Source organism: Aotus nancymaae, unplaced genomic scaffold (assembly GCF_030222135.1).
Source record: "Aotus nancymaae isolate 86718 unplaced genomic scaffold, 86718_ANA_hifiasm-v0.15.2.pri h1tg000057l, whole genome shotgun sequence".
NCBI lineage: Eukaryota > Metazoa > Chordata > Mammalia > Primates > Aotidae > Aotus > Aotus nancymaae.
In genome coordinates, this window is record NW_026988471.1 from 46,195,133 (window position 1) to 46,483,490 (window position 288,358).

The 288,358-nt window shown below is 44.4% G+C and overlaps 3 protein-coding genes, 1 long non-coding RNA gene, 1 other non-coding gene and 2 pseudogenes across 6 annotated transcripts; 4 read left to right on the forward strand and 3 right to left on the reverse strand.

Moving 5' to 3' along the window:
* Positions 1-8,671: 8,671 nt before the first annotated feature.
* Positions 8,672-24,726, forward strand: EPCAM (epithelial cell adhesion molecule). Its single transcript, XM_012473761.2, has 9 exons — positions 8,672-8,918; positions 13,548-13,655; positions 13,894-14,134; positions 15,306-15,371; positions 16,454-16,517; positions 18,356-18,457; positions 19,804-20,007; positions 22,889-22,933; positions 24,270-24,726. Exons 1-9 carry the CDS (start codon positions 8,843-8,845, stop codon positions 24,309-24,311), a joined length of 948 nt encoding a protein of 315 aa, XP_012329184.1. The 5' UTR covers positions 8,672-8,842; the 3' UTR covers positions 24,312-24,726.
* An 11,732-nt stretch (positions 24,727-36,458) lies between these two features.
* Positions 36,459-152,973, forward strand: MSH2 (mutS homolog 2). 2 transcript variants are annotated; one of them, XM_064364056.1, is made up of 16 exons: positions 36,459-36,729; positions 49,111-49,265; positions 52,568-52,846; positions 55,119-55,265; positions 59,238-59,387; positions 62,171-62,304; positions 71,648-71,847; positions 86,966-87,075; positions 102,866-102,989; positions 106,813-106,963; positions 110,523-110,620; positions 114,736-114,981; positions 116,076-116,280; positions 118,399-118,646; positions 120,477-120,652; positions 152,842-152,973. In XM_064364056.1, the coding sequence occupies exons 1-16, from the start codon at positions 36,519-36,521 to the stop codon at positions 152,971-152,973; spliced, it is 2,766 nt and encodes a 921-aa protein (XP_064220126.1). In that variant the 5' UTR covers positions 36,459-36,518. The 2 variants fall into 2 exon arrangements, with proteins under 2 accessions (XP_064220126.1, XP_064220125.1); XM_064364055.1 differs by lacking the exon at positions 152,842-152,973 and adding an exon at positions 122,523-122,971.
* On the reverse strand, positions 99,183-99,286 carry LOC135269756 (U6 spliceosomal RNA). The gene has a single exon (XR_010338019.1). It is a non-coding gene; the product is annotated as a U6 spliceosomal RNA (small nuclear RNA).
* An 8,566-nt stretch (positions 152,974-161,539) lies between the features above and the next one.
* On the reverse strand, positions 161,540-209,982 carry KCNK12 (potassium two pore domain channel subfamily K member 12). The gene is made up of 2 exons (XM_021673863.2): positions 209,592-209,982; positions 161,540-162,441 (listed from the first exon to the last, which is right to left on the reverse strand). Exons 1-2 carry the CDS (start codon positions 209,980-209,982, stop codon positions 161,540-161,542), a joined length of 1,293 nt encoding a protein of 430 aa, XP_021529538.2.
* A 6,657-nt stretch (positions 209,983-216,639) lies between these two features.
* LOC105731840 (uncharacterized) lies at positions 216,640-237,171 on the forward strand. Its single transcript, XR_001110835.2, has 3 exons — positions 216,640-216,730; positions 218,405-218,551; positions 236,874-237,171. It is a non-coding gene; the product is annotated as an uncharacterized LOC105731840 (long non-coding RNA).
* Positions 237,172-271,149: 33,978 nt separating this feature from the next.
* Positions 271,150-272,615, reverse strand: LOC105731817 (autophagy-related protein 16-1-like; annotated as a pseudogene).
* Positions 272,616-274,836: 2,221 nt separating this feature from the next.
* Positions 274,837-275,031, forward strand: LOC135269865 (small nucleolar RNA U3; annotated as a pseudogene).
* The last annotated feature ends 13,327 nt before the right edge of the window (positions 275,032-288,358 follow it).

The window sequence follows — 288,358 nt, forward strand, 5'->3', positions numbered from 1 at the left end:
TGATCTCAACTCCTGACCTCAAGCAGTCCTCTGACCTCAGCTCAAAGTGCTGGGATTTTAGTTGTAAGCCATCACACCTGGTCCTGTAAATTTGCTTTCTTTTTCTTTTCTGTTTTTTTTTTTTTTTTGAGATAGAGTTTCGTCTCTACTAAAATTACAAAAATTAGCCAGATGTGGTGGCAGGGGCTTGTAATCCCAGCTACTGGGGAGGCTGAGGCAGAAGAATTGCTTGAACCCGGGAGGTGGAGGTTGCAGTGAGCTGAGATCATGCCACTGCACTCCAGTCCGGGTGACAGAGCAAGACTCTGTTCGGAAAAAAAAAAAAAAGAAGAAGTTTGAGTCCAGCCTGGCCAACATGGTAAAACCCTGTTCCTACTGAAAATACAAAAATTAGCCAGGTGTGGTGGTGGACACCTGCAATCCCAGCTACTCAGGAGGCTGAGGCTGGACAATCTCTTGAACCCGGGAGGCAGAGGCTGCAGGGAGCCACAATCACACCACTCCACTCCAGCCTGGTGACACAGAGCAGACTCCATCTCAAAAAAAAAATAAATGTGGTTATTACTTTATCTGTTCACAACACTTCCCTACAGACTCCTGGAGTTCACCTTCTTTCTATAAACAGGAAACCAGCCAACAGACATGCCATATCCTCCCTCCCCCACTACTCTATCCACACTGGTTTTCTTCTTTCACTTCCTTCTGGAACTTGAGAGCTTGTTTGGAGTTTCTAGCAGGGGAGCATCGATACTTGTATACCCTTGACCAAAGTCCAGTCCTCCTCTTTCGGGGCTGGTCATCCTTTTTGACCTAGCACACAACTTTGGGAGGGATGCACGTGGAGCGGTGAGGGAGGAAGGGGACACCCACCTAGGCAGCCAGATCAGCCGGATCAACGCTGGCCATCAGTAGGGTGACAGATATTGTAACTAGATCGCCCTCATATCCACTTCCTTCTAATTCACTGCAATCATTCTCTCTTACTCAGTCCTCAATGACTGCTGATCCTTAGTGTTACAGGATGGGGACAACCAGGACTCCCAGTAACCTTATCAAACTGGGTATTCTGAGTCAGTTTTGTGTACAGTGATGATGGGTGTTATGTGTGGCTTAGCCAGATTACGACACTTGATAACTCCTTTGTCCTGAGTAGGAGTGCAAATAAAATTGTTTGTGACATTTAGTTTATTCTTACTACACACCTTGATTTTCCAGGAACATTTTAGGAGTTGGAACATACAGATAATTCCAGAAAAGAGAGGAATCTGTGTATTTTGCCTTTTTTGTTTCCTTATTATGCCTTGCGAGAAGCCAATGCATGAGTTCTCAACAAGCTCCATGAGAGCCCACAGAGATAGCCTCGTTTGACCCAGTCTGGTTATCAGAAGAGAGAAGTTCCTTATAATTGTGTATATGTACCTGGTTGGTTCACAGGTATCCTTAAACATGAGAACCACCATGTCTGAAAAAAGCTCTCATGGGGTGCAGTGGCTCATGCCTGTAACCCTAGCACTTTGAGAGGCTAAGGCGGGCGGATCATGAGGTCAAGAGATCGAGACCATCCTGGCCAACAAGGTGAAATCCCATCTCCACTAAAAATACAAAAATTAGCTGGGCGTAGTGGTACATGCCTGTAATCCTAGCTACTCAGGCGGCTGAAACAGGAAAATCACTTGAACCCAGGAGGCGGAGGTTACAGTGAGCAGAGATCCCACCACTGCACTCCAGCCTGGCAACAGAGTGAGACTCCATCTCAAAAAAAAAAAAAAAGAAGAAAAAAACTCCCAGTTTCACTGGGGCTGTTGCACACCCTTTAAATGACCCATCATAAAGACCTCACCCCTCTCTGATAGGTAAGGCAAAGGTTAAGGTCCATTCTGTTTGCCACACTCTTATTTCCTTCTAGCTAGGCCAGAACATAATATCTGGAACCAACTATTTCCTCTCTCAGCTGGCTGTAAGAATGCTTTTATGCTTTTTTTTTTTGAGACAGGGTCTTGCTGTGTCACCCAGGCTGGAGTACAGTGGCATGATCTTGGCTCACTGCAGCCTCGAAGGTTCAAGCTATTCTCCTGCCTCAGCCTCCGGAATAGCTGGGATTACAGGCACACACCACCATGCCAGGCTAATTTTTGTATTTTTAATAGAGACAGGGTTTTGCCATGTTGACCAGACTGGTCTCGAACTCCTGACCTCAGGTGATCCGCCCACCTTGGCCTCCCAAAGTGCTGGGATTACAGGCTGTATGCTTTTTATAGTGTTGGGTGGTTAAGTCTTACACAAAGTAAATGCCCAGTAAATATTTATGACTTATGATCATGACTCAACCATTCAGGTTGATATTAAGCTAAGACCGGTCACCCCATAGCCCCTGCCATACCATATGCTCCCAGAGAGAGCACTTCTGGCCCTCCCTAAGATGGCTGCCACCACCACTTTGCGGAGGAGAACAGTCATCCTGAAGGTTAGTCATCCCCAAGCTTTGGACTAACTATTCACTATTCAGTGTAGGCTAATTTCTCATCGCGCTTTATATTCCCATGTGCCTCAGTCACTGCCAGAAGAACAAGCCTTCTAGATCATCCAACATGGACAGATCATCAACACTAGATACTATCCCAGTACTCGTGAATCCACTGCTAATCTGATCAAGCCCCTTTCCCTCCCTCTCCCCCTTCCCAAATTCTTCCACTGTGTCTTTGCAACTCCTGATCTGTTGCCATCAAACGTCTTTGTAGCCTCATCCTCTTCTTTGAATGTTCCCTTCACCTCTTGGCAGTAAATGAACCTGGCTGTCCCTGAGCACCCCGTCTCCTGAGCAGCCCTCTGAGGGAGAAGCTGCTTTGCTTTTCCTGACATCTCAGGCTCCTAAGAACCAGCGGGTGTAGTAGGTTTCCTACTTGCCATTTCCAAACTGTTGCTTGCCTCTCCTCCTTCAGACACCAGCTCCTTTGAAGCTTCTCTGATGACTCCTATCCTTCCAGCTCACTTACTCAAGAACTCCCACTGTCTCAGTTCTTCAACCGTGTCTGATACCATTTCTCTCTCTTCTCTTGTCTTCACATCCCAACCTCACTTAAGTTCCATGGCCCAGCATTTTTATTCCACATTTGCAAATACTGTCCACAACAATCTTACCCTTCTCTCTTCTATCATATTTTATTTGTTTTTTTCTAGATGGAGTCTCACTCTACAATAGTCACTTCTAAAATTATTTATTAGTGGCCCGGTGCAGTGCCTCACGACTGTAATCCCAGCACTTTGGGAGGCCAAGGCAGGTGGATCATGAGGTTAGGAGTTCAAGAACAGCTTGGCCAACATGGTGAAACCCCGTTTCTAATAAAAATACAAAAATTAGCCGGGCATAGTGGTGGGCGCTTGTAATCCCAGCTACTTAGGAGGCTGAGGCAGGAGAATCACTTGAACCTGGGAGGAGGTACTGAGAGCCAAGATCATGCCATTGCACTCCAGCCTGGGCAACAAGAGCAAAACTCCATCTCAAAAAATATATATATATATATTAGTGTGGCAAGGTGGCTCATGCCTGTAATCTCAGCACTTTGGGAGGCCAAGAAGGGTAGATCACCTGAGGTCAGGAGTTCAAGACCAGACTGGCGAACATAGCGAAACCCCATCTCTACTAAAAATACAAAAATTAGCAAAGTATGGTGGCCCATGCCTGTAATCCCAGTCACTTGGGAGGCTGAGGCAGGAGAATCCCTTGAACCCGAGAGGTGGAGGTTGCAGTTAGCTGAGATGGTGCCATTACACTCCAGCCTGGGCAACAGAGTCAGACTCTGTCTAAAAAAAAAAAAAAAAAAAAAAAAGCCGGGCGCAGTGGCTCATGCCTGTAATCACAGCACTTTGGGAGGCAGAGGCAGGAGGATTGCTTGAGCCCAGGAGTTCAAGACTATCCAGGGCAAGATGGCAAGACACTCATCTATCTATCATCTGTCTATCTATCTATCTATCTATCTATCTATCTATCTATCTGGAATAACATTCAAACTCCTAACCATTCCTTAAGATATTGTATGAGCTCACATTTGCCCTCTCTCAATCACCAAATCTCCTCTCTCAATCACCAAACTCCAGCCTCATTGACCTCCATTCTGTTCTTCCAGCATACCTTGTCTATCTAATCAATAGCAATATGAGACATTAGGTCAAATGTGTTCCTGAAATCAAGGTAGGCTATTAATTTATTTATTTATTTTTGAGACAGAGTCTTGCTCTGTCACCTAGGCTGGAATGCAATGGTGTGAGCTCAGCTCACTGCAACCTCTGCCTCCCGGGTTCAAGTGATTCTCCTGCCTCAGTCTCCCAAGTAGCTGGTATTACAGGTGCCTGCCACCACACCTAGCTAAGTTTTTGTATTTTTAGTAGAGATAGGGTTTCACCATGTTGGCCAGGCTGGTTTCGAACTCCTGACCTCAGGTGATCCACCCGCTTTGGCCTCCCAAAGTGCTGGATTACAGGCGGAAGCCACCATGCCCAGCCTCTAGTCGAATTACAATAAATGTTTACACATTATACACTTGTTTAACCATCTGCAATAATAAAATTCATCCTATTTAAAACTTCTTTAAATTCTACATATTACACACACACATTCTCAAATCTATGTGAAAAAAAGTAAACTATAGGATAGTAACTACAGTAATTTACTTAAATAGCATTATTTTTCTTTTTAAAGAACATATCTTTTTCTAATACCATTTACATTTAATGTGTAATTTTTTTGATTTAGAAATATCGCAACATTCATGAGAAAAAACAGTCATAACCACTATTTCCTTTTCCATCCACACTTTGGTTTTGTCATTAGCTTTTTTTTTTTTTTTTTTTGGAGAGGGAGTCTCGTTCTTGTGCCCAGGCTGGAGTGCAATGGCAAGATCTTGGCTCATCACTATCATGCACCCACTATCATGCCCAGCTAATTTTTTGTATTTTTAGTAGAGACGAGGTTTCACTATGTTGGTCAGGCTGGTCTCAAACTCCTGACCTCAGGTGATCCACTTGCCTCTGCCTCCCAAGGTGCTGGGATTACAAGCGTGAGCCACCATGCCTGGCCTGTTGTTGGCTTTTTAGTTGGGTTCTTAGTTGATGTCTAGACAGGTTTAGCTATGGTTTTTTTGCTGTTGTTGTTGGAGAAGAAGTCTCACTCTGTTGCTCAGGCTGCAGTGCAATGGCGTGATCTTGGCTCACTGCAACCTCCACCTCCTGGCTTCAAGTGATTTTCCTGCCTCAGCCTCCCAAGTAGCTGGGATTACAGGTGCACACCACCACCCAGTTAATTTTGTATTTTTAATAGAGACGGGGTTTCACCATGTTAGCCAGGCTGGTCTTAAACTCCGGACCTCAGGTAATCCACCTGCCTTGGCCTCCCAAAATGCTGGGATTACAGGCATGAATCACCACGCCCGGCCTAGCTATGGTTTTTAGTCTTGTCATATTTCTTTCTTAGTCAGATATTGTGAGACAATATATTTGCACACAGTCAGGGTGGGTGCAAGAATTGAGTAAATCAACAGATGTGGAAGCCCTTTGAAAAGGTGAAAGGACATGCTCACTTCGGCAGCATATATACTAAAATTGGAATGAAAAGGTGAAAGGACTATGCTTGTGTAAGGGGTTACTATTATTATTATTTTCTTTTTATGAGACAGAGTCTCACTCTGTCACTCAGACTGGAGTACAGTGGCATGATCTCAGTTTGTTGCAACCTCTGCCTCCAGGGTTCAAGCAATTCTCCTGCCTCAGCCTCCCAAGTAGCTGGAATTAAATGCATGCACCACCACCATGCCCAGCTAACTTTTGTATTTTTAGTAGAGATGGGTTTTCACCATGTTGCCCAGGCTGGCCTCAAACTCCTGACCTCAAGTGATCCACCATCCTTGGCCTCCCAAAGTGCTGGGATTACAGGCATGAGCCACCGTGCCCAGCCTGAAAATATTAATAAATGTTCTTTTTTTTTTAAAGACGGGGTTTCAGCATGTTGGTCAGGCTGGTCTTGAACTCTCGACCTCAGGTGATCCACCCACCTTGGCCTCCAAAGGTGCTTGGATTACAGGTGTGAGCCACCGCGCCCGGCCATAAATGTTCTTAAATATGGCACTAGAACTACAGAAGATTCACAATTAAAACATAAAATCAGTAATTTTGAGCAGTGAATGACAAATTGAAAAGGCATTAACGAGCTATTAAAATAAACAATACTGGCCAGCGTGGTGGCTCATGTCTATGGGAGTGGCTCAGCACTTTGGGAGGCTGAGGCGGGAGGATCACCTGTGGTGCGGAGTTCAAGACCAGCCTGGCTAACATGGTGAAACCCCATCTTGACTAAAAATACAAAAATTAGCTGGGTGTGGTGGCAGGCACCTGTAATCCCAGCTACTTGGGAGGCTGAGGCAGGAGAATTGCTTGGACCTGGAAGGTGGAGGTTGCAGTGAGCAGAGATAGAGCCATTGCACTCCAGCCTGGGTGACACAGAGAGACTCCATCTCAAAAAAATAAAAGACCAGGAGTGATGGCTCATGCCTGTAATCCCAGAACTTTGGGAGGCTGAGGTGGGCAGATCACGAGGTCAGGAGTTGGAGAACAACCTGGCCAACATGGTAAAACTATTAAAAATACAAAAATTAGCCAGGTGTGGTGGCAGGCACCTGTAATCCCAGCTACTCAGGAGGCTGAGGCAGAAGTATTGTTTGATCCCAGAAGGCAGAGGTTGCAGTGAGCCGAGATCTTGCCATGGCACTCCAGCCTGTGTGATGGAGCAAGACTCCATCTTGGGTGCGGGGGAACTACCCTGGATGTATACTTAGATACAATGAGTCAGAGATTAGTGTGGTATTTTGTTATTTATTTAATAATTATGTTTACTCAATTCACTTTATTGCAATGAACAATAAATAGGTGTCCAGTTATAAGAAGATGAAGTTCTCCAGATTAGATAAACAGATTTAGACCTCAGAATGGAACATTTTGCCAGTAAAACCACAATAACCAGTTAGATTATTCTTGGGAAAAGTACACGTAATTTGGAGAAAGACAAACTTCCTGAAAACATCCAAAATGCAGCAGACAACAAAAATCTGGTTAACTTGTTCCTGATTTGTTAGTACTGTATCATATATATATATATATATATATATATATATATCTCTCTTTTTTTTTTTTTTTTTTTTTTGAGATGGAGTTTCGCTCTAGTTGCGAGGGCTGGAGTCCAATGGCAGAATCTTGGCTCACTGCAACCTCTACCTCCCAGGTTCAAGCGATTCTCCTGCCTCAGCCTCACAAGTAGCTGGGACTACAGACATCCGGCTAATTTTTTCTGTATTTTTAGTAGAGACAGGGTTTCACTATGTTAGCCAGGCTGGTCTCAAACCCCTGACCTTAGGTGATTTGTGTCCCTCGGCCTCCCAAAGTGCTGGAATTACAGGCATGAGCCATCATGCCTGGCCTATATAGCTTATTTCATATACTAAGTAAAATTCAAATTATACAAAACAAATTATAGAAGTACTATAACAACATGACTATTTACATTGATCAACTTGCCTACACTTCAACAGAATATAACATAGAAATGATTGTTTAAGCATAAGCTTTGATTTGATATATATTCTTGTAGAAATTAATCAACAGCTGAATCTTAAAATTGCTTTTTTACCTTTCCTTTCTTTTTTTAATTTTCTTTTTGCTTTTTTTTTTTTTTTAGCGACCCTTGGTGCTAAATTTTTTTTTGAGACAGAGTCTCGCTGTCCCCAGGCTGGAGTGCAGTGGCAGGATCTTGGCTCATCGCAACCTCCAACTCCCTGGTTCAAGCGATTCTCCTGCCTCAGCCTCCGGAGTAGCTGTGATTACAGGCACACACCAGCACGCTCAGCTTTTTTTTTTTTTTTTTTTTTTTGAGACGTCGTCTCGCTCCGTCACCACGCTGGAGTGCAGGGGCACCATCTCGGCTCACTGCAACCTCCGACTCCCAGGTTCAAGCGATTCTCCTGCCTCAGCCTCCTGAGTAGTTCGCATTACAGGCACGCGCCACCAGGCCCGGCTAATATTTGTATTTTCAGTAGAGAAGTGGTTTCACTGGGTTGGCCAGGCTGGTCAACGAACTCCCGACCTCGTGATCCACCCACTTCGGCCTCCAAAGTTCTGGGATTACAGGCGTGAGCCACCGCGCCCGGCCTCTTCTTCTTTTTTTTTTTTCTAATTTCAAAGGAGTACAATTAAACTGCCAGGTAAAGCTCAAAGGTCGTCTTTTTTATAGTGTTTTGTCTTTATATTCCCTTTAGCCTCCACTTTCCTCTATCCAGTCGCCGCACCCTTTCCCCCAAGCCCGGTTTTTCAAGGCTTCAGAGTAGCGCTGCTCCAGGTAAAAGGAAGTCTCAGCACAGAATCTTCAAACCTTCTCGGAGGCCACTAAGGTCCCTGCCGTCGCCAGGGAGAGAAAGCACCTGGGGCGGGGCAGGGCGCGCGGGCGCACACCTGCGGAGGGGGCGGGGCGCCAACAATTGCCCCGGGGCTGGGGGAGGGGAGCTACTCACTCCCCGCCCCCGGGCGGTGACTCATCACCGGGCACCGGCGGCCGGAGGTGAGCCGACCCGGGCTGGGGCCGAGAGGCGGGGCCGCCAGGTCGGGTAGGTCTGCGCTTCTCTCCGGCGCGCGCACTGAGCGCAAGTCCTTCAGCGAGCAAGCACCTTCGGCGCGGTCCGAGGACCCCCTCGTCGCAGTCCTCCCGACGCAGACCCGCGCGCCCCAGGCTTCTCGCCGCCGGGCCGGCTTCTCGTGCTTCGCTCCCTGCGCACGCCCTCCCGCGAGTCCCCGGCGCGTGGACAGCATGGCGCCCCCGCAGGTCCTTGCGTTCGGGCTCCTGCTTGCGGCGACGACGGCGACTTTGGCCGCAGCTGAGGAAGGTGAGGCGCGGACTTGGAGCAGGAGTTGTGGAGTTGGGCTGGCCTGGAGGGCAGCGGCCTGCGGCCCCCGAGGCGGGGATAATGGGGAGGGCACCGAGAGGCCGCGCTTTGCAGCCTGGAGACCAGACGGCGCGGCGGTGCCCCTGCCGCGGCCCTTGTCGCGGTAGGAAGCGGCAAGGAGGCGCTCACTCGCGCCGGCCGGGGGAAGCCTCACTTTGCAGCTTTGCTCCCCTCGGTAGGGAAATGGCCCGGGGCGGAGGCGGGGGACAGCTGAGGAACTGAGTGGCCACGTCCAGGAATCCTGCGGCCACCGAACCAATGCTTCGCGCCCTGGCGCACCCACCTCCTCAGGTCGGGGTGGACTCGGGGTTCCATAACAGCCCGAGCCGGTGGCGGAGTCTCTGCGATAGGGACCAGCTGGCCCGCCCTTGTCCTTGTCACCTACGGCGGGCCCCGGATGTGGCCTCAGGCGGGGACAGGTGCCCGCACGCAGAGGCCTCCAGGGCCGCTATGCACCTGCGCGCAGCCTGTGGGCCTGGATTACACAGGCGTGTGGGTGTTTTCCCTTTTCTTTTTTTTTTTTTTTTTTTTTTTTTTTGAGACGGAGTTTCGCTCTTGTTACCCAGGCTGGAGCGCAATGGCGCGATCTCGGCTCACCGCAATCTCCGCCTCCTGGGTTCAGGCAATTCTCCTGCCTCAGCCTCCTGAGTAGCTGGGATTACAGGCACGCGCCACCGTGCCCAGCTAACTTTTTGTATTAGTAGAGACGGGGTTTCACCATGTTGACCAGGATGGTCTCGATCTCTTGACCTCGTGATCCACCCGCCTCGGCCTCCCAAAGTGCTGGGATTACATGTTTTCCCTTTTCTAAGGATCGGATGAGTAATGCCGAGCTTATTGTAGTGAACGCAGAAACAACGATAACCATAAAGTGTAAAAACCTATAATCCCACCATTTTGAGAATCCCGTAATTAATAACTAGATATATCTTTCTTTATTTCTTTTCTTTTCTTTTTTCTTTTTTTTTTTTTCTTTTTTTTGAGACGGAGTTTCGCTCTTGTTACCCAGGCTGGAGTGCAATGGCGCGATCTTGAACTGTAACTGCTACCTTCCTGGCTCAGACCATTCTCCTGCCTTAGCCTTTACACCCGGCTAATTTTTGTATTTATTTATTTTATTATTATTATTAGAGACCAAGTTTCGCTCTTGTCTCCCAGGCTGGAATGCAACCTCTGACTCCTGGGTTCAGGCGATTCTTCTGCCTCAGCCTCCTGAGTAGCTGGGCCTACAGGCGCGTGCACCACCACGCTCGAGTAATTTGTATTTTTAGCAGAGACGGTGTCGCCATGTTGACCAGGCTGGTCTCGAACTCCTGACCTCAGGTGATCCACCTGCCTTGGCCTCCCAAAGTGCGGGGATTACAAGTGCCAGCCTCCTAAGTAGCTGGGATCACTGGCACCCACCACCATACCCCGATAATTTTTATATTTGCATTTTCATTTGTTTATTTATTTTTGAGATGGAGTGACGCTCTGTTGCCCAGGCTGGAGTGCAATGGAACAATCTCGGCTCACTGCAACCTCTGCCTCCCAGGTTCAAGCAGTTCTCTGTCTCATCCTCCGGAGTAGCTTGGATTACAGGAGTAGCTTGGATTACAGACATCTGCTCTCTCTCTCTCGCTCTCCCCACCCCCGAACTCTCTCTCTCCCTTTCCTCCCTCCCCCCCTCGCTCGCTGCCCCCTCTCTCCTCTTCTCTCCTCTTCTCTCTCTCTCTCTCGCTACTCTCTCTCTCTCTCTCTCTCTCTCTCTCGCTTCCCTCTCTCTCCTCTCTTCTCTCTCTTCTGTCTCTCCTCTCTCTCTGCCCTCTCTCTCTCGCCCCTCTCTCTCTCGCTCCTCTCTCTCGCTTCTCTCTCTCTCCTCGCTCTCTCGCTCCTTTCTCTCTCCTCTCTCTCGCTCCCCTCTCTTCTCTCTCTTCTCTCTCCTCTCTCTCTCCTCTCTCTCTCTCTCTCGCTCCTCTGTCTCGCTCCTCTCTCTCTTCTCTCCTTGCTCTCGCTCCTTTCTTTCTCTCCCCTCTCTCTCGCTCCCCTCTCCTCTCTCTCTCTCGCTCTCGCTCTTTTCTCTCCTCTCTCTCTCCCCCCTCTCTCTCTCCTCCCCCCTTGCTCCTCTCTCTCTCTCCCCCTCTCTCTCTCCCTCTCTCTCGCTCTCTCTCCCCTCTCTCTCTCCCCTCTCTCCCCTCTGTCTCCCCTCTCTCTCCCCTCTCTCTCCCCTCTCTTTCCCCTCTCTTTCCCTCTCTCTCTCTCGCTCTCTCTCTCCTCTCTCTCTCTCTCGCTCCTCTCTCTCCCTCTCTCTCTCGCTCCTCTCTCTCCTCTCTCTCTCTCTCTCTCCTCTCTCGCTCTCTCTTGCTCCTCTCTCTCTCACTTATTAAAACTCACTGCATTCTCCATCTCCCCAAAGTGTTGGGATTACAGGCATGACCTACCTTATTTGTAAGATGGTGTCTAAAAGTGGAGTGGCGTTTGCCAAAGCTCTGTGGAAGGGCTTTTATATTTCACCAGTGGAATGGCCAAAATTCAGTGATTACACTCTCTCAAAGTAATGCAGTTTAGTCAACTCATATTTTTCTAGCTTCAATCTGGGACTACATACTTAATGTTAAATTTCTTTAAAGTGATGGTAGCCGCTACAGGCTTCTGCTCAGAAAGTCTGCACCTGACTGGTCTGTTTTAAATTTCATGCCCCTTAGGGATGAACAATTACTTTTAAACAAGTACAGGACGGGGCTGCAGAAGATTTTCTAACTTGTGAGGACAAGTGCTGTATTTTCCCCTTTTGTGACCCCAATATTGAGTTTAGTGTTGGACAGATTATCGGTGGTTCATATCGATTATAACTTGAACAGGGAAAAATTGAAGTCAATTTAGGGTACTTGGGATATGAAGGATCAATATAAAAACTCTGCTTTGTCTTACTAGCTTTTTTTCCCTCTCTTCAGTTGAACTGAGGAGATAGTTTTTGTTTTTAATGATTGTGCTCTTTTAAGTAGACAGAAGGAATTACATAATCTTGCCAATTCGAAGTTAAATGAACTTTTGAGGTAGTCAAGGACTAAATTATTAAACTGACATCAATAACCCAGAATGAGCTGCTTAGTATCACTTTCCAAATCAGGTACTGGGACTTAATTTAGTTAGGAAACTCACTTACAGGGATGACCCCAACTGCAGTTGAAAGCGTAATTTTTCCAAGATGTAAAATGGTTTAAAGATTTAATATATTCCTGTTAAGCCCCAAAGGTAACATCCCTCATTTAAGAAAATGGGGTGGGAGAGCCAGAGAAGGTGAGGATTCGCAGATTCTAGAATTGGAATTGTTGATTTTTTTGTAAAAGAGGCAGTGGTGGCTCACACTTGCAATCTCAGCACTTTGGGAGGCCAAGGTGAATGGATTACCTGAGGTCAGGAGTTCGAGACCAGCCTGACCAACATGGTGAATCTCTGTCTCTACTAAAAATACAAAAAAAGAACCGGTGCAGTGGCTCATGCCTATAATCCTAGCACTTTGGGAGGCTGAGGTGGACAGGTCAGGAGGTCAGGAGTTCGAGACCAGCCTGGCCATTATGCCGAAACCCCATCTTTACTAAAAATACAAAAATTAGCCAGGCATGGTGGTAGATGCCTGTAGTCCCAGCTACTTGGGAAGCTGTGACTGACAGGGATGTTACTTAGCAGGACAGGAGCGGGGAAGGAGCTAAGACGGGGAGTTTCACAAAGATAAAGCTAGAAATGATGTTTGAAGAGCTGTGTTCTTGTTTTAAAAAATTGTAATGGGCCAGGTGCGGTGGCTTACACCTGTAATCCCAGCACTTTGGGAGGCCAAGGTGTGCGGATCATGAAGTCAGGAGTTCAAGACCAGCCTGACCAACATGGTGAAACCCCATCTCTCCTAAAAATACAAAAGTTAGCTGAGCGTGAGGGTGCGTGCCTGTAATCTCAGCTACTCAGGAGACTGAGGCAAGGGAATCTCTTGAACCCAGGAGGCGGAGGTTGCAGTGAGCCGAGATCACGCCATTGCACTCCATCCTGGGTGACAGGGTGAGACTCTGTCTCAAAAAAAAAATTGTAACAGGAGGCCAGGCATGGTGGCTCATGCCTATAATCCCAGTACTTTGGGAGGCTGAGGCAGGAGGATTGCTTGAGGCCAGGAGTTTGAAACCAGCCTGGGCAACATGGCGAAACCCCGGTCTCTACAAACAGTAAAAAATTAGCTAGGCATGGTGGTGCGTGCCTGTAGTCACAGCTACTTGGGAAGCTGAGATGGGAGGATCACTTGAGCCCAGTAGGTCCAGGCTGCAGTAAGCTAAGATTATGCCACTGCATTCCAGCCTGGGCCACAGAGTGAGATCCTATTTGAAAAAAGATGTGAAACAGGAATGCATGCAGATTAAACTATGTGTCTATATAAAGTTTTAGCAAGTGCCAGGCACTTAGGAAGCACTCTATAGCTGAAAAATATAATATTCAGGACCACTTTTTAAGGTTTTGTGTCCCTGTAACTTGAGGCATTATTATTAGAATATGAGAGTTAATAGATCCACATTTTAAAGTAGATTTTTTGTTAAAATTTTCTAGAATGTCACTGCGAAAACTACAAGCTGGCCGTAAACTGCGTTATGAATAGCAACCGTCAATGCCAGTGTACTTCAGTTGGTTCACAAAATACCATCATTTGCTCAAAGTGTGAGTAAAATATCCTTATTGCCTGTAAGCTTTATTTTGACTTAATACTTTTTAAATTTATGTGCCTTGCGTTGGAACGAGTTTTACTGGCTCAAATCTGAATTATGTTATAAAGTAAGTGTGGGAACACATAAGTTTCAAAGAATCTTTGGCCCTGGTGCTTTAGAGTTAAATATTTTTTTCCCTGTAATCATGAAACCAGTTATTTTTCAGTTTGGCATTAAGGTTTCTTTTTCAGTGGCTTCCAAATGTTTGGTGATGAAGGCGGAAATTACTAACTCAAAACTTGGGAGAAGAGCAAAACCTGAAGGGGCACTCCAGAACAATGATGGGCTTTACGACCCCGACTGTGATGAGAGCGGGCTCTTTAAGGCCAAGCAGTGCAATGGCACCTCCACGTGCTGGTGTGTGAACACTGCTGGGGTCAGAAGAACAGACAAGGACACTGAAATAACCTGCTCTGAGCGAGTGAGAACCTTGTGAGTGGGGCTCCCTATACTACTTGTTTTCATGGCGTTCAGATTCATTTAATTAAATTTTTTTTGATTATGTAATATGATTTCATGGTTTAGAATTCAGAAGAGAAGAGTGTCCATTGAAAAGCTTCTCTCTCATTCCAGTCCCCCTGGCTACCCAGTAGACCTCCATGGAATTGATGTCATCGATTAATCTATAACCTTCTAGAGATAGTTGATGAATTTGTTATATATCTGTTTTAGTATTTTTACATAAATGGTAGCATATGAGGCATAATTTTTCTTTCATATCTTTACTTGACATTATTCAGTATTTCATAGTTGCATTAGTATTAAATGTTTGTAATTTAACCTATGTATTTGCTTATTGATTGTGTTTTAAAAGTGAGAGATGCTTGTTTTAGGGATTGTTTAATGAAAAGGATCAGAAACCCACTCAGGCTAGCTTAAACAAAAGAAGACTTCATTGGAAGGGACTAGAAACTGGGAAGGATGTCAGGACCAAAGTGGGCACTTTTTATTTGGTCTTCTGGAGCCTCATTGTCAATTTTCTCTTCGTGCCCTTTTTTTTTTTTTTGAGACGGAGTTTCACTCTTGTCACCCAGGCTGGAGTGCAATGGCACAATCTCAGCTCACTGCAACCTCTGCCTCCTGGGTTCAAGCGACTCTCCTGTCTTAGCCTCCAAAGTAGCTGGGACTATAGTCATGTGCCACACCACACCCGACTAATTTTTGTATTTTGGTAGAGATGGGGTTTCACCATGTTGGCCAGGCTGGTCTCGAACTCCTGACATCAGGCAATCTACCTGCCTCGATGCTCCCTTGGGTGCTGGGGTTACAGGTGTGAGCCACCGAACCCATCCACTTCATGGCTTTTCATCTTTAAAGTTGAACAGGGCACAACACTGCCAGCTAAACCTTGACTTCATGTGACCTTATGTATGTGTCCAGAGAACAGAGGGTCAGTATTAGAAAGGGTGTTCCCTCCTGGGTGTGTCCTTTATGAAGGATGTGTAAGGGAAGAAATTACGGGAATATCTACTGCATAAATTATTTTTCTGTTAGTCCTTATAATTCTACAATTCTCTACTTGAGAATTTTAGTATTAGCTTATTAGCAAAATAGTATGAAATACTGAGTCATAGTCAACTGACATTATCTTTTTACTTTATAGCTGGATCATCATTGAACTAAAACACAAAGCAAGAGAAAAACCTTACGATGTTCAAAGTTTGCAGGCGTAAGTACAATTAAATGCATCGTATTATTCTTGCACAATTGGTAGCTCAAATCTTCCATTCTATACCATTAGAAAAACCAAGCCTAAATGCTTTTTCATATTTCTGAAAAATAGTTACTTGAAACAGAGTCGCAAGAATAGCAGAGATTCCAGTAATATACTTCACTTAGATCCACCATTCACATTTTGCCACGTTTGCTTTTTTATGTGTATGTGTGGATGAAGATGCATGTGTACTTTAATATCAGTGTATCTATGCGTGTGTAAATATTTTTCCCAGAAGCACATGAGAGCAAGCTGTAAACACCAGGCCCTTTTACCCCTAAGTACTTTAGTGTATCTTTTCCTAAGAACAAAAGACATTCTCTTAAATAAACCACTATACAATGATCAAATTTAGGAAATTTAACATGATATCACATTGTGCCTGTTTTCCCAATATTGTCCTTTGTAGTAATTTTTCCCCTCTGATTTAGGACCCAATCCAAGATCATGTGTCATATTTAGTTGTGGTGACTCTTTAGTCTCTTTTAATGTGAAACAGTTTCTTGACCTTTCTTTGTCTTCCATGAACTTGATATTTTTGAAGAGTGTGGGCAAGTTGTTATATATAATGTCCCTCAAATTTTGATTTGTCTGATGTTTCTTCTTAACTAAGGACAGGTTATGCATCCCTGATAGGAAAACTACTTAAGCAATCTTGTGTCCTATGTAGTACTTGACACCAGGAGTTCCATGATGTCAGCTTGTCCCTTAACTAGTAATGTAAACTTTGGGTAAAGTGGTATCCATCAGGTTTTTCCACTGTGAAGTTACCAGTCTCCCTTTGTAATTCATAAATAATCTATGGGCAGATACTTGAATACTTAGTAAATGTTATTTTTCTAATTAAACTGGCACCCATCAGTTTTAATATCAATGGGTGGTTCTAGCCTGAATCAATTATTATGATAGTTGCAAAATGGCATAACAATTTTAACTTTAATGACAATTCTAGACTGTGAGCTATCTGCTTAAAGAGTAGTGCTTCTTACTGTTGTGTGGTACAAACTTTTTTTAAACAGATTTTAAATTATTTACAGTGCGCTTCGGGAGGCAATCACAACGCGTTATCACCTGGATGAAAAATTTATCACAAATGTTGAGGTATGATTTTTTAAATAAGTGAGCTTTAGCAGAAACTTGGTGAGAGAGTATGATTTGAATATAAAGGACAGCCAGTGCTTTTAGTGGTGGTTAAATGCACTTACTGGAGCAACAGTTTCAAATCCTGGGTACTTAATGTGAATTTCCTGTTATTGTTTTTTTGTTGTTGTTTGTTTATTTAAGACAGTCTCGGCCGGGCGCAGTGGCTCATGCCTGTAATCCCAGCACTTTGGGAGGCCGAGGCGGGCAGATCATGAGGTCAAGAGATTGAGACCATCCTGGCCAACATGGTGAAACCCCGTGTCTACTAAAATTACAAAAAAAATTAGCTGGGTATGGTGGTGTGTGCCTGTAGTCCCAACTACTCAGGAGGCTGGCAAGATCACAGCTGACTGTAACCTCTGCCTCCCAGGTTCAAGCAATTCTCATGCCTCAGCCTCCCTAGGAGCTGGGACTATAGGCACATATCACCATGCCCAGCTAATTTTTGTATTTTTAGTATAGTCAGGGTTTTGCTTATGTTGGCCAGGCTGGTCTCAAACTCCTGGCCTCAAGTGATCTGCCTGCTTCAGCCTCCCAAAGTGTTGGGATTACAGGTGTGAGCCACCACGCCTAGCCCATTGTTTTCGGTTATTGTTGTTTTCCTTCTATGGCCTTTGAAAAGCCTAGTTTTGGCCAGGTGCGGTGGCTCACAGCTGTAAACCCAGTACTTTGGGAGGCTGATGCAGACAGATCACGAGGTCAGGAGATCAAGACCAGCCTGACTAACACAGTGAAACCTTGTCTCTACTAAATTAGCCAGGCGTGGTGGCATGCACCTATAGTCCCAGCTACTCAGGAGTCTGAAGCAGGATAACCACTTGAACCTGGGAGGCGGAGGTTACAGTGAGCCAAGATGATCATGCCACTGCACTCTAGCCTGGGTGACAGAGTGAGACTGTCTAAAAAAAAAAAAAAAAAAGAAAAAGAAAAGAAAAGCCTAGTTTTAACCCTAAAGAAAATGTATCTCTTACTATCCCTAAAACATTTGCATTTTCTTTTCTTTTCTTTTTTTTTAGAGATGGGGTTTCACCATCTTGGCCAGGCTAGCCTTGAACTCCTGACCTCTTGATCCACCCATCTCAGGCTCCCAAAGTGCTGGGATTACAGGCGTGAGCCGCACCCAGCCAACATTTGCATTTTCTTACCCTGGAGAAGCTGTCCCTGTGGATGAGCTCTAGTAACATCCTAAAGTAAATATGCACCAAAATTACTTTTGGTAAGTAATGCTTTTGGTGCATATTTACTTTAGGATGTTACTGGAGCTCCCATCGTCTCTGCTTTAAGGAACTAATCCTTAACCAGTTAGCCCCTACTTAACTCTTTCAACTCTGGTTTAAAAAATAAAAAGCTTGAATAGTGTGATGGAACTCTTTGAAGGCAGTATGAATTTATTCAAGACTCTTTAGAAAGAATATACTTTTTTTGCTCTTTAAAAACAACATGGTAAATGCATACTGCATTTTAGATTGCATTTCTTTAGTATTTTAGTTTTAAAGTAGTTCTGATTCAAATAAAATACTTTGATAGCTTATTTTAAAATCTTTTCAAGATATCTTAGGAAAAATCGTGCATTGTAATTATGTTTGGTTTCGTGGCTGTCTTATTTCCCTTTGATAGAGTTAGAGATCTCCCAAAGATTTCTTGATTAGTGCTAAACTTAATTATCCAATAATGGAAAGGAACAGCGATGCATGTAGATTACAGAAAATCAAACACTGAATATTCTGATTCTCAAATAATGTTATTTTCATATGTTTTTGATATTATAATTAATTTGTATTCAATTTTTCCTCCAGTATGAGAATAATGTTATTACTATTGATCTGGTTCAAAATTCTTCTCAAAAAACTCAGAATGATGTGGACATAGCTGATGTGGCTTACTATTTTGAAAAAGATGTGAGTATAATCTTCTTTATTCTGTTCCTGTGTTCAGAAATGTAGTCTACCATGCTTCAATGAATTAAATTTTTTTTTTTTTTGAGACAAAGTCTTGCTCTGTCACCCAGGCCAGAATACAGTGGCATGATCTCAGCTCACTGCAACCTCCACCTCCCAGGTTCAAGCAGTTCTCCTGCCTCAGCCTCCCAAGTAGCTGAAATTGCAGGCATGCGCCACCACGTCCATGCGAAACAACTAAAAATAGTTGTTTCGTATTTTTAGTGGAGATGGGGTTTCACTGTGTTGGCCAGGCTGGTTTCAAACTCCTGACCTCAAGTGATCCACCCACCTTGGCCTCCCAAAGTGCTGGGATTACAGGCATGAGCCACTGCGCCCGGCCAAGTTAAAAATATTTCATCATCTTTTTCTCCACTTATAGATCAACCAAATGGTTTTTCTGCTGCCATTAATTTTGCCTCCCTGTCACTTACATGCATCTTGCTTATTTGTATATTTACGCCTCTTATCAAATTGTTCTGCCTAAAATATCTCCCCTCTTTCTTATAATTCTATTTATTATTATTTATTATCTACTTGGTAGTTAGTTAGTTTGTGCATATATGCTCCCTGATGATATTTATAATTTACACAAATAAGGATCTGTTTAAAAAGACTGTGTAACTGGTATGATTACAGTATTTTGTTTAAACTTTATTATAGTGAGGTATTTTTTGCTGAAATATGAGATTTCTTCAAAGTTATCTGGGTGGGGTGAAGGGATAAAAGGAAGAAAAGATGAAGAGGCCATGGTTTGATGTCATTGCATCGGGGTGATGGATGCAAGGTATCATTGCACTACTCTTTCTACCTTCATGTATGTTGAAAGGTTCCTGGAATAAACAGGTTTTTTTTTTTTTTTTTTGAGACAGAGTTTTGCTCTTGTTGCCCAGGCTGGAGTGCAATGGTGTGATCTCTGCTCACCACAACCTCTGCCTCCCGGGTTCAAGGCAATTCTCCTGCCTCAGCCTCCTGAGTAGCTAGGATTACAGGCATGCGCCACCACACCTGGCTAATTTTGTATTTTTAGTAGAGATGGGGTTCTCCATGTTGGTCAGGCTGGACTTGAGCTCCCAACCTGACCAGGTGATTTGCCCGCCTCAGCCTCCCAAAGTGCTGGGATTACAGGCATGAGCCACCTCGCCCAGCCAGTTGTTTTTTAAAGTTTCAATAGATTAGATTGTTATCTCTAAAATCATAAAGATTCTTGGGAGCAGTTCTTTTGGCATACAATTTGTATGTAATTATTTGTGGCTATGCATGGTTTTCTTAAATATTTTTAATTCCTTTTCTCTTTTTCAATTCAGGTTAAAGGTGAATCCTTGTTTCACCCTTCTAAGAAAATGGACCTGAGAGTAAATGGGGAACAACTGGATCTGGATCCTGGTCAAACTTTAATTTATTATGTTGATGAAAAAGCACCTGAATTCTCAATGCAGGGTCTAAAAGCTGGTGTTATTGCTGTTATTGTGGTTGTAGTGATAGCAGTTGTTGCTGGAATTGTTGTGCTGGTGAGTACAGAACAAGTAAAATTTCATTTAAGGATGTATTTTTTTCAGGAAAAAATAATTATGGCTGGGTGTGGTGGCTCACACTTGGGAGGCTGAGACAGGTGGATCACTTGAGACCAGGAGTTTGAGACCAGACTAAGCAACATGGTGTAACCCCATCTGTACTAAAAATACAAATATTAGCCAGACATGATGGCTTGCACCTGTGGTCCCATCTACTAGGGAGGCTATGTGGGAGGGGTCAGTTGAGCCCAGGAGGTCAAGGCTGCAGTGAGCCATGATCACACCACACACTCCCTCCTGGATAACAGAGCAGGACCCTGTCTCAAAAAAAAAAAAAAGGAAAAAGGTAATAATATGAAAAAGTAACATATGTATTCCAAAACATATTAAAGGAAAAAAAATCTTCATTTTTTAATAATTTTCTATAGTGAACGAATCTATTGTATTTCTGGTCTATTTTTACAAAAGTCATTTTACAAAGCAAGAAAGAATACTAATCTGTAAAAAGCTTGCGGCTGTGCACCTCACAGGCCAGTTACATTTGCCATCAAGCAGCAAGAGTCTTTCAGTTCTCACTGCAAACAATTCAACACCTAGTGCAAAATACCTCAACCCCCAAACCACTCAATGAGATAGAACAACAGACACAAAATTAATGTTAGCCATAGGAAAGAGTTAAAAGTGACATGTGAATCAATACTTCCAAGTAAAGATGAGCAAATTAAGTTTAGCGGTGCTTCAGCAAAAGAATGTATCACTTGAAGAAATTAAAGGTTTATTTTAGGAATGTAAGGATCAAGAAATCTTACTAACATTGGCCAGGCGTGATGGCTCATGCCTGTAATCCCAACATTTTGGGAGGCTGGGGCGGGGCAGATCACTTGAGGTCAGGAGTTCGAGACCAGCCTGGCCAACGTGGTGAAACCCTGTCTCCATAAACACAAAAATCAGCTGGGCATGATGGCATATACATGTAATCCCAGCCCAGCTGCTCAGGAGGCTGAGGCAGGAAAATTGCTTAAACCTAGGAGGTGGAGGTTACAGTGAGCCAAGACCTTGCCACTGCACTACAGCCTGGGTGACAGCAAGACTCTGTCTCAGAAAAAAGAATTAAAGAAAAGAAAAAAAAAGGGCTGGGCGTGGTGGCTCATGCCTGTAATCTCAGCACTTTGGGAGGCTGAGGTGGGCAGATCACGAGGTCAGGAGTTCGAGACCAGCCTAACCAACATGGTGAAACCCGCCTCTACTAAAAATACAAAAAAAATTAGCTGGGCGCAGTGGCAAGCGCCTGTAGTCCCAGCTACTCAGAAGACTGAGGCGGGAGAATCACTTGAACCCAGGAGGCAGAGGATGGAGTGAGCCAAGATCGTGCCACTGCACTGCACTCCAGCTTGGGCAACAGAGTGAGACTTTGTCTCAAAAAAAAAAAAAAAAAAAAAGAAAATCTTACACAACAGAATTCAGAAATAGGTTTGAGGGTATTTGGGAACTTATATTTCCAGTTCAATCAACCATGTTTAGCTATCTATCTGGAAGAAAACAAAAGTTGAATTCTTATTTCACTCCACCAGCACTGGCCATATTGCCTAGCTGTGTGAGAGGGTGGCATGTCCAAAGCATAGCAGTAGGAAAGGAGTTGGGCAGTGCATCTATGTTTTTTTTTTTGAGACAAAGTCTCATTCTGTCACCCAGGCTGGAGTGCAGTGACGCAATCTTGGCTCACTGCAACCTCTGCTGCCCAGGTTCAAGCGATTCTCCTGCCTCAGTTTCTCAAGTAGCTGGGATTACTGGCTCCTGCCACCACACCCTGCTAATTTTTGTATTTTTAGTAGAAACAGGATTTCACCATGTTGGCCAGGCTGGTCTCGAACTCCTGACCTCGTGATCTGCCCGCCTCGGCCTCCCAAAGTGCTGAGATTACAGGTGTGAGCCACTGCAACTGGCTGATGTTTTTGTAGTTTTTTGTAGAGATGGGGTTTCACCATCTTGACCAGGCTGGTCTTGAACTCCTGACTTCATGATTCACCCACCTCAGCCTCCCAAAGTGCTGGGATTACAGGTGTGAGCCACCACACCCGGCCTTTTTGTTTGTTTGTTTAGTAGTGAAAATTTTATTTTATTTTGTTTTATTTATTTATTAATTCTTGAGACAGAGTCTCCTTCTCTTGCCCAGCCTGGAGTGCAGTGGCACATGATCTTGGCTCATTGCAATCTCTGCCTTCCGGGTTCAAGCTGTTCTCCTGCCTCAGTCTCCCAAGTAGCTGGGATTATAGGCACATGCCACCATGCCTGGCTAATTTTTGTATTTTTAGTAGAGATGGAGTTTCACCATGTTGGCCAGGCTGGTCTTGAACTCCTGACCTCAAGTGATCCACCTACATCGGCCCCACAAAGTGGTAGAATTATAGGCATGAGCCACCACGTTTAGCCTATTTTATTTTGTTGAACCAGAGTCTCGCTCTGTCACCCAGGCTGGAGTGCAGTGGTGCAGTCTCCACTCACTGCAACCTCTGCCTCCTGAGTTCGGGAGATTCTGGTGTCTCAGCCTCCTGAGTAGCTGGGACTACAGGTGCGTGCCACTACGCCTTGCTAATTTTTATATTTTTAATAGAGATGGGGTTTTCCATCTTGGCCAGGCTAGTCTAAAGCTCCTGACTTCAGATGATCCTCCCACCTTGGCCTCCCAAAGTGCTGGGATTATAGACGTGAGCCACTGCACTGGTGTGAAATTTTTAATTTAAGAAACAATAAATGTTTATGGATAGATGTTAAAATTATTTTTTTCATATCAAAATTATGTCCATTAAAAGGATATATGTCAATTTGGTTAACCTTTGAGTAGCAGTCCTAAAACAATAATCATCTTTCTTCCACTCAGGTTGTTTCCAGAAAGAAGAGAATGGCAAAGTATCAGAAGGCTGAGGTAAATGGGTTACTTAGCTAAATAGAAAAGCCCTGTTGAATCTCTTACTCCTAATCACTCTACCTTCCTACACACTGATGCATCTCAGTTATACTGGAGTCCCTTTATACTGTTGTCTTTAGGGTCTTAGGGACAGTCTTAGAATCTGCTCTTACCTAAATCTTCTTGCATGAATTCTACAGCAGATCACCACCTATTGATTTCTGCCTCATAGAGTGAAATGGGAAGCCTATGGTTTTTATTTTACAAAGCATCAACATCTAACAGAATCTTCTAAAGGCATACTCCAGTGGATTCACATTGGAGAAACTCATTTTGACTAATGATCTGATTTATTATCTCTAAGCCAATGAAATAATCATTTAATATGAACTTAATTTATCACAATAAATCTATTGTGTACTAACTAGTCATCTATACTAGTATGAAATCAAAATGTCAGATTGTTAGTGTGTTTTAGTCCCTTGGAATTGAACATGAACACACTTGTCCTTGAACCCTATCGGTAACATTTTTCATATACTATCAATTTTTGTGTATCTTTGTAATGTTAAATTTGTAATTGTATATGTGCCACTTACTAATATTTTAGCAAGTAATAAAAGAAACATAAAAGAACATTGGAAAAAATCTAATAGAACCAGAAAGTTCTAGCATTTTTTTCCCATTCTGTAGTAGATCATCTGGCTTACTTGATTTGGTAACCACAAGTCTAGAAGACTAACCCTGAACTGAACTGTTACAGACAGGAAGAATGACAATGTAGTGTAGTGCAGAGCAGTACAGACCTGGGTTTGGCCTGGGCAAATTGAAAATAGATAGTATGGACCTATTGCAAGGATTAAACATAATCCGTGTAAAGTGTTGGTCCCATGCTTGCCACATAAGAACATATTTGTCAACAGAGTAGTAGCAGTCATTATTGTCATTTCAGTTTGCCTGTAACTAATTGTGTGATCTGAGACAAACACTAATTTTGAACTTCAGTTTCCCCACATATAAAATGAAAGATTGATAATAGAAAGTGAATCGATTTCTTCTAGCCTTAAAAATAGTATGCACTCAATAAAAATCTTATTCTTAAAGATCTAGCTTAACTGCGACTTACCCTAGTCACTTTGGCGATCTTGTCTCTAAATAGCAGCTTGAACACACTCAAATATGTGTTTCCTTGCAATATAGCTTTTTCTTTTTTTATTTAAATGTTATAAATGTGAAAAAAAAATCAAAAATCATCTCGTGTTCCTAATAGTTTTTATTTAATGCTATTTTCAGAATGAACAAAAGATTAAAAAATTATTTAAAAAATTTTTTTCTATACTTTTTCCTGTTTCAGATAAAGGAGATGGGTGAGATGAATAGAGAACTCAATGCATAACTACTATAATTTGAAGATGACAGAAGAAGGGAAATAGCAAATGGACTCAGATTTTAAATGTATATGCATGGGACGAAGACATCTTCGAAGGTCACAAATTTGTTAGTTAAACATCATATATTTGTAATAGTGAAACCTGTACTCAAAATACAAGCAGCTTGAAATTGGCTTTACCAATCTTGAAATTTGACCACAAGTGTCTTATATATGCAAATCTAATGAAACACCCAGAACTTGGACTCCATAGTTAAAATTATTTATGCTTAACATTCAAATGTGTGCATTAAATATGCTTCCACAGTAGAGTTTGAAAGACTACTATCTGATTTATGATTGAAAGCTGCCTTTCTATTTACTTGAGTCTTGTACATACAAACTTTTTTATGAGCTGTGAAATAAAACATTTTAAACTGAATATCTTAACTTCGTTTGAATGACATTTCAAATTTCTTTTTTTCTTTTTTTTGAGACGGAGTCTTGCTCTGTCGCCTAGGCTGGAGGGCAGTGTCATGATCTCAGCTCACTGCAACCTCTGCCTCCCGGGTTCAAGCGATTCTTTGCCTCAGCCTCCCAAGTAACTGGGATTACAGGCACCCACCACCGCACCCGACTAATTTTTGTATTTTTGGTAGAGATGGGGGTTTCACCAGATTGTCCAGGCTGGTCTCAAACTCCTGACCTTGTGCCTTGTGATCCATCTGCCTCAGCCTCCCAAAGTGCTGGGATTACAGGCATGATGAAGCACTGCGCCTGGTCTTTTTTTTTTTTTTTTTCCGAGACAGGGTCTCGCTCTGTAGCCTAGGCTGGAGTGCAGTGGTGCCATCTCAGCTCACTGCAACCTCTGTCTCTTGGGTTCAAGCGATTCTCCTGCCTCAGCCTCCTGAGTAGCTGGGATTGCAGGTGTCCAGCACCACGCTCAGCTAATTGTTGTATTTTTAGTAGACAGGGTTTTTCTTTTCTCTTTTTTTTTTGAGACAGAGTCTTGCTCTGTCCCCCAGCTGGAGTTCAATGGTGTGATCTCAGTTTATTGCAACTTCTGCCTCCCGGGTTAAAGCAGTTCTCCCTGACTCAGTCTCCTGAGTAGCTGGGACTACAGATGTGCACCACCATGCCCAGCTTGTTTTTGTATTTGTAGTAGAGACGAGATTTTGCCATGTTGGCCAGGCTGATCTTGAACTCCTGACCTCAGGTGATCCACCCGCCTCAGCCTCCCAGAGTGCTGGGATTACAGGCGTGAGCCACTGTGCCCGGCTTTATTTATTCTTTATTAAGTGGAAGTGGATCATCACAAAGGTCTTGATCCTCATAGTTTTCACCTTGAATAGGCTGAGGAAGAGGAAGAAGAAGGGTTGGTCTTGTTGTCTTTAGGTGGCAGAGGCAGAAGAGGTGGAGGAGGTGGTAGGGAGGCCAGTACACACAGAACTTTTATTGAAGAAAAACTGTGTAGGGCCGGGCATGGTGGCTCACGTCTGTAATCCCAGCACTTTGGGAGGCTGAGGCGGGTGGATCACCAGGTCAAGAGATCGAGACCATCCTGGTCAACATGGTGAAACCCCGTCTCTACTAAAAATACAAAAAATTAGCTGGGCATGGTGGCGCGTGCCTGTAATCCCAGCTACTCAGGAGGCTGAGGCAGGAGAATTGCCTGAACCCAGGAGGCGGAGGTTGCCGAGATCGCGCCATTGCACTCCAGCCTGGGTAACAAGAGCAAAACTCAGTCTCAAAAAAAAAAAAAAAAAAAAAAAGCCGGGCGCGGTGGCTCAAGCCTGTAATCCCAGCACTTTGGGAGGCCGAGGCGGGTGGATCACGAGGTCAAGAGATCAAGACCATCCTGGTCAACATGGTGAAACCCCGTCTCTACTAATACAAAAAATTAGCTGGGCATGGTGGTGCGTGCCTGTAATCCCAGCTACTCAGGAGGCTGAGGCAGGAGAATTGCCTGAACCCAGGAGGTGGAGGTTGCGGTGAGCCGAGATCGCGCCATTGCACTCCAGCCTGGGTAACAAGAGCGAAATTCCGTCTCAAAAAAAAAAAAAAAAAAAATGTGTAAATGGACCTGCACAATTCAAACCTATGTTCAAGGGTCAGTTGTAGTTGTGACAGACCCAATGACCACAGAGTGTAAAATGTTTATTGGAAATGTTTGCTGGCCCCTGCTCTAGGATGCAGGGGGAAAGCTGTTCATAGACAGGTGTCTCAGCAGACACCAAAAGCAGCCTATAAAATTGTCCCAGCAGGTGGGCATGGGACAGATGCTCAGGTAGGCTGCTGGCTACTGTCCACTGCAGGCCCAGAAGCATGCTGGAGAAGCCACCCATGCTGCAAGAGCTGGATGATGGAGCAGCCCTGGCTGCTGCAGGAGCCTGTCAAGTTAGGACACCAGAGCTAGGAAACAAAACCTTCCTTTTCAAGTGCCTCTCCAGCACCCTCTGCTGACAGAGCTTCAGGTCCATTTTCACAGAGAAGTGCAAAGGGTGAATTTGTTTTTTGGTGTGTGTTGTTTTTTTATTTTTTATTTTTTTAAACACGGGGTTTCACCATGTTGGTCAGGCTGGTCTTGAACTCCCAACCTCAGGTGATCCACCCGCCTTGGCCTCCAAAGTGCTTGGATTACAGGCGTGAGCCACCACGCCTGGCCTGTGTGTGTTGTTAAAATTTTGAGATGGAGTTTCACTTTTTTCTTCCAGCCTGGGCAACAGAGTGAGACTCTGTCTCAAAGAAAAAAAAAACAGCCAGGCATAGTGGTGGGTTCCTGTAGTCCCAGCTACTTGGGAGGCTGAGGTGGGAGGATAGCTTAAGCCTGTGAGGCAGAACAGAATGGCTGGGCTCCTGCCTAAACCCTATTCCTAAGCCTGGAACTGGGGCCCTAAGTGAGAACAGCTGACCCCGTTTTTCCATCCGAATGTTACCCTTTTGGCTTGCCACGCCCCTATCCTGTGCCATAAAAAAGACCAGCTGGCAAAGCAACACAAACAGCTGAGCAGTGAGCAGAGAAGCTACTGAGTGTCAGAGACTACAGACACACAGCTCACTTCGGAGGGCCAGGCTTCAGGGAAAGATCACCTTCCTGCACCATCCCCTTTCCAGCTCCCCTCCCACTTCCATCACCCAATAAAATCCTCTGCATACACTACCCTTCAATCCATTCATGTGACATGATTCTTCCTGGACGCCAAGCAAGAACCCGGGTGGGCAGGGGCTGTACAGAGCCTGCTCCCGCCAGAGAGGATCTACCGATCGGTTCCAGCATTTGTTTGCTCTGGTTCCTGCACTTGCTTGCTCACACATTCCCTCTTGCAAGGAGTGGCCATCAGTGAGCTGAAAGCCACTCCAGTTCCTGCCCACAAAGCGGGTTAAGGGAATTATCCCATCTCAGGTAGTTGTGGTGAGCCAAGATTGCACCACTGCACTCCAGTCTGGGTGACAGAGACCGACCCCATTTCAAAAATAACTAAAGTTTAAGAGGGGAAAAGAGAGATGGGAATGGTAACATGTTAGAAGGCTAAGATCAGTGGGAATTTTTATTTTTATTTTTTTAGAGATGGGGCATCCTGTTATGTTGCTCAGGCTCGTCTTGAACTCCTGGCCTCAAGCAATCCTCCCGCCTCAGCCTCTGTGCTGAGATTACAGACTTGAGCTGCCACACCCGGCCTTTAGTGGGAATTTTGAATGAGAGAAGGGGAATGTCTTAGGATAATAGGAAACAATTGTGAAATTATATCTACCAAAAGTACTGTGAGTGTTGAAAGTAGAAAAAGATGAGGTTAAAGTGGTGAAAGGATTTGTAAAAGATCTGCTAGGCCCTGACTAAGTTGAACGTTTCCCAAGCCTAAGAAAGAACGTAAGCAAAGGTGGGATAGAACCCAAGTAAAAATATAAAAGGACAGAGGGGCCAGGCACAGTGGCTCACGCCTGTAATCCCAGCACTTTGGTATTACCTCCTCCCAATGTAGGAGGATTGCTTGCATCCAGGAGTTTGAGACTGACCTGGGCAACACAGTGAGACACTATCTCTACAAAAAAAATTATAAAAATTTCAGCCTGGCCAACATGGTGAAACCCCATTTCTAATAAAAATACAAAAAATTAGCTGAGTGTGGTGGCGGGCGTTTGTAATCCCAGTTACTCAGGAGGTTGAGGCTCAAGAATCGCTTGAACCCAGAAGGTGGAGGAGGCGGCTGCTTTGTCCATTTTTAAATTGGGTTCTTTCTCTTTCTAGTATTAAGATGTAAGATGTATATATTCTAGATACACAAGTCTATTATCAGGTATAAGTTTTGAAAATAATTTCTTGCCTCTAATCCCAGCACTTTGGGAGGCCGAGGCGGGCAGATCACTTGAGGTCAGGAGTTCGAGACCAACCTGGCTAACATGGTGAAACTCAGTCTCTACTAAAATACAAACATTAGCTGGGCGTGGTGGTGCCACCTGTAATCCTAACTACTCAGGAGGCTGAGGTAGAATAGCTTGAACCCAGGAGGCAGAGGTTGCAGTGAGCCAAGATCTTGCCGCTGCATGCCAGCCTGTGTGACAGAGCGAGACTTCGTCTCAAAAAAAAAAAAAATATCTGATAAGTAAATAAATCAGTAAATCAGTTTAAACACCGAGTGGTGTTGGGGGAGGGCAGGAATGAATGAAAATAATTTCTCCAAGAAGATACCGAGAACATTAAAAGATACTCAACATTATTAGTCATTAGGGAAATGCAAATCATAACACATAAGATACAATTTTCCACACACTAGGATAGCAATAATCAAGAACACAGACAATAACAAGCATTGGTGAGACAGTAGAAAAGTTGGAACACTCATACATTGCTGATGAGAAAGTAAAATGTTGCAATCATTTTGGAAAATATTTTGGCAGTTACTCAAAATGTTAAACATAGTTATATGGGTTATAGTTTAACATAAGTATTACAGTTAAAAATATATTAAAAAGGCCGGGCACGGTGGCTCATGCCTGTAATCCCAGCACTTTGGGAGGCTGAGGTGGGCAGATCACCTGAGGTCAGAAGTTCGAGACCAGCCTCACCAACATGGTGAAACCCCGTCTCTATAAAAAAAAAAAATATATATATATATAGAGAGAGATAGATAGATAGATATAGATAGATAGATAGATATTAAAAATATGAGCCAGGCCGGGCACGGTGGCTCAAGCCTGTAATCCCAGCACTTTGGGAGGCCGAGGCGGGTGGATCACGAGGTCGAGAGATCGAGACCATCCTGGTCAACATTGTGAAACCCCGTCTCTACTAATACAAAAAAATTAGCTGGGCACGGTGGCGCGTGCCTGTAATCCCAGCTACTCAGGAGGCTGAGGCAGGAGAATTGCCTGAACCCAGGAGGCGGAGGTTGCGGTGAGCCGAGATCGCACCATTGCACTCCAGCCTGGGTAACAAGAGCGAGACTCCGTCTCAAAAAAAAAAAAAATATGAGCCAACCATTCCACTTCTAGGTATATATCTAAGGTCAATAAAAACATATGTCCACATACAAATTTGTACACAAATGTTCACAGCAGCATTATTCATAATGGCCAGAGAGTGGAAATAACAAATGCCTACTAACTGATGAAGAGATAAAATGTGATACAACAGTACAGTGAAATATTTTTGAGATGGAGCCTTACTTTTTTGCTCAGACTGGAGTGCAGTGGTGTGATCTCGGCTCACTGCAACCTCTGCCACCCGGGTTCAAGCGATTCTCCTGCCTCAGCCTCCCCAGTAGCTGGGAATACAGGCACCTGCCACCGAGGCTGGCTGATTTTTGTAGTTATAGTAGAGACTTCGGGGTTCAAGCAATTCTTCCTGCCTCAGCCTCCTGAGTAACTGGGATTACAGGTGCCCACCACCGCATTCAGCTAATTTTTTTTTTTTTTTTTTTGAGACAGTTTTGCTCTTGTTACCCAGGCTGGAGTGCAATGGCGCGATCTCGGCTCACCGCAACCTCCGCCTCCTGGGTTCAGGCAATTCTCCTGCCTCAGCCTCCTGAGTAGCTGGGATTACAGGCATGCACCACCATGCCCAGCTAATTTTTTGTATTTTTAGTAGAGACGGGGTTTCACCATGTTGACCAGGATGGTCTCGATCTCTTGACCTCATGATCCACCCGCCTCGGCCTCCCAAAGTGCTGGGATTACAGGTGTGAGCCACTGTGCCTGGCCCTAATTTTTGTATTTTTAGTAGAGACAGTATTTCGCCAAGTTGACCTGAACTGGCTGGTACTGAACTCCTGACCTCAGGTGATCTGCCCACCTCTGCCTCCCAAAGCACTGGGATTACTGAAGTGAGCTGGACTTTTTATTCTTTAAACTCATCAGCTATTGCAGCCCAGGAAAGACAAAATATTGGACACCCTGGCTTAAAATATTAATTATCATTAATTATGAAGAGCCTCTTTGTCAGGTACATTTGCTGTTTTGCCCAATACTTATTTTGAGTATAAAAAATAATCACTGGGCTGAGCGAGGTGGCTCACGCCTGTAATCCCAACACTTTGGGAGGCCTAGATAGGTGGATCACCTGAGGTAGAGAGTTTGAGACTCCGCCTTAACAACATGGAGAAACCCCGTCTCTATTAAAAATACAAAATTAGCCGGGCGCGGTGGCTCAAGCCTATAATCCCAGCACTTTGGGAGGCCGAGGCGGGTGGATCACCAGGTCAAGAGATCGAGACCATCCTGGTCAACATGGTGAAACCCCGTCTCTACTAATACAAAAAATTAGCTGGGCATGGTGGCACGTGCCTGTAATCCCAGCTACTCAGGAGGCTGAGGCAGGAGAATTGCCTGAACCCAGGAGGCGGAGGTTGCGGTGAGCCGAGATCGCGCCATTGCACTCCAGCCTGGGTAACAAGAGCGAAACTCCGTCTCAAAAAAAAAAAAAAAAAAAAAAAAAAAAAACAAAATTAGCCAGGTGTGGTGGCACATGCCTGTAATCCCAGCTACTCAGAAGGCTGAGGCAGGAGAATCGCTTGAACCCGGGAGGTGGAGGTTGTGGTGAGCCAAGATTGTGCCACTGCACTCCAACCAGGGCAACAAGAGCAAAACTAAGTCTCAAAAGTAAAAATAATAATTATTATAGCTGGGTGTGGTGGCTTACGTGCATAATCCCAGCACTTTGGGAGGCTGAGGTGGGTGCATGGCTTGAGCTCAGTAGTTCGAGGCCATTCTGGACAACATAGGGACCTTGTCTCTACAAAAAATAAAAAATTAGCTGGGCACAGTGATGTGGGCCTGTAGTCCTAGCTACTCAGAAGGCTGAGGTGGGAGAATTGCTTGAACCCAGGAAGTAGAGGCTGGAATGAGCTGAGATGACACCACTATACTCCAGCTGGGTGACAGAGCGAGACTCTCTCGAAAAGAAAAAAAAATCATTATAGTCAATTTGGAAAACACAGAAGAATATTTAAAAGAGCCATGTTTGGGTGATAATTTTATTGGATTCTATCAAGGATGCTATGTCTTCCAGTTATATTTTTGCAAAATTCCTCTTATTTTCAGAAATTCAGTTTCCCATGTGGAACCAGAAAGTATATAAAATTTCTCTAAGACAACTGAGGCATGAATAATGCAGGGTGGTTATGGGAGAATAGAAAATTTCAGGCAGGAAGCAGGGCATGGTGGCTCACACCTGTAATCCCAGCTCTGTGGGAGGCCCAGGCAGGAGGATCACCTGAGGTCAGGAGTTTGAGATCAGCCAGATGGGGTTTGAGATGAAACCCCTGTACTCCAGCCTGGGAAACAGAGCGAGACTTTTTCTCAAAAACAAAAAAGAAAATTCTAGGCAGGTGTTTCACATGACTAGCAAAAAGGAAACTTGAAAATACAAAAATTAGCCAGGCCTCGTGGCACACACCTATAATCCCAGCTACTCAGGAGGCTGAGGCAGGATAATTGCTTGAACCCAGCGGGTGGAAGTTGCAGTGAGCCGAAATTGAGCCCCTGTACTCCAGCCTGGGAAACAGAGCGAGACTTTTTCTCAAAAACAAAAAAGAAAATTCTAGGCAGGTGTTTCACATGACTAGCAAAAAGGAAACTTGAAATAGCTGCGTAAGCCAGAGACTGATTAGACCTTGAGAACCAGGATGTGGGCCAAGTTGGCTAGGACTTAATGGACCCAACATGGCACTGGATTCAACCTAGGTTTCACCTGGGACCTCATTATTCTCTCATTAACATAGTCACACCCCTTTGGCCCCATGACAGTTCCAAGTATATTTGGTGTAAAAATGGGTGGCACCACAGTTCCACCAAATCTTCACCTTTTTCCAGAAATTTTCATGAATATTCCACCGCTTGGTTAAAGAAACCCATAAATAGCTGGGAGTGATGGCTCACGCCTGTAATCCCAGCACTTTGGAAGGCGAGGCAGGTGGATCACCAGGGCAAGAGATTGAGATCTTCCTGGCCAACATGGTGAAACCCTGTCTCTACTAAACATACAAAAATTAGGCTGGGGATGGTGGCTCATGCCTATAATCCCAGCACTTTGGGAGGCTGAGGTGGATCACCTGCGGTTGGGAGTTCGAGACCAGCCTGACCAACATGGAGATACCCCATCTCTATTAAAAATACAAATTTAGCTGGACGTGGTAGTGCATGCCTGTAATCCCAGCCACTAGGGAGGCTGAGGCAGGGGAATTGCTTGAACCCAGAAGGCAGAGGTTGTGGTGGGCCGAGATCGCGCCATTGCACACAAGCCTGGGCAACAAGATCAAAACTCCGTCTCAAAAACAAAAACCAAAAATTAGCTGGGCATGGTGGCATGTGCTGGTAGTCCCAGTTACTCGGGAGGCTGAGGCAGGGGAATCGCTTGAACCGGGGAGGCAGGGGTTGCAGTCAACCGAGATCTGAACACTGCACTCCAGCCTGGGCAACAACAGTGAAACTTCGTCTCAAAAAAAAAATTATTTATTTATTTATTTTTGAGACAGAGTCTTGCTCCCTCACCCTGTCTAGAGTGCAGTGGCATGATCTCAGCTCACTGCAACCTCTGCTTCCTCGGTTAAAGTGATTCTCTTGCCTCAGTCTCCCAAGTAGCTGGGATTACAAGCATGCACAAGCATGCCAGTTAATATATATATATATTTTTTTGAGACAGAGTCTCACTCTGTTACCCAGACTGGAATGCAGTGGCACAATCTTGGCTCACTGCAACCTCTGCTGCTCAGGTTTAAGCGATTCTCTTGCCTCAGCCTCCTGAGTAGCTGGGATTACAGGCGCCTGCCACTGCGTCCAGCTAATTTTTGTATTTTCAGTAGAGACAGGTTTCACCATTTTGGCTAGGCTGGTCTTGAACTCCTGACCTCACGATCCAGCCACGTTGGGCTCCCAAAGTGCTAGGATTATAGGTGTGAGCCACTGCACCTGGCCTAATTTTTGTATTTTCAGTAGAAATGAGGTTTCACCATGTTGGCCAGGCTCGTCTTGAACTCCTGACCTCAAAGGATCCACCCGCCTTGGCCTCCTAAAATGCTTGGATTACAGAGGTGAGCCACTGCACCCAGTCTCAGCCTGATATACTTTAAATAAGAATTTATCAGCTGGGCCTGGTGGCTCACGCCTGTAATCCCAGTACTTTGGGAGGCTGAGGCAGGCAGATCACGAGGTCAGGAGATCATGACCATCCTGGCCGACATGGTGAAACCCCATCTCTACTAAAATTACAAGAATTAGCTGGGTGTGGTGGTGTGCACCTGTAGTCCCAGCTATTTGAGAGGCTGAGGTAGGAGAACTGCTTGAACCCGGGGTGGGGGGCAGCAGAGGGGGCGGGGGCAGAAGTTGCAGTCAGCCAAGATTGTGCCACTGCACTCCAGCCTGGGAGACAAAGTGAGACTGTGTCTCAAAAAAAAATAATAAAATAAAATAAAATAAAATAACTCAGGTTGGAAACATATCTTCTTTCTTAGCATACAGCTTTGCTCCAGATTCTGTAAGCACACAGACAGTTAAGCATACAGAATCTGGAGGAAAACTGGATTCTAGATCTATCAATCACTGTCTCTGTGATCTGGTGCCCAGCCAGGTATTTGAATTTTAACCGGTAGGCCAGAGATTTCTAAATTGAGCTGATTGTCAGGAACATACAGGGAACTTTCAAAAATGATTCCAGGCTGGCCTCGGTGGCTCATGCCTGTAATCCCGGCACTTTGGGAAGCCGAGGTGGGTGGATCACAAGGGTTAAGAGATCAAGACCATACTGGCCAACATGGTGAAACCCCGTCTCTACTGAAAATACAAAAGTTTGCTAGGTGTGGTAGCGCGTGCCTGTAATCCTAGCTACTTGGGAGGCTGAGGCAGGAGAGTTGCCTGAATCTGAGAGGTGGAGGTTGCAATGAGCCGAGATCGTGCCACTGCACTCCAGCCTGGTGACAGAGCCAGGAAAAAATAAAAAAATATTCCAAGGCCTTGAATCCAGAAATTAAGACCCATTACGTGTGGGTGGGTCACAGGAATACCACTCCCCCCTCCCCACCCTGCGCGGCTGCTTCAGGGTGATTCTGCTGCTGAATTAGGTTTTAGAGCCACTTCCATGGGGAAAGGGTAAACTAAACTGGAGAATGCAAAAACCTTTTCTAAGAGTTGATTTTGCAGGATGGATCCTGAGCTCCTTCAGGTGTTTGCTAACATTTTATTTATTTATTTTTTGAGAATAGAGTCTCCCTCTGTCACCTATGATGGAGTGCAATGGCACGATCTTGGCTCACTGCCTGCTACCTCCACCTCCTGGGTTCAAGCGATTCTCCTGCCTCAGCCTCTCGAGTAGCTGTGATTACAGGCATGCACCACCATGTCTGGCAAATTTCTGTATTTTTAGTAGAGCCGGGGTTTCGTCATGTTGGCCAGGCTGGTTTCCAACTTCTGACCTCAGGTGATCCACCCTCCTCGGCCTCCCAATGTGTTGGAATTACAGGCGTAAGCAACCCCGACTGGCGTTTGCTAACATTTTAAAATTTCAACTTTCCTCTTCCTTAACTGATCTCCTCCCCCTCCCCTCAAGACTGGGTCTCTCACTCTGTCGCCCCAGCTGCAGTGTGCTGGCGTGAACAAAGCTGCCTGCAGACTCGACCTCCTGGGCTCAATCCACCGGCTTCGGGCTCCCAAAGTACTGGGATTATGTGCCACGACGCCCGGCGTCAAACGCTTGTCTTCTTTTTATTTATTTTATTTTGTATTTTTCCGGACAGGGTCTTTACTCTGTCGCCCAAGCTGGAGTGCAGTGGCACAATTTACCTCTCACCGTAGCCTCGACCTCCCGGGCTCAGGTGATCCTCTCGCCTCAGCCCCGCCAGTATCTGGGATCACACACGTGGATTTCACCATGTTGCCCAGGGTGGTGTCGATCTTCCGGGCTCAAGTGATCCGCCCACCTCGGCCTCGCAAAGTTCTAGGATTACAGGCGTGAGCTACCGCGCCCGGCTATAAACGCTTATCTTCTAACGCACCATTTCATTTACTTGCTATATTCATTATCTGAATCTTCTCATACTAGAATGTAAGCAGAACAAAGATAGTGATTTTTCTTTTTACTGGCGATCTTCAGAGCCAAGAACAGTCTGAGACATAGCGGGCCATATAAATGTTTTTTAATGAGTGAATCATCAACGAGTGGATGAAACGTTAATATGGCTAATAGCCAGCAGTAAGGAGGCTGTGTAGAATAAACCCGGAATCCCGATGTTGGCAGTTTGCTTAAAAATAAAAAGGGAGGCAGTTGGAGGGGGGGCACACGTTTGAACAAAATACTGGGAGGAGGAAGGCTAGTCTTTTGTTTTCAAGTTTCCTTCCGCTGTTACTCCCAAGCTTCCGGGCACATCACTAGCTCAATACCTGCCGGAAATCTCTCACCTGGTGGCTGCATCCACCCTTGCAACCACCCACTCGGGGCCTCCGAACCTTGCCGTTGAGAAAACTCGGAAAACCAACCTCTGCTAAGAATCTGCGTCTGCGGGTCTGCGCGCGAGGCGCAAGCATGCGCAGTAGCTAGAGTCCTCAGCGTGCGCGGGAAGCTGGGCCGCGTCCGCTTATGATTGGCTGTCGCGGCGGACTCCCACCCACCGAAACACAGCGCTGTATGCTGGTTGGGTGTGGTCGCCGAGGCCGGACGCCGCTCGGGGGACGAGGGAGGGGAGGCGGGAAACAGCTTAGTGGGTGCGGGGTCGCGCGGTTCCTTGAGCCGGGCGGTGAGGAGGTTCCGACATGGCGGTGCAGCCGAAGGAGACGCTGCAGCTGGAGAGCGCGGCCGAGGTCGGCTTCGTGCGCTTCTTTCAAGGCATGCCGGAGAAGCCGACCACTACGGTGCGCCTTTTCGACCGGGGCGACTTCTATACGGTGCACGGCGAGGACGCGCTGCTGGCGGCCCGGGAAGTGTTCAAGACCCAGGGGGTGATCAAGTACATGGGGCCGGCAGGTGAGGGCGGGGACGGCGAGTGCTGGGGAGGGACCCGGGGCATGTGGTGCGACTCCATTCCCGCCTCGGAAAGTGGGCGGTGAACAGCCTCTCCGGCATGGGGGCGGGACATTGGTGCCCGGGCGCTCGTGGGGATTCCGCCTTCCCTAGCTTCTGCCTGGCCCCAGAGGGACGCCCCCTCAGCCCTGAACCCCGTGCCTCTCCAGCTGCCCCGAATTTGAACTTCAGATCACGGAGTGTTTACGTCGTGCCAGGCGTTTTAATGCACTGTTAGAGTTCATTTTCCAGCCGTCGCATACCTTACCTTCGTCCTGTAGCGCTCATTATATACATGGCCAGAGTCTCTTACTACAAACGGCAGCCAGGAGTGATATTTAAAATGGAGGGGAGTTTGGGAGACCCTTTTATGTCACCCACGTAATTCTGCCCCCACGACACTCCCATTCATGCCGCTGGTCCAGCTAAGAGGCTGGTAATGGAGCGCTGTTGAGGGGCAGTATGATGAAGTGGTCAAGACCAGCGGACTCGAGCTGGGCTTCTTGGGATTAAGTCGCTGCCCCTCGCTCATTAACGTGTGACCTTGGGCTAGTCATGGACGCTATCTGCTTCGGTTTAGCATTCAGTGCCCTCCGTCACCCGGCCCCATCTATCCAGCATCATCTCTCCCTGGAAAGTTACAAATGTCTCACCCTATGTGGGCCAAATGTTCTGGATAGGCCTAGTTGACCTCTTTTCTCCCTGTTTTCTTTGAGCTTTCTTGCAGCTAAGTAGTTATGCTAATGAAAAGAGCGTCCTAGAAGTAGAGTTGTGGGTTCTCGTCCCGACTAGAGGGCTAGTGCAAATGCGATGCTCCTGATGAAAAATGTTTCATTCGTTAGATAGAAACGTGTCAGACAGGGTTATGGACACTAGATGAAAAAGAAATACCTCTACTTTCATAGAGATCACTATTGCAGAGCAAGGCAGAAATAATTACAATTCAAGTTGGAGGCTTATGGAGGTGAGCTTGTAAGAAGTTGCAAGAGGCGCCAAGGAAGGATCGCCAAAGACTGGAGACGTCGGAAAGGGCATTATGAGACGCCAAAGTCCATGTTGAGTCTTGGGGGACTAGGAGTTTGCTAGGGAGAGGGCTTGAAAAGAGGTAGTAGACTGGCGTCACTGATGTAAAAAAGGAAGGTGAAGAGACTGGCCCAGGTGGGTGGGGTTAGATAACAAAAGACTTTTCAGGTTGTGTTGAGCTGTTGGAATTTTATGCTGTAGGCAATGAAAAGTCTGAAGATAATTTTAAGTAAGCATCCAGCGGTGTGTTGGATCATTTTAGCTGTAGTGTAGAGGCTGGCTTAGAAGAGGGAAAGAGTAGAGGTGTAGGACCAGTTAAGACAAGCCAGCAGGCTGGGCGCTCTGGCTTACGCCTGCAATCCCAGCACTTGGTGGGAGGCCGAGGTGGGTGGATCATGAGGTCAGGAGTTCAAGAAGAGCCTGGCCTAGAGAGTGAAACCCCGTCTCTACTAAAAATGCAAAAATTATCTGGGTGTGGTAGCAGGAACCTGTAATCCTAGCTACTCAGGAGGCTGAGGCAGAGAATTGCTTGAACGCAGGAGGCAGAGGTTGCAGTGAGTCGAGATCCCACCACTGCACTCCAGGCTGGCGACAGAGCGAGACTCCGTCTCAAAAAAAAAAGAAAAGAAAAGCCAGCAATAGTTACAAGTCGCTTAATTATGATGGTGTAAGTTGCTTTCTAATTTAAAGTTGTATGAATTACGCTACTCAAGGCTAGTACACATGGCTTTCTTATTTTTGTATTCAGTTTAGAATAGTCTTAATATTTAAAGTGATGGGGTTTTTTTTGTTTTTTTGAGACGGCGTCTCGCCCTGTCGTCTCTCAGGCTGGAGTGCAATGGTGCTATCTAGATTTTTCTAGGTACCTATTAATAGCTTTTTGTTTTGTTTTGTTTTTGTTTTTTATTAAGAGATGGGGTCTCACTGTTTTAGCCAGGGCACTCTTGAATCCTGGCCTCAAGTAATCCTCCTGTCTTTGTCTCCCAAAGCACTAGGATTACAGGTGTAAGCCACCAGGACCAGCCTAATAGTTCTAATACTTTTATTTTTTAATTTAATTTAGATAGTGAAAGGAATAATGGATACTAAGTATTACATCTGTTTATTGGGAAGGAAATTTATATGAACATCCAGGAATCTTTTATATTGGTGCATAGATTTTTTTTTTTTTTTTTTTTTTTGGAGACACAGGCTCTCACTCTCTCTCCCAGGTTGGAGTGTAGTGGTGTGATCTTGTCTCACTGCTGCCTCTGCCTCCCGGGCTCAACTGGTCCTCCTGTCTCAGCCTTTGAGTAGCTGGGACTACAGGTGTGCACCACTATGCCTGGCTGATTATTGTATTTTTTGTAGGACTGGATTTTGCCATATTGCCCATGCTGGTCTTGAACTCCTGGGTTGAAGTGATCCACCTGCCTGGGCTTCCCAGAATGCTGGGATTACAGGCATGAGCCAGCAAGCCCAGCTGGAGCATAGATTTTTTTTTTTTTTTTTTTAAATAAATTTAAATAGAGATGGGGTTTCAGCATGTTGGCCAGGATTGTCTTGATCTCCTGACCTTGTGATCCACCCATCTCAGCCTCCCAAAGTGTTGAGATTACAGGCATGAGCCACCGCACCTGGCCTTTTTTTTTTTTTTTTTAAATAGTGGAGCATAGATTTTTAAAAACATAATGCTTCCTTTGTTATCCTTGAAGATTGAAATGTGGGTGTTTACCAGGGACATTTCTAAGAAAATGACAACTTAGACAGTCACCTCATCTTATTCATGTTGAAAGTTTTTATTTATTTATTTTTATTTTATTTATTTATTTATTTTTTGAGATAGAGTCCTACTCTGTCCCTCAGGCTGGAGTGTAGTGGCGTGATCTCGGCTCACAGCAACCTCTGCCTCCCAGGTTTAAGCACTTCTCCTGCCTCAGCCTCCTGAGTAGCTGGGATTACAGGCATGCACCACCACACTCGGCTAATTTTTGTATTTTTAGTAGAGATGGCATTTCACCATGTTGGTCAGGATGGTCTCGGAACTCCTGACCCTGTGATCCGGCCTCCCAAATTGCTGGGATTACAGGCGTGAGCCATCATGCCCAGCCTCATGTTGAAAGTTTTTAAAGATGAGTTAAACTTGTCAAAGAAGTTAGTAAGGAAATGTTAGTTCTATTTCCAAGGATCTATTTTTTTTTTAAAGACATTTATTCAGCTTCACGATCAGACTTAATATTTAGCAATCAACAGCATGGGTGCAAAAAACAAAAAAATCTACATTAAAACCCTTTGTTGGAATGCTTTATACTTTCCACAGAACAGAAACTAAAATGACCTGTTACATAGTTAGTCACAAATATAGTCCTAGAGTTTTTTTATCCATACACATAAGTATTTGTCTAAAACATGTCTTTGTAGCAGCTAGGTCCTGCCACCACTGTGCTTGGCTGAGTTCACAAATCTGTTGTAACCTGTAGCTTCCCTGTCACTTCTCTGGCTCTCCTCTCTTGCTAAGCTTTGTTTCCTAATTAAAATCTTCTGCCACTGCCATAGCCACCTTGGTTTCATGGCTTGACAGAGTATTGGCCTACACCACCATAGGGGCCAGAGCTTCTGCCTCCAAAGTTTCCTCCCTTTATGGGTCCAAAATTTGAAGACTGATTGTTGTAATTGCCAAAATCATTGTAGCTTCCACGACCTCCAAAATTGCTTCCATCATTACCAAATCCATTATAGCCATCCCATTGCTACCATATCCACCACCTCCATGGCTGCCACCAAAGCTACCATGACCACTGAAGTTTCCTCCGTGACAAAAGTTGTCATTTTCACTGAAACCATCTCCACGACTACCACCAAAGTTTCCTGAACAACTTTGGCCGCTTTGACTGAATGAAGCTCTAGCCATCTCTCTCTCTCTTATTTTTATTTTTATTTATTTTATTTTTTTTTAATTATTTTATTTTTATTTTTTTTGAGACAGAGTCTCGCTCTTGTTACCCAGGCTGGAGTGCAATGGCGCGATCTCGGCTCACCGCAACCTCCACCTCCTGGGTTCAAGCAGCTCTTCTGCCTCAGCCTCCCAAGTAGCTGGGACTACAGGCGCGTGCCACCATGCCCAGCTAATTTTTTTTTTGTATTTTTAGTAGAGACGGGGTTTCACCTTGTTGACCAGGATGGTCTCGATCTCTTGACCTCGTGATCCACCCGCCTTGGCCTCCCAAAGTGCTGGGATTATAGGTGTGAGCCACTGCGCCCGGCCTATTTTTATTTTTATTTTTATTTTTTTGGAGACGGAGTCTTGCTCTGTCGCCCAGGCTGGAGTACAGTGTCGTGATTTTAGCTTGTTGTGAACTCCGCTCCTGGGTTCAAACGATTCTTCTGCCTCCCAAATAGCTGTGACTATAGGCGTGTGTCACCATGCCCAGCTAATTTTTGTATTTTTAGTAGAGATGGGGTTTCACCATGTTAGCCAGGTTGGTCTCGAACTCCTGACCTCAGACAGTTCGCCCACCTCAGCCTCCCAAAGTCTGGGATTACAGGCATGAGCCACCGTGCCTGGCCATCACTAGCCATCTTTGCTTTTAAAGGACTTTCCTAACTTCACAATTGCAGCCATTCATGGTATGATATTTTTTCTTCTTCTTTTTTTTTTTTTTTTTTGAGACGGAGTTTTGCTCTGTCATCAGGCTGGAGTGCAGTGGCTTGATCTCGCCTCACTGTAACCTCCGCCTCCTGGGTTCAAGTGATTCTCCTGCCTCAGCCTCCTGAGTAGCTGGGACTACCGGCTTGCGCCACCATGCACAGCTAATATATATATATTTTGTGTTTTCAGTAGAGATGGGGTTTCACCATGATAGCCAGGCTGATCTCTTAACTCCAGACCTCTGGTGATTCACCTGCCTCGGCCTCCCAAAGTGCTGGGATTGTAGGCGTTAGCCACTGCGCCTGGCCTTCAGTGTATCTTCTTTAATGCCACAAACAAATATCTTTTTCACAGTTAAATGGGCATCTGATCTTTGAGAATCTTCTCTTGAGACAACTCTCTCTGGTTCTACAACTCTTCCATCCAGCTTGTGTGGCATTGCATTTATGGCTGCATCCACTTCCTCCACAGTGGCATAGGTGACAAACCCAAAACCCCGAGAGCATTTGGTATTTGGATCTCTCTTTACCACACAGTCTGTGAGTGTTCCCCATTGCTCAGAATGGCTCTTCAGGCCCTTATTGGTTCTTTCAAAGCTCAACCCTGCAATGAAGAGCTTCCTCAGCTGTTCAGGCTCTTGAGGAGACTCTGACTTAGATATTGGCAGGGAGAAGAGAGACTTTATGATGCTCCCTTGGCAGCATCCACAGGCAAAAAGCGGATCTATTTTTTACATTACAGTCTTATGTCAAGGGCACATTTTAAGTAAGGATTGTCCTAATATTTATCTGCTTATTATGATAGTTATAAAACGTTTGGTAATTTGTTACTAGAAATTGACTAAAGTTAAAAAGAGAAGGTCTCAAAACCAAAAAATGTACCATGGTTCCCAAAAGCTGATGAAATGTTTTTTATTTTTTTTTTTAATGCTTTTTAAAGACGGGATTTCACCGTGTTGGTCAAGCTGGTCTTGAACTCCCAACCACAGGTGATCCACCCGCCTTGGCCTCCAAAGTACTTGGATTACAGGCGTGAGCCACCACGCCTGGCCTTTTTTTTTTTTTTTTTTAAATGAACTGTTTAAAGTGAATGTAACCAAGGGTTTTTAATAATAAATATTGATGTAAGATTGCCAATCCTTCTTTCTTTCTTTTTTTTTTCTTTTTTTTTTTTTGAGACGGAGTTTCGCTCTTGTTACCCAGGCTGGAGTGCAATGGCGCGATCTCGGCTCACCGCAACCTCCGCCTCCTGGGTTCAGGCAATTCTCCTGCCTCAGCCTCCTGAGTAGCTGGGATTACAGGCACGAGCCACCATGCCCAGCTAATTTTTTGTATTTTTAGTAGAGATAGGGTTTCACCGTGTTGACCAGGATGGTCTCAATCTCTTGACCTCGTGGTCCACCTGCCTCGGCCTCCCAAAGTGCTGGGATTACAGGCGTGAGCCACCGTGCCCGGCTACTTTCTTGTAAGGAATTTTTCTTTTCTTTTTATTTATTTTTTGGAGATGGAGTCTTGCTCTGTTGCCCAGGCTGGAATACAGTGGTGCCATCTTGGCTTACCGCAACCTCTGCCTCCTAGGTTCAAGCTATTCTTCTGCCTCAACCTCCCGAGTAGCTGGGATTACAGATGCACGTCGCCACCCCAGCTAATTTTTTACATTTTAGTAGAGATGGGATTTCACCATGTTGCCCAGGCTGGTCTTGAACTCCTGAGTTCAGGCAATCCACCTGCCTCGGCCTCCCAAAGTGCTGGGATTACAGGCTTGAGCCACCATGCCTGGCTGGAATTTTTCTTTTAAATATTATGCCATGTGGGTAAAGGGTTAACAAACTTTCCTTTGCTGCCCTATTCCCCTGGAAACCTGATAAGGCAGCATTGCTTATAAAAATGACTCCAGATTGAACTATATACACCTGACGAGGATCCCCTAGTTTGAACTTTCTAAATGTAGTGTCTTTAATAATGGATATGGGCTGGGCGCAGTGGCTCACGTCTGTAATCCCTGCACTTTGGGAGGCCAAGGCAGGCAGATCACGAGGTCAGGAGATCAAGACCATTCTGGCCAACATGGTGAAACTCCATCTCTACTAAAAATATAAGCATTAACTGGGTGTGGTGGTGGGTGCCTAATCCCAACTACTTGGGAGGCTGAAGCAGGAGAATCGCTTGAACCAGGGAGTCAGAGGTTGCAGTGAGCCGAGATTGCACCACTGCACTCCAATCTGGCGACAGAGCGAGTTTCTGTCTCAAATAATAATAATAATAAATAAATAATGAGTATGTTCCCTGTGGGTCCTTGGAAACTGTGCCTGTGGCATGGTGCAGAAGGTACTGGCTCCTAGGAGCATGAGCCTTCTAAGCTAAGGTAGCCACTAGGCACCACTAATGTAAATTCTGCTCCTTGTTCCTGAGCTGTCCTGGGCAGAAGGGCTTTGTGGATGCTAACTGGACAGTGGCTGTATGCTAAGAGGAATGTGTGATGCTGCCCATCTGGCAAGTTATTTCTGAGTAGACTGATGGCCACATGTATGGTGATCTGAGTCTGAATGCTTAATGGAACCTAGTGGGCATTGCGTGTACTTACTAGTGTTTTTGTTTTGTTTTGTTTTGTTTTGTTTTGTTTTTTGAGATGGAGTCTCTCTCTGTCAGGTTGGAGTGCAACCGGCTCACTGCAGCCTCTGCCTCCTGGGTTCAATTCTCGCACCTCCCAATTAGCTGGGACTACAGGCGCATGCCACCACATTCAGCTAATTTTTGCATTTTTAGTAGAGACGGGGTTTCACCATGTTGGTGAGGATGGTCTCGATCTCTTGACCTCGTGATCCTCAGCGTCCCAAAGTGCTAGGATTACAGGCATGAGCCACCGCACCCAGCTTGCACTTACTAGTTTTTTGGTGTTAAAATAATCATTTGGGATGGGTGAGGTGGCTCATGCCCAGGACTTTGGGAGACCGAGGTGGGAGAGTTGCTTGAGCCCAGGAGATCAAGGCTGTAGTGAGTGCTGATGCATTCCAGCCTGGGTGGCAGAGTAAAACCCTGTCTCAAAAAAAAAAAAAAATTGTGAAATTATGGTTATATTATATATAGATGGTTTTATTGAATTTCCTTACCTGGTAAATGAAAATGTTGGCAATCCTGAGTTGGTACCCAACTTTTGGTTTTTGTTTGTGAAGTATTGCTGGCTGACTGATTTGTGAAATGAAGTACCTGAAAACCATTCTTTTTTTTTGAGACGGAGTTTGGCTCTTGTTGCCCAGGCTGGAGTACAATGGCGTGATCTTGGCCCACTGCAACCTCCGCCTCCTGGGTTTAAGCAGTTCTCCTGCCTCAGCCTTCTGAGTAGCCACCATGCCCAGCTAATTTTGTATTTTTAGTAGAGACAAGGTTTCTCCATGTTGATTAGGCTGGTGTCAAACTCCTGACCTCAGGGCATTTGCCTGCCTCAGCCTCCCAAAGTGCTGGGAATATAGGCGTGAGCCACTACACCCAGCCTGGAAACCATTCTTATTCTGGATTTGAATCTTAACATAGGCTCAGATTATAAAATTGTAGTGTTAGCAAGAGTATAGTGAAGTAATATTGTATACTACTAGAAGAGGTACTGATTTTCTAGAAAGCAATTTGATAGTATATTCATGAAAATCTTCATAAATATAAAAAGAATTCCTACAATTTAATGTAAAGAAAGTACCAGCAAAAGAAGATATTTAAATGTTCAATAAATGTACTAAAATTAAAAGGGCCTTAACTTTGTTAGTCATCAGGGAAATGCAAATTAAAACTACAGTGTGATACCACTGCTTTACCACTAGCATCACTAAAATACAAAAATGATGGAAAATGTCAAGAGTTGGCAGGATGTGGAACACCTGCAGCACCCATACTTAGCTGGTGGGAGTATAAATTAGTACAACCACCCTGGCAAACTTTTGGGCAGTATCTATTAAAGTTGAACACACAGCTTTCTGTACCACCATAATGGTGCACATGAATGTACTGGCTGCATCAGCAATGCTGAAAAGACTGCTTCAGAGTCATTGTCCAGTCACTAATTGATGATGAAGCATGGTTACATTGGTGAATTTGAAATCACTGATGATCACAAGGCTGTAAATCTCTTTGGCAGTATAACAAGTATGGAGTGATCAGCCCCAGATTTGATGTGCAACTCAAAGATCTAGAAAAATGGCAGAACAGTCTGATCTCATCCAGCTAGCTTTTTTTTTTGGCAGAAATGAAGTCTTGCCATGTTCCCAGGCTGGTCTTGAACTCCTGGGCTCAAAGATCCTCCTGCCTCAGCCTCCCAAAGTGATGAGATTATAGGTGTAAGCCACTGCACCCAGTTTGGTTTCACAGTACTGACAACCTCAGCTGGCATCATAGACCAGGAAGAAGCAAAGATGAAAACACAGAATGGGAAAATCCTGGGATTCTTTTTTTTCTTGAGATGGAGTTTTGCTCTTGTTGCCCAGGCTGGAGTGCAATAGCACGATCTCTGCTAACTGCACCTCTGCTTCCCAGGTTCAAGTGATTCTCCTGCCTCAGCCTCCTGAGTAGCTGGTATTACAGGCACCCACCACCATGCCTGGCTAGTTTTTGTACTTTTAGTAGAGACTGGGTTTCACCATGTTAGCCAGGTTGGTCTTGAACTCCTGATCTCTGGTGTTCTGCCCACCTCCCAAAGTGCTGGGGTTACAGGCATGAGCCACCACACCTGGGCCAATCCTGGGATTCTTTTTCTAGGGATGTGATACCTACTAAATGGGAGACCTTGTCTCAGAAAAAAAAAAAAGAAAAGAAAAATTGAACATACACATATCCCATGACCCAGTGGTTTTTTCAAGTTTCATTTCTCTGTTTAACTTTTTAAAAGTGCATTTCCCCCCTCTTTTTAAAACATTGGTTCTCACTTTATCAGCAAAGCTGTACTACAGTGGCATGATATCATAGCTCACTGCAGCCTTGAACTCCTGGGCTTGAGCCATCCTCCTGCCCTGAGTCTCTTGAGTAGCTGGGACTGTAGGCATGCATCACTACACCCAGCTGAACCAGCAGTTCTCTTTAGCAGTGGAATACTCTGGAGTATACGCCCAGCAGAAATGTGTAGAGATATGTTCCCCAAAAGATATACAAGATTATACATAGGCCTAAGTTGGAAACTATCCAAATGCCAACCAGCAGTTGAATGCGTAAGTAAATTGTGATTTATTCAAAGAATATACTGTAGCAATGATCATGTACAACATTGTGTACAAAAAATGAGTCCCAGTGGCTCCAGTCATGGCTGAAAGGGGCCAACATAGAGCTTGGGCCATGGCTTCAGAGCGTGCAAGCCCCAAGCCTTGGCAGCTTCCAGGTGGTGTTGAGCCTGCTGGGATGCAGGGCACCAAGTCCCTAGGCTGCACACAGCATGGGGACCCTGGGCTGGCCCATGAAACTACTTTTTCCTCCTAGGCCTCTGGGCCTGTGATGAGAGGGGAAGCCATGAAGACTTCTGACATGCCCTGGAGACCTTTTTCCCATTGTCTTGGGGATTAACATTGGACTCCTCATTATTTATACAAATTTCTGCAGCTAACTTGAATTTCTCCTTAGAAAATGGAAATTTTTTTTTTTTTTGCATGTTTTAAAATGTTTGTTGTTGTTTGAAATGGAGTTTCGCTCTTGTTGCCCAGGCTGGAGTGCAGTGGCGCGGTCTCAACTAACTGCAACCTCCACCTCCCGGATTCAAGTAATTCTTCTGCCTCAGCCTCAGTAGCTGGGATTGTAGTCATCCGCCACTATGCCCAGCTAATTTTTGTATTTTCAGTAAAGACAGAGTTTCACCATGTTGGTCAGGCTAGTCTCGAACTCCTGACCTCAAGTAATCTACCCACCTCGGCTTCCCAAAGTGCTAGGATTACAGGAGTGAGCTACCGCGCCCGGTGGAATTTTCTTTTCTATCACATTGTCTGGCTGCAAATTTTCCAAACTTTTATTTCTGTGTTTCCTTTTTAAAACTGAATGCCTTTAACAAAACCCAAGTCATAGCACCCTTTAGCAGCACAGAAGTCAGTAATTGAGGTTTGGGAACCTCTGCCTAAGTTTCAACGGATGTGTGGAAATGCCTGCATGTCCAGGCAGAAGTTTGCTGCAGGGGTGGGGAACTCATTGAGTATCTCTGCTAGGGCAATGTAGAAGGGAAATGTGGGGTCAGAGCCCCCACAGAGAGTTCCTACTGGGGCACTGCCTAGTGGAGCTATGAGAAGAGGGCTATTGTTCTCCAGACCTCAGAATGGTAGATCCACCAACAGCTTGCACCATGTGCCTGGAAAAGCTGCAGACACTTAATGCCGTCCCATGAAAGCAGCCAGGAGGCTTGCTGTACTCTGCAAAGCCAAGGGGCAGAGCCGTCCAAGGCAGTGGTAGCCTGCCTCTTGCATCAGCATGACCTGGATGTGAGACAGAGTGATAGCAGGTAATTTTGTAGCTTTAATATTTGACTGCCATGCTGGATTTTGGACTTGCATGGGGCCTGTAGCCCCTTTGTTTTGGCCAGTTTCTCCCATTTGGAATGGCTATATTTACCCAATGCCTGTACCCCATTGTATCTGGGAAGTAACTAACTTGCTTTTGATTTGACAGGCTCATAGGTGGAAGGGACTTGTTTTGTCTTGGATGAGACTTTGGACTGTGGAATTTTGAGTTAATGCTGAAATGAGTTAAGTCTTTGGGGGACTGTTCGGGAGACATGATTGGTTTTGAAATGTGAGGACATTAGATTTGGGAGGGGCTGGGGCGAAATGAGATAGTTTGGCTATGACCCCACCCAAATCTCATTTTTTTTTTTTTTTTGAGACAGAGTTTCGCTCTTGTTACCCAGGCTGGAGTGCAATGGCGCGATCTCGGCTCACCGCAACCTCCGCCTCCTGGGTTCAGGCAATTCTCCTACCTCAACCTCCTGAGTAGCTGGGATTACAGGCACGCGCCACCATGCCCAGCTAATTTTTTGTATTTTTAGTAGAGACGGGGTTTCACCATGTTGACCGAGATGGTCTCGATTTCTTGACCTCGTGATCCACCCGCCTCAGCCTCCCAAAGTGCTGGGATTACAGGTGTGAGCCACCGCGCCCGGCCCTCAAATCTCATCTTGAATTCCCATGTGTTGTGGGTGGGACCCAGTGGAGATAATTGAATCATGGGGATGGGTCTTTCCCGTGCTGTTGTACTGATAGTGAGCAAGTCTCACAAGATCTGATGTTTTAAACATGAAAGTCTCCCTGCACAAGCTGTTTCTCTTTTAAAAAAAATTTTTTTATTTCTATTTTTTAGAGACAGGGTTTCTCCATGTTGGTCAGGCTGGTCTCGAACTCCTGACCTCAGGTGATCTGCCTGCCTTGGCCTCCCAAAGTGTTGGGATTACAGGCGTGAGCCACTGCGCCTGGCCTACAAGCTCTTTCTCTTTGCCTGCTGCCATTCACGTAAGATGTGACTTGTTCCTCTTTGCCTGCTGCCATTCACGTAAGATGTGACTTGTTCTTCTTTGCCTTCTGCCATGATTGTGAGTCCTCCCCAGCCATGTGGAACTGTAAGTCCAGTAAAACTGTTTTTCTTCCCAGTCTCGGGTATGTCATCAGCAGTGTGAAGTCCAACTAATACAGGACTTGAATACTTAATACCTCAAATCTATAACGTATATTTTATTTTGTTTTTAAGGAGCAAAGAATCTACAGAGTGTTGTGCTTAGTAAAATGAATTTTGAATCTTTTGTAAAAGATCTTCTTCTGGTTCGTCAGTATAGAGTTGAAGTTTATAAAAATAGAGCTGGAAATAAGGCATCCAAGGAGAATGATTGGTATTTGGCATTTAAGGTAATTATCTTCCTTTTAAATTTGCTTTTATTTTTACAAATAGAAAAATTTTAAAAATGTGAATCATTTAATTGTTTTAATATTTTAAGTAGATTGTGATAGTAGAATGGTTTGAGACACTTAAATAGCAATTAGCATGTGGTTTTTAAAAAGTTACAGTTGGCTCTGTATAGTGGCTCATGCTTGTAATCCCAGCATTTTGGGAGGCTGAGGCAAGTGGATTGCCTGAGCCCAGGAGTTCAAGACCAGCCTGGCCAATGTGGTGAAACCCCATATCTACTAAAGATAAAAAAAATTAGCTGGGGATATTGGCACATACTTGTGGTCCCAGCTAATCAAGAGGCTGAGATGAGAGGATTGCTAGAGTCCAGGAGGTTGAGGTTGCAGCGAGCAACCTCCCAAAGTTACAGTTTAACTTTGGGAGGCCAAAGCAGGAGGATTGCTTGAGACCACCCTGGGCGACGGAGGGAGATCACAGCTCCATACAGAGGTAGATTAAACAGATAATTTTTTTATGTGTTTTTTTTCCTTTTTGCTTCTTTCCTCTTCTTTTCTTTTTCTTTTTTCTTTTTTTTTTTTTCCTCAGACAGAGTCTCACCCTTTTACCTTGGCTGGAATGCAGTGGTGTGATCTCAGCTCACTGCAACCTTTCAAGTTTTTCTCATGCCTCAGCCATTCTAGTAGGTGGGATTATAAGTGGTGTGCCAACATGCCCAGATAATTTTTGTATTTTTAATAGAGATGAGGTTTTGCCGTGTTGACCAGGCTGGTCTTGAACTCCTGGGCTCAAGAGATCTGCCCACCTGGGCCTCCCAAAGTGCTGGGATTATAGGTGTGAGCCACTGTACCTGGCTGGTTTTTGGTTTCTTTTTTTTGGTTGGTGGGGATTATATAGCTAGATTAAATAGATGAATAGATTAGATACATAGAGGCTGGGTATGGTGGCTCATGCCTGTAATCCCAGCACTTTGGGATGCCAAGGCAGGTAGATCACCTGAGGTCAGGAATTCGAGATCAGTCTGGCTAACATAGTGAAACCCCATTCCTACCAAAAATATAAAAATTAGCTGGGCAGGGTGGCGGGCACCTGTTAATCCCAGCTACTTGGGAGGCTGAGGAAGAAGAATTGCTTGAACCCAGGAGGCAGAGGTTGCAGTGAGCCAAGATTGCACCACTGCACTCCAGCCTGGGCAACAGAGCAAGATGTCTTAAAAAAAAAAGAAAAAAAGAAAAAAGATTAGTGAGATAAGGTAGTTACATTTTAATACTGTTTAGAAATTCAATAGATCCTTAATATAACATAAATTTGGGTACACTCATCTTTGTCATTGTTCCTAAAATATAACTGTAGATAATAATGTGGACATAAAGTTGAATACTCTCATTAAACAAGGATTTGATTTTACTATTTTTGAAATATTTCAAACACATTTACATTATTCCAAATACTTCATGTATAGACATTTGTCATACATTTGTATCTTTGTATATACCTTTCTCTTCCATTAGATTGTAAATTTATGTAAGTCTGGAGCACATTGACAATGATTGTACTCCTTGGTGTGCCTAGGAAGGCACGCTGATATGCATGCTTTTAATGTTTTTAAGGACATGATCGTGCTATTGATTTTTGTTTATTTAATGACTCTCTTCTATAACTTCCTTACTAGTATGTAAGGTCATGTTTTTGTTTTTTTCACACACACAATACCTGCACTAAGTACATTCTCAAGATACAGTGGAATAAATCGGTCTTTTTTTTTGAGATAGGATTTCACTCTTGTTGCTCAGGTTGGAGTGCAATGGTGCGATCTCAGCTCACTGCAACCTTGCTTCCCAGGTTCAAGTGATTCTTCTGCTTCAGCTTCCTAAGTAGCTGGGATTACGGGCACACACCACCACGCCTGGCTAATTTTGTATTTTTAGTAGAGATGAGGTTTCTCCATGTTGGTCAGACTGGTCTCAAACTCCTGACCTCAGGTGATCTGCCTGCCTTGGCCTCCCCAAGTGCTGGGATTATAGCAGTGAGCCACTGCACCCAGCCATAAGTCAGTCTTTAAAATATTGGGGAGGTGAGTTTATTATTATTATTATTTTGAGACAGGGTCTTATTCTGTTACCCAGGCTGGAGGGCAGTGGCGTGATCTCGGCTCACTGCAACCTCCTGCTGGCGTCAAGCGAAGTCTCCTGCCTCAGCCTCATGAGTAGCAGGTGTGAGCCACTGAGCCCTACCTGAGTTTATTCTTGAAAGGGAATAAATGTGGTAATGAGGACAATGCTCCATTCTTGTAGTTAGATTTCATTTCTTTTCTCCTTTGTGCATAATAGTTAATCTTGCAAATTCTCCAACCTTCTCCTATATCTATTTCTTTCTCTTTTTTTCTATTTCTCATGAACACTGCAATTAGAAGGTTTTTAATAATGTCTTTCTCTTTTTATTTTATTTCATTTTATTTTGTTTTATTTTTTGAGATGAAGTTTCGCTGTTGTCATCCAGGCTGGAGTGCAATAGCACGATGATAGGCGTGAGCCACTGCATCTGGCCACAGGCATTTATTTATTTATTTATTTATAAGAAATCATGGCTGGGCGCAGTGGCTCATGCCTGTAATCCCAGCACTTTGGGAGGCCGAGGTGGGCGGATCACGAGGTCAAGAGATGGAGACCATCCTGGCCAACATGGTGAAACCCCGTCTCTACTAAAAACACAAAAAAATTAGCTGGGCATGGTGGCGTATGCCTGTAGTCCCAGCTACTCAGGAGGCTGAGGCAGGAGAATTGCTTGAACCCGGGAGGCGGAGGTTGCAGTGAGCTGAGATAGTGCCACTGCACTCCAGCCTGGCACCTGGCGACAGAATGAGACTCTGTCTCAAAAAAAAAAAAAAAAAAAAGTCATTTTATTGGCTCGGTGTGGTGGCTCACACTTGTATTCCAGTACTTTGGGGAGGCTGAGGCAGGTGGATCACAAGGTCAGGAGTTCAAGTCCAACCTGACCAACAGGATGAAACCCCGTCTTTATTAAAAATACAAAAATTATCTGGGCGTTGTGGTGGATGCCTGTAAGCCTAGCTACTCAGAATGCTGAAGCGGGAGCATTGCTTGAACCCTTGAGCAGAGGTTGCAGTAAACTGAGATCACGCCACTGCATTCTAGCCTGGGTGACAGAGTGAGACTTGTCTCAAAAAAAAAAGAAAACATTTTATTAATAAGATTCATTGAAGTTGGATAATTCTTGTTTGCTAGTAAAACTTTAAAGTATGTTCAAGAGTTTATTAAATTTTTAAAATTTCATTTTTGCTTAGGCTTCTCCTGGCAATCTGTCTCAGTTTGAAGACATTCTCTTTGGTAACAATGATACGTCAGCTTCTATTGGTGTTGTGGGTGTTAAAATGTCCACAGTTGATGGCCAGAGACAGGTTGGAGTTGGCTATGTGGATTCCATACAGAGGAAGCTAGGACTGTGTGAATTCCCTGATAATGATCAGTTCTCCAATCTTGAGGCTCTCCTGATCCAGATTGGACCAAAGGAATGTGTTTTACCTGGAGGAGAGACGGCTGGAGACATGGGGAAACTGAGGCAGGTAAGTGAATCAAGTCTAGTGATACAGGAGATTCCAGGCCTAGGAAAGGCTCAGTAATTAACATGATACCATTTTATATAAGGTAAAATAATTAAAAACTCAAGTTTTTTGTGTCTAATTAAAATAATGTTTTATTTTGAGGAATATCTTGGTGTTTATCTGTGACAGAAACTTTGTATATTTAATTGGACATTGAAACAAGCTGTTTCTTGTGTAAGACTTATTCTACCTCAGATCTTTTTTTTCCCCTTTCCTTTCTGTCTTTTGTTCCAAAAGTAATTATTATAGTAACTGTAATTATGGATTTATCAAATAAGATGCAGTTCTTTGGCTTTTTTTTATAGTTCGAGTGGAACTTTAGTCTTTTATTTTATTTATTTATTTATTTATTTTGAGATGGAGTTTCGTTCTTGTTACCCAGGCCGGAGTGCAATGGCGTGATCTCGGCTCACCGCAACCTCCACCTCCTGGGTTCAAGCAATTCTCCTGCCTCAGCCTCCTGAATAACTGGGACTACAGGTGTGCGCCACCATGCCCAGCTAATTTTTGGATTTTTTAGTAGAGACGGGGTTTCACCATGTTGACCAGGATGGTCTCGATCTCTTAACCTCGTGATCCACCCGCCTCGGCCTCCCAAAGTGCTGGGATTGTAGGCGTGAGCCGCCGTGCCTGGCCCACTTTAGTCTTTTAGTATTTGTTTTATTTTAGCTAAATTCTGATTGTATCATTTGTATAGGTATGTGGTTTATTAGTTAGATTTTTTAATTTTGAGACAGAGTTTTGCTCTTATTGCCACGCTGGAGTGCAGTGGAGTGATCTCGGCTCACTGCAACCTCTACCCACCTGGTTCAAGTGATTCTCCTGCCTCAGCCTCCTGAGTAGCTGGGATTACAGGTATGTGCCACTGTGCCTGACTAATTTTGTATTTTTAGTAGAGATAGAGTTTCACCATGTCGGTCAGGCTGGTCTTGAAATCTTGACCTCCCAAAGTACTGGGGTTGCAGGTGTGAGCCACCACACCCAACCTATTTAGGTATTTCTTAAGGTATATATCTCCCAAGGATTCTTACTTTTTGTGGTCCTCAAGTACCATAAGCACTGCTGGAGATAGCACATGTATTATGGACATTTTTAGCTAGATAGTATCTAAGCAACTTTCCACAAGTAATACTCTGTTAAGGGTTGTTACTTTTGGGGCTGGATGTGGGAACTCACCCCTGTAACCCCAGCACTTTGGGAAGCCAAGGCAGGCGGATCACCTGAGGTCAGGGGGCGGATCATCTGAGGTCAGGGATTCGAGACCAGCATGTCCAATGTGGTGAAACCCTGTCTCTACTAAAAATACAAAAAAAAAAAAAATTATTCAGGCACGATGGCTTGCACCTGTAATCCAAGCTACTTGAGAAGTTGAGGCAGGAGAATTACTTGAACCCAGGAGGCAGAGGTAGCAGTGAGTCGAAATTGTGCCTTTTTTTCTATTTCTCACGAACAGTACAATTAGAAAGTTTTTAATAATGTTGTTCTGTTTTTATTTATTTTATTTCATTTTATTTCATTTTTTGAGATGGAGTTTCACCGTTGTCATCTGGGCTGGAGTGCAATGGCACGATTATAGGCATGAACCACTGCACCTGGCCACAAGCAGAGGCAGAGGTAGCAGTGAGCCAAAATTGTGCCACTGCACTACATCCTGGGCGACAGTGAGACTCCATCTCAAAAAAAAAGAAAAAAAATTGTTTCTCTTGGGACTATTTTTTGAAAGCTTTATGTGAATGTAATTTTATATTTTGATGAAAATTTAGTTTATGGATGTAAAAGGTGTGTCAGGGCTGGGCGAGGTGGCTCACACCTATTAATACCAGCACTTTGGGAGGCTGAGGCAGGTGGATCATGAGGTAAGGAGTTTGAGACCAGCCTGGCCAAGAAGGTGAAACCCCATCTCTATTAAAAATACAAAAATTAGCCGGGCGTGGTGTCAGGCGCCTATAATTCCAGCTACTTGGGAGGCTGAGGCAGGAGAATTGCTTGAACCCAGTAGGTGGAAGTTGCAGTGAGTTAAGATTGCACCACTGCACTCTAGCTTGGGTGACAGAGCAATCAAAAAAAAAAAAAAGGAGTGTGTCAGTGCATAATATTACCAATGTCATGCGTATTGTATAAACGTTTAATGTCAGTTAATAATATGTTAAGCTGGTATTACTTTATAGTTGTCAATGTTATAATTTTTCTTACTGCTTTTCTCATAATAATGCAATGATTCCTTTTAAAACAGATTATTCAAAGAGGAGGAATTCTGATCACAGAAAAAAAAAAAGCTGACTTTTCCACAAAAGACATTTATCAGGACCTCAACCGGTTGTTGAAAGGCAAAAAGGGAGAACAGATGAATAGTGCTGTATTGCCAGAAATGGAGAATCAGGTATATGGATTATAAATGTGAATTATATATAATGTAAATATATAATATATAATAAATAATATATAAATTATAGTGACTTTTTAGAAGAGTACTTCTGTCATATTTATCTCAAAACCTAAAGTGTGTATCAATTAGCTTATTAAAATTGTTTTTTTGGGAGACACAGTCTCATTCTGTCACCCAGGCTGGAGTACAGTGATGCAGTCTCGGCTCACTGAAACTTCCACCTCCTGGAGTCAAGCAATTCTCCTGCCTCACCCTCCCAAGTAGCTGGGATTACAGGCACCTGCCATTGTGCCTGGCTAATTTTTGTATTTTTGTAGAGGTGGGGTTTCTTTCTTTCTTTCTTTCTTTCTTTTTTTTAAAGTAACGAGTATAAGCAAAGAGATGGGGTTTCATCATGTTGGTCAGGCTGGTCTTGAACTCCTGACCTCAGGTGATCTGCCTGCTTTGGCCTCTCAAAGTGCAGGGATACAGATGTGAGCCACCGTGCTGGACCAATATTAAGCTTACTTTATCCGTGATGAAGCTTGTGAAAAACTCAAGAAAATGGCTAGACAAATTTAGACGTAACCTTAAATGTAATATTTACACTGTATGTATTTCTGGAGTGTGGAAGAGTTTTAATTGTTGCACAAGAAAGAGCCTGATTACTGGTACTTAAGTAGGTGAGAGGTGAGATAGCACCTACTTAAAAAAGACCTGTTTCTTCTATCAGCTTTATTTTTGTTGGGGGCGCTTTAATAAATTACTTCAACTTTCTGAAAGATGGTTTCCTTATCTGTTAAATGAGCCTAAGACGTCTGCCTTAAAGGATTGTTATGAAGATTAGTAGATAATAAGGGTGAAAATATATACAGCATGTAGTAATTGTATCAAATGTTATATAAACAATTTGGCTCAAAAATTGGCATGTGTGTTTAGTGTTACAAATGTGACTATGAATACATTGTAACTTTTATGGAATTTTCAGTAGTTGAAGTTTATCTTAACAATCAAATCTGAGAGCTCAGTGTCATTTGAGAGACGGGTTTTTGTGGTAAAATAATGGGAAATGACTACATATTTGTGGATCAGTAATAAATCAAATGAAAAATTCTGTTTTCAAAAATTTATGCCGGGCACGGTGGCTCACACCTGTAATCCTAGCACTTTGGGAGGCTGAGACAGGTGGATCATGAGGTCAGGAGTTCAAGACCAGCCTGGTCAAGATGCTGAAACCCCATCTCTACTAAAAATACAAAAAAATAAAAAAAATAAAAAATTATTTGGCTGTAGTGGTATGCACTTGTAATCCCAGCTACTCTGGAGGCTAAGGCAGGAGAATTGCTTGAACCTGGGTGGCACAGGTTGCAGTGAGCTGACATTACACCACTGCGTGCAGCCTGGGCAACAGAGCAAGACTCCATCTCAAAACAAAAACAAAACAAAACAAAAAAATTTATACAAGACAGGTTTTATAACTGCTTATAATTTTCAAAGTAGATTTCCAACTAGAGTGAACTGAGACTGTTATAACTATCATTTTGAAGTCGCTTTTTCAAGTAAATTGTTTGATCCTTATAAGCTAATTTATCTTTATATTTTACTTTGTGAGACAATCAAAAACCAATATGTGTGAGCATCCCACATAAGAGAAACTTATCCCTCTATTGCTGAAAATATGAGGAAACTTATAGAAAAGCTACTAGAAAGTTTTTATCTTTGCTGTTGGGTGATATAGCAGGAAGTTCTTGTGATAGCCTTATACTACCACGGCAAGCGCAGGCAGATTATTATGTTACCAAACAGGAAATGAATCAATAGCAAGTAGATTTTAATAACTAGAATTTGTCACTGAGCTGTCAGTTTGATGTCTTGAAAATTTTTTTTTTTTTTTTTGAGACGAATTTTCTCTCTATGTCCCAGGCTGGAGTGCAGTGGTATCATCTCGGCTCACTGCAACCTGTGCCTCCTGGGTTCAGGCAATTCTCTTGCCTCAGCCTCCTGAGTAGCTGGGATTACAGGTACCTACCACCACACCCAGCTAATTTTTATATTTTTAGTAAAGACTGGGATTCACCATGTTGGCCAGGCTAGTCTCAAACTCCTGACCTTAAGTGATCTGCCCGCCTTGGCCTCCCAAAGTGGTGGGATTACAGGCATGAGCCACCGAGCCCGATTAATTTTTGTTATAGTAATCACATAGTAAGAATGTAAATTATAATTTGAATTTACTTTAAATATATGCATAGGAAAGTGCATGTGCCATAAGCATATAGGATTTCTTTTTTTTTTTTTTTTTTGAGACAGTCTCACTCTGATTCCCAGGCTGGAGTGCAGTGGTCTGATCTTAGCTCACTGCATCTTCCATCTCCTGAGTTCAAGCAATTCTCCAGCCTCAGCCTTCCAAATATCTGGGATCACAGGTGGTTGTCACCATGCCCAGCTAATTTTTGTGTTTTGTAGAGATGGAGTTTTGCCATCTTACACAGGCTGGTCTTGATCTCCTGAGCTCAAAGCAATCTGCCTGCCTCTGCCTCCCAAAGTGCTGGGATTATGTGTGAACTACCATACCCAGGCGAGAATTTTCATAAACTGAACATACGTAACCAGCATGCATGAATCAGAATATTAATAGGACCCTAGGAGTCCTTCTCATGCTTCCTCACAGTCATTACCCTCATCAGGGGTAACACTGGTTCTGACCTGTGATGATGTAGGTTAGTTTTGCCTGTTTTTATAGTTTATATAGATGAATTTATATAATTTCTTGTGTCTAGTTTCCTTCATTCAGTATTTATAAGATTTATCTATATATTTGAGTGTAGTTGTGGATTTTCATGTTTATGTTTTATAGCACAAACATGTCAGAATTTATCCATTTTACTTCCCTTCTCCCCACCCCTACACTTTTCCCCATTTTACTTTTTTTTGTTTTTTGAGATGGAGTCTTAGAGTCTGACTCTATCACACAGGCAGGAGTGCTGTGGTGAGGTCTCAGCTCACTGCAGCCTCTGCCTCTGGGTTCAGGTGCATGCCACCATGCCTGACTAATTTTTGTATTTTTAGTAGAGAAGGGGTTTTGCTATGTTGGCCAGGCTGGTCTCAAACTCCTGACCTCAGGTGATCCATCTGCCTTGGCCTCCCAAAGTGCTGGAATTATAGATGTGAGCCCCTGTGCTCGGCCTGCATTTTAATTTTGATGGACATTTGGGTAATTTTCATTTTTGGCTGTTATAAATACTGCTGTGATTATAGTTAATTTACCTGGTTCTTTTTTTTTTTCTTTTTTCTCTTTTTTGAGATGGAGTTTTACAGTTGTTTCCCAGGCTGGAGTGCAATGGCATGATCTCGGCTCACTGCCCCCTCCACCTCCTCAGTTCAAGCCATTTTTCTGTCTCAACCTCCCCAGTAGCTGGGGTTATAGGCATGTGCCACCATCCCAACTAATTTTTGTATTTTTATTTCACAGTTCTGGAGGCTGGGAAATTCAAAATTAAGGCACTGGCTGATCTGTTTTCTGGTGAGGGCCCACTTCCTCATAGATAATCATTTTCTCACTCTAACTTCACAAGGTGGAAAGGGCCTAATTTTTGTATTTTTAATAGAGATAGGATTTCACTATGTTGGCTAGGCTGGTCTCAAACTCCTAGCCTCAAGTCATCTTCCCGCCTTGGCCTCCCAAAGTGCTGGGATTACAGGGATGAGCCACCACGCCCAGCCCCCATTTTACTTTTGATGGACATTTGGCTAATTTTCTTTTTTGGCTATTATAAATAATGCTGAAATTACAGTTAAGTTTCACTTTGTAAAAACCATTTTCAAATCTCAAGAGATTAACCTTTGGTTTTCTTGGTTTGGATTGGGAAGGAACCCCAAGGAAAAAGATAAAGAGTTCAGAATGTATTTTCATTTTACATTTGTTTTTTAAAATCTGTAGAACTGGTCCTAGTAGTATAGAAATCTTTCATTTTGAATTCTTAATTTTAGGTTGCAGTTTCATCATTATCTGCAGTAATCAAGTTTTTAGAACTATTATCAGATGATTCCAATTTTGGACAGTTTGAACTGACTACTTTCGACTTCAGCCAGTACATGAAATTGGATATTGCAGCAGTCAGAGCCCTTAACCTTTTCCAGGTAAAAATAAAAAAAAATACATGGGTTAAAAATATTGAATGGTTAAAAAATGTTTTCATTGATGTATACTGAAAAATCTTATTAAGGAGCTAAAATATTTTTTAATATTACTATACTTGGATTAGGTAAGTATCTTCAAATGGCTATATTTTCTCTTCTCTCCCCTTCCCCCGCTCCACTTTACCTTTTTTTTTTTTTATGAGACAGAATCTTGCTCTGTTGCCAGGTTGGAATACAGTGGCGCAATCTCAGCTCACTACAACCTCCGCCTCCCAGGTTTAAGCGATTATCCTGCCTCAGCCTCCCCAGTAGCTGGGACTATAGGTGTGCGCCACCACGCCCAGCTAATTTTTGTAATTTTAGTAGAGACAGGGTTTAACCATGTTGGCCAGGATGGTCTCCATCTCTTGACCTTGTGATCCACCCACCTCAGCCTTCCAAAGTGTTGGGATTATAGGCGTGAGCCGCCTTGCCCGGCCTTTTTTTTTAAGACCAAGTCTCACTGGTCCCCTAGGCTTGAGTGCAGAGGCACAATCTTGGCCCACTGCAACCTCCACTTCCCTAGTAGTTTGGATTACAGTTACCTGCCACCATGCCTGGCCAATTTTTTTACAATTTATTTATTTATTTATTTATTGTTATTATTTTTTTGAGATGGAGTCTCACTCTGTTGCCCAGGCTGGATGCTGTGGTGCAATCTCAACTCACTGCAACCTCCGACTCCCTGGTTCAAGTGATTCTCTTGCCTCAGCCTCTGGAGTAGCTGGGATTACAGGCACAAGCTACCATGCCCAGCTAATTTCTGTATTTTTAGTAGAGATGGGGTTTTACCATGTTGGCCAGGATGGTCTCAATCTCTGACCTCGTGATCCACCCGCTTCAGCCTCACAAAGTGCTAAGATTATAGGTGTGAGCCACTACATCCAGCCGCTTGGCTAATTTTTATATTTTTAGTAGGGATGCTTCACCATGTTGGCCAGGCTGGTCTTAAACTTCTGACCTCAGGTGATCCTCCCACATCAGCCTCCCAAAGTGCTGGGATTACAGGCTTGAGCCATCACCCCCGTCCTACTTAATACTTTTTTAGAGACTGGGCTTTGCTCTATCACCCAGGGTGGAGTGAAGTGGCAAGATCATTGCTCACTGCAATATTGAACTCCTGGGCCCAAGCGATCCTCCTGTTTAAACCTCATGAGTATCTGGGTCTACAGGCACAAGCTACCATGCTTGCCTAATTTAAAAATTTTTTCAGAGTTAGAGTTTCACAGTGTCGCCCAGGCTGTTCGTTCACTCCTGGCCTCAAGTGATTCTTCTGCCTCAGCCTCTAGAGTAGTAGCTGGGATTACAGGCGTGAACAACTATGTTCTGCTATTTTTTATTTTCAAGGCTTTTCTTTTTGAGACGACGTCTCACTCTGTCTCCCAGGCTGGAGTGCAGTGGCACAATCTCGGCTCACTGCAACCTCCGCCTCCCAGGTTCAAGCGATTCTCCTGCCTCAGCCTCCTGAGTAGCTGGGACTACAGACATGTGCCTCTACACCCAGCTGATTATTGTATTTTTAGTAGAGACGGGGTTTCACTGTATTGTCCAGGCTGCTCTCGAACTCCTGACCTCGTAATCCAATCGTAATCCACCTGCCTCAGCATCCCTAAGTGCTGAGATTACAGATGTGAGCCATGGCGCCTGGCCTGCCTTTTTTTTTTTTTTTTTTTTTTTGAAGAAACTTGTCACTCTGCTCCCTAGGCTGGAGTGTAGTGGCTATTCACAGGGAGTGCCATCAGAGTGTACTACAGCTTCAAACTCCTGGGCTCAAGTGATTCTCCTACTATAGCCTCCAAAGTAGCTGGGACTACAGGTGTGCCTCACTGTGCCTTCCTCTCAAATTACTTTATTTTTTCTAGTTTCAAGGTATATACATAGTATTTGTCCTCACTTTATGAATAATTTGTAGACTAATAACAGCAATTTTTTTTTTTTTTTTGAGATAGAATCTTACTCTTATCGCCCAGGCTGGAGTGCAATGGTGCAATCTCAGCTCACTGCAACCTCTGCCTCTTGGGTTCAGGTGATTAGCTGAGAGCCTCCTGAATAGCTGGGATTACAGGCATGTCTACCACGCCCAGCTAATTTTTGTATTTTTAGTAGAGGTGGGGTTTCCCCTTGTTGGCCAGGCTGGTCTTGAACTCCTGATCTCAGGTGATCTGCTTGCCTTGGCTTGCCAGAGTGCTGGGATTACAGGTGTGAGCCACTGTGCCTGGCCTGGCAATTCTTTAAAATTATATTCTAAGAAGTTTTATGTCTAAAACTGCAGTAAGTGGCTGGGTGCCGTGGTAATCCCAACACTTTGGGAGGCCGAGGTGGGAGGATCATTTGAGGCCAGGAGTTGAGACCAGCCTGGGCAACATAGTGAGACCAACTCTACAGAAAGAAGAAAAAATTAACTGGACTCGATGGCATGCACCTGTAGACCCAGCTACTCAAAAGGCTGGAGTGGGAGGATTCCTTGAACCCCAAGAGTTCTGGCTTGCTGTGAGCTGGGATGGCACCACTGCACTCCAACCTGGGCAATAGAGTGAGACCCTGTCTCAACAGATAAAACTAGTAATTATAAAGCGATTTTGGCTTGAGGAGAAATGTATAGCTTAGGAAGAGGGACTTTTTGTGGAAATTTCTTGTTTAATATTTGAAGAATATTATGTATATTGTTCCTCTGTTTTTCATGGCATAGTAAGATTTTCACCAGCAAGTGTGCCATTCTTTGTATTTTATTTTTTGTTTACTAGGGTTCTGTTGAAGATACCACTGGCTCTCAGTCTCTGGCTGCTTTGCTGAATAAGTGTAAAACCCCTCAAGGACAAAGACTTGTTAACCAATGGATTAAGCAGCCTCTTATGGATAAGAACAGAATAGAGGAGAGGTATGTTATTAGTTCACACTTTTGTTAGTTTTATGTAACCTGCAGTTATTCCATATGATTATACCACTTATTCTAATATGCAGTTTGCAAGTATATCTTACCATTTAACTGTACAGAGAGCTACATAGTAATAGAGTAGTAATGATTTAGATTGATTAAGCTTTTTTTAAAGTAAGTTTTTTTCATTATAAAAAAAAGTAGGCCAGGCGTGGTGGCTCACGCCTGTAATCCAAGCACTTTGGAGGCCAAGGCAGGCAGATCACCTGAGGTCGGGAGCTCAAGACCAGCCTGACCAACATGGTGAAATCCCATCTTTATTTAAAAAAATAAAATTAAATAAAATTTTATTTGAGATAGTATGGTTTAGAACATACGTGTACTTGGGAGCCAGTATACCTTTGTTCATATTGTGTGTAATCTTGGGCAGATTATTCAGCTTTTTGTCACCGTTTCTTCACTTTTTATTTTTATTTATTTATTTATTTATTTATTTATTTATTTATTTATTTATTTTTTGAGACTGAGTTTCGCTCTTGTTACCCAGGCTGGAGTGCAGTGGTGCGATCTCTGCTCACTGCAACCTCCACCTCCTGGGTTCAGGCAATTCTCCTGCCTCAGCCTCCTGAGTAGCTGGGATTATAGGCATGCACCACCATGCCCAGCTAATTTTTTTGTATTTTTAGCAGAGACGGGGTTTCACCATGTTGACCAGGTTGGTCTCGATCTCTTGACCTCATGATCCACCCGCCTCGGCCTCCCAAAGCGTTGGGATTACAGGCGTGAGCCACCGCGCCCGGATATTTTTATTTTTTGTAATTTTTTTTGTTGTTGTTGTTACTGAGGTGAAGTTTTGCTCTTGTTGCCCAGGCTGGAGTGTAATGGTACGATCTCGGGTTACTGTAACCTCCACCTCTCGAGTTCAAGTGATTCTCGTGCCTCATCCCCCCGAGTAGCAGGGATTACAGGCATGTGCCACCACACTGGATTTATTTTGTATTTTTAGTAGAGATGGGGTTTCTCCATGTTGGTTAGGCTGGTCTTTGAACTCCCAATCTCTGGTGATCCGCCTGTCTTGGCCTCTCAAAGTGCTGGGATTACAGGCATGACCCACCTCGCCTGGCCTCTTCTTTTTTCTTTATTTTTTGTGGAGACAAGGTCTCACTATATTGCCGAGACTGGTCTCAAGCAATCCCCTGCTACCTCAGCCTCCTAAAGTGCTGGGATTACAGGCATGAACCCCGATGCCCAGTCTGTTTCCTGTTGTTACTCCTTTTTCTCAACGCTGTCTGCTGTGGTACCTCATGCTTTCTAGGTTAAGCCTTCTTAGGAGTTCTCAGGAGAAATCTGTTACCTCCCTTACTAAGCATTTCAGATTGATCTTTCTTCCAGGTTACACATTAAATCAAGTTTTTCTGGTCCTTTTTTTTTTTTTTTTTAAAAGAGATGTGGTTTCACCATGTTGTCCAGGCTAGTCTCAAACTCCCAAGCTCAAGTAATCCACCTTTCTCGGCCTCCCAAAGTGCTAGGATTACATACAGGCATGAGCCACTGTATCTGCTCTGTACTATTCATCTTTCCATTCACCAAAACCTACTTGCAACTATGAGAATATGTTATTGCCATCTAGAAATGAGTTTCTAGGGATTCGTTCCTTTTTGTACTTTATTTAACAAAAGAATTAGAAATTATCATCATTATTTTTTGAGATGGAGTCTTGCTTTGTTGCCCAGGCTGGAGTGCAGTGGCGTGAGCTCAGCTCACTATAACCTCCACCTCTTGGGTTCAAGCGATTCTCTTGTCTCAGCCTCCCAAGTAGCTGGAACTACAGGTGTGTGCCACCACGCCTGGCTAATTTTTTATATTTTTAGTAGAGACACGGTTTCACTGTGTTAACCAGGCTAGTCTCAAACTCCTGACCTCAGATGATCCACTCACTTTGGCCTCCCAAAGTGCTTGGATTACAGGCATGAGCCACCGTGCCTGGCCGAAATTAATTCTAATAAGCAAGATGTGGTGGCTTGTGCCTGTAGTCCCAGCTACTTGGGAAACTGAGGCAGTAGGATCATGGGTCCAAGTCCAGCCTTGGCAAAATAGTGGGAACCTTCCCTACCTCCAGTCTTCAAACAAGAAAAAAATTTCCTGGAGAAGGTCATGCAGTGCTGATAGGTCCCATAGCTTTCAGTGATAGATAACTGGATGTTACTTTTACTGTATGACTCATTATAGTGACCAACCCCCAATGTTTTCCTTTCTCTTAAGCCTTCAGCTATCTCCTTCTTCTAAGCAGATGATTTCTTTCTTAAGAGTTACAACCTTAAAATTTATCTGTATTTTCAGTCTTTTACTCTCTGGCTCTTTCTCAGAAGAAATAACAGTTTATTTCTTTTCAAAGCCAACCTTTCCATACTTTACTTGGAGACATTTTTAATTAAGATTGCTACATTAATCTTATAAGAAAGAAATATGAAACTAGAAGGCAATAAAAATGCCAAATTTAATATACAAATTATTTTGTCAGCAGTTTCACAAGAATAAACTATTTCATATACTAACATGTTCAATGTTCCTTACAGAATTCTAACATTAAAAAGGAAAAATTACCAAAGCTTCAGATGAATCTATAAAAGGGCAAAAGAAAAAGCTTAAAAAGATAAAGAGCAGCACTCCAAGTGCATGTACAAACATAAGGACTCTTGGGATTTACTTCTTTTTCTTTTTAAATCTTTAGGCCAAGCACAGTGTTTGCTACTTAATGTATCAAATGGATGGTTCTGACTGCATTAATCCGTAAGCAGGACAGATGAAGAAAAGAAATATACTTGTGGGCCGGGCGCGATGGCTCAAGCCTGTAATCCCAGCACTTTGGGAGGCCGAGGCGGGTGGATCACGAGGTCAAGAGATCGAGACCATCCTGGTCAACATGCTGAAACCCTGTCTCTACTAATACAAAAAATTAGCTGGGCGTGGTGGCACGTGCCTGTAATCCCAGCTACTCAGGAGGCTGAGGCGGGAGAATCGCCTGAACCCAGGAGGCGGAGGTTGCGGTGAGCCGAGATCACGCCATTGCACTCCAGCCTGGGTAACGAGAGCAAAACTCCATCTCAAAAAAAAAAAAAAAAAAAAAATACACTTGTAATTACAGTTCTTTAGGAACCACTTTTGCTGTCAGCCTTTTAAATACACTGTTAGGCAATTCCAGTCAACTCTTTTGAAAAAGACCTATTTATTTATTTTGAGACTGGATTATAAGACCGGCTAAGTTTTGTGTTTCTGGTAGAGATGGTGTTTTGTCATGTTTGCCAGACTTGTCTTGAACTCCTGGGTTCAAGTGATACACCTGCCTCAGCCTCCCAAAGCACTGGAATTACAGGCGTGAGCCACCATGCCCAACCAGTTTCAGTCAGCTCTTATAAAGAAAGCTTAGAAATGGTAGGGTTAAAGAGAGAACAGAATGTTGATTTGGTGGCTCATACCTGTATCCTAGCACTTTGGGAGGCTGAGACAGGTGAATTGCCTGAGCTCAGGAGTTTGATACCAGCCTGGGCAATACGGTAAAACCTTGACTGTACTAAAATACAAAAAATCAGCTTGGTGTGGCAGTGTGCACCTGTAGTCCCAGTTACTCCAGAGGCTGAGGCAGGAGAACCCGTTGGGTGGAGGTTGCAGTGAGCTGAGGCTGCGCCACTTCAGCAGAGCGAGAGTATCTTTGAAAAAAAAGAAAAAAATAATAATTTGATTTAAGTCTATGGGAATTTTAAGGGTCAACAGATCGCCAAAATGACTCAGCTGTATGCAGTTTAATACAATATTAATTTGCATGTTGACTGGAAAAATTGCATACAGTTGAGTCATTTTATTGAGTAAAATTGATAGGTATACTATGTTATGCCAACAATAACTGTGATATTTCTATAATTGTGATTTTAAATTGGCATTGTCATGGAAACAGCAGAGTAGTTGTTTTTTTCTTTAAGCTTCTTTTAGCCAGAAATGCAACTGAAACTGTAATTATTACTGAAATAGTATGCTGAATAGACTTGTGAAACTTAGCAATTGATTAGGCTTTTAATGATATCTGGACCAAAGGCTGAGGGGGCTGTGCTGTGTGCTATGTTTTTTTAGAAGCTTTTCATTTCTTTGCCATTTTACTTCTTTCGTAATGCTACTTTATTTCTGGGTTTTTGTTTTTTTGAGGTGGAGTTTTGCTCTTGTCACCCATGCTGGAATGCAATGGTGCCACCTTGTCTCACTGCAACCTCTGCCTCCCAGGTTCAAGCGATTCTCCTACCTCAGCCTCCCAAGTAGCTGGGATTACAGGCATGTGCCACCATGCTGGGCTAATATTTTGTATTTTTTGTAGAGACAGGGTTTCTCCATGTTGGTCAGCCTGGTCTCAAACTCCTGACATCTGGTGATCTGCCCACCTCGGCCTCCCAAAGTGCTGAGATTACAGGCATGAGTCACTGCCTCCAGCCTTGAGTGTCTTTTAAAACCAGTTAGGCTGAACTACAGGTGTCAGCAATCTTTATGGGCTTTGAAGAAATAAGACAAAAAGGCAAGAGATGTTTTAAGTCTAGAGTGTTCTGTTCTTACTCTACAGCACTTAGCAGAAGTGCATCTGTCCACCTCGTTTGTTCTTTAAAACAAAGCCCTATTGGTTGTCTCTTACCAAGTTTGCTTAATTCTTGGTTTTCCTTTGTAAGATGTGAAAGGAATGTGAAGAGCAAATAGGAAGTGTTACTATTGCTGTTTGAGAGAAAGCTGTTTTACAGTTTGTTGGCAAACAGAATTTGTAAAAGCACAACAGGAGTGTGCATTTGTGGCTTCTCATGTTTTATCATTGCTATATCTCATAATTTTTTTTTAAATAATTTAACTTTTTATTTGAAAAGTACTACTGGACCATGTTTTTGAAAAATCGAATAAGAAGATAAACATCCCTACTTCTACTTTACCTCCAGTCCCACTCCATGATGGTAATCACTATTAACAGTTTAGTTGTGTTCTTATTCTTCTAGGGTTTTTTTTTTCCTTTATGTGTACAGATATATAATTTTTTTTTCTTTTTTTTGAGATGGAGTTTCACTCTTTCGCCTAGGCTGGAATGTAGTGGCATGATCTCCACTCACTGCAACCTCCGTCTTCCAGTTTCAAGCGATCCTCCTGCCTCAGCCTCCTGAGTAGCTGGGATTTACAGGCACCTACCACCATGCCTGGCTAATTTTTGTATTTTTACTAGAAGCAGGGTTTCACCATGTTGACCAGTCTGGTCTCGAACTCCTGACCTCGGATCTGTTGAGATTCACTTAGGGTGGCAGCAAAATATTAAGGAAAATATTAGAGAAAGTTATAGATTTTAGTCTCAAACCTTTTGGAAGGCCTAAAGATTTTATTGAGGCATGCTGAAGGCAGCTGCCTCATTAACATTAGCACAGGGAAGAGATAGAGACTATCAAAAGTCTTCCCAGTTAAGTCTGTTAACCCCACATCCCTTTGTCTCTACTCTGTTTACTCATGTAAACTTTGTACTGGATGACCCTCTCGGGGCAATCAAAGGGGAATTACATGTTAATAGTGTTTACTCTAGGCCCAAAACCTAAAGCTTTTATCATTCATTAAACTATTCTTTCAATCATGTTAATTATCCACAAGTGTGTTAACTTAGAACCTCTGTTGTAAAATCTTGACTGAATAAATATGTGAATGGACAGAGGGTCTTGGTTGATTGGTTGCATTTTGCCCTCTGAAAGCAGCCAAGAGTTATCCCCAACCCACTTGTATCACTGTAATGGTGTGAGTGTGCATTCATTCATCCATCATTCAGTCAGGGTCTGCAGGCCAGACTTCCGCAGGTGGTGGTCGACATCTCAAGTCATCCACTCACCTCAGACTCTCAAAGTGCTGGGATTATAGGCGTGAGCCACCACACCTTGCTGATATATAAAATTTTTAAATATAGATAACACTTTAAAACAATATGGGATCATATTATAAATACAATTTGTATTCCTTCCCAACAGTATCTACAGTTTGTTTCCATTTCACTATATATTTATTTATAAATTTTTTATTTCTAAACATTTCTCTTGAGTAGGTGAGACATCATATAGTATAAAATTCAGTAGTAAAACTGTTTTTCAGAGGTACAAAATTGGCTGACTTTGCACAGACCCCTTTCAGTTCATAGGTAGGGATGCAGTCACCTCTTCAACCAAGGGGAGGAAAGGATGTGTGTGTTTGTGGGCTCTTCAACACTGTTGATTATTTATGATTTATTTTCTGGTCAATTTGAGAAGAAACAGTGATAAAATACTTGGAACAGGGAAGAAGCATGAGATTATTTTATCAGAAATATATTATCTGTGATTTTTTTTACCATTGACCTCAGAATTGCCCACAAGGATATGGGAGTTTTATGGAAAGAAGAGAAAAGGAAAGGTGAGGGTATAGGTCAGTCAGCATTAGACTTTGTCATTCTTTTCTTGCCCCTTTACACCTCCTTCCCTGCTTTATTAAGATAACTAAGAGATTTCTGTGATTGTTAGGAATCACACTTCTGTGTGCATAATAATCGCATGAGATTTCGTAGCTGGGCCCCACTCCCAGGGATTTATATTACTACCTCCAAGTGATTTTGATGCCAGTGATCCTTGGACCAGACTCTGTGAAGCCCAAGTAGATCCAGAGGCTTAGCTAGGAAAGCCCCCAAAATTTGCTTTATTGGATTGTTTAATTTGACTGCACCCACTCTTTCTTTTTTCAAATTTAGAATATATGCCACAAACATCTTTTCTGGAGCATTAGGCTTCCTAATTAATCTCGGTGTTTGTTTATAGCCCCATTGATGGGTTCATAATACAAATTTGGCAGCAAATTGTTTTCCCACTAATTTGGCATTTCCAGTAAAAAAACATGTATCTGTTGCTAGCTGCCTAGATGTTAGCTGGACATGGTTTAAGTTACTTTTCCCTTAAAAAGTGAGTTTTAATTCAAGTTTTTTAAGCCAGCAGTCTCAACCTGGGGCAGTTTTTCCCTCCAGGGGACATTCAGCAGTGTCTAGAGCTATTTCTGGTTGTCATATTGAGGAAGAGAGTGTATAGTGGGTAGAATCCAGGGATGCTGTTAAGCAAGCAAGGAACAGCCCCTTACAGCAAAGAATTACTTAGCTTAAAATGGCAGTGTTGCCAAGATGGAGAAATTGTACTTTAAATGTGTTTTTATATATGGCCATTATGTGTTTACTCTGGAGATAATATGTTTTTCCTTATATAACACGCTTGATAAATATTTTGGTAATACAGGAATTGTAAATGCTGGTGATGTCAGTAAATAGTTAAGAAATTTAGAAAGCGGATTTGTTTGCTTTCTATCCCTGTGTAATTTGAGGTTTAGTTTATTGTCACATCCTTTACAAACATTAGGAAGATGGTTGCTCATCTGTTAGCATTCTGAACCTTGAATCATCTGTAATGCCTGTGGCCTCCAGAAAAGCTTCTCTAAAACTTTGCCCTCTGAAAGCAGGGCGAAGTTTTAGAGGAGGTTTTCTGTGTAAAATATGTAGGAATATTTTCCCACCTTCAGGTAAACTGTTAGTTTACCTTTTGGCTTCAGCAATTTACCTTTCAGCTATTGATTCAGTAACACATCTCCAACATTGTTTTTCTTTTTTTTTTTTTTTGAGACGGAGTTTCGCTCTTGTTACCCAGTCTGGAGTGCAATGGCGCAGTCTCCGCTCACTGCAACCTCCGCCTCCTGGGTTCAAGCAATTCTTCTGCCTCAGCCTCCTGAGTAGCTGGGACTACAGGCATGCGCCAACATGCCTGGCTAATTTTTTTTTTGTATTTTTAGTAGAGACAGGGTTTCACCATGTTGACCAGGATGGTCTCGATCTTTTGACCTCGTGATCCACCCGCCTCGGCCTCCCAAAGTGCTGGGATTACAGGTGTGAGCTACCGGCCTCCAACATTGTTTTTCAAACTGCAAGGTGTGACCTAGTAGTGGGTTGTTAAATCAGTAGGTGACAAAGAGCATTTTTAAGTTAAATACAATAGAAAATAGTGTATCACGTAATGAGAGTAGGAATTGATTTGTGAAACCTATTTTAATTATAGATCTAGGTATGCATGTGCTGGATTGTGATGTAAAGACATTTCTTGCTGTGGTTACACTGAAAAAAAACGGAAAGTAACTGATTTCCAGTAACTTATAGAATCATTATGAACTATATGTTCTGTCATTCTTGAAACAAGCTGAGATTTTATTGACTTTGGGAAGCAATAAAATTAAAACAGTTTTTGACTTTGTACTGTCAAGAGGTAATTTTAGAAAGCATTCTAAAAATGAATAAGAAATAGACTAAGTATTGGATTTGGTGGCATTCTTGAACTGTAATTCTGTTTCATTAAACATCACTATTTACATGTGCAACAGTGTGTCAGTAACAACAGTGCCCCAGTAATGAAATTCTTTCTCCTATTTAAGGCATGTTCATTTGATGAAAGTCAAACAAAATTGGTTATATTATCAGCGTCTTATGATACTGCTTAACTAAACCTTAATTTGACTCTTAGCTAATCAGGAAATGCTTGCCTCACAGTCTTAAGAGAGCTTTCTACCTTCTAAAAAAGCTAATGTTTCAGAATAAATTTAAGCTTCTTCTTATTTTTTATTTATTTATTTTTAATGGAGTCTTGCTCTGTTGCCCAGGCTGGAGTACAGTGGGGCAGTCTTGACTCACTGTAACCTCCGCTTCCTGGGTTCAAGCAGTTCTTCTGCCTCAGCCTCCCGAAAACTTCTTCTTATTTTGTTTTTTTTTAATGGAGTCTTGCTCTGTTGCCCAGGCTGGAGTACAGTGGGGCGGTCTTGACTCACTGTAACCTCCACTTCCCGGGTTCAAGCAGTTCTTCTGCCTCAGCCTCCCGAGTAGCTGGGACTACAGGTGCACACTACCACACCTGGCTGATGTTTGTGTTTTTAGTTGAGACGGGGTTTCACCATATTAGCCAGACTGGTCTGGAACTCCTGATTTCGTGATCTGCTCGCCTTAGCCTCCCAAAGTGCTGGGATTACAGGCATGAGCCACTATACCCAGCCTTTTTGTATTTTTAGTAGAGACAGGGTTTCACCATGCTGACCAGGCTGGTCTCAAACTCCTGACACCGTGATCCGCCTGCCTCGGCCTCTCAAAGTGCTGGAATTATAGGCGTGAGTCACTGAGCCCGGCCTAGATTCAAGCTTCTTAAATGGAATTTTGAGCTCATTTACTTGAGATGTAGGTGCTTAGTTGACACATTTTAATTTTATACAAAAATATTTAAGGTTAATTCTAGTTAATTTATTTCAGATTGAATTTAGTGGAAGCTTTTGTAGAAGATGCAGAATTGAGGCAGACTTTACAAGAAGATTTACTTCGTCGATTCCCAGATCTTAACCGACTTGCCAAGAAGTTTCAAAGACAAGCAGCAAACTTACAGGATTGTTACCGACTCTATCAGGGTATAAATCAACTCCCTAATGTTATACAGGCTCTGGAAAAATATGAAGGTAACAGATAATTTCATTTTTTGTTTTCCTTCAACTCATACTTGGCTGCGTGCTGTTCTTACAAAGTTGATAGTGGTGATTTACTCTTAGAATACATTCAGATTTCTTTCTTTTTTTGTTTTTGAGATGGAGTCTCCCTCTGTTGCCCAGGCTGGAGCGCAGTGGTGCAATCTCAGCTTACTGCAACCTCTGCCTCCCGGGTTCAAGCAATTCTCCTGCCTCAGCCTCCTGAGTAGCTGGGATTACAGGTGTGCGCCACCATGCCCGGCTAATTTTTGTACTTTTAGTTTCACCATGTTGGCCAGGCTGGTCTCAAACTCCCAATCTCAGGTGATCTGCCCACCTCAACCTCCCAAAGTGCTGGGATTACAGGCATGAGCCACCGCACCCAGCCTCCCACCCATACTCCTTACTCTTTACTTCCTACTTCCTTACTTCCTTTTATTCTCTACTGGCTCTTTACCACTGCATATTTTTAGATACACACATCTGTTTAAAAAAAAAAGCACCCTTGTTCCTGGGTTCTCTTCCAATATCATCTATTAATATATCTCTCTCCCTCTTTCCATTCCCAGCTGGGTTTCTGAAAGCCTGTACTTTCCATCTTCCATTCATTTATCTGGCTTCCATCCCTGACCACAGTACTGAAGTGGAATTTGCTAGGTGACCTTTATTTTTTGCTAAATCCAGTGAATACGGTATAGTTCTTTTTTGAGACAGAGTCTCACTTTTGTCACCCAGGTTGGAGTGCAATGGCTTGATTTCAGCTCACTGCAGCCTCCACCTCCTGGGTTCAAGCAATTCTACCTCAGCCTCTCAAGCAGCTGGGATTACAGGCATGTGCCACCATTCCCGGCTAAGTTTGTATTTTTAGTAGAGACAGGGTTTTTCCACGTTGACCAGGCTGGTCTCAAACTCCCAACCTCAGGTGATCCGCCCACCTCAGCTTTGCAAAGTGCTGGGATCACAAGCATGAGCCACGATGCCCAGCCAAGCCTACAGCACCTGGTATTACTAAGAGGTCTTCGATCCAAGTACTAACCATGCCCGACCCTGCTCGGCTTTCAAGATCAGTAGCGCATTCAGGGTGGTATGGCCATAGACTTTTTTTTTCAGACGAAGTCTCTGTTGCCCAGGCTGGAGTGCAGTGGTGCAATCTTGGCTCACTGCAACCTCTGCCTTCTGGGTTCAAGTGATTCTTGTGCCTCAGCCTCTCATGCAGCTGGGACTACAGGCATGTGCCACCACACTCGGCTAATTTTTGTGTTTTTAGTAGAGAGAAAGTTTCACCATGTTGGCCAGGCTGATCTGGAACTCCTGACCTCAAGTGATCTGCCTGCCTGGGCCTTCCAAAGTGCTGGGATTACCAGCTTGAGCCACTGTGCCCGGATAAGCTCTTAAAGGCTTCCTGAAAGGAAAGTATTTGTAACTTTCATTTTTTTTGAGATGGAGTTTTACTCTGTGGCCCAGGGTAGGGTGTACTGGTATGATCTTGGCTCACTGCAACCTTTGCCTGCTGTTCAAGACATTCTTCTCCCTTAGCCTCCCGAGTACCTGGGATTACAGACTTTCGCCACCACATCTGGCTCATTTTTGTATTTTTAGTAGAGACAGGTTTCATTATGTTGGCTAGGCTGGGGATTTGTAACTTTCATCAGATATTTTAAAGCATATAAGTCTTCCCTGGTAGAGAGGGAAGAAACTAAAAACATGTGTTAAGTACTCTCCTTTCCCCCACAAAAGGTAAGAAGTACTGCTCTACACATTCCTTGGGTGATCTTTCTCACTCCCTGGGATAATTATGGCAATTAGGAATTAGTTGAAGAAGGTAGCTTGACTTCCTTCCTCAGCCTCGTTATATAGGCATAGTCTAATATACTTGGTGAAGTTTACAGCAAGTCAATAATTTCCTACTTTCTGGTGTTAGATTTAAGTTATATAGACTTGTTAGTGATCATAACATTATCTAAAATAAATGCTTCACGTTATAGATCTGGCAGCTGATGTGTAGTTCAGGTAATTGAAGTGGCTTCTGCCTGGAAAATGTTACAAGGGAAAATCTGTTTTCCATGTGTTGTGTTCAGAGCTATGCTCTCTTCTTTTACACAAAATGTTTGAGATTTTAGGTGTCCTCTGGTCATTGGGAACCAAAAGGACCTCTGTGACTTTTTTTTTTGTTTTTTTTTGTTCTGTCGCCCAGGCTGGAGTGCAGTGGCACAATCTCAGCTCACTGCAACCTCCGCCTCCCGGGTTCAAGCAATTCTGCTGTCTCAGCCTCCCAAGTAGCTGGGATTGCAGGTGTATACCACCTCACGCCGCTAATTTTTGTATTTAGAGATGAGGTTTCACCATGTTGGCCAGGATGATCTCAAACTCCTGACCTCAAGTGATCTGCCCGCCTCAGACTCCAAAAGTGTTGAGCTACTGAGCCCAGCTCATGCTACAGGCGTGAGCTAGTGAGCCCAGCCCAGTTTTTATTTATTTATTTATTTATTTTATTTTAAGGAAAACAGTGGCATTTTGCAGAGCTCAGTATAGCTCTTTAGCATACTGACTACAAGGAAAAAGTAGTAAGTGAGACTATGAAGAAAATAAACCAAATGTACTGTGTTTAAAAGCAAAATCATGTCTTAAAAGTTTTTCTTTTTCTTAATATATTCATATATTGCTAGAAATTGAGTATCCTCAACTACTATCTTGTGATTTTTTTGGTTTTTGATTAACTCTTTTTTTTGAGACAGAGTCTCGCTCTGTCACCAGACGCCAGGCTGGAATGCAGTGGCGCAATCTCGGCTCACTGCAACCTCCGCTTCCCATGTTCAAGCAATTCTGCCTCAGCCTCCCGAGTAGCTGGGATTACAGGCGCTTGCCACCATGCCCAGCTAATTTTTGTATTTTTAGTAGAGATGGGGTTTCACCATATTGGCCAGGATGGTCTCGATCTCTTGACTTCATGATCCACCCGCCTCAGTCTCCCAAAGTGCTGGGATTACAGGCGTGAGCCACTGCGCCCAGCGGTTTTTGATTAGCTCTTAAAGTTAATGTTAGTTTAATGTTATCCCTGAAGAACAAAAATAAAGTGAATTCAGAGACAGTAGAGGGCAGCAGCAGTTTAGAAAGTAGATTTGCATTGAGTGATTACAGCTCTTTTTAAATCTTTCTCCACTAAGAAATATCTAATTTCTGAAAAGGAATACTTGGCCTCCCATATTCCTTATGTCTCTTGAAACTGAAAATGCTGGGGCAAAACTTAAAATAACAATATTATACTCTTAGGGCAAATTTCTGATAGTGCTTAGAACACAATTTACTCAGGTAACTACTTTTGTTTTTTTTGGAGACAGGGTTCACTCTATCACCCAGGCTGGAGTGCTGGAGCCTCTACTTCCTGGGTTAGGCTCAAGTGATCCTCTCACCTCAGTCTCCCAAGTAGCTGGGACTACAGGCATGCGTGATCATGCCCAGCTAATTTTTAAAATTGTTTGTAAAGATGGGGGTTTCATCATGTTGCCAGGCTGGTGTCGAACTCCTGGGCTGAAGCAATCTGCCCACCTAAGCCTCCTGAAGTGCTAGGTTATAGGTGTGAACCACTGCTCCCAGCCTCAGATTTTTTTATTGGTGAATTTTAGTATAACAGCTATCATACTGACATGCATAACCCTTCCCTTTCCTGATACCCAGTTAATCATCTATTTCTGTTTAATACACCTTAAGTACCTCACATTTGTTGTTCTCCCTCCCATGGTCTATGCATCTTCCTCATTGAGCTCCATAGTCTTTGCTAGCTCATCTGATCATGTCATCAATTCAGAACACGTTACCTCTTCAGTTCAGAACACATTAATTGCTTCCCATAATCTACAGGCAAGGCCCCATTTCTTCATGTGGCTTGGCCATTGCTTCCCTGTTCAGCCTCTCCCACACTCCCTCACTTATACCCTCTTTCTCAGTATAGTACTGCCAGTCTCCAGACATGCCATGCTTTTATACATGTTTTCCTGTCTTTAATGTCCTTTACTACCTTGTCCAAATTTTTCCAAGATTGAACTCAAATGTCACCTTTTCTGTGAGCTTTTCTGTTCCTCTCATGCAGAGTAGAAGTGCTTATCTCCATTGCCTTTTGACCCTAAACAGTACATTAGTATAATCACATTTTTTACCTGATTGTGTGATTTCCTTCTAAATGGAAAATAAGAACATAAAAGTGATTTATTTGGGGTTTCTGGAAAGGGGGATGCTAAAAGGAATCTGTATTATCTAGCCTTTTAAAAAAAACTTTAGCCTATGAAGGCTACTATTTAAGGTTTGATTGGATTTTGTATGTTGGAAATGTTCTTTAAATCTCATATTCGTCAGTTTATTAAAGCAATATAAGTCCTTTGTAGATAATTATCATGCCATCCAGATGTAGTTATTATTGTTTTGATATATATTGTTTCAGTCTTTAAACCAAATTATACATGGTCAGTTCGGCTATAACACTTGTTTTGAAAACAGATTTGTTCCAGTGTGGTTGGTATATTAGGGAACAATTTGAGCATAATGTGAATTTTGAGTTTGCTTATGCACAGATTCCTAGGAAACACTAGGTGAATGCAGAAAAATGCATCCAGCTGAACCGAGCAGTGCAGAAATATGCAAAAATACACAGACACATACACATCCTCTTCAAATGTCTCCCTCATTTTCCTGTATGTGTTACGAACCATACCCATTCACATCTGGTGTTACAACTTTGCCACCCATTTCAGACAGTATTCCCTCAACCATTTCATAGTAACTCAAGAGCTGCAGCCCTTTAGAAGTCCACTCCACAAGCAAACCACAGACCTTTTGCAAGGTGCCTTATTTATTGTAATAGTTATGTATTTCTTAACCGTTTCACATGTGTAAAACTGTGCTACTACTTTTATGAGGTTCCTGTCTTTACTAATGTGTCACTGATGAAGTTTCTGAGAGTTGTGGCTTGAACTCCAATTTTCTCATAAGCACTGTTTTTTTGTATTTTTTTAAAATGGTCTCGCTGTGTTACCCAGGCTGGAGTGTAGTCTTGGCTCACTGCAGCCTTGGCCTCCCAATTTAAGCTATCCTCCACCTCAGCCTTCCAAGTAACTGGGACTGCAGGCACCAGCCATCATGCCTAGCTAAGTTTTATTTATATTTGTTGTAGAGACTGTTTTTCCATGTTGCCCAGGCTGGGTTGGAACTCCTGAGCTCAAGTAGTTAGCCCACCTTGGCCTCCCAAAGTGCTGAGATTACAGGTGTGCACCACCACACCTGGCCAGCTCTGGTTTTTACTGCATAGTGTTCTGATTTTTAGGAGTACATATGTTGCATTATATAGTAGAACTGGCTGTATGCAAAAGTCTAATAGAAAATATTGATAGGGTAATAGTATATATAGAACTAATTGTCAGTTGCCATAATTTAACTAATATTGTTTGACTTTTTACTTTTTTTTTTTTTTGAGATGGGACTTGCTATATTACCTAGGCTGGTCTTGAACTCCTGGTCTGAAGCAATCCTCTTGCCTCAACCTCCTAAGTATGTTTGACATTTTTTGATGTTTTGAATAGTAACAGTTACCTATTATAATTGATATTTAGCTAACATCTGTTGTTATTTTAACATTCCAGAAAATTATTTTGCAGAAACTCTAAAGGTCTATGTACTTCTCTGGTGTTTTGATTTTTTTTTTTTTCTTTTTCTGTGAGTAATTTTCTAAAACTGATTTCTAGGCCAGGCTATTTATTATTTTATTTTATAGACGGGGGTACATGTGCAGGTTTGTCACATGGATATATTGTGTAATGGTGAGGTTTGGGCTTCTATTGTGTCCATGAACATTGTACCCAATAGGTGGTAATTTTTCAATCCTCATCCCTCTCTCCCCCTCTGCCCTTTTGGAGTTCGCAGTATCTGTTAATTCTCTCTGTATGTCCATGTGTACCCATTGTTTAGAGACTCTTGTCTCAAAAATTAATAAAATAAAATAAAAAATATACCTTTCTAAATCCTAATGCCTGGCACTCTGGTCTAGGCTAGAATAATTTCTGTTTGTTTGTTTGCTTTTCGATAGGGTCTCACTCTTTCACCCAGGCTGGAGTGCAGTGGCATGATCATAGCTTACTGCAGCTTCAAAAGTCCTGGAGCAATTTCTCAAGCAATTGAGATTCTCCCACCTCAGCCTCCCAAGTAGCTAGGACAACAGCCACTTGACACTGTACCCTGCTATATAGTCATTTCTTACCTGAACTACTATCCGCATTCTGATGCTCTTGTTGCCCCTTGTCTTGTCTCCCTCGAATCCATTCTCTTTGCCTTAGCCAACTGTGTTTCTTGAACATAAATACAAATGTGTCACTAGCCTGTTGAAAACCCTGCAAAGGGTTTTCACTGCCTTTAGGATTAAAGACTGAGCTGGTTTAAAAGGCCTCTCATGAATTGTTGCCTCTGCCCACTTCTCTGTCTATTCTTTCCTTCCTAGTACTCATTGCCAGTGTTTCTTGCTTTTTTGACCCCACTCCACAATAAGAAATACATTTTCATTGTGACTTAGTGCATACCTATGGGTATATGGGTGTAACACTCATACTATATATATATGAACTGAAATAATCATATAATAAATTGTATAAAATTGAAATAGTAAACATCTTCTATTTTATTTCACTGAAAAATTCTAATAGCGCCATACTAAATTTATTTTTTGACCCATGGTGGACGAAGGCCCACAGTTTGAAAAAGCACTGTTGTGCGCATCAGTCCAAGTGAACTTAAACAGCATCCCCCAGCTCTCACACATACCACACACTTTCATCATCAGGCCTTTGTATGTGCTGTTCCTTTAGACTCAGACATCTGTCCCTTCTCTCTTGTCTGGTTTTGTTCTCATCTTTAGATTTCACCTTAGAAGTCATTTCTTTGAGTAAGCCTACTATGTCCTTAGATTTGGGTAAACTCTTTCCTTGGTCATGTGTTTCCAAAACATTATTTTCCTATCATCATACTTGACATCCTTTATAATTATTTGTTTAATGGCTTTGTCTCTTCTCCTTTGACCCCACTCATTACCGCAAGAGTAGCAGCCTATGCATTAAGGAATGAATATTCTAGGCCAATTTCTGGCGTGTATAACAGTGTAGGCATTTAATAACTTATTTTGGGAGAATAGGAAGATACTGCGTAATGTAGGAGAGTATGAGTGAACATACTAGAGAGGAAACTGAAAATTAAGCAATATAAGAATGGGAAACTACTTAGTTAAAGATGATGGTTGTGCCAGGAATTCCGGAAGCTTTGCCCTGCCATTGTAGAACTCCTGAAAGCTTGCGATGTTCCTTAGTTTACTTTAATCTCTGTACTGGTATAGGTATATTAGCAAAAATTAATTCATTGCTTACATCGTAACAAAGGACTACTATCCAGAGGTTGTTATAGAAAATAGGAGAAGCAGAAGCGGTTTGATAAACACGTGGTATACTCACCATGTCCCAGACATGGCTAGTTGCTGAGGACGTGACAGCATGATAGCAAGTAAAAACAAAGTCTTGCCTATGCCCTTGAAGAGTGTAAGGGGAAACAGACATATAGATAAGTACTCACACAAATTAAAATGTAGCTTTGATATTAATAGGTTCTGAGGTAGTATATTAAGAAAGTGCATTATTTTAGTTTTTTGGTAATGCACATGCTAAAGTAGTTTTCATTGGTATTTGCCAACAACAAGTTTAGCTTTTTTTTTTTTAATTTTTTGAGAAATTTTCTCACTCTGTCACCCAGGCTGAAGTGCAGTGGTGTAATCTTGGCTCACTACAACCTCTGCCTCACGAGCTTAAGTGACCCTCCTGCCTTAGCCTCCCAAGTGGCTGGGACTATAAGGGTGTGCCATCACACCTGGCTAATTTTTTTTGTATTTTTAGTAGAGACAGGGTTTCACCATGTTGGCCAGGCTGATCTCAAACTCCTGGCCTCAAGTAATCTGTCCAAAGTGCTTGGATTAACAGGTGTGAGCCACCGCACCTGGCCAAGTTAAGCTTTCTACATTCACTAAAGATGATGTCCTTAGTATTTCTTTCTGTGAATAAGTAGCATGGACATAGGCAAGGTGAAGAAAATGAAGTCCCAGAATTATAGTTGGCACACCAGTTAAGGTTTAGCTTTAGAAGCTGGCCTGGGCAGAAGTTTATCTCTTTTGTTGTTGTTGAGACAGGGTCTTGCTCTGTTGCCCAGGCTGGAGTGCAGTGGCATAATCTCAGCTCACTGCAGCCTCTGCCTCCCAGGTTCAAGTGATTTTTGTGCCTCAGATACCTGAGTAGCTAGGTTTAGAGGTGTGTGCCACCACACCTGGCTAATTTTTTTGTATTTTTAGTAGAGACAGGGTTTTGCCATGTTGGCCAGGCTGGTCTCAAACTCCTGACCTCAATTGATACACCTGCCTAGGATTCCCAGAGTGCTGTGATTATAGGCATGAGCCATGGTACCTGGCCAGAAGTGTCTCTCTCTCTTTCTTTTTTTCTCCACAGGGCAAGTTCTCCAGGTGTGTATGTTAGTGAACCATTTACTCTTTTTTTTTTTTTTTTTTAATTCCCCTTGAGATGGGGTCTTGCCATGTTGTCCAGGCTGGTTTTAAACTCCAGGGATCAGGTGATCCTCCTGCCTCGGCCTCCCAAAGTGCTAGGATTTCAGGTATGAGTTACCATGCCTGACCTCAACCACTTACTCTTTTTTTTTATCTTTTCTTTTCTTTTCTTTTCTTTTTTTTTTTTTTTGAGATGGAGTCTTGCTCTGTCACCCAGTCTGGAGTACAGTAGCATGATCTCAACTCACTGCGACCTCTGCCTTTCGGGTTTAAGCAGTTCTCTGCCTCCCAAGTAGTTGGGATTATAGGCACGTGCCACCACGCCTGGCTAATTTTTGTATTTTTAGTAGAGATGGGGTTTCACCATCTTGGCCAGGCTGATCTTGAACTCCTGACCTTGTGAGCCACATACCTCAGCCTCCCAAAGTGCTGGTATTACAGATGTGAGTCACCTCAATCGGCCTTTTTTTTTAAATAAGAGTCTGGCTCTGTTGCCCAGGCTGGAGTGCAATGATGCAATTTTGACTCACTGCAACCTCTGCCTCCTGGGTTCAACTGATTTTCCTCCTGAGTAGCTGAGATTACAGGTGCCCACTCCCACGCTTGGCTAATTATGGTTTTTTGTTTTGTTTTGTGTGGTTTTTTTTTTTTGAAGGAGGGGGATCAGAGTCTCGCTCTTATTGCCCAGGCTGGAGTGTAGTGGTGTGATCTTGGCTCCACAACCTCTGCCTCCTGGGTCAAGTGATTCTCCTGCCTCAGCCTCCCTGAGGATGGGATTATAGGCATGCACCACCATGCCCAGCTAATTTTGTATTTTTAGTAGAGACAGAGTTTCCCCATGTTGGTCAGGGTGATCTCAAACTCCTGACATCAGGTGATCTGCCCGCCTTGGCCTCCCTACGTGCTGAGATTATAGGCATGAACCACCGCGCCCAGCCAGTTTTTGTATTTTTCATAAAGATGGAGTTTTACCATCTTAGCCAGGCTTGTCTGAAACTGCTGACCTCAAGGGATTCCCTCCTCCTCGGCCTCCCAAAGTGTTGGGATTATAGGCATGAGCCACCACACTGTGCCCTAAACCTCATTTTTTTTTATACAGAGTCTTGCTCTGTCACCCAGGATGGAGTGTAGTGGCACGGTCTCAGTTCACTGCAACTTCTGCCTCCTGGGTTCAAGTGAGTCTTCTCCCTCAGCCTCTTGAGTAGCTGGGATTACAGGCATGCGTCACCATGCCTGGCTAAATTTTTGTATTTTTAGTAGAGATGGGGTGTCACTATATTGTTCAGCCTGGTCTCAAACTCCTGACCTCAAGCAATCCACCCGCCTCGGCCTCCCAAAGTACTGGGATTACAGGTGTGAGCCATGACACCCAGCCTAAACCACTTATTTTTGATGGACTTTCAATTTATCCTGATATTTTTTACATTTTATAGTAACTGATGATTTAATAGTGATTAGCTTATATTTAAGGTTGTTACAGAAATGTTAATACTTATGGTTATTTATTTATTTTTTTGAGACGGAGTCTCACTGTCGCCCAGGCTGGAGTGTAGTAGCATGATCTGGGCTCACAGCAGCCTCTGACCCCCAGGTTCAAGCCATCCTCCTGCCTCAGCCTCCCGAGTAGCTGGAATTACGGGCATGCGCTACCATGCTCAGCTAATTTTGTATTTTTAGTTCGCCAGGCTGGTCTCAAACTCCTGACCTCAGATAATCCACTTACCTCAGCCTCCTAAAGTGCTGGGATTATAGGCGTGAGCCACCTTGCATGGCCAATACTTAGACTTACTGACTTAAGCATTGCAGTAGTTCATGAGGTGCACAGTTGTGTTCTTGAAAATGAAATCTTCAGGAAGTTTTAAGTAAATCTTGCTGACAGTCAGGAGTTCCTAACAAAAGTTGTTTAATGACTTGATTATTTGGACATTTCTCATTTTGATGCATTTAAGAAGCTAACATTATTTCCCTGTGTGATCTTTGAGATTTTTACTAAATAAATGTTGTATATATCAAAGCTAATGACCAATGATTGATTACCTTATTAGTCCCTTGTTCCCTTCCTTCATAAAGTCATTCATTCAACAAATAACTTATCAACTGGCTACTTTGTGCCAAACATTTTTTAGAAGTTTTAAGGGTAGATATGATAGAGGAAGTCCCTGTTTTGTGGAGGTTCCATAATAGTGAAAGAGTAGAGGGAGGGAGACAATAGGGAAATAAATGGACAAGAATTTAAAGTAGCATTAGGTACAATAAAGAAAGCATAATGTATTGGTATGATTGAGTGATTCGGCAAGGATCCAGGGAGACAGTAGATCCTGTGGTCAAAGAAGGCCTCTTTAAGGAATTGCTATCTAAGGTGAGACTTGAACCATAAAACAGAGCCAGCTGTTAAGAATTAGAGGGGAAGCCAGGTGTAGTGGCTCATGCCTGTAATCTCAGCACTTTGGGAGGCTGAGGCGGGCGGATCACTTGAGATCAGGAGTTCGAGACCAGCTTGGCCAACATGGTGAATCCCCATCTCTGCTAAAAATGCAAAACTTAGCTGGGTGTGGTGGCATGTACCTGTAATCCCAGCTACTCAGGAGGCTGAGGCTCAAGAATCGATTGAACATGGGAGGCAGAGGCTGCAGTGAGCTGAGATCACACCGCTGTACTCCAGCCTGGGTGACAGCAAGACCTTGTCTCAAAAAAAAAGGAATTGGAGGGGAGAGAGAGGAAGGAGTCTGGGCATGGTGGCTCATGCCTGTAATTCCAGCACTTTGGGAGGTGGAGGCAGGCAGATCGCTTGAGCCAGGAGTTTGATACCAACCTGGGCAACATGGCAAAATCTCGTCTCTACAAAAAATACAAAAATTAGCCAGGTATGGTGAAATGCTTTTGTAGTCCAGCTACTGAGGATGTTGAGGTTGGAGGATTGCCTGAGCCTGGGAGGTTGAGGCTGTAGTGAGCCGTGATTATGCCGCTGCACTCTATGTGGAGTGTCAGAGTGAGACCTCATCTTAAAAAAAAAAAAAAAAAAGAATGAGGGAGAAGGGGAGGCTAGTGGGATCAGCCAGTGCAAGGACATAAGGCTAATGTGGGTTTACCTTGTTGAAGGAGTGAAGGAAAGCTGAAGTGGTCAAGCATAGAGGTAGAGAATTACGACAGGTTGGTAGGAGTTGAGGCCAGAGGCCTGTCTGAGATTTTTAACTTTTTCTTGCGTTGTAGACCTTCTTGGCTTCTGAAGAAGTCCATGAACCCCTTAGAATAGTGTTTTTAAATACATAAAATAAAACACATAGAGTTACAAAGGAAACCAATTCTATTGAAATATATTTATCAAAATATGAAACAAATACTTAATGTAAGAATGTCCTTTTTGTTAATGCACTGAAAAATACCTGACAGCCTATTTTAATTCCGAAGTAAGAGTGAGGTTAAATGATGCTTTAAGATATCTCAAAACTGGCCGAGGGCCGTGGCTCATGCCTGTAATTTCATTACTTTGGGAGGCTGAGGTGGGTGGATTACAAGGTCAGGAGTTCAAGACCAGCCTGGGCAGGATGATGAAACCCCATCTCTACTAAAAATACAAAAAAATTAGCCAGGCATCGTGGTGGGCACTTGTAATTCCAGCTACTCAGGAGGCTGAGACAGAGAATTGCTTGAACTGGGGAGGTGGAGGTTGCAGTGAGCCAAGATTGCGCCACTGTACTCCAGCCTGGACGACAGAGCGAGACTCTGTCTCAAAAAAAAAAGAAAACTCAGAAAAGAAAAAAAAAAATCTTGATTTTTCTTGATGTGAAAATATAGCTGGTGTTTTAATTGGTAACAAAGACACAACAAGTACTGGTAATACTGCCATGGCTTACTGCTTACATTCATAATGAAAGCAAATGCTAAATTTCAGCTAGAGGCTAGAGAAAATAAAACTGGAATTTGCTTCTGTGTTTATGTGCTACTACAAATTCCAGGAGTCCTTTTGTTAAGACCTCAGAATAACTTGTGTAGGGCTTTCTAGCCTGTGATCACTAGTGGAGAATGTAGCTTTTCAAAATCTAGTTGGAAATTGGCAACTGGGGTTCAGTACAAGTTACAAGGAAGGGAAGGAATTTAAGATGCTAGTGAAAACTTGCAGGATAAGGGAACAGGTGAACTTACAAGGAAGTTTGTAAACTGAGAAGGGCTGCAGCAAAGTGGGCTCATGTGGTTGAGGAGCTAGAGGACATGTTAAGGGTGACATAGTCTGTGAAGTTTGTACAGATATTTATGCAGTATGTATTCTTGGAAAACCTTCAGTCATGTGCTAGAAAAATAACAGCTCATGGAAAAAACAGGGTTGAGGCAGACCTGAAAATAAATGAATTTTTAAAAACCACTACTGTGACATGGTAAAAGCCCCATAAACTGCATACCTCGACCATACCTTGGCTTTCTGTTGAAACTGCTCTCTGTAACCCTAATGTGACAGGCAAGCAGTCCAAACCTATGCCATCTTGGCCCCTGCGACTTGTAATAAGTAACTAAGGCCTGTAATTTCCACCCTACTCAGACAGTGTATAAACTAACGCTTATCTTGACTTCTGTAAACCACTTAAGTAACAATCGGAATGTCCAAAGTCTCCTGGCCCTAGGAATGTCCGAAGCCCCTCATCCTCACCCCGGCCCAGGAGGTGGTTTACGGGCATAAAAGGTCTTGACATGCTCCTTTCGGGGCCACGGGTTGGAGAGACGTGAGTCCTCTGTGGCTGCCAGCAATAAAGACCCTGCAATTTGACATACTTTTGTCTTGATGTTGATTTTCTGTGCTCGCTCTGGTACAACACTACTAACAAAAGCATAACAGAGTATAATAAAAACTGTGGCCTTCCTGGCATTTGCTCCCAAGCACCAGCATCAGCTGACTCTTTGAAGCCTTATATCTGTGGCTCTTGTTTTCTCCTTTGAGATGTAGATCCTTGTGTGAATTTGCTTCTAATAGGGGCTAGTTTTATCAAAATTAAAAATTTGAACCAGGGTATGGAATTCAATCATTTTTTTTTCTTTTTCAAAAATACTGGCAAATGTTTTGTATCCTTGAGCTTTCCCGTGTGTCTTAACATAGTGAGTAGAAAGCACAGTGGCTGTTAAGTGACTCTGAGGTCTTCATTGTTAAGGCTTATTCTTTTAATTGTGTGAGAGCTTAATCTTGATCCCTTTAAAATAATGGGCTGGGAAAAAAAATCATTCATAAACCAATGCCACCTCTGAATTTTGCTGCCACGATTCGCCTGTTTACCAATAGCGCATGAGCTAATTTGGAATAAAGACCCAGGCATTGTAGCACAACAGACATTATGTGGGCAAAGTGTTGTTTATATTCTGTCTAAGTAGTGCTTCACATGTATGTACTATTTTCTAAATATGTGTAGATGATGTTGCGATTAATAATAAAATATGAATTCTTGAAACAATTTTGCTGACTTCATAGTAGCTTTTCATCGTTTTCTCAATAGCTACTAAAATTTCTAGAGAAGTTTGGGAACAATTGTTTTGGAACGAAATGCAGTGTGTATTAGAGATCACTTGCAGAATTCTTCGAAGGGAATTTATTGGTGATTACCAAAAAAAAAAAAATCCTTGCGTTATACCCATAGAAATACAGAGTAACTGTTGTTGAGCTTCTGTTAAGTATTAAGAACTATACAAGTATTGTGTATAGTTATTTCATTTCTTATTTTCTGGTAGCTATTTTTATTATTCCGTTGTACAAAAAGGGAAAAGGAGGCTCCAAAGTAACATGCTCCAGGTAACAGAGTCAGTAGGTAGCAGAGCTGGGATTGCTACCCAGGTCTCTAATCCTGCTTGCTTTTTCACACTATGTACTCCGTTTCTTCATTTACCCCTTCAACATGATTCTCCAACATGTAATCTTTTTTTTTTTCCCCGAGATTGAGTCTCGCTCTGTTTCCCAGGCTGGAGGGCAGTGGTATGATCTTGGCTCACTGCAACCTACACCTTCTGAGTTCAAGCGATTCTCCTGCCTCAGCCTCCCAAGTAGCTGTGATTACAAGTGCGTGCTACCACACCTGGCTAATTTTTAAATTTTTAGCAGTGATGAGGTTTCACCTTGTTAGCCAGGGTGGTCTCAAACTTCTGACCTCAAGTGATCTGCCTGCCTCAGCCTCTCAAAGTGCTGGATTACAGGCATAAGCCATCACGCCCAGCCTAGAGGTATTATTTTAATGACTTTGACTTTGGGTTATTAAATCTATAAGAAATAAAATTCATTTAGTCATAATTAATGTCATGTTTCTACATCTGTATTACTTATTGGGTTTATAGACAAGCAGGGGGGTAATGTATTATTCATAGGAAGCTTTGAGTGCTAGATCATCTCCCTTTCTATAAAATAAATTGAGTACTAAACAATTTCACCTGAGTAAATAGTAACTTTGGAGACCTGTACTATTTGTACCTTTTGGATCAAACGATGCTTGTTTATCTCAGTCAGATTTTCATGATTTGTATTTTTAAAACTGATACCTTTTTATTTGTTTTACTACTTTCTTTTAGGAAAACACCAGAAATTGTTATTGGCAGTTTTTGTGACTCCTCTTACTGATCTTCGTTCTGATTTCTCCAAGTTTCAGGAAATGATTGAAACAACTTTAGATATGGATCAGGTATGCAATATACTTTTTAATTTAAGCTATAGAGTATTTTTGAAAAGGAAAGGCTACAGTAAGAAAGTTTTTAGATTTTTCTTTTTAGTATATCTAATTGTAGCATCTTTGTAGACAGTGGATGTAAGATTAAGTGACAGATGGAAAAAGGATTTTTTTTTTTTTGGTTTAAAAAAGTTTATCAGTAAATATTCTAACTGTTAAAATAATTTCATAGGATTGGATTACATCATTTTGAATTATTGAGTTATAATTCATTTCAAAGTTAGATGAACATTAAAATTGTTTCCCTTAGACCAGATAGCCTTAAATTAATGCTGAGTAGAAATCTTGAAAATATGTGTTAAATGGGCATATGAGAGACTAGATAACGTGTAAATCCTAGTGCTTTCGGAGGCCAAGGCGGGCGGATCACTTGATGCCAGGAATGCAAGATCAGCCTGGCCAATGTGGTGAAACCCCATCTCTAATAAAAATACAAAAAATTAACCAAACATGGTGGCACACACCTGTAGTCCCAGCTACTCGGGAGGCTGAAGCAGAAGAATACTTGAACCTGAGAAGCAGAGATCATGCCACTGCACTCCTGCCTGGGTGACAGAGAGAGACTCCATCTCAAATAACAATAATAATGTGTAAATAGATCAAAGCAAATCCACAGACACCGTAAGGAAAAATCCTGAAGTGCTTTAGGATGGCAGGGACACTCCCCTTAATTTTTTTTTTTTTTTTTTTTTTTTTTGAGATGGAGTCTCTGTTGCCTAGGCTGGAGTGCAGTGGCCAATCTTGGCTCACTGCAACCTCCACCTCCTGCGATTCTCCTATCTCAGCCTCCCAAGTAACTGGGACTACAGGCACGTGCCACCATGCTTGGTCAATTTTTGTATTTTTTTTTTGGAAAAAGGATTTTTTAAAAAAATAACTATTTCAGCAGATGAAATAAAGATTAGCAGAGGAAATGAATATTGTGCATAATTGTCCTGGTTAAAGACAGTCTCATAAATGAACAGTTTCGTAAATGCAACTGTTATATTTTTAAAGAGAAGGAAAATTATAGTCACTGGAAGAGGAAGGAGAAGTTAGAGGTAAACATAGGACACACAAGAAAACTTTCATTTTGTTTCTTGCTTTTCTTTTGAGACAGGGTCTCCTTCTGTTGCCCAGGCTTAAGTGCAGTGACACTATCATAGTTCACTAGCCCTTCAAACTCCTGGGTTCAAGTAATCCTCCTGCCTTAGCCTTAGTAGCTGTAAATACAGGTTATCACACCTGGCTAATTTTTAAAAAATATTTTAGTTGAGGTAAGCTCTCGTCATGTTGCCTAGGCTGGTCTCAAAATTCTGGCCTCAAGCGATGCTCTGGCCTCAGTCTCGGCCTCCCAAAATGCTTGGATTTCATATACAAGCCACCGTTCTGGGCCACTTTTATTTCTTTTCCATGTAGAGAGTTCTTTGCAGGAGGAGGTTAGAATATGTGTGCATCTCCTAAATAGTTCTCGAATATAACTAAAAAGTTAAGCAGGACTCTACTGTTTACTTCTAAAAGTTCTTGTTAATTGAGAACATTTAGGGTTTAAGTGATCTATAGCTCATGTCTTTAACAATTTTGAGCGATAATTTATATATACAGTGAGAATCGTTTCTGAAATAATTGAAATATCCTTACATGAAAGTGAATTTTAAAGCACAGTTTATGAAATGGTAATGTTTTGTTTTATTTTTATCTTAAAAACTTGTTTATATGAACAATTTACTGTGGTAAGCTCATTGAATATAGTGCTTTTAAGTTGCAAGACTTTAAATATCATATTTTGAAATTTTTCTAAGTTAAATTCCCTGCAGAGAATGTATGCTCACTATTCATATTAAGATAACAGTTTGGCTTGCCAATTGTTAGATTCTTTGCATTTTTTTTTTTTTTTTTTAATGAGACTATTTTATCCTGTCTCCCAGGCTGGAGTGTGGTCGTGCGATCATGGCTCACTGCAGACTTGAATCTGGGCTCAAGTGATTCTCCCACTTCAGCTTCCCAAGTAATTGGAACCATAGATTTGTACCACCACAGCCAGCTAATTTTTAAATTATTTGTAGAGATATGAGGTATTGCTTGTTGTCTAGGCTGGTCTCAAACTTCTGGGCTCAAGCACTGCTCCTGCCTCAGCCTCCCAAACTGCTGAGATTATAGATGTGAGCCACTGCTCCTGGCTGCATTTTTCTTTTCTTCTTATTTTTTCCTTTTTTTTTTTTGAGATGGAATTTCACTCTTGTCGCCCAGGCTGGAGTGCAGTAATAGCTCAATCTCAGCTCACTGCAACCTCCGCTTCCCAGATTCAAGCCATTCTTCTGCCTCAACCTCCCAAGTAGCTGGGATTACAGGCATGCGCCACCACACCCAGCTAATTTTTGTATTTTTAGTAGAGATGGGGTTTCACCATGTTAGCCAGGCTGGTCTCGAACTCCTGACCTCAGGTCATCTACCTGCCTCGACCTCCCAAAGTGCTGGGATTACAGGTGTGAGCCTATCCCTGGCTTGATTTTTCTTAATATCTGTGATTTGAGTTAGTACTTGCCCTATGTGATGTTGATGTATTTTACTTCTACTGAATCATTAACCGAGGCTTAAAGAAGTTAACTCCTATTAGCTCTGTGCCCCCTGGATTTTAAAAGTGCATGAATGTGCTTGTGTGTAGGTATAAATGTTCCCATGTTCTAGTATATTTTTATCTCAGTGATAGAGCAGTCTTAGAGCAGTCTTTTCCATTTACTTGTAGGTTAAGGAACCAAAAAAACTTGTGTCATCCCCTGTTGGGGAAAAGTTGCATTTTGGCTATTGTTTTCTCTGTAGTGCTGCCATTAGTGCAGTGATTTTAGGTGCTCAACTTTCGATCAATGGGAGAAAGAAATATTGTTCTGAGACATCTGGAAGCTGACTGTATTTTATACCTTCCTATCTGAGGATGTGGCCTTGCCTTTGATAGGGCAGTTATTTGTAACCATTCCTTTAAATAGAAACATGTAAAGGTGTTACTGATTATTAACAAAAACTATGAGTATAATAGAATCTAATTCCTATTAGGGACCAGTATTTGAGCTGGTATGGAACCAGTATTGAGCTTTTCAGTGTCACCTACCTGTACTCCCTTGAAGGGACCCAGAGCCCAGGCAAAGCTCTGCTGAGGCCAGGTGTGGTGGCTCACGCCTGTAATCCTGTCACTTGAGGAGGCGGAGACTGGCAGATCACCTGAGGGTCAGGAGTTTTAAGACCAGCTTGACCAACAGAGTGAAACCTGTTCTCTATTAAAAATACAAAAATTAGCTGGGAGTGGTGGTGCATGCCTGTAATCCCAGCTACTTGGGAGCCTGAGGCAAAAGAATAGCTTGAACCTGGGAGGCAGAGGTTGCAGTGAGCCAAGATCATGCCACTGTGTTCCAGCATGGGCCACGGAGCAAGACTCCATCTCAAAATATAAAAATAAAACAGAGCTCTGCTGAAATGCTGCAGTTAATTTTGCCATTTGTCGTCAGCTTTATTCTTCTAAATTGCTATAATCTTGCCTTCATATTATGGGTCTCAAATTTAAGCAGGTATCAGAATGCCCAAGGGAACAAATTGCTATGGCTCCAAGCCCAGAATTAGATTATTCAGGTCTGGAGTAGGGCTGGGAAATTTGCATTTCTAACATATACCCAAGTTTGTTGATGCTGTTTGTCAGGGTTCTGCACTTGTCTAAAACGTCTGCTGTGATTTATTTCTAACAATTTCTTTTTGTTATTTCATTTTTTTGAGACAGAGTCTCGCTCTGTTGCCTAGGCTGGGGTGCAGTGGCATGATCTTGGCTCGCTGCAACCTCAGCCTTCTGAGTTCAAGCAATTCTCCTGCCTCAGCCTCCCAAGTAGCTGGGACTATAGGCGCACCCCACCACACCCGGCTAATTTTTGTATTTTTAGTAGGAACGGGTTTCACCATGTTGGGCAGGATGGTCTCAATCTCTTGACCTCATGATCCACCCACCTCAGCCTCTCAAAGTGCTGGAATTATAGGTATGTGCCACCTCTCCCAACCTATTATCTTTTTTAAAAAGTCATTATTTTGACTGAGGCCAACCCTTGAAATATATTTCTGCTTGACAGCAAATAAATCAAACATTCCCTAACATTAATGATCTTATGACTTCCTGTTGTTTTTATTTAGAGTGCTTGTGGGTAATTTTTCAAAATGACATTTAAAAATCAAGATATGAATAATTTTTATTTTTCTTTAGGCCAGGCTTGGTGGCTCACACCTGTAATTCAAGCACTTTGGGAGGCTGAAGTTGGCAGATCACTTGAGATAAGGAGTTCAAGGCTAGCCTGGCTAACAGGGAGAAACCCTATTTCTACTAAAAATACAAAAATTCGCCGGGCATGGTGGCGCATGTCTATAGACCCAGCTCCTTGGGAGGTTATGACAGGTGAATCGCTTGAACCTGGGAGGTGGAGGTTGCCCTGAGCTGAGATTGCTCACTGAACTCCAGCCTGGGCAACAGAGCAAGACTTTGTCTCAAAATATATATATATATTTTTTTCTTTGAAGTGTCCCCTTCTACTTTTAAATGTAATATATAGTATTATAACAAGTGAACAAAATAATACAAAGAAGTATAGTGGGAAAGGAGGTAGAGATGGGGAAAAATATTTCCTCTAGCCTCTTAGGTTAATTGGTGGAGCTTGGGAATTCAACTGACACAAGATAGATTTACAGGAGAAAAGGTTTATTTCAAGTACACATGAGAGCTTCATAGAAAAGAAGTGAAAACCTAAAGAAACAGACTTGAGAGTTCATATGCCATTTTAATAAAGGGTAATGTATTAGTCTGTTCTCATGCTGCTAATAAAGACATACCCAAGACTGAATATTTTATAAAGAAAAGAGGTTTAATGGACTCACAATTCCACATGGCTGGGGAGGCCTCACAGTCATGGCAGAAGGCAAAGGAGGAGCAAAGGCTCGTATTACATGGTGACAGGCAAGAGAGTGTGTGCAGGGGAGCTGCCCTCTGTAAAACCATCAGATCTCAAGAGACTATTCACCATCACAAGAACAGCATGGGAAAATCCTGCCCCAGTGATTCAGTTACCTCCCACTGGGTCTATCCCATGACACATGGGGATTATGGGAGCTACAATTCAAGATGAGATTTGGGTGGAGTCACAGCCAAACCATATCAGGTAATAAATAGTGGAGAGGCGACAAGACTAAAGAAAAGAGGTTTGGGCTTCAAGAGGTGGTAAATTGCAGGAAGGTAAATATATGGGGCAAACTAATGGAAGATAAGGGTTGTTTTAGTAAGATTTGTTTATGCAGACCCAGAGCAAAGGTGCCATCTCTAGTGATTTAAGAGTCTATGGTGATCAAGAGTAGTTCTCTCCCTGGTAGGAGAGAAGGGTAGGAGAGAACACCTTCACAAAGGAAAATGTATGCAGAAACGGGGAGAGCAGAGAGTTTCTGTGTATGCTGTTTCTTCATTACCTTCCTCTCAAAAGAATACTTACGCCAAAGTGGCATGATTTAGGGTAACATTCTGATCCTCTTCAGTGAAATCCTTGATATTTTTCCTTCCTTCTCTCCAGGTAAACGATGTTAACATCCTGGTATGCTTCCCCAAATTCCATTATACTAACTCTATATTGTGGGTTAAAGATTTTCACTTTGATCAGAAATATCTGAAACTTACCTGTTATACTAGATGTACTCTGACTGTAAAATTGTGGTCAGTGTTAATTCTTTAATGGTGCTATGGGATTAAAGGATTTTAATATTTTAATATAAATGTCTGGGAAGAATCTGCATTTGAGGAAGGTAAGTAGTGCAAGTAGGTGGATGTAGACTAGAAGTCATTTGTTCTCATTTCATTGCTGCTCTTATGACATGCTTCTTTTTTTTTTTTTTTTTTTTTTTTTTGAGACAGAGTCTTGCTCTGTTGCCAGGCACCAGGCTGGACTGCAGTGGCACAATCTCGGCTCACTGCAACCTCCACCTCCTGGGTTCAAGCAATTCTACTGCCTCAGCCTCCCGAGTAGCTGGGACTACAGGCATGTGCCACCACGCCCAGCTAATTTTTGTATTTTTTTTAGTAGAGACAGGGTTTCACCATGTTGGCCAGGATGGTCTCGATCTCTTGACCTCATGATCTGCCTGTCTTGGCCTCCCAAAGTGCTGGGATTACAGGTGTGAGCCACCGTGCCCAGACACGTGCTTGTTTCTTAAAGTAGAACATGTAGCAGTTCATGATGTCAGGGAAGAAAAACTTTTTCTTTACCTTATGTTTAGTGGTTGGGGCAAATTAAATTAATAAAAGACAGATTAGTGAGAGAAAGGCTGTAAGAATTTGGACTTTATTTACCATCATAATAGGGGAAGTAAAGGGGGATGAAGGACACTTAAGGGAAATCAAATGACTTTCAGAAAAGATAAATGAACACTTAAGACAATAGATGAGAAATATGAAGGTTTTACGAAAGTGTCTGTTTAGGTGGCTACTTCTCTTCCTGTGATGAGAGTCAGTCTTCTGATTGCTAGAAACTCCTGGGAGATTTATACCAATTGGGTTCTTTTGAGAGGCTCTTCTTTTAAATAGATTAAGGGAGTTCACAAAAAAAGCCTATTCTCAAATGATTTCAGCACATGCACACACACTCATTCTCTTAAGCCACAGTTAAGTATTGTGCCAGGAAGATGTAAGTTGTGCATTTCTTTCTTTCTTTTTCTCTGAGTAGACTATTTGAGGTTATTTATATCAAGACCTGTTGTGCAAGTAACTGAAAACTCAACATAATCTAGGTTATGTAGTTGAAAGTATGGAGAGAGAGTAGGCTTTATTTAGAGTTGCTTGATCCTGTAGATCAGGGGACCTAATTTCTTAATCTCTTCTACCTTTTGTAATTTTAATTTCAACCAAGGATGGTTCCCTTTTTGGCCTTAGGACCAGTCATCAGTTGGGGCAACATTCCAAGCAAGAGTCCTGCAGTTTGCAGTGATGGGACCATTTAAACAGTTATTGCGGCCAGGGACATAGGGTGGGATGATTGGCCTAAGGTAACCAGGGTTGGGTACGGAGTCGGCTTCCCTATAGGAAGAGATACACAAAGTCCGAGCACTCCTGGGAACAGGGAAGGAACGGAATAACTGTTGTGTAAATCATTAGCAGTGTCTGCTAAGATACCGTCTGTAACCATAAGCTTCTATGTTTTATAGTATAATACTGTCTTTTAAATGAGTCAGATTCCCAGTTAAAGACCTGTTCTAGATTCTCTATGGGGTTGACCTCGTATAGTATCTTCTTTTTCCTCAGTTACAAACTTTTAAACTTGTCTGAGGTTGTAAGGTGAATTCAGTTGTTCACTGTCAATGTAGATATTTGTCATATATTTAGGGATTTAAATTACACGATTCAGAACCAGTTTGAGGAAATATCCAGGGAATATCAGTTGTTTCATTTATAATTTCTGAAAGCTTCACTGTTTTCCAGGTGTGCACTTAATTCATGTGATGAAGGGAACAGTATTTCCATGAGTGGTTTGGTTAATTTTTCCCCTCCTAGGCTTAGCATTGTATATCATGCTTCCAGTGTTTTTGTGGCTGCTTTACATAAATCTTCTAGAAATATACTCTTGAAGTAAATGTGGATCAAAACCACCCCAAGACAAGATACAATAAAATATAATTTTTCACAAAAAAGTAAATAATTTAGGTTGGGGCTTTCACTGATAACATCTTAATTGTAAACATTTCTACACTGCATTTTGGCTATTTTTTGATGCTAGTTTTCAGATGCACATTGTTATTTCCTTTATTTTTGTAAAAGTAGTAACTTTAAATAAATTTTTATTGAAAATGCTAACAGAAAAAAATGAAATAGTTTTAAAGAAGCCACAACTGGCCAAGTACAGTGGCTCATGCCTGTAATCCTAGCACTTTGGGAGGCCGAGGCAGGTGGATCACCTGAGGTCGGGAGTTTGAGACCAGTCTGACCAGAGAAACCCCATCTCTACTAAGAAAATACAAAATTAGTTGGACGTGGTGGCACATGCCTATAATCCCAGCTACTCGGAAGGCTGAGGCAGAGAATCACTTGAACCTGGGAGGCGAAGGTTGCGGTGAGCCAAGATCACGCCATTGCACTCCAGCCTGGGCAACAAGAGCGAAAATCTGTCTCTAAAAAAAAGAAGCCACAATTGCATGATCCTGTTACAACTATATTATTATTATTTGAGTATACATGAGTTATAAAAATAGTATATGTAAATGCTTTGCAATTTTTATTTTTAGAAATGAAAAACTATAACAAAGAGGAGTATTCATATTTTCTCCACTTAGAATTAACCCTATCAACATGTTGACATCTTTGTTTATAGTAATCCTTTTTAGAAGCAACAGAGCACTGTAGTAAAACAGGTGAATGTACATGAGGATTTCAAAAAGTTTGTGAAAAAATGGAATTAAAAGATAAAATTTAAAAATACATTTTAAATTTATTTCCCAACATAAGCTCCGCATCAAGTTCAAGACACTTTTATAAATGCTGATCTCTGCTGTTTAGTTCATCCCTAAAGAACTGAGGGTAATAGAAATTTTACGATGTCAATGCAGTCTCTTTTACATTATTAACTAAAGAAAAATAGGTGCTTTTTAAAGATCTTTTAAGATTAGAAAACAGAAGTCAGAAGAAGCCAAATCAGGACTATCTAGTGGATACCTAATGACTTCCCATAGAAACTTACAAAATTGGCCTTGTTTGATGAGGAGTGAACAGAAACCATGGTGGGAAATGACTTTGATAATGCTTTCCCTGGCATTTTTCTGCAAAAACTTGGGATAACTTTCTCAAATAATAAGCAGAACTTGTATTGTTTAGCCCCCCAAAACATCAGCAAGCAAAATGCCTAGCACAGCCCAGAAAACTGTTACCATGACCTTTGCTCTTGACTGATCCACTTTTGCTTTGACTGGACCACTTCCACTTTTGGTAGCCATTGCTTTGATTGTGCTTTGTCTTCAGGATGGTACTGGTAAAGCCATGTTTTGGCTCCCATTACAATTCTTTGAAGGAAATGCTTTAGGATCTTGATCCCTCATTTAAATTTCTACTGATAGCTGTGCTGTTGTCTGCAGCTAATATGGGTGCAACAGTTTTGTCACCCATGAAGTGAAAAGTTAATTCAACTTTAAATTTTTCAGTTAGAATTGTGTAAACTGGACCAATTGTTGAGATGTCTGGTGTTGGCTATTGTTTCTGCTGTTAATCATCAGTTCTCTTCAATTAGGGAAAGAAAGATTAATTTTTCTTGAAAAATTGATGTGGATGGTCTGCCACTGTAGGCTTCATCTTCTGCATGATCTCATCCCTTGTTAGAACAAGTTATCCATTTGTAAACTGCTGATTTCCTAGGAGCATTGACCCCATAAAGTTTTCATAAAGCATCAGTTATTTCATCATTCTAATATCCCGGGCTTCACTATAAATTTGATGTTTGGTCTTACTTCAATTTTAGCAGAACTCATGTTGCTCTGATAGGGGCTTTTTTTTAACTGATGTCTTATCCTTCATAGTGCCTCTGACTAGATCCTGTTCAGACATGTTATAGCAAATTAGTACAAGTTTATTGTGGTGCCAAAAATTTTGAATCCATGCAGTTTTTTCACAACACATTTTCCATGAACTTTTTGAAGACCCTTCATATATTGTAAGAAGAAAGTTAAAAATATCCCCTGCATCTACTACTCAGAAATAACCACTGTTAACATTAAGTCTGTTCTCAACTCTAGGCATTATTGAGGGTTTGACGACAGGTCTTGAAAATTTCTTTGGCTACCTTTTACTGGGTGGAGACTAGGCATGTGTAGTTGACTGCATGGTTAATCCCTCCACCCAAAAAGCCACAATTTTAAAGTATAGTATTCACTAGCATTTAGTATATTCACAGTGCTGTAAAATGACCACCACTATCTAGTTTGAAAACATTTCATCACCACCAGAAGAAAACCTCGTATCTCTTAGCAAGTCTCTCCTGTTTCCCCAGACACTGCAACCATTAATATACTTTTTGTCTCTGTGGACTTGTCAGTTCTGGACATTTTATATAAATGGAGTCATATGACCTTTTATGATTTGCTTCTTTCACTTAGTGTAATATTTTAGAGGTTCATCCACATTGTAGCATGTGTCAGTACTTCATTTCCTTGTGTATCGGTCCATTCTTGCACTGCTATAAAGAAATAACTGTTAAGACTGGGTAATTTATAAAGAAAAGAAATTGTTTTTGTTTTTGAGACGGAGTCTTGCTCTGTTGCCCAGGCTAGAGTGCAGTGGCATGATCTCGGCTCACTGCAACCTCTGCCTCCGGGGTTCAAGCAATTCTTCTGTCTCAGTCTCCCAAGTAGCTGGGATTACAGGCACCCCCCACTGCGCTCAGCGAATTTTTGTATTTTTAGTAGAGATGGGGTTTCACTATGTTGACCAGGCTGATCTCGAACTCCTGACCTCATGATCCACCCGCCTTGTCCTCCCAAAATGCTGGGATTACAGGCATGAGCCACCGTGTGCCCAGCCAAGAAAAGATGTTAAATTGGCTCATAGTTCTGCAGCCTGTACAGGAAGCATGATGATGGTACTTGCTTAGCTTCTGGGTGGCCTCAGGAAATTTAAAATCATGGCAGAACAGGAAGTAAGGCGTCTTACATGGTGGAGCAGGAGCAAGAGAGAGAGAAGGGGGAGGTGCTACACACTTTTAAACAACTAGATCTCAGGACAAGTCAGTCAGTATCGTGAGAACAGCACCCAGGGGAAAACACCCTCATGATCTAGTCACCTCTTACCAGGTTCCATCTCCAACACTGGGGATTCCAATTCCAATTGAACATGACATTTGGGTGGGGACACATATCCAGAGCATATCACTTTGTGTAGCTGAATAGTATTCCCTTACATGGACATACCACATTAATTATTGGTTTATTGATTGATTGACAGGATCCTTCTCTTGCCCAGGCTGGAGTGCAGTGGTGCCATCATAGCTCACTGCAGGCCTTGAATTCCTGGACTCCAGTGATCCTCCCACCTCAGCCTCCTGAGTAGCTGGGATTATAGGTGTGTGCCACCACACCTGGTTAATTTTTTTTTTGTTTTTTAGCAGAGGCAGAGTTTTTGCTATGTTGCCCAGACTGGCCTTGAATTTCTGGGCTCGAGCAGTCCTACTGCCTTGGCCTTCCAAAGTTGTAGGATTACAAGTGTGAGTTTAGAGAGAGATAATTTCTTACTCAGCTCTAAGTATTTTATTTCTATTATCATTTGTTCTTTGGTTTATTAATTATTTAGAAGTATATTTTAAAATTTCCAAGCTTGGTGTGTGTCAGTTTCATAAAAGTTCCACATGTGTTTGAAAATTGGATGTGTACCCTAATTTTGGGGTTTTTCACTGTCTATGTATGCTTGCTAAGTTTTGATCTGCTGGGTTACTGAGAAAAATGTGAGTTTCTCCATCTAATTCTATTTTTGGTTAATATGTTAGGCACAGAGCTGTTGTTTCTTTGTGGTGAATTGAATCTTCATCGATCTTTATTATTATCCTTAATAATGCTTTTTTGTGGCTGGCCATGGTGGCTCACGCCTGTTGTCCCAGCACTTTGGGAGGCCGAGGTGGGCATATCACGAGGTCAAGAGATCGAGAGCATCCTGGCCAACATGGTGAAACCCCATCTCTACTAAAAATACAAAAATGGTGGCGCACGCCTGTAGTCCCAGCTACTCAGGAGGCTGAGGCAGGAGAATTGCCTGAACCCAGGAGGCGGAGATTGCGGTGAGCCGAGATCGCGCCATTGTGCTCCAGCCTGGGTATCAAGAGCGAAACTCCGTCTCAAAAAAAAAAAAAAGAAAAAAAAAAAAACTTTTTAATAGGGTATATATTTTTTCATTTTTTGTGAGGTTTTTTAACCATAAGTTTAAGCAAAACTTATAATTGGATTTTATTTACTTTTAAATTTAATTCAATTTATTTTAGTAGCAGTTTAGTCTGTTATGTTCGTTGTAGTTACTAGTATCTTTTTATTTTTTTTTATTTTTAACTTTTTTAAAAACTACGGAACGCTTCATAAATTTGCGTGTCGTCCTTGCACAGGGGCCATGCTAATCTCTGTATTGTTTCAATTTTAGTATATGTGCTGCCGAAGCGAGCACAGTTACTAGTATCTTTGGATTTGTTTCTGCCTAATTATTTGGAGATTCCTCTTCTTCCTGGTTTCACTTACACATTAAAAAAAAACCTTAGAATAGAATGGTGTCTCACCATGTTGTTCAGACTGGTCTGAAACACCTGGGCTCAAGTTATCTTCCTGCCTTGTCCTCCCAAAGTGCTGGGATTACAGGTGTGAGCCACCATGCCTGGCCCCACCTTGCCCATTCTGTTTTACTTTTATGTTGCTTGGGATTCTAAAATTCCATTTTATCTTCTCCTTTTGCCTCTCCCCAATCCTATCTCATCACACACATTAGTATAGAAGTTAATCACTTTTTTTTTTTAATGTGTTTACTTGTCACATCAAAGTCAGAAGCCTGTCAATATCTTCTCAGTTATCCCATAAATTAGTAGGACCTTAAGACACCTAAAATCAGGTTATATTTCTTTATTATTGTCTAGTATTCTAGTTCTATCATTTTTACCTCTCAGATTTCCATTCTGTGAGTCAGTGTTAAGTTTAGATTTGTCCATATCCACACTAGTTTCTTTGCTATTAATTCCTTCCTGTATATTTTTAAGAAGTTCCTTTATTTAGAGGTCTGTTAGGTTGTTTGAAAATGTCTGTATTTCACCCTTGTTCTTGAACGATAATTTTTCTAGGTATACAGTCTTTTTGTTTGTTTGTTTGAGACAGAGTTTTGCTCTTGTTGCCCAGGCTATAGTGCAATGGTGGGATCTTGGCTCACTGCAGCCTCTGCCTCCTGGGTTCAAGTGATTCTCCTGCTTCAGCCTTCTGAGTAACTGGGATTATGGGTGCCCACCACCACACCTAGCTAATTTTTTGTATTTTTAGTAGAGACGGGGTTTCACCATGTTGGCCAGGCTGGTCTCAAACTCCTGACCTCAGGTGATCCATCTGCCTTGGCCTTCCAAAGTGCTGGGATTGCAGGCATGAGCCAACATACCCGGCAAAGGCCTAACTTTCCTTCCTCATTCTTTTCATCTTGTTTCTTGGTTTCATCATCCCATTTTTAAGGTTTTTTTTTTCTTCCAGTCTCCTTTTGTGTAGCCTAATGCAATGACTATGTGTGTTTCTGATGCCTTGGTAGGTTATACTGTAGGTAGGATGATACTATTCAGCTAGTAGATGGTAGAAGTCAGATGTCACGTTTTTAGAATACCCCAGTTCTAGATAAGAATACCTAATTGGGTGATATATTTTATTATCCCAGATTGTTTGGGGGATGTGATGGATTACAGAAAAATGCCCAGTTTCATATGTGACTCTTAAGAGTATTTATTTTAGTAAGTTAGAGGCTTATGTGTTCACTTTTCTCTTGTTTAACTCGGGACTCCTCAGTAACCCTTTCAAAACAGTATTACCTCATCTGAGAAAGGAAAATGTAAGGATACCCGTTAAGTTTTCTTCTCTCCAGATTTGAGATTATTTTTAAGAGTTTGCAAGAGTTTTGTTGACTTACCAAATAGGTTTCTTGAAGATGGAGAGTGAGGGTAGGAACTTGGCCTGGCTTGGTTCACCTCTCAGATTCATAGGAAGAGGCAAGTTCGGTAGCATAGTTTCAGCCCACCATTACAGTATTATTTTTTTTCCTGAATTATTATAAGTCTTAGTCCTTCCAGATAATCTTCATTATCTGTTTTAATTACTGCACAGTATTCTATTTTAGTGATGTACCATTGTGCAATTATGATTTATTGTTTTTTAAGTTTTTCTATAACAGATAAATCTGCAGACATTTTTTTCAACTCTATTATTTTGCTTCTGTTGCATTATTTCTTAGATTGAATTTCTAGGAGTAGAATTGCTATATTAAAGAGAATAACAAATATCTCTGAGCCTTGTTGCGTATTGCTTTTTTTCATTTTTAAGGTTATACCAACTTAGATTCTCTCTAGAATTGAATGAGTGTACTAATTTTACAGTAGCTTCACTAGTAGTTGGTGCTAGTTTCTTTTTCTTAAGAAAAAAAGCTGTAGAATAGTCTCAAAGTTGTTTACGTATTATTTTATTCTTATAGCATTTCCTAGGGATTAGTTCACTACTTTTTTTTTCATCTGTGAGTTGTAGGTACTTACACATGCCCACTTGATGACCTTGATGTTTTTTTATACATGGAAGCAAGTGCTTTTATAAAAGAAAATATTAACCTTTATCTTTTTACATTTTGCGAAGCTTTTTTTAACAAATGTTTCATCTTTTAAAAATGAGGTTTATTCAAAATTTTAAATTTTAAATATATTGAATTTCTTTTGGTTGGTTTAAATTGAGAAAGTTATTATAAATATTCTTCTTTTTGCTAACTTTCTGCAATTTGATTTTAATTCCTTATTCCTTGCATAGTTTGCTTTTGGTATGTGAAAGTGTGCTCTCTAAGTGGATACAGTTTATCTCAACCTCATTGAATGTTTTAAATCAAGAGACTAGACTCACTCTGTTATATTAAGCTTCTATGTATAATTGTCTGCTTAATTATTTGTAATGCCTAGTAAGGATACACTTCATTCTTTTTTTTAGATGTTCTTTCACAATTTCATTTAAATTTTAGTTGTTTTGTTTTAAAAAAGAATTCCTATTGAACAGTCTCGAGGAATAAATAGCTATTGATACTAGATCTAGTTTTCTTTTTATAGTTTACCTCTTGTTTGTTTGTTTGTTTGTTTATGAGACTGAGTCTTGCTCTGTTACCCAGGCTGCAGTGCAGTGACAGGATCTTGGCTCACTGCAACGTCTGCCTCCTGGGTCTAAGCAATTCTCCTGGTTCAGCCTCCCAAGTAGCTGGGTCTACCAGCGCACTCTACTACGCCTGGCTAATTTTGTATTTTTGGTAGAGATGGGGTTTCACCATGTTGGCCAGACTGGTCTGGAACTCCTGATCTCAAGTGATCCACCTACCTCTGCCTCCCAAAATTCTGGGATTAGAGGCATGAGCCACTGTACTGACCCAATTCTTGTAGTTTTTTAATCGGCTGAATTTAGCTTTCAAGTTCTTAAGTCTTCCAGTAGGCAGTTATCTTTATAAAGGTCCTATGTAATCAAGACTTCATTTCTAAATATTTTGTGTATGTTTTTGCTAATGTAAATGAGATCTGTTTTTCATTATGATTTCTTGCTGTTTATTACTGGTAAGAATTAAGTGAAACAAAGTACTTAAGAGGATGTTTTTAAAGTAGATTTTGATGAACTTTTAGTTTTAAGAAATAAAATTGTTTAGTTTCTTAGAGCTAACTTTTTGAGATTCCTACTGTGGGTCCTTGGTTTAGGCAACATCATACAACTATCACAGGTTTTGCACATTGAACATTATTGAGTAATGTTTAGAGAGAACATTTTAAATGTTTAGGAAAAATATAAATAAAATATAGAATATTGTTAGGGACATATATATCATCAGCACTGTATAGAGTACATACAGAACTCTAAAGTCCTAATGAACAGAATTTTACATCTCAGTAACTAGAAACTCCTTAATAGTTGTGTCTGAATAACTTATGGATAGCAAATTATTTAACTGAAAATAATAAAATTTAGAATTTTGTTAACTTTGTTCTGTTTGCAGGTGGAAAACCATGAATTCCTTGTAAAACCTTCATTTGATCCTAATCTCAGTGAATTAAGAGAAATAATGAATGACTTGGAAAAGAAGATGCAGTCAACATTAATAAGTGCAGCCAGAGATCTTGGTAAGAATGAGTCATTGGAGGTTGGAATAATTCTTTCATCCTTTCATCTATGCAGTGTCTGTCTGTACTGGTGCCAAAATTATTTTGTAAGCTCCCCGTCCCCAAGGCGATGACTCCACATTCCTGTCAGACAGAAATCACCCAACAGGTCCTTGTATGGTGTCATTTAAATAAGCCCTATTTTAAATGTCACCCCTACTAGTAACAGGATACTCCTAGGAGAATCACCAAGCCCGATACTCCTAGGAGTCTGCATTGATTTGGCTTTGGGGTTTCTAAGCACTTCATTAATGTCGATTTTTTGAAAAAGTCTGTCTTCCATACCAGCTTATTAATTCCCTATGGGTCCACACTGTTTTTTTTTCCTGGATTTTCAACAAACATGTGCAAAGTGCTCAGTACAAAGAAGTTTAGAAATCCAAAATGAGGGCCAGGCGCAGTGGCTCACACCTGTAATCCCAGCACTTTGGGAGGCTGAGGCGGGCGGATCGCCTGAGCTCAGGAGTTCAAGATCAGCCTGGGTGACATAGTGAAACCCCGTCTCTACTAAAGTACAAAAAATTAGCCAGGCGTGGCAGCGTGTGCCTGTATTCCCAGCTACCCGGGAGGCTGAGGCAGGAGAATTGCTTGAACCCAGGAGGTGGAGGTTGTGGTGAGCTGAGATTGCGCCACTGCACTCCAGCCTGGGTGACAGAGCGAGACTTTGTCTCAAAAAAAAAGGAAATAAATCCAGAACAAAACAGTGTGTTTAAGCAGTAATAATTAAACTTCTGGATAATCTGATGAAAGTTATGGATCCTCTTCCCCAGAAATAGGCCCATACCTACATATATTTTAAAATTGCAAACAGTTTCTGTGGAGAGTCCAAACATGGACTAGATCCCTGATTATAAGAACCTTAGCATTAAAGTCTACTTCCTCTTTTCATAGCTAAGGATATTGAGGCTCAGAGAGTTTATGTGTCTGGAGTTAAAGTTATTTTTGTGTTTTCTTAATAATTTTTGACTTACTAGAAAGTTAAAGTACCTACAGATTTCTGTGTTTCACCATATGTTAACTTGGTTGGCTGGAAATTTTTCTCCTGATAATGGGTTTTGTGAAGTAAGAATCCTGTTAAGACTGCATCATTGGCATGGTGGCTCACACCTGTAGTAATCCTAGCACTTTGAGAGGCCAAGGTGGGCAAATTGCTTGAGTCTAGGAGTTCGAGACCAGCCTGGGCAACATGATGAAACCCTGCCTGTACAAAAAATACAAAAATTAGCCAGGCATGGTGGCACTCACCTGTGGTTCCAGCTACTCAGGAGGCTGAGGTGGGAGGATTACTTGAGCCAGGGAAGTTGAGGCTGCAGTGAGCCATAATTGCACCACTGCATGCCAGCCTGGGTGACAGAGTGAAATCCTGTCTCAAAATAAGAAAAAAGAATGCATCATCGGCCAGGCACAGTGGCTCATGCCTGTAATCTCAACACTTTAGGAGGATCACTTGCGCCCAGAAGTTCAAGACTAACTTATGCAACATAGACCACATTTCTACCAAAAATTAAAAGAAAAAAAAATTTGCCAGGTGTGGTGATGCATACCTGTGGTCCCAGCTACTTGGGAGGCTGAGGTGAAAGGATTGTTTTAGCTTGGGAAGTTGAGGCTGCAGTGAGCCATGATAGCACCACTGCACTCCATCCAGCCTGGGGGACAGAGTGAGAGTGACACCTTGCCTTTTAAATTTTTTTTAAAAAAAGGAATACATCATAGTATACATTAAATTATTGCCTATTGATATATTTTGTTGAGTGCTAATGAGAAAGTTAATGACAAACCCATTTTTTACAGTATAAATTAAGTTTAATTTCATTTTAGAATGAAGTAAGTTTGTTTTATTAAAAAGTATGTTGAAAGCAACATAAATAGCACTCAAATTGAGACAGAAACACTGTAATTGTAGTATAAGAAGCATTAGGATGGGAATTGGGAAACATGAGTTCTAGTTTCAACATGGAAACTTTTTCCTGAAGCTCTTTAGAAATTATTTAATTTCTCTGGTTTTCAGCACATTCTTCTGTAGCATTAACATGTTCGATTCATTGCTTTGATTCTTAGACCTCCGTGTCATCAGAAATACTCTTGAGGATATGAGCCCCATTTTAAATAAATTTGTGATCCTCATGGCAGCCTAAGTTTGCATGTGTTAAATAAACAGTATTCTATGAATACCATTGTCTTTCATGTTTAGTGATGTTGCTGTTAACACTGCAGTGCATTGCATATATAAGCACCAAACTACATTACACACTCGTGAACATGGTCCTTTGTTTTGAAAATGTTAATCACTGATTGATTACAGTCTTCGTTGTGGAACTACTCTTTCCCTTTGAATGTTTTGAGAGCTTCCTTTGTTCGGATCGGTCTGATTTTATTTCTGGATGGGTCTCTACTTTCCCTTTCCTCGCTGGTCAAGTGAGGTCCATCTTTAGTTGTTTGCTGCTACTAACATTTGATAGCCATGCTTCACCAAGTAAATTTGTAGATACTCTTTCTCTTAGTTTGTGGTCTAGAGATCATATTGATGAATGAAATTATGAAGAGAGTACGTATTTATAAAAACTCAAAATTCTTGGTGCAGAAAGTCTAGCTGACTGTGAACCCAAAATATCCGAGACAGGTCTCAACCAATTTAGAAAGTTTATTTTGCCAAGGTTAGGGACGCATCCATGACACAGCCTCAGGAGGTCCTGACGACAGATGCCCAAGGTGGTCGGGGCACAGCTTGCTTTTTACATTTTAGGGAATCATGAGACATCAATCAGCATATGTAACATGTATATTGGTTCTATCTGGAAGGGCAGGACAACTTGAAGCAAGGGGCTTTCAGGTAATAAGTACACGAGAGACAAAAGGTTGCATTCTTTTGAGTCCTTGATCAGCCTTTCACTGAATAAACAACTTAGTCTGGCTCGGTGAATCGTCACTTTTACATAAACAATAGGGCAGAGAAAGCAATCAGAAATGCATTTGGTGAGCAGAGGGATGACTTTCTGTCCCACACCTGTGAAGATAAGCTATTAGTTAATATTGCCAGGGTGAAATTCAGCAGAATTGTTTGAGAGTGAACATCTGGAGGCCCACAAGGAATTTCCTTATGGGCAAATTGTGAGGCAGGTATGTAGCTTTTTTATCTTTGTAGCTATCTTATTTAGGAATAAGATGGAAGGCAGGTTTGTCTGGCATAGTTCCCAGCTTGACTTTTCCCTTGACTTACTGATTTTGGGGTCCCAAGATTTATTTTCTGTTCACATGATCAGTCAGATCGTTTGCTTTGTGAAGTTTCCTACACTTAACAGAAAATATGTGCACTCGTTTTCCTAGAGTTTCATTGTCAGAGTCAAGTTTTTGTTTGGAAATTGTATTTAGTCACATTAATTACACTCTATAAAGTTCCAAAGAAATAACTTTGGCTAAGAAAAGAATTCTCATGCATAAATCCTCGGAGGGGAGTTATACCTTAATCCATCCTCATGTGTTTACAACAACTGGGACAATGTGTTGGCCAGTGCTGGTGCTCTGCAGCCTTGGATGGGTTTACCCAGAAAGCAGCTTTCAAATCAGAAACATTCATAAGGGAGTTGAAAATTTTATAGATAAATACCTGTAATTCATGTAGTTTTCAAGTAAGTAGTATTTGAAACTTTTCTGGTTAGATAATAATAATTGCAAGTATGTTGTCATATAATAACAATATGCTTTTCACTAAGTAATTTTAGAGTTACATTGAAAAATGTCTTTAGGTGTTTATGGAATACTTTTTCTTTTCTTCTTGATCATCAAGGCTTGGACCCTGGCAAACAGATTAAACTGGATTCCAGTGCACAGTTTGGATATTACTTTCGTGTAACCTGTAAGGAAGAAAAAGTCCTTCGTAACAATAAAAACTTCAGTACTGTAGATATCCAGAAGAATGGTGTTAAATTTACCAACAGGTTTGCAAGTCGTTATTACATCTTTAACCCTTTATTTTAATTGCATGAATGCTCTACCATGATGTGAATGTTCTATGGTAAGGAAGTTTTACTAATGCAGTCATCAGGTAAGAATCAAGCTTTCTTTTCTTCCAAGTAGTAGTCAGCTGTCCCAACACCATTTGTTAAATAATCTGTCTGTTCCCCATTGATTGAAGTGGTACTTTGGGTCTATTTAAAAGACCCTTTTTTTTTGTCTGCACAAAGTATGTTGTATTGCTTTTTCTGTGTTACCTTATCTGTTAGAACTAGTTCCCCCTCATGTCTCTACTTTAGTTATTTTCACATATTTTATCTTTTTATCTTTTCTTTCTTTCTCTTTTTTTCTCCTGAGACAGAGTCTTGCTGTGTCGCCCAGGCTGGAGTGCAGTGGTGCAGTCTTGGTTCACTGCAACCTCCACCTCCTGGATTCAAGGGACTCTCATGCTTTAGCCTCCTGAGTAGCTGGGATTATAGGCATGTACCACCATGTCTGGCTCATTTTTGTATTTTCTGTAGAGATAGGTTTTCACTATGTTGGACAGGCTGATCTTGAACTGCTGGCCTCAAGTGATCCACCTGCCTCAGCCTCCCAAAGTGCCGAGATTATAGGTGTGAGCTACTGTGCCTGACCCACATGTTTTATTTTTCTAAAAAAACTTTGCTATCATTTATCAAGTTAAAAAATTATTCTGGCATTTCAATTGGATGTTTAAATTAGTTTAGGGAAATATGAGGTCATTCACTAGATTACAGCTTTTTTAAAATCATGTTTCATGTTGAAACAAATCTTAACAGTTTTTTCCTGCCATTTTTCTGGCTAATCTCAGGAAGTCCCTGAAACAAATTATTGATAAGTAAAAGAATTACTTTAAAAATTATTTTAAATTTATTTTAAAATTTTTAAATTAAAATCTTCTGTGACTTATGGTAGGGGGAGGATAAAGCCTTTCTCCATCTGTATCATTCTAGAACCTATGGCCTGCCCTACTCCCTCCCCTCCTGAATTTTTGCAGGACTTTACAGGTAGCTTATATATATATGATCTCCTGTCATCTGTTTATTTAACAAGTACTTTTATTATATGCAGACATTCTAGGTGTTCAGACACCCTAATAATTAGTTTGTTCCTTATAACAACTCTCAGTAAAGAGGGTATGTATATTTCTCATTTTATAGGTGAAGAAGTAGACAGCTAGTGTTGGTGGGTGCCTAAACTTAGATCTTCTGTTGCCAAATCTAGATGGGTTGTTTTTCCAGCACACTGGAATCCTCCTGGTTCAAGAAATATATATATTTCAGCTTGGATAAGATAGAAATTTCAGGGTGTTCTAATCATCTTCAAGTTTTTTGTGGGTTAGTTATAACATATATAAAAGAGATTGGACTGAATGGCCACATGATGCCAAAAGTGAAAAAATCATTCATTGATTATGACCTGCAGAATCTGGTCCCTGCCTGCCTCTGCTCTTTTATTTTGCAGTTTTTCCCTTCACACAGTGGTCTCACTTTTATAATATCTTTGCCTCTTGCATTTCTTTAATTCTTTTTTCCTGTTTCATAATAGTGTGTTTGTGCTGCTGCTTGTCTGTGTACTCTTTTTGAGCTATACATGTCTGTTATGCCATTGAGTGATTCCATTAAGGCCACAGTTATCATCCTGATGAACTGATTTTTTCCCACTACTGATAATTACTTCTCTCTTTTCTTTCTCCTTTACATCACCTCTTTTTGTTCTTAATTTCAGTCCCTTCCTTGATGCCAGTGAATATTTTTTTCTTATTCTCATCTTCCTTGAGTATTTTTTATTTTAACTTCTTTTTTTGGAGACATGGTTTGGCTCTGTTGCCTAGGCTGGAATACAGTGGCACAATTTCGGCTCACTGCAGCCTCCACCTCCTGGGCTCAAGCTATCTTCCCACCTCAGCCTCTCAAGTAGCTGGGACTACAGGTTTGCCCCAGTACTTTGTATTTTTAGTAGAGATGGGGTTTCCCTATGTTGTCCAGGTTGGTCTTGAACTCCTGGGCTCAAGCAGTCTACCTGCCTTGGCCTCCCAAAGTGCTGGGATTACAGGTGTGATGCTATGCCTGGCCTAACCTCTAATTTTAATTTTCTCTTCAAATTGCTTGATAAGATTTAATTTTTAACATTTTCCTGGCCAGGCATGGTATCTTACGCCTATAATCCCAGCTTTTTGGGAGGTGGAGGTGGGTGGATTACATGAGGTCAAGAGTTCGAGACCAGCCTAGCCAACATGGCAAAACCCTGTCTCTACTAAAAAATACAAAAATTAGTTGGGCATGTTGTTTCCTGCCTATAATCTTAGCTACTGTGGAGACTGAGGCACCAAAATCACTTGAACCCTGGAAGCGGAGGTTGCAGTGAGCCAAGATTACACCACTGCACTCCATCCTGAGCAACAGAGTGAGACTCTGTCTCAAAAAAACAAACAAATGAAACCATTTTTCTGTCTTGTCCTGTCCTGTCCTGTCTTGTCCTGTCTTGTCTTGTCCTGTCCTGTCCTGTCCTGTCCAACAGCTCTATCGCCCAGGCTAGGGTGCAGTGGTACCATTTCAGCTCACTGCAACCTCAGCCTCCCAGGTTCAAGGAATTCTCCTGCCTCAGCCTCCTGAGTGGCTAGGATTATAGGTGTGCACCACCATGCCCAGCTAAAGTTTTTTTCCCTTTTTTTTTTTGTATTTTTAGTAAATATGGAGGGTTTCACCAGGCTGGCCAGGCTGATCTCGAACTCCTGACCTCATGATCCACCCACTTCGGCCTCCCAAAATGCTGGGCTTGAGCCACTGTGCCCAGCCTTGTTTTTCTTATTTTGAAAACTTCTAGTATTAAAAGATACTTATGGTATAGCAATTAGAAATATCATGCGTGTGTTTGTCTTTTTGGTTTGTTTGTTGAGACAGAGTTTCACTCTTGTTGCCCAGGCTAGAATGCAGTGGCGTGATCTTGGCTCACTGCAGCCTCTGCCTCCTGGATTCTAACTATTCTCCAGCCTCAGTCTCCTCAGTAGCTGGGATTACAGGCATGCACCACCACGCCCAGCTAATTTTGTATTTTTAGTAGAGACAGGGTTTCTCCATGTTGGTCAGGCTATTTTCGAACTCCCTACCTCAGGTGATCCGCCCACCTCAACCTCCCAAAGTGCCGGGATTACAGGCATGAGCCACCGCGCCCGGCCTGTGTTTGTGTTTTAAAAGGGGTAATGGCTTCAGTCTTAAATAAGGATTCCATTTAAATATTTTGTTAAAGGGCACAGACCACAGTTTTACTCAAGAGAATATAATTGTTGTTGCAGAAATTGTGCCCATGCACTATTTCAAACAGCATAAAAGAACATTAATAAGTTGAATTCTAACCACATTTGTCCCTAAGGAGTTGTTCATTTTCCACTTGTATTTCCATTTTAATTATTGTTGTTTTGATATTTCATATGATAGATACTTTGGATATGTTTCATGTAGTGCACATTGCTTCTAGTACGCATTTTAATATTTTTAATAAAACTGCTATCTTGATTTGCAGCAAATTGACTTCTTTAAATGAAGAATATACCAAAAATAAAACAGAATATGAAGAAGCCCAGGATGCCATTGTTAAAGAAATTGTCAATATTTCTTCAGGTAAATTTAATGGAACTAATAATGTTCTGAATGTCACCTGGCTTTTGGTAATAGAAAAAAATCACATTTGAAGTGTGTTTTGGGTATTTTTTAAAGCCATTATAGTTGACTATTTAATACATTAGGTTTCCTATATAAGATAAGGCATGATATGTTATAGAAGGAAACGTAACTGGAAATTACTCTTGTACATAGAAACAAAAAATGGCAGAGAATCACAAAACTTACTATAGTTGTAACAAGGAAAGGGAACACTAGGACCTACAACATACTAATATCTGGGTCATCTATGGGCTCATACTCTGGGTTATGGAAATAAATACCACTGAAAAGCAAATATTAATCACACACAAGGCAAGCCTTTTTGAGTTCTAGGCGTCATTTTGTAGATTTTGAGTTAATTATAATGGCACTATTTGAGATCATTTTCTTGTAATTAAAGGAACAGAGCAATCTTCCACTGTGTTATTGCCTTAGACTGGAATGAATGTATGTTTAGCACAAGGTAATTGGTGATGCGTTAAGTTGGAAGGCTTTGCTGATCATGGTGTGTATTGACTGGAACCTTTATTGTGCCTTTAAAAAATATACTCAAGAGCTGCCTTAACCAAGTAATTAAACATTACCAATTGTGGGGAAAAATGATGCATACTTGCTGGTGTGATATAGAAGGAAGGGGAGAGTATCACCTATATAGTAGTCTTGACAAGAATATTTAACCTGATTTTAAACAAGAAGGAAAAATTCCAATAAATTTATATTGTGGTGCATTCAAGGCCTGAACTTTAATAAATGTCCGTTTCACAGCAGCAAAAAAGAAATCAACAGGTCTTAAAGAGACAGGGCAACCAAATGCAGTAGACAGTTGTTGATTAGATCCCAATTTAGAGGTTGGAGTTAGGGAATAGCTATAGAGGACACTATTGGGACAAATTGAGAAAGTTTAATAGGAGATATTATGGTATAATGTCAGATTTCTGTGTGAAGTAGCAGTATTATAATTAAGTAGGAAAATGTCCTTCTTCTCAGGATATGCATGCTACATTATTTAAGGGTAATTTTTTTTTTTAAAAAAAGGTTATATACATGAATAATTCTGTAAATTGTTGCTATTGTGAATTATCATAGTAAATCAGAAGGAAACAAACTCAAAAGTTTTTAATATACTTTATGTATTGTTGAAATGAATGGAATTGATTTGTAAAGATTACATTTTTGCTTAGTTGGTGGTATCAGCTAACCTGTGGCATAATAATCTTGTAGCTGAATTATGTTTCTTAGGCTAGATTACATTTTAAAGAACCCTGTAAATACTATTTATTTGAACTGTGGATCGTCTTTAAAAATAATGTTTATTAAGCACCTAGCAAGGTAAAGTTTCTAGAGTTTAACATTTAAATTGAAGGTTTTATATTAGAAGTCAACTTGAATTTAAACGAAACTTCTTCTTGGTCTGATATTACATATTATGAACAATTTAAATTAAAAATGTAATGGAGGCTGGACATGGTGTTTCACACCTGTAATCCCAGCAGTTTGGGAGGCCGTGGCAGGAGGATAGTTTGAGACGAGCCTAGCCAACACTGGGGGGCCCCATCTCTACAAAAAAAGTTTTAAAAAATTAGCTGGGTATGGTGGTGCATGCCTGTAGTCCCAGCTACTCAGGAGGCGGAGGTGGGAGAATCACTTGAACCCAGGAGGTCGAGGCTGCGGTGAGCCATAATTAAGCTACTGTACTCCAGCCTGGGCAACAGAGCAGAGGTTGCAGTGAGCCATGATCGTGTCACTGCACTCCAGCCTGGGCGACAGAGCAGAAAGACTCTATCCCAAAAAATGCAATAGATCACTTTCATAATTTTCTAACATACGATTAAGTCATAAAAGTTCATGCTGTTAAGAGCCAATTATGTGACATGCTGAGTATAGCTTCTTAATTAAGATGCCTTGGTTTGCTTTTGGTTTTATTTATTTATTTTTGAGATGGGGTCTTACCATGTTGCCCAGGCTTCAGTGCAGTGGTGTGATCATGACTCACCGCAGCTTCAACCTCCTAAGTTCAAGCGATTCTCCACACTCAGCCTCCCAAGTAGCTTGGAACTACAGGCACATGCCACCACACTTGATTAATTTTTTAAGAATTATCTTTTGTAAAGATGAGGTCTTGCTATGTTGCCCAGGCTAGACTCAAGCAATCTTCCTGCCTTGGCCTTCCAAAGTATTGGGATTACAGGCATGAGCCACTCTGCCCAGCCTAGTTTTTTGTTTTTTTTTTTTTTTAACTATAAACTTATTCTTGTCAGTATACTAACAATTTTATAAGTTTTAACATAATTATAGCAGGTACTTCACTAATGTTTAATTCCTAAAGGCTTCTATTGCTATATGATAGGGTAGTGTGAATTATTTCTTTCTTTTTCTTTAAAAAAAAAGTATCAGGTAAAAAGCAATACATTTCAAAAGTATACTGAGGCCAGGTGCAGTGTCTCAGGCCTGTAATCCCAGCTTTTCAGGAGGCTGAGGCAGGTGGATCACCTGAGGGTCAGGAGTTTGAGATTGGCCTGACCAACATGGTAAAACCTCACCTCTATTAAAAATACAAAAATTACCTGAATGTGGTGGCGAACGCCTGTAATCCCAGCTACTCTGGAGGCTGAGGCAGGAGAATCGCTTGAACCCAGGAGGCAGAGGTTGCAGTAAGCCAAGATTACACCACTGTAATTGACAGAGCCTGGTCAACAGAGCAAGACTCTGTCTCAAAAAAAGAAAAAAAAAAGTGTACTGAAACAGAGGAAGATAATTAGGTTGGGCTTGGCCATTCATAAGTTGGTTTTTATTTTCAAACATTTGATCACTGTTAATGGGAACAAGGGAATAAAAAATGAGTTAAATTTCCTGCCCCTAGATTAAACTCATAATTTTTGTTTTTATAGAATTAAACACTTTTAAATGTTCTGTGATGCTTTTGACATGATTGATATCTGTATGATAGTCTGAATGACATGTGGGTCATATATCAACCCCTCCAACCTGTTAACATTTAGAATCTATTCAGAAAAATTTAAGCATTGTTAATTTCCTTCATGTTTTTTTGTCTAGCATGTGTCAAAAATTTTTTTAATGTACCTATTAATAGCTTTTAGTTTTAATACTCTAGAACAGTAGAATCTTGAAAATGTTTTAAGTGACAATTAGAGATTTAAATTTATGCTGACATTCTCTGCATGATACTGATGGGGAAAGAAAGCCAAACTAACTGTCTTACGGTCATTTTGTACAGTATATCAGGCCTTTATGGTCACATTTCAATTTGTTACCTTTTTGCTTACATGTTTCTTATGATGATTTTGAGGTATCATTCTGGTTTCAGATATTTAAAATATAGGAAAAGGTGTGTCTTAAAATTGAGAGAATGTGTTGGATATTGCTGCATCCCATTTCTCTTAACCTTATCAACATATTAAATGTCTCCCTGTTAGTTTTCTTTTTTAAAGCTCTACTACATTTCTTTACAAACAGCTGTACACTTTTATATTTTACTCATAAGGGAAGGTACTCTATTTTTGTTTTTTTGTGTGTTTTTGTTTGTTTTTGAGATAAGAGTTCCCCAGGCTGGAGTACAGTGGCACAGTCTCAGCTTACTACAACTTCCACCTCCTGGGCTCATGCAATTCTGGTCCCTCAGCTTCCTGAGTAGCTGGGTTTACAGATGTGCACCACCGTACCTGGCTAATTTTTGTATTTTTGGTAGAGATGGCGTTTCGCCATGTTGGCCAGGCTGTTCTTGAATTCCGGCCTCAAGTAATCCCCCGGCCTCATGCGATCAACCACCTTGGCCTCCCAAAGTGGTGGGATTACAGGCATGAGCCACTCAACCCAGCCACTACTCTATTTTTGATAGCTATTCACAACGGGGAAGGATGTAGCAACACATTTTAACCCCATGTTGGGTTCCTTTCAAATTTTGTTAAGGCTAACTTTTGTTAGTTTTTAAAAAGATGTGTAAATTAGGAAATGGGTTTTGAATTCCCTAACGGGGATTAAATGTATTCTTATAGCTTACATCTGTTTATTATTCAGTATTTGTGTGTACATTTTCTGCTTTTATTTTTATACAGGCTATGTAGAACCAATGCAAACACTCAATGATGTGTTAGCTCAGCTAGATGCTGTTGTCAGTTTTGCTCATGTGTCAAATGGAGCACCTGTTCCATATGTACGACCAGTCATTTTGGAGAAAGGACAAGGAAGAATTATTTTGAAAGCATCCAGGCATGCTTGTGTTGAAGTTCAAGATGAAGTTGCATTTATTCCTAATGATGTATACTTTGAAAAAAATAAACAGATGTTCCACATCATTACTGGTAAAAAAAAAAAAAAAAACCAGGTTTATGGGCTTTTGTGGGGGTAACTTTTTTTTTTCTTACATTGAAGTAGAAATATATCTAAAGTTCATGGAGAAAATTTCCAGTTCTTAACATTAGAAAGAGAACATACTATTCTTACCAGTTAATCGTATATTCTCATTTCGGTTAGAGGGAAGATTTAGAAGGTGAGATAAAAGCTTATGAGAGAATAATGTATTCATGTGAAACTTTTGTTCCGCAGGTTCAGAGCATTTAGAAAGGAACATCCCTTCACACTCAAAGCTTACCTTTGAGCCAGTCCTCCAATAGTGAGGTCTTTGAAAGTCAGGCAGAATTGGCTGTGGGAGGACCTCAGGTTAGGGTACAAATTATTTTAAGACATGGCACTATATTCACGTGAAACTCGAAAAAACTAGCCTTGCGTATAGACTCATGTATCATATCTCAGCTGAGGTGTTTGAGAGAGCTTAACTAGATTCTAGAAAACAAAAAAGGAAGTAGGAGTTTTGGGGCAAATATGTTTCGGAAACAGTTGATTGTATTTTCTTTCCCCAAATGGGTTTTCAAGTTGTTCATATAATCTAACCCCAAAAATTAAATTGCCTGTTTTTCAAAAGAAGGATCATGTCTTTGGGTTTTTGTGTGGGCTTTAAGGGATTCGAAAGATTTGACCATACTGATACCTTCACTAGTAACCTAATTTACTAATAAGCAACAGTTTTGAGTTAATCAGTTAGGCCTGCACTACCTTTCTGGAAGTTAATAAATTATCCCACGGGCAGCTCTGTGAGTCGTGGGAAAATGTGTATATGGTCTTTCTAGGTCACAGTCAAATTACAGGTATATTTTTCATGGCTTCTCTTGATGAAAGGCCCAGTATCAGTTTGTCTGAAGAAATAATAGCATTGCTTTTGAGGGTAAAATGAGCAGTAACTCTGTCCACATCTTTGGACAGCTTGTGGTTCTGCTTTTAGTATGGCATGTCAGTGTAACCTACATGATTAATCATCAGTCTACAGTTTAGGACTAACAATCCATTTATTGGTAGCAGAAATTTTAAATCTTGCTTTCTGATATAATTTGTTTTATAGGCCCCAATATGGGAGGTAAATCAACATATATTCGACAAACTGGGGTGATAGTACTTATGGCCCAAATTGGGTGTTTTGTGCCATGTGAGTCAGCGGAAGTGTCCATTGTGGACTGCATCTTGGCCCGGGTAGGGGCTGGTGACAGTCAATTGAAAGGAGTCTCCACATTCATGGCTGAAATGTTGGAAACTGCTTCTATCCTCAGGTAAGTGCGTCTCCTAGTCCCTTGAAGATAGAAATGTATGTCTTCGTCTTGTGAGAAAGGGAAGTATATTTGCAGATTCTCATGTAAAAACATCTGAGAATATTTGTCTTAGTTTAATAGTTGTTTTCCTGCACACTTTATGTACTTTGTATTATCTTAAAAGAGTGATTGATGATAACTATGGAAAACTTTGATTTTTAAAATTGTCTCTTTAAGGTATCTGGTAGTAGCTCACCTTATAAATCTTGACTACCATGTTTTTGGTTGCACTGTTCACACTTCCTGGAATTGTCCTTTTTGCCCTTTATCCAACTCCCTTAATCTTTTTTTTTTTTTTTTTTTTTTTTTGAGACGGAGTTTCGCTCTCGTTACCCAGGCTGGAGTGCAATGGCGCGATCTCGGCTCACCGCAACCTCCGCCTCCTGGGTTCAGGCAATTCTCCTGCCTCAGCCTCCTGGGTAGCTGGGATTACAGGCACGCGCCACCATGCCCAGCTAATTTTTTGTATTAGTAGAGACGGGGTTTCACCATGTTGACCAGGATGGTCTCGATCTCTTGACCTCGTGATCCACCCGCCTCGGCCTCCCAAAGTGCTGGGATTACAGGCGTGAGCCACCGCGCCCGGCCCCCAACTCCCTTAATCTTTAAGTCCTGAAGGATGGGAATTCTACTTCTATAGTGACTTTTTTGTTCACATGACCCTAAGGTCATGGGTGTTTCTCTCTGAACTACTCTTTGACATGCCTGTAACTTACATTTTTATTTTACACATTATTGAAATGTTTTGTCTTTTTTTCACTTTTTAGGAGCTTCCTTGAAGGTAGGAACTATACCTTCTGTTTCTTGGTATCTTCTTTTTCTTTCTTTTTTCTAAGTTTTTTAGAGAAACACAGAGTCTCACTGTGTTGCCAACGCTGGTCTCAAACTCCTGGGCACAGGCAATTTTCCTGCCTTGGCTTCCCAAAGTGCTAGGATTACAGGCATGAACCACTGCGATCCTCCTTCTTAGTATCTTCTAAAGTACATTGAATATAGTAGGTGCTTAGTAAATTATGTGTTAACTTCTGTGAGGTTCTGTTGTTTGTGAAGAATTATAAAAGCAATACAAATGTTCATAGTAATTAAGCAACAGGTTAATATTCATGACTTAAAAGATTAAAGAAATAAGCAAAACATGCTAGCTGGCAATTCACAGTAAAAGAATTAAATTGCCAGTGAACACACGACCACATAAGAAATTAGCAAATGTAAGTTTCACCCCTTTACATTCATTTGGTTAAAAATGAGAAAAGAATGGTAATAGCTGATATTGGTAGTACTAGGGCAGGCCCACAATTTACATGACCAACAAAAGTGTATGCAAATATCCATGTCACCACACCCTGGTTTCATCTTCATTCGGTTTTATTTATTTATTTTTAAATCTTGGCTAATTTGATTGGCATGAAATGAATGATAGCTGCCTTATTTGGAATTCCTTTGATTACTACTAGTGTGCTTGATAATGTAAAACAATATTTATTCAGAATCTGTTTTCCCTTCCATCATGTTCATGCCTTTTTTCCCCTTCCTTCCTTTTCTTTCTTTCTTTTTTTTTTTTTCTTTTTTTTCTTTTTCTTTTTTTTTGGAGATAAGATCTCCAAAAAAGATCTCACCTAGGCTGGAGTGCAGTGGCAGGATCACAGCTCACTGGCTCACTGCAGCTTCAACCTCCAGGGGTCAAGCAACCCTCCTGCCTGAGTAGCTGGAAATATAGGTGTGTGCTACCATACCTGGCTAGTTTGGCTAGTTTTTAAATTTTGTTTTTGTTTTTTTTAAGAGGCAAGGTCTCACTGTGTTGCTCAGGCTGGTCTTGAACTCCTGGGCTGAACTCCTGGGCTCAAGTGATCCTCCCACCTTGGTGTTTCAAAGGGCTGGGATTACAGACACGAGCCACCATGCCTGCCCCATGCCTATTTTTCTATTGAAGTTTTAGTGCTTTTTATTGATGTTGTTTATATATTAAGATAATCTGTTATGTTATGGCATATCCTTCCCAATGTATTGCCTTAATTTTGTTTTTGTATGTGTATGTTACATTTTACATCATGGCAAATTTCATGTAATTATGTGCATCAGGTCTGCAACCAAAGATTCATTAATAATCATAGATGAATTGGGAAGAGGAACTTCTACCTACGATGGATTTGGGTTAGCATGGGCTATATCCGAATATATTGCAACAAAGATCGGTGCTTTTTGCATGTTTGCAACCCATTTTCATGAACTTACTGCCTTGGCCAATCAGATACCAACTGTTAATAATCTACATGTCACAGCACTCACCACTGAAGAGACCTTAACTATGCTTTATCAGGTGAAGAAAGGTATGTACTATTAGTGTACTGTAAATTCAGAATGTGATAATGGGAAACTTACTACCCTTGAAATCATTAGTAATTCTAAGTTAGTGTAAATTGTTGATGTTTTTATAGAACCCATTTAACCCTTAATTCACAGTCTGGGGCCAGGAACATGGTATATTGTATTTCTGTATCTCATACTAGGACCACTCATTCTAAAGCATTCATAGATAGAATAATCTGTACTCTTTTTCATTTTTTTTTATTATTATTTTTTAAGACGGGGTTTCACCATGTTGGTCAGACTGGTCTTGAACTCCCGACCTCAGGTGATCCTCCCGCCTTGGCCTCCAAAGTGCTTGGATTACAGGCGTGAGCCACCACGCCCGGCCTAATAATCTGTACTCTTGAACATCTCACGGAAGGATTTTCTGCTACCTCCCATGGCAGTATGTTTTCTTGTTGGATTATGATAACAAACAATATACTTTCAAGTTCCAAAGTTCTAGCTGTTATTGTTTAATAAAACTTTCATTATAATTGGCTTATTTTATGTTTAAGAGTGTGTTACAGAAACAGGTTCATTTAAAGCTGGGGGTTCTAGAAATCTTGAAATAGTAGTTACCACATGCAGAATGACTTATCCATTGTTATTTCATCCTTTCAGCAAAGTTTGTCATTCATGGGGTTGGCATCTAGTCAGATCCGTGTGTTGATGAGATTAACATAAGGCTTTCAAAAGCCTTACTATAAGGCTTTTGAAATCATAAAATCGTACTATAAGGATTGATTTCACTAGTCACCAGAATAACTTTTTCAGATGGCTCTCTGATTTTCCACTAACACATTTTTCTGCATCAGTTGGTTGCACATGAATGAAATAATCTTGGTTCTTTATCCTTTGTTACTTACACTTCGTTGGGAATCCTTTTGAGTTACTGTGTTTACATCGTTATTATTATTGCTGTAGAATTCAGGAACTTTTAGGTCTGGCAGTTAGCATGAAATTTTCCTTTTAAATCATTGTGTTTTGTATAGAAATGGGTTCAGAATATTTTTTTAAAGGTCAGATGAAGATAGAAAAAAATTCATCCTTTACTGTGGATATTTAACAAACATTTGCTTCTACTTTATTTTTGTTTGCTTCCTTTAGTTGTGCGAAGTATCCAGTTCTAGAATGTATGGGATATATGATGAAGCCAAAAAATTTTTTACAGTTGATAAATAATTGTGGCAAAACATCTGTATAACTTTGCAAGCATCATTTGATTAAATGATTTTAAAAGTCTTAACTCAGTTTTAACTATTTCCTGCAAATAATAAATCAGTATTTTTAATTAAATGCTACTCGAAATTAGTGACACACCTCCCTCCCTTCGCTCCCCGCCTCCCTTCGCTCCCCGCCTCCCTTCCCTCCCCCTCCCTTCCCCCTCCTCCTCCCCTCCCTCCCTCCCTCCCTCCCTTCCTTCCTTCCTTCCTTCCTTGTTTTTTAGTTTCTCCCTCATGAAATGAGAACACCTCAGAGATACTGGCTTGATTAATTTTTCTTCAGATTAAGATGTATTTGTCTAAGCCTTTGAGGGTTACCTACTGAGCTTTTTTGCCTGCTATTTTTATTTTTCCTACTGTGTTTGTCAAGGATAAAATACAGCACTGTGTGCCAAGTCATAATTACTTTTCATTTGAGACTTAATTAAAATTCCTTTATTTGTTACTCTGATTCATTTGGCTAATGTATTTGAAGTAATCCAAAATTAAATTTTCTAATGACAAGGTGAGAACGGTAAATTCCATTTACATAAATTGTTGTCTCTTCTCATGCTGTCCCCTCACACTTCCCCAAATTTTTTATAGGTGTCTGTGATCAAAGTTTTGGGATTCATGTTGCAGAGCTTGCTAATTTCCCTAAGCATGTAATAGAGTGTGCTAAACAGAAAGCCCTGGAACTCGAGGAGTTTCAGTATATTGGAGAATCACAAGGATATGATAACATGGAACCAGCAGCAAAGAGGTGCTATGTGGAAAGAGAGGTTTGTCAGTTTGTTTTCATAGTTTACGTTAGCTTCTGTATTATTACATAAACCAGGACACTAAGATGATGGGTTTTTTTTCCCTTTGTGTTTCTAGTGTTTATTTTTTTAATAATTTATTTGATGGCAAGGAATCCATCTCTGTGTCATTTTGATTTCTGCGGTACATCCATCTGCATGATCAAGATACGATTTCAAGTACCAAAGTAGGAGTAAAGGAATATTACTAACCTATGTTTAAAATTAGTCATTTCACTAAAATTAGTTATTATGGACTATGGATGTCTAGGTACATCTTTGTTCATAAATGAATATATGAAGTTCAGCTATTACATTACATATAGGTAACAAAAAAGACAAATAAATAAAAAAGCATCATTCATAATTTCTGTCCTGTTTAGAATTTAGTTGGGGAGATAAGAATAATGAATGTGACACAGAGAATGGCATATGACCGTATTTATTTAAGAAAGCGATTTGTGGACAGGTTGTTTCAGTTCTCATAGGAGAAGTGGATTTTATGCTGGTTTTTCTTTGAGTAGTGAGTCATATTTGGATGTTCACATAGAAAGACCCAAGTACATGCCTTTTTTTTTCTTTTTTTTTAATTAGAGGCTTACTAGTTCTCTTCAATAATAAAAAAGAAAGTCTTATTTCACTGCCTGGTCCTGGCAACATTTACTGCAATATGCATTGTGACAACTTTTTTTTCTTTGTTTGTTTGTTTGAGATGGAGTCTCGTTCTGTTGCCCAGGCTGGAGTGCAGTGGTACAACCTCTGCTCACTGCAACCTCCGCCTCCTCTAGCAATTCTCCTGCCTCAGCCTCCTGAGTAGCTGGGGCTACAGGTGCATGCTACCATGCCTGGCTAATTTTTTGTATTTTTAATAGAGACAGGGTTTCACCATGTTAGCCAGGAAGGTCCTGATCTCCTGGCCTCATGATCCACCTGCCTCGTCCTCCCAAAGTGCTGGGATTACAGGCGTGAGCCACCTCGCTTGGCCCATTGTGACAACTTTTTATTCGTCATGTTTTTAGCTTTTACCTGTGAATTTCTTATCATTGTTCTTATTTGAAGGATAGATAGTTGCTACAATAATAATAGAAGATTTGTATGGCTTTTGAGCCTAAAAAGTATAGTTTTATCTGTTGTACCTATACAAGCAGGAGAAGTATAACTTGTTAATAATTTTAGGTATGGCAAGCTGCCATCCCAAATATAAAGTGGTCTTTTGTATTAGCACTTTAATGTTTTGAAAATCATAGCTTTCAGTGATCCAGGATTAGGCAGACTCTTTTATGTAATCCCCTTGTTTCCAAATAGAATAGAAGTCATGTACTTTTGATAACATTAATTATAGTGTATTTTGAGCCTGTGAGGCTGGTAACATTATTTCCACTTTATGAATGAGAAAAGTGTGTTAAGGAATTTGCCCAAGAGTCACATAGCAAGTAATAATCATACTCTCTGAAACAGCAATAACTTGGCAATAAAACAGAAATGAAGCATCTTCTGTATGTGTTAACTTTTCAGTGACTGTTTATGCCTTCCAGTATTCTTTGTAAACCTTGAATTCTTTTTTTCACAGAGGATTAAGTTTATGTATCAATTACAAAAGTGGAAGAATTTAGGAACTAGACAGTGCACACATAAATAATAAATATGTTCTTCAAATATTAGGTGGGCTGATGTGGGAGGAGTTCAAGCCCAGCCTGAGCAACGTAGCGAGACCCTCGTCTCTAAAAAAAAAAAAAAAAATGGAAAAAAAAGGTTGATGTGTTTAGATGAAAATGAAACAATTTGTCGCCTTCTAACATGACTTTTAGAAAAGACATTTTAATTACTAATGGAACATTCACATGTTTTTCAGCAAGGTGAAAAAATTATTGAGGAGTTCCTGTCCAAGGTGAAACAAATGCCCTTTACTGAAATGTCAGAAGAAAACATCACAATAAAGTTGAAACAGCTAAAAGCTGAGGTAATCGCAAAGAATAATAGCTTTGTAAATGAAATCATTTCACGAATAAATGTTACTACGTAAAAAATCCCAGTAATGGAATGAAGGTAATATTGATAAGCTGTTGTCTGTAATACTTTTATATTGTTTTATATTAACCCTTTTTCCATAGTGTTAACCGTCAGTGCCCATGGGTTATCAACTTAATAAGATATTTAGTAATATTTTGCTCTGAGGACATTTTCAAAGATCTTTATTTTGAAAAATGAGAGCTGTAACTGAAGACTGTTTAAATTGACATAGGCAATAATAAGTGATGTGCTGAATTTTATAAATAAAATCATGTAGTTTGTGGAATTTAAGATGCATTGTAGTTCTTTGCAGTGTGACGTCTATACACAGTGGTTCCCAAATATTTTGGAAGGAACAAGTAGCCCAGATTCCTTGTAAAAGATCTTATACTGGAGGGCTCCATGGAGATGATTGCCAGTGACTCCCCAGTGCGTCCATCTGTTGGCAGGAGCCAGGTTGGCTGCATATGCATTAGCCAAGGAGCTTATTATACATTCAGAGTCCTACCATGAGTCTCCATCCCGTCTGCCATTCTCCCATCCCTGGTCTGTGATGAAACATAGAAATCTGGGTTTAAACAAAACCTTTCAGGTTGGGAACCCTAATTTAGTCTACATCTATTTTACAGTAAAGAGATGAAGGGGTTAAGAATTAGCAGCTAATCCTATGCAATGTGAGGGGAAAAGGACAGTCTTTTTAAAAAATGCAGTGGGCTGGTGGGGTATCTGTATAGGGAAAAATGAAATTGGACCCCTACTCCATGTTATATATATAAATCACCTCCACTTTGGGAGGCCAAGGTAGGCAGTCACTTGAGCTCAGGAGTTCAAGACCAGCCTGGACAACATGAAACCCCATCTCTACAAAAAAATACAAAAATTAGCCGGGCATAGTGGTGCGTGCCTGTAGTCCCAGCTACTCAGGAGGCTGAGGTGGGAGGATCACCTGAGTCAGGAGAGGTTGAGGTTGCAGTGAGCTGTGATGATGCCACTACACTCCATCCTGGGAAATACAGTGAGACTCTCTAAAGAAAACAAAAAATCAGCTCTGCTGATTTTTTTTTTTAGACCAAATTTACAAGGTAACACTGTCAAGTTTTTAATGTTTTATAGTTCTGTAGAAGACAAGAGGAAAATATTTTTATATCCTTGACTTTGAGAATTTAAGTCACAGAAAAACACCATCCATAAAGTTTGACTTATTTAGCTAATTGAAATTAACTTCTATTAAAAGGTACCACAAAGTGAAAAGACATAATTCACAATGGAAGGACATACTGGTACCATATAAAATATCAAAAGAGCTGGGCACAGTGGCTCATGCTTGTAGTCCCAGCTATGCAGGAGGCTGAGGCAGGAGGATCACTTGAGCTCAGCAGTTCAAGTCCAGCCTGGGAAATATAGCGAGATGGCATTTCTTCTTCTTCTTTTTAATACCTGGAATAAGTAACTCCCATATAAAATCACTAAGAAAAGGAGTCACTTAAGAGTCTCAATAACAAAAAGAATCAATATTTTTCCAAGGAAGATATGCAAATGGACAGTAAGCACATGAAAAGATGCAGATTAGGGAAATGCAAGTCCAAACCACAGTGAGCTGCAACCTCACACTGATTACGATATTTAAAATCAAAAAGTCAGATGGTAAGTACTGGCAAGGAAGTGGAGAAATTGGAACTCTCATGCACTGCTGGTGGGAATGTAAAATGGTGCAGCTGCTTTGTAAAACAAGCTGGCAGTTCCTCAGAGAAACAATTCCACTCCAACATGTATATCTAAGTGGAGTCAAAACATATGTCCCCACAAAACTTGTACACAAATGTTTACAGCAGGATTATTCATAATAACCAAAAGGTGGAAACAGCCCAAATGTCCATCAGCAGATAACTGCATAAACAAAATGTGGTCTATCCATACAATGGAATATATTATTCAGCCATGAAAGGACTGAAGTACTGGTACATGGTGCAGCTTAGATGAACCTTGAAAACACTGTGCTAAATGAAAGAAGCTGGTTACAAGAGTCTACACGTATGATTTCATTCATGTGAAAGTACAGAATAGAGAAAGCAGTAGACAGAAAGTAGCAGTTGTTTAGGATTGGTGCCAGGGAATGGGGGTGGGTGGGGTGAAAGCTAAAGGATATAATGGTTCTTTGTGAGATGGAAGTTATGAAATTGGTGATGTTTATACATGTCTGAATATATTAAAAACCATTGAACTGTACACATTAAATGGATGAATTATATGGGAATTATATTTTAATAAAGCTGTTTTTAAAAATTCAAACACTTCACCCAAGAGGAAATCTAAGTGGTTCATAAACATGAAAAGGTCTTGAATCACCAGTCAAAAAAATGAAAATGAAAACCATAACAGGCCACTCCCAACCTCCCCACCTCCCAACACCACAGTGACAAGTATTTCAAGTGTGGCAGTTACAGCTGTTGGTGAGGACGTGGAATAACACTGCTGGGGGTGTTAAGATTATCTGGTGAAATTGAAAATACGCATACAACCCAGCAATTCCACTCTTAGGTGCATACTCTAGAGATACTTTTGCACATTGTGCTGCGAGATGTATACAAGAATGTTCCTAATACCCCCACGCTGGAAACAACTCAGCAGTGAAAATCAACTAGAGCTACACAAAATAACATAGATTATTTAATACAAAAAAGATGAGGTTTTTCCCATTTATGTGAAGTTTAAGAATAGGTGATATGGTTTAGGGATGCAGTCATAGGGATGGCAACTGTAAAGAAAAGAAAGTGATTGTCTCAATCAGGAGAGTGATTGACTTTGGGGAAATGGGGTGCTGATAGGGACAGGGCACATTAGGGCTTCTGGAGGGCCACAATTCTGGGTTTTGACCAGAGTAGTGGTTTTGCAGGTGCTTGCTTTATAGTTAACTGCTATTTTTTTTTAAATGCAGTTAAAGTTTGATATGAGAACAAATGTATGGCCAATGAGTCCTTTCACATACTCAGTTTGCCAAGTTCTTTTTTCTCATTGTTAATTTAGAGTGGGTTACATCCGTTTTTCTTTTCTGGCTACCAAAAGCTTAGGAAAAAGGCAGACTTACAGAGGAAGATTTTAAATGTGGAAATATATTGGTTTACAAATCATTTAATCACTTATACGTGAAGTTTTCATATAATTCAAAAAGCAAATTTTAAATTCCAATGAAATATTTCATCCCATGGTTAGTTGTGAAAGCGTACTTTTAGATTGCTGCACAGAAGCATGTTTAACATGGAAATCAGCTCATGATTTTAGTTGTAAGGGTTACAAGTAATTGGGGGAGACTGTTGATTTCAAGAAAATATGTAGTCTGTCAGGCTGCTTTCATTTCTCTAAAAGAGACGGTGTTCTAAGATGTTTTTGAAAATGAGAAAATACGAAATAGATCTGCCTAAGAAGTTTAAGACTTAATCTGTGCTTATTACATGAATATGCTAATGAAAAACCAGACCTTCAATTGGCGTTTCTTTCCTTTTAGAATGGTGTATGTAAAGAAAATATAATTTCTGACCTGTCAAAGGTTTTCCTTAAAATTTTAATTTATAATGTAGTTTGGTTTTTCCTTCCCACTCAAACATGAATTTGGGTAATACCAGAATAAAACTGAATATACAACTGTTATCCAAGATTTAGAACGCTACTGTTAAGAAATCTGTTGACCACATAACCATGTTTCTGAGAAAATATGATTTTTTTCATCTTTAAAAAAATTAGCATTAAGAAGCTAAGATGTAGTTGTTCTTGTAATATGATTTTTTTTTTTCTTAAAATACTGTTTTGGAGTTAAAAGTTGTAAGAAAACTGGTATAAGGAAGATGTTTTAGGGTAGATATATTTAAGTCTTGTCTCATACTCTATTGACTAAGCTAGCCCGGTGACTAGGGTAGATGTATTTAAAGAATAACTTTTCCCCCTTAAAATCTCAATATTCCACATCCTGTTAGACTTCTTGAGTATTAAATACATCTTCTATCCTTGGTCTTTCTGCATTTAGCTTTTTTGGGAAGTATGTTTTTACCCACAGCATATGGTATGAGCTGCTGATTCAGTATTGAGTGGCTCTTTAAGCTTTTTGGTTACATTCTGCTGATTAAAATGGTGTGCAGAATAGTCAGGAAAAACCAGTCCCTGGTCTGAAATAAACAATGTTAATTAGCTTATGGGGAAGAACAAATGAGTAAAGAGAATTTTCATATACAAAGGAAATCTCTATTATTGTCTTTCTGGACTCGATGTGTTTGGGTTAAGGAGATGTGGTGCTGCTGGAGAAAATGATGAAATGTCCAGAATGTTACACGTATTTTTATACTGAAACTGAAAGTGCAAGCCCAATTTAATAGTTTTCTGCCTGATGCTGCCCTCTTCACACCCACACCACTTACCTTGATTGATAGAGCTACTGCTTCCTCTTATTCTGCTTCAGCACTTACCTCTGTGGTGCAGTGCTAGGATATCACAGAGGAAATAATTCCTTGTAGACAGTGTCTTGTTGCTAGGAGTCATTAGTGCCTCTTGTTCTCTCTGAGGAAGATAACGGGAAGCCCTTGCCTTGCATTTGTTACAGCCATTTCCTCGACCTCCCTGGAAGAACAGTATTTCATGGTGTCAGACGGCATTCAGAACATGCTCAAATTCAATGTATGTCAGTATGCATTTGCTTTGGTTTGTGGTTGTCCAAACCAAAGTGGCATGTCTCTGGTCCAGCCATGTGGGGAATTCAGCAGTGGGGTGAACCATATGGAGATGGCAGGTGTTGGGCAACCCTGACTGGACTACCCTGGTCTTATTTCTGGACTCGGTGAGGAGAAGATCACACTGTTGCTTGCTGCCCTGGGTTCACCTCAAAGAAGGAAAGAAAAATTAGAAACTTAAATGGTTAAATTTAGAAACAAATAGTTCTGTCAGTGGGCACCTTCTTAACGTCTAACAAAAAAACAACAGCAGTGAAATCCTTCATGTTCAGAATCAACCAGTAAACACAACCTTAGCAATTAACCTATCACTATCACGATTGTTTATTTTCTGGAATTTTGTTGACAAAGTTATAATTAGTCCAATAAATGTTATGAATAATAAATTTTATAAATAGAGCTATGTTAAAGCCAAATTAAGTATAATTAAATCTAAGACAATGCAACTGTTTTAGGTTCACCCACTGACCTGCAATTTTATTTATTTATTTATTTTGGGAATGGAGTCACTCTGTTGCCCAAGCTGGAGTGCAGTGGCAGGATCTCAGCTCACTGCAACCTCCACCTCCCGGGTTCAAGCGATTCTCCTACCTCAGCCCCCCAGTAGCTGAGACTACAGGTGTGTGCCACCACACCCGGCTAATTTTTGTAGTTTTAGTAGAGACAGGGTTTCACCATGTTGGCCAGGCTGGTCTTGAACTCCTGACCTCAAGTGATCCACCCACCTCAGCCTTCCAAAGTGCTGGGATTACAGGCGTGAGCCACCGTGCCCGGCCTGACCTGCAATTTTAATATGCCTTGTCCATCCAGCAAGATACATTTTGTTCATTTTTTTTCACATAGTGCTTAAGACAATACTTATTTTCAATTCCAATGTGTTTCATTGCTAAACATCAGGCTTAGCCAAATCAATCATGAAAATGATCCATGTTGAGTCTTCAACATCACAATGTGGATTAACAATTTGACAACATTAAATACTTTGTCATTATCTGAAAAGTGCAGAATACTGTACTTGACTCCCCAAAGGCTCATTCTCTTACTCCTGAAAGGCAGGTGTTTTTATTATCTACATTGAGGAAACCTAGGTACAGAGGTTTAGTAACTTGCCCATGTCACACAGCCAGTAAGTTGCAGAGCGGGATTTGAACCCCAGTACCCTATCTCCAATGAACCTGGGTGTACATGTGATAAATTTAATCTTTCTCAATAAATTATTAAGTGTCAAAGCAAGTGTTGTGGGCAATACACCAGGAGTTAAGAAAAACAGAGTGTGGTACAGATGTAAAATATTTCTAATTCTGTTGTGGATTCTGGCACTCCCATGGAAGGCTTGCCACAGACACAGCCAGAGGCATCCACCTGGGGCCCTGCTGCCCACCTGGTTGCCTGCTACCAAGGCTGCTCTCTCGGGGCTTGTTCACACAAAGAAGAGTGAGCAGCTAGAAAGCTGCATCTTTTTGGAAGTTGACTAGTCACCAAATGCTGGCATCCAACCAAGTGATTGCATTGTACCCTGTTTGGATGAAAGATTGTGTTCAAATGAAAAGAGAGACGATCAGCCGGAAGTGTGGCAAATGAGGAATTAGAATAAAACGTCAGCAGTGTTTGAAGCAGGTTGCTAAGGGCTGGTGCCCTGAAATCCAGTCACTTGGAGGATGTGTATGTTCTATCGGGGCCAGGAATGTTTTATCAAAGCTCTGGGGAATAACCCTGGAAAGTCTCTTTGTTACTGTGCTCTTAAGTATGTGTTGATGGAATAAACAAACAAAAGACTTCCATAAAGGTTGACAAAAGAATTGGACTGATGAGTCAGATGAGAGAGCCTCCGTTTTCTCTCTGTTCGGCTTTTTACAGCAGAAATCAAAATCTCCACTTTGCCTGCAAAAGTAGCCCAGTTGCACCCTGTGAAGTGTCTGACAAAGGCAGAATGCTTGTGAGATTATAAGCCTAATGGTGTGGAGGTTTTGATGGTGTTTACAGCAAACTAAGACCTATTGTTTTGTGTGCTCATTGAAATATTCATGATTTAAGAGCAGTTTTGTAAAAAGTTCATTAGCATGAAAGGCAAGCGTATTTCTCCTCCTGTGAATGATCCTATCAGCAGGGCTTCAGTTTCTAGGAATGCTAAAATATCAGAAAGTGGGAGAAGAGATATGCTTATTCTGATCCTTGTGAGTACATTAAGCAAAATCAAATGGACCAGAAAAGGAATTGTAAATATCGTGTCGTGTTCCCCCAAGATTAACCAAAAAATCATCTGCTTATCTTTTTAGTTGTCCTTTTAACTGTCTCCATTTGTTTCTTTTATTTAAAAATGCACTTTGTTTTCGCTTGTGAGTTATAGTCTGCTTATTTAATTGCCACTTTGCAAGCCTTACCAGAGAGCACAAGTTAGCCTACATTTTGATATTTTTTTAAGACACTTTGGAATAAACTTCGGATGACTAAGGCTTATAGGCCTGAATGTGCAATTGAGTTCAAGTGAGCAGCAATGTGGTGTATTGGGAAGACTGCTTGGCTCAGGTTCTAATCTTTGCTTCCCCACCTAGCTGTGTGACTTTAAATGTCACTATTCTTCCTCCTGCCTCCCTTCTGTAACTTAAGGAGGTTAGATTATTAGAGTTCTCAAATGCCATACCTTCAAGGCCAGGCAGGTGCAGGATGCAGAGAATAGTAGATTAAGGTGAACACCTCAATGTAAAATCATTCACAAATTTAAAAACATCACAGACCAAACAAATATGTCTTTAAATCTGAATTTGGCCAAGGGTCACAAGTTTGTGCCCTTTGGAGTGCTCTCTCATATTTTCATGATGATATGAAATTTTTCCATTCATCTATAAAGGAGCTCACACCTCTGCTGCAATCAGTCTGTCCGCATCCATAGCTACCCTATGTTGGTCTCCACTTCTTCCCTCCCTCTTTAAGTCCCATGTTAATAATCTAGCTCATAATTCTCTAATCAACAGTAAAGCACTTTGCTACTTTACTTTTTATCGTTAGCTGTGATCTTAGCAGCCCAAGTATGCTAAGTCTTAGAAATATTCATCAATGATATTTTTCCCTGAAGCTCGTTTTGTGACCACTAAACTAGAATCAGAATTGGAGAAAAAGAACCCCGAGAATACCAAGCCGACAAAGTGGGGGAGGAGCCATTGAGCAACGTGTGGTTGCCTGAGAAAGAAAAGCCAAGGCGGCTGGATGAAAGCAACACTTCCAGCTTAATGAACATAAGTCTAGGTTTTGGGGAGAGTCTATCTTAGAGTAAACAAAGTAGGTTGCATCTTTCAGAATAACTTTTTTTTTTTTTTTGAGACAGTGTTGCTCTGTTGCCCAGGTTGGAGTGCAGTGGCGTGATCTCAACTCACTGCAACCTCCACCTCCCAGGTTCAAGCAATTCTCCTGCCTCAGCCTCCCAAGTAGCTGGGATTACAGGCGCCTACCACCACGCCCAGCTAATTTTTGTAGCTTCAGTAGAGACGGAGTTTTACCATGTTGGCCAGGCTGGTCTGGAACTCCAGACCTCAGGTGATCCGCCCACCTTGGTCTCCCAAAGTACTGGGATTACAGGCGTGAGAGCCACTGTGCCTGGCCCCAAATAACTTTCAATATTGAATAATAGCAGCTTGAAGCAAGTCTAGAGACCAGCCAGCTGGAGGACAGGGCCACCAGGAAGTAGGTATGCAAGGAAAAAACTGGAATGAATGGACCTGCTGTGTTTGAGGGTACTGAGAGGAGTTTGGGGTTGAATTAATAACTACAAAACATCTACATAGCAATTGGGAAGAAAGGGTGGGGGGACTACTAGGCCTAGTAATATCAACCTTTTTTTTTTTTTTAAGAGTAAATGTCATGGTAGTATACTGCCCACCTCAACTATAAATTTTATTTTATTTATTTTATTTGACTTAAGATGGGAGTTTCACATTGTCACCCAGGCTGGAGTGCAATGGCATGATCTTGGCTCACTGCAACCTCCGCCTTCTGGGTTCAAGCAATTCTCCTTCCTCAGCTGCCCGAGTAGCTGGGATTATAGATAGGCACCTGCCACCACACCCAGCTAATTTTTTGTATTTTTAGTAGAGAAGAGGATTCACTATGTTGACCATTTTGCTCTTGAACTCCTGACCTCATGATCCACCCACCTCAGCCTCCCAAAGTGCTGGGATTACAGGTGTGAGCCACTGCACCTGGCCAATTGTAAATTTTACTCATTTACTCATATTAACTTAAACACCAACAAGTGATTTAAGAAAAATAATAAAATAACTGTACCCAGGTGTGGTGGCTTATGCCTGTAATCCCAGCTACTCAGGAGGCTGAAGTGAGGATTGCTGAGACTAGGAGTTCGAGACCAGCCTAGGCAACATAGCGAGCTCGCCCCCCCATCTCTAAAAAAAAATAAAATAAAATAATTGGGCACGGTGGCGCACACCTGTAGTCCCAGCTACTTGGGAGGCTCAGGTAGGGAGGCTCGCTTGAGCGCAAGAGTTAAGGCTACAGTGAGCTATGATCACTGCACTCCAGCCTGGGTGACAGAGCAAGACCCTGTCTCTAAAAAATAGAAATTATATTGGGATAAGGGAAGGGTATAAATCTGCTGCTCTTTCTATAAGATGATTTCTAAAATTGGAAAATAAATAGTGGTATAAGTGTGTTATTTAAAAATATAGAGGTAAGTGATAGAGGATTCCAAAAGTAGCTACCTCTGGGACATTGAACAGGGCAGCAATGAGGAGGGAGCTACCATTTTTCATCACAAGCCTCATGATGATCCTCTTTGATTTTTTTAAAGATTTGTGTTCATAAAAATCAATACTGAAAGTGAATACAGTAGGAAAAAACTGTGTAAAAGTATATTTAAACAGTGACATTCACTTTGCACATTGATACCTTAAGAAAAATCCAACACAATGTCATACTCTTACTCCAAATAAATTGCATTGTAATGTAAGGTGATTCTCTTGGGAAGAATCTAAACTGACAGGAAAAGTCTGTCTTAAGGAATACTTATGATCACAAAGTACCTTCAGGCACCCTTGAAATTGTGATTAAAGATAATTTAACGTTTAAAAAATAGATCTATGCCTAGGTCTGGGGAACAGCAGAGGGGAAATGGAGAGTGACTATTAAGATTTCTTTGAGGGATGATAAAAATGTTCTAAAATTAAGTTGTGATAATTGCAAAACTATAAATATGTTAAAAACCACCTAATTGCACATTTAAGTGAGCAAACTATTATGGCATACAAATTATATCCCAGTAAAGCTGTTTAAAAAATAGTAGCATAAATAAAATGTAATAATAGCCAACATTCAGCAATCTCTAAGGTGGATACTATTATCCCGTTTTATACACGAAACCGGGGTATAGAGGAGCTAAGCAACTTTCTTAAGACCATCAGACATGAACAGATTAGAAATTAACTTTCTTTCATGTAAAAGAAGTCTGGAGGTAGGCTGTCTAGGGCTGGTAAGGTGGCTCCACGATTATGCAGCAGAGACCCTGGAACATTTGAGTTGGTTTCTCCACTGTGCATGGCTTCTTTCAAGGTCACCTCATGGCCCAAGATGACTGCCAGGGCTCCAACCAATGCATCCACATTTTAGGCAGCAGGAAGGATGAGAGTGCAAGGATGCTCGTCCCACCTATAAAGAAACACAAATTCAGTGTTTCCACTTGCATCTTCCATGGGAGAAGTGAGTCACATGTCTACACTGTTGGAGCCTAGGAAATGGAGTCTTCACTTCCAAAACTCATTCTGAAAAGCATTCACATTTTGCAAATGGCAAGGAGTTTCCAGTTTGGTGCTTGGTAAATGCTTTGGGATGATGATGTCTCTTCTGCCTACCATCTCCACAGCCTCACCTAGCCTTTCATATTTATTTCTGCTCAAAGCATCATTTGGTTCTTCCTTCTCTTTCTCTCATACTTTTTTTGGACTCCACTCTATTCTGTAAGCACTGTTTCCACTGAATCCAACTAAACACTCAGTACCTTGTCTGTCTCGTTCACAGTGCTAGGCACAGTGCTAGGCTCTCAGGAAACACTCATGCCCAGAGTGTGGGCTCCTTGGGGGATGGAGATTATCAACACCCTTGAGCAGGGACTCTGGTGCGGCCAAATGTGCATGCTTTCCTCCTCTGTGTAATGAATGGTAGCGGAGCGCTCGAATGTTGGCATGGCTGGAACAAAACGCCCCTCCCGAGGACAGAGGGGTAGAGCCAGAGTGCAGGGCAGTCTCCCAGCTGGCTGGAGGCAGAGCTGGCCTGGAGCCTGGCCTCCTGACCCTCAGGCATCTCCTCTCACCCAGAGCTTCCCAGTCAAACACCAATTTCCAGGCAGAGCCTCATCACACAATGTTATTAAGTAAAATAGGAACAGATAATAAATTTTTATGTATGCAGAAATTGTTTCTCTCCTCCTCTCCTCTTGGGGTTGATTAACTTAGCTGGAAGTAATGAACCTGAACTGATTTTTTGAGCACCAGATCTAAGTGGTAATTACTGAGTTGGTACCTTGTTTAAAGTCTTTGGGAAGACTGTAATACCTACTAACAGAATCCTTTTCTCTCCTGCACTCCCACCAGTTTCTCCCTTGGCATGAGAACCGACAAGCCAGAACATAAATGAGCTGGAGGAGAGAGCCCTTTATTTTTTTTCTAGGAGTTATGTCATATTTCTAAAGGGCAGTGCTGTAAGTACTCTGCTCCCTTCAGAGAAGAAATTGTGGTTCAAGGACCCCTCACTGAGAGCAACGCCAGGGAAAGAATGGCCGGCTCAGGACTTCCCTGGACAGTCACTGGCAAACTCCTTCCTTCCAAGTTGAGAAGAAATTGTGGTTCAAGGACCCCTCACTGAGAGCAACGCCAGGGAAAGAATGGCCGGCTCAGGACTTCCCTGGACAGTCACTGGCAAACTCCTTCCTTCCAAGAATCTTGTTGACAGAGGTCCCAGGGTCATCTCATGGGGCTTTCTGAGGCCAGGACCTCTTTCTTCTGACTTTCCTCAGTAGAGTAGACATCTGTGGCTCTTTTAATAACATTCTGTCTCTGACCTGGTTGGACTCCATCCACATCTGTCTCTGGGTTCCTCCTTTTATGAAGGAGACCCTTGTTTGTCCTCAACTGGCCTCTCCCGGGGTTCAAACGCAGCCCTTCCTTGGAGTCTCTCTAGGATTCATAAGCAACTCTACCTGCATGGTTTCTGGTACCTGGTCAGCCCAGCATCATGATCTCCTCTGCAGCTAGTCCCATGGTGACTCCTGCACAGATTCTGTGGTCACCAGAGGTTTCAGGTGATGGTTCAGAGAGGGCACCATTTCCTGGGAGCCTTGGGGACTTGGCCATCATTGGCTTTAAGACATTCTCTTGGGCTGGGTGCGGTGGCTCACGCCTGTAATCCCAGCACTTTGGGAGGTCGAGGTGGGCAGATCACCTGAGGTCAGGAGTTTGAGACCAGCCTGACCAACATGGAGAAACTCCATCTCTACTAAAAATACCAAATTAGCCGGGCGTGGTGGCACATGCCTGTAGTCCCAGCTCCTCGGGAGGCTGAGGCAGGAAAATCACTTGAAACTCGGAGGCAGAGGTTGCAGTGAGCTGATATCGCGCCATTGCTCTCCAGCCTGGGCAACAAGAGTGAAATTCTGTCTCAAAAAAAAAAAAAAAGATTCTCTTGTATATCCTACCTGGGTCCTGGAAGCCCAGTAGCTAAGTGAGGAGAGGCACAACCTCTCCTGGCCTGAAGCTGAGTTGCTTCCATTCCACATGCAGGTCTTCCTCTCCCTGGCGACTTCCAGATCTCAGCCGCCCTATCCCCATATTCGCCCCAGTGATCCAGGCAGCCCGAGGTCCGAGTTCTGTGACAGCACCCTCACTACTTGCAATATGCTGACATCAGTTCTTCCCGGCCTGGGCCACTCACCGCAGCAATTTAATCTTCCAGTTCTACCCTTGCCCAGCTGCGTCCTGACCGGTAGCTCTGTTTGTCCTGCTCTCCTCTTGTCCTGGCTTCAGCCTTTCCCTCTGCCTGCTGCTGGCCAGCCCAGCTTCAACAGCCAGAGCACCAGCTCCTGCACAGGTTGAGGCTCAAGCCGTGGCAGGGTCCTTCCCTGAGCCATCTTCATCTCATGTAGCTGTGACAGCGCTTGGATGATCCGGGCTGGGAGGGGCTTCAAACAACTGTATCAAGTTCAAACCCTCGATTTAAATGTGAGGAAACCACGGACCCAATGCCACACAGGTGGGGTGAGGTGGCCATTGCCAGGAGAGGAGGGGTGAGCAATTGTGTGCCCCATTCCTGAGTGTCTGTGGCAGCTGGACTGGATGACCACCACAGCCTTCCACAAACTCAGATCCTCTTTGAAGTGAGGAGATACCCAATGCCTATTTGTTCACCATCCTCTCCCTGTCTTTGCTGGTTGCTGCTACTACCAGTCACATGACCCATTGTCCTGGCCACAGAAGTGGGCCAAGCTTTAGATTCTGGGAACGAGACGCTCTCCTTCCCCCATGATTAATGAGCTTGTATGCTGCTGTGGGCCGTTTGTGAGCATACCCCACCTCCACCTCTTCTCATCTTCCTGTACTCCACCTAGCCATCTGAGGGACCTATCAGCAGCGGGAAAGAATGAGATCGACATAGAAGAACTACTCCATGTTGATGGGGAAAGGTACAATGTGAAGCAAAAGTGAGCTGAGCACATTATTGGAGTCCCTGGGCTAGGTCAGGTAGTCTCTAGGTCACCAAGGCAATCAATTCCCTTTTGGCTTAAGGTGTTCTCTTATTCTTCTATACCAACTGATTATCCGACAATGCAACCCAATACTGACAATAACTGTCCGGACCACAGAGGTTAAGGGCTTGGTCCCACAAGCCTGTCCACACTTCAGTCATCAGCTGCAAAGAAGGTACCTAGGCTGCCTACATTTCTGCCCAATTGACTATAAATTTGAGGGTTCCCACCCGCCCTCCTTATGTTTGATAATTTGCTAGAACAACTCACTGAGCTCAGGAAAGCACTTTACTTAGTATTATTAGTTTATTATAAAGGTTAAAACTCAGAAACAGCCAAATGGAAGAGTTGCATAGGGCAAGGTAGGAGGGTGGGAGTAGGGGTGGCTCAGCGCTACCATGCCTTTTTAGGATACATCACCCTCCCAGCACCTTGACATACTCAGCAACCTGTAAGCTCCCTGAACCCCTTGAATCCCTTCGTTTAGGACTTTTTTTTTTTTTTTTTTTTTGGCAATTCCATTAAGCAGGCATGACTGAGGAAATCACTGGCCATTGGTGATTGAACTCAGTCCCCAGGCTAGGTGTGGTGGCTCACGTGTGTAATCCCAGAACTTTGGGAGGCTAAGGCAGGAGGATTGCTTGAGGCCAGGAGTTTGAGACCAGCCTAGCCAACATAGCAAGACCCAATCTTCACAAAAAAGAAAAAAAAATTAACCAGGCATGGTGATGCATACCTGCTGTCTCAGCTACCTGGGAGGCTGAGGTGGGAGGAGCCCAGGAGGTTGAGGCTGCAGTGAGCTCTGACTGTGCCACTGCACTCCAGCCTGGGTGACAGAGTGAGACCCTGTCTCAAAAACAAAAACAAAACAAAAAAACACTCCAGCTTCTCTTTTCTCTCTTGAGATTGGGGGTGGGGCTGACAGTTCCAACCCTCTACACACGGGGTTGGTTCCTTTGGCTACCAAACCCTGTCTTGACGCTGTCTAGGGTCACCTCATTAGCATAAACTCAAGTATAGTTGACAAGGGCTCTTTATAAATAACAAAAAACACTTCCATCATTCAGGAAATTCTCAGGGTTTTAGGAGCTCTGTGCTAGGAAATGGAGACAAACACCAAATAAATTTTGTATTATGTTAGAAGTACTCTGAGTGCAGTTTCTGTTGCTTGTGACCAAAGGGTCCCTCAATGGTTCAGGCACTGACTGGGCCAGAATGAAAACCCATGACAACAGACTCCTAATGGGCCTGACGTTCTGTGAACTACTTAGAATCTAAATGCATCAAAGCTGCCACTGTTGAAGGCAACTCTAATTGTTTAGTGGCCTCATGCAGACCATAAATGTAGGCTTGCACACGTGGATTTGATTGAAGTGAGAGTCTATCAGTAACAGGCGACTACGCCTCTTTCATAGGTTGTTGCTTCAAAGAGAAGAATAACCACTTCTGTGCTGTTTTATGTGTAGTGTCCAGCATGCTCAAGTAGAATGTAATTAATTCACACAAGGGTCCCTGCTCTGCCTCTGCACCACAGACCCTTAACGTCATTTTCTTTAGAAAAAGGGTAACAATCGACTTCAGACCCTTAACCTCTCATCTATTTGTAGGAGGAGGGTAACCATCAAATCTATGTAATTTACCTATCTATCTACTAATTATCAGAACTCTTTTGCTTTCAGGTGAGAGAAATTCAACCCATACCACCTTATGCCCTAAGAACTATCTGGGGTTAGCTGATCCCAGGCCCAGCTGGGTTCTGAAACTAGAAGGAGGCATGTGGCCTCATCCTCCCTCACTCCCTTTCTCATTCTGAGTGTCATCTTTATCTTTGGGTTCCTTCATGTGACAGGGGACACGGCCACTGACAGCAACGGGGTCAGTTCCTTACAGTATTTTCTTTTTTTATTTTGAGATGGAGTCTCACACTCACCCAGGCTGGAGTGCAATAGCGTGATCTCTGCTCACTGCAACCTCCACCTCCCGGGTTCATGTGATTCTCCTGCCTCAGCCTCCCAAGTAGCTGGGATTACAGGCACCTGCCACCATGCCTGGCTAATTTTTTTTTTTTTTTTTTGAGACAGAGTCTCGCTCTGTCACCTAGGCTGGAGAGCAGTGGTGCGATCTTGGCTCACTGTAACCTCCACTTCCCAGGTTCAAGTGATTCTCCTGCCTCAGCCTCCTTAGTAGCTAGGATTACAAGCACCCACCAGTTAATTTTTGTGCTTTCAGTAGAGATGGGGTTTTGATATGTTGGCCAGGCTGGCCTCAAACTCCTGACCTCAGGCGATCTGCCTGCCTCGGCCTCCCAAAGTGCTGGAAATACCAGTGTGAGCCACTGCACCCAGCCCTCACAGTATTTTCTCAGAGGGAAAGAAGGCCTCTGTCTTCAGACACCACCTAAGATCTCAGGAGGATTCTGATCACCTGGACCAGAGGCAGAGACCACCACGGCAACTCTACCCGAACCAAAAGGAAGGAGGGACAGATACTCTCCTTTGACCAAAACTTTAGTGAGGCTCGTCCGAGACCTTCCTGACCAGGCCCAGCCTGTGTCCTTGTAGAATCCAGTTTGAGCAAGAATCCTGCCAAATCAGGGCAGAGAAACACCCCCAGACTTGGTATCTGAGCACCATCAACATCTTATCAGCCTGGCCTGCCTTCAGCAAGAGTCCTGTTTCGTTGGTCTGATAGGATGCCCATCTTCCTGATGTTTCCTCTCAGTTATTTCCCGTTCACTGACCTCCACCCTGCTCCGTGGCTGTAAATCCCCACTTGCCCATGCTGTAGTCAGAACTGAGTGCAATCTCTCCCCACAACTGCAAGACCCCACTGCAGTGCTCCTCATTCCTCTGGCCATGGCCCCTCTTGTGTACTTTGCCTTACTGTCCATAACAAGTATCATGAATAATTTTTTCTTTAACAATACCACCCTCCAGACTGGGCATGGTGGCTCACACCTGTAATACCAGCACTTTGGGAGACTGAGGCAGGAAGATCAGCCTGGGCAACATAGTGAAACCCTCTACAAAAAATGGAAAAATTAATGGGGTATGGTGGCGTGTACCTGTAGTCCCAGCTACTCGGGAGGCTGAGGTAGGAGGATCACTGCACCCAGAAGTTTGATACTGCAGTGAACTGTGATCATGCCGCTGCACTCCAGCCTGGGTGACAGAGTGAGACCTTGTCTCAAAACAAATAAACAAAAACAATAAAATAAAATATCCCTCTCCAATAAAGTGAAGGTTTGCCAGTCTAAGGAAAACAGCTCATGTCGGCACATTTTTTTTTTTTTAGGTGGAGTCTCACTCTGTTGCCCAGGCCAAAGTGCAGTGGCGTGATCTCGGCTCACTGCAACCTCCACCTCCCAGTTCAAGCGATTCCCCTGCCTTAGCCTCCTGAGTAGCTGGGACTACAGGCACATGCCACCATGCCTGGATAATTTTTGTATCTTTAGTAGAGACAGGGTTTCACCATGTTGGCCAGGCTGGTCTTGAACTCCTGACCTCAAGTGATCTGCCCGCTTCGGCCTCCCACAGTGCTAGGATTACAGGTGTGAGCCACTGCGTGCAGTCATCTACATGTTTCTTTATAGGAGACTTGTGAGGATTCCAGGAGAGAAGGCATGAGGAAAGTGGAGCACAGTGTCTGACTCCCAGCAAATCCTCAATCAATGTCAGCTGCTGCCACAATGATGACAGCAATGGTGATGAGGAGTGAGGAGGGGAAGTGGGATAGGGGGCCAGCATGTAGTGTGCCCTGTGCTTTGGTGAGGGCAGCCAGCGTATAGCCCAGTTGCACTCCAGCCTGCAAGCTACTGCATGCCGGGGTGTATGTGGTTTGTCTGCTCAGAGAGGAGCCTTATTCTACTTCATGCTAAGGCACTGCAGGAGCTCTCAATGGTCTTGGGAAAAAGAGGATCTCCTTGTACTGAGGTATGAAGAGCTAAGGTCCCTTTGCTTACCAGAGGCGAGAGGTGGGGAAATGATTTTAATGTCTTGTAACAGACTGCTGAATTGGAGCACAATTTGCAGCTGACGGTGTAGTGAAATGAGAAGGGTTTTGAAAATCATTTCTGAGGATCCAGAAGTTGCTGAGCCTAGATTGCTTTCTAAGTGGAAACTGAAACTGGCCCAATTATCCTATAGAACTGATGTTTACTGTTTTTTTGGATAAACACAGAAATGGACCCTCCTGCTCTGAAAGGTTGAAATTTACATTTGTCTTATCTGAGTTCCTTCCTCAGGAAACTGACCCTCAGGCCTGGCAGATGGTATTAGGAACTGAAACTTACCAGATCACCACATCTGGACAATGAGACGCCAGATCCCTCACGCATCATGATTGCCTGAGCAACCATCTGTTGTTCGACCAAATCTTTTTCCTTACCTCTCCCTAATTCCTGTTTTCCCACATGTAGTTACAATTCTTCCCTGCTATATAAACTAAATTCAGCTTGTCCAGGAGATGGATTTGAGACTGATCTCCCATCTCCTCAGCTGCAGCACCCAAGGAACAGTTCTTCCCCTGCAGTGTTCCTTGTCTCAGAGATCCGCTTTCTGTGTGGTGAGCAGCAGGACCGAACCACTGGTGCTTCGGTAACAGAATCAGCCCCAGGCAACAGAGGAGGTGCGCCCCTAACAATATTCTGTTGGTTCAAGCTTGGGGATCCAGGCAAATCCTTTGCCTCCTGAACTTGGCTGAGGGAGGCTCTGCTGAGTGGGGATAGCAAGCTCTCTTGGAAGGGAACTAAAATCTATTGTACATTTGGTTTGTGCTCCACACTCTGCATAGATGATCTAATTTCATCTGTACACAACCTGTAATGCTCACAGATAAGAACAAGGAGGCTCAGAAAAGGAAAGTTATTCACTCAAGGACACTGAGTGGATGGAAGGAAGGAGGATTGGCTTCCACTGTGCCTCCTCACCTTCTGAAAGTGGCTCACAGAGAGAGCAGTCACGATCATTGTCACTCTGGCACTCAGACAAGCTGGTTGTGTAGGCAAGGTGTGTGAAGTCCCCACTTACAGCCAAGTAAGATAATACACAGAGATGTATGTATGTATTTATTTATTTTGAAACAGAGTGTCCTCTGTCACCCAGGCTGGAGTGCAGTGGTGCGATCATGGCTCGCTGCAGCCTCAACCTCTCAGGCTCAACCGATCCTCCCACGTCAGCCCCTCAAGTAGCTCGGACTAAAGGCATGCACCACCACATCCAACTGATTTTTTATTTTTCAATTTTTAATTTTTTTTTGGAGACAGTCTTGCTTTCTTGCCCAGGCAGGAGTGCAATTGCCCAGGCTGGAGTGCAATGGCGTGATCTTGGCTCACTACAACCTCTACCTCCTGGGTTCAAGTGATTCTCCTGCCTCAGCCTCCCAAGTAGCTGGGACTACAGTCGTGCACCTCCACGCCTGGCTAATTTTTGTATTTTTAGTAGAGATGGGGTTTTACCATGTTAGCCAGGCTGGTCCCAAACTCCTGACCTCAGGCAATCTGCCCACCTTGGCCTACAAAAGTGCTGGGATTACAGGCGTGAGCCACCATGCCTGACCTATTTTTCTGTTTTTCTTTTTTTTTTTTTTTTTGACGGAGTCTTGCTGTGTCACCCAGGTTGGAGTGCAGTGGCACAATCTCGGCTCACTGCCACCTCTGCCTCCTGGGTTCGTGCAATTCTCCTGCCTCAGCCTCTTGAATAGCTGGGACTGCAGGCATGTGCCAACATGCCTGGCTAGTTTTTGTATTTTTACTAGTAGAAGTGGGGTTTTGCCATGTTGGCCAGGCTGGTCTCAAACTCCTGGACTCAAGCAATCTTCCTACCTTGGCCTCCCAAAGTGCTGGGAGTATAGGTGTGGGCCACTGTGCCCTGCCTACACAGAGATTTAGAGAGCTAAAGGGCCTCACCCAAACTCACACAGGTGGTAAGTGGCAGAGTTGGGTCTTCTGTCTCTAAATCCACCACACCAAACAACTCAACTGGCAGTGTTTTCTCAGCAATATCTTTGCGGGAAACTCATGGTCAAATCCTCCTGCAGAGATGAGTGGCAGCCTGCAGAGAGTTCAGTGAGTGGACTATTTCAACATATGGATGGAGTCTTGTTTTTCACTGTGGAAACGAAAGATGTGAGATTTTTGTCTTTCCTCAGCTACAAACTACACTGTTGGTCAGGCACTTTCATTGGGAGATCTTTTCCCCGCGATTCTTCCTAGGGTGACTTGAAATGTGGGCAGGATCCAGGAGGTGGAGAGAGAGAGGTCTTTGAAGGGGTGGAGATGGGCTGCAGACACTGCAGAGCCCTGAGCTGACTGACTCACCTGCACATGGCTGTGAAGGGATGTCTGGCCCAAGGAGTCTTCCTGTAATGTATCTATTATCTCTTCATTTAGCTCATTTTGTGGGTTTCAGAATCCCTCATGGAAGGTCCAATTAAAATCTTGGAAGAAACCTGGGCTCTGTAGATTGTCCTCAGTGGAGCAACTAAGAGCTGAACACAGTAAAATGAAAGGCAAGACAAAGTCATTGCCTGGGTTAGGATAATTAGAATTTGAGTCACCTTCCTGTGTAAAAGGAAACAAACGTCCTGGTGGTCTTTATCAGGGAGAGATAAATGTTTTTTCAAATAAAGAGTAATCCTGGCAGTTGGCTTCAATTGAGACTTGAAGAGAGGCCCAGGGTGTTTAATCTCCTGACATTTTCCCTGTACCTCTTTTTGACACTTTTCACTTTTTATCAAGTGATTTATATCATAGCTTTGATAGTTAATTTTTGCTTCTAGATTATATATTTCCTTATCTACTTCTGCGGACAACTTGCAGCAGTTTGTGCATAGTGCGTATTCATTATCATAGAAGTGATAGATGGTGTCTGTGATCTTTAAATTTTTTATAGACTGATAGTATATTGCCCATTTTCCTTTCAGGGAATTGTCATTTTATTTTCTGTACATATCCTTTGACCTCAAGGTCAGCTGCTCTTAGTGGCTATATTATAAATGATATAATATAAATACATGAATGAATTGCTGAATGGATGGATAGGTGAGTGAATAGATGAATGAGTAGATGGACAGATAGATGGGTGGATGAGTGGATGGGTGGATGAGTGGATGGATGGATTGATAAATGGATGGATAGATAGATGGAAGGATGGATAAATGGATGGATGGATGTGTGGATTGATGGATGGATGGATGAGTAGATGGATGGTGGATGGATGGGTGGGTGGATAAATGGGTGGGTGGATGGATGGATGGATGGATGGATAAGTGGGTGAATGGATGGATGGGCCCTGGTAGTCAGGTTCGCACAAGAAAAGTTGAACTTGTGGGAGAGGAGGCAAAAAGAGGAAGTGAAATTCACTGAATATCTGTGCTAGACACTATGTCTGGCACTTTATAACCACTTTAGTTAATCCTCACAACAGTGCAATAAGGTAGATTGCTTGTTTTCCCATTTCAAGTTGTTGAAACTGATTCTCAGAGAAGTTAAGGAATTTGATTAATGGGACCCTCATCTAGATCAGTCTGAATGGAAAGACCTACCAGACTCTTAAAGTCAGCCTAGCACCAAGTGGACACTAAAATGTTGATTTTTGTGCTGTTGTTTCCCAGAAACATTGAGTCAGAAAGCATGTGGATGCAGGATTAAAGTGGAGCGGGCTCGGCCATGACTGAGCATCTGCAGGAGGAGCTGAGGAAAGAGCTGGCCTCCCCAAGCCCTGGGTGACTCAACTGTCAGCCGCCGAAGCGCATTCCCCTCCTTAATTGGAGAGGAGTTTGAGGACAGTTGTGGTTGAACCCCCAGCAAAACTCTTCCAAAACGCCGTGTGTTGGTGCAGGTGGGGCCTAGGCCAAGGCCATCTGGCCCTGTCTGTTGTGGCCCTTCTCCCCTCCCATGTCTTCCAGCCTTGCCTCCCCCACAGGCTGCAGATGACACCCTTCTCAATGCTTATTCTGGAGTGCAAGAGCTGAGAACAGGAGCTACCTGGGGGTTGAGAGGTGGGCAGGCTTTAGAGGAGGGGAGAGAAGAGGCCTCACTGTGGGAGCTAGGGGCTCCCAGAAGCCACATTTGCCAGGCTCGGCTTCAAGCTGAGGCCACTATCAGAGGAGACAGGTCTGGGGAGTAAGCAGGCCCAGGAGTTCAGAAGCCCACACTGTGATTCGGTTTTGGAAGCCAAATTCCCAGCACGATTGTGGTCTGCTTTGCTGGCAGCATCCTGGTTCCCAAAGCCAGTCAGCTCTGGGCTGCAGGCCTTTGTCTCACGAAAGCCTTATCTAGGTGACTTGGGAGGTGAGGACCCTGTTGGTCATCCCCTTCCTGATGGAACAAGCCACCCTAACCACTCTGTCCTCTCTGAGGTGGGGCTTCTGACAAGCCACAATGCGAGTGATCCTTTGTGCACTATCTGCCCGCCTGTCACCAGGAGCCCTCTCTCCCCATGGCCTCGAGGTACCAGTGAGGCCTATTTCTACCTCAGCCTGGCCATAAGCAGCCCTCTGCAAGAATTCTGTTACCAGTCATTTGCATTGTAGTATAAGTGGAAACCACAGAATCGCCTTCCTCCCCAGTTATTTATACTTCAAGTCATATTGTGGAGAGAAAATTTCTGTCAGCAAAAATCTCAGAAATCCTCCTCATTTCTATTTGTATGGCTTTCAATCGTTGACATGATTTTTTCACATATGTCATCTTCTGAGGATGGATTCGTATAACCTTGCTTCACTTGCTTCCCTGTGGGAGGCTCACTTACTTCTTGACAGGCTCTGGAAGGCCCAGGCAGTCTGGTGTATGGTTGTGTAAGAACCCTTGGAGGGTCCTTGGAGTGGGTTCTTGGGTCCTGGAACTCATACCTAACACGGAGGGCTGAGATCGCCCCTTCCCATCCACCAGGGAGTTGACAAGGTGGAGAAGAAACTTCCTGTGAGCTTGCAAGGACTTGTGGCTCTTGCATCAGACCTTGGAGTTCCCTGGGGAAAGGCATCTTGGGTATGACACTGTATAGTGCCACCTGAGTGCCATTTGACTCAGTTTGGTCCTGGATTCTTGAGCACGAGGGCTACAGGAAAGAAAGAAAGCCAGGCCCACTCTTTGGGACACTATTAGGGGCTGTAGCATTGGTGGGGAGAGAATTGCCCCAACTCCCAAAAGAGACACGCATGGAGAGGGTGAGAATGGAATGTCGTCAACAGTGTGGTTATAGAGGTGTATATTGGGGCCACTCCCACTCACTAGGGAGACTCATGACGCAGAAGGGATGGGGCACAATGAGGTTTTCATGGGTACAGCAAGCCACTTGGAGAGCGCATCAGCCCCTTGAGTACCCCAAAGAGAAAGGAGGTTGGGTCTTTGGGTCTGGGATCCAAAGTGCTGGGATCCACAGCAGAAGTGCTTGTTCTGCTGGGAGGGACAGGGAGTCAAAACCAGCTGTGGCTTCCACTGTTCTTGTTCACTTTGGTTCCTGGCCTCTGTTGGCATGAACTGGGGAGGCAGAGGCTACCCATAGATGAGGAACTGGGTGGAGTGCAAGTGTATGCAGTAAAGGGTTAGCTCAGCTGACTTGAGGTACTCACACCCTGCACATTCTGAAGAAAAGACTGGCCCTTAGCCTGAGCCTCAGAAATAATCTCTAAGCCCTTGGAATACCCTGCTTTGTATTCAAAGAGTATCTTTGAATGCTGAACTCAGAACCACTCTAGAAAATGTATGCTTGCAATGGGATTTATGATGAACACTTGTCTTTGTTCCTCTGGGGCCCTGGGCCAAACTGTATCAGTTTGACCCCTAGAGCAACAGAGAATAAGAAGCTTAGATTAGTCAGCAGGTGCTGCAGTCATGCAGGTGCTCCAGGCCTATGTGACCAACCACGAATAAAAACCCTGAACATCAAGGCTCAAGAGAGCAATACAGCCGGTCCCAACTTACAATGGTTTGCACTTTACAATGGGTTTATTGGGACATAACCCATCATAAGTGGAGGAAGATCTGTACTTCATTGACATGTGTTGTCACATGATTACTGGGAGAATTAAGCACTGTCCATGTGAATCCACTGGGAGGATAACTGGAAGCTTGTACCTGGCTTCTCCTGGATTCTGCTCTATGCGCTTTTTTCCCTTGTTAATTTTAATCGGTATTGTTTCATTGTAATAATCTACAACTGTGAGCAGAATAGCTTCTCTGAGTTCTGTGAGTCTTTCTAGTGAATCATTGAATCCCAAGTGGTCTTGGGGACCTCCAATAAAAGATATCTGGACCTGAACCTCTTGTTGTTTCAAAGGTCCTACAGCACGCTGTCTTACCAACTTTCAGCATCAAGAAGTTGGTGGGGAGTGGGTTTGTTTAAAAGTGAAATTGGGGAGGGAGATGAAGTGGGGGTAAGATGCCCTGAAATCTCATGTTATAGTCAGCCTCTGATTCACATGAGGGTTTTTCCTCGAATACCCCCTGGATACAAGTCTTTGAGACAGGTGATGTCCTGGTCACTTTATTCTCAGCTGCTTGTGGCCTAGCCCTAACACGGACACTGGAAAACACAGGGGTGGAGGTTGATGATGAATTGGGGAGTAAAGGGATTTAAAACTTTAAGAAATTGAGCTGTTTCCATGATTTGTCTCTTTTGAGTCTCACAAAACCGTTATGAAATATGTGCCGACATTTTAAGCTCCATTTACAGTGAGGAAAGCAATCCTCAACAAGGTGATGACTTGTCCAAGGGAAGACATGGTGGCCCTTGTTCCTCAGGAGATTTTGTGCTCCCAGGGGAAACCGTACACCCTCAGGAGCCATGATGAGAACAGCTATAGAGCAGCAGGTGAACAGGTGTGTATCAGTCAGGATAGGCAAGGCTCAGCTGCAGTAATAAACAATCCCCAGATCTCAGTGGCGGAACATTAAGGAGGTTTATTTCTTCTTTATACAAATATACTGTGGATCAGGATGACTCTCCAGGCAACTGTCTGTGGGACTCTCCAGGTAGGCTTGGATCATCTGGTGTTGGGCCTTCAAATGGGTAATGGAGAGGAAATGTTAGAAGAGAAGGAACTCACAAGCAGTGGGAGTGCAGTGCCCTTTTGGGGTTAGGGGTCAAGGCATTGCTTTCCATGGCTATGACTTGGTGTGATGGAAAAAGTCAAGCAGTCTGACTTTTTGCTGTGGTCCCAGCAAATCTGCTTCTATTCCAGGCTTTTCCCATATAAAAAGCCTCCCTTGTGTGCAGTGAGTGAACTAGAGTGGGGAGGAGATGCCAATGGAGCTTGGTTTGCACCTTCTGTGACAAGTTGGCTTGTTTTACCACTGCCTTTGCGGGGCAGTGGCAAATGTCTCTGGAGTTTTCCAGCAAGAGCGAAGCACCTAGAGCACTTCAGTGCAGGAACAGCCAGGCCTGCTGCACCCATAGGCATGGTACAGAGAGGAGCAGGGGAAGTTCACTGCCTGCAGACTTTAGGAGGAGCGAGGTAGGGGTGGGGAGTGGGGAGAGGGCCTTAATGCCTTCAGGGAAAGGCGTCAAAGAAGAACACCCAGGAGACAACTAGACCCTAGAATTCTTGGGGCCAGAAGCTTGATTCTACCTCTGGTGCTTTCTTTTTTATTTCTTTTCTTTTTTTTTTAAAGACCTGGTCTTGTAGCTGGGCACAGTCCACTTTGGGAGGCTGAGGTGGGTGGGTCATATGAGGCTAGGAGTTCAAGACCAGCCGGGACAACATTGTGAAACCTGTCTCTACTAAAAACACAAAAATTAGCCAGGCGTAGTGGCAGATGCCTGTAGTCCCAGCTACTCAGGATGCTGAGGCAGGAGAATCGCTTGAACCCGGGAGGTGGAGGTTGCAGTGAGCCAAGATTGCACCATTGCACTCCAGCCTGGGTAACAGAACGTGACTGCAACCCCGCCCTTCCAAAAAAAAAAAAAGGATACCAGGTCTTGCTCTGTCACTCAGGCTGGAGTGTAGTGGTATGATCATGGCTCACTGCAGCCTCCACCTCCCAGGTTTAAGCAATTCTCCTGCCTCAGCCTCCCAAGTACCTGGGCCCACAGGCATGTACTACCATCCCTGGCTAATTTTAAAGTTGTTTATAGAGGTGAGGTCTTGCTATGTTGCCTAGGCTGGTCTTGAACTCCTGGGCCCCAAGCGATCCTCCCACTGCAGCCCCCTGAAGTGCTGGGGGTTCAGGCATGAGCCTCTGCCCGGCCAGCCTCCAGTGCTTTTGCTTCCTTCCTGTTAATTTGTGTAGGATTAAAACATTGTCAGAATAAGATTTTTTCCTTTTTATTGTTTTGATTTTTTTAGCCAATGGGAAGGAAAATCCCTTATTAGGGAGGGTGAGGATGAGAATAGGCGGGGTGGGGAGAAGCAAGAGTTTCAAGTTTCTGAAACAGCGACTCTCTCTCGGGCTCTCTAGCCAGTAGAAGCCTCCCTCCCACTCTCTTGCCCCAAGCTCTGGGTGCTTAGAAGAGAATCAAGGGAGTTGGAACCCAGAAGAGGGAGACAGATTGAGGGACTGCTGTGAATGTTGGGGTGTTTGGTGAATAATATTAGAAGTTGGGCTGGCAGAGACCCTGTCACATAAACATTAAGTCAACATTGGAGACTGAGCATTTGTTAGAAATGTAAGCGGGAATGGCAGAAAACTTGTATTTTAAGGGAAAGCTTGAAAGTTTTTAAGTCAGGGCTTATATTCAGCCTCCATCCTCTGAAGGCAAAAGTTAGCAAGGTCAATCCATGGCACTGCCCTTTCTGGGACCTTTATCTCCCTTCTCCATCTCCCAGGAGCCAAGACTTTCCCCTCCCTCTGCTACAGCAGAAGCCAGTCTTAGGCAAGGCTCCCTGTACGTCATTTACACTTTGGTGTGAATATGTTATTGTACGCTCTCCCTGGAGGTGTCTGCATTCCAAGACTGAACTTTTCTGTGAAAGTTGCTGTCACTATGAAAGGCAGTTCAGCCCCCAGGGATTGAGAAAGGAGATCATTTTGGGTAAAGGGGCAGTTAGTCCAAATTTTTTTCAGTTGCAAGTAAACCTAACTCAGCCAGTAGGCAAAGAGAGAAATTGCTGGTTTGAACTGGTGGGAAGAAAGCTGAGAAAAGTCCTACACTTGGAGGAAGAACTGCAGATGCCTGGCTGCAGGGAACACAGCTGGGGCTCAGGACCAGGCGGCTGCGCTGCCTCTGCTTCCCGTGGCACGGTGGCCTCCTTCTCCTTTCAAGTAGGCAGATGCTCCCTGTGGCGGAGGACAGCAGCTGATTGGCAGCCCCAGCAGGGAGGATGTGGTAGACAGGCACTCAGCATCTCTTCTATCCTCCTTCTAGAGGCCTATCCTGTACTGTTGAGGTGAAAAGACTGGAAACAACATTTTCCAGCCTCTCTTGCAGCTATCAGTCTGGATGAGATTTAGATTCTACACATTAGATGCAGTTTAGCAAGATTTTAAAAGGCAGATTGGAGGAGGAGTCCATGCTTTTGCTGTTTTTTTGCTGGCAAGTGGGGGGTTCTATTTTTTCTGGAGTGATTTCTTTATGTGGTGGCATCTGAAAAAGGCTGTTTCTTGATCAGAGAGATAGCAACCCCCTCAGTGACCTGGTTCTGTGGGTGTGTCTCTCCTGAGAGTTAATCCCAGAGCTCAACCTAGAATCTCTCCAGGCTTCCCGGGCAGAGGGGCAAGGGGTGCATTTAACAGTACAAGTTAAAGAGAAAATAAAGCCCATTAGAGACTGAACATTGAGCACTGAGTGAAAAAGTTTTATTGCCAAACAAGAAACCTGATTCAGGACAGGGTCTTGGAAGGCCGTTCAGGATGAGGTAGGGGAGGAGAAATAGGGTAGGTCTTTTAAAAACTAAGAGATTGCAAATTCTCTGTCCCAGAGCAGGAAAGCACAGTCTCTGAGTAATGTCGGCTGGCTGCCAACACGTCAGTTGTATCAGCCTTAGCTGGCTGGAGGTGGCCTGCTGTGGGCAGATGGTACCTGGCGCAGGATTGTGGTGTCCAGGTGTCTCTTCTTAGCACATAAGACCCTGCCTGAGGACTGTGGCATGACGTGCTGGAGTCAGGATTCTGTCATCCAGTCAGGTTGTCAGTGTCAGCGAGCTAGGTGGGCAGGTTGGAGTTGATCGCCATTGATAGGTCTTTTTCTGCTTAAATCAGCTAGATGGATTCTATTGCATTAACTTGACCCTGAGTCATGCCCCCATGCCTAATTTATAAACCAAGACAAGAAAGGGCTACTCCACCATCTCCAATTTGTGTAAGGCCAGGAAACTTTCCCCCGCCCCCAACCTGAGGCACGCACCCTCCTTTAGGTCAATGGCTGTATCTCTGAGAATGTGGAACCGTGATTAATCCAACCTTGGCGGGGAGGCAGCAGGAACTGTAGGCATTCTCACTTCACACCCATCCCAGTCCCCTCACCCTTGCTGTCCTCTTGTACAGAGGATTGAAAGCACAGCACTCTCTCCCTACCTCCTTTATAGGTGGTGACAATCACGTGACTCTCTTCTGGTCAATGAGATGCAGCAGAAAGTCCTAGGGAGACCTAGGACAAGTCCTGTCGGGAGAGAACATTTTTGACCTTCTCCCCGCTACTTCTTGCTACTAGTACCATGGAAGTGAGCCTTGAAGGGGTAGTTACCATCTGGCGCCTGGGGTGGCAAGCCAACATGGAAAAGATGGAAGAGCGGGAAGGAGGAGCCGGCTTTACTGATGGCATCACTGTCACTATGCTAGCCCTGGACCACCTGCTCCAGAGTGCTGGTTATGGTGATGAAACAAACCTTGATTTCTATTCCTTAAAGCTACCCTTCAATGGGTTTTCTGTTCATTACAATTGAATGTTTTCATAATTGAGACAGGAGAGACCCTGTGATTGGCAGGTCCACTAGACCGCACGGAGATGGATGAAGTTATCTAAAAGAACAGAGATAGTATTCCTAGATGAAGGGGACAGGAAAGCATTCTGGGTGCACAAAAGTCAAGGCTCCAGAATCTTTTCTGGGGGCCTTCTCAACACCCCTGCACTCTCACTGCAGGGAGTTACGATTCAGCTATGAATATGAGCAACTCTCATGGTTTGTCTCTATTCAGTGGAATACAGCAGCACTGTGACCTGCCCATGAGAAGAAGGATTTTAAGAACTTAGAGCAATTTTAGGTGGAGGAGCAGACAGCAGACAAGATGGTGTATAGGAGAAATAGATCTATTAACTCTGGTATTAATATCAATTGGCTGTCCAGAAAAAACAAAGAATAGCTTATTCTTTGCCAGGTTGAAGATAGAAAAGGACTGAAGGGTCGGAGAAGTAGAGCCGGGTGAAGTGCAGAGCAACCCAGTGCTTGGCATGGGACTCAGATCTGAAGCAACCTCTCCAGGTCTTCTCTGAACCTGCCCCTGGATGTATGACTATGATCTCCCTGTGTCTATAGTTGCCAACCGACATGTCCTACCTCCTAGACCACAGATGGCTGGATTCATGTCACATTGTGTAATCTCCATGTGGCCCAGCACAGAGCATACACACAGTAGGTTCTCACATACGTTTGTTGAATGAATGAATGAACACAATACCAAATGAATGGACAGAACAGAGCTGTGGGCTAGCAGGAAGGACATCTGGCTTCTGCTTGAGTTGGTTGGTGAATTGCTGTGTGGCCTCCTCATTTACCTCTGTCTGCAGAGTCAAGCAAATCTTTCATTTTTTGTTGCCCTGCTGCCAGAGCATGGCAGAATGAATGTCCACGTTGAAGGGAGCAACCTCATCAGGTTTTGCTTTGTGTCTTAATGATAGACATTTGTGGAATCAGGCTTTTAATATGAATATTTGTGTGCCTGTGCCTGCACATATGTATTTGGACCAATGCTCTCATGTGTGCAAATACATGTATCCCAAAGAAATCTGTTCAGAACCCCAGCATTTGTGGTGTATGTTGTGGGAGGGGCTTCCATTTTACAGAGAAATGCCCAAAGTGCATGTAATGCCACAGGGTAACCAAATGCTTTTGCTCTGGGGGTGGGAGAGGGATGGGTGCATGGTGAACAGCAGGTGGGGTTTCTTTCCATTGGGGATGAGGAAGAAGAGGCCACTTGGAGGCAGAGGAGACCACAGTGGGGCATGATGGTTGGGGAGGGCCTTTTAATTCTGCCCCTTAAGGATGCCCTGGAGTTCAGGCTTTCTGAGACCAGAGCTCTCATTAGAGCAGCCCTATGTTGTAGCCTTTTCTGCAATGACACAATGTTCTATATCTATGTTATCCAATATAGTAGCCACAAGTTACATGTGGTTATTGAACACTTGAAATGGGGTTAGTGCAATTGATGAGCTGAAAATTTAATGTAACTTAAATTCACTTACATTTAAACAGCTGTGTGTGGCTAGTGGCTGCCTATTGGACTGTGCAATTCTAAAGAATGGTACTTTACTTGTCCTTGGGGAAGCAGAAACAAATGAAAACAAGGATCTGGAGCTCATGAAGGTTCTCACGGGGTGAGGTATGTGTGTTGAAGCTGCACCTTCAGCAGAAAGCTGGCCAGTCCTTAGCAGAGGACAGTTCCTTCCATCCTGTGTCCAGATGGCTGGTCCTACTCCTCCCAGTTCATGGAGAAAAAAGAATTGAAACAAACTGTCTAAGCTGGGTCAGGTACTCAGCAGATGTTTGCTATCGTTCTTGATAGAAATCTCGTGGAACTCTTACGTTTTCTCCTCTCCTCTCCTTCCTTTCAGAACCTCAGAGTGACAGAGCCAAAATATCAGTGCCTCATTTTGGTGACATGGAAAAGGAAACTTCGTGGGGGCAAGAGATCTGCTTGCAGTCAGCCAGAGAGACAGAGCCCGGGCAGCAGTGAGCTCTCATGACCTGGTACCTGTTGCCTTCTGGTTAAGTTTTTCATTCATAATTTTACAAATATCCCCTTCTGTGACCATCTCCCTCAAAATAGGAAGTTCTCAAAAATGGACCAGAAAGGGGTCAGGAATATAACTTTTTCTGCCCAGATTCCACGACTTACAGTGAGAAAGCGCCTTCTGGGAACCTCACAATGGCTAAGGTGTGCTAATGGAATGATGTATATACACCCACTGCTTCTGAACTCTGCTCTGCATTGCTGAGTTTAGAAGTCTGCAAACTACATTTCCCAGAATTCCTTGTTGGCTTCCTTCCAAACAGGTTTGCCACTGGGGGAGCTTGTTGGTGGTGGGGGAGGGGGGACTCACTTCCTGTTTCCAGCTGAAGTCTAAATCAATACAGTAACAGCAGGCAGTTATGGTACTGCCCTCATTGTCACCCCTCAGAGGTCCCACTGCAGCTGCATAATGTCCCCTCAGTGGCAACATGAGATGAACAACACTCTTCTTGGGAGTACCAGCCTCGCTTGGTACATGGCCACTTTGAATAAAAGCTACTTTTTCTGGATTCTCTTGCAGCTCTGTTAGGTCATGTAATAAAGTTCTGGTCAATGGCAGGGGAACTCAAGTGATGTGTACAAACAGAAGTAGCTGGGTACCTGATACTACATAGAGTATGCTTGCACTCACTCTTAAGAGAGAGACATGAACTTTTACCCATGGAAGCCAATATTATTTTGAACTTGTTAGAGCAGCTTGAATCTGCATCCTAACTAGTATCCCTAATGTGTGACCCGTGAAAATTAGGCATGGCAGTCCCAATTCCAAAGAACCTCACACTCCTCTGAAGCTGCTTCTGCCAAGGTCACTGATCTCTCCCTTCGCTACATCTTGTGGGTATTTTCTTCAGTCCTTGTTTTACTTAATCACTCAGTGGCACTTAGCACTCATTCCTTCTTGAACCCTTGTTTCCCTTGGCAATGTGGCATCCTATGCTCTTGATTTTCTCCTGCATCTCTGACCCTCTTTCCTTAGTCTTTTTTCGTCTTCCTCCTGTCCCTTAAATACTGGTTGTGATCCTCTTTTTATCTCATTCTGCACTCTCAGCCTGAGTGATTCACACCATCTTGATGCTGAGAACTTCCAAAACGTTGGTCTAGCCTGGATCATTGTTAAGAGCTCTAGACTCACATGGCCAATTGCTAAGTGGAAACCCCTCCGCCATGGTTATCTCATGAGCCCCTCAAGTCCAACTTCTCCTTCACTGACCTCATCATCTCTTCTGTTCCTCCTCCTGGGTTCCCAGGCTCAGTGGTGGCACCACTGTCTACCTGGCTGCTTAGCCTGAGACCTGGCTCCATCCCAATTCCTCTCTCTCAGTCTTATCATCCCCATCCAGGCAAATCATTGATTCTGTGGACCAACTCTTTTGTGTGTCCCTCAAATCTCTCCACGTCTCTCTGTTCTCACTAGCACTACCTCGGTCCACCCTGCCATCTGCTTTCCTCCTCCACTCCTGCATTCTGAGTCATTTTCGGCAGCACACGCATCCTTAAAACCCCTCCACTGGCTTGCCAATGTCCTCAGGATTAGGCGAAAAGTCTTTGCTTTGGTTTACAAGGCCCTTCACTGTCTGGCCCCCCATTACCTCTCCTGCTCTGTCTGCATGCTCCAGTCCTGCAGACTACACACAGTTCATCCAGCGAGCCCCTGCTCTGCTCTCCCCACACACTGCTCCTCTGCCTGGGCCATTCTTCCTGCTCCTCATCCGCAGGCTCATGGCTCTCAGGCTCAGCATGGACAGCTGCTTCTGGGAGCCTTCTCTGCCTACCCAGGCTGGGTGGGTGCCTCTCTTTGGTGTGCCCATGGCAGCCCAGAATGCCTGGTGGACAGGGAGCCGTCAGCAGGCTATATTGCAGTGCCCCGCCCCTGTCAGCCTCCAGGAGCCCGGAGTCCAGGGACAGCAAGGGCTGTCCTGTCTTTCTCACCCTTGTCTCTCCAGTTCCTAACACGGGGGATGCCTGACCCCAAACTAGACAAGTTACTTGACCTCTCTGACCCAGGACAAAATGGGAGGAAAGTGCTAAATTTCCACAATTGGCCGGGGGATTAAATAAGATAAATATGCAAGTCTGTTGTCCAGGGGCCTGGCTTGGTAAATCTGAAGTTCTTTTTTCTTTTTTTTTTTTTTTTTGAGACAGGGTTTTACTCTGTTACCAAGGCCGGAGTACAGTGACATAATCATGGCTTACTGAAGCATAAACTTCCTAGGCTCAGGCGATCCTCCCACCTCAGCCTTCTGACTCTCTAGGACTACAGGCGTGCACAACCATGACTGGCTAATTTTTTGTATTTTTAGTAAAGACAGGGTTTCAACATGTTGCCTAGGCTGGTCTCGAACTCCTAGGCTCAAGTGATCTACTTGTCTCAGCCTCCCAAAGTGCCGGGATTATAGGCATGAGCCACCATGCCCAGCTAAAATTTCCTTTTAAAAATCTTGTTGTTAGATATACTCATAGAAAAGTAACTGGGCACAGAAGGGAGAGGAATGGCAGTCCATCCAGGGATCATTGGAGTGTCGTAAAAATGTTACAGGAATCACTAGCCTTAGAACTTGAAAGGAACCCAAGGATCATCTAGACTACTTCATGTGGGTAAAACAGCCACCTGTGCCCATCACAGAGCTGGGACACAGCTGAAGACCCCAACAGAGAGGAGAGCTGATGGGTGACCAGGACCCAGGCCTCTCCATCATGGCAGCCTAGCTAATGGGTCTTGGCTAGAAGGTAACAGGAGGGTCTCTTTCCAGAAACACTGTAAGCCAGTGTTTCTCAGATTGATTCATAGGCAGATCATGAAATCAGTTTAATAGCCTTGACCAGCATTAACCTATTGATGCCTAGCGTTCCATTACTGCAACGCTAAGCTTGTGCGAGTTATTTACATCCTACTGCTTAAGCTCAACGCCAAGCTCTGATTTTTCAATCAAACCTTGAAAAAAAAATTTGCAACCTCTGGCATAAATGGGTTAAAACAAGACAAAACAAAACAATACCAGAATGGAAAATAGTGCATGATCTGTACAGTATAGTTGTACAAAACTTCTTGTTTTATCATTTGATGTCATGAAAGCCCTGCTGTAGATAGAAGAAGGGGGAGCTTCTCTTCTGAGTGGTCACGCTCGACGGGGTGGGGAGCCCAGGGGAGTGGGGAGTGATCTTGTAGATTGAGGTGGGTGGGGCCAGTGTGAGCCTGATAGTCAATTACTTCCCAAATCTAAGGAAAATTAAAGGAAAAGAAGGAAGGGGATATAGAGGGGAGAGAAGGCCTCCGTGGAGTTTGCACTATTATTAGGGCAAGTAAGCTGCTTCTGAAAAGAAGGTGTTTGCAAAGGCAACCTGCAAAAGCAATCTACTGGAAGACCTTCCTCCCCAGCTGACACTGCAGGAAGGACTCCCTGCAGAAGCAATAGGGCAACCTGGTCCCATACCCTCATGAAATGCCTCTTATAATTGTGACATCTTGCAACTGTGGAGCACTTTATACTTCTCAGAGTTCCCAGACACTCACTTATTTCTCAAAAGACCTCTGGGAGGTGGGGGGATGGTATCATTATTCCACTTTAGAGATGGGGAAACAGGATAGGCGTGAGCTAAATGACTGCCAGATCCAAAAGTAGAATTCAGACCTCCTAGTTTCTAAGTGGACACTCTTTCTACACCACCATAATGTGAGTGCTCTGTGTTTATAAGGCGCATTCAAGTCCATTACTATCCATTAGGATCCCCTCAAAAAAATTCCAGGGTGGCCTGAGTCGCTCCTTAGACCAATGAAATCAGAGTCCTGGGAGTGGGGCCTGGGCCTTGGGATCCTTTAAAGCTCCATTTGGAGAGCCTTGTGCACAGCCAGATTGGGTCCATCTCCCAGTCCCCCAGCCTTGGCCCAGCCTGGCCAAGCTGCCCAGGAGGTCCCTTGGTGCCCTGGGCTCTGATAAGTGTCATTGTTTTGTAGAGTAACTTCCCAGCGGAGCTGCCACTGGGCTCCATCCTGGAAGCTGAAGTCCCCAGGGCCCTCCTGAGAGGAAGTGTGAACTGGAAGATGGGGAGGCAGGCGGCTCTGACAGACAGAAAGCAAACAGCTCAGAGGGGTGGCAGGCTGCATTTTATTCATCGTTAATTTAAACACCCTTCAAGTCCTCTCTTGGAGCGCTGCTCAGAAAAATAGATGTATTGTTTGAGAAACCTGCAGCTTGTCCCGCATGCTCTAACCCCCTCCTGAGAGAACAGGTAGCATAGAAAATGATTTGTAAAGCAAGGGGGAGCTTCCTTAGGGAAGAAGGGGAAGGGGAAGAGGGTCTCGGGCCAGGTCCAAATGCAGAAATTCTCAATGCATGAGACTAGCGTGGAGGGTATAGCAATTGCGCTCTGGGGTGCCTGAAGGTGCCAGAGTTGCTCCAGGGGCAAGAGTCCAGGCCCCAAGTCCATGCTGATGAGCCCACCCTGGGGGTCAGGAACGGCCTCAGCAGGCCCTCCATCCCTCCCTCGCCACCCTACAAAGCAAGGAGCCTTCAGAGTCACCACCAGCACATTATACAACAATACAACAACCCTGCAACAGATAAACAAAGCCCCAGCGCCTCTTCTGGACTCAGAAGTGCCCTAGGCTGGCTGTCTGGCTGTGCTTTCCAGACAGTGTGCATGTGGAATTGTGCTTTTTGTTTTGTAAGAATGTAAAAAGTTACAGTAAGATCGAACCATGGGGCCTGTCACTCCTATGGTCTCTGCCTGGCTGGGTTGCCATCTGCCTCAGTTCCCCAGAAGCTTCTCCTTTGGTTCACCCCAGAGCCCACAGGAAGAGGGGGTCTGCTGGGAGGCCTGTCTGAAGGATGGAGGATCCTGGGTCATTTAGCAACTATTTTCCAGGGTTTGGCTTGGGTTTGGATGCTGGCTTCTGTGTGAAACACGAATACATGCAAATTGTACATAAAACTACACCAGAGCAGAAAGGGATTTTCCAGGCCCTGGTACATCTCTAGGGAGTTAAAAATGGAAGATCTTTCTTCTTAAAGTGGCCCAGACTGAGACGTTTCCTTTGGGAAAAGGGCTAGTAGCTCTTTGTAAGGCTGGTGTGTGTGTGTATGTATGTGTGTGTGTATATATATATATATATATATGCATGATGCTGTGCAAATGCCCAGGGCTGTCTGGCATTTTCCATAAAATGAGAGCCTGAGATTGCCTAAGCCTTCTGATTTCTGATGCCTTCTCCAGGCCTGGAGGCGCTGCTTCGTTCAGAGGACACAAAGGTCTGACTACCTGGCTTTAGCAAGCTAGGACACCCAAGGTGGCATCTTTACCTTTCTAGTCATCTCTGAGGAGGCTGCTTGCCAAGACTCTGACTTCCACTGGCCATAGCTAGATGGTGAGGGCCTCTTAGAGCTCATTCCACCTTTAAGGGGGCCCCACAGCGCCAGCAAGAGATGGGTAAGTCCAGGCCTAAGGTTAGGAGCAATTCCTGGAGCTTGAGGAAGTTGTAGGCTACAGTGAGCTACCAGTGGTGGGGCAAACTGGAGACCCCCAAAACAGTGAGAGAGGCCACAGCATCTGAGGGAATGGAGCTCTTTCTTGGCCTGAGGTTCAGAAGAAACTGCACCAAGGAAAGGCATCCCTATCAATGTCACTATTCCTGAAATGATGGGAGAACCCCATCCCTGCTTCTCAGTGCTCTCCCTCCAGCAGGACATCAAACCACATGCCCTTTAGGCATGGGTCTCATCCTCCACCAAGTTCCCTGACCTAGGGAGCCCCAGTTTTTCAGGGAAGCAGCCTCTGGCATCTGGGGCACTGAGCTCTGCAGGCTGAGGTGAAGGATGATGGTGTGATGTATCATGGTGGTGTGACTGAGACTGAGTTGGGAGATGGGTACAGGGGAACACAGGCAAAAATACACATGTGCCACATGGATCCTGAGCTGCCATTGTACCTTGGAGGACTGGTGTTTCTCTGGGAAGTTGGGGGGTGGGAAGGGAAAGGGTCTCATTTTCCTGTCTCTTGAAAGCATGCTCATGATTCTTTTAGAAGATTGCTCAAGCTGCCTCCAATTGCCTCTTTCCAAAACCAAAGCATAGGAAAAGAAGTAAAAATAGCTGAGGCTGCAGCATAAGCAACTTAGGATAGACTCTAGGAAGCACTGCCAACAGAGAAGACTGCCAAGAAACGTTTTGAGTTTTTCTTCTCTGGAGGTGGGTCCTGGTTCCTCCCCTGGAGACCAGGATTCTGTGTAGTCCTGCACGCTGGTTGGCGGATTGCCTGGACGTCTCTTTAGGCCTGTCTAGCTCACAAAGTCTTGCTGGCTGGGTTTTAGGCTGCTGTACTGTTGCCGGGGCTCACTTCCTGTGGGTAGGTTGTTATTTTGCCCGCAGATCAAGTCCTCACTATCTAGATGCCTCGATCATGGGGATCTCTTTTTTCCTCTCTGGATAGCTCTGATCCCCAAGTTATTTATTTCCTGTTGCCTAGGTAACACCTCTAATTGGATGCCTTTTAATTGTTCCCTTTTTTAAAGGGATAAACGTGGATTTTATTACCAGGTCTTGTCAGAGGGCCCTGCCCTAAAGAACACATGACCCTGTGAGTGTGCAGTCCCGTCATTGTGACTGAAACCATGGCTTGGATGAGGGTACGCTCACTGGGCCGGCCTGACAGTCACAGTGAATCCTGAAAGCATGGCTTTCACAGGAGCCCACCCTTCAGGATTTAGCAAGACTGACCTCTCTCCTCGCCAGCGCTGCTTCACTGGCTTCACCCCAGATTAGGGCCTGTGTTTAAAAACCAATCCTAACTCAAATCAGAAATTAGCTGGAGAGTCACTGAGTAGCTGGAGAGTCACTGAGATGCGAGGTAAGCTTTCCCTCAGAAAAGGGGAAAGAAGAGTCTGACATTCAAGTTTGACTCTAATGCTGTATGCATGAGCGCGTGCACGCATGGTTTCGTGTGTGTTTTCCAGGCACAGTTGCCTGGGAGAGAGATTTCACAGCATGGCTCGGGCTGGAGGTGGTGAGGCGGTGCTTTTCTAAGACTTCCTATCAGAAGCTGTGCATACTGGTGGGTCACGCCGTGCCTGTATAAACTCTGGAACCTGTCCTTGGCCCCATCATAGATGAGAAAAATGGGCAGAGAGAGTGTTTGTTTACAGTTCCAGACCCTCATCCTTTCAATGAATCCTGGGTATCTGGCCTTCCTCCAGGTCAGGGACCCCTGTGCTGCAGAAGGCAAGTCTGGGAGAATCTGTCCCTCAGCCTGAGAGCAAAACTTTAATCCTAACATTATTTTCATCCACCAGTTTCACCAGCTCCCTCCCTCCTGCCTTCCTCTACCTCCAATAGGCTGTGCATGGAGAAGACAAATCCACTTGATAAACAATATTTAGAAAGGGATTCTGTCCTTCCTGACCCCAAACACATTATGGCCTCTGGAGCCAAATACCCTGACATTTACAAGATGGCTTCTTTTGGGTTCCTGGTGCTGCAGGCCCTGGTTCCCAAGGACGCAGATGGCAGAGCTGCCTCCTTCAGAGGAGGAGGAGACGCTGGAGGGCTGTGCCCTGCAACCCTATGATCTCTTAAAGGAGGAAAAGCTGAACTGATCCACAGTAGTCAAGAAAAAACAATCCACACCAACAAAGAAAAATCGTGTCTGAGAAGACTCAGATATTCCTGGTTAGTAATGAAAAGCACTGCTGTGGATGAGCTTGTGACAGAAAGGGCGGTTGGGGGATTCAAGATGTGCTGATTCGAGACTAGAGATCAGCCAGCTAAAGCCCAGCAGGGCTCTTGCAGCCTCAGCGCTCCCCTCCCCACAGGTGCCCTGGACTGCCCGCCATTAGAAGTAGCTGCCCTGTGCTTTGTCCTAAATGGACTAACTTTGGGCTGAGAAAGGCCAGCTAAGCCCCCCACCACTGCAATTTCCAAATCTGGGGGAAATGCCACAGTCCGCAAGTTGGTGCTGTTTCATCTCATTGCATAATACTACACCATTCTCTGTGTGTAGTGGCTGTTCTATATATATACATCGGGAGGCAACATATGGCTTTCCCTACCCCCACCTGTCAAAACTGTGACTATATCACTTCTGACGACCAGAAGGAAGCTGCTAGGCTGGGCCAGGATTCTAAATGCTGAGGAGGTAATTCAGAGCCACGAAAAGTTGCACCATATGCTTTGGGGTTGCCGGCTGCTTCTGTGCATGGGGATAGGGTTTAGTGCCAGTCTGCAAAACTCTCCTCGCTGCGGTATGCCCTGGGTGGGGGTCTGGGGAGCCACCTTTTCTCTCCCTGAAGGAGAATATGCTGGGGGCCACGGTTCTCCAAGAGGGGACTCATAAGGAACACAGGCGTCCCCAAAACCTGCCCTTGATAACATCAGGCCTGGCCAAATAGTATTTCTTTAAAAAAATTTTTTTGTTTCATTTTATTGGATAAAGATTAAGAAAGCGCCAGCAGTGACTGAGAGAAGGGAAGCAAACCATGCCCGGCGGCCCCGCGGCCTGGAGAGGGTCCCCGGCGCGGGCGGACGGGCGGTCTACCTGGAGGCGCTGGTCTCGGCCAGCCGGTTGTTCATGATGCCCAGCGCGCCCACGCCGCCCGAGAAGCCGTTCTGGCGCGTGTTGACGCACACGCTGCGCGGGTAGCCGTTGGCAGTCTCCGACAGCTGCTTCTGCAGCAGCGCCAGCGACACCTTGTTGGAGGCCGTGAGGTCGCGCATGGAGATGAGCTCGCCCGAGAGGCGGCGGCCTTCGGCGTCGCTGTCGCGGGCCGCGGGATCGGCGCCGAGCGCAGCCAGGCGGCGGCGCAGCCGGGAGCCCGGGGTGATGGCGTTGCGCCGGGACAGGGGCGCGCCGGGCGCCGGGCAGCAGCGCGCGCAGCAGCGGCAGCTCAGCTTGCGCAGCATCCAGTTGAGCACCTGCTTGATGAGGATGGAGATGACGTTGAAGAGCGAGTAGATGCAGCACACCCCGAGCAGGATGAAGAGGAAGTTGCCCAGGCGGTAGAGCCCCTGGTTCCGGTAGGCGGCGTGCTGGCTGCTCACCAGGTCCCCGAAGCCGATGGTGCTGAAGGTGACGAAGCAGAAGTAGAGCGAGTCCACGTAGTCCCAGCCTTCCACGCTGGTGTACATGGCCGAGGCGCAGCACGACAGCAGCACGGCGAACAGGCCCAGGATGAGCAGCACGTGGTACACCGAGGGCTTCCAGCCCGCCAGGCTGTCGGCCTCCGAGAGTGCGGAGCCGCGGCGGAAGGTGGCGGGCAGCAGGCCGCTGCGGCGCAGCTGGCGCTCCCGGCAGGCGCGCATGATGAAGGCCAGCAGCGAGATGATGCGCTCCAGGAAGAGGTTGAAGAACAGGATGGTCCCGGCGCAGCCGAACAGTCCGTAGGCAATGAGGAAGGCCTTCCCGCCCACCGTCGCGGGGGTGGTCATGCCGAAACCTGTGGAGACAGGGCAGGGTCAGCGCGGTCCTGGCCGCGCAGGTGGTCCTCACGGGGCGTTCGGGGAGGGGCGGGGAGAGCGGAGCATGCAGGTGCTCGCGTGGCTCCTATTTTGAGTGGCACCACTCAGGTGGAGGGAAAAACAGCACTTAGTCATTTCTCTCCCTTGGTGGCACCTGATAGGGTTCATGATCTTGGCAGCCCCTATACTGATGGGGGAGACAGGCCCTTCATCTTGGGGACCTATAAATCCAAGTGGGTGGGGCAGGTAGTCACTAGGAAGGACCCATCATGACATACAAAATAGAAACCACTGCTGCACAGGTGCAAACCACTGAGATACCCACAAAGCGAACAAGTGACACCTGCTCTCCCACTCCCCCAAATTGTTTTTTGAAAACTGTCATCTTTATTTTAGTTCATAAATACATTAATATACTAGTCTAGGTGAATTCTGCTGGGTGAATTACAAATATTTACATTAGCAATAAAAACCAACATAAATCTCTTCAAAGACATCTAGCTTCTTATGTGCTTGTACATTTTTTATACCAGTCTTGTTACTTGGAAACTCCACTGCCTACTTGAGACTGGGGAAAAAAGCCAAGTAATCTTAGTGCTGTGACTAATTTTCACTGCACAGGCACTTTGAAAAGGTCTTTGGTCAAAGGATCATATTTTCGTTTGTGTGTGGGGGGGGCAGGTTCTTTGTCACCCAGGCTGGAGTGCTGTGGTGCAATCATAGCTCACTGCAGCCTTGAACTCCTGGGCTCAAGTAATTCTCCTGCCTCAGCCTCCCAAGTAATAGGACTACAGGTGTTTGCCACGAGGTCCAGCGAATTCTTTGTTATTTTTTCCAGAGGCAGAGAAAGGACCATATTTTCTTAGTCTACCAACATTTCATGCCTTCTGGAATTGGGCATGAGGCCAAGTGGGTAGTCCGTCACTTCCTAGTTCTTAGAATGTGAATATGGGGTGATGTGAGAATGTGCATTTCAAACCAATTCCCAGATGATTCTAAAGTCTTTCATACTAGAATAGCAGGCTTTTCTGTTTAAAGGACAGTTTTTAAAGAGTTGTCATATGTGCCCATTTTTTTCCAAGTATGTCAAAGATTTTCAACCCCTCCCTGTTATAAAAAAAAATCAGTTGACCAACTCTGCCTACTAATGGACCCCAAAATTAAGTGTCAATGCTCAAAAGTCAACTGTAGCTCCTCTTCTTTCCTCAAATAAATTATTTGGAATTGTGAATAAATCCAAACTGAACAACTGTCTATAAGTCTTTCTCCAAACGCTAGGTTTTTTAATGTAACCTGTAGCACACCTGGGCAGACAGCCTTGTTAGGGAAGAATTCCCTAGGGCTTTGCCTTAATTGGGATTTCTCACTCTGGGACCAGGTAGAGTGTAATCAGGTGGCTAGAGTTGATGGTCTCTGAAAAGAGCTTTGTGAAGCCGACAAAAGGATTGTTGGAGAGTAGTTCACCCACACCCTTCGGAGAGTGAGCATGGCTCTGCCACTGGGTGCCAGCTCCTTCTCAACCAAGGATCACCATCAATCATCCTTGCTCACACTTACGGCCAAGGAAAGGCTTTGGCCCAGCTGGGTCCCATGCTGGTGGTATGTCTCAAATTTCTTTGTTCTGGGAGGTCTACACAACTGCGTATTGTTTCAAGCTCTTATCATTCTTAACTTACCATGTTCAACGCACAGGCTTTAAGGGTGGCTTTATCAATTGATTTCTGCAGGTGTGGTTGCCTGCCAGTGTGCTCACCCATGCCATCCAGGGCAGTGCAGAGTGGCAGCTCTGCCTCTCCAGCCTGGGCTCTCTGCCGACTGCTAGCTGTGGTCTCTCTGTGGGACTCATGGTTGCCTGACTGATTATGGGACGGGGTTTCATCTCTTGGTGGGAAGATTCACTTACTGCTTGGAGTCTGAGCTGAAAAAATGGATCATTTGTCTGAGCAGCACTATGGTACCATTCAACACCTCTGGCAGTGGTTGGGGCATCCCTGTTTAATTTGTGCCCTATGGCAGAAGGGCTACCTGTGCCCTGCCAGTGGGGTGGGACTAGCCTTGGGAAAGTGGAGAAGAGTTGTCCCATGTGGCTTATGATTTCCCTAAACAGACTATAGAAAATATTTCTTGTAATACTTTCAGAGTACATTCCTTAAGCCTACGTGCTAACAATCATTTTCTAGACTGTCTGAAGGAAATGCCCAATTGCCTGAGCATGGTGTTCATCTTATGCTTAATGACTCAGGTTAGGGGAAAATCTTACGATGCTACTCATGTTGAGGAAGAAGATGGATTATGTCCCTAGATTCACAGAAAGTGAAAAAAGCCAAAGTAGCTGTGTAACCAAGAACTTGATGGAGGGATTGTGCTCCATTGTAAAGCCACACTCAAGTTCTTGAGTTTATAAAGAAATCAATTCTGAAGTTACATGGCTATAGGTGGAGTGGGAGTATGTGTGTGTGTTTAGACCAATAACCTAAATGTCTAACAACACAACTATATGATTGCCTATTCATAAAAAGAATACTATACAGCAATGAAAAAGCATGAACCATCGCTACTTGCAACAACACGGATAAATCTCACAAAGAGAATGTTGAGCAAAATAAATTGGACACAAAAGAATACATTCTGCATTATTCCATTAGTATAAAATTGGAAATCAGACAAAACTACAGAATTTTTTAGGGATGTTGTGGCGGTGGGGAGTGGTGTGGCTTCTTCCACTCACCCCTAGGCCAGGGGATGGTTGGAGCAGGGAAGGTCAAGAGGACTTATGGGGCTGCAGCAAGAGGAGAGCCCGGCAGCTCACTTCCCAGCTGGCTGGGCACAGCCGCTCACAGCCCTGCCCAGAGTGGAGCATGGTGAGAGTTCTGGGAGAATCTGACAGTTCCCCTGGAGTCCAGAGCTGTGCTGGAGAGTTCTCTGGGTGGGAAGCTGATTGGGGCAGTCCCCACAGGCAGGTGAGGAAGAGGGCACTCATGGGAGCCATTTGCATTTCGAGGGCTTGCTGCATCAGGATGCGTGAGGGTGACATGGGTCACCAGTGGGTGACAAGTGGATATTGAAAGGAAGAGATCTGAAGAGACTGCCCAGGAGGGCTGCCTGCTGGAGCAAGGCGGCCCCAGCAAGCTGAGGGTCAGGGGACTGGGGACAGCTGAGAGGGAGTCACAGGAGGAAGGATAGAGAGGGAAGTGCCCACTCAGACAATGGGGCAGGAAGTGGTCCCTGTACAGGGCTCCCAAGGACCCATAAATAGTTGCCATGAAAACACATATGCCTGTTCTAACAGGGAGCCTTGCAGCCCTACTAGCAAAAATTAAGAAGGAATGATAGTGGCTCCAGTGATGTAAGATCACCCCCAGGCCCCATCCACTGCAGGTCCCCTGAGCCATGTGTCAGCCCCGAGCTGGAGGGGGAGGCTAAGCTCTGATTAGAAGTGAATTTGAAGATTTGATTAAACATCTGAGAATGAGTCTCAATCTTAAAACTGGTACTTAAAAAAAAAAAAAAAGAAGAAGAAGCTGGGCACGGTGGCTTATCCCTGTAATCCCAACGCTTTGGGAGGCCGAGGCAGGCAGATCACCTTAGGTCGGGAGTTTGAGACCAACCTGACCAACATGGAAAAATCCAGTCTCTTCTAAAAATGCAAAAGATTAGCCGGGTGTGGTGGCGCATGCCTGTAATCCCAGCACTTTGGGAGGCCAAGGTGAGTGAATGACTTGAGGCCAGGAGTTCAAGACCAGCCTGGGCAACATGGCAAAACCCCGTATCTACTAAAAATGCAAAAATTAGCCAGGTGTGGTGGTGTGCACTTGTAATCCCACCTACTTGGGAGGCTGAGGCACAAGAATTACTTGAACCTGGGAGGCAGAGGTTGCAATGAGCTGAGATCGCATCCCTAGCATCCAGCCTAGACGACAGAGTGAAACTCTGTCTCAAAAAACAAACAAAAAAAACACACAAAAAAACCAAACTATTTGGAAAACTCTAGCATCAACCTAAGATGTTAAGGAATCTAAAAGGGAGTTATTTATTTTTTTTCTGAGATGGAGTTTCATTCTTGTTGCCCAGGCTGGAATGCAGTGGTGCGATCTTGGCTCACCGCAACCTCCGCCTCCTGCAAGTGATTCTCCTCCTGTAGCTGGGATTACAAGCATGTGCCACCATGCCTGGCTAATTTTGTATTTTTAGTAGAGATGGGGTTTCTCCATGTTGGTCAGACTGGTCTCAAACTCCCAACCTCAGGTGATCTGCCCGCCTCGGCCTCCCAAAGTTCTGGGATTACAGGCGTGAGCCACTGTGCCTGACCTAAAAAGTTCTTAAAGACGATAAATGAGACAAAGCCATTTCCAGTGTTGGCCCATTTAATAAATTGGTTCCACCTGGATTTTCTCTCCACTGTGGTGAAAGCCACCACCTAACAGTGCCAGCCCTGCCTGCATTATCACAGGTCGTCATCAGAACCTGAGGGAGAGGCCAGCTCCATTCAACAGATAAGGAAACTGCAGGTTAAAGGGTGAAGCAGTTGTGAAGGCCCCACAGTTTGGAAATGGTGGAACCAAGACTGAAACCCAGGTGTGCTAGCATCTAAAGTTCACGCTCTTTCCACCACACCAGACTGTATTCTGAGGGCACCAAGGAAGCTCCACTGTTCTTAAGAAACCAAATTGCAGTCCTCCAGGGCTGCAGCCAGGGGAGCATCTTCATGGGAGAGTGGCTGTTGCTGAGAGTTGTGACTCTCGCCCTTAAAAGTCCTCTGTCCTCTATGGCCCCTTTCCACTGATCATTGCTGCCTCTTAACAGGGGAGAGGGGCTATGCTTGTCCCCTAAAGAGTCTACCAAGGTGGACTCATTGCCTTCTCATGGCAAAACTCAGACAAGCTGGGGTATTTACGTAACACTTGACCCAGGGCTTGGGGACAGCACGAGGAATGAGGTGCAGAGGGGACTGCTGCTTCTGGGTGACAGTCTGCCTGGTCGACCACAGGCGGAGTACTCATTGGCCTTTGGGGTCCCCACAGGCCTGCCCTGCCTGATCTACTTTCGAGAGACCAAGGCCATCTCCTCCACTCTCTGGGGGCTTCTTCCGACTCCTCGAAACTCTTCCATGTTTGGACTCCTGGCTCCTTCCCAAGGCCATCTATTGGAGTTTGGGTTTCCAGTTGAGGATCTGCCTTTTTCCTGGATGACCAAACCTACAATGAGACCAGCCTCATGCTCAGGATGTGGCTTTATCCAAGGGGCTCAGCAAGGCAACTAACACCAGACATGAAACTGGTAAGACCAACATCCACCTGTTCATTCCTTCAGCAAACATTCACTGAGGACAGCATCAGGCTGGCAGCATCATTCGAGGCTTAGGAATATGGTGGAAAACCAGACAGATGCAGTTCCTGTCCTCACAGAGTCCCTGGGCTGCCTTCCTGGAGCCCCTCACCGGGTTTCTTAGTGGTTTTGTATAGACCCTGCCCCCTCTTCTGCCAGCAGTCTCTCACCCCTGGGACAGGTCACATAGAGTCTGGGCCAGAACTTGTCTTGGGATAACAACTTAGCCGGGGGTGGGGTGGGGGGCTGCAGGCCCCAAATGATGCTAAATACTATACTGGCTGTGTAGCACCATCTGCCCAGAATTAAGGGACAGGCAAGTCAGAGGGGTCTCCAACAATGCAGAGGGCAGCCAGTGAAAACATCCTTCTTACTGTCCTGTTCCGGAGGTCTCTCTGTGCCGGCTTTACTGCCCTTCACTTTCCTACAGAGCACAATTAGCTCAGCCTAGGAGACAAATGGTCCACCCTCCTTCTGCATCAAGGTCAGGAGGTTCAGAGCTCTGGGGGATGCTGAGATCCTGGGACAGGCTTCCTGCTGAGGGCACTGGGGCCTATGCTCATGCCACTGCCTAGCCAGTTGCCTCCCAGAGTAGAGGAGCAGTCTCCCAAGCTCTTGCAATTTGTGGGGAGCCAAGCTGCTCTGGAGAGGGGCCTCAAAGCTTCAGCCAGAGAAAAGGCAAACCCAGCCACCCTGAGAATCTCCTCCTCCCCCTCAATCACACCTTGCAGAGGCGTAATCTGTCCCTGGGTTCACACCAAGCCTATTTTGTTTATGCTACAATTGATCTGCCATCCCAATTTGCAAAGAGCAGACACTTGGGGGCTTTATTATGCCACTTTGACAAAAGCTGTGAAGCTCGTTCCCACAGTCTGTCTGGTGCCGCCTTCGCAAATGGGGCCCTGGTGACAGGGCCTTCGGAGTTCAGCTCAGAGAGCATGGAAGCGAGATGGAGAGGCCAGCACTGATCTGTATCATGCAGCCCTGGGTGGCATTGGCTGGGCCTTTGACACACTCCTCCCATCCAGGCCCCCCAGCCACTCCGTGAGGGAGGCACTATTACCCCCAACAATGCAGGCAAGGAAGTGGGTCGAGGGAGGGGAAGCATTCATTGAAGTTAGTTTGTATGTGGCTGAGCTGACCCTGAAGCGCATGCCCTTTCCACTGTGCTGGACAGATGGGAAGTCTTGACTCATTACCCACTGGAAGCTTTTCCTGCTGGGCTCTGCACTGTCAACTGAGAGAGATGGAAATAAAATGTACTGTATAGTCCAATCTGGGATACTTCTGAGAGTGAAAGTGGCTCTACTAATAATTACCCCAGGACAGCATGTATAAACCAGGGCTGTTCTAAGCAACCGGGACACATGATTAAAATGCAGATTCCATGGCACGTCCCACTCAGAGGTTTATTTAGTGTGTCAGAAAAGGGGCCCAGGAATCTGCGTTTTAACAAATGTCCCCAGATACATCTGATGTAAATGGAGTATTCCTTTAAGAATGCCATTCCTTTAAGAAACAATGTTAATAAGGTATTCCAGATGACCCTATTGGTTGAAATCTGTCCAACTACAAATATTTTGATTTGAATTTCCATTGACCTAATGTTTTTGTGGCGGGCATTGCAGCTCTCTCCTTACCAATCATTCTCCCAACCTGTATTATGTTGAGTAGCAGCCAGGCTACTTGGAGAACTGACCCAGCCCCAGGAATGGGCTCTATTAGTCTAGGCCAATCAGGATCATCCAGTTCCTTACCATGATTGGCTCAAGGATGAGTAGACCTAAGTCAATCAGTGCAAAGCAGTTTCATGGCTGTAGAGAAGCCATGGGAAGGCTGAGGCATGGATTCAGTGGGCAGGGATGGAGAAAGACTCAGAAATACTGGGCATGGCCCATGGCTCATTAGGGTTGCCAGGTAACAGGACACCCAGTTAAATATGACTTTTGAGTAAACAAGAAACCATTTTTTAAGTATGTCCCAAATATTGAATGGGACATACTTGTACTAAAATATAGTTGATGCTCTAAAATTCAAATTTCACTGAGTATGCTGTCTTTTTATTTCCTAAACCTGGCAACCCTACTCATGACCCCATTTGTCAGCTTAGCACACTCCTCTGAGAAGCCTCTCCCAATATCCCCATCTCGTTTGATCCTTCCTGACTGGCCAGTGTTGGGATTAAAAGCCTCATTTGAATAAGGAACCCAAGGCTCACACAAGGCTAAGCCCTGCCCAGCCAAGACAGCAGCCAGGCCTCCCATGTCCCTGTCTCCAAACAGGGAGGAGTGGGAGATGTGGGGAGGGCTGTGGGATGGAGGGCAGGGCTGCCAACAGCCTGCTCCGTGGCTGGAACTGACACTGACTATATGGGAGGAGGAGGGGCTTCTAACCAGACTCCATGGGGGAGGACTGGACACTTGAGAGGGCACTGGCCCAGAGACTCTCCTGGGACATGTGCTCCAGCCCTGGTACCTCAGGGCTGCACGTGTCAGCCTTCTCCATGTCACATCCCTGGGGAGGACAACCGACCACCCTGGATAAGCCCTGAAACTTTTGGGAGAGTGGGTGCTAAAAGAATGGCTAGAGAAGTCATTAAAGCACTTAGGACTGAAAATGCGGAGGGTGTAATAATAGCTGGTGTGTATCGAGCCTCACAATTCATTTAATCTTCACAACAACTGCATGAGGCTGTTTTCGTTGATTCCAAGTCACAGCTTTTTTCCTCTCTTGTTAACATCTCTGAAACCGTGCACCTTACAATCAATGGCCTGACAGTTTATTTGGCAGTATTTTAAAATTGAAACGATATATACAATGATGGTGTGTTTATAATCTATAGTGTCTAAGACTTGATGAACTACAGTGGGGATGATCATTATCCCCAGTTGTGAGATTAGTAAACTGAGTTGCATTTAACAGATAAAGACATTGAAGTTCAGTAACTTGCCCAAGATCACAGGGCAGGCACATGGCAGAGCTTTGAAACTAGAGGAAGGAGTCTGCAATGAGATAAAGGAAAGCAGCAAATGCACAAGAGTCTGGAAGGAGAGGTAGGTTGCTTTTGGCAAGAGCAGCATTTCTCAACTCAGGCTGCACAACAGAATCACCTGGGGAACTGAAAACAGTCCCCAGTCCCCAGATGTATCCAGACCAATTTAGGTCAGCATCAGAGCTGAGGCCTTCCTGACAGAATGATTAGGAAAGACATATGGAAGAAGAGATATTTGTGTCCAGTCTCAACAATTGGGTGGGGCCAGGCATGGTGGCTCACCTGTAATCCCAGCACTTTAGGAGGCTGAGGCGGATGGATGGCTTGAGCCCAGGAGTTCAAGACCAGCCTGGGCAACATAGTGGGACCCCATTTCTAAAAAAAAAAAAATTAAAAATCAGCTGGGCACGGTGGCATGTGCTTGTGGTTCCAGCTACTCAGGAGGCTGAAGTGGGAGGATGGCTTGAGTCCCGGAGGTCAAGGCTGCAGTGAGTCATGACTGTACCATTGCACTCCAGCCTGACCCTGTCTCAAAAAAAACAAAAACAAAACAAACAAACAAAAAAGATTAGGTGGGATTTTAAGAGATTGGCCAGGGGCAGAGGCCTAGGCTTGGGAAAGGCATCCCCTGCTGGGAGAGTGCAGTGTCAGGGCCATTGGGCAGGGTGAGGAGTTCATCCTGCTGGTGAAGCCTGGCCCATAGGAAATGTCCAGTAACTTGCCGATGGAGCAGGGGAATCTGTGGAAGAAGAGAAGGAATGATGCTGGTGAGGCAGGAGAATAAGGAATTGGGGTAACCAAGGGTTAAGGCATAATCAAAAGAACAGCAGGTGCAGCCAATTCTAGGCAAGATTAGGCAGCACACAGGCCACATCTTCCTGTGATAACAAGGCAGAAGTTTCCACTTCAGCCTCTGATTGGGGGCCAAGCTGTCATTTTAGCCTCTGATTTGTCACAGGCCAATCCTTCATAGGGTGTAACCAACCCTAGGCCTCTAAAGGGCACCTAGGGGTGTTATCGAATTCTTTTCGCTTTATAAAAACGCTGGGAGAGGTGGAGGTTGCAGTGAGCTGAGATCGCGCCACTGCACTCCAGCTTGGGTGACAGAGCAAGACTTCATCCCCAAAAAACCCAAAAAAACAAAAAACAATATTCATTCATTCAACAAACATTTATTTGCACATTATGTACCAGGCTGTTCTAGGAATTAGGGATACAGCTTTAAATAAAACAGACAACACTGACTATCCTGGAGCACACCTTCTAGTAACAATAAACAAACATAAACAAATTCATAAATAGCATGGAAAAAAAACACCCTGGGGAGCACTGCAATAGAGAGGCTCTTGGGCTGCCTGCTTGAGTCTGCTCCCGCTCTGTGGAATGTACTTTTGCCTCAATAGACCTGTGCTTTCATTACCGGTTTTGTTATTTTTTGAGACAGGATCTTGCTCTGTCACCCAGGCTGGAGTGTGGTGGCATGATCTTGGCTTACTGCAACCTCCAGCCCCTGGGCTCAAGTGATCCTCCGGCCTCAGCCTCCAGAGTAGCTGAAACTACAGGTACCTGCCACCATGCCTGGGAATTACTCCGTTCTTTTATTCCTTTGTCTTTTATTGCTTTATTCTTTTGCTGCTTTGTTTGTGCATTCAATTCTTTGCTCAACATGCCAAGAACCTGGACGACTCACAGTCAAGGCCTTCCACCTGGTAGCATTGGGAGCATCTCCCAGCACCTTGGACTCAGGCTGACCCTACAGGAGCTTTGTGGAGTAAGCATTGCCTGGCACCTGTCACTGTGCCCTTCTCTGCAGAAACTTCTAGGCTCTGGTGACCTCATGCTCAGAAGATAAACTCAGCGAGTCTTCACTCCTGCAGGCTTGGGAAGGGCCTCTTGGAGAGCTGAGAGCAGAACTAGGAGCAGGGACGGTGGTGTCAGGCTCTGGCATCTCCACTTGCTTAGGGAGTGACATGGACACATTTCTTACCTTCTCTGACCCTTGCTTCTTCCTCTAAAAATGGCCCAATGCCCTACCTTTTGTTTTTTTGAGACTGTCTCTGTTGCCCAGGCTGGAGTGCAGTGGTGTAATCTCGGCTCACTCCACCTTCAAGCCATTCTCCTGCCTCAGCCTCCTGAGTAGCTGAGACTACAGGCGCTTGCCACCATGCCCAGTTAATTTTTGTATTTTTAGTAGAGATGGGGTTTCACCATGTTGGCCAGGCTGGTGTCCAACTCCTGACCTCAGGTGATCTGCCCTCCTTGGCCTCCCAAAGTACTGGGATTACAGGCACTTGCCACCGTGTCTGGCCTAGTGCCCTACCCCTGAATGTCACTGTAAGGATTAAATGAGGATGTAGTTCCCACATGCATCCCACAGTGTCCGGGACATAGTAAGCTCCCCAAAAGCGCCAAGCATAGCTGGGAAGCCCGATGGATGAGGCATGGCCCTTATTTCACAGTGAAGTGGTTCAGGTGGAGCAGGCAGGGAATGGGCAAATCACAAAGTGATGTGTGGATTTCCATGGCAGGGAAACGCCGCCGTATGCACACTCAAGTCTGGCTCTACCTTTGGACTCGCCGTTCTCCCACCTTGCTGGGCCTCCGTCTCCTCACCTCTGTGCTCACTTCCAGCATTGGGCCCTTTGCTGGGTAGGAGGCCTGGCTAGAGGTTAGGCACCATCTTTTCCAGTCCCCAAAGTGAGAGAGTATGTGTGTGGGAGGGAGATTTTAAAATGGGGCTGTTGTGGAAAAGCTGAGACCGTGGGCTGCTGTATTTGTTGGCACTTGTGGGTTTGTCTGATTTGCGGAGCCGGATGGACTGCTCCCTGAGGACAGAAGCTCTTGGTTTTCTTCCCTCTGAAGCCAGGTGTGGGGTGGGAGCATCCACTGCACCCCTCTCTCCCTGGGTGCGCGGTGATCGGGACAGAGAGGCTACAGTCAGCCAGGCACAGAGGAAACGGTCCTCTGTCCCTGTTCTGCTTGCTTTTGTGTTGTTTTTGGGGCCTTCTGAGGTGACTTTCTTCATTTGATGACAGCAGGATGGGAGGTGGGGACAGCTGAGGTGGCAAGAGTAGGGGAGCTAGGGACAGAGGATGAACCCCACAGGCTCAGGCCAGTGACTTCTACCATTAGAGAGGTTTTGGTCAACTGTGAGCACACGCGAGGGACTTTCCTGAATCGGCTTTGTACCTCGGCACAGCCTTCCTTGCCAGCAGGACTGGCTTCAACCCCCCACTCTTTGCTTTATCTCTGGGATTAAGGTTTTTCTCTCCTCACCAGAAATCATTCAGCAAAATGACTTATTAAAAGCCAGTTAACCACTCCTGCCTCCGGGTACCTCCCGTTTAACAACCTCTCCTGGGGAGCAGCTGTCAAGCTCGGCCTGAGCTGGCGGGAAGATGACTCATTTACATAAAGCCCGTCTCCAGCCTGCCCCTCCAGATCTGTCCCTGTCTCCCTGATGACTAATCCTTCCCAGGGATGAGATCATTGCCCCTTCTTCCCCCAACAAAAAGAGCAGAGACCTCATCTAAGCCCAGAATTTTGGGAGAAGTCTGAATCCAAGACCAAGGGAGGCCTTTGATGGGACAAAGATGTGACCGAAGAACCCAGAGTTAGGGGCAGTGAGGTGAGGAAAGCTCTGCCCACCTACCCCGTTCCTCCCTCCTCCCAGCCAGCACATGTGGCTTGTCCAGGAAAGAGCTCCCAGGTCGAAGTACCCTTCAGGAGGGAGACTGGCAAGTCGGCCGTGGGGAGAAGGCACTCGGAGTCGCAAAACAATGTCAATTCAATCACTTTACCTCAACTCCTCTATCACACAGGAGCAGATTTTAAAAGGAAGTCTGTGGTGGTTTGTAAAGCAAAGAATCCTGCTCTAAAGTGGGTAGTTCCAAGCCCTCTCAATGAATTCCGTTTTATACACCTGGAGAAGCACAGCCTCGTCCTTTCCATGGAGCTACAAGCCGCATCTGGGGGGCGCAGGGCCCAGGCTTAGGGGGCACACAGAGCCTTCGGGGACAACTCAGGGCACAGAGGCCACTCCTTAAGGGCCCGGCTCCCTCCAAATGAGGGGTTCCTAGGCTTGGCCTTCCCACAGAAGGCAGCCTGGTTGGCTGCTTCAAAGGAGTAATAAAGACGAGCGGCCATGATGAAAGCAAGCCCACACCTTTCTGCTGCAGCCAGGGAGGTGCTCTAGAGGCCCGCGGGGAACCATGTGTCTGCCCTGCGAGTCAGGGGCTAGACTCGCCTACCCTATGGGCTGGTAAAGGGACTGCCACAGAACCTCAGCACAAGGGTCTCTCTCTCTTTTCATTCAGCCCAAAATGTCAAAAGCACAGCATCTCTGTCAGGGCCTGGCTTTGCTGTCAGCAGGGGCTGGCTTGCTGGACTGTGGCTGAGGGGTAAGGCACACGCTTCCTCTAATGGGGGTGGGGCTGGAACCAACGGCACATTCCACTCTCAGCTGCCACAGACAGACGGGGAGGTTGATGGCTGGCACACAGGAAGTTAGGGTTGGTAGGGACTGAATTTATGGCGCCCCATCCCAGACCAAGCACTCTGCTGGTGCTTTCACAGGTGTAATCCCCAGAGTGACTCCTGGGGGAGGCGTCATTACACCGGTGAGGAAACCAAGGCTCAGAGAAGTAAGGCAGCACAGGACCCAGACCCATGCCCACAGCTCTTTCCACTCCACCTCTTGAAGCCTGACTCTGCCTTAGGTCCAGAGAATGCAGCTGTGATTTTTCCCTGAGATGAGCATTCAATCACACTGCGCCAGGGTACTTGCTGTGGCCAAAATGTCTGCCCTGGGTCTGTGGTATGACGTGTCCGACCCTGTGAGACAGAAGGAGATGGAGGCTGAGGTTCAGAGACATTAATGACCTTGAAGGTCAGGGTCACAGAAGATGGCACAACTAGGACTGCAACTCAGGTACGCCCGATTTCAAATCTGCCTTCCTGCCACCTCTTTCCTGTGCCTATTGTCCCCTTCCCTTCGTATGGCCTGGGACCCAGGCTCCCTGGTTTTCTGGAAACATTCTCTCACATTTTGGCTCATTCTGTGCACTGTCCCAGTTGGTGGTATTGAGGCACAGCTCTGCCCAGATCGGTCTCCGGCTCAGCTGCTTTGGGTTCCCATTTCAAGGTCAGGAATGACTTATTTCCTTTTCTCTTCGCCTGTATGAATCCTCTCCATCATGTGGCAGCGCTGTCAGCTCATCAGGCATTTAGTTGTGTGCTGCCTTGTGACAGCCCCTGCCCTATTGTCCCAGAGAATTATTTAAACCTTTGTGTTTTTCTACGTTATCTTGCCAATGAGGACATGGCCCACGTCTTGGGCTTCCCACCACCCTCCAGAATGCAGGTGCTCAGGGAGCAGCTGCTAAATTCCCGACAGAATTAGCAGTTTGTCCAGTGATTACCAGCAGACGCCATACCAGAAACATGGTCTCCATCTTAGTTTCAGTTAACTCAACATGTTTTTGAGACCTGCTGTGTTGCAGGCATGAGGGCAGGGGGAGGAAGACTGTAGTAAGATTGCCCATGCCCTGTGGCTCCAGACCTCCAAGAACACACCTGTAGTCAAACACAATTGAGCTTCCTGGCTCACTGCCACGAGGAAGCCTGGCCACCATAGGGAGTCTGGGGCATCTCAGTCAGAGGGTATCAAAGACGGCTAATACTGGGAAATGCTGAGTGTATGATAAATTATATTGTTTGCTAAGAAGAACAATGGTGAGGAAAACCTAGCTGCTCCCCTCTCCAAGTGGAAAACTACTTGGGGCATTCTAAATTAGCAAGACAGTATATGTATATCATACACCGGTTAAAACAATTCCTTAATCATGGGATATATGACCCTGCCCCCATGGCTCCCTCGTGGAGAATACTTTCTAGTTTGTCCTTAATCAGTGGTAAGCAGGCACCAGCTGCATACCTAGTTTACCTTGGTTCTATGAGAAAACATGGAACACCTGTTTGTTAATAATCATCTGTTTAGAGAGAATAAATACGTGGGTCAGAATCTGCTCCAGGCCCTCAGCCTGGAATGCTGTCAGCCCCTGAGGCTCTCAGCTGGGAAGGCTGTTGGTCCTCGGATAGTCCCACTTTGCTGTTCTCTCTGGGTGTCTGCTTCTTAATGCCTTCAGCGCCGGCGGGATGGGTGTCTCTATGGCCGAGCTGGTCTCGGTAGGCTAATTCTAGGAGTTGGGCTTGACTTCTTGAGTTAGGTGATTTAGGGAGGGCTTAAGGAAGCGGCCTTCGCTCTGGATGGGATACTGCCAAAAAGCGGGAGTACTTCTATGACTGGGCATCCTAATTCTTAGCTAGAAGATGGGAACATAAAGAGGCTAAGCTGGGATTGGCCAAGAAGCAGCAGCTGCTCATACTCACCGGATGAGGGATGTTTGGTCTTTTTTGTGCTTTGGATGATGTTCTTGTTTTGGTCTGTGTTTGGACATGATTGGGGGTGAATGGTCTTGTTTTTCTCTCACTGCATCATGGTCATAAGGTGGCTTGGCCTGATCAGAGGTTCTGTGAAACGCTTATGCTCCACAGCAGACATCCCCAGCCCTACTGTGAGTGCCAGGCCAGCTCCCGGCGCTCAGGGGCTGCTTTCATCTTTCTCAAAATGCTGCTTCACTCGGCAGCCCATAATAGCAATAGCATTTTATTGGATGCCATTCATTACTTTTTGTAAATGAAATTCTTTCCAAGTGTTCCAATTTACTTGGCTACGTATGTGCATGTGTGCACATACACGCACTTAATTCCATATATGGAGTATACCTCTCAGTTGTGAAAATATGGGTGATTTTTATTTTAAGTTTCTATATGCTTTTATAAATATTTCACATTTTATGTGGTGCAAATGGGAGTTACTACTTTTGAAACCATTAAGTTCACCCCCAACAAGCACTATTTTTTTAAAGTTTATAAATAAAAATGAATAAGATATGGTCCCTTTCCTCATACACAACGACCACAACACCCTATGAAAATAACAGCAAGGGAGATGTCAGGGGATGCCAGGAAGCAAGAGAAGAGGTTTGGGCGGGTGTCATAGAGCAGGTGCCATTGGAACTGAGTAGTGAAGATGCCTTAGCCAGGAGACAGAGGCAGTCAGGGACAAGGCCTGCAACATCCAGGTTGGCACTCAAGGGTTCAGGGGTCATGTGGATAAGACTTTCCAGGGAGCACATGTGGTATGAGAACAAGGGTCCCTGAAGAACCCCAGTATCTAAAGGGCAGAAGAGGAGTCTCTAAAGGAGGCTGCATTCATTCAACAAACATTTGAGGGCCTACTATGTGCCAGGAACTGTGCTAGGCCCTTGGGATTCAGCAGTGATCTAAATAGACAAAGTCCCCTGCCCTCATGAAGCTTCCATTTCAGTATGGGAGACAGAATAATACAGCACAAACAATACTCAACTATGTGGCCTGTGAGAAAGTGGCAAGTGCTACAGAAAAATAAAAAACAGAGCAGGCTAAGAGGGTGAAAAGTGTGTGGGTGGGTAGGAAGCAGGTTGTGGTTTTAAGTGAGGTGGGTCAGGGAGGCCTCGTTATGGAAGGGACATTTGATAAAGGACTAGAGTAAGAGTGTTCCAGGCCAGTCAACAGCCCAAGCAAAGGCCCTGAGGCAGAGGGGCTGGAAACAGAAAAGAGTGAAAAAGGGCTAGGCATGGTGGCTCATGCCTATAACCCCAGTGCTATGGGAGGCTGAGGTGGGTGGATCACTTGAGGTCAGGAGTTCGAGACCAGCCTGGCCAACATGGTGAAACCCCATTTCTACTAAAAATACAAAAATTAGCCAGACGTGGTGGTGCACACCTATAATCCCAGTTATTCTGAAGGCTGAGGCAGGAGAATCATTTCAACCTAGGAGACAGAGGTTGCAGTGAGCCGAGATCATGCCACTACACTCTAGCCTGAGTGACAGAGAAAACACTGGACAAAGAGATTAGCCAGCAAATCCCTCCTGCACACTTTCAGGGCAAAGTGTAGGTGACATAAATGTCCCAGAAATGAGAAAAAACTATGACTTTCATTAGATTTTAATATGAGGGAGAAACAGATAAACCAATAGTTTTACAAAAAGAGAAAGAAATATAATATTCAAGTCGATTTCAAGCGACAGCAAATATGCTGAATGTATTTAATAACTGTTCTTTTTCTCTGTCAGCAGAGTCTCATGCAATTTTAAAAGGAAATCAGATTAAAGGAACACCCATCAGCTTCTTTAATAGTGGCAAGCAATGTGGAGCAAATTTTTTGTCTTATTTAATGTGGTCATCACCATAACCCAGTAAAGACAATGTCATCATTGTCCCATTTTGTAGATGGGAAATTGAATCCAGGAGAAATAATGTAGCTTACATGACATCTGTCTCCCTGAGGTCTGAGCCAGAATTTATACCTCCCATTTCTCAACCTCATCTCTCAAGCCTATTAACAAGGGAAATGCTTGAGGGTATATCAGTTTGTGTTTTGTTCATAGTGTTTATATATTCTCAATCAATGACAATTTATTAAAAATTTTTAGGTGGTAATAAAAAGTGTGTCTCTGGCTATAATACTGGGGACAGACTGCAGGGGTGAGATCAGCGAGTCTAGTTCAGAGGCTGTGGATCAAACAGGTGGGGTGGCCCAGACCAGGGGAGTAGCTATAAGGGGACTAAGGAAGGGAGGCCACAAACGCAGGAGAGGATGAAGTTGCTGAAGCTAGAGGCCATTTGGGAAGGAAGGAAGGGGTCAGAAATTTCTCAAAGAATCTAGTAAGATGGAAACCTAACAGTTCTCCTGGTATTTGGCAACTGGGAGGAAGCTGGCTCTGTGCAGGAGAGAAGGGACATAGCTAAGTGGATGCCAGACTGGGAGGGCTGCAGAAGGAGCCGAAAGGGGAAGAAAAAGACACAGGTAAGGGAGGCTGCTGTTAAAGCCCCTCCCCAGGGAGGCCAAGGACATCCACAGCAGAAGTGCTCGGGACCAGGGCACACACTGTGTTTTATCTCAGAAGAGCTGCATGGCTTGCCCACGTCTGAGTACAGTGGCTAAATCACAAGCCCTGGAGTCAAGGGTTTAGGTCGATTCAGCCCCCACTACTCACTGGTGGCTGTCAGCAAGCTACTGGCTATGCCTCAGTTTCTCCATCTATCAAGTAGAGACAGCATTGTCTTACAGGTGGTTGTGAGAATCAGAGGGGAGGGGATGGTTGGCAGACTTAGCAGAGTGCTTGGCACAGAGGAAACACTAAATATGCTTCTTCAGCTCCTTATTAAGGTTAGCCCTCTGCAAAGGGTGGAGCAGGGAGGAGGCCTCAAAGGGCAGACCTCTGTCTTGGAGATACAAGCAATGGTGCTAAAGTTTCACAACAACATCAAACCCCTCCCTCACATGTGTACTCACAGCTACTCACTTTCCTACTCTGTGCCAGCCACGAGGTGTAGTCACTGTGCCAGGGGTTGAGTGTCTGGCCTGGGACGTGAGAGGGCATGGGCGCACCCCTTCAGGGTTTGAACAAGAGCCTGGTAACCATAGCAGTAAAGACCCCTCAAATGCCATCTCCACATCAAGATGAGTGATCAGAAAATAGCAAGTGAATGACAGTGCTCTTGCTCCCCACAGAAGTGGCTTCACTGGGATTTAGTGCTCCATCTTCGGCCTTCCTGAAGGGACAGGAAGCATCCATTTGAAGACCTTTGCTGTGCCTTCTGCAAAACCAAAGAAACACCATCACTGCCCATGTCTCTCTTTAAAGATCTGTTAGGCCAGGTGCAGTGGCTCATGCCTGTCATCCCAGCACTTTGGGAGACCAAGGCAGGAGGACTGCTTGAGGCCAGGAGTTTGAGACCAGCCTGGGCAACATGGTGAGATGACATCTCTACAAACAATTAAAAAAAAAAAAGCTGGGCATGGTGGCTTGCACCTGTAGTTCCAGATATTCAGGAGGCCAAGGCAGGATTGTTTGAGCCCAGGAGGTCAAGGCTGCAGTGAGCTGATTCTACCACTGCACTCCAGCATGGGCAACACAGTGAGACTCTGTCTCTACATAAATAAGTAAGATCTGTGAGATTCCCTCCTTCTGGAATTCAGAATCTGAGGTGCTGGTTTCCTAGAGTGTGCTTGCTACTTGCTGCCTTTTATTGACCCCTGAGTGCCCTATTGCCCAGTTTGAGTGTTCCAATGGGAAGTGCAGAGCCACTGTGGCCATTCATTGCTGTAGAGCTGCATCCCGGTACTCGTTACATCCCTCACCCTTTTCCAATTGATTTTTAGCTTCCTTCATCCCTCCTTCTTTCCCTCATCCTCTTCCTGTCCATAGGAAGCCTGTTGGGAACCTGCTATGGCCAGTGCTGTGCTAGGACAGTCCCACGCTCTTAGAGCTTGTGGTTCAGTTATTCTAGTTTCAGCACTTAACATTCATTCAGATCCTTTGTGAAGCAAGCTGGCTTTTAGTCACTAGCAACAGCAATTTCTGAAAATCACCAAGCCACACCAAACATATGAAATATCTTTCTCTAAGGTGGTCTTTAAGATTTGGGCTGACTCTCCTTCCCCTAGGAAGGTTCTGATGAGTTTTGGTCTGAAGGCAGGGAGGTGGTCTAGGTGACCTCATGGACCCCTGTTCTCGGCTGAACTGTATGCCCCATAAATCCTATGTTGAGATCGTAACACTCCAGTACCTCAGAATGTGACCGCATTGGTAGACAGGCTTTTAAAAAAGGGAATCAAGGTAAAATGAGGCCATTATGGTGAGCTCTAATCCAATATGGCTGGTGTCCTTATAGGAAGAGATTAAGACACAGACATACACAAAGACCATGTGTAGACATGGAGAAGTTGGCTGTCTGCAAGCCAAAGAGAGAGTCCTCAGAAGAAACCAACCCTACCAGCCCCTCTTAGACTTCTGGCCTCCAAAACTGTGAGAAAATACATTTCATTTGTTTAAGTCCCCAGTCCGTGGTACTTGTTATGGCAGCCAGAGGAGACTGGGCAGCCTGTTTGCTTGGCTGCAGAAGTCCCACGTGGCAGCACCCTGGCTCATTCTGTTTTCTGCAGCAGCAGCAGTGGCGGCAGCGGGGAGCCCAGAATGCAAAGCTTGGTTTCTGAGCCCTGATCAGGAGGCTGTGTTTATATTTATCCTGCTAACTGCAGGGGACTGTTTATACCCAGAAAAATAACCTCCTGGGCGGGATGGGGGCAGCCAAGGAACCAGCTGCTTCCATCAGGCCTGCTGGGCTCCTCTAGGTTCTCATCATACCACTTCTGTCGAGGCTCTCTCTGACACAGCTCTCTTCACCCCACACCAGGCTTGGGCCCAGGGGTACGGCCCAGTCTGCCTGAAAATTTTCAGGCACGGAGACTGACTGCTCCTCACAAGCACCCTGGCATGTACACAGCCCAGGGATTGGAGCCTTTGCAAATGAGTCACAGTCATAGTCTGAGATCCAGTGCAACACTGGGTGCTTAGAAGATGCTCAATAAACAGAATAAGGATTTTTTGTTTGTTTGTTTTAAAACATTAGTCTACCCATGCCTTGATAAACTATAAAATGCCTCTGCCACCCATTCTCCCTTCTTGTTCCCCTTCATGGGAGCTCTGAGGGAAGGGTCTCTAGGGTGGGTTCCAGCAACCCTGGGCCTGTTCTGGGGTCTTGCAGTCCGGTTGAGTTTTCAGGAGCCTATGAGATATTTCACCTGGGCCCTAATCACACTACACAGATTTTTGTTTTATCAGAGAAATCACTGCCACACTGTGACCCTTAAGGTCCTCAGCAAGGATGGCATGAGGTGAGAGTATGAAATCCAGGTGAGAGCACTCAGCTTCTGCGTTTGAGCATGTGAGAAGCTCACTCATGCACAGCAACAAGCAAGAAAGACACGGGAAACTTACAGATTTTCAGCACTGGCTAGCGAAAACACACTTTAGACTCTGGGTCAACAAATACATGGGTCAGTTCACACGTAGGCATGAGAATTAGTTCTTTTTATTTTTATTTATTTATTTAGAGATGGCTTCTTACTGTGTTGCCAAGGCTGGCGTGCAGTGGCTACTCACAGGCACAATCATAGCGTAGTATAACCTCAAACCTCAGAGCTCAAGAGATCCTCCCACCAAAGCCTCCAACTAGCTGGGACTACAGGTGTGCACCACTGTGCTTGGCCAATGTGTTCTTTTTAAAGGAATTTTTTTGAGGTGGGAACTTTAATTTACTTGAGCAGATGTATCAATGTAGCTGTGAATAAAGAGCTACCAGGGCATTAGACTGCAGACCCTGACACAACCACCATCACCACAATAAATAGCAACAACCACCACAACAAGCATAGGCAACAACAATCCCTCTCATTACTACACTGTGTTGCTTTCCTCACTGAGGCTTATGTGGGGTTTTCTGGTTTTAGAGATCATTTTCACATATGGTTTATTTACATTTCTTCATGACCACGTAGTAAGCATTATTAACCTCAGTTTTTAGATGCACAATCTGAGGCTCAGAAAAGTGCAGTCTAAGGTCACTTTGTGAGTAAGTGATAGAGGTTATGTCAGAATTTGGGTCAGGGACTCCACAGGGGCTGACCCTCCCTTGTGGGTCTTGGACAACACTGCAGAAACCTGTTGGAAGCTCAGCTGTATTGCTGGGTACTCCTGTTCTGCGGCAGGACACCCCGGAAGGTGACAGGGTGTCTTCTCTAAGACATGTGCTGTGTTGGCTCTTTGGGCAAAAGGGCAGAGTGGGGGATCAGGACAGTCGCGCAGGCTGGCACTGCCCAGGGGCTGATCTTCAGGACCTGGGCATGGGGGATGGGTCATTCCCTCCTTCTCCCCGCTGTCACTGTAGTTCTGGAGATCTGTAAAAGGATGTTTAACATGTTTAAAGTCTTTGTTTCCTATCCTTCTGCCAAGGATTGAGACATCGCCCACCCAGCTTCAATCCTCATAGCTACTTCTGCCACTGATGGGAGGAGGACTGAGGTTCTTCCTACCAAGGAGCCAGGAGGATGGCTGTCACTGCTCCTGGAAGCAGGGACTCCCAGATGTGGCGCTGAGTACCTAGGGCCTGCCTTCCCTCCACTCTCGGTGGCATCCAAAGGCCAACAACATTCTAAGAAGCCCACCACCCATGTCTCCTCTCTTTTGATTGGAGTGACTCTGCTGCCTCAGCAGAGAGTATTAAAAACAAAGACAGCCTTCCACCGTGACGTCAGACACACAGACACACGAGCACTTGCATCTTGTACTACCCTGTGCCACCACTCCCCATCAACATACATGTGGTATTTCAGGGATAAAGCTACACCAAAGGAACCCTTCCATATCAATGCTTGGTACAGTCTCATCCTGTAATGCTTCCTTTTTGAACAGCTGTCCCTTCAGCAAAGCCTCATAACCCAGGGAACCCCTGGCATCTCTGCCCATGGCATAAACTGTATTAGCTCTGAATTATAAAGAATGTTTACTGAGAACCACACTTGGGGAGACCTTTCTCTTTCAAACCCTTCCTTCCCAGGCCCCAGTGATGGCTAACACCATTGTTCCCAGTGTTCCTACTGAAACACATTGGTCGTGTGTACTTTCCTGTCTAACTCATAGATTGCAAAAGCTATAATTTCATGGGATTTGTTTTAAGTGCCCTTTTCTGGCAGATGTAGGCTCAGTATGAGCACTCTGTAATTTTCCAGCCTCCTAAATGGCCCCTTTGCAGCTCACATACCGCATGGTGTAACCCACTCTTTTCCTACCCCGCAGACAACCCAATTACTCACATAGTCTTCACCAGGGCCCTCCTGGGTGGGTCCCCCAGGCTAGGTCCTGTGGGGGATGCAGTCACACTTATGACAAACCATGGCATATCCTCTCCTAGGAATACTATGCATCCAACAAGAGGAATACTTAGAAAGCTGGTTTCGACATCACATACCAATACACAAAAACAAGACCCAAAATTTATCCAGAAAATAGACTCGAAAGCAAAAAAAAATCTCTGGAGTACTATTTTAGTGGTGAAACTAAGGGCTTTTTTTTTCTCTCTCACTTTTTTGTGCTTCTCTTTTTCAATGTTCTATAATAAGTACATATTATTTGAGTGAATTAAAGACCAATCATTTTGTCATTATTTTTTAAAGGCAGGGTCTAACCATCTGGGTAGGGAGGGAAGGCATACACAAGGGAGGAGATGGCAAGGTGCAAGGAGGTCAGATCATCACTGGCAGAAGGCAGACGAAGGAGGCGGCTCTATGAAGCCTGGATGATTAAGGTGGGCTCTACAGAGGGAGTGGACCTTGGATACATGAAGGGGAGAGGGCAGGCAGGGACACTCCAGGCAGAGAGAATGGTATGAATGAAGACCAGAGGAATGGGTCAAGGTCTTGCTGACTAGTTTAGCTGGAGGAGAGGCTGCAGTGAGGGCAGTATTAGCCACACTTGGGCTTGGAAAAGCTGGGGACCACTGAAATGCAAAGTGGCTTCCCCTGAAAGAAACCAGGGCGGCTGCTGCCAGAGAATGGACCTTTTGGGATGCCTGGATATAGATGGATATCTTTTCCCAATTCAGTCATTTTAAGTAGCTCATATGTCTCTAAATTCCTCATGATTTGTGCAGCACCAACTTTGTGAGGAGTCGGGTGACTAGCTGTGGAGTCAGGGACACCTGGGCTAGAATCTCAGCTCTGTCACTTGCTGGCTCTTTGATCTGAGAAAGCCATTTAACCTCTCTTTGCCTCAGTTTCCTCATATGTAAATGAGATGTGAACTGTGCTTACCTCCACAGGATGCCGATGAGGATTAAATGAGATGAAGTGTGTAAAATGCTCAGCATAGTGCTAACAGCATGAACACCACGAAATGCAGGCTATTTGTGCTAACTGATGGACAGTAAGAAACAGAATTTCTAAAGAGAGTGGATAAGAAAAAAATAGAGAAGAGGAGGATATGGAATATAAAGGCAAGACTGAATTGCACTTAACTTCTTTTGGTTTTTTGGCTCAGATAATTTGCTTAGGGCAGCCAGTATTATCTAGATGCTCTCTCCCTCAGGGAGGAACCCATCCAACACTAAACTTCCAGGGAAAGAGGCAACTCTGGACAGGGAAAAGCTGTAAATGAAGCAAGTGTCATAAGTACTTCAGTAACACCTTCTCTCTCATTCAAAAACCTCCAGTGGCTTCCTAGGGTCTAGAACTGTAAGTCCCAATATCCAGCTTGGAATCCTTTGGGAACTCTGCAGTTACTGCAAAGGCATATCAATCTACTTGTTCATAAATTGCTGTTTGCAACCTCAACTTTCTCCTACATGGTTGTGCTATGACTTTCCAAAAATATGCAAATGGTTTTCTGATGAAGGTGCACTTAAAAGTGCTAGAATTAATTCAGAGGACTTTGTGTGTCAATATGCATTTTCCCTATTAATGGATACTGGAAGTATCTATAACATCCATCATATGGGTGCTGTGAAAAGATTCCTCGCATTTAAAGTGATCCTCACATTTTAAAAGTTGGGAGCAGCCTGAGCAAGATGATAAAACCCTGTCTCTACGAAAACTACAAAAATTAGACAGGCGTGGGAGCGAGCATCTGTAGTCCTAGCTACTGCGGAAGCTGAGGTGAGAGGATCTTTTGAGCCGGGGAGGTTAAGGCTACAGTGAGCTGTGATCATGCCACTGCTCTCCAGCCTGGGTGACAGAGTGAGACTGTTTCAGTGGAAGAAAAAATAGTTGGGAGTCTTCTGGTTCAAGATGATTATTTAATTACCTCAATTTATTTACTCTCCCTCTTAAGATCCTATTTAAATGATGGTAAAAGGACATAAAGGTATAAACTAGCAACAACACAGGGAATGGGCAGAGAGTTTACAGTGGAAGGGCCCCAGAAGTTTCAACATGATTCTGCAAGATGGACAGCTAGAGAGAGCTGTAACTGATGAAGGCAGGTAGAGAAACCCACAGCTCAGAGGGAGTAGAGCTGAGGAGGGGAGGGAGATGAACTGCCCCGGAGAACCCCAGAGAGACTTGGGTCTGGGAAAGGCCATATAGATAATGGCTGGCTTCCCACTCCTGACCCAAAAAGAAAGCCCACAGGCCACAAGCCTCGCCTATGCACACCGAGCTTCCAGTCCCATTTTCTATTTTTAATTCTTAATTGTGAGTGGACAGCCACAGTTCAGACATTTGAGGAAAGCTTGCAAGCCCTGTCTTGCATCTCCTCCTAGCTTAGCCTCCTTCATTGTCAAGGGCACTGCAGCTCAATCTTTAGATCTCTTCTCTTCTGGCTCCAACAATCACGCCCTAGGATGCTGTGGTTCTAACCTTGACAGGAACTGAAATTATTCTCATGAGGAGGTTTACAAAATGCTCATTCATAAGCTCCCACTTCCAGAGAGAATGATGCAATTGGTTAGGGTGCAACCTGGGCATCAAGGCTTAAAAACTCCCAGGTAGTTTTAATATGCAGCCAGGGTTGGGAACCACTATACTAGGTGATCTTTTCTTTTTTTTTTCTCTTTTTGAGTCTGGGTCTGGCTCTATTGCCAGGCTGGAGTGCAATGGCACATCATAGCTCACTGTAACCTTGAACTCCTGATATTGGCAGGGCTTTATTTATTTATGAGCTGGAGTCTGGCTCTGTCGCCCAGGCTGTAGTGCAATGGCGCGATCTCAGCTCACTGCAACCTCCACCTACCTGTTTCAAGCAAGTCTTCTGCCTCTGCCTCCAAATAGCTGGGATTACAGGCATCTGCCACCACACCCAGCTAATTTCTGTATTTTTAGTAGAGACGGGGGTTTCACCATGTTGGCCAGGCTGGTCTCAAACTCCTGACCTCAAGTGATCTGCCCACCTTGACCTCCCAAAGTGCTGGGATTACAGACGTGAGCCACTGTGCCTGGCCTTGGCAGTTTTAAATAACACATATGAGTGATTCTCACTCCTGGCTACATATTAGAGTTGATAGGGTTTGGATCTGTGTCCCTGACCAAATCTCATGTCGAATTGTAATCCCCAATGTTGGAGGAGGGGCCTGGTGGGAAGTGATTGAAACATGGGGGTGGATTTCCCCCTTGCTGTTCTCATGATAGAAAGTTCTCATGAGATCTGGTCATTTAAAAGTGTGTAGCACCTTCCCCTTCACTTCTTCCTCCTGCTCCAGCTATGAAGGATGTGTCTGCTTCCTGTCTGCCTTCTGACGGGATTATAAGTTTCCTGAGGCCTCTCCAGCCAACCTTCCTGTAGCTTACAGAACTGTGAGCCAATTAATCCTCTTTTCTTTATAAATTACCCAGTCTCCGGTATTTATAACAATGCAAGAACAAACTAACATAAGAATCATCTGGAGAGCTTTTAAACATATTTCCCAGGCCTAACCCCCTGATATTCTGATTGAATTGGCCTAGGATCAGGTCTGAACATTGATTTGTCTTTTAATACTGCTTCAGTGATGATAACATTGCTGTAGCCAGGGTTAAGAACCAGTGGTCTATATGCTGGCAAGTCCCAAATTTGTATCTCAAACCCAACCTGTCCTTTGAGTTCCGGACTTGCCTATCCACTGTCTCACTGGCATTCAGCTTGGAAGTGGGAAAGTTGTCTCAAAATTAGCATTTCCAAAACAGAACTCTTGATTCTCCCTCCCAACCAGCCCCTCTTTGATTCTACTTCAGCCTTCCCTATCTCAGTAAATGGCAAATCCATCCTTGCAGTTGCTAAGGGCAAAAGTCTTAGAATCCCTTTTTATTCTTTTGTTTTCTCTCACACCCTACATCTAATCCAGGAACAAATCTTGCCACCCTACTGTCAGCACTTATTCAGATTCTACACACTGACTTTTGCTTCAGGCCATGAGGTCATAGCTGAATCCAGACTCCCCTCCCACCATAATCAACCAGGAAAGTGGAGAAAGTCTATGAGACAATTATTTTCAGACACTGGAAAACAGGTAGTTCAGAACTATGGTCCCTGAGAGAAGGGAAACAAACAAGGTGAGCCCTTCAAAAGCCCTAGTTTTTGTCTGGTGGCAGTTTTCAGACAGCCATGGGAGTGGCAGAGATCCAGACAGAGCCCAGCACTCTTGCTGAATTGAGGGGAGACATTCATGTTCAGGGAGGATAAAGCAGCTGTCACTGCTTAACTGCTATAACTACTGTGGAGTATTGGAGAGGAAGGAACTACCAAGAAATAGAACTCCAGAAATCTACTAGGGGTCCTTCTTTGTTATTCACAAAGCTCTGAATAACAATCTGTGCAGGTATAGGATAAAACCTAGAAAAAAACAAGACCAAGAAAAACAACTTCCAGGAAAGAACAGTTTCCAGAGAGCTGTAAACCGAACAATTCCCAGAGCCCTCACAAAGCCAGGAACCACCTGAGTTCTGACCAGTCACAGGTGGAAAGGTTTCACTGAATCCACAAGGTATTCAGTAGAGACCCCAGAAAGGTTATTCTTTAATAGTGTGGCTCACCTCGTCCCAGAGGAAAGACTCCTTTAGACCTGCCTTTAAAAAGCTTACAAACAAGTCTGGAAAAGATCAACTGATCTTTAAAGAACTAACTGGCAGAACAAAGTCCAACCCTCCTTGAAAGAGTACAACACAATCAAGCATCAACAATGCAAAATTCATAATGTTCTGATCTCTAATAAAAAATCAGATGTGCAAAGAAGCAGGAATATGTGACCCACAAATACGAGAAAAACAGTTAATAGAAACAGACCCAGAAATGCCAGAGATTATGGAATTAGCAAAGGCATTTAAATGCCTGTTAAAATATGCAAAATATGCTTAAGATTTAAAGGAGAAACAATGAGAAAAACGGGAAAAAAATTTAAAAACCAAGTAGAATTTCTAGAGATGAAAAATATAATGTCTGAACAGCCTATTAGAGACTGCTGAAAAGGCTGAACTTGACATAGTAATAGAACTATTCAAACTAAAGCACTGTAACTAAAAAAAAGACTGAAAAAGAAAGAAAAGGGCCTCAGCAACTTGTGGAACAATATAAATTAAGACTAACATGTGTAATTGGAGTTCAAAAAGAGAGGAGAGGGTAGCAAAAATAATATTTGAAGCAAGGTCAAAGTTTTTCCAAATTTGAGAAAATTTATAAACATGCAGATCCAAGAACCTCAATAAACAGGAAACTACACAAAGGCACACCAAAATCAACTTGCTGAAAGTCAGAAATGAAGAGAAACCTTAACAGTAGACAAAGAAAAGAGGTACAATTACTTAGAGATAAAAATAGTCAGAGACTTCTTTTTTTATTTTTTATTTTTGAGATGGAGTCTTGCTCTATTGCCCAGGCTGGAGTGCGGTGGCATAATCTCAGCTCACTGCAACCTCTGCCTCCCAGGTTAAAGCGATTCTCCTGCCTCAGCCTCCCAAGAAGCTGGAATTACAATCGTGCACCACCATGCCTGGCTAATTTTTGTATGTTTAGTAGAGACGGCGTTTCACCATGTTGGCCAGGCTGGTCTCAAATTCCTGACCTCAAGTGATCTGCCACTCGCCTCGGCCTCCCAAAGTGCCAGGTGTGAGCCACCGTACCTGGCCACAGACTTCTTATCAGAAATTATGCAAGCCAGACAATAATCTTTAAGGGGCTGAAAGAAACAAAACAATTAAAAAAAAAAAACCCACACTTCAGTAAATACATATTTCTTTTCTGAAAGATGTAATCACTTCTCACTGGCTCCACCAAACATGCTCTGGTTCAAATCATCATCGTCTCTCACCTGGAATATGTCAAAAGCCTGCTAATGAGTCCCCACACTTCTCTATTTCCCTGTAGTTTTTTTTGAACAGCAATCAGAGTGATGTTATAAGTCTGATCATGTCATGCCTCTTTTTTCTCCCCCTCTTTCTTACCTAAGTTTTGTCTCAGGATTTACTCATGCTTCTTCTCAGAACCCTCCTGTGGCTCCCCATTTCACTCAGAGTAAAACCCAAAGGTCCTGCGGTGGCCTGGAGACCCTGCATGACCTAGTCTCTGGCTACTGCTCTGACCTCACATTCTAACTCCCACCTGCCCTTCCTCCAAACACTATTTCAGACACACTGGCCTCCTTGCGGCTCCTCCAGCAAACCCTGCAAGCTCCTCCTAAGGACCTTGGCATTGGCTGGAGCCCTCTTCCATCAGACAGCCACATGGCTCACTCTCTTACTTCATTCCAAGCCTCCACTCAGGGGTCCCGTCATCCAAGAGACCCTTTCAGACCACCCTATTTCCATCACTCTATTCTTACCCTGCTCTGGTTTTTTCCTTTTGGCAGCATTTACCACCACCTGACATTCATTTGTTTATCATCGGTCTCCCCCAGCTAGAATGTTGGCTTCATACAGTAGGGACTTTGCCTACTTGTTCACGGCTGTATCACTGGGGATTTTAAGTTTTCTGGCACATAGTGGGGTGCTCAAGAAATATTTGTTAAATAAATGGATGAATGTGGAATCATGTTTTCTGGATGCCAAATTAGAATACAGGGCCTGCTAAGTGTTCTGGAAAATACGGCGTGTGAAATCAGTATTACCCCCTACCCTATACAGCACCCATATTTCATATTTTTCTGGAGCTCTCCAGTTCTAGACTCCTTGACACATAAAAATATTTTGGTGCTAGTCCTGGGGAAGGCAGATTATTGGTTTAAGATTCAGTTCTAGCCACAGGCTGCCCTGTGCATAAATCTGGGGGGCTACAAGAAGTTCTGAATGACATGTGTCTCACTACAGCAGCATTACAGAGAAAGCCTGGAAATATTACAAGGGAGTAGAGCCAGGGCCTTGTAGATTCTAGCTCATTCAATCCTGCAACCTAGAGGAGCTGGGCCTCTGCCTGAAGGGCCTCATCACCTCCTTCCTTCTTGCTCTGCCCTGGGGACAGGCGGGTGGGAGGGTGCGGAGAAGGTCAGGAAATGAAATAGACTTAATCAGCATACTGGCTCCAAGTCTGCAGCTAGGATGCCCTTTAGCCATAAACAGCTAAAGAGGGTAAGTTTTATGAAAAAACATTAAAAAAGAAATAAAGCAAGAAAATAGATGGAAGTAAAGGAGACTCTAGGAACAAAAATGCTATGAATTAAGGTCATTGCTACATACCAACCTCTGCCGCACCCCTGCCCTCACCAACTGCAGTGCCTTTCCCACCTGCAGGACACAGGAGGCTGCTCTCAGCAAACTCTGAGCAGTGAGGGGAGGGCTGACCTGCTGAGCCTAGATTTGGAGGAGGGATATCCTACTTCAGCCTCAGACTGCTTCATTCCCCACTTCCTGTGTGGCTGCAGCATTTTCAACTGCCTTCCTCCTAGTATCAGACATGCCCACCAATCTCCAGATGGACTGTTACCATTAGAAATTGCCGGGCCCTATAGGGCATGGTGGCTCACACCTGTAATCCCAACACTTTGGGAGGCTGAGTGAGCAGATTACTTGAGGCCAGGAATTCAGGACCAGCCTGGCCAACATAGCGAAACCCCATCTCTACAAAAAATATAAAAATTAGCTGGGCATCGTGGCACATGCCTGTAATCCCAGCTACTCGGGAGACTGAGGCACAAGAATCGCTTGAACCTGGGAGGCAGAGGTTGCAGTGAGCTGGCATCACATCACTGCACTCCAGTCTGGGTGACAGATCCAGGCTCTGGCTCAAACAAAAAAAAAAAGAAAAGAAAAGAAAAATCCCCAGGCCCACAGTTAGCCCCTTTCCCTAAATCTTCCTGTGTGGGCATAATGTCAAGAAATGAGGGGGAAATAGAAAGCAAGAAGACCCAAGATCAGCAGACGTCATGTTGAGTTTTGTTGAGTGCCAATAACCAAATTCTGTCTTGGTTCCTGAAAATATCTCTTACCCCTTTTCTTTTGCTCCTTTCCAAAGGCCACATGATTCCCCAGTCCCTATGCCTAGTCCCCTCTACCCAATTCATCCTGCCACAAATATTCAGCATCCTGGGCTGCTATATAAACAAGTGAATGAACATTCAATGGTTGTCAGCCTATGCAAGGGTCCTCCCCACGACCCTGTGAGGTAGACCTCATTGTGAGAGTATACAGCTCTTCAGTCTAATGTGACAAATTCTGCTCTTCGTTTAAAGTGTGAACACCAGTAGCTATAAAATAAAATTATAACCCGTAGATCATGAGCTACTTAGGGCGCATAAGGAAACAATTCACATTGGCAGTCCTCTTGAATGAGTTTGGAATCACATAGCAATTCAGAGCTGAATATACAAAGCACACATTCCTCAATGATTTCCCACTGATAGAGATATGTAAGCTTTTTTTTTTTTGGACATAGGATCTTGCTCTGTCACCCAAGCAGAAGTACAGTGGTAATAAGCTCTTGATAAAGTGAGAGAACAGTTGATAATGGACTGATGTAATGTTTGAGGTGAACAGCCAAAACAAAGGGACTTCACAATTATCTATTGTTTGAAGGCAGTCTAGAGACTGACAATTTAGACTAAAGAGATTGCCTGACTTAATGGCCTAACCATATAGTGACTAAAGCGCCAGAATCTTCTTCTAAAACAGTCATCATCACATTAAACCCCTGTTCAAGAACTCCAGTGGCTTCCTGCTGCCCCCATACCAAGTCTAAATGTTTCCGCCTGGTTTTCAAAGCCCTCCAATATGACCTTAACCTATTGAAGCAGTTTCACCTGTCATTGTTCCTTAACTTGCTTAAGGCAGGCTGGTCCTGAACCTCACTCACACTATTCCTTTAAACCTGCCTACCTTGCAACCTGAGAGGTGGCATCAGACATACTGGAAAGAACAAAAGATCTGGGGTCAGAGAACTCAGCTCAGGGTCTAGCTTTGCCACTTACTGTGTGAACTCAGGCAGATTATCTATTAATAAAAACATAAGTTCACATTAGAGTGCTTATGAAATACCAGGGCCAGACTAAGCACCTGCATTCACTGTCTCATATAATTCTCCCAACCACCATGTGATAGAGATGTTATCATTATTCCCATTTTATAAATGTTAAAATGGAAGCTTTGGAAGTTCATCTATTCAACAAACACAAGGTACTGTGCTAGGCAATAGGAATGGTGGACAGGAGAGACAAGAAGAACCCTGCTTTCATGGAGCAGGGAGGGGGTGAGCAGAGGTCAAGCAACGAACAAATACATAAACACATATTTGTCCATGAACAGTATGATTTCCAAAAATGGTACATGCTCTAAGGACAATAAGACAGAGTAGTGTGAGGGACAGTGACTGGGGGTTTGTAGGGGACACTACTGTAATCAGGGGGACCAGGGAAGGCTCCTCAAGGGTGACATTTTAGCTTTAGACATGAGGCTTGAATGTGGTTGAGAAGAAGTCAGCCATGCTATGACTCACAGAGCAGTACGCCAGGCAGCAGGAACAGCAAGTGCAAATGTCCAGAGGTCTGGTAAGTCTAGTGTGGCTGCAGTGTGTTGAGTGAAGGGAAAAGCAGTGCCAGTGAAGAGGCAGGGCCAGATTATGGAGGGCCTTGAATGTCATGGTGAAGAGTCAGATTTTGTGCAATGGGAAGTCACTGAAGGATTTCAAACAAGCAAAGGACTTGGCCTGACTTCCACTTTTAAAGATCTCTTTGGCTGTGTGTGAAGAACAGGTTGTTAAGGAGCATAGAGAAAGCTGGGGGACTGGTTAGAATACTAATTTAGTTGCCCCAGCAAGAAATGATGGTGACAGTTGGAGTAGACTGGTAGTGATGAGCAGAGAGACAAGTGGATGGAATCAGAACGTATTTTGCAGATTGAGCTGACAAGAGTTGATGCTGAATTCAATATAATAGTTTAGGAAAAAAGAGGAATCAGGACAACTCTTTATATGGATGACATTTATTGAGATGAAGACTCATGGAGCAGTGTACCAAGGAGCAGGAACAGCTTGTGAGGAAAACAGTCAAGAGCCGGATAGGGCAAGAATCAGGAGTTATATTTTGGGCTTTTAGAAGTTCTGATACATACTGGATATCCATGTGGAGATGTCAAATGCGCAGTTGGACCCATAGCTCTGAAGCTTAGTGTAGAAAATGGGTTGTTCATCAACAGATAGATGGGTTTAAAGCCAAAGGGTGTGAAGGGAATCAGAGTATGCCATCCCCAAATATGTCACTTTGGCATAAGGATTGTTTTGAGCTGCAGGCAGTTCGGAAGCAGAAGATGCAGAGAAAGCTCCTTACCCTCCCCTATCTGCCTAAAGGCAGGACATAAATTTTTCTTTGCCAAGGTGTCCTCCTTCCCCTCCCTGTACTCTTAATCACTGGGGAACCCATTATCACTCCAGAGATTGCACAGATTGAGTCTGAATAATAAACCTTACTTACCAAACCTTATTCTCCATTAGTTTCCCTCCTATATTTATTTTCCCATCATTTGCCACTTCTAGAAGTCCAAACTCCTTTTATCTCATCATTACTCCACAATTTATCACTCTTTATTAAGATGGTATATTAGATTCTTTTTAGGTCATTACTTTTCTATGAAGGCCTCCATATGTATATGCAATAAACCTTTTCTCCTGTTAATCTGTCTTTCATTGGTTTAATTCAGGGCCCTATTCACTGAAACTAAGAAAATGTAGAGGAAAAGCTTTTCCTCTACAGGTGAGTGACTGTTTAGAGGCAGTGCAGAGTAAGGACTGAGCATGGGGCCCTCTCACGCTGAGAGGTCACATCGGGAAGATCCAGCAAAAAGGACCAAAGAAAGCAGCCAGTGAGGATCAAGAGCAGCATGATGTTCTGGAAGCCAAGAAAAAAGAGGATTTTGAGGATTAATGGTCAGCCATGTCAAATGCTGCTGAGATGCTGAGGACAGGGAAATCACTGGATTTTTTAAGAAGGGAGCCACTAGGGACCTTACAATCACAGTCACTGGAAAGATGGGACTGGACTCCTGATTGATATGGATCCAGGGGAGAAGAGCAGGTGAGGAAGGGAGATGTTGACTACTCTTCTGAGAAGCTTTCCTGTAAAGGAGGGCAGAGAATTGAGGAAGTAGTAGGAGAGAGATGCAGGGTCTATTAGGAAGGAAGAATATACATGTTTGCATACTAATGAAGTATAAATGAACAGTGCATGGGGAGTGAGTAATGGCAGGAACTAAGTCCTGGAGAAAGAGGAAGTGGGATCCAGTGAAGCAGGCATTTGGAAGTGGACACTTCATCCACTGTCATAGGAGAGAGAGCAGCTCCACATGGTGGGTGGATTTAGGGGTGTGAAGATAAGAAAGTCCCCATCTGATTACTTTTATTTCCTCAATGGACTGTGAAAAAAAGGTAATCAGCAGAGAGTGAGGGGAATGGGAGGCTAAAGGTGAGAAGAGGGAGGATAAGTGGTGGACGTAGTAGGAAGTATAGTGGGATGGAGGGGTGGTGCTGCCATGTGGAGTATCCAGCTGGTACTCAGGGTCACTAATTTAAAGTTGGACCAGTCAGCATCTCTGCATAGTTTCTTAGCCATATTCAGCTGCTTGAGAACAGATGAAGAATAAGTGGGAAGTTGGTATCTTGGTAGGGATACAAAATAGGGAGAGAGGCACAAGGAAGTTAAGGGTCTCTGCAAAGGGAATGAATCCAAGCTGGGTTAAAAAAGAAATGCAGGCCCAAAGAAGACGGTGGAAACATAAGAGTGGGCGTGTGAATGACCTGTAGGTCTTATAGCCAAAGGATTATGATCTCACCCATATAGGGTGAGATCAAAGGATGGGAGCTGGAAGCATGGAAGGCGGTGGTCAGAGGTGAGATGTTTGGAATCAAAAACTTTGAAGGTAGCGCAGTTACTAGTAATAGCAAGGACATAGATAGAACCAAATCACCTGCTGGGGTGGGATGGAAAGAAATATAGTTACAGATGAGATGGTTAAGGAGCCCGGTTCCTGGATGCATCATCTGTAGGAGGCTAGAGAAGGCTGGAGAGGAACTCAGTGAGGCAGATTTCAGTGAATGGGCAGGAGATGCATGCTGGCAACCCCAATGACAGAGCTTGCTATGGTTTGGATGTCTCCTCCAAAACTCATGTTGAAATTCAATGGCTATTGTAAGAATATTAAGAGGTGAGAACTTTAAGAGGCCATTGGGTCATGTGGGCTCTGTTCTCATGAATGGATTAATCTCATCATCACTGGAGTGGGTTGGTTATTGCGGAAGTGGGCCCCTGATAAAAGGATGAGTTTGGGCTGATTCTGTCCCACACTTGCTCAACACATGATGCCTTCCATGTGGGATGACTCTTGCCAGATGCTGGAGCCTTCTATCATAAACTTCCCAGCCTCCAGAACCGTGAGCTAAATAAACCTTTTTTTTTTTGTTTTTTTGTTTACCCAGTCTGTGATCTTCTGTTACAGCAGCAGAAAACAGACCAAGACAAGCTAAAATTCAAACCCCAGACAGGGCCGCCAGCACTCTTTCCCTAACCACTATATTGTACCGCAAATTGTCACTTGGCAATGCAGATTTCTTAATTCTTAAAATGGATACATGAATAATGCATACCTGCCTGGCTGAACAATGCACATCAAGGAGCTTTGTAAGGCAATTTCCGTATGTTAGGCATACAACCTAATCTCAGCTTGACTGTGCCGGGAGGCCCGAACAACTCCAATCAGTACAGGTGTACGACCCACTTCAGCTCTTGTTATACACGCTTCTGAATTGCCATCTGGGCCATGTATATTGCTCACTAATTTGATATTAGTGACTGAGCTGCCTGAGGGATTTGGGGATTGTGTGAAGGTGGACATGGCAGTAAGGTGGACTTCATGCAGCTGCTGGGTTCCTGACACTGGTTACAAGTTACATCTCTTAACTTGTAACCAGTGTCAGGAACACTGGTTACAATATAATGGGGTATGTGGCTTTGGAATGAATCCCTTTGAGAAGCGAAGCTTTCTTTTACAAAGCAGGTCATCATCTGATCATATTTTACTTTTTTAAAAAACAGGTGCCTAGGTAGAGTTGGGAATCTTGGAAACAGCCATTCATTCAAATTTACACTGATTCCTAAAATATTTCTGTAGCCCCTCCCATGCACCATGCCCTGTGCCAGGCAATGGAGACATGGAGAGGAACAGAGGAGACCGGGTTCTCATCTTCCAGGAACCCAGAATCTGGCAAGAGAAGCAGATGCTAAGCACACAGTCACACAAGTGATTCCATGCCAAACCAGCAGGAAGTGTGGGGAGTGATAAAGAGGGAGCTGGCAGGGGCAGGCCCTGCAGTCCCACTTCTGCACTGACACAGGCAAGGACCTCTTCCCTGCCTGCCACGGGGGCTGCCAGACCTTCAGAATTAGCTCCCATGCGATCTCAGCTTTCTTTCCAGACCTTCCATTTTAGAAGAGAACACAATCCAAAGCTGCAAGGCCTCCAAAATGCACCCTGCCCTAGGAAATGCCAACACACTCAGCACAGGCCGAGGCCCCTGTCTACCTTTCCCTCTCGCACCTGGGCTGTCCCCGCAGAATTCCTGGCAGGTCCTGGTGTTAGCAGCTAAACAGACTCACACGAGGCACTCTGAATTCAGAACACTTGGCAGCAGGGAAGGAGATCATGGCCATTTGGAAAGGATTAGAGAGGAGTCACGCGGAGTGCGATTCGGAGTTTGCGTTTATCTCAACTGAAACTTTCCAGAAAGCTGGGACAACTGATTCCAATAAAAGCTTCCCCAAGTATTTTTGGAGGCATTGTGCTGGTGCTGGGCCGTGTGGGTGGGGGTGGCTTTTCCTGGTTTGTGGAATTGCATTTCATTACTGATTAAACTTCCGTCAAATTTGTGAAGCAACATCCAGTTTCTGGATAAAGAATGTGTCATGGGCAGGTGAAGAGAAAAGGTGGAACTACTGGACCGAGAGGTAGAATTCAGCAGGGCCTCCTTATGGCTAAGAGATGCAGCCAGGGCCACGGCCAGATGGGAAATCCGAGTCAGTGGGAAAACTAGGACCAGAAGGTCTCTTAGTTCAGGACTGAACTTTTCCTACTGCTTTCTGGGGGTAACAAGGGCTGAGGCTTACAATAGTCTAGTTTGGTTTCAGTCCACGGCAGGGTCAGGACAAGGACCCAGCTGACTCAGAGAGCCACAGAAACAGCACTGCCAGGGAGGGGAGCTCCAGAATGAGCTGGCTGCCCTGCTGCACACCTGCCAACCACTGAGAGAGCATTAAAGCAATGGCCCAGCAGAGAGGCTCATGCACAGCCAGCCCCTCTAGCGGCAGGGGTGGGGAGACCAGCAGGGAGGTCCTGGGAGGTTCTGGGAACCTGGCCTGGGTCCAGCTTGTTCAGTTTTTATTTTTTGTTGTGAATTTCCAGCAGTCCAAGGTTTCAGTTACTCATTCATTCCATCCACTCAACATATGTTGATTAATCACCTACTTTATGCCAAGTATTATGCTCCATGATTGACAGAAATTACCTCTTTGCTCTACTTCAAAGTAGTCATTCAATGCATAGTTGCTGCCATCATGGTTTTTATCATATTATTAATTGTAACAGTGACAAGCACTACTAAGATGTAGCTTCCGACATGGAGAAAGAAGAAACTAAGTTTTCTGCATACCTACTATGTGCTGGGTCCTGGGCCAGCTTTAGATACATCTTATCCCACGAACAATGGCTTACTTCACAGCTGGGGAAGCTGGCATAGATACAAATAATTGCCACAGGTCTGAGGGCACTAAGAGCGACTTCACAGTAGGTCCCTCTCTAGTGACACGATTTGAGTTGGATCTTGAAGACCGATTTCACCTGGTAGAAAATAGGGAGGAAGGGAAGGGCATTCCAGGTGGAGAGAACAGCATATGCAACAGCCTAGAGGCTTAAAGTGTGAGATGACGGGAACGGAAGTTACAGATGGCTAGAGAGGAGGGTAGCCCTGGCAGGTGCTTGGTGCAAGGTCTGGGCAGGGTCTGTTCCCAGGACATGACCTTAGGCAGAGCCTCCCTCAAGCCAACCAACCTTCAGGAGGTGAGTCCTGAGCTGGCCTTTCCTTGCTGGTGTGTTTAAGGGAGGCCCGCCTGGTTTTTTTGGTTTTCTGTCCCACCTGTCCATGCCCACTGCAGCTATTTCCAGAGCAAGGCTGAGGGTTCTCAGGTCTGGGCGGGAGCTTGGTCCTCTTCAACAAATTCCCAGAGTTCTAATGAGCCGTGTAGGAACCACGTGCTCTATCCTCTCAGATCTGGTTGGTAGCCTCCTTCACAGAGACGTACTAGGTGGCGAAGGATGGGAAGCAGGCAGCCCTCGCTTCAGTGTAGCCACTGACACTGCCAAGAGTCACAGCACAGCCAAATCCCAAAGTCCCCAAACTGTGCTTCAGCTCTTGCTGATGTCTCCTCATCCTCCTCCTCCACCCATACTACCCTGTAGCCCCCAGATTGGGCTGTGGTTCTTCCCCCTCTGTGGAACTGCACAATTCAGAGACAGCAGAGAAACTCTTGAGCAGTCAGTAGCCCTGGGTCTTCTATTCTGCCATTGATTGACTTGCTGTGTGATGCCAAGAAAGTTGCTTAACCTCTCTGAGCCTGTCTTGTGAACTATGAAATGGGATATCATCTTCTTTGCTGTCCTAGGATTTTTGGGCGCTTGATTAAAACACAGTGAACTGGCAAACATGACATGTGGCAGGGAGGTGAGTCAACCAGGGAGACCAACAATGCCTCAGTTATCCCCCTCAGTCCCTAGCTAGGCACTGGCTGGTGGCATGATGAAGACTTTGGAGAGGGGAGATGCTGGCAGGCTCTGTGGCCTCCCCCGCCCCAGATCCTGTTCTGCCCCAGGAAGTCTGCCTGGGAAGGGGGTCCTGGTGCTTTCTCCACCCACCAGGGAGCTATGGTAGCCCCAGGGTACAGGGGGCAGCAGCCTGCTGCCCATGCATGGGGCTGTTTGCTTCAGTGCCTTCCTTTAGTAACTTCCACCCAGCAGCCATGACACTGGACCCACCTCTGGTGGCAGGGCCAGAGTGTGGCAGGGCCTCGCCTCAGCCAGCATCCAGCTTCCCTGCTACTCTTCAGCTCCATGACCTTCCTCTCAGGCTAAGCACTGCCAAGAGGCCCCAGCACACCCAAGAAACAAGGAGGGTGGGCAGGGGTGTGGCTGCCCAGGGCTCCACTCTGGGTGTGGGGGGCAGAGAAGCACTGGATGACACTGGTCTGACTCACCACTGAATCATTCATTCAGTTATCCACCAATTACATCCTTGACAATAATTAAAGAGCACTGCATCTACGAGGGATGATTAAGATATTCCAGTTGAGGACCCAAAGAAAATGCATTTTCAAAAGTACCCTTCCAGGCTGGTTATGTAACAGAACAGGACACAACATACCCAAGAGGCAGTGACCAACCAGAGTGCAGCAGATGCCACACTACGGGGGGCTGAGGCCCACAGGACTGGACCGTGCACAGGGTGGTGTGGCCGGGTAAGCTACAGGGAAGGAAACGTGCCTTGGTCTCCCTCCTGCACAGAAAGGCAGGACAGGGCTTGCCAACAGGGTTGCTGAGATCTAGGCAGCTGATGCTACTCAGGGTTACCAGGGACTGCACCCATGGGTTAGAGCCTTCAGTCCTTAAAGTAACCCCATGGGGTAAGAACCATCATGGTCTTCACTTTAGAGAGGCAGCAACTGAGGCAAGGAGAAGTATATCTACTCACCGAGAGCACATAGTTTGAATATGGCAGAATTAGGACGTGAATCCAGGCAAGCAGGCTGGCTGCAGTGCTGGTGTGTTTAGAGTCTACACTAAACTATACTGGAAGGATATGAGCCAACAGTCCTCCCAGCTATAAGAACATCTTAGCTAGAAGGGGCTCAAAGGACCTTGGACATTCCATTCTTTTAGTAAGGGAGAAACTGAGGCACTGAATGGTGATATGTCCTGCCTAAAGCCACGCAGCCAGTTAGCGGTAGAGCCAGGTCTAGACTCCCAGTGCCTAACTCACCGCTTTTTCCTCTACCCTAAAGACTCCAAGTGCATCAGCATGGACATCGCCAGGAGCTCATGAGGAATGCAGGCTGTCAGGTCCCGCCCCAGACCTACTGGACAAAAACTGCACGGTAAGCAGATTCCCAGGTGATTCGCAGGCACCTTACAGTTTGCATGCTATCCTACCTTCCTGGTCTGTAACATCTGTTGCTGTGAGTATAAAGACACTGTGTTTGAACACTGTAAAATCTGCATTTACAAGATTCTGGATGCTTCATTGTGAGGTCACCTCGGAATGAGATCCTCTGGGATCTAGAGGAAGCAGATGGAGGAGAAACCCCAAAGCTCCATTTTTCTAAGGCCCAGGCACACCAGTTACCACGGACCTAGTAGTAAGCCAGGAACTCAGCCCTGAGTTGAGCATTGGTCAAGTGCAGGGTGGAGGCAGCACTCACAGACAGAGTCCAGAGCATTCTCCACCATAGCCATTGGCCACTTGGAGAAGGGACCTAGATTCCGCTGGTAGGTGGCTAAGGTAGAACTTCCGGGGGCCAGAGTCTCACAACAGTGGTGGCAGCCAAGAGTTGGCTTGGGGTGAGGATCAGGAGGCTTCAGTGCCCTTCTCCATTCTCTACCAGCACCTCCCCAACCTCCTGGAAAGTGCTCATCTTCCTGCAGTTTCAAGCCCCTCCACCCCCGGCTCCCCACCAACTCTACCTGTTCAGAAACTCTGCTACTGCCTTGAGTGAGGATCAGAGGGTGGACTCTGTCCAGAGCACCCACCTCGGGCGCCACACACGTTCTGGGTTGCTGGCTCGTGGCCCCATGAAGAGCTCTAGACCCTGGAAAGTCAGTGGAACTGGACAGAAAAAAATAAAGGGCCAGAAAGCTTGGGGAGGACTCCAGAGCTGGGGGTGACCACAGGAATACACCAATGGCCTTTTGTTATCTCCAAGATCCTCTGGATCTGAGGCAGACAAGCAAGGCAAGGGAGTGCCACTCCAGGTGTCTGGGATGGGGACACTTACTGAACACTTACATGAGGCTACCAACACCATCTCCAGATCAAGCGGGAGTTTTTACCCAAAGGCCTCGACTGCCCCCACAAGTCACTCAGCCTGCCTTCTGCTCCTCAGATGCCCACCCTCCTCTCCAGCTCCTCCCCAACTGTGTGCAATGCAACACTCACCCCTACCAGGAAGCCTCGGTGCCCTCTCAAAACTGTGCTGGATTCTCTACTTGTCTCTCCAGATAAGCAGTGTGTGTGGGTTCGTGCGTGCTGTTTGTGAGTGTGAGAACTATGTGTGTAAGAAAGGGTGTGGGACAGAGTTGGAGAGATACACCTACCTTTGGCAATACTGATGTAACTCTTCCAGGGAGGATGAGAGCTCAAGCTCTCAGTGAATGCCCCTCTGACTTGCTGGGTAACTTGGGCAACCTCTCCTCCTCTCTGAGCCTTGTGTAAAATGAGAAACGAGGTTAAATTCACCCTCTTCAGACTGGTCTTGGAGATGCTCTAGGGTTCCTCAGAGAAGACTTCAGAGAGTGGGTGGCATCCAAGGAAAGGCCCACTGGTGCTGGCTCCAGCCCCCACCCCCAATTACAGCAGCTGTGCTCCTGTTTTCTATAATGGGCTAATTGTTGGCTTTTGTTGACAAAATGGTCTACATGCCTGGGGAAAGTTCTGAAGGATCTCTGTGGTGCTTCCAGCTAGAATACTCTAGGAGTGTTATCTTTGCTCCTTTAGGCACAATTCTGAGCTGTGCAAGGCTGGGGCCCTAGGGCATAGCCAAGACTGAGTGGAAATATGCTCTCTCTCAGCTGGCTTGGCCCAGGAATAGTGGCAGACCATTTCTGGGAGCCCAGGGCACAGCAGGAGGGTCCAGGTACCTTTCTTGTCTCAGTCTTCGATGGCCTGGCAGTGCCCCCACCTTTTTTTTCTTCTTACCTTTCTCCACTCACCCAGAACTTCCCAAAGGAAGCTGCTCTCATTAAAACAAGGGAGGCTGAAGATGCTAAGGCCATAGCCTTGTTCAGGAGGCAGCTCAGCTCCTGGAACTAAGTGCAATCCTGGAGAAAACCAAGTAGATGTGTGGCCCTTTTCCATGGAGCAATTAGCTGGATAACTGTCCAGTTGCTGCTAGGCTTTGTAGAGGCATAGGCTCAGATACGAAGAGACCAGACAGTCTCTCGCTCCAAAGGGGCTGGCCACAAGCACCACGAAGACAGCAGTATCCATTGACTCAGCAATTTTACCACCTGGAAGTCATCCCAAGGAGATATCGCAGAAAGAAAAGGCCATCTTGCATAAAGATAATCACTGTGGCATTACTCAAAATAGCCCCAAACTGGGAAACACCCAGCTATCCAGCAATAGGGGTAGTGAATTACAGAACATTAACTATATGGAATATTACGCACCCACTAAAATCTGCATGTGAAGGCTATGTGAAAACACAGAAACAATATCGATAATACAATGTTAACAAAACAGAAGCAGCTTAGTACACACCAGTTAGTTTCCTTTCTTTTTCCTACAAAAGGCATAATAAGGAACTGTAGGGGAACCTACAAACATGAAGAGTTGTGTTAGTGCAGTGGTATCATGAATGACTTGTTCTCCCATTCATTTAATAAATATTGTTTACTATGGGCTGAGTCTGATGCTGGGTGCTGAGGATGGAGCAGTGAATGGTAATACATTTCTTGCTCTCTACCCAGAGTTTCAAATTTAATGAGATATTTTCTTCCTAAATGTCCTTCAAATCTGCCATAGCATCATCTTTCAATCAAAAATAGTTGATGAGACGGCACGTTGGCTCCCGGCTGTAATCCCAGCACTTTGTAAGACTGGAGTATGAGGATTACTTGAGCCAGGAGTTTGACACCAGCCTGGGGAATGTAGCGAGGCTGTCTCTACCAAAAAAACAAAACAAAACAAAACAAATTAGCCAGATGTGGTGATGTGTGCCTGTGGTCCCAGCTACTTGGGAGGCTGAGGTGGAAAGATTGCTTGTGCCCAGGAGGCTGAGGCTGTGGTAAGCTGTGTTCGCTCCACTGTACTCCAGCCTGGCCAATAGAGCAAGACCGTGTCTGTTAGAAAAAAAAAAAAAAAGTTGATGAGAGAAATATGCAAGGAAGGGTGCGCCTCTCCTTCTGGATAATGTATTTTATTCCAGATATGAAAACTATTTCCAGCTGGATTACATACATGTTAGAAGAAAGTTGAATGTAAATGTGGTAGTGACATTTTTGGGCTTATAATGTCTTAGTTTCCTTTGTAGCATAAACAGTTTTTAAAAATCCATGTTGAAAAAGAGGGAAAAAGTTAGGACTTGTTACTAATCTCGTGGCTGAATAATTAAGTGTGCCTAATTCTGAAAGTAGCAAGCTAAATTATGCAGTGCCAAAAGTGACAACTCTCATACCTACACCATCCCATCTACAGCGGCATGATTTTAGCTTTATAGCTAAAAAACCCTGCCAGAAAACCTAATAAAAGGAAGCAAAAATATTTCTGTTTATATCAAGCTGCCATTTGAGAAAGATTTTAAAATATGTTCTTTCCTATGTGTAAATTTGACAGCAGATGCATAATTAAAACCCCAGTGGAGAGTTTCCATTTAATCTTTTCAAAGTTAACCGACAAACATCCTTTAGGATGTGAAGTAATGGGTTAATTCTCTTTGGATTGTTTGGAATATCTGAGCTGGAATACTGCCTTCAAGAATATTGTTTCATGCTAAAAGAACACAAGACACTATCTCTGTCTTTAGGAGTTCATAGAATCACAGGACATGCAGATGACAAGGCCAAGACCACACATGCATCTATGATGAGTGATGGTTGTCTTAGATGTTTGTTAATTGGGGGAATGAATACACGGATACATTCACATTAAAACAAACTAGATTTCAACCCCTAGGGAATATGTCACATAGTGTAAATGGGAGAAATAATAATTACCCAGGATTTCAGTTCAGTATAAGCAATCAGTATGAATAATTTAGACTACAAAGTGGATTTTTATTTCGCTTGAGTTATTCAGATTAACTTTCTACACAGCCTAAAAGACTGCTGAATAATCACAGGCAAAATTTTCCACTGGTACTGCACTGTGTAGACACACGTGTATCTACACGATTGCAAACTGCCCAGCTGTGGATACAGGACCCTGTTCAAACCAAATGTCAGGATAAACATTCTACATCATCATAGTGTTCCATGTAACCTTGAGTACACACAGCCATACCTGAACCTTGCATTACATCTTCCACCAGGTGAAAGCCCATTCCTGCCCCTTCTTCCCCTCCTCTATAAACATGTGCTCTCAAGAGTGTGTGTGCCTTCATGCACACACATGTGCACACATACACACTGGTGCAAAAAAGGGCAGAAAGCAAGTGACTTCTGTCCTCGGATCCCAGTTTGCCAGAAGTTCTCTTGTTAGTGCCCCATCTCTGCCCTTTATGCTGGCTCTTGCCTGACTAGCTAAGACGCCAGATGCTTCTAACTTGTCTGACCTATAAGATCTGTCTGATCCTTCAAGTTTTCTCTGGAGTTAATCGGTTGATGACCTGACCAATAGACCAGCAGACCAGTCCCTGGCCTGGTCACACATACACACACACACACACACACACACACCCCCTCTCTCTCTCTCTCACTCAGACAGACAGACACATACCCTTTATTAAATACTTTAGTTTCAAACAAGAATGTTCCCACCAATTATATGCATGAAATTGGTGGATATTGCACAACTTGGTTTCTGGACCTAGCTGAACCCCTCAGTAACTGTGTGACCATTGACAAGTCCCCTAACCCTGTTGCCAAATGAGATTGGACCAAAGGTCCCTTTCTTCTTCTAATCCTCTTCAGTGAGGATGGAGAAGATATGTTGCTCATAAATGCTGTGATCCAGCTGCCCATGTTGGAATATGCCTTAATCTTTGCAATGTAGAATAAGCTTTAACCTTTCAAAATACAGCCTGATACACACAATCATGTTATGGAATGAATGGAAGGGAAGATTTTCTACACTAAAGTCTAGATGAATAATATAGCTGGGTCTACACAACACACACACACACACACACACACACACACACATCCTTTTGATTAGGCAATATACATAGCTGAACCAAATCATTTTGTTCCCTTGAATTCCATAGCACTGTGTGAGCCACATACACTGTGATACTCACTCATCAAATAAAACTGAGTATGTGCTAATTTTCCTCTTCATTGGATAAAGAGGCAGATAAAGAATCCTGACTGCCCATTGTGGACTAAGCTTTGGCTCCCTGATCTGTTGAACCCATAAAAGCATCAATAATAATAATAATTGTCTCTGAAGATTCAGGCCATTTAAGAGAAAGGAACTATGTAAGCAGAAGAGAAACTGACCTGTGGAGATCTTTACTTAAATCTCAGCCAAGTGCATTTTGCAAAGAGAAGGCTGAAATGCCAATTACGCTACTTGGAGATTCAGCAGAACTTATCTGATGGATGGAAGTGACCAATTTGAACCACTGACCCCAGTAGGGTGATAACCAGCAGAGACCCTGCTACCTGTGTGGCTGTCTTGGCATTCTCACAGAGGGCTAGTTCAATCTTGAGCCGTACACGGGCTGGTTTGAATGTTTCCCTGCAGATTCTGGAAGCAATGTGCTGGGTCACTCGTAACATAACCACATGCTTCAGTGTAGCCCTCCTACATTGCTTGCCTACATCTGAAAACACAAATCAAGAAAGAGAATATAGTTCCTTTCCACTTGACTAAAGAACAGCCAATCCTGCCAGTAGACTAAAGGCTGAGGCAAGGAACAATTTCCCAACACACTGACTTGATTTTGTGCAAATTGCTGAAAGAGAAGCTTTGGAAGCTGTGGCTGGGCTCAGAATCAGTGCTTCCAAAGAAGCACCGAACGACAGATTGATGGAGCTCATCAGAGACCACAGGTCATTGGAATGGGGCCTTATTTGGATGGACTCATGGCCCAACAACGGAAGGGACACTGCCAACAGCTTCCCCTTTAGCCTATGGGTTCCATTAGGAAGCCAGAACATGTCACTGGGAAAAAAAATGCTGTGACCACCCAGTATGTGCACAGGTGCCTCTAGGTGGAAGAAAGGGAAAGGGCGTGTTTACAAAACAAAAAGCACAAGTCAACAATGAGCTATGGATGCATGATGTCATCCTCCAGGACTAAGCATCCTTAGTACTTTTAAAGCACTTAAAAAAAAAAAAGAAAAAACTCTAGTTGCTATAGCAACTTGATGCAGCTCTTAAAAGGGGATTTTTTTTTGAGGGGGTCATTTTATATCTTCTATCACCATAACAACATGATATAGCTTTTTAAAGGGTATTTTTATCCAATTTGTGTGTGCTTTGGACTTGGGCCATATTTGCCTTTTCTATTTAAAATAATCAGATCAAGCATGACACATGAAAAATCATTGAAGGCAAGGAAGTGCTTTCATAGACTATACATATACACTTAGAGAGACATCTCTAGCTGCTCATATGCTGCACATGGAGGCAGCCTCTCTCCCTGCCTCCAAGCAGCCATCTGCTATGGCTTACCCTGGTCAGTTACAGTCCATGCTTCTGTCTCTGAACTGGCATACTAAACCACTCCAGAAGGTGTGTCTTTGAAATCCCTCACTTCTCAGCCCAGCAAATCCAACCCCCTCCTCCAAAACTGCACAGCAGGAGACAGTGCCTTGGGGTGACTAGAGGTGTGACCAGCCAAGTGCCTTCTTCCATTTTGGGATTCAAAGCAGGAGTGGGGGACACACACAGCCTTGTCAAGGTAATAAGCGTGTATTTCTGCTGCACTCCATACAGGTGAGTAACTGAGGATGGGGGCTTTGTTTCACATGACACCCAGGGCCCAGGGAAAGTGGGGGATGGGGAAAGTGAGTGAGAGGAGAGGAAAAAAAGAGGAAGGAAGGGGTGGATGGAGAGCAGTGGTGGCTCTAGAATTTCTCCACAGCAGCTCAGAGGCAGCAATCTGGCCACAGAGAGAGGGGTGGGGGCTTGAAGGACTATTTACACAGCATTCTTCATAAGGTTGAGAAATAATGAACTGTTTATACCCCAAAAAAGGGAGAAGAGATGATGGAAAGAATAGGGGAACTATCCCTGCTCCCAGCTACCCCTTACTAGCACTAATGGTTGGAAAAAGTGGCAAGGGAACAAAGAAAAGGTCAAGAAATTGGAGAAGAGGCTGGGAGTTGGGGGAGAGCAGAAGGAAGGGAGGCAGAACAGCAGCAGCTGAAGTCCTGGCCTCAGGCTAACGGGCTTTACTTTGGGGGGCAGTATAGATTATAGGAGTAGCAGGTGGGAAGAAGATCTAGGGAAAGTGATTCTGGAGCAAGTGGTCCCCCTCTCCAGGGTAAAGGAGTTAGAGACCACTGGAGGAGGGGAAACACAGGGTAAAAGAAGAAAGAGGGAGAGACTATGAAAAGAAATAAAAGCACTGAGGGTGGAGGGAGAAGGGGCTTTTGAGATCATCCTGGGGAGGAAACTGAGGCCCAGGGGTTGTGGATGGAAAATAGGAAAGAACCCGTAGCCCTTGGCAGGTATTCTTAGAGAAGAAAACGGAGGCTCACAGAGGTCAGGTCACGGAGCCGGACAGTGTCGGAGCGCAGGCGGCCAGGGCTCTACTCATTCAGCCACACTGCCAGGAGAGTTACCGCGGGTGAGCGCCAGAGGTGGGCTTTCCTCCCGCACCGAAAGCCGGGAAAGAGAGAGGGCGGGGGCGGGCAGAGAAGAGAGGGCGACACAAAAGTAGGCAAAAGGACATTAGAAGGGAAGGGCGAGCCGAGGGACGCGGACCGAGCGGCCGAGCAGCGGAAAGGGCGGCAGGTGAAAGGCACCGAGAGGAAAGGCGCAGGGGGCGCGCCGCTCACCTATGGTTGACACCACGGTGCCCACGAAGTAGAAGGCGCCCGGGAAGTCCCAGCGCGGGCGCAGCGCGTCGGCGCGGACGCCGGCAGCCAGCGCGGCCTCGTAGTGCCGGAGAAAGGCGCGCAGCTCTGGCTCGGCCACGCCGTGCGCAGCGCTGAAGTTGCGCAGCGTGGCGCCCCAGCGCGCCCGCGCCTCCGCCTCGCCGGGGCTCTCGAGCGCCGAGAAGACTGTGGCACCCGCCACCAGGTAGAGGCCGATGAGCGCCGCCAGCAGCACGAAGCGGCCGGTGTCCTCGTTGAGGTGCGAGCGGCGGCAGCAGCAGCAGCAGCAGGAGGGGCGCGGCAGGCGGCGGCGGCTACGGCGGGGCGGGGGCCGGGGGCTGCGGGAGGACATGGTCCGGAGCTCAGCCCCGGGGCCGAGGCGGCGCTCGGGGCCCGGGCCGCGACATCCCCCCGGCGGGAGCAGGAGCGTGAGGATGGTGGCCAGGGGTCCGGGGCCGCCGCGGAGCCCCTCGCCGCCTTCCCAGAGCCCGGACGGAGGGGCACCTCCGCCTCCTCCCGGGCGCTCAGGCCACACGCGAGTCCCGCGGCCCAGCGGGTGCCCGGGCAGGGGCGCTCCTCTTCGCGCCCCGACGCCTCGCCGGCTCCCGCGGCTCCTTACCCGCCACCCTCGGGCGCGGGGCTCCGCAGCTAGGCCCCTGCCGCCCCGTGGCCGGCGTCCGCGGGGCCCCGGGCCTCATACTCCTCTCCAGACAGGCCGCGGGCTGCGGGCGGGGTGGGCCGTGGAGCCCGGGCGCCTAGGACCGGGACGCTGCAGCCGGGCACGGAGAGAGCCCCCGGGGGCGTCCCATGAGTCTTTCGGGCTCGGCGGCTCCTATGTGCGGGCTGCGCGGGCAGTCCTGCTCCCGCCCCCGGAGCTGAGCTGGCGGCGTCGGCTTCGGAGCCTCGGAGCCGAGCCGAGTCCGGGGAAGCGCTCCTTTCTCAGCTCTAGCCGAAGAGCCGCCCGGCAGGGAGAGGCGGAGTCACTGGCGCCCGGGGCGGGGTGTTGGGGAGGGGTGAGTAGGGACGGGAGGGAGGGGGTGGAGAGTTGGGCTGCTGCGATGCCTCCCGGTGGCTCTGGTGGCACTGATGCGGGGCACCGGAGCAGGTGTCCGACTGCGGTGCTGGCTACCACCCCGCCGGGGAACCTTGTCTTGCCCCTCCCTGCGCTTCTCCTCCGGAGTCCCTCCCTTATCTCAAGCCGCGGTGAAACTTTGCTTAACTTGGTGGTGCTCCGAGGTCTCCAGGGCTGGGGGCCGCGCGACGCGAATCCCCGACACTGGGCTATCGGGCTCTAGTCCGAAGTTTAAGTTCCCCCTTCGCTAACTCCTTTGCTCTGGATAGAACCGCGGCGCCAGGAAGCAGCGGGTTCCATTGGAAACCGGGAATCGGGGAGAGGCGATCGCTGGGCTCCGAGCGACCCTGGAACGAGGGCGTTTGCTCCCCCTCCCGACCGAGCGGGCGGCCGGCGTCAGCACCGCGGACAGCGCATCGGTGCGGCAGCTGCGGGCGGGCGCGCGCAGCTAGGGTCGCAGGGGTCCGAGGCCGGGGCGAGGCTGCTCACCCTGATGCGCTGTGCTCCTCAAACCCTCCCTGTTTTCCCTTCTACCTCCCGTGTGCACCCCCCACCCGCCACCCGAGGCAGGTGCGGTCGCTGAAGCAGGCTGCTGACAGGGCGGGGACGCTGCGGAATAGAGACGGGGGAGGAGTCAAGCGCGGGCGGGGAACCAAGGTGCCACGGGAGGAGAAAGCGCCCAGGCCCGGGGACTGCCGGACTCCTCTCGCCACCCCAGCTCACAGCCTCTCTAGCCCGGGGCGGGGAATAAGGCCCTGGCTGCGGTAGAGAGTAGAGGAATAGAGGAGGTGTGGGGGAAGCTCCAGTAGCAGCTCCCCTGAGGCCAGCGCGGGGGCTATGGAACGCCCCGGGGAAATGGTCGCCCCCTACGCCCCACCGCGGCAGGAAAAGACTGCAGATGCCCCGCGCGGCTGCGGGCGCTTCTTTGCTGGGCACAAGCAGGCTTTACCGGGGCCACAAAGTTCTGGAGAGCAACATCCTCAGTATAGGCAGAAAATCATCCTCTTTGGGCAGCCAGCTCCTTCCCTGTCCTCCCCCTTACTATAGACTGCAGGAAGAGGGACCCTGGTGATGATATAATGGCAGAAAATAAAAATAATAATGATGACTGTGCTTAGATATCCCAGGTGGGTGACTGGTGGCAAAATGCAGACTCCTGTCCCCTGCCTCCCCCCCACCCCCCGCCCCTGCCACCTGCCCATTTCTAATCCGGGGCTGTCTGGCTTCCAGAATAGGAAGCATTCCAGGCTAAGGTCAACCCAAAGGGGTGGCAGCAGCGCCAGTCAATTATGGGTCATAGTACTAAAAGTGTTCCCTCCACTACTCACTGAGCATTTCACGCCTTTGAAACCAGAGCCGGTCACAGAATGAGAGGTGGACTGCAGGACAGGAGAGCTGCTCAAAGCTGAAAGGCATCTGACTTGGGATGTCCCAAACCAGGGGGCTTTGGAGATTGGATCTTCCCAGATATGCTGCTCCAGTTTGTAGATGGAGCCAAGTACATTTTCCTCTGTATTATGGAGAGATGGGTAGAAACTCCACCACCACCATATCAGAACTAGGCTTCCTAGCACTGGATGACCTGTGGCTAGTTTTGCAGGACTCTTCTTAGAATGGCAGAAGGGTGTCTCCGTGTGAGGCGGAGAATATTTTATTCACCAAGAAAGCTGAACCAACCTCTTTTCTGGAGCACAGTACAAGGTGTATACAAACACAAAATTGAGTTATTGCAGACTATTGTTGTTATTGCCAAAACCAAGTCACCTCTTTCTCCAAGGCTTTGCCTCCCCTGGACTCTCCACAGATGCTGCCCTAGGCCCTGTTCCCCCAGTAACCCCATTCTTATAGCTTCAGCACACAGTGAGGACAGCCCTGTCATGGACCTCTGGGGCTGGATTCCACTTGGCTGGTCAGCTCTTGACAGAAGCCCTGAGAAGTGTCATTCTAGGAGTTGCCCTGGAGACTCCAGATGCAACTGAAGGGCATTGCCAGGCTTCTCAGAGGCTGTCTTTGCCCAGACTCCCCAAGCAGAGACAGGGTGCTTCGCTGCAGTGTTCCCTGCCTCTGGGACCAGTTCCTTGCCCAGTTGGCAGAAGGCCTGTCTTGTCCTCCAACTTGCTATTTTAGCTTGATTAGCAGCAAATTTCTGGCATCAATCTCAGCTCCGAATGACCTAATCAATTTATGTAATAGGGAAATGATGAGTTCCCTGCACACAGGCACAGGATTTTTAGGGAACCAGCCCCATGATGAATGCGGTGTTTGCCCACTAAATCAATATTTAAGCTACTGACTTCCAGCTGGCTATGCTCAAAACTTTTATCCCAGCCCTGAATTGCTGCAACAGACACCCAAGGACAAGGGCTTGCTTAGTGTCTCCTCACTTAGGTCCATCCTGCCTGCACCTGCCAGTCATCACTGTGATCATGCCCATCTGATCTGATCATGTGATTGATGTATCAAAACTACAGTCTCCAATGTCCCCTAAAGCTATAAAAACGTAGTCTTTAAACCCTTGAGGCTGCCATTCAAAGACCTTGATGAGGTGATTTCTAACAAATCATTCCAGCCTCACCTTCTATTAACTTTTACTTATTCCCCAAGTACTCTATATCCAGCCCAATCACCAGGCCTTTACTTGTGCTGTGGCCCCTACTAGAGCACCATCTTCTCACTTCTCTCCAGCTCTTTACAAAAACCAACTCAACTCAGGTTAGACATTTTTTCCAGAAAGTTTTTCCTTTGTAGGATATTTTGAGCCAATCACTTTGATGCCACCTTTTCAATTCCATGATTATTGAATCTGCTATGCATGCAAAAATTTCTGATAAGACATGCAAATAGGTACAGCCTCTCTGTCTTTCTCTTTTCTGTCTCTCTCTATGTCTTTCTGCCATATATATATTACATAAACATAATATAAGAGTGCTAGCCAAGAAAATTAGGTAAGGTCAAATGTAACCAATTGACAACTCCAGTCCTAGGTATATACCCAAGAAGATAAGCAAAAATGTACCTTCACAAAAACTTGACATGAATATTCATAGCAGCACCATTCATAATAGCCAAAAAGTAGAAAGTGATGAACCTATGAGTCCATTACCTGATCAATAATATATACAATGTAGTATATTTATACAACGACATATTTGGCAAGAAGAAGGAGTAAGTACTAATATATACTACAATGTGCATAAATCTTGAAAGCATACTAAATGAAAGACGCCAGTCACAAAGGATCATATAGTGTATGATTCCATTTGTATAAAATGTCCAGAATAGAAAAATCTATAAAGACAAAGCAAAAATTAGTGGTTGCTTAGGGATGGGGGTTCAGGAGAATGGGAGTGTCTGCTAATAGGGATGGAGTTTCTTTTGGAAGTAATAAAATTGTTCTAAAGTTGATTGTGGTGATGATAGTTCAGCTCTGTAAATATACTAAAAAGCATTAAATTGTGCATTTTAAATGAATGAATTGTATGGTATGTGAATTATATCTCAATAAAGCTGTTAAAAACAAATACAATGATATGAATTGAGATAATCTTTATTCAAAAATATGAAATAAAAAGGAATTTATCCCAAGGAAAATAATTTCTTTTAGAAATGAGAAAATTTGAAACAATTTAGTTGTATTATAGAGAAAATTATGAAATTAAATTTGAATAAAGGAGTTTGCTCCAGAATACTTTCTCTTAAAAATGAATCTGTGATGGTAAAATTTGGGTGACAAGTTTCTCATTCTAAGTGGTAGCGGATTCAAAATGTTCTGGTTGCCTTCAAACCTCTTTGATCTTCTTGTTCTCAGAACTCCTCTGGTACTCATTGTCTGTATTACTTATTGGCAATTAACCAGATACTTTTTTTTAATCTGGAGAAGATGATTATCTCTATCCTGTGAAGGGTCACTTGAGCGGCCTTCTTAGTAGAATAAATACAGCAACCTCCTCCCCCCATTCTCCTAGAATTAGGGTTTTCTAAAATCTTTTATGTTTTAAGTCTGTTAGCAAATGTTTCCTTCCACCATGTTTCACAGAGCTGGTAGCTGGGGAGGAGTGAACCAGTTTTACCCAGAGCCTTCCAGAATGGAAGGGAAAGACATCTGATTTGTCTTCCCTGAATTTAAGGTCAAGGAATCTTGTTGAGGAAAGCATGGGGGGAGTCTGGTCATAGCCTAGGAGCTGGGAGAAAGGCCCCTTGAAATAAAATTATTCTGAGGAAGCAGGAGTCTGACTGGAGGCCTAGACAAGGGTCTAAGTGCTTTGGTGACACAGGATGTAATGGATGCTGGATGCCCTGTAGTTCAATCTCCCTAGAACTGTGTGGGATTTGAAGACAACGGTTGAACCTGGACTTGTGACCTGAGAAGACAGTAGTCTTGGTGCCTAAAGTGGTTCCTTATGATAAAGTAAAGTACATCTTGAGTGGTGATAGTCAAGAAATGTCTCAAATGGTGCAGCAGCATTTAACGATAACATTTGTAATAGCACTTATAATACTGTCCTCCTTTTCTTTCCAATTGGCATTTGAAGGAGATGGGGTTCCTGTTGGACTGAAAAAAACATGGGTAACATGCCTCTATTTCCATATTGCTCTTGTGTCTAGATGTTCTATCCATTATTGAAAGTGAAATATTGAGATCTCTAACTACATGCATGAAACTATCTAATTCTCCCTACAAATACATCAGTGCTGGTGTCATATAGTTTGAGGCTCTGTTGTTTGCTGCATATATGTTACAATTGTTATGGCTTCTTGAGGAATTTACCCTTTTATTAATAGAGATGGTGTCTGATTTATAAAAGTTTGACTTACCATTTTTTTGACTTTACAATGGTGTAAAACCATTGCACTTTTGACTTAATGTGTAGTACTCAATAAATTACATAAGATATTCAAAACTTTCTTATAAAATAGGCTTTGTGTTAGATTATTTTGCCCAATTGTAAGCTAATATATATTTTGGACTTATGATATTTTCAACTAATGATAGAAATAGAAAAGAATTTATCCCAAGGAAAATAATTTCTTTAAAATATAAAAACAGAAAAATTAGAAACAATTTAACTGTGCTATAGAGAAAATAATGAAATTAAATTTGGATTTACCCCCATCACAAACTGGGGAGCATCTATATATTGTGTCCTTTTTTTTGTCTCTTATTATAATTTTTCTTTTTGAGACAGGGTCTCTCTCTGTTGCCTAGTCAGAAGTGCAGTGGCAATAGCTTACTGCAACCTAAAACTCCTGGGCACAAGCAATCCTCCCACATTAGCCTCCCAAGTAGCTGGGACTACAGGCACGCACCACCATGCCCGGCTAATTTTCTTACTTTTCGTAGAGATAGGGTCTCACTGTTGTCCAGGTTTGGTCTCTCAAAGTGCTAAGGTTACAGACATGAGCCACTGCAACTGGCCTATGACAATTTTTGGCTTAAAGTATATTTTTTCTCATATTAATATAACCTTCCAGCTCTCTTTTGGTTACTGTTTGCATGGAATATCTTTTTCCATTCTTTCATTTTCAACCTATTTGTTCTTAGATTTTAAGTGAGTCTCTTGTAAAGAGCATATAGTTGGGTCATGAGACTTAAAACTCAACTTGTTAAAAATGTGTGATTGTTCAGCTGCTTTCTGGTTATTTCCAAATAACTGATTAACTCATGAACAAATATTTATTGAGAAGCTACCAGGTACAAAGCAGTATACTATAAACTCTCTCTCTCTCCCTCTCTCCCTCTCTCTCTCTCTCTCTCTCTCTCTCTGTGTGTGTGTGTGTGTGTGTGTGTGTGTGTGATAAACCTTGCTCTCCCTGCAAGAGCTTAGAGTCTGGCTGGGGTGATAAGAGGCACATGTATGAAGCAGTAGGGACTATGACACAGCAGATACAGTTAGGAGCTGACTGTGTGGTGCTGATCACGGGACATCAGAGAAGGGAGCCTGTAGCAAGGGTTGCAGGAGTCAGAGGAAGCTTTGGATAACAGAAAGCTTTGGATAGAGAAAGAATGGGAGCAAGACCTGAACGATGGGTAAGGTTTGGATTGACTGAAAGAGAGGGGCTATCGCCACCAGGATTATTGACCTGGGTGCAAGTATAGAAGCAAGAAAAAGCATATTGCATTCAAGGAACTATGGTGGGCTGATCTGGAGTATGGGTGAGAGGAGAGGGAAGAATCTCTTTGTTATAATCCAGGACCTCGATTGGTGGCCTCTCAGCCTTTCTGTACAACCTTAGGGCATAGACTAACTGACCCTGTGAAACCCAAAGGTGAGTTTTTTCCTTCCAGAATGAGAGTCAGATATATAATACAGCTTGACTCAGGCTTGATAAAGCCAATTTTGTGGCAAACTTTGTTTCCCCACAAACATTGCCACACTGAAAGACATAAGCTATGTCTGCAGGGGATCAGGAAGACAAATTAGGAACATATTGGGTGTAAAGTCAGGGGCTCTGGTGTTAAAACCTCCCTGGGCTCAGTTGCCACATCTGTCTTTGTGAAGAATGCACTATGTCATCTTTAAGTCACCTTAATATTTGAGGATTAATGGAGCCACTGATTGCTGCCTGTTGATAGGGAGTTTGGAAATGAAGACAAGAATCCTAGAGTGAAGTGAACAGGAGCCTTAAAGCTTTGAGGGCAACTCCTTATTTCCTAATCCTCTTGTCCAGAAAGTTGTGGGTTCCTTATCTGAATGTCTCTATGGAGTCCTGTCTTCTAATGCTGAATCATTCTTTATTAAGAAGTAATTTTTTAAAAATGATTTTTAAATATCTATTTCAACTCTTTCTTATTTTAAAATCTAATCTAGATTTTTTGTTCTCTAGGTAAGGTCATATATGAATTGATTTTGTCTCAAATGGATTTTGATATAACTTTTTAAGACTGTATAAGTAATACATAATTAAATTCTGATGTGACTTTTAAAAACTATAAAAAGTAATGCATAATTAACTTCAAATAATTGGAAAATTCAGGAAAGCTAAAAATAAGAAAACAGAAATTACACCCAATTCTATCCCATTATGCAGAGAAAATTACTGTTATCAATCATTTTAATGATTTTACTGCCTAGTTGGCTGACTCTGTCTATCCATATATACACACATATATTTGACTTTAGTAAAGTTATAGGTTATTTTACATACTACTTTATACTTACTTTTTTATTTAACATCATATGTCATTCAAGACACCTTTCGATTTAAACATATTTGTTGAGCACCTACTATGTGCCAAGCACTGTTCAAGGTACCTGAGATTGTCCAGTGAACATAGAGCTTATATTTATATTCAATAAATACATACAAAGTATCATTTGTTGGCCTAGTGTCCGCTAAAATAAAGCTGTAGCTGAATTTCTCATTGGTAGATATTGCTGGATTTTTAAGGTTTCCTACTCTTCCCTCTTCTCATCTTTAGTTCATCATTCTTTTTTTCCCCCATTAAAATATCAGCAAATGTTTGACTTTGGCTTCTCAATGAGATTTCTAGTTCCCACCCAAATCTCTGTTCAACCTCTTTTTTAGCAACAGAACACTCATTTTATTTGAGATGTCGCTGTGACCAGTTAAAAGACCCTATTTTCCATTCTCCCTTATAAGGTGAAACTGTATTTTTAAGTTTTAGCAAAATATTATGTGGGACTTCCAGGAAGGCTGCATAAAGGAAGCTAATTCCTTTCCACCATTTCTCCTTCCTCAGTCATGCTTCCTAGAATATGGATGTGATGACCAGGACTCCAGCTGCCATCTTGAGTCATGAGGTGACTTTGAGGATGGAAGCCACAGTGTGAAGGAGCAAGTTCCTGCTTGAATGAGTCTGAGACTAGAATTTAGACCTTCAAATATGGTGAGACAATCAACAGGCCTGACCTTCATTTGCTTCAATTTTTTCCTCTCATTTCCTGATCTACCCTCTTCTCCCAGGTGTTTGTACCTTGTGTTCTCATCATGGTTGACTTTCCTGTGGGATTTCCCCTCCATTTGGTTCCTCCATATTCTTGCAGTTGAGAGAGATGAAATGTCAATAACTTTTCTAATCCAAAGCCAACAGGCTGTCAGAACCAAGAAAAAAAACAAAGCAAGGGAGGAGGGTTTAGGAAAAGATGCTATGAGCTATGAGCTAATATCTCATCATTTAAAAGAGTCAGGAATCTAAGAATATTGAACTAATGTTTTTAGAGAGAGCATTTGTTTTAGCTAGGCAACTCTAAAAAGGGGATGAGACCCAGAGGAGGAAAGAATGGAAGGTGTCATTGAAGAGTAGATAGATTACAGAAGCAATGATTTTTATTAATCAAACCATACTCATTTATTAACTTGCCTGTGGGTTGCGAAACGTGCAAATATGAGATTTATTCATTAGACATTAAGTAAAACTGAATGCTGAAAATGGATCATAGCATAGAACATGATGTTTGATATAAAGAAATGCATAGGAAACTTAGGGTAACTGTTTTACTTGCTAATAGCCCAGAAATGAGTGTTGGTGAGTGGGGAAATTGGAGGAGGGATGTGTAGTTGGGGATGGTGTCTGGAGGGGTAGCATTGATGGAGTTAGGTGTGGGGAATGAGGTGGGGAGAAGAGTCTTGGGGATGTCTTTCCAGGTATTACATGAGTCAATAGGGCTTCTGGGGGAAGGAATGTTTCTTGTGAATAGAAGGTCTTTGCTATAGTTGAGCATATGACTGTGATCAGTCAGCTTCCCTTCTTCTCCCTCCCTCCCTCACTCTCTTCCTTCCTTCTTCCTATACAATAAATGTTTTTAAACCTCTACTCTATGCCAGGCACTGTGCCATGAAGGATCCTAACTCATTTAAAATTGCCTTTATATTAATGACTGGGTAGGAGGGAGGGTGGGAGTACCATTATGGGCTGTTGGAACAGGAGATAAGGAAGCTAAGGCCCAGAGGGGCAGTCAGAGGTACTCACTTAGTAGTGTATTTGCAGTCTCCATCAACCCAACAGTCCCCTGGGCTAGCTGGCCTGGAAGTGGACGGTATTCTACCTCCTTATCGTCCTGGAGCCTCCTGCCTACAAGTTCCCTGGGGCTCTTATTGAACATGCAGGGCTTTCTGTTCAGCGTATTCAGCAACTCAGAGCCTTATAGTAGAACAATTGGAGGAGAATTGTCAGATGGAGATGAGGGAGAATGAAAGGGGAGACAGAAGACAAAAGCTGGAGAAAAGAACAGCTCAAGAAAGGTTTGCTGGAAAGTTCAAATTTTTCCATGCATATTGAACAAGAAGAAAAGTGCTGAATAAATGTACTCTCAGACATTGATTACAGTCTGGGTGGGGCTGTCTCATTACATGAGCCCTCATTATGTTATACTTAAAAAGCATAATATAGTGTAACCTGAGGGTAATAAGCCAACCAAAGCACTTGCAGGATTCACCCTGGGAGCTATAGCCACCCTTGGCATTCTTCATAAACAGATTTTTATCAGGAGAAAACCCCTCAGGCTGGGGTGGAGGAGGCCCCCTCCTCACTCCGAGTGAAAATGCCAGGATTCGAGTGACTCTCTCCTCTCTTCTCAATTCTCTTAATGGAAGCTACACCTCAAAGGGCCTCAGGTTCATTGAAAGGATCCCAGTTTGGTTTGCTCATTTCTTTCTCCATCAAGTATTATGGAACACCAACTATATGCCAGACATGTGGCTAGGTGCTGGATACAAGAGCCAAAACTGACTTGGTTTCTGCCTTCATTGAGCTTCAGGATCAAAAATTACACAAGTCAATGAAAAATGACCATGGTAACAATGGCTATGAAAAAAGATTATATTGTTTCAGAAGATGCATATAGGGAGCTTTGACCTAGGCAGGGCTGAGACAGGTAGGCATTCACCAGGAAGAGGGTGGGTGAATGCCAGAGGGCAGTTGTGCACAGGGAATGGCATGCTAAGGCTGTTGGCAGGAGGGGAGAACTGCGGAAGACCACCTTGGGAGTATTTGGGGCTGGGCAGAGGCCTGATCCTACAGGGCTTTGGAAGCTCTGTTACTGGAAAGGGGTCCCAATCCAGACCCCAAGAGAGGGTGGTTGGATCTCATGCAAGAGAGAATTCAGGGCAAGTCCACAGACTAAAGTGAAAGTAAGTTTATTAAGAAAGTCAAGGAATAAAGAATGGTTACTCCCTAGACAGAGCAGCCCCAGAGACAGGTTGCCCATTTTTATGGTTATTTCTTGATTATATGCTAAACAATGGGTGAATTATTCATGTCTCCCCTTTTTAGACTATATAGGGTAACTTCCTGATGTTGCCATAGCATATGTAAACTGTCAGGGCACTCATGGGAATGTAGCAGTGAGGACGACCAGAGGTCACTGTTGTCACCATCTTGGTTTGGTGGGTTTTAACCAGCTTCTTTACTGCAAGCTGTTTTATCAGCAAGGTCTTTATCACCTGTATCTTGTGCTGATGTTCTATCTCAACCTGTGACTTAGAATGCCTGTCTGGGAATGTAGCCCATTAGGTTTCAGCCTCATTTTACGAAGCTCCTATTCAAGATGGAGTTGCTCTGGTTCCAACACCTCTGACAGTTGCATAAGAATTCCTAAGAAAAAGGGGAAGCCATGGTGTTCTAAGCAGAGGGTGATGGACTCACCAGCTCCTTCTGCCGCTCTCAAGGTCTCACTGCGCGTCAAGAGAAGCCTGTTCAGAGCCCTGACTCCCTCTCTCTTGCACTTGCCCCATCTAGGAATACCCACTGCCATTCATTCAGCCTTAGAAATTCCTCTCAAATGGATGTTTCCTGCTTCCTGAGCCCACTGCCTCTGCCAGAGTGGGAGGCCTAGCGTTTCCAACCCTGGATTGCTGCATCCTTCTGTTCCTCCACTTGACAGTCTTCCCTCTGCAAACCACCCTCCATGGCTGGTTTCCTTCCTAAAACACACACCGACCTTTGCCTGGCTCCCCAAAGCCTAGAGAAGAAATCCCAGTCTCATTTAAGGAGCCCCAAATGCTCTGCTCCTTCTGACCTAACTTACCTGTTGCCTTATCTCCTTTCTCCCCAAATTCTTCCTACCTTCACTGTACATCTGAGGCTATAGCCCTAAGGACCTTCTCAGCTTTCCCCAAACAACACATCATCTCTGCTATTCTGTCTTCCTAGAACGCCCGTCCTTCCCTCTTTTTACTGGAAAACTGTAACCATAATAGGTCCATTGTCTGATGTGCAGAGCAAGACAATACACCAAGATACTGGGCTGCAGCAGAGACAAGAGATTTAATTGTAGAGTTGACCAAAAAAGATGAGAGGGCACCTCAAATCCATCTCCCTGAGGAGTTTGGGGCTAGGGTTTTTAAGGATTTTGGAGTGGGCCAAAGTGTGGAAAACATGAATTGGTCAAATAGTGCAGGGAGAAGTCCTGGGACAGGGAGATGAAGAAACTGTATTCTCATGCTAATTCCATTTCTTTGTGAGAGTCTTCAAACTGGCTGGCTTCAGCTATTTTGCTGGAATTTGGGATCTGAAAAATATCTTAAGCAATCCTTAAAAAAAGCCTTATGATTCAAATATCAGAAATCTTCTTCATAGGAACAATGGGTACACAAATGGTCAGGTATCTTGTGCTAGGAGACTTTTAGCAACAAGGAAGTGGGTCAAAGTGCAGCCTAATTAACACTTAATTTTAACAATATTTTTGTCCAGAATTGTTAACCCTGTGAGGATGGCTTTACCTCCTATTTCTCTATCAACATAGCAAAGGAAATGTCAGGACACCATCGGCTCTCCCAGGCAGGATAATTCTGCTGCTGCAGGTCCTTCTCCCTGGCTGGACTGAACCTCTGAGGGAAGATAGTCACATAGTACCTGGCCCATGGTGGATGCTCAAGGGATGATGATAGAAGAGGTCACATGTCATATGCTTTCATTTTTGTGAAATTTCCAGAATAAACAAAAATGTATAGAGACAGAAAATAGATTAGTGGTTGCCAGGGGATGGAGGAGGAAGGAACTGGAAAGTATGAGTGTTGGAAACAGGTTTATAGTGTTGGAAACGGGTTTATAGCGTTGGTAAAAATCTGCACTGAGACAGTGGATCACTCAGCAAGGCTAGTTTACCTCCTGCAGGAAGGGTGCAACCCGCCGGCAGTCTTGCCACAAGAGCACACCTGAACAGAGGAGACAGGGACATTTATAACTTTCATAACCTGATGCAATTGCCTTACTGCTGTGTCTAGTTTCCATTGGCCAGAACGGGACCCTCACATTCTATGCTGGACCCGATTGGCTAAAAACTTGGAAATTTTCTAAAGAAGTAAAGGCAGAGGAGAACGAAGGAACAGAGAAGGTAACTCGAGGAATGCTTAGAGAAGTGATAACATTTCCAAATAAGGAAGGGGAATAAGCTATGACGTAAGACTTGCCTGGGCTTGTCCAGGCATGTCAGGGCAAATATCTGGGTTAAAGTGTAAGAACTAAGAACATGAGATGCACTTATTTCTTTACTATGATTAACAGCTACTTTAAGATTATTAGCAAAAGCATTAAAGTAAATTAACCTTTGAAGAAACTGTGATTTATTCTTAATGAACTAAGAGAAAAACTTGGAAGAGGAACCTTTTATTTAATCTTATTTTCTACAATGAGATTTCTTTCTGGGGTAATGAAAGTAGTTTGGAATTAGACAGGGGTGATGGTTGCCCAATATTGTGAATATACTAAAAACAATGGAGTTGCATACTTTAAAATGGTTACAATGGTGGATTTTGTGGTAGATGAATTTTATCTCAATTTTTTATTTTAAAAATGTCAAATAAAATTTATAGGAGGGCATTGATTGAGACCGAGCTCCTGCACTAGGCCCCTGTAGACCAAGCCAAAATGGAGTCACTCGTGCTGAAGTCCCACATTACCAAAACGAAACTAAATTGTTTATCTTACCTTGCAAGAAATCAGAAGAAAGAGAGAGATAATAAGCAAATCCCCAAATAAGCTAGTGTTAGCCCTCATGATGAGGAAGTCCCCTATTCTTTAACCCTGAGGAAAGGAACCTAAAGTATCCTGATGCTAACGAATCCACTTTTTGTTCCCAGTTTCTGATTTCCTCAGCGTTTTCTGCCCATAAAGCCAACGACCTCCGCTCAGCTCATTGTAGCAATTTTCTAAATTTTTAGAGGAAATCTTGCCCCAATTCATGAATTGTAAACAAAAGCCAATTCCATCATTTAACTAAATTTGTTGTCATTTTGAATTTTGTCTTTTGACAGAAATCATGAAAAGATGAAGGGATAATAAAATATTTTTTCTTATTTTCTAATTTGCTTTTATCCCAGATTCTTTTTGTTATTCTTCAGCTACTCCCCTATATGCAACCATTATAATCTAAATTAAAGTGTTTACTCAATCACAGACCACATCTGAATTACAATCAAACACCAATTAGCAGTCTCCGTATTGATGGTGTCTGTTGCTTTTGTTGTTTGTCTTTTTCCTGCTCAAGTAGAAGCTCTGCATGGAGAAAAGCTGTCTAGGCCTGGTGGGTGTCATGTCTAATACATCCATCTGTCCACCTTGCTGGAGACCAAACTTGGGCTAATCCCTGCAAAAAAGAAACCAGCAAGGAGAAAAGGCATCATTAGGAATGTAGTTTGACTGTGACAAGAATAACTCCTTAAAGCCCTTCACACACACACATGGGTTCATTTATTCATCATGAAAACCAATGCAGGGCAGGGGGCTACGTTTTGATGGAGAAAAAAAGTTTCTGACCTGCTCTCACTAGTGGGCTGAGGGGGTGAGCTGGGCTCTTCTGACCTGTTGGTTATTTCTGTTGCATAAGGAGAGAGAATGTGCTGGGCTTTCTCTGCGTGAGGCTTGTACCTGTTACTCTCATTATTTCCTGAGTGGAGCCCAGTCTGCCTGGAACACTGGGAAACAATAGGATGTACAAGCATTGAAGGCACCACTGTGGCCACTTTGGGAGAGAATGGCAAAGGCGAGTCCCAATGAATGAAGATACCTGTGACAACTCCACTTCAGACAATTAACTCAAGTTCCCATCTTCAGCCCCCAGAGACCTGAGATACATCATTAAGTGTAAATTATAGTGATTCCTCCACCTGAGGTGTCCTAAATAATCTTGTGACCAGAGAATTTTCAGCTGAGAAACTTAAGATATGATAGAAAAGAATGGAGTTGGGGAACCAGTTACTGTATGAAAACTTTTGTTAAATATTTTCCCAGGGATTCATCAGAAAATCTCCATTTACCTTACGCAAAGATAATTTCAACCCCATTATAGACACATGATATTATTATTTGTTGTAAGCTAACATTTTCATAGCACACGCTATGTTGTAAGTGACAGAGCAGGAACATTGCCATCTTGGACAAGTAATGCCATTTTAAAGTCCTCCTTGAGCAAAACCAGCCTAAATCCAATCCACAAGGCATCAGCTTAATGACTAATGTCAGCATGACCATAAACCACAAATGACATTTCTGACTAGAAACATTCCAATCCTAAGATAAACCCCTCCCCGAACAGAGACATGCCAGCCCTGAGATAACCTCCCCTTTGACTGGAGAGATATCAGCCCCAAGATAATCTCCTCTCTAACCAGAGACATTTCAGCCCCACAATAAACTTCTCCACACAGAAACAGTCCAAGCCTTTGATAAACTCTCTCACCCTGAAAGCTTAAATCCTCTCAGTCTGTCAGAGAAAGCACTCCTGACCAAAATTGCCCAGAAGCCACTCTCAGGTTTATTCTCCAAAATACACCTGTCTTTGACTGTTGAACCACTTTTCATGTTTCTTTCTTCTTTCTTTAACTCTTACAGCAAGCCCTATTTTAAATGCTGTTGATAGACTAACCCATTTGCTCTTCACAGCAACCCTATAAGTAGATTACTGTTAACCCTTTTTACATATGAGGAAATCGAGGCACAGATAATTTGCCCAAGGTTACACAACTAGCAAATGGCAGAGCTGGAATTTGAACTCAGTCTACCTGGCTCCAGAGTCCATTCAACAAACAGAGCCCACAGGGCTGTGTGGTTAGTGAGACAAGCAATCCATGCAAGCATGCAATTGGGCTGAAAGACTCCCAGTGCAGGACACAGCACACAGAAGTAAATCTGCATTAGTAGGATTTCACAGAAAGAGTTATTTGTGTTGTGAAAAGCTTTCTGTTGTGCAGTTTTGGGTTTTTTTTCCCCCAAAAGGAAACAGATTACATGGACTATTTTAATATGTTTGTGAATTTGTCATTTGGGCCAGATTAAGGGGTTAGGCACTGGTGGGGAAAGGAATGCGCAAAGTGGGGTCAGCCTCATTATCCAGCCCCTCCATCCCACAGAGCACTCCCCAAGGCTGCATTCTTCATTTGAATGCATTTCAAAGTGCAGCTTGATTAATGCTTAATTATAACAATATTTCTGTCCATAATTCTTGTTAACCCTGTGAGGATGGCTTCAACTTCTCTTCCTTTGTCCACATAGTGGAGGAAATGCCAGAACACCATTGGCTCTCCCAGGCAGAGTAATTCTGCTGCTGCAGGTCCTATTCCCTGGCTGGGCTGAACCCCTTGAGGGCAGACACTCATGTAGTGCACAGCACATTCTTCAAATGAAGCATTCTTCATCTGTCTCCCATGCCTTCCCCTCGCACACTGGAATCCTTTCACATTCCAAAAGACCTCAAATCACCTTCCTGTTCCCTAGAAAAGTGCCCTGTTTCTTGAGCAAAGTGCTACACAGAGATAGTTAAATAAATTTTCAAGTAAATAGGAGAGGGCTTCGATAGTTCCCTGATGTAGGGGCGAGCCCAAATTATTTAAAAAGAGCATTGGAGAGACTCAGCAAATTCTGAATACAAGTTGGGTGCCTGCCAACTTGGGCCCAGACAAAAGACCTAACACCCACTTTCTCCCTGCCCCACCCCGATTCCCACCTCCTGGCTTCCCGAGAATCTCAGCAACCATGCTAGTTTATCCAGGCCTAGGAACTGAGTGGGATGGGGGCTGGGGTCCCTGGGGTGGGTCATTCCAACTGCAGAAGACAGAAGCCTTCTGGTATAAAAGCCTTATGCCAGGCATACTCCTTTGGTCAATCCATCCCAACTTTATCATCGACACTACAGTGGTCCTAACTGTGTGGGCTCAGAGAGTGCTGGGAAGGAACACCTGGGGTGGGCATGGTGGTTGTGGAAGGAGGTCTTAGAAGGAGGGCTTGGATTCAAGTGTGAGAGAAATGGCAGCCACCCATGAGGGAAGGGGCATGTTTTCTCTCTCTTACCAGCTCTGTTCTCCTGGTCCAAATTTATTATTCATCATCAAAATAAAATTCCAGCAGGCCAGCTTGTTCTGGCATGGCAAAAACGGCTAGTTGGCCTGAGGGGCCATAATGAGGAGAAGGAACATGTAGATAGTGGGGCTGAGACACTCGTGACATTGGGACAGATCAGGGGAGATCAGGTCTATGCCAAGGAACCCATCTTCCCCTTGTGCTGCAGCCTTCAAAAGTATCTCAGCACAAGAGAGGGAGGGAGAAAGAGAAGCTACACTTTCCAGAGTCCTGGAGTGGACATTGGCTGTTCTGCCCACCCAGATTCCATTGCCTTTGGGGAACACCTCCTCCCCTTTCTCAGCCCCTCTGATTTGGATGAGGCAGATCCTATGATGCTCACCCCCAACCCTTGCCACAGAGTCAGGCCAAGACCCACCCTGGCCAGTTGGAGCATTTTTCCTGCCTGGCCTCAGGGACTGGGTCGGGCAAATAAGACTCAAATTAGGGGCTTTTGATAGATCCACCGGGAAAAGTGAAGCTCTCCTTCAGTGGGGATCACTAACTCTAGGGATAATGTCTGATGGAAAGTCCAGAAGCCAGCATGTGGCCAAGCCTGCCAAGTGGCAGCAGCATTGAGGGATGGAGAGAGAGAGATCAAGTCCTGATGAGATCCTTCAAGTGCTTAGATTTTGGGAGCATGGAAGCCTACAAATTTCTTTTAGAAAATTAACCATCTTAAAGTGAACAAATCTATGATATCTAGTACATTCACAATGTTGTGCAAACACCACCTCTAGCTCCAAAACACTTTCATCACCCCAGAATAAAACCCTGTGCTCATTTAGCAGTTACTCCTTATTCTGCCTCCCCTCAACTCTGGCAAACACCAGTCTACTTTCTATTTCTATGAATTTACCTATTCTGGATATTTCACATAAACGGAATCATACGATATGTGATCTTTTGTGATTGGCTTCTTTCACATAGCATAATGTTTTAGAGGTTCATCCACCTTATAGCATGGGTCAGTACTTCATTTCCTTGTATGATATATTAGTCTATTATTGCATTGCTATAAAGAAATACCTAATACTGGGTAATTTATAAAGAAAAGAGGTTTAATTGGCTCATGATTCCACAGGCTGTACAGGAAACATGATATTGCCGTCTGCTTGGCTTCTGGGGAGGCCTCAGGAAACTTACAGTCATGGCAGAAGGTGAAGGGGGAGCCAACACTTCATGTGGCCAAGCAGGAGCCAGAGACAGTGAGGCGGGAGGTGCTATACACTTTTAAACAACCAGATCTCGTGAAAACTCACTCACTACTGTGAGAACAGTACCAAGGAGATGGTACTAAACCATTTATGAGAAATCCACCCTCATGACTCAGTCACCTCCCATCAACCCCTACCTCCAATATTGGGGATTGCAATTTGATATGTGATTTGGTAAGGACACAGATCCAAGCCATATCATATGGCTTACTATTATTCCCTTGTGTAGACATACCACATTATTTACTTATTTAGAGACAGGATCTCACTCTCACCCAGGCTGGAGTGCAGTGGGGTGATCATAGCCTGCCTAACTTAAAAAGATTTTTTTCTTTGTAGACAAGGGTCTTGCTATTTTGCCCAGGCTGGTCTTGAACTCCTAGCCTCAAGCAATCCTCCTACTTTGGCCTCCCAAAATGCTGGGATTACAAGAATAAGCCACTACACCTCACCCACAAACCATATTTTGTTTATTCATTCATCTGTTGATGGACTTTTATGTTGTTTCCACCTCTGGGCTATTGTGAACAGCACTGCTATGAGAATTCATGTACAAGTGTTTGTCTGAACACCTGTTTTCAATTTTTTTGGGTGTATGTCTCGGAGTGGAATTTCTGGATTACATAGTAATTCTGTGTTTAACTTTTTGAAGACCTGCCAGATTCTTCCACAGCATCTGAACACAAATTCCTTTTTAATTGTCCCATTTGACTGAACAAGATGTGTTACATGCCAAGACTGAAACCTTTACTGTCCCCAGAGCCTCCAGCAGAATGTCCCTCACTAGTCTGGAATTGTTCCTGGGCTGGTAATTGTAATGGTGCAATCCATAGCCCAGGAATGACCAAAGCTAAGGAGCCATTCCCCAAAATAGCCCCTCTTCAGCTGCTGGGAGAGGCCTGCCTGGCCAGTGACTGTCAGTAATTCTGTCTGTGCCTTCTGCCCGGACGGCCTCCCACAGAGCAGTGCTGAGAGGTCGCAGGCTGATTTAGACTGAATTTCAGGTAGCGGCAAGGCTGTGGGATGGTCTCTCTCTCCGTAGATCCAGGCCTTTGGATGGCCTTTTCCATCCATCAGCAGCTACGGGAATGCCAGGATTAGGTGCTATGCTTGAATGTTTGTGTCCCCTCAAAATCATGTGTTGATATCCTAATCCCCCAAGGTGATGGTATTAGGAGGTGGTGTCTTCGGGAGGTCATTAAGTCATGAGGGTGGAGACCTCCCGAATAGGACTAGTGTCCTTATAAAAGAGGCCCCAGAGAGCAGCCTTGCCTCTTCCACCATGTGAGAAGGTGCCATTTATAAGAATGGGATTTCTCACCAGACACCAAATCTGCCAGTGCCTTGATCTTAGACTTACCAGCCTCCAGAATGGTGAGAAGTAAATTTCTGTTGTTTATAAGCTGCCCAGTTTATGGCAGTTTGTTATGGCAGCCTGAACAGACGAAGACAGGGAGTGACCATGGAGAGAGAACCAAGGCCAGGACAATTGGGGTTCACCTAGCACCTATCCAGTATGTGGCATTAAGCAAGTCACTTTCTCTCTCTGGGCTCCAGTTTCTCAAGTGACAAATGAGAGTGGCCTATTAAATGATGACATTGATGATCTCTGGTCCTGGGCGCATCTCACTCCACCCTGCTCCCAAGCTTTCCCTGTCTCTCTGAATCTTCATAAAAGCCTAGGATTTTGCAGCTGGCAGAGGCCATGGAGATAATCCAGACCACCTGCCCTGATGCCTCTTCTCATCTCTCAGAGCTCGCATGCTGACCGCTGTGTGCCAGGCAGCTCCTGGAGAGCATTCACGATCAGTACCAGCATCTTCCTGTGGCTGCCCCAGTAGATAAAGCAGTTGTTACGGATGGAGGGACAGCAAGGTGTGCTTGCCACAGCTGGCCCTTAATGATGTTGGACTTCCCGAGATTGCTGGGCTAGGCAGCTTCCTATTTCAATGCAGGGCCTGGAGACACCAATTTCATCCACACCAACAGCAGGACTGTAAGTGCCCCCAGTGCCTGTTGCAGCAGCTATGGAGTGCTGAGCAGCATTTGGGGTATCTTTCTTGTACACACACACACACACACACACACACACACACGCACGGACACACAGAGCTATCATGAGGCTTGTCCTCTACCTACTACATACATATAAGAATGACCCTCTCTAATATTCCATCATTCTAATCAAATGATCACTAATTTAGAACATATAAGTATACTTGGTATATCAAAAAATGCTGTAACAGAGTAAGGTGCTTTGTTACTATTGCTGTTATAATTGCCCAATCCTTATAAATCCAAAAGATACAATTGTCAACTTCCTAACTGCAATTTCAAGAGGAGTCTCAATACCCAAACTTTGAATGTTCGCATGGGAAATCTAATGCTCTTGGACTAGTATTTTAAATACAACATGATAGAGGCTAACACTCGGGTCCTTTCTGTGGAAGTGGGGCAGCCTGTGATTTGAAAACTGTGGTTTGAAGAACGTCCTCTTCATATCATGGACACTCACTTTTTGCAGGGTCACTCAATTGCCTTATTGAAAGATGGGTGCTTTGTGAGCCCTGGGGCTCCATGCCCCATCCCTAGGTATCTTCTCAAGGAGCTAAGGTTAACATGGCTATTGGTGGACTAAGGGGCCTTGACCACAGGCAATGCCAAGGGGGCCTGGGTAATGAAGGGCAGTGAGGGGCGAACTATTCTGGGTGGAAAAGACTTGGGCAGTGGTGCTCCTGCTTTTTAAGTGCTGCTGATGTTGGCAAGGTGAGGCAGGTGATGGATGAGGATGGGGTAGGGGCAGGAGGCGATGAAACGGCCCCTAAGTAGTTCCTACCCTGAGATCCAGGGTCTGTGAGTAAAGCTCTTGGGACTGCAGCCCCTGAGGATTTGGGCCATGTGATTTCACCTTGCCCTGGGAGGCACCCTTAGGCCTTCACCTCTCAAGCCATCTGCGTCTCCCTAACCAGGGCAGGGGATGTGGTCTTCTTGCAGAAGGTGACACAAGGTAGGCACACAGTGCCACAAAAAGGCCTCGCTCCTGACTGATTCATCGATGCTGTATGGCATGTAAGGAGTGGGTATGTGTGCAGGAGACCCCTGCCCCCAGCACTATGCTTACTCCACTGGCCCCCAGACATTCTGCCAGATGGCAGAGCAGGACAGAGGCACAAAGAAGGTGAGGCACTGTGTGTGTGGTTGTGTGCATTTTGGAGCATTCATCCATCAATCCAATCAGACCAGGGCAGGCTCTTCCTTGGGCCCCTACTGTTCTGTCCCTCAGGCCAGGGATATGGAATAGCCAGGAATATAGACTGGCCAGGGCCAGCAGAATATGTACTAAGGGGAAAGAGCTAGCAGAGCCTGCCAGAGAGCCAGGGGTCTGCACAATGGAAACTCTCCGCTGGTGCTGACCAGAAGCCTGGGTTGCCCTTTGGCCTAGGCAAAATAGACAGCTGCCTGTGTGGTGGACAATAACAGTCAGAAGAGACTCCAATGCCTCTCTCAATGTAGTTCTCTTTTGTGCCTGATATCCCCTAGTCAGCAGTTCTCACCTTTGGGTTTTAATGGATTAAAAGGGATATATTTCTGGAGAGGGGGAGGGTATTACACGTGAAGACCCTTCTCTTGGCGCTATATTTCTCCCATGAAAAGGGCCCTTAGCCCCCACCCCTGCTGCCCCCAAGGCCTGGAGCTGGGTGGGGGCAAGTTCCCTCAGTGGGGCAGATGTGTAGAAGTCCAGCATTCTTGACTTCCTTGCTTTGCTGTGAGCATCACGGCAGTGCGAAAAGGAGGGAGCAGGCAGGGGAAAGGGGTAGGCTTGTGTGAGTGGCTGCTGTGAATTTTAATTCAATTCAGTCTGGCTGGCTTACTGAATCAATGTTGGGAAAACATAGCGCTCTCCTGGGAGGAGAGGTGTTTGGTATAAATAGAAGGTATTATCATTAAGAGGCAATTGGGGGATGTCATGTCGCTCAATACAGCACAAGGCAGCAGCCAGAGCCCTAGCCGTGGGCTGCAGAGCTACGAGCAACTGCTTTCATTTACTTGTCCCCAAATAAAAAGCCCTTTCTTCATTCCAGGGCTCTCTTGGGGCCCTTAGCCCCTTCTCTGCTGGAAAAATTGAGCCACCTCATTCTCAGGGGGTGCTCGATGGGGTCCTAACCACACCAGTGAACTAACTGTAGAACGGGGTTGCCATTCTGCACTCGAACTCTGAGCAAGAGCACTGCCTTTCCTCATATGCCACCTTATTCTTTCTAAACAGATTTATTGAGGTGCAGCTTTAATTACATAGCATATAATTTACCTATTTAAAGTGTATGATTCGGCTGGGTGTGGTGGCTCATGCCTATAATCTCAGCACTTTGGGAGGCCGAGGTGGGCGGATCACCTGAGGTCAGGAGCTCGAGACCAGCCTGGCCAACAGTAGAGTCTGTCTCAACTAAAAATACAAAATGTTAGCTGGGGGTGGTGGCGGGTGCCTGTAATCCCAGCTACTCGGGAGGCTGAGGCAGGAGAATCACTTGAACCCAGGAGATAGAGGTTGCAGTGAGCTGAGATCATGCCATCGCACTCCAACCTGGGCAATGACAGTGAAACTCTACCTCAATAAATAAATAAATAAATAAATAGCTCTCATAAACAAGTTTTTGTGTGGGCATATTTTTCCTTTCCCTTGAGCATATACACAGGAGTGGAATTGCTGGGTCATACAGCAACTCCATGTTTAATTATTTGAGGAGTTCTTTCTTGCTCTTTTTTAAAATTATTTTTTTTTTCCAGGATACACAGATGCCAGAGAAATGGGGTCAGTGCTTCCTCCTCCTTGTTTTTAACAACACTTACCAAATAACTATTATTATTAAGTGGGGGCCTGCTAGACAATCATTTAGCAATGACCTCTTTAGCTCTTTTTATGTTCCAGGCACTGTTCTGGAAGTTGGGGAGGCAGCACTGTGAATGGTGAGTCAGCCATTCACACTGTAGCTTCACTGCTATGAGGACTTTGGCTTTTACCCTGAATAGGATGCAGATAACTTGGAGGTTTGTTTTTTCTGTACAGGTTTATTGAGATATAATTGACAAACAAAACTCAATAAACTATACACAAATAAAGTGTACAATTTCGTGAGTTTTGATGTGTGTGTATGTATACCTACGAAACCATCACCACCATCAAGACAGTGAACATCTTCCTCCAAAAGCTTCCTTGTAGCCCTTGGTAATTCCTGCCTGTCCCTACCCACCTATCCTCAGTCAACCATTGAGCAAACTACAGATTCGTCACATTTTCTAGAATGGAACAGTATGTGCTCTTTTTAGTGTTGCTTTTAAAATTTGACATAATCGTTTTGAGGTTCATCCATATTGTTGCTTGTATTAGTAGTTCATTTCTTTTTATTGTTGACTAGTAGTTCATTCTATGGATGTGCCACAATTTCTCTATCCATTCCCCAGTTGATGGACATTAGGGTTGTTCCATGTGGGATCTTACGGCAGATGTATGTTTAACTTTATAAGAAACTATCAAACTGTTTTCTAAAGCGATTTTATTATTTTATACTCCCATCAGCAGTATATAAAAGTACTAGTCGCTTGTAGTTTTTTCCTAACACTTGGAATGGTCCATCTTTTAAATTGTATTAAATTTAATAGGTATGTAATGATATCGCATCATGATTTAAATGTGCATTTCTCAATGACTGGTGATGTTGAGCATCTTTTCATATGTTTATTTTCCATCTGTTTATCTTCTTTAAAGAAGTGTCTATCTAAATCTTCTGCTCATTATTTTCTAAAGTTGGGTCTCGTGTTTTCTTATTATTGAATTCAGAGTTCTTTATGAAGCGTGCTCTCAACAATGTTTTGTAGTTTCTAGCATGCATCTCTGTAGGATATCTGTGCTCCCACATACCCTGGTGTGGAAGCACCACCTCCTGGGTGGGCTCAAGTTTGCAATAGTTATCTGATTGACTGATACAGTGAGGATTTTCTCCTGGGGCCACTTGCTGGGATCTTGGAGATCCTTATCAATACATGGTATCAGCACCTGCCTACTCTCCCTGCCAGGGAGTACCCTGTGGCCACCGCGGGGAATGATGAGCCTTTCTGGCTGCCATCCTACAGACCTACAAGAGCAGCCCAAGTGCCTTGGAACTTTATGGCATCCAAATCCAGGAAGCAAGGTTAACCCTATAGGAGAGGAATATCTTTTCCTCACCCATTGCTAGGTTCACAGCTGAGGTCCCTATAACAAAAGGTAGATCAACAAGAGAAAGGCATACAAATGTAGTGGGTAAGTTTTACATGAAACATTACAGTTCATAAGGAAATGAAGACACCGAGAAATAATTAAACCTGTGGATTTTTAATGCTAGGTTTGATGAAGAAGTGAATAATGGCGGTGAAGCATGATTGGATTAAAAGTATGATCTAATGCCAACAAACTGGGGGAACTTCACAAGTCCTATGTATTTGGATCCTCTCAGTGACCCTTTGTCTTCAGAGATGAGGATGTTCCTTACCTCTCACATGAGGGTCTTCTGTAGGAGAGGGTCAGAAAAATCCTTCCTAGATCAGATGGCCTGCTTCAGGGGAGAAGAGGGGACGGTGAAAGTGACCTTCCTGCTTCCGCCGCTTGTGCAAATGCCAAGATACCATATTTGGGGGTAGCATGCCCTGAACCCCATCAAGCCAATATTTCAGAGAGCCAGCTCCTTCCTCCCACACGGCGTTGCGCTTCCTGACATGGGCTTGTCAATGCAGCTCTGCTTGTGTCCCCTGAATCATTTTCTTGGCTACTACCATAACTTTTTCCAGGAACACACCCACAGATGAGAAATAGCTAGACCAATGTTGTTGATGCCAAAAGCCAAGAAGGAGTGGTGGCGGGGTGAGTCTGAAGCCCAGAAGAACTTCTGTGAATTCTTCCACTGGGTGTTTCTAAGATTTACTCCCCTCCCCCATGCCCCATTGTCTCATGCTGGATTAAAGCCATAGATGCCAGGCTCGTCTCCTTTCCTCTAGACTCTTATCTTTAAGCATTGCTCTACAGTGTGGGCCAGATTCATTCTCTTCTGTTAAAATATCCATCATCTTCCTTCCCTGTCCAAGAACCATCCATGGCTGGGTGCGGTGGCTCACGCCTGTAATCCTTGCACTTTGGGAGACCGAACAGGGTAGATCACTTGAAGTCAGGAGTTTGAAACCAGCCTGGCTAACATGGTGAAACCCTGTCTCTACTAAAAATACAAAAAAATTAGCCGGGTGTAGTGGTGGGTGCCTGTAATCCCAGCCACTTGGGAAGCTGAGGCAGGAGAATTGCTTGAACCCAGGAGGTGGAGGTTGCAGTGAGCTGAGATTGTGCCATTGTACTCCAGCCTGGGCAACAGAGCAAGACTCTGTCTCAAAAAAAAAAAAAAAAAAAAAGAACCATCCATGACTCCTCTGTGTCTTCAGGGTGAGTTCCAAACTCTTGGCCTGGTTCAAGAAAACCCAACACCTGGTCCTTCCTTATGTGTTCCAAATACTCTTCTCCAGCCAGTCCAGTTTTCTTACCGGCCCCAGCATGCTCCTACCTCTAAGCCTTTCTCATGGATGCCCTGTCCTGCCCCTCCTCACACCCACCTGTCCAAATCTCACCTCTCCTTAAAGGTCAGTGCAAATCCTATTTTTCTATGAAATGTTACCAACAATTATGTCCGACTTTACCATCTTCTGTTCCTTAGGGTTAATCAGAGGTTTTATTTTATAACTTGCTTCCACTTTTATTGGTTCTATTAGTTCTTTATTAGTTATTAGTTCATTTATTAGCTCTATTAGCTCCCTTTTAGTGAGGCTATCTATGCTAGACACCACACACACACAACATATACACACACACTTGTACTTTTTTTGCTTGATTTGTAAGTGCTGGTTTTTCATAAAAGTTATTCTAACTGAAATAGCAAGTCTGGACTCCCAGAAACTCTATATGTAGATGCCAACATGGAGATTGAAAGAGCCCAGGTAACTTGCTCACATCCCACAGTAAGTGAGTGTTGTGGGTGGGCTTTGAGCCCATGCCCATGCCCTTCCTGCTCTCACACACGGCCTCCCATGGCCCTGGAGGAAGGCAGGGCTGACAGCCTCGTGCTGCAGGGGAAGAGAACTGAAGCACAGAGAGGCTGCTCTCTTCAAGGACACACAGGAGCAAAAGGCAACCAGAAATGGAAAGTGGGCCTTTCCATTTTTAAAAAAATTATAGAAAAAAACTATATAAAATTTACTATTTTAACCTTTTTAAGTGAATAATTCAGTGGCAATAAGTATACTCCCGATGTCTTACAAGCATCCTCACTATCTAATTCCAAAACATTTTCATCACTCCGAAAGGATACCCTGCACCCATTAAGCAGTCCCTCCCCATGACCTCCTCCCCCAGCCTCTTACAACCATGAATCTGCCTGTGTCTCTATGGATGTGCCCATCCTGGACATCTCAAAGAAGTGAAATCATATGATATGTGGCCTTGTGTATCTAGGTTCTTTCACTGGGCCCTTTCATTTTAATGCTGCACTTAAGAGAGCTTATCTGGGTTGTAGTGTAAAATTATGTGTCAAGTGGCTGTAACAAAATGGAATGAACATTTTCTCTTGTTGATCTATCTTTTGTTATAGGGACCTCAGCTGTGATGTTGCTCAGCCTGGAATCCAGGTTTTCTGATGCCTATTGGTGAAGAAAATGCATCCCACTGACTGCCCCAGTGCTTTGAATTTGACCCGTAGCCTTGAATTGCCTCTATTTCATGAGGTCTGTCTGTCTTCTTGCTTTTCTTCCAGATCCTACTCCCACCCCAAACACACAGCCCCTGACACAGAGCTGGGCATATGTGGGCTCTCACTAGTGCTGGCTGAACTGCTTGCACTGTTAGGGCATCTGGCCTCCTTCAGCAGAGAGGGCCCAGCAAGCAGGACTTGGACTGCCTCCACTACCCTAGCTGAATTCCAGCCCTGCTTACCCTCTCCAGGTCAGAACATCAGCACTGGAACTTGAGTACTTCCTTCATGCCTGCAGGACTTGGGCTTGTACCCTCTCTGAGGTTGGACCACCCTGAATTGGGGTTTTCCAGCTGGAAGAATCCCTCCACAGAAGCTGGAATTTTCCTTCTGTTTTCCTCTTTGCTCTCAATGTCTCAGCAAAAAGCATCACCTATAAATGTGAAGGCTGATTAATTCTAAGTCTGGGGCTAGTGTTGATACAGACACAGCTGGCGAGATACAGAATTAAACAAACACAAGGTCCTTTGCTGACTCAGCAGCTGGTGGAACAGGGGACAAGCCCTTGGGCATTCTAGAAAGCCCTGCCTGCCCAGTGGTAATTTTCTCTTTTGGGTTTCTTACCAGGAAAGCAATTCCCAGCCACTCTTGCCAGCCTATCTGTTTCACTAAGTCAGAGAACATACTTTGTTGTAAGAGATTTGATCATTGCTTTCTGCTCTTAAGGGACCCCCCTCCATCGAGTCCAATTTTCTATCCCTGCCTTTACCATTAGAGAGTCTTTTTGGTGAAGCAAGGCACTACTCTTCTCTGTGCTTTTTTAGTGTCTGGTAGAGGCAGTACCAAGGGGTAGCTGGGAGGGTGGTTTGCTACCATCTCTATTTCAAAATAAAAACACTGCACTTATAATGCTAGCACTGTTTCCACCCAAATCTGCCATCGTCATCCTTCCAAACAATTGCTCTCTCTAAATCCTTTCTAGATAGACATTCCATAGCCATAGCACCCCTCTGTATGAATGAGTTGATCAGGCCTTTCTCTTTGCGGGAGGCACAGCTTGCAGGCCCATTTTAGTTGCTGGGTCTCTGCACCTCAAAATCTGGGCATGAATATGAGGTAAATGTCTCATCTGTGTCCTATGTACCTCTGTGCACATGCAACACACAGACTGTTCATCCCTTCCAGGCAGCTTTCAGATTTTGCTTCACTGTGGTCAAAACTGAGTGTAAGGGACGGTGTATATGTACAGATCCCAAGTGCAGCGTTGGCTTGAGGTCTCACACCCGTTTGCTCATTCCTTAGGCTTTCATAGGCCTAGATAAGTGACTGATGTAATTTCTGTCTCTTTTTTTGGTGGTGGTAGTTGCGAGGGGTCTTGCTCTGTCACCTGGGCTGGAGTGTGCTGGCACCATTATAGCTCACCGCGGCCTTGAATTCCTGGGCTCAAACTCTGCCTGCCTCAGCTTCCTGAGTAGCTGGGACGATAGGTACCTGGCACCAAGCCCACCTTGTGTTTCCCATCTTGCCACCTTACGCTGAATGTGACTGAGATCTAACAGTTTCTTTCCTGGTCATTTTATTTGTTTCCAGTGGTTAGGCTGTTATAAATGATGCTACAATGATCATCTTTGTGCCTTCCGCCTGTCATATAAGTAATTTCAATGTAATACAGACAGGGAAGGATGTTCAGAATCCAATTAGATTTAAATATATTCAAGAGATGTGACCCCGCCAGATTGGAAGAGCATGAAAAGAATTCAGAATAATATTAAGCAGTCAATAGGGGACTTCTAATATAGAGGGGAAGGACCTGAGCTGCAGGTGAGGAACTGGTTTTGTAAATTCAAGTCAGGCTTGATAATTAGGGAAGATACAGAAAGTGAGGAAGATATAACCCAGAGCACAGGCTGTGAGACCACCCATTTGGAGGGTTTGAACTGGGAATCACAAAGTTTCAGCACAGCTTCTACATAATTGAGCTCAAGTGATTTGTTGTTATCATGAGGAAAATCTCCCTAGGTGTCTATAGTTCCAGATCTCATGATCCAGCCACAAATGTGGTCTGTGAGCAACTCAGCCTAGCAAGAGGGTCATCCAATTTGCTTGGAATGTTAATCCTAATGTCTTGGAATGGTAAAAATATTTTTTGTCTTTGTGAGTTAGGGTCTTTAACTCAGGGGAAGTTTAGACTTAATTGTGGATATAGGCCAGGCTTGGTGGCTCACGCCTGTAATCCCAGCACTTTGAAAGGCCACAGCAGCTCGATCACTTGAGTCCAGGAGTTCAAGATCAGCCTGGCCAACATGGTGAAACCCCTGTCTCTCCTAAAAATACAAAAATTAGCTGGGCATACTGACATGTTCCTGTAACTCAGGAAGCTGTTACTCAGGAGGCTGAGGTAGGGGAATTGCCTGAATCCAGGAGGTGGAAGTTCCAGTGAGCTGAGATTGAGCCACTGCACTCCAGCCTGGGCAACGGAGTAAGACTCTTGTCTCAAAACAATAACAACAAAATGAATTAATTATGGATATAAAAATGCAAATCAAAATAATAATATTACTAGTTTTTAAAAATTAAGTTTAGGAATAATCCATGTATATTTGATGGTTTTAAAGAGCTTGTTGAGAGTAATTAATAGATTAGCCTCATGAGATGGCCTTTTCCTGACCCTCCCCTACAGTGCTTAAAACAATAACAGTATTAATTTTGCTCTCTTTATCTAGCAAAATTAAGGCCTGCCCAATTTCAAGGGGAGGAGAAATAAAGCCCCACTTCTTCATAGGGGTCTGGAAATATTGTAGTGGTCCTCCAGGGCCATTGGCTTCCCCTGACAGTCCCTTTGAGGCCCTTTAGGTTTTTATTAACCCCCTTATCAAGGTGCTTCCAGCCTCCATCCACCACCCATCCACCACCCAGTCCCAAGCCCGATTCTTTTGGTTTCATTATGGTAGTACCCCACTTCCAGGTATTTAAGTCTATGTCAGGTATCAATTGCTGAGCAATAAACCATCCCCAAACATAGTAGCTCAAAAACAACTACAAGACTAATTTTTCTCATGGGTCTTCAATTTGGTGGGGGATTTGGTGGGGATAGCTCATCTCTGCCTCACACCATACCAGCTGGAGCAGCTTGAAGGCTGGGGCCTGGGTCCTCTGGAGATGCAGTCACTCACAGGTCTGACAGTTGGTCCTTGCTGTGGGCTGGGACCTTAGCTGGGCCTCTCGGCCAGCCAGTCTATACATGCCTTCCCCACGTGTCCTGGGCTTCCTCACACCATAGTGGCTGGATTCCAAGGGCATGTGTCCTGAGAGAGGCAGGTATAAGCAATGTCTCCTGTTATGGCCTAGACTTACGAACTACACAGCATTGCTTCCACCATATTCTGCATAGAATTAGTCACGAAGCCCCACCCAATTTCAAAAGGAGGGAAAATAGACTCCACCTCTTGGTTGGGGAGCAACAATGTTCTAGAACATGTGGGACCAAGATGTGGCCATTTTGAGAAAGGGCAATCTGTCACAGTCTTTTACTGGTCTGTCATTGGCTATGACCTACCCTGGGGTGGGGGGTGGGAGGGTGAATTCAAACTCCCAGGTGATTTCATCTGAGAAAAGTATCTCCAGTAATCTACTATCTTTTTAAGATAGTCACTGGTATGGGGTGTTCATAATAAAGGCACATCGAAGTTGAGGAAGAGATGCTCAGAAATACTCAAGGTTAGGTTTAGGGCTTATAAGAAGCATCAACAGTATCTGTTACAGGATAGTAAAACAAAATGCTAGGCCCAGCATGGTGGCTTACGCCTGTAATCCCAGCACTTTGAGAGGCCGAGGAAGGCAGATCACTTGCGGACAGGAGTTCGAGACCAGCCTGGCCAACATGGTGAAACCCTGTCTCTACTAAAATTATAAAAATTAGCCAGGCATGGTGGCAGGTGCCTGTAGTGCCAGCTACTCTAGAGGCTGAAACAGAATAGCTTGAAATCAGGAAGAGGAGGTTTCAGTGAGCTGAGATTGTGCCAGTGCACTCCAGCCTGCGTGACAGAGTGAGACTCTGCCTCAAAAAACAAAAACAAAACAAAACAAAAAACAAAAAAAACCCTGATGGTTCAGAAGGCAGTACCAGGTATAGTGGTTCACACCTATAATCCCAGCTCTTTGGGAGGCAGAGGCAGGAGATCACTTGAGGCCAGGAGTTCAAGACCAGCCTGGGCAATATAACAAGACCCAGTCTCTATAAAAAAGTTTTAAAAATCAGCCCAGGGATATGAGCCTGAGGGCTGAGATGAGAGAATTGCTTGATCTCAGGAGTTTGAGGCTGCAGCGACCTATGATCAGGCCGCTGTACTCTAGCCTGGGTGACAGAATGAGAGCTCAATTCTAAAAAAAAAGAAAAAAAAAGTCATGGTGAATTATATTCCCTCATGTGATCACAGAAGGCAGAGAAGAGGAAACCCGACATCTCAGTCTTTGAGGAACATTAAGTGACAGAAAATGTGAACCCGAGATCAGCTTGGTGCCCTGCTGTAACTGAGAGTTGGTCTGACCCCGTGTGTCCATCTCTCAAATCTTTCTGGTCTCTGCCCACTGAAGGGATGGACCAGTGACTCTCCACTAAATCATGCCATCATTTAGCCATGACTTGTTTTGATCCAACATAGAGTGTAAATCAATCATTTTGTTTTTACACATGGTCCCATATGCACGCAAAATAAGGAAGTCTTTATCCACTGAACATATTGTTTAAATAACAGCTACCAAAATACATTTAAAGATCTTTATTGGGATACTAAGACTGTAGCGTTTTGGGTATGGTGAACTAGCTTCTCGGGGGAAAACAATAGGCAAGATCTTTTTTCTAAGGGTGAGTGGGTGGAAGGATGGAGGGTGGGCGTGAAGCAGCTAAAGAGCACGTGCCGCAGCTGTTAAAGCCAGGGTGTTTCATGTATTAGGTAAGACAGTCCATGGAATAGAGTTTTCCACTATAAAATTTTTCACTCTATACCAAACCTAGAAGTTTTTCTCTTGCTGCCAAAATCTCACAGACACATAGACCCCTCTGCCATCACAGTGTGGCTTTGAGGAAGGAAGCGAGGCTTCAGAGGGCAGGGAAGGAGTGGGAGCCACTTCTCGATATACAAGACATCCTTTGTTCTGAAAAGGGGTCTCCTAAGGAATCTGCCACCTTCACTTCTGACATCACAGGGAAATGAGACTGCCAAGCTGCCTTAGTTTCCTCAATGTCATGGTGACATGATTGGTCTGAAGAGACACTTGTGGGGAAGGAATGCTCAGGGGTCACTTGTGCTTAACTGTCCAGTAGGCAAGTCACACCTCCCAGCTCCTTCCAGAAGGACTGGATGGAGCCAAAGCACTCACATGATCTTATAGAAACATCCAGTGGGTGTTTCTAAGATGGTCAGGCTCCAGCCTCTCTAAGGGCCCAGGCCTGTGGCTGTGACCTCCATGGCTACATGCTGCCTGTTTCTCTTCTAGATCAAGGCTCTCTTCTCCTGGTCCATCTCACAGTCTCTATTGGAGAACTTTTAATATACGAAGTACCTTCTCTGAGGAAATTGCTCATGTAATTCCTGGCCTCTGTCTCCTTGGAAAAGTAATGAATGGTCCCAAACCATAAGAGAAGGCCAATGTGCAACCCCAACACACATGCCTGGGCAGCACCGAAGAAGGACGGCCAGCGCCAGAGAAATACAGGAGACTTTCCATTGAATCCCAGGGTCATATTCGGCCCAGCCACTCTCTCTTTTTTCTTCTTTGGTGGAAGCCATGGGACCCTTCAGATGGGCTCTGGGCTTTGCTGCTACAGCCGTCTCCTTGAGCAATGGAAAATGCACCAGATTTGGAAATGCAAGACCTGGGGACCAGCCCCAGCTCCCCTCTTACTAGCTGTGTAACTGGGACAAATCCCTTACCCTCTCTGAGCCTGCCTACCTATCCTCACAGGCTGGAGGTGGACCAGATGAGATGGCATGGGAAAGAGCCTGTTGAGTTCCAAAACTCTCTGTCTGGTCTAGGTGTGGTGGCTCATGCCTGTAATCCCAGCACTTTGGTTTAGAGGGTGGGCCAAGGTGGATGGATGGCTTGAGGCCAGGAGTTCAAGACCAGCCTGGCCAACATGGCGAAACCCCATTTCTACTAAAAATATAAAAATTAGCCAGACGTGATGGCACATGCCTGTAATCCCAGCTACTTGGGAAGCTGAGGCAGGAGAGTTGCTTGAACCCAGAATGAGAGGTTCCTCCTGGACAAAACAAAACTTTCTGTCTTTGTATAGAAGATCGTAAGTGGCACTGGCTCAGCACAAAGCTTTAGGTTCCTCATTTTGGAACATTGCACAGAGCAGGTTCTGAATCCTCTCCAAGGTCTTAAAGACAGAATTGACTATTGTCAGTTGACCTCTGGGCTTCCCTGGTGGGGACAGGCTTTATAGCCTTCACCCTCTGAATGCATCCCTCAAGCCTCTCAGGCATGCAGCATCTCAGAGCAGTGCTATTGAGGGTGGCCTGTCTGTGGGTATGGGGACAGGGACGGATTCCTCCTGTAATTGGCCACTAATACAGAATACAGAGGACTGGCTTATGGAATGAATGAAGACCTCCATAGAAGGGTGAAAGTTAGGATGAAACGCCAACATAGCGCTGGGTGCTGAGCTATGATCAGTGAAGTCAAATTTGTGGTTGGTTTGAGCTGGGCACTCTCCCTCTTCAGCTGCCCAGAGCTCCCATCTACCGGAACCCACTCTCAGGAAAGGCCTGCTGTCAGCCAGTAACTTCATCTTTAATGTCAGTGGAAATTATTTGACCCTTCTCCTGTGAGTGTCTGCACTCCCAATGCAGAATGGAAGGCCTTGATCCCAAGCTGAGGACCATCAGCCCTCAACTAGCAGGTTAGGGAGAATCTTTTGGGGCAGGATGGTTACTCTGGTATCCTTAAAATTTTTCCCTTTCTCTGTCTGTGTCAGGCTGGACTTGAAGAACCCTGAGATCTGGGCTGTGAAATGTCTCAGGGATTATTTTCCACTTTTGGATGAAAGAAACAAATACAGAGAAGTGTCACCTCCTCCACCCCTATCCAAATGGGGAGCCACCTAGCCCCCCAGGGCTCATCAGACAGCTGTAAACACCATTAGCCCAACTGGTGTGCTCAGCTTTCTGTTGAAAGGGGCACTTTAGAATGAGACCTCCTCAAGGTCAAAGGCCTTGAGTCCACACTGGGAGACAGCCTGATGTGCAATGTGATTTCAGGGGCTAGGAAGGAAGCCTCCTCTCCTCACCACCCAACTTAAAAAAAAAATTAGTTCTAATGTGATCCTTAGGCTGTGTTTAAAATGCATATCCCCTGGGAGGGTCACAGTACTTTGAGTTTCTGGTGATTTACCTTGCAGTATGAATGAGTCCCAGACCTATTCTTGGAAATTGTTATTGGAATGACCAGGTGAGCCCTGAAGGTTATTGAAGGACAGAGCTAGCTACAGTTATGGAGTGCTGGGTGCCAGGCAGGATTAGACACTAAGGTATATTTTCTCATGTTGGTCTCACAATAAATATGTAGAGTTGGGTTTATCCTCATTGTATAAATGAGGAAACTGAGGCACAGACAAGTCAGCTGGGAGTAGACACAGGTGGGACTAGAAACCAGGTCTGCTTGGCCCCAAAGCAGTGAGGATTTCATGGCCCTACACACCTCCAAGGCAGAGGAGAGGAGGGTGCTGATAGTATCAGAAGAGAAGAATGGGATCCCAACAGCAGATGAAATATCATCAGGCTGTGAGCACCCTAATGCACAGCTCCAGAGCTTCGAGGAGAGGCTGTTCCAAACCGCCCTCAAGGCCACCATGTGCTCTGCACAGTGGGTGGTGCTCTGAGTCTAGAAAGGAGAAAACCTACAGCAGTGGTTCTCAGTCTTGGGTGTTGTCAGGGGCTTGTTGACACACACATTGCTGGACCCCATCCCCAGAATTTCTGACTCGGTAGGTCCAAAGGGAAGAGTAGGATTTGCAATTTAAACAATCTCCCAGGTGATGCTAACCCTGCTGTCTGGAGACCACACTTTGCAAACCACTTGAGTTAGTGCCCATCTCAAGGAGTTTCTCTCTGTTGAGGTAAGGATATGCACCTGTAACCAGCAGAGAGGTTTAGTAGATGGGAGTGGAGTGGAGGGGGCTGCTGTAATATAGAGCCTCTACAATAAATCAGTGGCTTAACAAAGATCAAAGCTTCTCTCTTAGGTGACAGTCTGCAGTGGATGCTGTGGTGCACCACCCAGACCCTCCCTTTATCCATTTCCCCAGCTGCTGGGCGCATTGATTGTTGAGGGTTCTTAGGTTAGTCCCTCTCCAGGAATTGCCGTTGGATTAAAGGGGCTGCCTCACCCAAGCTGTGCCCCTTTTGGGAGCAGCCTTCATCCAAAAATGACCAGTAGGCATGGAGTAAAAAGTTTTCATCCCTTTGCTTCAGTCTAGGGCACCTTGGAAGGGCCATCCCAACTCCAGAGCTCCCCACTGGATCAGTGAAGGGCTCTTGCCCAACTTCACTGTGGTTTCTCCTGCCCTGCCACTTACAGGTTTCTGCTCCTGAGAGTTTTCCCCAACAAACCTCTTGGGAAGTCTTCCAAGTCAACTGATCAAAGATACAGTCGAGGTGAGCATTCCTGGTTGGCAGGTAGCTTTGCTGCCTTTGGTCATTGAGGGATCCAAGTTTTTTCCATCTTGTTCTTTATTATCCCTTCAGCTTTATCCCAGGTTGAGGCCAGGTTGCAAGCCCCTCTGTGCTCCAGTTTGTGGGAACTGGAAAGAGAATGTAGAGGAAACACACTGTGCCTTAAGACATTGGCCTGGAAGTGATACGCATCACTTCTATCACTTCACTGTAGTCACGGGGCTCCACACAAAGAGGCTGGGAAGCTCCTGGCAGCTGGGCAGCCTGGTACCTGGGCAGCCTGGTAGGCTACACCTGCTACACTGGAAGAAGAGTAAAAGAGAGGATGGTGGATGGCCAGGAGTCTCCATGGCAACCTCTGAATATGAATTGTGTAGCCCTGACTCTCTGTACTACAAAGCTCTTTAGATGGAGCCGCAGATGTAAGCCATGTACTGGGCACAAAGACCCCTACAGCATTGTCATTCATGTGGACAAAAGTTTCTTGAGCTACATAGGCATCACTCATTAGGGACTCTTCATAAAAAGTGACACAGCAGATTTTCACAATACTCTTGTGCTGGCCATAACTTGTCATTTCTCCTCCATTCAAGACAACTTAGCTGGACATAAGTGAGATAAAGTAACATGATAAAGATAACCTTCGATGACTCAGTCAAAGAAAATGATTCCCAAGCTTCAATTTTTTATTATTAGTCATAGATTACTTGTAAAAATCTTCCATCTGATCAAAGACACGTGGTTGCCTGATTTTGCCCGTGCCCTCCCCATTTGAGAGCGGGGCAAACAGTGTGGGTTCAACAGTGCCGAGGGGGAGGGCTGGCTTACTGCACCCAGATAGGGCAGACAATCCTTGGCTGTCCCAGAAGTCTTGCCAAAGGCCCAGGCACAGGGTCACATCATACTGACCCTACCATCCCCCTGGCTTAGAGTTCACAGTCCATCTTTGTCATAACTTTGTTGCAAGCACCCTCAACTTGTTTGCTTCCCTCCCACTCTGACAAGCCCTTGTCTCCTCCATTCTGTGCCTGAGAGGTCAAACATTGCTGGAGAAAATCTTATATTTGGGCCAATTCACTTCATGTTTATTACCCTAAACCCAAATGTGCAGGCGACACCATGGGGCAGTTTTTGCCTTGCGTGCCTCCTAAGGAAATTCTCTCTCCTGCACGCTTCCCACCCAGCCCCAAATCCACTTTCCCTCTCCATTTCAGCTCCTTGCAGGCACCTTGTCCTGCAAATAAAAACCATTAGCGGAGACTCCTTCTCCAGTTTCTCACCAATGCCACCAGTGCCCACTGCATCTCACCCCAGTCCCTATTTCCTATCTAAGGCCAACCCTACCTCTCGGCCTATAAATCTTATCCCCAAGTCCCGAGCTGACATTGGCAGCCCTGCCGGCAGACTGAATACTGAGCTGTCTGCTCAGCATCTGCACTGGGTGTCCAATGGCAGAGGGAAAGCAAAGGCTATGCTGGGGAGATGAGTGATGGGGAAAAGCCATGGGAGGCCACCTCCAAGGAGCGAGTGTTCCACTGCCTCCCAGACACCTCTGATGGGAGGGTTAGCCAAAGACCCCTTCAGTTCTACTCCCAACAGGCCACGTTGCTTGGCCTTGGAGCCAAGGGCCTCCCTGGAGGTGACTTCAAGGCTGGCTCTCTTACTGAGTGGGCGGAAGGGTTGGGACTAGGCTTCAGTATCTGTCCTCCATCTCAGGCCAAATTGCCTGAGGCCCAAGCTGTGCCAGGGAAAATTTGCTGACAGGCCTGTGTCCCAGTGCTGCTTCTGGGGAAGGGAAGGGAAGCACCGGCTGGGTGAGGAGGGAGCGCTCTTGCAGAGGAGCCCCTCCCTCCTGCCTTGCCTGGGGCTCCAAGAGCTCCTTGTTCCCATTGGCAGCAGAGGTATCTCATTAAGAAGTTGCCACTGCGGTGTGTAATTCCAGCACTTTGGGAGATTAAGGCAGGCAAATCACTCACTTGAGGTCAGGAGTCCGAGACCAGCCTGACTAACAGGGCGAAACCCCATCTCTACTAAAAATATAACCAGGCATGGTAGCCAGCACCTGTAATCCCAACTACTCGGGAGGCTGGGGCATGAGAATTGCTTGAACCCAGGAGGTGGAGGCTGCAGTAAGCTGGGATTGTGCCACTGCACTCCAACCTGAGCGACAGAGCAAGACTGTCTCAAAAAAAAAAAAAAAGAAGCTGCCTGGTGCCAGGTGAGGGGCAGTCTCTTTACTCACCCTGCTCCTGGCCTGTCCTCTCTCTGACTCCCCACACTGTCCAGCTGGTTTGTTCCGTGGCCAGCATCTGGGAGCCAATTTATTCAGGCCCTGAGGTTTGTTTTGTTAAGGACTTTAAAATGTATTAAGAAATGTGTGGAGAGCTTTGTCATCACTTTTCCCTTTCTAGCGTACCTGAGCAATTGGATCAGGAAGTCCCTTCCTGCCTGTCCTCCTGGCAGACCACCAAGGCTAGCTGAAGTCCCAAAATGGAGCAAGGAGGTAGGGCTGTGTTCCCTTCAGGCCATTCCTCTGGCCAAATAGCCTAGGCTGTAGCGATCTGGCCAGGAGGGGTGTTCATGGATGAGTGGCTTCCCTCTGTTCTCTGTTTCTTCACTGAATGTTTTATAGGGAAGATAAATATTCAGGAAGCAGACCCCAAGACTTTGGGATCCCAGCACACTGAGTGCCCTACATAGTTAATAAAAACTCGTGTCATGAGGATGGACCAAGTAGGGAGGACACGGTGCTCATCTGCATGAGTCTCCCTGGGCCTGTTTCCATCCCCACCTCTGATGCATCCTCAGGCAGGCTGGAGGGCACCAACAAGAAGTGGGCCCAGGTCTATCCTGGGAGTTCTCCCTGTGACTGCAGAGAGAATGTCTGATGTTTCTTTCATCTTAGCCCAGGCGCACTGAAGAGAGAATGCTTGTCTCAAGGTGAGTTCAGAGGTTCTTATGGATTCAGTTATATCCCCCTCCAGAAAGGTATGTTGAAGTCCTAACCCCTGGTACCCCAGAACACATTCCTCACTTCGAAATAGTGTTGTTATGGATGTAATTAGTTAAGATAAGGTCACACTGGAGTAGGAGGGGTCCATAATTTAATGTGACTGGTGTCTATTTTTATTTTTGGCATAGTCTCACCCTGTCGCCCAGGCTGGAGTGTAGTGGTATGATCATAGCTCACTGCAGCCTTGAACTCCTGGGCCCAAGGGATCCTCCCCTCCTGCGTAACTGGAATTATAGTCACATACCATGATGATTGGCTAATTTTTAAATTTTTTTTGTAGAGACGGGGTCTTGCTATGTTGCCCAGGCTGGTCTCAAACTCCTGGCTCAAGCAGTCCTCTACCGTGGCCTCCCAAAGTGCTGGGATTACAGATGTGAGCCACCGTGCCTAGCCTAATGTGGCTGGTATTTTTAAAAGGAGAGGCCAGGCTGGGCATGATGGCTCATGCCTTAATCCCAGCACTTTAGGAGGCAGAGGTGGGTAGATCACCTGAGGTCAGGAGTTCGAGACCAGCCTGGCCAACATGACAAAACCCCATCTCTACTAAAAATACAAAAATAAGCTGGGCATGGTGGCGCATGCCTGTAATCCCAGCTACTCAGGAGGCTGAGACAGGAGAATTGCTTGAACCTGGGGTTTGGGGGAGGTTGCAGTGAGCCGAGATTGCACCACTGCACTTCAGCCTGGGCAACAGAGCAAGACTCTGTCTCAAAATAAATAAATAAATAATAAAACAAAAAGAAAATAAGAGATCAGAATCACGCAGGCTAAAGACAGCCATTTGACAGTGGAGGCAGAGATGGCAGCAACACATCTCTCTATAAGCCAAGGAATGCCAAAGGCTGCTGGCAACCACCAGAAGCCAGAGAGGCAAGGAAGGATTCTCCCCTACAGGTTTCAGAGGGAGCATGGCCCTATCAACACCATGCCTTCAGATTTCTAGCCTCCAGAACTGGGAGATGATATATTTTTGTTGTTCTAAGCCACCCAGTTGTGGTGCTTTGTTATAGCAGCCCTAGAAAACTAACAGAGGTGAAAGCAACTTCGCTCCATAGCACCCATTGAAACAGGATTTATGTTGTCTGTGCACAGCCAATTGATGGTCCAACACGTCCTGGAGATTCATTAGTCACTCCAGTCCTGGAAAGCCCTCAGTGGAACCTAGTCACCATCAAAACAAGGGAGCTACCTGTGTGTCAAGCCGCGCTAGGATCTTGGACAAAGATCAGGCCTCTGGAGTCAGGGTGGTTAATAGACCTGGATCCTAATGCAGGCTTTCAATATGTCTACTGCAAAGCCACATTAGGGGCCAACCCTGGGAAATCTGTAAGATACCTTCTCACTCAAAGTTAATGTGCTTCAGATTACTGTCTCAGCAAAACAGCAGATTGTTATTATAGGTCACAAACCTTCAGAGTTGACTAGAGAATATCTGACTCTATGAATGTGACATCTGTGGATGCTGAGGCTGTGGCAATGAATGAGGTATTCTGATACCATTCCAGCACATTTGCATCTTACCTTAAATGCCCCTGTTGGTCCTGGGTGTGCAGACCTGTCCTCCTTTTCCATACATCATGCTTGGGGGCTCTGCTGCACAGCTCTCACGCACACCACCAACCCTGCGAAAACTCAGCTCTCCCAAAACCACACCTGGCTAATCTGAGAAACAAATTCAAGTCCTCAGTAATAGTAATACGCCCCATTTGTTCACCTCCAATACCCTGCTCCAGGCAACATTCCATTTTATCCTCACAGTAACTCTGTGAAGTGGCCTGTTAGCTCCCTGTTACAGATGAGGACGCAGCAGCTCAGAGAGGTGGAGGACTTGACCCAAGGTCACACAGCTGGTGATGGTCAGAGCTGGAACAAGCCCCAGTCCATTTGACTCCAAAGCTGCAGCTGTCTCCCCTCTGTCCTGATGGGAGAGTCACTCTGCCCTCCTCCCAGGAGAGCTGCCTGCTTGCCAACAGGGGCCTTTAACAAAATCATAATCCTTGAGAATTTTAGGCAGTGTGACCTGCTATGGTTGGAAACTGTTGGAGAGGCAAGTCCTTCTGGGGTAGTATTTATGCCTATGAATTCAGGAAACTCTCAGTCCTCAGTTCTGGTTCTATTTTTAGCTCCCCTCTATCTTGCCAGTGGCCCAGGTGTGGCCTGAAACTCCGTTGGCCTCCTAGGGCAGCCCTGCCGAGCAGATTGAGCTCCATCTACTGAAATGCTCATGACATTTGAGATGAGGTGCTTTTCCCAATTAATTCTAACCTGTCAGTTTTCATTTTTTTTCCTTTGAAGCCCAAATAACCTGTCACCTTTCTCGACAAAAAGCCAGCATTGGCTTTGATGTTTCTCTTTGGGCTAGATTCATGGAAGGTGCCAGAATCAGGGAACTGGGGTTTGGGTTTTTGTGGCTAGGGGGAAAAATCTTGGAGTTACATAAATTATGCAGGGTCTCTTCTGTGGAATGTAATGCAGCTATTAAAATGCCAACATATTTATCAATATGAAAAGGTGTTTATAATATACTGTGGAGTAAAAAAAAACTGTGTAGTATAATCCATTTTGTATTTCTTTTATCTACTTATGTGTTTTTTTACTCCTAACTTTTCTCCCAAATTAAACATGTATATCAACTCTTCAAGTGGGGGAAAATTTTTTTAAAAAAGAAAAGGGAAACCCACTCGGACCCCCTCTCTCTGCACAAGGAAGCTCTCTCTTCTTTCTTTCACCTATTAATCTTCCGCTCTTAAACCCCCCTCAAAAAAGAAAAGGAAAATAAAATAAATATATACATGTTTAAATTTAAAAATAAATTTAAATACTACAGCAAATGTACTGTTAAGTGTGGAGCTGTAACAGCAAACCCTCTCCCTGAATTTCAGTGAATACTAGTCTCTCAATCAGTTACAATAAACTTAACATTTGAATGAATTTTTGTGCAGACCCATTTTCTATTTATTTAAACTTTTTTTTTTTTTTTTTTTCTGAGCCAGAGTCTTGCTCTGTTGCCCAGGCTGGAGTGCAGTAGTGCAATCTTAGCTCACTGCAACTTGTCTCCTGGGTTCAAGCGATTCTCCTGCTTCACTCTTCCAAGTAGCTGAGATTACCTGCCACCATGCCTGGTTAATTTTCTGTATTTTCAGTAGAGATGGCCTGGCTGGTCTCAAACTCTTGACCTTATCTGGAACTCTGATCTGCCTGCCTAGGCCTCCCAAAGTGCTGCAATTACAGACATGAGCCACTGCTCCTGAACTCATCTAAACATTTTACAATTTTATTCTATTTTTATCGACATGTAATAATTGTACATATTTATGGGGTACAATGTGATGTTCTAATACATGTATACATTGTGTAAAATTCAAATTGGGGTAATTAGCATATCTTTCATTTCATATCCTTATTATTTCTTTGTGGTACGAACGTTTGAGATCCTTTCTTCTAGCTATTTTGAAATATACAATACAATATTGTTAACCATAGTCATCATACTATGCAATAGAACACCAGAACTTATTTCTTCTATTTAATTAGTTTTTAAAATTTTTAAATTTTTAATTTTTGTGGGTACATAATGGGTGTATATATTTATGGGGTATAGACATGCAGTACATTATAATCATATCATAGAAAATGGGGTATCCATCACCTCGAGCAACTATCCTTTATGTTACATAAAATCCAGTTTTACTCTTTTAGTTGTTTCTAAATGTACAGTTAAGTTATTATTGACTATAGTCACCCTGTTTTGCTATCAATTACTAGGTCTTATTCACTCTGTTTTTTTCTGTACCCATTAATCATCCCTGTCTATTCCCCATACCCCTTTCACTAGGCTTTCCAGCCTCTGCTAACCATCCTTCCCTTCTCTAAGTCCATGAGGTTCCATTGTTTTGATTTTTAGATCCTACATATGAGAGAGAACATACAATGCTTTTTCCCCCCCGTCTTGGCTTATTTCACTTAACATAATAATGTTTAGTTTCATCCATGTTGTTGCAAACGGCAGGATTAATTTTTTTATGGCTGAATAGTATTCCATTGTATATATGTAGCACATTTTCTTTATTCATTTGTTGCTGGACATTAAGGGTGCTTCCAAGTCTTGGCTATTGTGAACAGTGCAGCAACAAATATGGGAGTGCAGCTATCTCTTTGATGTACTGATTTCCTTTTCTTTGGGTATATACCCAGCAGTGGGATTGCTGGATTGTATGGTAACTCTATTTTTAGGTTTTTGGGAACCTCCAAACTGTTCTCCATAGTGGTTGTACTAATTTACATTTCCACCAGCAGTGCATGAGAATTCCCTTTTCTTCACTTCCTCTCCAGCATGTATTACTGCCTGTCTTTTGGATGAAAGCCATTTTAACTGGGGTGAAATTATATCTCATTGTAGTTTTTGTTTTGTTTTGTTTTTTGAGATGAAGTCTTGCTCTGTTACCCAGGCTGAAGTGCAGTGGCACAATCTCAGTTCACTGCAACCTTCACCTCCCAGGTTCAAGTAATTCTCCTGCCTCAGCCTCCCAAGTAGCTGGGATTATAGGTGCCCACCACCATCCCGGGCTAATTTTTGTATTTTTAGTAGAGATGAGGTTTCACCATGTTGGCCAGACAGGTTTTGAACTCCTGACCTCAAGTGATTCGCCCACCTCAGCCTCCCAAAGTGCTGGGATTATAGGTGTGAGCCACTGCACCCAGCCTCTTTGTAGTTTTGATTTGCATTTCTCTGATGGTCAAAGATGGGGAGCACCTTTTCATATGCCTGTTTGCCATTTGTATGTTTTCTTTTGAGAAATGTCTATTCAAATCTTTTGCCCATTTTTTAGTCAGATTATCAGATTTTTTTTCCTATAAAGTTGTTTGAGTTCCTTATATATTCTGGTGATTAATCCCTTGTCAGACGAGTAGTTTGCTTAAGTTTTTCCCCATTCTGTGGGTTGTCTCTTTGTTAATTGTTTCCTTCACTATGCAACAGCTTTTTAACTTGATGTGACCCCATTTGTCCATTTTTAAATTTAGTTTTCTGTGCTTGTAGGGTATTACTCAAGAAATTTTTGCCCAGACCAATGTCCTGGAGAGTTTCCCCAGTGTTTTCTTGTAGTAGTTTTATAGTTTGAGGTCTTAGATTTAAGTCTTTAATTCATTTTGATTTAATTTTTGTATATGACAAGATATAGGGGTTGAGTTTCCGTCTTCCACATATGGATATCCAGTTTTCCCAGCACCATTTGTTGAAGAGACTTTCTTTTCCCCAGTATATGTTCTTGGCACCTTTGTTGAAAATGAGTTTACTGTGAGTGTGTGGATTTGTTTCTGGGTTCTCTATTCTGTTTCGTTGATCTATGTGTTTGTTTTTATGCTGGTACCATGCTGTTTTGGTTAACAAAGCTCTGTAGTATAATTTAAAGTCAGGTAATGTGATTCCTCCAGTTTTTTGTTTTTTTGTCTTTGTTCTTTGCTTATGATAGCTTTGGCTATTCTGGGTCTTCTGTGTAGTTTTTTTCTATTTCTGTGAAAAATGTCAATAGTATTTTGATAGGAATTGCATTGAATCTGTAGATTGCTTTGGTTAGTATGGACATTTTAACAATATTGATTTTTTCAATTCATGAACATAGAATATCTTTCCATTTTTTTGGTGTTCAATTTCTTTCATCAGTGTTTTATAGTTTTCATTGAAGAGATTTTTCACTTCTTTGGTTAATTCCTAGGTATTTAATTTTATTTGTGACTATTTTAATGGAATTTTTTTTTCATTTCTTTTTCAGATCGTTCACTGTCACGTATAGAAATACTACTGATTTTTGTATGTTGATTTTGTATCCTGCCACTTTACCAAATTTGTTTACAAGTTCTAATAATTTTTTGACAGAGTTTTTAGGTTTTCCAAATATAAGATCCTATCATCTGCAAACAAAGATAGTTTGACTTCTTTCTTTCCAGTTTGGATGCCCTTTATTTCTTTCTCTTGTCTGATTGCTCTAGCTAGGACTTCCAGTAGTGTGTTGAGTAACAGTGGTGAGAGTGGAATCCTTGTCATGTTCCAGATCTTATAAGAAAGGCTTTTAGTTTTTCCCCATTCAGTATGATATCAGCTGTGAGCCTGTCCCTTCTCTCTAATTTTAACTTTGTACTCACTGACCAACTTTTCCCTGTCCCTGTCTCCCTCATCCCGTCCCCAACTTCTAATGATCACTATTCTACTCTCTACTTCTATGAGATCAGCTTCTTTAGATTCCACATATGAGTGAGATCATATGATATGTGTCTTTCTGTACATGGCTTATTTCACTTAACATAGTGCCCTCTGGGTTCATCCTTGTTGCCGTAAATGACAGGATCTCTTTCTTTTTTAAGGTTGAAGAGTATTTCATTGTGTATATGTATCACATTTTCTTTATCCATTTGTCCATTGATGGACACTTAGGTTGATTCCATATCTTGGCTACTGTGCATAGCGCGGCAACGAACTTGGGAATACACATATCTCTTTGACACACTGACTTCCTTTCTGTTGGCTATATACCCAGTAGTGGGATTGCTGGATCATATGGTAGTTCTATTTTTAATTTTTTGAGAAACCTCCATACTGTTTTCCATAATGGCTATACTAATTTGCATTCCCACCAACAGGGTAGGAGGGTTCCCCTTTCTTCACATTTGCATCATCATTTGCTGTCTTTTGTTTTTAATAATAGCCATTTTAACAAGTGAGAGATAATACCTCATTGTGATTTTGATTTGAATTTTCCCAATGATTAGCGCTGTCCAGCAATTTTTCTTATACCTTTTGGCCATTTATATGTCTTCTTTTGAGAAATATCTATTCAGATCTTTTACCCTATTTCTAACTGAAGTCTATTCATTTTTTACTTGATTTTCTATTTTGAAAAACTTAAAACCCACAGAAAAGTTGCAAGAATGGTGTACCATTACAATCAACACCCACATTTCTTTCACCTAGATGGATTGACTAGGAGCATTTTGCCACATGTGCTGTCTCCATGTGGTTCTATGTATGTCACCCCTCATCACCTAACACTGGGCTGAATAAATGAATGACTGGAGTGGCAGAAAGGCCAGTCCTTAAAGGGCAAGATGGGTCATACGGTGGGCACTATCTGAGGTCCAGTGGGTGGCTGGAAGAGAACCAGAGGCAGACGAACATCATAGGCAGAGACCAGTGCAAGCAAAGGCTCAGAGGGTGGGCAGCACAGAACTTCAAGAAGGTCATAGAGCTGGCCAACAGGGTGTGGGAGGGAGGTGGAGGAGAACCTGGAACTGGGGAGGTTCCCAAAAATCTCAGAGGTAACCCAAAAGTGACAAAGTATAAGGGGAGCGATATGGTTTAGATTCGCGTCTCCACCAAATCTCATGTTGAATTATAATCCCCAGTGTTGGAGGTGGGGCCTTGCGGGAGGTGACTGGATCATGGGGGCAGGGTTCTGTTAAGGAGTTAGCCCCATCCTCTTGGTGCTCTTCTCATCATAGTCAGTTTTTGAGATCTGGTTGCTTAAAAGTGTGTGGCACCTTCCCCGCTCTCTCTTCCTCTTGCTCAGGCCACGTGAACTGCTGGCATCCCCTTGACTTTCTGCCATGATTGTATGTTTCCTGAGGCCGCCCCAGAATCCCAGCAGATACTGCCATGTTTCCTGTACAGCCTATGGAACTGTGAGCCAATTAAACCTCTTTTCTTTGTAAATTACTGAGTCTCAAGTATTTCTTTATAGCAGTGCAAGAACAGACTAATAATACAGGGAGTCACTGAGAGGAGTAACATGAGCAGTTTTGTGCATTTTGTTTTGTTTTGAGACAGAGTCTCATTCTTTCGCCCAGGCTGTAGTGCAGAGGCGTGATCTTGGCTCACTGCAACCTCTGCCTCCGGGAGTTCAAGTGTTTCTCATATCTTAGCCTCCCGAGTAGCTGAGATCACAGGCAAATGCAACCATGCCCAGCTAATGTTTGTATTTTTAGTAGAGATGGGGTTTTGCCATGTTGACCAGGCTGGTCTCAAACTCCTGACCTCATGTGATCCGCCCACCTCAGCCTCCCAAAGTGCTAGGATGATAGGTGTGAGCCATGGTGCCCAGCCAGTTTTGTACATTTTAAAGATCTCTCTCCTACCATGATGAAGAGACACTTTCGAGGTGCGGGTGGTGGGTTGGAAGGGAAGACCAGTTATGGTCCAGGACAAAGACAAGGAGGCCTGAACAGGTGAGAGGGGCCAGAAGGATGTAGAATGAGTAGCTTTTGGAGTGACTGCCTGGGTGTGGTGAGGTGAGGAGGATTCAGGACAACTCCCAGGGACTGACTGGGAACATGTGACTAGAGGCCAGTGCTGTTTTTCCAGATGGGGAATACAGAGGAGAAGCCAGTGGTGAGGGAGTGGGGAGTGAAGGAGGTGCTGACCACAGTGTTTGATGCATGGAAGTTGAGTGACCTGTAAGGCATTTAAATGGAATACCCAGCAGGCAATTGATTCTGAATCTGTATCTCAGGGCCAAGACAGATCTGGGGATGGAAATGTTGGAATCATAAGAGTCTTGTGGATATGATGACTGCCATCCTGGATGGCAGGCGCAGCCCCCGTTCATGCCTATGTTCCAGCATATTTATTAATTGCTCCCTCTTTCACTTTTCCAGTTTGAGCAATATTTTGTTTTGTTTTGTAGAGACAAGTGTCTCACTATGTTGCCCAGGCTAGTCTTAAACTCATGGCCTCAAGTAATCCTCTCATCCATCTTAGCCTCCCAAAGTGGTAGGATTACAGGCATGTTCAACTGTACCTTGCCAAGTTTGAACAGTAGTTAATATAGTCACCCTAAAAAGGGTAGAACAGTTGCTCCCTGTATTCACCTAACACTTGCCACCCCTGGCCTGGCTCGGTTCTGTGGGTGTTTCACGCCGTGTGTTGTTAATCACTAGAGGTCTGTGGTCTCTATTCATGCGTATTTCCCACCATTCTTCCCTTGCTAACTTTCAGGTAGATGGTGCCTAAGAAATATTTATCTGTCCTATGGTTGCGAGATCCATAGGCCCCAATCTACTGAGGGGAGAGAAGGTGGGAGAAGCTCTGTAAGTTATCTTGCTGGAGGCTGGTGGATTAAGGTGCACCCTTGGACCAAGTCCCTTCTAGGTTTGGGATTTAGGAGCTGTAGAGAGGTAAGAAAACTCTACAACATTCCGTTTTCATAACTGGCCCATACTGCTCTGCCTCCTTCACCCCTTGTGTGAGCTGTGACAGCTGGAGTTTGCAGGCCTCTCCCTTTCAGTGCCTCCTCAGAGGCAGTGTGGCTGCCCGGCTCTGAGTGAGTCCTTTTGGAACCCACCTGCTGACGAGAACCACACCCTGGCTGTCCTCGGACAAGCCCTGTCCACCTCCTCTTTCTGCTGCTCCCTTCCATGTGGCCTTTGCTCCAGCCACATTCTGGACATATCCTGAACATGTTTGCCTTTGGGACCAGTAGAGCCGTTTTTCCATACCCTCGTTGCCCCTACTCCTATGTCTATTAAAAATGACATACTTGGCCAGGCACGGTGGCTCATGCCTATAATCCCAGCACTTCAGGAGGCTGAGGCAGGCGGATCACCAGGTCAGGAGATCGAGACCATCTTGGCCAACATGGTGAAACTGCATCTCTACTAAAAATACAGAAATTAGCTGGGTACAGTGGCACATGCCTATAGTCCCAGTTAGTCTGGAGGCTGACGAAGGAGAATTGCTTGAACCCGCGAGGCGTAGGTTGCAGTGAATCAAGATCGTACCACTGCACTCCAGCCTGGGAGACAAGGTGAAACTCTGTCCCAAAATTTAAAAAAAAAAAAAAAAAAATTTCACCCACTCTTCAGAGCTGACTCAAACATGACCTGGTGCCCAGGAGACAGTCTTGGATTCTCCCTGCTGGAGGCAAGGCTCCCTTCATCCAGAACTCCCCTGTGGTCCCCACTGCCTCCTTCATGGTTTCATCTGGGTTCTTGCCTTACTTACTCTTTGGAACTCAGGGTGGAGACACATTTTTGCATTTTTCCATAATGCCTAACATGGAGGTAATTATGATGTGTACAGACAAGTGTGTGGAATGAATTGCCACAGATTTTGTCTTCAGGTAAGAGGCCAGCATTAAGAGTTATGGAGCAGGAGGTAGCAGGGTGAAAGAATTTGCATTCATTGATTCATTCAACAAATGTTTATTGACAGCTTCTGTGTACCGGACACTATGTTCCATGGTAGATTTAGAGAAATAGTTGCCACCTTCAAGGACCTTCACTATCTAAAGGAGAGTGAAAAGGAGACATGTAAACAGTCACCAAACAATGTAATAAGCACCATAAACCAGCAAGGCCAAGTGCACAGATGGAGGAACCCATTCTGTCTCATGGAGTCTGGAAGCATTTCACCAGGAAAGTAGCATTTAAGCTGGGTCTTGAGGTATACCTAGGAGTTTACCAGGTATCAGGGAAAGGGTACTGTTTACTAAGGAAGGAACAATAAAAGCAAAGGCACTGAGCCCCAGAGAGGCTTGTGTAGTGGACTGGAGGGTATTCACTGGAGAAGAGAAGACAGTAAGCATGAGGGTGGGGGAGGCAAGGGAATGCCAGGAGATGAAGCAAGGGAGGGAGAAAGGAGCCTGACATTGTGGGCAGAGAGCGAGTTTTAAGAAGAGGAAAGTCCTGGTGACCACAGCGACACAAAGAGCGGAAGAGAGAGATGGTCCTGAACACGCAGCTGTTCCCCACCCACGTTTACCTGGGGCTGCCCTGAACTGTCAGTCATGGCTGCTTTGCTTTGGATTGCAGGTCCCTGCAGGGAGCTGCCCACCCCTCACCCCTGAGTTGCTGGCAGCTGCCACAGAGCCCAGCCACCTCTTCACCTACTCTCCTGGACAAGCACTTCTGAGGACAGAGTCTTTGTCAGGACTGGTTTCTGGGCTGAACCCTCCTTTGCCACCAACAGAGAGATAGATGCCTGCACCCCTAGAGGGCAGGCAGATGGCTAGGCCTGCCCTCCCAGCTGGGCAGCACACTGGACTGGCAGTGCCCTTTCAAGTGTACAGGAGTTGGCAGGAGCCCTCAAGCCAGTATCCACCCTCCCAGGTATCCATGCTTGGCAGCCTCACTTGTCTCCAGCCTGTGTTCTTGCAGATGAAAGTGGCAGTAGGAAGGAGCCTGCTCCAAGTTGACTCCCTAATTTTTTAAAAAATCACAACTTAGATATTTCCTAGTCTGCTGGGTGATAACAGTTGTCCTTGTTTATTACCTCTTAGTGCTCCTGAATGGTATTGGCCAGCCTGAGGTGCAGGGATTGTCTCCTCCTCCAGACCCTAGCACTTGCCAGTCCCTGGTCCTTGCTGGCCTGCCTGGAGGCCTGTCTCATTGTGAAGGTTTACACAAATGGAAAATGTCAGTGTTTAATCTGTAAAGAGAGCCCAGATTGCAAAGCTCCAAAAGCAAACATCTAAAGGTGAGCATGCTTCCTCTGAGTATGGGACATCACAATGTCACATCGACTCACATCCCCACATTCACTTAGCACCTCTGTGGGCAAGAGGATGGAGAAGGCTCCCTGCCCTTCCAGAGCTACCTAAAGAAAAAGGCAAACTTCCAACTTGTAAAATCCCAGAGTCAGTGTCACAGTGCTGTGGCGAACTGAACTGTCCAGCAGATGCAACTTGCCCCAGGCATGGACAAAAAAGATTTGGTGGGCTGAGCACAGTGGCTCATGCCTTTAATCCCAGCACTTCAGCAGGCCAAGGCGGGCAGACTACCTGAAGTCAGGAATTTGAGACCAGCCTGGCCAACATGGTGAAACCTCATCTCTACTAAAAACACAAAAAATTAGCCAGTCATGGTAACAGATGCCTGTAATCCAAGCTACTCTGGAAGCTGAGGCAGGAGAATCACTTGAACCCAGAAAGTGGAGGTTGCAGTGAGCCAAGATCATGCCACTGTACTCCAGCCTGGGCAACAGAGCAAGGCTCCGTCTCCAAAAAAAAAAAAATTATAATAAGTTTAGTGGTGGAAGGGCTCAAGGGTTCACTGTGAGTTAGTCTGGAAACTGGGGAGGGATGGAGTTGGGGAATGGATGGAGATGCTTCCAGGAGGAAAAGGACATGAGGGGTGGTGAGGAAATTTCAGGCTGGAGTAATGATAGAACCAGAAGATCGATGGGAGAGCTCAGGAACATGGATGGCAGGCAAGCCTGAGAGGGTAGGGAGACTTGAATGCCTATCCAGTGAGGTAAGCTCTTCTGTGTGCAAGAGAAGAGAGGCAGGCACATCCAATCCTGTCTCTGCCACTACCAGCCTGTGTCTTGGGCAAGATTCTTCTCCCTCTGGGTCAGATGACGGGGGTGGACCAGAGCAGAGGTTCCCAGCCAGGAGGACAAGGGTGCTTTATATACACATACACACCTAGTGCTAGTTCTGGCGTGTCTCTGGGGATGTGGCCTGGACATGTCTGGGTATTTAAAGATGCTTGGTGCTTCTGATGTGGATCACTGGCTTAAGTCATTTCTAAGATCCTGTTAGCTCTAAAATGACCATGTTTCTGAGGCGTGAGAAGTTGGTGACATGGCCAGTGTGAAGGAATCACTGGCCAGCCCAGCACTGGCCTTTACAACCAGAGGAAAACAGTGGCTACAGAGTCACCTCATGGGTAGACAGTGCATCAGAATCACTGGAGCGATGCAGATAATTTCAGAACAAAGCTGGTGCTGGGGGCTGGGGGTGGAGAGAGTCTTTGGGCCTGAATGATCCAGATAATTGCAGTGCTGGTGATACCCTCTCAGCATGCCCCGGCGTGGGTGGTGGGAGCCCATTAGTCATGGGGTGGGCTGAGGCGAGGTGGTTGAGGAACAGGGAATAAATAAAAGGAGTGAGCAGTCATGTCTCAAGCAGGACTGCAAGGGCGGGGGTGGCTGCCAGTGTCCCAGGCAGGGTGGCTGAGACATGAGTCACACCCAGCGACACTGACCTGGCAGCACCCAGCCTCTCTAGGAGAGGGAAGGAGGAGGCAGGCGCTGGGAATTCTGAATGTCAGGATTGCCTCTTGCTGTATCCTTGGGCTTGAGATTTTTGTCATCCCTTATCACCACCCTTTGCAGAGCTACATGGTGGAGACACCTCTGTTCATAGCTCTTCTGCCACTCTTTATCCTTAGACTATCAGAAGCTCTATTGCTGACCTTAAGGGCGTTAGCCACTCAGTTATCGTTCCAGACCACAGTAACCAGATTATTCTGGCCTTTAGAGCTGCCCTATGTGACCATTCTCTTAGACAGTGGGGCTGATGTGTGAAGTGGGAGGGAGGAATGAGTTTTGTTACTACCTTCTCAGCAACCTGCTTTTCCCCAAGGCCTCAGTTTGCTCTTGCTCCCCATCATGTGTAACCAATGGCCCATACAGGAAATTGTCTTCCCAGAAACAAGCTCTTTCCTAATGTTCAGAGAAGATCCAGACCCCCAGCCCCTGGATAACATAGACAGCTCTTCAGGACACCTGAAAAGCCAACTGTTGACAAAACAAATCTGCCTAAGACTCTCGCAAACTCTATTTTCTACAGGGTGAGATGCAAACATCTTTCCGTGACACGTGTGGATGCTCTGCGATCTGGTCCAGGCTGGCCATGTCCTGCCTGGAGGGCCAGGTTGGGGGGACACTCAGGCTGAGAACAGCCACATGCCTTCCTCTCCCTCTGGGACCCACTTTCAAGGGAGCCAGCCTGAGGCTAGCATCACTGTTTGGTCTCCTCCGATCCTTCCAGATCTTCCTGGTGCTAGAGTTAGTGCCCCCCTTTTTTCTCAGCTGAGTCATGACCCTCACCCAGCCCAGCCCCTACCCTAGATCTGCTACTACACCTGATTGACGCCCTGACCGCAGGCAGGGCTGGAGCTTGGGGCTAGTACCTTGGGCCTTCAGCCTTCCCCAGGGCAGCCTGGACAGAAGCTGAGACTGGATATCTTTTGCCAACCTTGGCAGGGAAGTACAGAATGTGTCTAAAATAATTGAAGGTTATTTGGTGCCTGTGGGAGGGATTTTTATTCCCAGGGATTTTGCTGGACCATTTGGGGCAGCCTTGTTTGGCTAGCTGAGGGTTACTGTGTTTTCCCACAACTAGATGTTTACCGTATCTGTGCTCTTCCTTTTTAAAAATGTCCTCGTTTAGAATAGCTTCCTTTTATTTTATGTTTTATCTTCCTTTTTATCTTCTAAGTGGGAAATGGGAGACCAGTATGAGGGGGCAATTGTGAAGCTTGCCTGTGCTCCAAGTTAGGGACACTAAATCCCTTCATCCCTGGTTTTCCCCTGTGATTCTTCCAGAGCTATAAAGCAGAGCTTGTATTCAAGTCACAGATGGGGCCCTTGACCTTGAACTGGACAGGGCTGACAGCCCTGGAGCAGGAGTGCTGCTGGGAAATAACTCGGAGACATCCTCCCAGTGCAGTGAAGAGGTTGGAAGGAGTTAGCAGCCTCAAATCCTCGGCCTCTGACTTACAAAACACCTAGACTTTCCTTAGGACTAGACAGAGCAGCCGTTTCACCCAGGGAGGGCCCGCTGAGAGCCACCTCCACCCCAGCATTGAGATGTGGTTGGTAATGTGAGTTTCTCACCAGGGCTGACTATCTAACACTGCAGTCATAGCCACATGCAGCTATTTGAGCCTCAATTTAAATTAATTAAAATTAAATAAAGTTTAAAACCCAGTTCCTCGTCCACACTAGCCGCATCTTAAGTGCTCACGAGCTACATGTGGCTGGCGGCTGCCTCACTGGCCAGCACAGGCCAGAACTCCTCCATCATTGCAGGGCTCTCTCGGCAGGATGCATTGGTCCCCTTTACACTGAGCTGTCTCACTGTGTTGTCTAAATGCCTTTCCTACCTAATGGTAGATGTTCAGTGGGTGCATTTGCCCTACAGACTCTCCCAAGGTTCTTTCTCAACCCGCAGAAGTAGCTGTGTGGCCTTGTAAGGCCTCCCTTCCAGAAAGGACAGGTAGCATGCCTCTGACAACCAGGCTGAACAGGTGACCTGCAGGGGTCCCCAAGATCAACTAGCAACCTGATATTTACTGCCAAAGTGATGCTTCTCCCTGTCCAGTGGACACTTCTCAAGTAGGCTGCCCTTCTGCCTCTCTGTTGCTGCTTCGTAACTGGTTGACTTAGGAGGAAGCGGCCCTTCGGAGGCTCCAATGACCAAGAACATTCCCTTCCCTGCTCTTCAGTGTCACCCCTCCTCCTCCCAGGCATCGCCATCCCCAAAAATAAAACTGCTTGATATCCTTGGTGTAGTCCATGAAGCTCCTGCCTTAGAATTACTTGGAGAGAAGAGGCATGCTTAAAATGCAGGTTTTGACTGGACACAGTGGCTCATACCTGTAATCCCAGCCCTTTGGGAGTCCGAGGCAGGTGGATCACCTGAGGTCAGGAGTTTGAGACCAGCCTGACCAATATGGTGAAACTCTGTCTTTACTAAAAATACAAAAATTAGCTGGGTGTGGTGGTGTGAGCCTGTAGTCCCAGCTACTCAAGAGGCTGAAACAGGAGAATTGCTTAACCCAGGAGGTGGAGGTTGCAGTAAGCCGAGATCATGCCACTGCACTCCAGCCTGGGGAACAGAGAGAGACTCTGTCTTAAAAAAAAACAAAAACAAAAACGCAGATTTCTGGGTCCCACAGCAAGCCAATGGAATCAGAATCTCTGGGCAGGGAGGGTCTACTGAATTTGAGAGTCACTGCAAATGAGGAGGCCACACAGGATGAACCTTGAGAGTCCCTGGAAACTAGTAATCTACCCTCTTTGTATTCTAAGGTCTCTGGTTTATTGCAGACCAGCTCTCCCCAGGGCTGAGAGCCACATACTGGGAGATGGCGGTAATGGTGGTGTGACAGAAATGTTCCCCGTGCCCTCCTGTTCTCTTCCTGCCCACCCCCACCACCTGCACACACAGGTGCATACACACATCCACATGCACACACTACTCTCTCAGGAGGTCTGCTGGGAAACCAATAGACCTTCAGCAAAGCCCGTTCCAAGCCTGGCTTCGTGAGCCATGGTGAGCTCCTGGCCTTCTCTCACAGGCCCTCACTGGGAAGGAAAGATTTCTCTTCCTCGCTCCTCACTAGGTCTATGGCTGAGGCACCCATAGTAAAAGACAGATTAACAAGAAAAAAGCATACACATTTATTTAATATCTAGATTGGACATGACACGGGGACCTTCAGAAATGAAGACCCAAAGAAACAGGAAAACCTGTGTGTTTTTATGCTTAGGTTTGATAAAGAGTGGACAGTCGTGCAGACGTGGACAAAGTGGGTAATACACTTATTTATTACTATTCCAATGGTAATAAACTGGGGGAACTTAGCAAGGCCTGTTCAGAATCTTCTCTGTGTCCCTGTGTCCTCGGAGATAAGAACATTCTTTTCTTGTGGGTATAGGGTGGGCACCTCATGTAAGCAGGTCTTATGACCTACTTCAGAGCAAGATCAGGGAATTCTTTTATGAGCTGCTTCAAAAGAGAAGCACAGAAAACAGTCAGAGAGGGCTTGTTTCTGCTGCTTCCGCCAGTGCCAAAGTGCCATATTTGGGATAGTCTGTTCTGAACCCCATCATCCTGCTGCATGAAGCCCCAGGGCCTGAGTCCCCTGCCTCAGAGAGACCTTTCTTTTCTCTAAATCAGTGTTTTGCAATCTTTTTTAACCCTTGCCCCACTTTGGCGAACACAAAAGCTGTCTCAGATTTTAATATGCCAATTTCTCCCCTCTTCATATCTGCCCCAAATATCCTGTGGTTTGTGTTACAAAAGTTAAGTTTTCTTTTTATTTCCCAAATGTAAAATTATATGCACACAATATCTGAAAGAGTATAAAGATAGAGTTTATTGCTAGAAAGAAAGTCATACTGCGAGACTCTAGCATGAGCCTGCATCAGAATTACCTCCAGGACTTCTTAAAATACAGATTGCTGGGCCCTACCTCCAGAGTTTCTCATTCAGGAGGTCTGGGATGCCTGGGGAAACCACACGTTGGGAATCACTGCTCTAGAATAATCATACACACTCCCTCCCTAGGGCCAGAAGGAAGGCCAAGCCTTTAAGTAACACAACAGACACCAGATCATCTCATGGGACTCCCTTCTCCCTCTGTGCTCCCTCCCTCTTCAGAGTGGGAGCATCTACCCAGATCTCAATAACACTGATGGCCTCCCCTGGGTGAATCTCTGCATTGTTATACTGACCAAGTCTCTACCTTGGCAAAGATTTCATCCACTCTAGGGAGAAAGGAAAGAAGGAGGTAAGGAATGAAAAACCCTTTCCTTCCAGAGTAATACTGAGCACATTTTCAAACTCCACATCCGGAAGTTTTAGGATATGTATGTGGAGTGTGTGTGTGTGTCTGTGTGCGTGTGTGTGTGTGTGAACATGCACATGAGACACAAACGTATGCTTTTTGTTCCTTAGATTTCTGGGCAACATGTGCAGTAACCAAAGCAGAGCACTCATCCTATGAATCTGAACAGCATTAATGAAGAATGTAGGTTTCCTATTCCAGCCGGGACTCAGAGCAGAACAGTGGCATAGCTTGCATATTTATTTAGGCCTTGGCATCTCAGCAATGAAAAAGTTTGTGGAATAAATGAGCAAAAGATGGAGAACTTTTCTGCTCTGTGTTTATAGGTTTTGGCTGTTCCCAAACCATCCATCTTGAGCTCTCACCATAAAGCAGGCAAGCAGCCCTTTGACACGCGCATCTTGAAAGTTTTACACTATTTATTTTTTCCTCTGGGAAACAATCTAGGTCTCTGCCACTGAGGCTGTCAGGCAGTAACAGAGTGTCTGAGCTCATTCAATTGTTTATGAGGCTTTCTCTGAAATCCTTAGCCCTTTCCTACGGATGGGAGAAGCAGTGAAAAATCTCTTAGCAACAACTGAGCAGGCTCATCTGTCCTCCCTGTCCCGATGCTGCTCCCTATTTAGTATTTATCACTAAACAGGGATGGTGATAAATGGCTTGGCTGGTCTCTTTCTACCTGGGTTTGGAGCATTACACTCAGCTCAAGAAAGGAACTTTGAGAGGAGAACGACCCATATGGTGAAGAACTTTAAATTGTACCTTACAAGGAAAGACAGAGGGAACTTGGAAGGCGTAACCTGGAGGTGGACACTGCCCCTTCTCTTCAAATATCCAAAGAGCTATTAGGTAGAAGCACCTTGAACCTGGTTCCTGTGGCCCTTAAGGGAAGTCCTGTGATGTTCAGGATTTGCTAGGGTTCCCTTCTCTATCAGGCATCTATCTAATGTTAGCGGAGCCTCTTTTCTCTTTTTCCTCTCTCTCTAGGCAATCTCATTTCTTCTCATGGCTTTAAATATCATCTTTAGGCTGATGACTCTCAAGTGTATATGCCTACCCAGATCACTTTTCTAAAATGAGAACTTGGATATTCAGCTGCCTACTCACATCTCCACTTGCTGTCTCCCTGACATCTCCAACTTCATATGTGTAAAAGTGAACCCTTGATCTGGACCCCCTAACCCAAATCTTATCCTCCTACCACTTTCCCCATCTCAGTAAATGGCACCAGCCTCCACCCAGTTGTCAAGTCAGGAATCTGGGTGTCATTCCTGGCATTTCCTTCTCATTCACACCTCACATTCAATCCATCACCAAGTTCTGTTTATTCCACCTCCAAAATATTCATTGAGCTCCTCTATTCCTCTCCACCTTCATATCCACCATCCTCATTGAAGCTCCCATCATCTCTCATGGGGACTATTACAAATGCCCTCTGACTATTCCTGCTTCCATGTTACCTGCCATCCTCCCACCCAACACCCAGAGCAACACCTGAAAACTCAACATCTGACCATGTCATTCCTCTGCTTAAAACCCTTCAGTGGGTTGAGCATGGTGGCTCACATCTGTAATGCCATCACCTTGGAAGGCTGAGATGGGAGGATCATTTGAGGCCAGGAGTTCAAGACCAGCCTGGGCAACATACTGAGACGTCATCTCTACAAAAAAATTTAAAAACAAAAATTCCTTCAATTGTGTCTGTTGTAGTTAGATAAAGTCCAGGCTCCTTCTGAGATGCACAGGGTCCTGCATGATCTCTCTCCCCTCATCTGGTACCACCCTCCCCACCACTCTACACTGGAGCCACACTGGCCTTTTCATCTCTTCAAATGTATCGAGCTCCTTCCTCACACCTGAGCCTTGATTTACTATCCCCCAGCACCCCCTCCCCTCAGTCTTTTAGTTCTCATCTCACATGCTGCCTTTCCAAAGAAGCCATCAATTTTAGTTATCTTTTGCTGCAAAACAAACCATCTCAAAACTTAGTGGTTTAAAACAACAACCATCTTATTTCTTGTAATTCTGTGAGTTGCCCGGGGCTTAGAGGGATGATTCTTTTGCCAGTCTTGGCTGTCAAGCATTCACAGTGAGATGGCAGCTGGGTCAGAAACATTCGAGATGGCTTCACTCACATGTCTGCCATCATGACAGGAACATCTCACCTGGGACACTGAGGTGGCTGGGCCTCCCTATGTCACCACAGGGCTCACTTTCCCAGTGGCTTCTTCATATGGTCTCTCCAGCAGGATGACCACACTGATTTGAGGCTAGAATTAGCCCATTAAAGCTTTGTTAGAATAGAGAGCTGTGGATACTGGATATGTATATTTGTTAGTGTGAATAAATGGTTCTCAGGAGTGATGGTGTAGTATACTGAAAAAGAACAGGACTTTGGAGTCCAAAGTTCAAATCCCATCTCTACCGTATGTGATTCTTGCTTATTCATTCAGGCTCCCTTGGTTACTAACAATATAAATGGATTCTGGCGAGCATAAGCCAAAAAGGGGGAATTTGTTAGAATGCATTAGTCAGGGTTCTTCAGGGAAACAGAACTCATAGGATATACACATATATATACATACACACATATGTATGTATATATATAAATAATATATATATATATGTATAGAGACAGCAAGAGAGAGAGAGAGATTTACTATGAGGGATTGGCTCACACCATTATAAAGGCTGAGAAATCCCATGATCTGCCATCTGTAAGTTGGAGGCCCAGGAAAGCCAGTGGTGCACTTCCTGTCCAAACCCCAAAGCTGGAGAACTAGGGAGTGGGGGTGGGAGATGGAGGGGATGGGTAGAATATAAGATCTGGTCTGAGTCAGGAAGTCCAAGAACCAGGAGCACGGATGCCCAAGAGCAGGAAAACCTGGATGTCTCAGCTCAGACAGCCAGAAAATACATCTTTCCCCTGCTATTTTATTCTATTTGGTCCCTCAGCAGATTTGACTGCACCCACCTGCACTGGGGAGGGCCATCTTCCTTAGTCAGTCTACCAATTCAAATGCTAATCTCTTCTAGAAACACTCTCACAGACACACCCAGAAATAATGTTCTACCAGCTGTTTCATAGTTCAGTTAAGTCAACACATAAAACTAACCACTACAGAGCACATGGCAGGGTTGACAACCACAACTCAGCAGTAGGAGTCAGTGGCCTTTTTTCCAGGGTGCTGCTGTTAACCTGTCTCAGCCTCAGTGATTTCTTATCTTTGTGTCTCTCATTCTTTAGTTTTAAGTCTTACATCTTCGTCTGTCTCAAGACTGTTTGACCCAGCTTGGATCAAGTATCAAATTCCTTGGTCAGGCTGGGCACGGTGGCTCACATCTGTAATCCCAACACTTTGGGAGGCTGAAGTGAGTGGATCACCTGAGGTCAGGAGTTCAAGACCAGCCTGGTCAACATGGTGAAACCCTGTCTCTACTAAAAATACAAAAATTAGCTGGGCATGGTGGCGGCTGCCTGTAATCCCAGCTACTCGGAGGCTGAGGCAGGAGAATTTCTTGAACCTGGGAGGCAGAGGTTGCAGTGAGCCAAGACTGCACCACTGCACTCCAGCCTGAGCAACGAGCAAAACTCTGACTCAAAAAAATAAAAAATTCCTTGGTCGGCCAGCCAGCCAAGGCTACAGGGTGTAGTTATATGGTACCGGCCAGGCTGCCAGAGGCACTGGAGGATGGGGTACACAGTGGGAAGGGAAGCCTCAGTTTTCTTACATATAAGGTAGGATAATCTGCTTCTTAAAGTCATTGTGAGGATTAATCAAAATAATGTCAAAAAGTGCCTAACACATAGTAAACATCAAGTTTATGGTTAAGTGTTAATTTTTTTTGTTTATTTGTTTGAAAAGTATATAACAGATTTATTATTATTTACAATCAAGTTCTGCTGGGCAACACAATGAAATAAATAAAAGACGTGCCCTGGCCTGTGAATTTCAACTCTCCTTCAGTTCTCTGAAGGGCAAACTGGAAAGCAGTGATCAGGCAGGGAAGAGAGGGCAGATGGAGGCCAGGCTCATCGGTGGGAAGGCCGCTCTCCTCTCTCACCAGCTTTAGCACTCATATCCCCAAATGTCCAGAGAACAAGTATGGAAGAAAACAAATAAAGTGCAAATTTAAAAGTGATAAAAACGGTGTTTCACACATCCAAGGAACCAAAACTTTATACACAGGTAAAATGGTAAAGATAAATGGTTTTCCCTGGCCTTCATCACAACCCCTGAAATGGAAAGATGGCATTGCTGTGCTTCTGGGCCTGGGCTTCTTGCTCTAAAGCAACAAGGACATTGCATGCAGGCTTGGCAGAGGGGCTGTGGCCACAGTCACCAGCTTCAGACAAATACGCTGGAGGTCTCGAATCCCTTGGCAGCCCCAAGAGTGTTGTGTGCACCCACATTCTGGGTGTCTGCAGATCGATACAGGACACATCCTTACCTCTGCAGCAAACCCATTTCCCTAGAAAAAATTTTCACACATCCTCTTCCACCTCAAAAAAAAAAAATTTTTTTTTTAACCAAATGGAGATTTTTAAATATGTTGAATTTTTGGGGGAAAAGGACCAGAAAGCTCTGAAGAACAGTTAAGAGATCTGAGGAAATTTCAGCAGTAACAAGACACATTCATGCAGCCCACCATGGAGGGGGCAGTAGTCTCAGTTTCCATTAATCCAATGCTTAAAGTGAGTTCACTGGACAAACGGCCCCAAGGTGATGGGACACGCGTTAGGCCAGAACGACTTTGGAAGGATGAGAGAAAGCACAGAGAACACCACCTGGGTGTGGGGTTGTTTTTGGCGCTGCCGTTGGTGAGGAAACCCAGCGGGGCCCTGTGCCCCTCCAAGTGAGGTATGGAAGATCCTAGTAGTGTTTCCCAAGGCAGGAATCTGAACCTATGCTAAGTGATAGTGTCAGGTTTTTTCAATGTTATTCTTCCAGGTCAAGAGAGACCTCAGTCAAATCTTCAGAAATCCCGTTCACAGCAGAGCTAATTGCCACATAGCTTGAGCTTCTCTGGGAGGTCCATGCGATACCCAGCACCTCACATGCCAGGACAGGGCTGCGGGAGCCCACATGCTTCTTTTGAGAAGGGCGCTGGGGTTCTCCCAGCCCTGAGAGCCCTGTCAATACTGTGCCCACAGCACAGCTTTGCATCCTTTGTCCACACTGACGATGTGGACAACGTGCAAGCCGGAGGGTGACCACGCCACTGCATTGATGGAGGAGCGGTGCTGCTTTGAAAGAACCTTTTCCACTTTTCCTGTGAGCACACTCCAAATATAGAGAGAGCCCTCAGCAGAACCTGCTGCCATGTAACTGCCATCAGGGCTGAAGACAACTCTGGTCCAATCATAGCTGCACTTGAACCCAGGTGCACTGAATGTCTGCTTGACAGCATTTGTTCGGAGATCAGTAACTTTTAGCAAGTCATCACGGGAGCAGCTCAGGAGCTCAGTCCTTTTTGGAGTTAAGTCCAGGGCAGTAACCTTTCCCAACAACTCCATCTCTTAAACTATACTCTCTGATCGAATGTCCCAGAAACGAATTTTCTTGTCAAAATGTCTATTCATTAGACATTGCTCTGTGAAGACAATATCATTGCAACTGGATCCTGCAAACACTATCTTCATGCAGACTTTGCTGCGTAGATCCCAGAGTTTGAGAGTCCGGTCGTGACTTCCCGAGACACTCCGTGCATTGTCCAGCAGGAACTTAGCAGACAGCACTTTCCCACTGTGTCCCGTAAGTGTGTGCCGTAATCGATAATCATCCACAGTCCAGATTTGGCTTGCAAAATCATGTGAAGCTGCTAAGAGGTAAGATCCAGCGCTATCAAATTCAATGCTTGTAATTCCTGCATTACTGCCAGAAAGAGAACCCTTGAATTCACTTTTTTCTCCAAATACTTTCCAAAGCTTAACCCTGCGGTCCATGCCTCCGGTGGCCAGTAACCGGGAACCTGGACTGAACTGCACAGCGTTGACGTCCCCATCGTGCGCGTCAAAGACACATAAGGCAGTAGTTGGTACCTTCACTTCTTTACCAGAACCAGGATGAGTATCCGCATTGTCCTGGGGGACTGGGAAGGAAGAGACAGAGCATCTCGTGTCTGCTCTGCTGATGGCTCGCACAGGAGAGGTCTCTTCCCGTGTGATCAGAGGTTTCATCCACAATGACCTCAATGTCATCATCCTGTTCAACTGGTAGAGGTTCCTTTGCTGCTTCAGCAAGCTCTTTCTGCAGCCAGGCTTGCCGGCTCCTGGAGTCTTTTTCATTCTCTGCATTGAGGCAATTGGCTTCCTGGGCTTTCTCAGCCATCCATCTGGTGACCAGCTCCTGGTTCTCTTCCATAGTTTTCCTCAGTTTTTCCTACAAGGCAGTAAAAGTGATCTTCAGGGCATCATATTCATCCTTCAGGCTCTGGTTGGCTATTTCAAGGTTCTGAAGCTTAGTGCGCAGATCTAGGCACTCCGTCTCCAGGTCAGAGATAGTATGCAAACATTCTGCAATTCTCCCCACGTTTCTTGTGTAATTCAGTCAGTTCTTCTTAGTGCTTAATCCTCAGCTGGGCCATTTCTTGTAGCTGACTGTCATTCCATGTGCCGTCATGTCCGGGACTTATCTCATGCCTATTTGGTACGTCATGCTTTTCAGCTTGTAGTTTTTGGGCCAACATTGAAAGAAGATCTGACTTTTCCAGCAATTTGTTATCTCTACACACTGGCCATCCCTGAGGCCATCTGGGACCAGTGTTAATTTTTTTTAAGTTTATTTTATTTATTTTATATTTTTTAAAGAGATGGGGTCTTGTGTTGCCCAGGCTGGTCTCAAACTCCTGGACTCAAGCAGTCCTCCCACCTCGGCTTCCCGAAGTACTTGAAAAAACAGTTTTTAATACTGGTGAAAAATTGAATGAACTAGTAACAGCTTCAAAACACCATCATAATATTAAAGAAAGGTTCTGGGCTCACCTTATACTTGTCTTGATTCAGCCCTGGAATCAGCTGTTTTTCCAAGGAGCTCTCATTCCTTTTATGAAAAATGATATTCAGAAGCTAAGACCTGGTCCCTAGATGTTGCTATTAGAATGTCTCTGTTTCAGGGGACAGAGTTGAGGAACACACATGTGCACACACACATTTATATCTATATTTTTTTCTATCTCACTGCATATGGGAAATTGTGAGTTCACTCCCATACCCCCAATTCCAATCCAACACCCCAGGTTTTATTCTAGTTTTCTCCTTTGTCATATTTGTTAGTTTCCTGATTTTAATGGCTGTGTTTTGGTTGTAAATTAGAATGTTCTTATTTGGAAGAAATACACACTAAAGTATTCACCCAGTGAGGGGTATGAAGTCAGCAATTTACTCTCAAGTAATTCAGGAAAAAAAAAGTTATTTGAGCCTGTAATCCCAGCACTTTGGGAGGCCGAGATGGGTGGATCACGAGGTCAAGAGATCGAGACCATCCTGGTCAACATGGTGAAACCCCGTCTCTACTAATACAAAAAATTAGCTGGGCATGGTGGCGCGTGCCTGTAATCCCAGCTACTCAGGAGGCCGAGGCAGGAGAATTGCCTGAACCCAGGAGGCGGAGGTTGCAGTGAGCCGAGATTGTGCCATTGCACTCCAGCCTGGGTAACAAGAGCAAAACTCTGTCTCAAAAAAAAAAAAAAAAAAAAAAAAGTTATTTGAACCATGTTTGCAACTTTTCTGTAAGTTTCAGATTTTTCAAAATAGAATTTATCAAAAACAAACAAAAATCTTAAAACAAATAACCTCATACATGTGTCATTTCTTACCTGGGCAGGTAAATTACTAGAAGGAGAAATGCTGCAACAAAAGGCCTGTGCGTTTGTAATTTTGTTTTGTTTCCGGAGATAGGGTCTGTCTCTGTTGCCCAGGCTGGAGAACAGTGGCACAATCATGGCTCACTGCTTCCTCAAACTCTCAAGGGATCATCTCTCCTCAGGCTCCCAGATAGCTGGGACCACAGGCTAGCACCATCATGCTCAGCTAATTTTTAAATTTATTGTAGAGATGGGGGTCTCTCTATGTTGCCCAGGCTGGTCTCAAACTCCTGAGCTTAAGCTATCCTCTGGCTTTGGCCTCCCAAAGTGCAGGGATTAGGTCAGGCAGGTGGTTTACACCTGTCATCCCAGCATTTAAGAGGCTGAGGTGGGCAGATCACTTGAAGCCAGGAGTTCGAGACCAGTCTGGCCAACAAGGTGAAACCCTGTTTGTATTAAAAATACAAAAAAGTCAAGCACAGTGGCATGTGCCTGTAATCTCAGCTACTTGGGAGGCTGAGGCACGAAAATCGCTTGAACCTGGCAGGGGAGGTTGCAGTGAGCCAAGATCTCACCACTGCACTCCAATGTGGGTGACAAAGCAAGATTCCATCTCAAAAAGAAAGAAAGAAAGAAAGTAAAACACAAAGTACTGGGATTACCAGTGTGAGGCATCTCACCTGGCCCATTTATAATTTGATGGATGTTGCCCAAACTGCCCTCCACAGTGGTTTTACAATTTACATAACCCCCCACCTGGAGTGAACAAGAAGTCTTACTCTCCCCAACACAATATTTTATAAGACTTCTGTTTTCTAAAAAAGCAATTCAATTGAAGACCAGCCTGGTCAACATGGTGAAACCCTGTCTCTACTAAAAATACAAAAATTAGCTGGGCATGGTGGCAGCTGCCTGTAATCCCAGCTACTCGGAGGCTGAGGCAGGAGAATTTCTCGAACCCGGGAGGCGGAGGTGGCAGTGAGCCAAGACTGCACCACTGCACTCCAGCCTGAGCAACAAGAGCAAAGGGATCATTTCTACAGAAATTCTAGAAGAAACTAGAGAAGTTTCTCTGCGCAGGTAGAGCACCAGAGGCGTGTTCTCTCCTGAACGCGAAGCTGGTCTTGGTGTTGCTTTGCAACTGCTGTTTGCCACTGATGGGCGTTCGTTTACCTCCATCAGGGTAAGATGGAGAGGATGCAGCCTGAGTGGTTTCCCTTCTTTGAAACAAAAATTAGTTAGTGAAAGCTGTTTTCTTGTGTAGTTTTAATTTGCATTTCTCTTACTGTGAGTGAGTTTGATCATCTTTCCAAAGACTTAAAGCTGGTTGCATTTCTCTTTCCTTGAGTGGTTGGTGCACAATCTTTACCCATGTTTTCATTGGCTTATTGTTCTTTTATTCTTATTATCATGACCATTGTTGATTTTGAACCTCTAAATGTGATGATAATTAGCCCTATATGAGTTGTAAATATTTTTTCAATTTCTTACTTGTCTATTGACTTTTGAAGATAGTTTTGCCATGCAGACAGTCTTTGTTATGTAATCACATGTACCACGGTTTTATAGCTTTCTATGTTGTTGTAAACCAACTAAGGGTTATTAAAAATAATTTCCCTATGGCTTCTTCTAGCACATGCTTTAAAATTTTGTTTATACATTTAGATACTGGACACATTTGAAACTTATACTAATCCAACTTCATTTATTTCCCAGAGGGCAATCCATATATTGAATCATTCCTCTTTCCTTCCTGATTTGAAATGCTGCCTTTCCTGCACATTACATTCCTATAACTTCTGCATTTGGACCTATCTCTGGAATTTCTGTTCTGGTCCATGAGTCTCTCACTCTCTCTCCGTTATGTCTCTGGCCACTCCTTCTCAGCCTCCTTTTCTGGCCCCTCCTGCCTTTCTTTCCCCTCCTCTTTGTCATGGCATCCCCTCCTGTTCTATCACGATACATTTTCCTTCTCTGTCCCATGCTGATTTCATCTGGCTTCAGGGCTTCCATACCAGCAGTGTGCTGAAACTATGTGGCATTTGTATCTCTAGCCTGGCACCCTCTCCTGAATTCCAGACTCATGTAGCCACTGTCCTCTCAGGGACTCCACTTGGAAGCTTAATCTGCATTTTGAAAATAACACTTCCTAACCCAAATTCCTGCTGCTCCCCAGAACCTGCTGCTCTTATAACATTCTCAGGAAATAATAGCTCCATTCTCACTCCGTTCTCTCTACAGCTCGAGTCAAAACTCCACGTCTTTGATGACTCCTCTCTTTTTTATTTTTTGAAATGGAGTTTTGCTCTTGTTTCACAGGCTGGAGTGCAATGGCACAGTCTCAGCTCACTGCAACCTCTGCCTCTCAGATTCAAGCGATTCTCCTGCCTTAGCCTCCCAAGTAGCTGGGATTAAAGGTACCCACCACCATGGCCCGCTCATTTTTGTATTTTTAGTAGAGACAGGGTTTCGCCATGTTGGCCAGGCTGGTCTCGAACCCCTGACCTCTGGTGATCTGCCAGTCTCAGCCTCCCAAAGTGCTGGGACTACAGGCGTGAGCCACCGCACTCAGACGACTCCTCTCCTCTTTAAGACATTCACGCCTATCAAGTCCTGTCAGCTCTGTTCTCAGACAGATCCAGAGTTGAACCAGCTCCCCGTCCCATCATCTGTCTCTCCCCGGGGCTATGGAAATAGCTTCCTAGCCCATCTCTCTATGGCATCCACGATTTCACCCCCTGACCCCAGGTCCATTCTCCCCTCATCAGCCAGAGCGATCCTTTAAAAATGTAAGTCTGATCATGTCCTCCCTGCAGTGGTTCCCAAAGTCCCATAAAAGCCCCTAAAGCCTACCTGACATGGCCCCCAGCTAACTCTTGGATCTTTATCCTCTTCCATGAATCCACTCTTGCTGGGCACTCTGGTCTCCTTCTGTTACTTGAACACACAACGGGACTCCTGTCTCTGCCAATGCACCTTCTTTGAATAACTGTATATAAACTTATAGACTTAAACTTCTATAAGACTTACATAAGCTTTAGACTTTTGTAGACATAGAAGTTGATCATATATGACACTTGGACATACATTTAAACATGTAAGCAAGATGAAGCTGGGCACGGTGACTCACACCTGTAATCCCAGCTGTAATCTACTGAAAATACAAAAATTAGCCCAGCCTGGTGGCACACGCCTGCAATCCCAGCTGAGGTTGAGGCCCAAGGAGGCTGAGGCACAAGGATCGCTTGAGTCTGGGAGGCGGAGGTTGCAGTGAGCAGAGATTGCACCACTGCACTCCAGCCAGAGCAACAGACCAAGATTCTTCTGCTAAAAACAAAAAAAACAAAAACCTAAAAATATAAGCAAAATGAATTGGCTACAGTAGTCCTAAAATTTCTTCATATTCAGAGCTATCTGTTCTGAATCTTATTTTGATTCTAACCATGGATGTTCTTGTTTTTCCAAACAACATTGTTCTTCGTGCCTTTAAGAGTGCTACTTTGATGGCACAGCAGTTTTTAAAAGAATGCCCTACTATTGTCTCCAGGGTTTCTTTTTTTCTTTTTTAATTTGCTTATTATACTTGAAGTTCTGGGGTACATGTGCAGGTTTGTTACATAGGTATACATATGCCATGGTGATGGTTTGCTGCATCCATTGCCCTGTCATGTGCATTAGGTATTTTTCCTAATGCTGTCCCTCCCCAATTCCCCGACCCCCTGGTATTCCTCTCCTAGCCCCCCACCCCCCAGGCCCCCATGTGTCATGTTCCCCTCCCTGTGTCCATGTGTTCTCATTGTTCAATACCCACTTATGAGTGAGAACATGTGGTGTTTGGTTTTCTGTTCTTATGTCAGTTTGCTGAGAATGATGGTTTCCAGCTTCATCCATGTCCCTGCAAAAGACATGAACTCATCCTTTTTATGGCTGCATAGTATTCCATAGTATATATGTGCCACATTTTCTTTATCCAGTCTATCATTAATGGGCATTTGGGTTGGTTCCAAGTCTTTGCTATTGTGAACAGTGCCACAATGAACATACACGTGCATGTGTCTTTATAATAGAATGGTTTATAATCCTTTGGGTATATACCCAGTAATGGGATTGCTGGGTCAAATTGTATTTCTATTTCTAGATCCTTGAGGAATCGCCACACCATCTTCTACTATGGCTGAATTAATCTATACTCCCACCAACAGTGTAAAAGCATTCCTATTTCTCCACATCCTCTCCAGCATCTGTTGTCTCCTGATTTTTTAATAATTGCCATTCTAACTGGCATAAGGTGGCATCTCAATGTGGTTTTTATTTGCATTTCTCTAATGACTAGTGATGATGAGCTTTTTTTCATATGTTTGTTGGCTGCATAAATATCTTCTTTTGAAAAGTGTCTGTTCATATCTTTTGCCCACTTTTTGATGGGTTTTTTTTTTCTTGTAAATTTTGTTTAAGTTCTCTGTAGATTCTGGATATTAGCCCTTTGTCAGATGGGTAGATTGCAAAAAATTTTTCCCATTCTGTTGGTTGCCAGTTCACTCTAATGATAGTTTCTTTTGCTGTGCATAAGCTCTAGAGTTTAATTAGATCCCATTTGTGTATTTTGGCTTTTGTTGCCATTGCTTTTGGTGTTTTAGTCATGAAGTCCTTGCCCATGCCTATGTCCTGAATGATATTGCCTAGGTTTTCTTCTAGAGTTTTTATGGTGTTAGGCCTCATGTTTTTTGTATAAGGTGTAAGGAAGGCTTTCTGCATATGGCTAGCCAGTTTTCCCAACACCATTTATTAAATAGGGAATCCTTTTCCCATTGCTTGTTTCTGTCAGGTTTGTCAAAGATCAGATGGTTGTAGTTGTGTGACATTCTTTCTGAGGTGTCTGTTCTGTTCCATTGGTCTATATCTCTGTTTTGGTACCAGTACCATGCTGTTTTGATTACAGTAGCCTTGTAATATAGTTTGAAGTCAGGTAGTGTGTTGCCTCCAGCTTTGTTTTTTTTCCTTAGGATTGTCTTAGCTATGCAGGTTTTTCTGTGGTTCCATGTAAGTTTTAGGTGGTTTTTTCCAATTCTGTGAAGAAAGGCATTGGTAGCTTGATGGGGATAGCATTGAATCTATAAATTACTTTGGGCAGTATGGCCACTTTCATGATATCAATTCTTCCTAACCATGAGTATGGAATGTTTTTCCATCTGTTTGTGTCCTCTCTTATTTCCTTGAGCAGTGGATTGTAGTTCTCCTTGAAGAGGTCCCTTCACATCCGTTGTTAGTTGTATTCCTAGGTATTTTATTCTCTTTGTAGCAATTGTGAATGGGAGCTCATTCATGATTTGGCTCTTTGTTTCTCTATTATTGGTGTACAGAAATGCTTGTGATTTTTGCACATTGATTTTGTATCCTGAGACTTTGCTGAAGTTGCTTATCAGCTAAGGAGATTTTGGGCTGAGATGATGGGGTGTCTCCAGGGTTTCTTCCAAGCTTCTAACATTCTTGGCTAGTGCTGTGTATATGGACTGGTGAGAAAAACTGCATCATGATTACCACTTGGATGACAGAGATGTAAGACACACCTCAATTTCAGAGATGTTTAATTGTAAAAACAACAACAACAAATGGGAAACAGAATCAGTGAATTATGGTACTATCTGGTAGGGCTAATTCCCTCTAATTACTCTAATTACTCTTCTTTTCCAAAATTATTTTTGCTTATTTTCCTTTATGAGTAAAGTCAGGGAATATTATTTATATAAATAGATGAGAAAAATGGCAAATAAATAAATGATAATAGCAGGCAGAATCAGACATAATTACTTGGTTCATTATTTCATGTACCAATTAATTGTAAGTGTTTTTTGCCTTAGAGTGGAATTAACAAATACCAGGTAGTCCCCCCACACTCACCCCATGCTCTTGGCCAACACTGCTAATTTATCGAGGTTCTATTTTTCACTGATACCAGAGGATGCCTTAGACTCTTCCTCAATGCAGCATTCTAAGTGGCCATACCAATTGATTAGAGTTGGTAAATGGAATTAAATTCTCTGAAGCCAACAGTCACCCAAGGCATGTGGATATAAAAACAGAGAAGTCTAAATCTGTTATCAATTCTTCAACAATGTAGGATGCATCACTACTCCTCTTCCTATATCAACCAAAGGACATTAAAAGACTTCCCCACCACCATATATACACAGCTAGACCAACTGAGTTCAGAGTCCTAGACTACCCATAGGTCGAGTCATGCAAGACTCCTCTTTAGCACAGCTGAAAGGCCAGCTGTTTTTAGTTCCACAGTGTTCTCTTTTCCCAGCCTGAAGTGGTCAGCACCTCCACTTAGGCTCCCTGATTCGCACTGAAGAGTAAATGACTGCTAGCCCAGTCAGACCCTCCCAGGAGCCCAACCCCTTTTCATAAACAGTGCTTCTGAATTATCTGGGCATCTTGTTGCAATACAGACTCTGGTCGGGTAAGCCTGGGTTGGGCTTAGTGATGCTGATTTAAAGACTAGAGAAGCAAGGTGCTAAGTATATTTGTCAGCTCAGACTGCCATAACAAAATACCACAGTCTGGTGGCTTAACCAACAAAAATTTATTTCTCACAGTTATGGGGGCTAGAAGTCCAAGACCAAGGAGCTGGCAAGGTAGTATTTATCATGAGTCCTCTCCTCTTGGCTTGTAGGCAGCCACCATCTTGTTGTGTGCTCATATGGCTTCTTTCTTGTGCAAGTAAGGAGACAGAGTGAACTCTCTGGTCTCATAAGGACACAAATCCTATGTCCTTATGAGCTCCACCCTTAGAACCTCATTTAACCTTAATTACTTCCTTAGAGGTCCTATCTCCAATTACAATCACCCTGGGGATCAGGGCTGCAACATATGTGTCCCAGTGGGAGGACACAAACATTCAGTCCATAACTAAGGAACAGAACATTGGGGGAAAAGTCCTACTTTGCTGGGACACTGGAAAGTGTGAGTATTCTCTGGACATCTACAGCAGGCCTCTCCTCAACATCTGAGGCAACCAAGCTGGAGGATTCATCAGTGACTAAGGCCAGCAATGTTGTGTTGCTGGCAGGAAAGATCCATTGTCTAATTATGAATCTCGGCATCCTAGAATTATGGGGAGAAGCCAGTTTTCAATTCGTTTTAACAGAGCTTCTCTCTGTGGCAGTTCCAGCCAAATAAGCCAACTCTGCAGGTTCCAGGCAAAGAAGGTTTTGTTATGGGCTATATTTAGTGCCCAGGTGGCAGGTGGATATCTGCCATGCTAAGCCCAGCACTACCGTGCTCACCACTGCAGCCTGTCAGGATGTCTCCCAAAGGCTTTTGTGGCCACGTGGAAGTTCCCATGGCAAGGTGCCTCCCCGTGGATGGCTTTGGAAAAGCTGCCTCAGGTGGAAATGTGTCTCTTTATGGGCACCGTGCACTGGAACTACTGGCTTTTTAAAGGCCTACAGAAATGCTATGGTTTGAATGTGTCCCCCAGAAAGCATTAAGTTGGAAACTTAATCCCCAATGGAGCAAAGTTGGGAGGTGGGGCCTAAGAGTGGGGTGGGGAGGGGCGGTATTTAGGTCACGAGGGTTTCTCATGAATGGATTAATGTTGATTATAAAAAGGGCTTGACCCAGGCACGGTGGCTTACACCTGTAATCCCAGCACTTTGGGAGGCCAAGGCAGACAGATCACTTGAGGTCAGGAGTTCGAGACCAGCCTGGCCAACATGATGAAACTCTGTTTCTATTAAAAATACAAAAATTAGCCAGGCTGGTGGCAGATACCTGTAATCCCAGCTGCTTGAGAGGCTGAGGCAGGAGAATTGCTTGAACCTGGGAGGCAGCAGTTGCAGTGAACCAAGATTGTGCCATTGTACTTCAGCCTGAGCAACAGAGTGAGACTCCATCTCAAAATAATAATACAAATAATAAAATACAAAAATAAAAAGGGCTTTAGTCTAGGGGTTCACTCTCTTGCCTTCTCTTGCCCTTCTGCTTTTCACCATGGGATGGTGCAGAAAGAAGGCGCTTGCCAGATGACAGCCCCTCACTCTTGAACTTCCTGGCCTTCAGAAGCCCAGGGAAGATATATAGCCACTTATTCACTATGCATTCATTCATCCAATATTAACTGAACACCTACTCCGCCCTAGGCATTGGGTTTGGCCCTGGCCACACAGCAGTGAGCAACAATGGATATTCTTTTGTTGTTGTTTTTTTTCTTTTTGAGATGGAGTTTTGCTCTTGTTGCCCAGGCTGGAGCAGTGGCACAATCTCAGCTCACTGCAACCTCCACTTCCTGGGTTCAAGCGATTCTGCTGCCTAAGCCTCCCAAGTAGATGGGAGGGAGCAAAGCATGAGCAAAGGCATGGAGGCAGCAATGGGCATCGTGAATTGTTAATTAGAGAGGAGAGTGGATTGGCTGGAGCAGCAAGGGCATGTAGTAAAGTAAAGGTAATCAATCACACAGTGGAGTTGGATGACATCAAAGTTAAGAGGCCTTTGGAAGCCAGGCAGTGGCATTCAGTTTTGATGGGCTGTTAAGGATCCATGGTGAGTGCTACAATGGTCACGATGATGAAAGCAGTGCTTCTGGAAGCATAATCTAGGGACAGCATGTAGAGAGCTCAGCTTGGGGAGAGACTAAAGGCAGAGGCATGAGCCTTGACCTTATGAGAAGCTGAATTAAGATACTGGAATTAAGAATGGAAAAGGAGTTGGCGCAGTGGCTCATGCCTGTAATCCCAGCACTTTGGAAGGCTGAGGCGAGCTGGTCACTCGAGGCCTAGAATTCAAGACCAGCCTGGCCAACATGTTGAAACCCCGTTTCCACTAAAATTATAAAAATTAGCTGGGCGTGGTGGTGGGTGCCTGTAGTTACAGCTACTGGGGATCCTGAGGCATGAGAATTGCTTGAACCTGGGAGGTAGAGGTTGCCGTGAGCTGAGATCATGCCACTGCACTCCAGCCTGAGTGACAAAGTGAAACTCTGTCTCAAAAAGAAAAAAAAAAGAATGGAAAAGGAGGTAGAGTTGTAAGTGTTACTATGAAGGAAGAGTTGACACTACCCCAAAAGACTGGGACCTGGAGACTGGGATTTGAAGGTGGCTTGAAACTCACTTTCTCCATGATCAAAATGGAGGAGTAGCACTTGCCATGTTCACTTCCTGGGACTGAGCTGAGCCTCACATGAGACAATGGCTATGAAACCACTTGGACAGGAGAAAAGTTTAAAACACCAAAGGGATCATTGTTATTTGAATGATTCACTTGTAAGTAGTATTTATTTTAGGACTGAGGGAGGTAGGGCTTGGGGAAGAATAGGGCATATCTGTGAACATGTCTGCCCAGCTCCTCCTCCCTCTAACCTTCCAACCTGATGGATCTCAAACCTAACACAGCTCTTCCCCCCTTTCTTAGTCTGTGCCCACCTTTCTCCCAGTTACCCAGCTTCAATCTGGGCCCTTGACTCCAGGTATCTTAGGGACCTGAAATTTTCTTTTTCACTCTACTCCACTACAAGCACACAATAGTCAGAAGACTGTGCCGGGGACTGTGTTTGCCCTGCTGGCTCTGGCCAGTTACTATTATTGGCTGTGCAGCTTGGGAGACTGGGTCGTGTGGGACCTGAAGTTGTACTAGAAATGGCCCAGTCAGGGGACACTGACCCAACTGGTAGGCTCTGACCTGCAGTGCCTTAATCTTCACCTCTGTCTGATCTCTCCCGGCCTGCTCAGTTCCTTGCCAGAAGTTAATCTGCAGTGAAAACAAAGCTCCTGTTTGCTGTGCTCATTCTGCACTGTCCTGTGTAGTTATGCTATAGACTGAATGTTTGTGTCCCCCACAAATTCGTATGTTGAAACCTAATCCCCAAGGTGATGCTGTTGAGGTGAGGACTTTGGGAAGTGACTAAGTCGTGAGGGCAGAACCCTCATGAATGAGATTTGTGGCCCTATAAAAGAGACCCAGGAGATCTCCCTCACCTCCCTCCCCGTTGTGAGGACACAGTGAACAGACAGCCATCTGTGAACCAGGTTACGGGCCCTCACCAGACATTGAATCTGCTGGTGCCTTGATCTTAGACTTTGCAGCCCCTAGAACTGCGAGAAATCAATTTTATTGTTTCTAAGCTACCCAGGCTATGGTATTCTGTTACAGCAGCCTGAATGGACTGAGACCTGTTAACCGTGATGAGATTCTGGATTTGTACTGTCCTTATCATTGCTAATACTTTCACAAACATTATCATGAGGGCATGTATAGCAAAGGATAGCACTGTTGTGCATGGGTTGATATCCCAGCTTCCCAACTTGCCGACCAGTTACTTTGTTCCATAGGCCTTGGTCTTCTCATCTATGAAATGGGATAGCAATAAGCCCTACCTCTGTGAATAGCTGTGAGGATTTGCTGAGGCTCCCTGGGGTGCCTGGAGGGTCATGGCGATGGGGTGGGGCCCTCCACTCAAAGTGACTGTAGTCTGGTTGGAGAGATATATGAATAGAAAAAAGTTGACTTCTTTGGGCTGCCTGGGCTTTTGTTAATAAATTTCCAGTGGGACGTTTCCGCCACTTGCCTTTTTTTAGAGACATGAAGAGAGGAGAATTGAAAACATTTCCTATGTTGAAATGAAAGGCACTATTTAATCTTGTCACCATCTGCCTTGCTCTAGGCTGGGAGCCCACAGGCCCGGCTCCCCGTTTCCTAGCGACAGGGCTGCACACCTTTCTTGGTGCAGAAAAATGCACACCTTCCCCAGTGGAGAAAAACATTCCCTGGGCAACTGCTGGGAAGGCTCTGGCCCAGGGAAATGAGAAGGAGCCGCCCCAGACCACGAGGGTGGCCCAGCGTTCCCTGGGCATTTTTCTCCAACCAAACAGGCCACCCTATTCTCCCTTCCCAGGGCCACACAGTAGCAGGGGCAGCCCTTAATTAATTTGTGAAGTCCTTGAAGTGACCCTCAGTGCCCCAAGTCCCCTCTTCTGCCTCAGCAAAAGTTTTAGGGCTGCCATAACAAAATACCACAGATTAGGTGGCTCACAACAACAGAAACTCATTTTCTCTCAGTCGTGGAGACCAGAGGTCCAAAACTGAGGGGTCTGCAGGGCTGTTCTTCCCATTCCTATCTCCTAGCTCCTAGTGGCTCCAGCAATCCTTGGGGCTCCCCAGCCTGCAGATACATCGCTCCAGTCTCCTCCAGCTTCAGGCGCCTTTACTCTCTGTGCCTCCTTTCTTGTCTCTCTCTCTCTTTTTTCTTTTTTTGAGACAGAATCTTGCCCTACCCCCGAGGCTGGAGTGCAGTGGCCCAGTCTTGGCTCACTGCAACCTCTGCCTCCCAGGCTCAAGTGATTCCCCTGCCTCAGCCTCCCAAGTAGCTGGGATTACAGGTGCACACCACCATGCCCAGCTAATTTTTGTATTTTTAGTAGAAATGGGGTTTTGCCATGTTGGCCAGGCTGGTCTCGAACTCCTGTCCTCAGGTGATCCACCTGCCTTGGCCTCACAAAGTGTTGGGGATTACAGGCATGAGCCACTGCACCCATCTGTCATTGGATTTAGAACCCACTCGAATCCAGGCTGTTCCCACCTTGAGATCCTTACTGCATCTGCAGAGACCCTTCTTCTAAATAAGATCACATTCTGAGGTTCTGGTTGGATATAGTTTTTGGGAGGACCACGATTCAACCCACTGCAGAGGCTATCGTGTTACCTGGATGCCTCCTGTCTGGGAGAAAAGGTTTAATGAACTATTGGGAGAGACGGTATGTGGGATACACCTTCATTCATGCCCAAGGGGTATGTGTATATATACATATATACATATATATATATAATTTTTTTTTTTTGAGACAGTCTTGCTCTGTTGCCCAGGCTAGAGTACAGTGGTGCAATCTCGGCTCATTGCAACCTCTGCCTCCCAGGTTCAAGCAATTCTCCTGCCTCAGCCTCCCGAGTAGCTGGGACTACAGGCATGTGCCACCATGCCTAATTTTTTGCATTTTTAGTACAGATGAGGTTTCACTGTGTTAGTCAGGATGGTCTCGATCTCCTGACCTCATGATCTGCCAGCCTCGGTCTCCCAAAGTGCTGGAATTACAGGCATGCACCACCGTGCCCAGCCAGAGATGTGTATTTTGAAAGAGGGTCTCAGGACTGGGAAACACCTTAACCAAAGAGGACATCACCCACATGGTAGAGTATGTGTGGTGATATTTTCTGGCCGGTGTCTTCCTGGTTATCTTGCTGCTCATAGAGAACCAGCCATACCCTGTGCAGCTGTGTAAACGGGAGAGAGTCACCGGCATGGTCCTCCTAGCAGGAGGGGCTCCTGTGACTCCATCTGCTTTCTGCAGGGCTCTGTTGAAACCCTTCTTCCTCTGGGGCAGCTTGCTGATCAGCCGATCAGCGAGTGTCCCACTGGTGATTCTGGCCCACCTGGAATTGGGTGTGCAAGGGGCTCCCCGGGCTCTGGAAAGGGCCCTGCTCTTGATCTTCCCATTTGCTGACAGGACAGCAGCCTGCAAATCCAAGTGGGTCCCCAGTTTCCCGAATTTCCCTCACGCTGAGGGCTGAAATCTGGCCGTCTAAAATCCATGTCTTTTCATTCTTATTTTTATTTTTTAAAATGTCATTTGCCAAAACAAAACAAAGCAAAACCCCAAAAACACCCCACAAAATGATCACATGTGTTTATTTTTATTTGAACAGGCATTACATTCTCATAGTTCCAGATTCAAAAGGAACAAAAGGATATTCTGTGAAAATTTTCCCTCCCACTCCTGTCTCTCAACCACCTGGTTTACCTCCCCAGAAACAGCCAGTATTTCAGCTTTCAATCTTTTGTATTCTCCAGAGATATATATACTGTCATGTATTTTCTTTTCCCCCTCTTTTCTGCATAAATGGTGGTTACTATACCTAGTTTCGTAACTTGCTGTTTTCACCTCACAATAAATTCGAGAATCTTTCCTTATTAGCCATAGACAGCCTGGCTGTATTTGTATTAAGCTGCAGAAATATCCATTGATACTCCAATTGATAATCTATCGCTGTGTGAGCATTACCCAGTCCCCTACTGATGGATACATAGACTGTTTCCCTGTGTTCCCTGCTGCAATGAATAACTATGTATGCTCATGTCATGTGTGTGTGAGAATAATTCTATAGGACGATTGCCAGAAGTGGCATATCTGGGCTTCCCCTCACTCTGTCATAAAATTTCCAGGCTCTCAGGCCCTGGATTAAACGGCACAGCTTCCAGGGACTTGGCAGGTTTATTTTAAGATGGTACGTGCTTGATGGAGCATGCAGGTGGAAATGTGAAACTCACTTTGATGTGATAGTTACCACTGCGGCATATTAACTCTAATGTGATTCAAAAGACCATATAATTTTTATGCTGCTATTAAACCTGCCACAAGCTGAAGCCTTGCCTCCGTGTAAGGTGTGTGTCGAGGTCTCTCAGGGTGGACTGGTGCTGGGGACTGCAAGCCTGGGTCCTAGCTCCAGCTCTGCTCCATGAGACATTGGCAAGTCACTCACCCTTCTTAAGATAGTATGTTCATCCCTGTTGCCCCCTCTCTCCAAGACCTGAGGATGGATAGGAAAATGTGTTCAGAGCTTACTACAAGCCATGCCCTTGGTAGCAATCACATTCTATTTATTAATAGAGCAGGGCAGACAGATCTGTGGGGCCTGGCCCTGCAGACCCAGAGGACAGAGGAGGGTTGCTGTGGAGCTACCAGGGCCAGGTGAGGAATGCAGCTGTCTCTGAGGATTTTCTGCCTAGAGGGAGGCATTGGATATTGACAACAACATTTTCCTGGTACTTTACAAAGTGCTTTCTCATACACTTTCTCAGTTAATGTGTGCTTCTGTCAGTCTTCATTTCAGCAGATTTAAGCAGAAAAAATAATCAAGTAAATATTTAGGGGGTGGGTAGCTCACAGAATTGCCTTAAATTTGAAGCATGAAGCTCAGAAATCAGGTGGGAACCAGGGGAAGACAAGGCAGCCAGAAGCATGGATCACTCCTTAGGAATGAGGAGGTGAGGACCACACAGCTTTGGACACTAGATCTTACCACGGTCAGCCTGGTCACCTCCCATGCTGGATACCTGTCAATGCCAGATGACCTGTCACCGCAAACTATCATCCCGTTGCCCCCTCAGCCACCTGGTGGGCCCTAGGGGCCTCCTCTGTGCCTACTCTTTTATATCACTTCTCCCAGAATTAATGACCCTCCTGCCCAGATCCCTGATGAGTAAGGCCTGGATCATACCCGGCATCCTGACTACCAGGGAGGTGGAAAAAGTGGGTGGCCTTTTTAGCCTCTCATGTGCCCATAAAGACTTCTAGAGAAGGAATCTCCAATCCTATGGAAGCTGGATTGGATGTAGGGCAGAAAAAGGCAACGTCTATAATCACCTTGCACAACCACCTTGGGCTTTGGGTTGTTATAAGTTTATCCTACTTGTTGAAGGATGCTGGGGGCTTTATATGAATCAGGGCTACTGAGATCTTTATATCGGGACCTCTGTGTGGCTCTGTCCT

What these genes read in the sequence shown, in the direction of transcription:
- KCNK12 (XM_021673863.2), bottom strand. Translation starts at nt 209,982, where the DNA reads ATGTCCTCCCGCAGCCCCCGGCCCCCGCCCCGCCGTAGCCGCCGCCGC. An exon ending in CACCGTGGTGTCAACCATAG is followed by an intron (nt 162,442 to 209,591) that starts GTGAGCGGCGCG and finishes CTGTCTCCACAG; the next exon opens with GTTTCGGCATGACCACCCCC.
- EPCAM (XM_012473761.2), top strand. Translation starts at nt 8,843, where the DNA reads ATGGCGCCCCCGCAGGTCCTTGCGTTCGGGCTCCTGCTTGCGGCGACG. An exon ending in TTTGGCCGCAGCTGAGGAAG is followed by an intron (nt 8,919 to 13,547) that starts GTGAGGCGCGGA and finishes AAAATTTTCTAG; the next exon opens with AATGTCACTGCGAAAACTAC. An exon ending in TCTGAGCGAGTGAGAACCTT is followed by an intron (nt 14,135 to 15,305) that starts GTGAGTGGGGCT and finishes TTTACTTTATAG; the next exon opens with CTGGATCATCATTGAACTAA.
- MSH2 (XM_064364055.1), top strand. Translation starts at nt 36,519, where the DNA reads ATGGCGGTGCAGCCGAAGGAGACGCTGCAGCTGGAGAGCGCGGCCGAG. An exon ending in AAGAACAGAATAGAGGAGAG is followed by an intron (nt 62,305 to 71,647) that starts GTATGTTATTAG and finishes AATTTATTTCAG; the next exon opens with ATTGAATTTAGTGGAAGCTT. An exon ending in GAAACTGCTTCTATCCTCAG is followed by an intron (nt 116,281 to 118,398) that starts GTAAGTGCGTCT and finishes TATGTGCATCAG; the next exon opens with GTCTGCAACCAAAGATTCAT.